The 288,358-nt window shown below is 41.8% G+C and overlaps 8 protein-coding genes across 16 annotated transcripts in view; 5 read left to right on the forward strand and 3 right to left on the reverse strand.

Moving 5' to 3' along the window:
* The first annotated feature begins 9,212 nt into the window (after window positions 1–9,212).
* BMPR1A (bone morphogenetic protein receptor type 1A) lies at window positions 9,213–145,771 on the forward strand. Of its 2 annotated transcripts, none has more exons than XM_053909666.1 (13): window positions 9,213–9,325; window positions 87,784–87,898; window positions 113,465–113,683; window positions 121,503–121,665; window positions 122,485–122,587; window positions 126,891–126,987; window positions 127,150–127,249; window positions 132,718–132,862; window positions 136,737–136,929; window positions 138,437–138,734; window positions 140,650–140,825; window positions 141,824–141,954; window positions 142,039–145,771. In XM_053909666.1, the coding sequence occupies exons 3-13, from the start codon at window positions 113,617–113,619 to the stop codon at window positions 142,162–142,164; spliced, it is 1,599 nt and encodes a 532-aa protein (XP_053765641.1). In that variant the 5' UTR covers window positions 9,213–9,325; window positions 87,784–87,898; window positions 113,465–113,616; the 3' UTR covers window positions 142,165–145,771. The 2 variants fall into 2 exon arrangements, with proteins under 2 accessions (XP_053765641.1, XP_053765642.1); XM_053909667.1 differs by lacking the exon at window positions 9,213–9,325 and adding an exon at window positions 21,220–21,239.
* A 7,729-nt stretch (window positions 145,772–153,500) lies between these two features.
* MMRN2 (multimerin 2) lies at window positions 153,501–159,673 on the reverse strand. The gene is made up of 3 exons (XM_053909668.1): window positions 159,533–159,673; window positions 157,630–159,366; window positions 153,501–154,723 (listed from the first exon to the last, which is right to left on the reverse strand). Exons 1-3 carry the CDS (start codon window positions 159,654–159,656, stop codon window positions 154,338–154,340), a joined length of 2,247 nt encoding a protein of 748 aa, XP_053765643.1. The 5' UTR covers window positions 159,657–159,673; the 3' UTR covers window positions 153,501–154,337.
* Window positions 159,674–160,365: 692 nt separating this feature from the next.
* LOC109264523 (multimerin-2) lies at window positions 160,366–170,021 on the reverse strand. Its single transcript, XM_053909669.1, has 4 exons — window positions 169,746–170,021; window positions 160,782–160,910; window positions 160,583–160,689; window positions 160,366–160,483 (listed from the first exon to the last, which is right to left on the reverse strand). Exons 1-4 carry the CDS (start codon window positions 169,907–169,909, stop codon window positions 160,386–160,388), a joined length of 498 nt encoding a protein of 165 aa, XP_053765644.1. The 5' UTR covers window positions 169,910–170,021; the 3' UTR covers window positions 160,366–160,385.
* An 803-nt stretch (window positions 170,022–170,824) lies between these two features.
* On the forward strand, window positions 170,825–175,527 carry SNCG (synuclein gamma). 2 transcript variants are annotated; one of them, XM_019444824.2, is made up of 5 exons: window positions 170,835–171,202; window positions 172,019–172,060; window positions 172,375–172,502; window positions 174,923–174,994; window positions 175,237–175,527. In XM_019444824.2, exons 1-5 carry the CDS (start codon window positions 171,082–171,084, stop codon window positions 175,255–175,257), a joined length of 384 nt encoding a protein of 127 aa, XP_019300369.1. In that variant the 5' UTR covers window positions 170,835–171,081; the 3' UTR covers window positions 175,258–175,527. The 2 variants fall into 2 exon arrangements, with proteins under 2 accessions (XP_019300370.1, XP_019300369.1); XM_019444825.2 differs by lacking the exon at window positions 172,019–172,060 and having other exon boundaries at window positions 170,825–171,202.
* A 3,654-nt stretch (window positions 175,528–179,181) lies between these two features.
* Window positions 179,182–181,495, forward strand: ADIRF (adipogenesis regulatory factor). The gene is made up of 3 exons (XM_019444826.2): window positions 179,182–179,325; window positions 181,038–181,100; window positions 181,303–181,495. The coding sequence occupies exons 1-3, from the start codon at window positions 179,265–179,267 to the stop codon at window positions 181,404–181,406; spliced, it is 228 nt and encodes a 75-aa protein (XP_019300371.1). The 5' UTR covers window positions 179,182–179,264; the 3' UTR covers window positions 181,407–181,495.
* Window positions 181,496–188,393: 6,898 nt separating this feature from the next.
* FAM25A (family with sequence similarity 25 member A) lies at window positions 188,394–193,191 on the forward strand. Its single transcript, XM_019444827.2, has 3 exons — window positions 188,394–190,329; window positions 191,992–192,054; window positions 193,002–193,191. The coding sequence occupies exons 1-3, from the start codon at window positions 190,257–190,259 to the stop codon at window positions 193,133–193,135; spliced, it is 270 nt and encodes an 89-aa protein (XP_019300372.1). The 5' UTR covers window positions 188,394–190,256; the 3' UTR covers window positions 193,136–193,191.
* Window positions 193,192–202,496: 9,305 nt separating this feature from the next.
* On the reverse strand, window positions 202,497–240,472 carry GLUD1 (glutamate dehydrogenase 1). Its single transcript, XM_019444836.2, has 13 exons — window positions 240,022–240,472; window positions 223,948–224,028; window positions 223,376–223,431; window positions 222,510–222,573; window positions 217,460–217,554; window positions 213,003–213,182; window positions 212,134–212,271; window positions 211,791–211,928; window positions 211,279–211,359; window positions 209,834–209,957; window positions 208,967–209,058; window positions 204,806–204,868; window positions 202,497–203,918 (listed from the first exon to the last, which is right to left on the reverse strand). The coding sequence occupies exons 1-13, from the start codon at window positions 240,470–240,472 to the stop codon at window positions 203,799–203,801; spliced, it is 1,683 nt and encodes a 560-aa protein (XP_019300381.2). The 3' UTR covers window positions 202,497–203,798.
* Window positions 240,471–288,358, forward strand: part of SHLD2 (shieldin complex subunit 2) — an 82,407-nt gene continuing 34,519 nt past the window's right edge. For 3 of the 7 annotated variants that reach the window (XM_019444831.2, XM_053909671.1, XM_053909675.1), the window contains exons 1-2: window positions 240,471–240,882; window positions 287,488–288,358. The exon at window positions 287,488–288,358 is cut by the window's right edge and continues 665 nt beyond it. In XM_019444831.2, coding sequence (XP_019300376.2) covers window positions 240,471–240,882; window positions 287,488–288,358 — 1,283 coding nt within the window. Of the gene's footprint in view, window positions 240,883–254,475; window positions 254,612–262,098; window positions 263,205–266,536; window positions 266,584–268,881; window positions 269,195–287,487 lie in introns of those variants that run through there. The other 4 variants (XM_019444829.2, XM_053909672.1, XM_053909674.1 and 1 more) reach the window with 4 other exon arrangements.

Below are 288,358 nucleotides of genomic sequence, written 5' to 3' on the forward strand. Positions count from 1 at the left end.
TTTAATTAAGAAAGCAATATATACTTAATAAATTCCAAAAAACACAGATAAATAGGAGGAAGAAAAAAGTAATCATGATCCTACTACATGGAGACAACCACTATTATTATTTTGGCCTATTTTCTACTATTTTATTTTTATTTTCTACTATTTAAAAAAAACTAGTTTACTGTGGTATGAACACTTCTTACATAACTAATTTTTATAGCTGTTGAACAGCAACCCTCTATTTCTGGGTCTTTACACGTTCACAAAAATTTCTCTAGTTGCAACCCATAAAAATGATCCCTGAAAGTAGTCTACCTTTTTTTTTTAAGTTTATTTACTTATTTTGAGAGAGACAGACACAGTATGAGTGGGGGCGAAGGTGAGAGAGAGGGAGAGAGAGAATCCCAAGCAGGCTCTGTGCTGTTAGCATGTAGCCCGATGTGGGGCTGGAACCCATGAAGCCATGAGATCATGACCTGAGCTGAAACCTAGAGTTGGACACTTAACCGACTGAGCCACCCACGCACCCCTCTACCACTTGTTCTGAATGGTGAAAAACAGAAACAGAGGAACAGAAGCAGTTCAGCAGATGGGCTCGGATACTGTTCACAAGACCTGAACTGAGCAGGTCACAGTCTATACCAACCCTGCCCTACAGAACTTTCTGTGCAGACGGAAATATCTGCGCTCTTCCAAGACAGTCACCACTAACCTCATGTGACTACTGAGCACTAGTGGGTCTAGACTGAGAAGCTGAATTTAATTCTATTTATTTTAACTAATTTAAAATTTACATAGTCATGGATGGCAAATGACTATTGTGTTGGACAGTGCAGGTCTACACAGAAGATTTATAAATGGGTTACTTGCTGGTCTTCAAAGAGTACGAGGGCCAGGGATTGAGAGTTGGCATTAAAATGCTGCATCTGTCATTTCAAATAATGACGTAGCTCAGAATATTTCTCAGCAATGAGAAAGGCGGCTCCAAGAAAAAATATGGAGACAGGCTCACAATTAGTCTCCGAAAAGGAAGTCAGTCATTAGCTACATTCTGACATCCTAGCAATTAACCAGTCTTGGGAGAAGAGCAGGTATCTCCAGAGAGGTGTCAAATAAATAGGAGATAAGAGACTATAAAAATGAAAAGCCTTTCAGTCTTTCATCACAGGATAATCCAATGCATGTGAATTAATGGCAAAAGGCTCACTAATAGCCTTTGTGAGGAAATAGAAGCAGTGTAGCAGGATATCCTTTTTCCGCACTAAAGCACCCAATTCTTTCAATTTTATATACAGCGGAAGCAATTAATTGTACTAGAAAGAAATCCACAGCTGGCTTTTCCTGATGGCCCCATAAGCAACAAGCTCTATTGTTCAGCTTCCGGGATAGATGTAAAGTCATTCTTACTGCGCTGGTGAGATTTTTCTGATTGTTTAGTTTGAGTTTTCCAAAGACGAAAACCTGTGGAACACTCACGTTTCAATTCTTCTGGTCATCATATGATTTCACTATCAGCAACTGTGAAAAAGCTAATTTTTTATTTGCAATATAATCCATGCACGTGACTCGATGCTAGTGTTTCTTCTAAACTTAGTGACTGCATCCTAAGTCATTCACTTTTGTTTGTTTAACATGTTTATATGCAGTTGAACTGTACTGTTTCTGCTTTCGTGGTTAACATTCATAGGGTGGCTATCCGAGGATTGTGCATAGCAAACAAATAAGATTATATGTCAAAAACCTAGAAACTCAACATTTCAATCCATTGGGCCTGTATGGTGTTGTTTTTCCTTTAGGATGCATTAAAACACATTGTATTTCATCAATTCTTAGATGCACAGTTGTGGACATTTTATCATCTTTGAAATGAGGATGCCTTACAATTGATAATGTGTCACAGTTTAATTGGTAGTGTTTTCCTTCCCTAGTTGTGCATGAAATAATGATGCTTCTTATAATTAATACCATGTTAGTTCTGATGAAATACGGTGTACATATGGTTAGAATTGGACTAGAATGGTGTATTATTGTAAATATAACAGTGGAACAACATTTGTCATGAAAACATCCACCTTGATCAAATAAAATTTTTGATTAATTACACATCTTACATAGGATTAAAAAATTTTTTTTAAATGTTTATTCTTAAAGGGGGGGGAGAGTGGGGAAGGGGCAGACAGAGGCACAGAATCTGAAGCAGCCTCCAGGCTCCAAGCTGTCAGCACGGAGCCCGGTGCGGGGCTCAAATCCACGAACAGGGAGATCGTGACCTGAGCCGAAGTCTGACACTCAACCGACTGGGTCACTCAGGCACCCCCACATCTTACATGGGATTCTAATCGACTTAATTCTGACAAATACGCATCCTGCCACTTTCATTTCCCCCAAATGCCCTGAAAGTATAGATTGTTATACATGAAGTATAATATAATAATGTTATATATATAGATATATAATGCTAAACAATAAAAATGCTGGTTCTTCAAGCAAGCCAGTGACAAGGCTCCCTGCCTGCAATTGGACTGGTACTTATCTGGTGTTCAGGAGGACCAGGGGCAGGTATTACACTTCACACCTCCAGGGAGCACCTTTCACACAGAGCAGGACACAAACGGTGCCCCTATGGTCCTGCGGTGTAACCACCGTGATGCTCAGTGCAGTGACTACAGCCAACTGTGGTAAGAATCCGGGCAGGGGAGGGCAGAAAGGAGGGAGGAATGCCCTCTTTGACTTTGAGAGACAAAGCGGGACAGCAGATGCATTGAGGAGTTTGTGACACCCTCCTCCCCCCCACTCCAGGTGGACCTTGAAAACAAATGGCTAGCAGAGGCAAAGGTTTTGATAATTACAATGGTAGACCCCAGTTTGGGGCTGCTATTTTGTTCCTTGTGTATTTTGATACTCCCTAAACTGTCCTTCCCTAGGCTGGGAAGCTCAGAAGCCCCTATTCACATGTAAGTGAATAAAGGTATGAAATCTTACTCAGGAGAAAGACATAGGAACTGTGAAACTATGCGAAGAAGTCAATGATATAGAGGGAAAAGCCTAAGGAATTTAGGATGGAGCAGAGACTACTTCCTGTAAGAGGTGGTATTTGGGCATTGAGGGAGGGAGAATGGCATCAAAAGAATGAATGTGGCCCATTTTGCAGGACTTAGACCAGTTGAACAGAACGTTGCCAATCATCAGTGGCTCCCAGATTTTGAACACAGTGGCGTTCCATTAAGAGAAATCTGGAAAAACTGAGCAAGATCAGTTAAAGAGGGAATGACCAATTAGAAGGATAGCTAGTCCAATTCAGGTAGACAGTGAGGAAGACATGTGTTAAAATGTGTTACTAAATGTAAAAGAATCTACATTTTTGCCTAGGTGGCTGAGTCGGTTAAGCACACGACTTCGGCTCAGGTCACGATCTCATGGTTTGTGAGTTCAAGTCCTGTGTCAGGTTCTGTGCAGGCAGCTCAGAGACTGGAGCCTACTTCGAAGTCTGTGCTTCCCTCTCTCTCTCCGCCCCTCCCCTGCTCATGCTTTGTCTCTCTCTCTCTCAAAAATAAATAAACATTTAAAAAATAACAAAATTAAAATAATCTACATTTTTAAAAAACACTGACAGGTATTGGTTCCTAGTTGAATATATGTGATTATGCTTCCCCATGAAAGAAGGACGTTGTTTTAAAGAGCATATAGAACTCTACAACTCAAGCATTATTTGTTGAAAACCAGTGGTCAGAATTTAAAGTCAATGATACAACCCTGCCTTTGTTGATAAAAATAAATAAGTGAAATGAAATGTCAACTATCTTAAGGGCAATACATCATGACTTGGAAACAAATATCAAATGAAGGAATTATCGGCATGTCTTATTTTCTTATTAGATTTTAAGCTTTTAGAGGACAGGAGTCCACTATACTGCCTAGTACATTCAGTCATTCATTCAATAAGTATTTACTGACCACCCTCAGGGGTGCCTGGCAGTATGCTAGGTACCAGGGATATAATGGAGTGAAAATAAGACAGTTTCTATCCTCTAGAACTTTGTGTCGAGTACAAGGAAAGGTACCCCCAACATATGTGGTATCGGATAAACTAGTATGCCTGGTCACATTGGTGGCACCACCCCGCACCTAGAAATACATCTGGATTACCATGTAGACCATGGACAGTAGGTACAATATGACTGTTAATGACTCAGCATTCCTGATCCAGGATTGCTTTTTTCCCCAGTTATCTCAACCTGAATTTTTATCACGACACCTTGTCTTCCTTTGACTAGTCATGCACAAGGTAATCATACTTCGCTCTAGATGCGGAATTTCTGGACTACTGGTCCCAAAGGAATTCTTGAGGGGAATCAGTGTTTAGGAGTAGTTAAGTAGAATCAGGTATGGGTTTATATATATTTATATGTACACACACACACACACACACACACACACCTGTTATACTTTGATTAAGCTTTAACCAGATAAAAGAAAATATACACATATATGCATAAAAATATAGTTGTTTTCTGTTTTTATCTGGTTAACAGATAATCAAAGTATAGTAAGTCACAAACCCACTGCTCTCAGGAAAGGGAAAGGCAGGGTGGTGGATTGCTATCAGATGGAGAAGGACAAGATTTACCATGGGCTGGGGTGGGGAGGCCCCAGCTCCAGGTGTTGGGTGGGAGGAACCCCAGCCCTCCAGGCAGCACCTAATAGCCAGAGCCATGAGCAAACAACAGGTGGTAGGTAGTCCAGGACTGCAGCAGGCATCAGGATGTCCAACCCGAGGCAATGGGAAAAGGAGGACTGACAGAGGGACAGAATATGGACAGAGAATCTAGAACAAAGAGCTGGAGGTCAAGTAAGTGTTGCCACTAGGGGTAACGATTAGTGCACCAGGGGTAACCATCTGTTGCAGGGCTGGGGCAGACTCTAGAGAGCAGAGTCCAGAAAATAGGCAGAGAAAATCAAGTTCCACACAGGTTAACAGGCCAGGGCTTCAAGCACAAGAAAAGGACTGTGAGTCAGTCCTTAGACAGGGGCCAAGGTTGGGGCTTCCCAAGTGAGTAGCAAAGGCAGCGGGAGGCTGGGTTCTGGCTTGGGACCGGAGCTCTGAGAATTCTTCCTGCCACAGGGCCAGGGAAGGATTAGGTTCTGTGGTAAGGGGTGTGTTGATAGCAGGGAGAGGAAGACTATAGTGACCATGGGCCATAGCACTAAGTGGTGGCTACTTTGCAGCAAGTGGCTCTGTAAATGATCTTTTAATCACAGTAAACAAGTGATATGATGCAAGAAGAAATGGAAATGGAAAAAGGAGAGACTGAGAAGCAAAAGTAGAAGTAAAAACAAAATCCATTACAAAGAAAAGAACAAATTTGGATTTTTAAACTTTATTTTGTACACTGATTTATAGATAGATCTTTTTTTTAATATTTATTTATTTTTGGGAGACAGAGAGACAGAGTGCAAGCAGGGGAGGGGCAGAGAGAGAGACACACACACACACACAGAATCTGAAGCAGGCTCCAGGCTCCGAGCTGTGAGCACAGAGCCTGACGCGGGACCCAAACCCACGAAATGCGGGACCACAACCTAGGCTGAAGTCAGACGCTTAACCGACTGAGCCACCCAGGCGCCCCTAGATAGCTCTTTTTCTTAAACACAATTTCTGTTTCGGCTTGTTTCTTCTAAACCATGACAGGGTATTATTTTTATTTGCTTTTCTTACAGTTTATTTATTTTGAGACAGCGTGCATGTGCACAAGTGGGGGAGGGGAAAAGAGAGGGAATTTTATATATATGAGAGAATCCCAAGCAGGCTCCACACGGTCAGCGCAGAGCCCGATGTGGGGCTTGGACTCACAAACTGCGAGATCATGACCTAAACCAAAATCAAGAGTCAGATGCTTAACCACCTGAGCCACCCAGGCGCCCCCATGACAGGGTATTATTAACCAAGAGGATAATGTATTAGTGTCCATGCTGAAAAATATGGCTGTTTCCTCTACTCTTTACAATGTTTCTGTCCGTTTAACACTGAGTATTAAACTAAACTAAAGCCTGCCAAGGGAGTTCCTTCACTAGTCCCTCCTTACTGAGCTCTAACTTATCTCCCTATCCACAAGCCTTAATGCTGCCTTTGCCTCACAAAATCTTTACAACAGGAAAATGACTGTGAATGGATTAACTTGGATCTATCTAGAACAACTGCCTTCTCTAAAGATGGCATAACCCAGTTTTCCTGACCCGCTCGTATCCTTTTCAACATAGTCCATGCCACCCTCTAAAACTAGGTCTTGATGCCAAGGTTCAGAAATGCCTAGAGGAAATTCTACCCTTATCTCACTCATTCGTTCAACAGATACGAGCACTTGTGTGGCAGGAGCTAAGCATTGAGGAAAGAGCTGAAAACAAGATGGGACAAAGTCTTTGCTCTCATGGAGTTTACATTCTAGTGACGCAGAGAAACTCAGACTATAAACCAGTAACTGAACAAACAAGGTAATTTAAATTAGTAAAAAGTGGTATAAAGAAAACAAAATTGGCTAGGTTGGGTGCTAATTTAAGTCAGATGATCAGGGAAGGTCTTTGAGGATCTGAGAACCTTCCAAACTAAGGCTATGTGATTTGAGTACACAACTACCACTCTTGGGGGCCTACACCTCAAACTGTACAGAGAAAAAAAAGCTCACTTCCAGCCCATTCTATTAATCTACTTAAAGGAAAACCATCACATTATAGAGAATGTTAAATTTGGACTTTGAGGTATTGTCTGAGTTTGGGGGCCAGACAATACGTGTCCAGATGTTTCCTTGGGCTTCCTGGCTGCTCTGTTCATTTAGTGGGCAAACTGGAGAAACAGGCTGGCATGCATACACATGCCAGGAACCAAAGAGAACACCATGCCCTGCTCTGTTGTAGGTAGGTAGGTTGCCTGCTATGAAAAGGCTAAGGATTTAAGCTAGGGCACTAGGCGGGCTTTACCTAAGGAGAGCAAAAGGATGTCAAGTAAAGTCCCAAAGACTTGAAAAGGAGATCCTTTCGTAGAGATGCAAAGAATCATGACTTAAAATGTCATTGCCTCTATTTTGCTACCATTTCTACAGTGGCATATAACAAAACCCAGGTAATGCCAAGTTGTACATTTCAGGACCTTGATGTACTAAAGTTTTAAACTGAGATTCTTGTCTATTTTATGGTCTGATTCATATGCCTAAAAATTGGACTAGGCTTCAGAGGGTATATTAACACACCTGTCATGATTTTATCTGCCATGACGCATTACTCAGCATACATCATTGATTTCTTTGGTCAATGAATCTTAATCTCCTTAAGCAAAAGGTCGACCCTTGCCCCTAAAATTAAAGCCATGTAGTATGTAGAAAACTTGAAAAAGTGGCAAGTTTTAGTTGATGTAAGGAAACTCATAGTTGATGCCAGGAAATTCATATACCATACATTCCCCCTGTAAAGCAAGATACAACCACCTGTGACTCAAATCTGAGACAGCTCAAGAGTTCATTAAAAAACTTCAGAGAATAACCAGAAAAATAATTTGGAATCACAGAAGATATATAAGGCATCAAAAGTGGTTTGCAAAAGGAGGAGAGAAAAAAACCTCTTTAAACAAGAATGTAAAAGAATTTCGACATTTAAACAAGATTATTAGGGAATACTCTGGAATCCAAACATCTCTTTAGGGAGAATGTGTATAACAACAAATGCCAGTGCCTGGCACATTCTTTTTCTTCCCTCTTTCTTTTTACCTAGTTGAAAAAGTGATTTTATGAAAGGACCTTAAAAAGAGTTATCTTTTAGAGATTCATAAATATGCACAACAAACTGAGGGTTATGGGAGGGGTTGTGGGAGGGGGGATGGGCTAAATGGGTAAGGGGAACTAAGGAATCTACTCCTGAAGTCATTGTTGCACTATATGCTAATTTGGATGTAAATTTAAAAAAATAAAAAATAAAACAAGTTAATAAAAAAAAAAAGTTATCTTTTGTAGAGACTTAACACCATACACACTGTTGCAACACTTACCAAAATGATTAAGGTCACATTTGGTTGTTAAAAGGGAGCCTACGTTCTTTCTTCACATGCAGGACACTGAATACGTTTACCAGCATTTTCCCCAAATGAAGGGAAATGGAAGAAAAGGAGTAGTGACAATTATTTGCATTTTCCAAAAGGAGGGAACGGGACTCCGGAGGGCACGCAAGGTCCTAAGAGTGAGCCAAAGTAGAGGAGGGAGCAATATTTATAGTCCGCGGACTTCAGCTGGCCCGGGGTAACGCCGCCGCTCCTCTTCTGCTTTGGGAGTTCACCGGCTCGTAGGTCACAGGGCCCGGGACAGCCGGGGCTCGGAGCTGCGGGGGTCCACGCGGAGAGGCCTCTTCCCCCAGCCGCTCCCTCGGAGCCCGCCCACCTGCGCCTGCCTACCTAGGCCTCGGCACCCTGGCAGAGAGCCCAGACCAAGAAGCCGGGGAGCGGTGGGTGGATAATGGGAGCGGTGTGGCCACATTTCCCTTTCTTTGTCGCCACGACCACTACCACGACCCGGCAATTCCCCGCCGTGGCGTGTGAGTGCTGGCGCCCACGTGGAGCATTAGAGCGTGTCGCAGAGGGGGTCCACGCGAAGGGACGCGGGAGGGCCCAGACCGCGTCCACGGTGTCCGCGCTCCTCCACCGCGCTCCGTCATCATGTGCGTCCCGCACGCGGCGTCGGTGGGTCGCGGCTCTCGGAGACCAGCCGGCCCTGCCACGGCGGCGGTAGGGCTGCCTGGTGGGGAGGGGCCGGTGGGGCCGCGCGGAGGAGAAGTCCCCCCACCGCAGCCCGGCGCCCCCTTGCCGGCTGCGGGCCCTCTTCCCCGGCAGCGGGGCGCCGGACCTCGCGGACCCTTCGGGCGCTTCCGCTGCGCGCTCGGCTCCTTTCGTGTCCGGGGCGGGGCGGGCGTCTTCCCAGTGCGCGCGCGCGGCGCCGAGTCCCGCGGAGGCCCGCCCCTCCCCCAGGCCCCCGCGCCCGCGCCGCCCCCCCACCCCTGCGAGTGTCGGCGGCGGCGGCGGCGGCAGCGGCGGCGGCGGCGGCGGCTGCCGAGATTGGAATCCGCCTGCTGGCTCTCGGCGAAGGAGGAGGGAGGAGGGCGGGGAGAAAGGGCAGGAAGGCTCGGGCTCCGGCGCGTCCGTCCGCGCGAGACGAGGATCGCACGGCCGCTCGAGGGGCGACCGGGCCGGGGCCGCTGCACGCCGAGGGCGGAGGCCGAGTCGGGCCCCCGCCGCGCCCCGGCGGCTCGCCGCGCCCACCCCGCTCCGCGCCGAGGGCTGGACGATGAGTTCCCCGGGGTCCGGGTGAGTTGGCTCGTCCGAGAGTGCGTGTGTGCGCCGGGAGAGGCCGGCGGCTGCGGGGAGGCCGGCGCGGGCTCCGGGAGAAGTTTCGGGGGGAGCGGGGCGCGCGCGGGAGGCCTGAGCTGGGGGCGGCCCGGTCCGGCCGCCTCACGGGGTCCCCGCCGCCTCGGCTCTGTCAGGCCGCGGCCCGTTGGGCCCCGCCGTCCGGCGCCCCCACCCCGGGCCCGACCCCGCCGGAGACCCCGGCCCCCCGGACTCCCGACGTCGACTCCTTGCAGCTCCCCGCTGCGGCCCCGCCGCCCGGCCCCTCTTTTGTTCCCCACCCCCTGGGTTTCAGGCCGAGTTTGGGGAGGCGATGTGGGCGAAAGCCGCCTCCAAGGACGCTTCTTGAATCCTTAAATGGGAAAGGCGCTCACCTCTCTCTCCCAGGAGCTGCGAGGTTGCTGTTCGCGTTATGTCTCTCTACGCTGCTGCGAAGGAGAAAAAAAATGTCTGTTTCGTGGGGTGGTAGAGTCGGGGGGAGTTGCAAGCCCTCCCTGAAAACTTGCCCGCGGGAAGGTGCCAGGTTTCTCGGAGGTTCACCTGTTGTCCTGCGCGGCCTCCGCTGCCATGTCTGTTGTGATTCTGCGCTTCAGTTTCTGAAAACTTTCTGCCGGAGTGAATGTAACCTTCCCCCCCCCCCCCCCCCTTTCTTTCCAGACTCCTAGTGGAAAGATTTGGCAAGAAAAGAAAATAGCTTGAGTCAGGAAAGAAAAATAATGTGCTATGTGTTAGAGTCTGGCGTTTTGTGACTTGTATACTCTTTCATGCTCTCGGATGTTTTAATTTGGTCAAAGCGCTGCAGTTTTTCTCTTTCAAACGGTTAGCAAACTCTTTTGAGTACACAGTGCGAACTTGGCACATTTACCTGTGTGACGTCATTTAATCCTTGTGATAACCCTGGTTATGGTGTTCATTTTTTAGACGAGGAAACCGAGACGCAAAGAGGTTAAGTAACTTGTCTAAGTGTGCTGGGATTTGAACTCTGAATTTTCTCTGCTAATCAGGAACTGTCAAAGTGAGATGTACTAGGAGTTTGAAAACAGCAAAACCTCTTTCTGCAAACAGGTTTATGGTTAGGAGCATTTTCAATTACTCATACTTGAAATGATCGCTGTTTGTTGCTTGAGTTGAAAACAACTCCTTTATTGTATTTACTTAGGAGTTCACGTCTGAATTAAAACTGTGAATTACGATGTAACTTTAATGCTTATCACTGTTTTCAATTCTTGAAACGAAAAGTGTGTGGGCCAGAATTATTTAAATATTTAAAATTAAAGTTAAAATACTGGCAGTTCTGAGCTAGAAAGGGGTTGAATTTACAAAGGGTGATTGAAATTTAGAAGACACTTTTCAGAGAACCAGTATTCCACCATTCCATTCCACTCACGGTTGTTGGGTTCCCCATCCGATTCATATTATTCGTGGAACTCATTTCAAACTTTTTTCTGCTTGCTTCACTTCTTCACACCCTTTACTGAAAAGCTTGAGGCATTCAGTGGGAGGGAGCTCTTGCCAGAATGTACTGAGTTACTTCTATCATGTGCTTTCTTTCCTTCCATTTCAGTGGAACATTTTTTGTCCTTCCTACCAGTTTAACACCTTGTTTCATTTTTCTCCTCTCTCCTGCTTAATGGAATAGGAGTTACTCCCTTTTGTCTTAGAGATGTTAGAAGTACAGATGTGCTAAAGGTTTTTTTTCAGTTTACAAAAACCTTCCCTTGGGCGTGCTACTCCCTCAAGATGTCATGTTGCTGCTTTTCCTTTTGAAATCATATTAACGCTAAAAAAAAAAAAAAAAAAAAACCAAAAAATAAAAAACGTTGTTTCCTTGTAAAAGTAGTACACGTTCATTAAAAAATGGTAAATTGGAGCAAAATTGAAGTAAAATTAAAATTCATACCTTTGTAATCCCATCTCTGGAGATTGTCAAGAGTAGTTTATTTTTCCTGCATTTACTTCCTGGCCGGGCATTCAGTTCTTAACTCCTTGTTACCTGGATTTCACCCTCACAAGGTTCACCTATAAGCTAAGTGGCACATTTATTAATGTATTCTAAATCAACTCCTTGAGCTTTCTGTGATACTTAACATCAACTTCTCATTCTTGAAATGCCTTTCCTTGGCTTTTGTTCATTTATCCATTGTATTCAACGAATACTTCCACTGCAAGGCTATAGGATGCTACAACAGACAATGCCCTTGCCTTCATGGAGCATCAAGAATATTGGAGGAAACATAGATTGAAGAATTAATTCTATAACCATAATTGTGATTACGATTAAAGTACCCAGTGTTAGAAGACCTGACCTGGTGCTGGGAGAATGGGGGAAGGCCTTAAAAATGTCACTTTGCAAAGGCCTTCGGTGACATACTGACTTTGTTCCTATTTGCCCCTTTCTTTTCTTCTTGCTTAATATGTGTTCTCCAGGTTTTACTGGTCAGTTCATTTTTCTGTATGTCACTAGTCCCCTGGCATTATTATTGTTCAGACACTTCTGTCTGAATACTTCTCAGACCTCTATTCTTTATTTCTCCTCTGCACGTGAATCCTTGTTTTTTCCCAGTTGCTTTATGCATACCTCTACCTGGTTGTTCTAGTTGAAACTAAACTCCTTCCTTACCAAACTTGTTTCCCTGGTGTTCCTTATTTCTGTTGATGTCATACCAAATCCAGACCTTTCTCCATTCTGTCACATCGTATCTGTAGCCAGCGCCTACTGCTTCTGCTTTTCATGCTATTGTCCCTCTTTATTCCTGCTGACTCAGGTACAGCTCTTGATACATGGTGGTATGAAGGTTATAATAGACTCATAAAATGAATTGGGCACCTTTCCTTTTCCTCTTTTCAGGAGTGGTTTAGACTGGAAGGATCTTTCTTGCGAGTTCTGCAGACCTCACCTATAACACCATTCAGGCTTAGATTTTCTTTTCTTTTTTCTTCTTTCTTCTTTCTTTCTTTCTTTCTTTCTTTCTTTCTTTCTTTCTTTCTTTCTTTCTTTCTTTCTTTTCTGTAGAGGACTTTGAATACCATTTCAGTTTATTTAATAACTGTTGGTCTGTTTAGGTTTTCTATTTCTTGTGTGAACTTTAGTGTTTAATATTTTCTCCAGAAATTTATTCGTTGAGTTTTCAAATCTGTTATTTGGTTTTAACACAGTTCTTTTTCTTAAAAGAAAAATTTTGTTTTAATGTTTATTCATTTTAGAGAGACAGAGAACCAGTAGGGGAGGGGGCAGAGAGAGAGGGACACACAGACTCTGAAGCAGGCTCCGGGCTCTGAGCTGTCAGCACAGAGCCTGATGCGGTGCTTGAACTCATGAACCAGGAGATCAAGACCTGAGCCAAGTCGGATGCTTAACTGACTGAGCCACACAGGGGCCCCTAAATTTCTTTGATTGAATATATATTTGTATGCAGTGTTACAGATTGTGTATGTATTAGTATAGTTGATAATTTTCCTTTTTCCTTTTTTTTTTTCCTTGCCTACTGAATCAGGTTCTCATCCCACTTGGGCTAATGCTGCACTCTTCTTCACTTCCACTGTTATATGGGTTATCTTATGCAGTTCTGCTGAAGTTAATCTTGAAGCCCAGTTTGTGTCACTTCTCTACTCAAAAGTTTCCAGTGTCTTCTGTGAAATGAAGTTGTTTCATGAGGATTTACCCAGATTTCCCTCATTCTCATCTCCCATTATTTTTGTTTCCTGCACATGCGCTTTGTCCCCTTTCTGAAATCTTTCCCATTTTCTTCTGAGTGGAATCCCTTCTGAAGGAAGGGATATTTTTTTTCATTAAAAAAAAATTTTTTTTTTAGTGTTTGTTTATTTTTGAGAGAAAGAGAGAGAGACAGAGTGCAAGCAGGGGAAGGGCGGGGAGACACAGAATCCAAAACAGGCTCCAGGCTCTGAGCTGTCAGCACAGAGCCTGACACGGGGCTCGAACCCATGGACTGCAAGATCATGACCTGAGTGCAAGTAGGACACTTAACTGACTGAGCCACCCAGATGCTCCTGAAGGAAGGGATTTTTTAAAGGCAAAATTTTTATCTAATATTTTCTTCCTGCACTTACTGGTTTTTTCTTTTTAAAAATGTATTTATTTATTATGAGGGGGGAGGGGCAGACCGAGAGAGAGAGAGAGAGAGAGAGAGAGAGAGAGAGAGAGAAAGAATGAATATGATTTGCAAGCAGGCCCCGCACTCACCGCGTGGGGCTCCATGCAGGGTTCGAACCCACAGACCATGAGATCATGACCTGAGCCCAAATTGAGAGTCAGATGCTTAACTGACTGAGCCACCCAGGCACCCCTATTGATTTGTCTTTTAAAAAATTCAGCTTTTATTGGGGCGCTCAGTCAGTGGAGCATGTGGCTCTTGATCTAGGGCTCGTGAGGTCAAGCCTCATGTTGGATGTAGAGATTATTCAAAAATAAAATCTCTAAAAAAAAAATCAACTTTATTGAAGTGTCATTTATATACAGTGATATGCACGTGTTAAGTATGCAGTTCCGTGAGTCATTTGGTCTTTTATAGCGATTTGTATACAAATACTGGTTCAGCTACTAAACTGCAGACTGGGTGTGTAACTGACTTTGTTGCATATTAAAATGAATAATTGGAGGAGAAAGACCTTCTCATTTTTGGATTTTGGGAGCAGAGAGCCATGGAGAGAAAGGAAAATGGGTTTCCTCTTAGGCTAAAGTTTAAACCAGAAAGTCTTTCCTTCTTCCCTCTTCCACCTTTTATTAGTGTTTATGCTTTTAAAATGCTTTTTAAATATCTTAGGTCCAAATGACCAGGTCAGTCCAACTCTTTAATGCTTACAAGATTAAATGCTGAGTTGTATGGAGTTAGATCTTACAAGGTGCACCATACTTTTTTGAGCCGTTCATAAAGAAAATATGCTTCTAGTTAATTTTAAGAAGCCATTGATTGTAAGGTCTAATTTCAGAGATACTGAAATATGAAAAATATATGTGCCATAGAATTGAATATGGTTTTTCTCCGTTAACCAAAGCTACCATTCCTTTAGTGTAGATATTGGAAAGAAGAATTTAAGCCAGACTTATTAGTTGTGTTGTTTACTATGAAAAGTTTTCTTTAAAAGGAGGGTGTTTGTTAAACCTTTTTAAAGAGTAAAGCATTTCAGGCGGTATAGAGAAATATTTATTTTTGGATGGGGTCTCCCACAACTCGATATGCCAGTCTGATTGTGAGGCGCTTTGAGAGTTTTTATAGTTAATATTTTAAAGGCTGTCAGTTTTTAAAAAATAGAAACAAAATGATATGTCTGGAGAGCCCCAGTAGTGTTGTGGTTTTTGAAAACAGCACTAGGTTAGAGTAGGGCTTTAGATCAGATGATGGTGGGCCCAGTGGATTCCCAAGCCAAGTTCTTACAGACCTTGACTAGTTAAGGACATTATTTTTGAGTATCTTTTATTAAAAACAGGTGAATATGAGCTACTCCGATGCCATGGATGTTCTTTTTTTATACTTCTGTGTTTCTGATGAACTTTTTTTATGGTGTACATTTGTTATACCACTAATAACGTGCAACAGTGGAGCTTGGCTATTGCTCTAGTCATATGTAATTGGCTACTACTGATTTAAGGAGGATGGGGGTATGTCAGGAGTAGGGATAAAATAATCAGATTTGCAGTTTGGGGAGAGGAGTTAGTGGGGAATCATTTTGAAGGAAGGAAGACACAGGACACTGAAACTTGTAGGGGACACTGAAACCTGTTCCATCTTGGCCCGGACTAGGATGGTGGCAGATAATTAGGGTCTAGAATGGACAGGACTTGGTAGTTAGCTATGGATGAGAGAAGGAATGGGATTGGCAAGAATGACTGGCGGGTTTCTAGTTCGGAAACCTGATAGGGTAAATGTGTGTTGGTCGAGATGAAAAATGAGACCAGGTTTGTGGAGGACAGTAGTTTGGTTTTGATAATACAGAGTTCTGAAATACCAAGTAGAGATTTCCACTTAGCAGTTGCATGTATGGGGCTGGAGTTTGATAGAGGTTTGGACTGCAGGTAGATCTTTGGGAGCGATTGCCATGTAGGTTGTAAATTCTATCAGTGGAAATTGGGTGGCTTTCTCAAGTGACTTTTGCTTAAAAGTGACAAATTCAACTCTTAGCTTAAAGGTGAAAAGGGGTCATTACCCCCTCTCCCCCCTTCATGTTTTTAAAAAGACTGCAAATACTCATGTTTGGATAGAAGTGCTCAGATGATGTAATCAAGGGTCTGTCTGCTCTCTACTCTTTGGGCTTGATTTTCAGACAGATACTTTTCATTTGGCAGAGGATGGACAGTGTCAACTCCAGGCTTATGTGGCCCATATGGATTCAAGATGTAAAAAGGGCACCTCTTTCCCAGATGCATATATTCTGTCCCAAGGAGAGATTCTTACTGGGACCGTCTGGAGTCTGGGGTGCCGACACCTGCCAGGCCTAGCTTACATGCCCCGGAGCAGTCAGCCAGTTAAACACTGGCACTCATAACCTTCCTAGAACCATGAGAGATGCGAAAGTGGTTGTTCCCCCAAAGAAAGGATGGCTTTGGGCAGTGAACAACACAAATCCACTGTCTTTTGGTTGTTAACGTTTTTTAAGATCTTTTTTTTTTTGAGTATCTGAAGAAAAATACACAAACATAGCAATTTTGTGTATAATTTCATGGTTATGTTATGGATTTCATATCAGGAACTCTTGCTGTACACAGTAAAGAGCCTAGAAACCCTGAGAAACACCAGTTTAAGACCTAAATAGAGAAGATAGACGTTAAATAATTTCAGAAATAATTGTCTACTTGTATTTATATTAAGATATACAGAAGGGAAGTACAGGAGCTCATAAGTGTGTAATAAGGGAATGGGTCTATTTAGGTTACAGGTGCTTGGGAAGGCTTTCCTGAAAAAATGGTCTGTAGAGTGACACTGTAGATCAGAAAGAAGAGGGAGGATGTTTCTGGAAGTATTCAGGAGTTTTTGAAGCAAACACTTTTCTGCTTTTTAAAAGTTACGAAAGGAGGGGCACCTAGGTGGCTCAGTTGGTTAGGCATCCGACTTTGGATCAGGTCATGATCTCATGGTTTGTGAGTTTGAGACCCGCATTGGGTTCTCTGCCGTCAGCATAGAGCCTGCTTCAGATCCTCTGTCCCCCCAACCCTCCCCCCCCCGACACCTCTCTCCCTCTTGTGCGCTCTCTCTCTCTCTCTCTCAAAAATAAATATTTTTTAAAAAAGTATTTATAAAAAAAAGTTCTGAAAGGAATGCATCTAATGTGAATAACTTGAGAAATAATGAAAAATTATAAAGCAGCAGTAGAACACTTAAGTTTTGACTTCTGAGTTTTTCTTTTTTTAGATTGTTTTAATGTTTATTTACTTTTGAGATAGAGATAGAGTGTGAGCAGGGGAGGGGCAGAGAGAAGAGAGGGAGACAGAGAATCCAAAGCAGGCTCCCCGGCTCTGCGCTGTCAGCACAGAGCCCGGCGCAGGGCTCGAACTCATGAACTGTGAGATCATGACCTGAGCTGAAGTCAGACGCTCAACTGACCAAGCCACACAGGAACCCCTGAGTTTTTATAAATTAAAATCTAGTACTGGTTTTACCACTAAGTTAGCTGTGCAGTTTTGAATACTACACTAAACCTGTCTGGATCTCTGTTTCCTTATCTTAAAAACTGAAGGGGACTTGGCGAAAAGAAAAAAGAAAATTCCATGGCTTTAATGCAGAGCAGTTAGTTGCTGAAATTGCAGGTCATGTAATGCTTTTTGGTCATGATGACATCACTGGGTTTCTGACTCTTGGCTGCAGAGTCCCTCTTCCTGCCTTGGCAGTCATTGTAAGTAACGAATGGAATGGCCTGTGGCCAGTGGTGTTCTTTCATGCCCTGCTTTCTTATCTCATTTCTTGAGCATTAAATTTTTTTTTTTTCTTTAGCCTTTAGGTAGATTATCTGAAATGTTAGAGGCTCTCAGTTTTGAAGTTGAGAAATCTGGAGGAAACTTGCATGGTTGTGATACTGTTTTCTGTAAGGTAAAATTCGTGGGTAGTTTTCCTACTAGCAGTTACCATTTTTTGTGATGTAGTCCATCAGTTTAACATCTTGAGTGTCTGAATTTTGCATTTAATTAAGAATAATTTAGATTTCTAACTAAAGGGAGCTGTTGATAGGGAGTGTTAAAGTAAAGGCCATTAAACTTTGGTAAAGTTCTTACCAACGTATTTTTCAAAAAATTGTTTAAAGGTACCATGAAATAGGGGCGCCTGGGTGGCTCAGTCGGTTAAGCGTCCGACTTTGTCTCAGGTCATGATCTCACGGTTCGTGAGTTCGAGCCCCACGTCGGGCTCTGGGCTGATGGCTCGGAGCCTGGAGCCTGCTTCCGATTCTGTGTCTCCCTCTCTCTCTGACCCTCCCCCGTTCATGCTCTGTCTCTCTCTGTCTCAAAAATAAATAAACGTTAAAAAAAATTAAAAAATAAAGGTACCATGAAATAAAAATATTTCAACAGTAGCTATTCAGAAGCATCTTAAATCAACAAAATGTAGTCGCTTGATGACAGATACTGTTTTACGTCTCCATTTTAGTACTCTTTCACAGAATAAAAGTGTTGGGGAAGAAAACTGCATGTTGAATTTATGTATGATCTGATTAAAGAAAAAGAAGTTAATCTTCCTGAAATAGTGCCTTAGTCATCATTCCTACTCGATAAATATTTTCCACTGGTTTCTTATTTGCTTACAATATAAAATTCAAATTCTCTCAGACTGGCCTCTTGCTCTGGCCTAGTCTGCCTTTTTGCCTTATTCACTTCATACTACTATTTTATTAGCTTAAGTCACTGAAATATCCAGTTCTGAGTTTCCGTTCAGAGTCCTTAGACTTCTGCTGTCCACTCCAGTAGCCAGTACCGCACGTGGCTGTTGAACATTTGAGATGTGGCTGTTCTGAATTGCGTACCACATTTTGAAGATAGTACAAAAAAAGGAATGCAAAGTATCTCATTATGCTTTTAAAATACTGATTACATATTGAAATGATACTGTTTTGAATATGTTGGGTTAAGTAATAGTAAAATTAACTTTCAAAGAAAAAGGATCAGATTTTCTCTTTTGAAAGATGGCTAGAAAAAACTTAAAATTGTACATTAAATTGTACGGTGTTGCCTTCGACTTTCCTTCCCCCTATGCTTATCAAAATGCTTCAAAATCTTACTTCTGTGAAGCCTTCCTCAGTGGTCCACACTTAAAAGAGCTCTTCTGTGTCATTATTTAAAAAAATTTTTTTTAATGTTTATTTATTTTTGAGAGAGAGACAGAGACAGAGTGTGAGCAGGGGTGGGGCAGAGACAGAGGGAGACACAGAATTGGAAGCAGGCTCCAGGCTCTGAGCTGCCAATACAGAGCCCAGTGCGCGTCTCGAACTCACGAACTGTGAGATCGTGACCTGTGAGATCATGACCTGAGCCGAAGTCAGTTGCCTAACCAACTGAGCCACCCAGGCGCCCCTCTTTCATTGATTTCTACTTTTTTTTTTTATTTTTTTAAAAAAATTTTAAATGTTTATTTTTGAGAGAGAGAGAGAGAGAGGAGGGGCAGAGAGAAAGGGAGACACAGAATGTGAAGCAGGCTCTAGGCTCTGAGCTGTCAGCACAGAGCCCACAGGGGGCTCGAACTCACGAGCTATGCGATCATGACCTGAGCCAAAGTTGGACACTCAACCGACTGAGCCACCCAGGCACCCCTTCTGTGTCATTATTTGAAGGCAGTATTTTGGTGTTTCTTGTACCATCTATTAACATATTAGATTTCTTTACTACAAGCCTTCTCCGCTTTTAGTCTTGTAAAACCCCAGTATAGTCTCCCTAACTGTATTGCCATAGCACCTTCCTTTGTTTCTTCTGTTTACAGAAGTTACACGTATTTGGTTGAAACTTCAGGCATAAAGTGAGTCTTCCTGCCCCCATGTCCCCCCTGGATTACAGTGTTAAGAGTATAGAGATAAATGTAATCTTTCTCTTCCACTGTCTTCATTTCTTTTTCTTTTTCTCTCCCCATTTCCAAAAAATGAGGTGATACTATGCATCCTTTTCTTTAACTCTGTCTTCACTGAATATAGAGTACTCTTTTTATGTCATTAGGTGTTGATTTACTCATTCTTTTTAGTAGCCATGTAATATTCCCTTTTATGAATATACCGTCATTTTATTTACCAGCCCCCTATCGATGATTAGATTGTTTCCAATTTGTTGCAAGGTATTTTTCTTTTTTCTTTTTCTTTTTCCTTTTTTTTGCATTGTAAACAGTGCTGTGGTGCTTGTACATATCCTCTGAGACTATTTTTATTTTATAGGATGAATTCTTAGACATGTGTTTGCTGTACGTAAGAGAAGCCATGTATAATGCCTATAGTGCCAAACTGCTCTGCACAATCCTTGTAACAATTCACATTCCAGCCAACAGTGTTTGAGAGTATTTCCCCTAACCCCTCACCAACACATCATAGTATCAGTCTATTTTAATCTTTGCCAGGCTGCCAGCTGAAAAAACAGTATTGTAGTTTTAATTTGTATTTCTTTGATTGACTAAGGTTGAGGAGAATTTTATAGTTTGTTGGTTCCTTGCATTTATCTCTCCTTTGTTTTTCTAATCTTTTTTTGTTACTCATTTTGCAGAAACTCTTTTTTGGGGTATGGATATTAACTCTTGGTATAATGCATTTTTTTTTGTCATTTGTTTTTTATTTTTGTTCATAATATATAAAAATTCTTTTGCTGTTGTAAGAGTATTTAGAAACAAAAAAATAAAAAGTTTAAGTTGTCTCATACTCTCAATTTATTTTATAAGCTCCTTGGTGACTGAATTTTGTCTTAAAATATTTTGTTTTGCCATCAGTACTAATTCAGTGCCTTGTACACAGTAAGCGTTCAGATATTTGTGTTGGTGGTGAAGGGGTACAGAATACATCACTGTGGCATAAAAATTATTTTGCGCTGAAGGTATTTGAGAATAGGCTTTTCTGGGGAACTTCCTGATCTGCCTAAAAACAGAGACTCACAGAGAAAACTCAGTTATCACAAAGCTGCTCCCCAGAGTTTTGAAACCAGGGAAGATTGACTTTTATCACTAGAGAACAGAGAGAAAAAGTGGCACCACATCTAAACTGACATTGTCACACACCGTATCATATATCCATTTTCCTAGGGGCCCATGTATCTTTCTTAAAAGTCATTTGTTTCCTGTAAGTGTCCTCCTCCCCTCTCCCCATATTAACACAGGAGCCCCAAATTCTAACTGCCTCTTTTAGTCACACTTGTATGTAAATGGTGGTGAATGAATAAAAATCTTTTTTTTTTTTTTTTTTTTTTTTTTTTTTTTGCTAATCTGACTTCTGTCAGTGTAATTTGCAGGCCCCCAAATTCAGAACGTAAGAGGGTAGAAGAAAAGTTTTTCCTCCTTAGCAATGGCAGGTTGTTTCTGACTGCTAGGGCAAGGGATAATAAGCAAGTGAAGTTTCACTATCTAAAAACAAAGTTAAGTATTTTAAATATAAAGAGCATAAGTCAAATTTCTTTAAGCTACAGTTTTCAAAATGTATTCTTCAAAACTAAAAATTTGTTAAATGAGGTTGAATGTACAATTAGAGAGACATCCCCCTCTTCCTGAATATATTCCTACAATTATAATGCTATTTCTTAATCAAGTGGCATAATTACTCTAATTGTGTTGACTAAGCCTGTTCTTTCTAAAGTTATTCACTGTTTCCTGTTCTTTCTTAGCATCTTATCAATTTGCGTAGAAGATGGTTTGTGACAGGTTCCACTGGTCACAATCAGAAGAAACAACAAAAAAGGTCATTCAGTTAAGATTAAGTAAGTAAAATATACAAAGAAGCCTCTAATTTCTTAAACCGGTAAAGGGCTCTTGAGATGATTACAGTGACTTCCCGCTTACCTGTATTCCAGATAACTTGAAATGTTTATTAAACCTTGAATTATTGACATGTTATCTAGCTTCACATGTATTGTGTTCCATAACTTACTACTCTGTTTACTAGGTTCGTGACCTTGCACCAAAGTGGTTAATCTAAGCTTTATTTCCTTGTATGTCAAATGAGGGTAATAATCGTTTTCTCACAGAGTTACTGCGAAGACTGAGTGAGTGAGTGCAGTGAAGCACTAAACACTATTTTTGCCACATAGTAATGCTTAGTAAGTGTAAGCGAAGATGAATTATTTGTGTGGGGGAAGATGAGGTCAGTTCTGTCTTCAAAAGCAATTTGAATGGCTGTATATATAGGGTCCTTGAAGATGAAATCTAATCCTGATACCTTCTGAAAGTGTTATTTTGTTAGCATTATTAACACTTGAATTTGCAAAGTACTTTTGTGTACTGGCAGTACTTACTGGTAAGTTGATACTGGGAAGTTTTGTGGCTTTTCCGGTTGTATATGTTAAGAATCTGAGGCTAATGAGGGTTAATTGCCCCAACAAGGTCAGAGAGGTAAGAGTAAGAAGTAAGTAGAATCAGACTTTCCTAGTTAGCTTGGAACGGGGACTAGGTCCTTAGGGTTAAGGATAAGTCAGTGATTCTACAGTCTAAAGAAAGCCCCCAAGCATTTAGTGGCCTGAATCCTTTCTAGAGCTTATTAGGGTGTGACAGAAACCTGTCAGAGAATGGAGGGGAAGGAAATTGTGCACAGCAGTCACCTCGGTGGCTAGTTTGCCTAGGTGGGGAGCATTGTACACTTTTTGCTCCGTTCCTCTTCCCTTGGGGTGGCCTTTCCTAGAAGCTTAGTGCGGGGAGGTCTAAGAGAGCCACTCGTGAGGTTAGGAGTGCTAGCAAAAAGTAGAGCAGCACATCTCATTTCCTAGCCGGTAGTCATGATGCAGCTGATTGGTTGATCTGTGCCTCCTTGAGCAAAGGGTAAAAAAAAGTGCAGAGAAATCTCCTTGTGGACTGAGGGTAGCAGTAGAACACCCTGTACTTGTTTCAAATTTCTGTTCACGTGGGGAAAGCAGAAGGTAACTAGGCTTTAGGCATCTTGACAGGGCTGGCTCTCCTGGAGAGGGGAGCAAAAGTAGGAGAGGTTGAGCTGAAGCAGGTCTTTGGGAAGGGAAATGTGCAGTTGGGTTTGAGCCCCTCACCTCTCGGTCACCAGAGCGCTCCAGCCTGTCCCCCGAGGAGAAGCCATCATTTGGCTGCCTGTATCATGGTCCGTATTAGCCAGGTGGTGGCAGCCACCCCAGAGGACTGCAGGAGTGCTCAGATGTTGAGACGTTTATTCTGTTCTCCCTCATCCCCCTCTCCTCCCAAAACAGGTCAGACCACACCCCTTCCCCAGTTGAACTTTTCATGGACCATGGACCCAGCCTGGGTTTGGAAGGGAAAGAGATGATTGCAAGATTGAAGATTAAAGTTTTAGGGGCGCGTGGGTGGCTCAGTTGGTTAAGTGTCTGACTTCGGCTCAGGTCATGATCTCACGGTCCGTGAGTTCGAGCCCTGCGTCGGGTTCTGTGCTGACAGCTCAGAGCCTGGAGCCTGCTTTGTATTCTGTGTTTCTTCCTCTCTCTGCCCCTCCCGTGCTTATGCTCTGTCTCTCTCTGTCTCTCAATAATAAATAAATGTTAAAAAAATTTTTTTTGAAGATTAAAGTTTTAAACAGCAGTCAACTGGACTGGACATTTTTATAACTGAAAACTACTGGAAAGCTGTAGGAATTGTTCCAGATGTCATTAAGGGGAGGTGGTGTGTGAAAGGGAAATTGGACCAACCATAGTTGGAGGTGGAAGCTGGAGAAGAATAAAACCTTTTCTCATGTTTGTACCAATTTCAGATCCCTTATTAAAGTCATAGAAGTATCAGCTTAAGTTCCTACTAAAGCCCCTCTGACACCAGCCCCCATTCTTTTTTCTGTACAAAGCTTTTAGAGTTGTACATGATCCTTTGATCATCTTAATGGTTCTGTTTCCAAGTGCATTCCAGTTCTGCGCAATATAATTTTAACATTAAACATATTTTATTTAATTCTAACTAGTGCATTTCAAATTTATAAACTGTATATGTTAACCTTAATTGCAACATTAAGTAAAATATGGTATTCCTTAGTTTTTATGGAGTTGTAAGAGTTTATCAAGCCTCAGAAACGTTAAAGTAAAAAGTACTCAGTAAAAAGCATTAGTGTAATATATTTTACTCAGTATAGGAGATTTTGAATTCATGAAGTTTTAAATTAACTTTCAGCTGTTCATGTTGAAAAGGTGAGTGGGTTTTAGTTTAAATGCTGTAGAACAATAAAATAATGAGGGACTAGGTAATACCTATTTTCCTTACATTTGCCTAGCCCTATTTTAAGTGCTGTTCTATGAAAGGTACGGTTATGAGAGGAGAATGAGGCCACAGAGGTGGAATAACTTGTCAAGGGTTGTGCAGCTAGTAAGTGGCAAAGCTAAGGACTCAAACCCAGGTAGTCTGACTGCAGAGACCGTGTTCTTAACCACAGAATTATGTTCATTTTCAAAGGGAGTAGGACAATTTTAAGATAAGGATGTGTACTCTACACATGCACACGTTTTACTTGATTTTCACCTGCTGCTTCTCGTGCCTGTTCACATACAGTAGATGGATTTGCCTGTTTGCTGGTGTGTTAACTGAGGTACCTGGTAAAACGTTCGCTCCTCTCATGGTCTAAATCTACGTATTTGATGGGTTAAACTTGACTTTTGACAATTAACACCTACTTCTCTTTTTTTTAATTTTATTTTTTTTTTAATGTTTTTATTTTTGAGACAGAGAGAGACAGAGCATGAACAGGGGAGGGGCAGAGAGAGAGGGAGACACAGAATCTGAAGGGGGCTCCAGGCTCCGAGCTGTCAGCACAGAGCCTGGTGCGGGGCTTGAACTCACAGACTGTGAGATCATGAGCTGAAGTCCGACGCTTAGCCAACTGAGCCACCCAGGCGCCCCCCTACTTCTCTTTTTAATACTAAAATTTGTCAGAAACTTTTCATAGGTATTTTTAAATTAATTAATTAATTAGTTAATTAATTTTTTTGCTTCCCTGATGTTTTGCATCGTGGAGAAAACAGTATTCAAAGTCCAATGGAGCAGTTGCTTTTATAGCATTTATCCAGAATGCTTCCCATAAACAGTTTTTAAAAATTAGTGATGTATCATTTATCTCATTTCTGAGATACAGACACGTTTAATTGTTAGCGATCACACAGCTAGGCCTTTTTTCACTGCTTTACCTTGACTGTTACTCGTAAAGTAGCTGAAACTGGACAGAGTTTTGCTTAACATAATCATGTTATTTGTATTGTTTCTTAGAATACGTTGAAAATCTGCCCTGTGAGAGAACAGGAAGGAAAAAAGATAAAAAATAACTGCCACATCAGTTGAAAATAGAAAATGAGTAAGTCCATCTGTGGGGCCGTTTTGGGAGTCAGATAGGCTGAGGAATGAAACCTGATTTTTACCCATTAATGATGCCGATATTGTCCTCTGGAATATTATTAATTTGCTTGTGTTCCACAGAAATTATTAAAACACAATTTGTTAGACATGTAGACATTTAAAAATAATCTCTTTCCTTGCAAGTTTTTGTTCAAAAGTCTTTTTGCATCTTGATTACGAAAGTAATGCTCACTGGACAAATTTAAAACCTAGAGAAGCTCTGAGGAAAAAAAGTAAAAATCCCTCATATTCATATTATGCAAGAACACTAGTAAACCTTTTGGTATATGCAGTATCAGTTAAAACAAAAACTTTATTGCTTAACGATTCTCCCATAACTTAAAGAGTTTGAGGAAATCAGGTGAGTAAAACTGGAATTCTCTGCTTGTGTGAAAGCCAAGTGTCCGAACCTGAAATAGAAGAAACAAGGTGGCATGGAGTGGGGCTATTGAGATAGAAGTTTTGGGGTGCCTGGGTGGCTCAGTTGGTTGAGCGTCTGACTCTTGGTTTTGGCGCAGGTTTGGAAATTTGGCTGTCTTGTTTTAGTTACCTGATTATCTTTTTGTCTGTATATTCTCCCTTTCTTTTTCAGCTTTGCAACTTTTAAGCTTTAAAACAAAGTTAAGATGTTTCAAATTTGATGTGTTTTCTGTAATAATGGACTAAAATAGAATAAGATGTGGGGAGGTAGAACCCAAACTGAGGGAGGTCAGAAACCATATGGAAATAGAACATCCAAAACCTCTAGCAGAATGAAACTAGAAAGAATGGAATCTGAACACTGAAATTATACATCTGCTAGGCAGCTGTGCATTCTTTATTCATAGGTTCCGTGCAGAAATAGCAAAGGAAACTTTGAAAGGAAAACCTATCCTCAATGGATTGAGCATGTATTCTTATCACTAATTGTGATGTGTACATTTTTTGTTATATAATGTATATTTAATTCATCTTTAAATGAATTATTCCTTTTTTTTATGAGTTATAAAAATTCTTTTCTGGAAATAACATCACTTTTTGGGGTTAAATTTAGAGTTCCTATTTGTATCTTCAGCACCGAATCAACATTTTATTAAATTACAGATCAGGGTATTTTCAGTGGTACTGAGAGAGTGTAATGCTTTTGTAAATTTGTCATTGTTTTCCTTTTTGTCAGTGTTCAAGGATATGTGGCACTTTAATGTTCTGCCTTTCAAAAACCAACTCTTCTGAATTTGTTTAAACAAAATATTTGTGTTTTCAAAGTTAGATACTTTAAATTAGCAGCTGAAATTTAAAAGGGGAAAGACATGAAAAAGCTTTTATTTAGTCCTAGGATGCTTTGTAATTATTAACATTTATATATTACATAGTTTACAGAGCACTTTTATATCCATTATCTCCTGTGATTTTCATGGTCTTGCTAACGTTGTCTCTTTTCACTTGAGAATTAACACAACATTGTCAGTTCAGTTAGGGACTGTAGTAGGCTCTTGTGTTCTTCACTCTAAGGGTGATACATAGTATTTAGAAGTCATGGGATAGGAGAACAAAGAGCATAAGACTCGTCAACATCTCATAATAACTGTGGATCTTATTTCATATAATTCTTTTTAGTTTCTTTTCCTGTTCTTATTTTTTACATAGTTTGCCCTGATACTGAGGATGCAATAGTTATTAAGTACTTTCAAATTCACATTGTTAAGTACTTCTGATAAAAAATTGTTCTTAACTATTTTTGGGGGCTCTGTTGCAGTAGAATCTTTCTCTACTTGAGGGAAAACATTTTATCATAGGATCATTATCTTTGTGTGTATCTATAACATATATAAAATATATATACAAAGATATATATCCATGCTCTTAACCACTCTATATGCATATATATATTAAAGCCTATATTATATATGTGTGTTTATATTGTGTGTGTGTGTATGTGTGTATATAATTTAATATTATATAATTAGTGGTTAACAGCATGGACTCCATTTGGGTTTAAATCCCAACTCTTCTTGGGTTTAAATCCCAGATCTGCTTCTTCCTAGCTGTGCAACCAGCACTTTGGGCAGATTGGTTTGACAAACATCTCTGTGTCGGTTTCCTCATCTGTAAATTGGTAATAATGCTCCTTACCTCATGGAGTGGTTTTAAGTTTATATATATATGTGTGTGTGTGTGTGTGTGTGTGTATGTGTGTATATGTATATATGTGTATATATATATATGTGTATATATATATGTGTGTGTATATATATATGACCTATACATATGTTTTATATTTTAGAGCCATACCCGACCCATAGTGAGCAGTGTATAAGTTACCTAAAGTTTTAGATCAGGGCCCATAATCAATCACTGACTACTGATTTAACTAGCAGACAGAAAATTAGTAAGGAGATAGAAAGCCAGAGAACACTAAAAAAATGTAATAGAGAACACAACACCCAGTGAAGATAGAATATGATCCATTTGTTGGTCTTAAAGCAAGCCTCAACAGATATCAAAAGATTGAAATCATTCACAGTGTCCTCTGACCATAGTGGAATTAAGTTAGAAATCAATTACAAAAGATAGTGAGAAAATCTTTGAAATTAAGCAGTGCACTTCTAATTCTAAACCCGTGAGTTAAATAAAAAGTTATAGAGGAATTAGAAATCAATAGGATTCAATCCTAATGAAAATACACTCATAGCAAAATTTGGGATACACTTGATTCTATACTTAGAGGAAATGTTACAGCTTAAAAAATATGTATTAGAAAAGTAGAAAGGCTAAAGATCAGTGATTTAAGTGTCCATCTCAAGAAATGAAAATGATTGGCAATTCCTCTTATTTTTGATTGGATTGAGGGAAAATTTTAGTTTTATATTTTACATCAGATTCCTTTTTTTTTTTTTTAATTTAAAAAGAAAATTTTTTTAGTCTTGAGAGAGAGAGAGAGAGAGAGCATGCACAGGGGAGGGGCAGATCGAGAGAGGGACGCAGAATCTGAAACAGGCTCCAGGCTCTGAGCTATCGGCACAGAGTCCGATGTGGGGGCCCGAACTCACAAGCCGTGAGATCATAACCTGAGCTGAAGTCAGACATTTAACCGACTGAGCTACCCAGGCGCCCCTCCCTTTTTTTTTCTTTTTTTTTGGAAAGAAAGAGGGAAAGATATGGTTGAAATAACTGAGCCACCAGGTGTCCCTACTTTTTTTGGGGGGGGCTCTATTGCAGTAGAAATTTTCTCTGCTTGAGGGAAAACATTTTATCATAGGATCATTATTTTCATGTGTATCTATAACATATACCCCTTATGAAAACCTCCCATTTTCTTGGCCCTTTCATAGAACCCTTAACTTTTCTAAGGAGAACAGGCTTTCTGAAGAAACACATAAGAACTCTGAGATGATCAGTTTTAGTCTTGGTAATTATTTCTAAGTTTTTAAGACTTGGAAAGTATACTTCAATTTGGTAAGTATATAATGAGCACCTGTGATAGACCAGAAACTGTCCAGACTTGGTTATATAATAGTGAATAAAATAGCCCTGAGTTCTGCTTTCATGGAGCTTATGTTCTAGTTGGGGAGACCAGCATCAATAAAACCACAAACGTACTCAGGTATACAATTACAGTGTGATGTTGGTGCTAGGAAAGACAAGTTTAGAGGACTAGAAGAGTGGTAATAGGAGACCTAAACTTATTTATGTTGAGAATGTGGTGAGATAATGTACAAAACTGATTAGGATAAAGTGGGGAAATAGACCCATGGAGATTCATAGGAAGTCTGTTTTTAAAAAATGAGAGAATACATCTTTTTATTTTATTTTTATTTTTTCATTTAAAAAAATTTAAAGAATTTTTAATGTTCATTTATTTTTGAGAGAGAGCAAGAGAGCACGAGGGGAGGGGAAGTGGGGAGGGGGAGTGAGCATGGGAGAGGGGCAGAGGGGGAGGGAGACACACAATCTGAAGCAGGCTCCAAGCTGTCAGCACAGAGCCCAACGTGGGGCTTGAACTCCTGAACTGTGAGATCATGACCTGAGCCGAAGTTGTATGCTTACCTGACTGAGCCACTCAGGTGCCCTGAGAGAATAAATCTTAAAGTGTGTTATGTTGACTGACTTAAATTTGGCAATCCAGAGGCCTGAGTAATTATCCTTCATCCAGTACCGACTAGTTGGATAGTCCTCAGTACATGCTTCATGTCTCTGTTCTGAATGAAAGTGGTCAGGACTAGACTAGCTGATGGCTAAAGTGTGTAGTTCCAAAGTGCTAAGTCCATTGAAACTTTCATGAGCACTTTAAAGAGTATTTTTCTTATGATTATGAAAACCATATATATTATTTTTAGAAAAAATTGTAGAGACTACAGGAGAGAAAGACCCTCTCTCCCAAATTTCATTTGTACTAGAGATGTCAATTTTATTATAAATAGGGAATATATCAGAGAACTTGACTTCCCCGCAGCTCTGGAAGGTATTGGTTAACAGGACTATATTAATCAGGATAGGTTAAATTATGCCTCATTAATGAACAAAGTCCTCAAATTTCATTGGCTGGACAGAGCAAAAAGTTTATTTATCGTCCCATGTTCAGCTCGAGGGAAGTAGGCAGTTGAGATAAAGCCTGTCAGGTTTTACCCTCTTGCAGCTGTACCTTTGGAACACATGGCTTTCTTGGTTGCTGTGGAAGGGAAGAAAACATTGGAGGGTCTTGCAACCAGCAATTATGTAACTTCTCCAGTCAAAACTAGTCATTTGGCTTACCTAACAGCAAGGGGATGGAGGAGTGGACCCCATGCTCCTGGAAGTAGAGGAGGCCTGGCTGTGGGTGAGCTTTATAAGGTCTTTACAACAATGACCTTGCTGTTCCTAGCTGTAGTTGGGTAGAGTGAGGATGGAATCCAGATCCAAGTGGGGCCAGTTGGATTGTTAGGCCTAGGAGTTTGCTTTGGGTACTGGAGACTGATGGGACTTAACACTGGAGTGCTCAGGTCATTAGACACAGATTCAGGGGTGGGATTCAAGTAGCTGAGTGATCAGAAGTTGATCTATAGAGAGAACAGTGAATCAGATGCATTGCAGAAATAAGGTATTGTGGAACTTTGGGGAGAAAGAAATAACTATTGGTATTCAGTGGGTTTACAGTTCTCAGTTCTAGATCATTAATGAAGACTGGCTGTAGTTCCTGCAGAGATTTCTTAAGAATATGTATGCTTTCTTTCCCAACACGGGGAGTCACAAAAAGAGCCTGTTTTGTGCTGCAAAGAAAATCAGATTTTCAGAAAGCAAAACTTAAGTAGGTTATATTTATATTTTCTGACCATAGTGCAATAGAAATTAACAGCAATAGGATGCCCCCCCCCCATATAAAATCACACAGAACAAACAAAAACATAAATCCAAAACAAAAACATCTACCTTCTTTGGGAGCAAGGGAAGAGACATACCTTGTAAACAGCTTAAAGGGATGATCGTAACTGAAGTGACACAATTTAGACATTAATTATAGAGAGAAGCACTACATATCAATGTTGCCAATGTGAAACTTTCTGGAAAATTCATAGCAATTAAATATGAATTAATAAACAGGAAAGATTAAAGCTGAATGGACAAGATATTCAGTTTAAACTGATTAAAAACAAAATAAACCAAATGATGTAAAACAAAGCAATTAATAAATGTAAAAGTATAAGTTAATGAAAAGTAAAACAACTTTTTTTTTTTTAAGATTTGATTTTTAAGTAATCTGTACACCCACTGTGGCACTAGAGCTCATAACCCTGAGATCAAGAGTCACACTCTTCACCAACTGAGCCATCCAGGCGCCCCCAGAATAAACCCTCTCTTGACAGTAAAATCAGAGCTGGCAGACTCTTGGCAAGTCTGGTTAAGAAGAAAACAAGCTGGAGGCAGACACCACAAGCCGTGGACACCTCTATAAGTGCCGAGATGAGAGCCTCAGAAGGGGACACTGTGCAGAACTTCATGCCAGTCAGCCTAGAAATTAATGAAACCGATTATTTCCTAGGAAAGTATAAATTACTGAAATTTTCAGAAGGAATAGAAAAGCTTGATAGTCCAGTAGCTGATGAAGAAGTAGACAGAATTGTTCAAGATACAGCCTTTAAAAGGGCCAGATATTTTTACAGGACTTTAAAGTAATCGATGATCCCTGTGTTACACAGATTTCCAGAGGAAAGAAGAGAAATGTAATAGAGAAGATGCCCTTTGAAGCTAGCATAGCACAGGAAGAGAAAACAATAGGCTATTTTCCTTTATCACATAGTTGTAAGATCCAAAATAAGATACTAGGAAACTGAATCTAACAGTGTGTTAAAACTATATAGGGAAAAACTCTCCCTGGGAATCAAGGATGATTTGACCTTAGGAAATCTTTCAGTGTCGTTTACACTATATTAGTAAATCAAAGAAGGAAAACAGTACGATCATTTCAATTGATGACAAAAGATACCAGATAAAATTCAGTAACCATTTCTGATAGACTAGGTTTAGGAAAAGAAGGCAACTTCCTTAACTTGAGAGGGGGTAAAACTACTTAAAGAATGTAGTAAACCCAACTGGTAAAAATTTTTTTATGAAAAAAAGAATAATACTAAGCTCATTAAAAAAAAAATTTTTTTTTTAACGTTTATTTGTTTTTGAGACAGAGACATAGCATGAACAGGGGAGGGTCAGAGAGAGAGGGAGACACAGAATCTGAAACAGGCTCCAGACTCTGAGCTGTCAGCACAGAGCCCGATGTGGGGCTTGAGCTCACGGAGCGCGAGATCATGACCTGAGCCACCCAGGTGCCCCTTTACTAAGCTCATTTTTAATGCTTCTGTTAAGCATTTAACTAGAGGCCCCAGCCAATGGAGTAAGAGAGGACAAAGGAAAAAAAAAAACATATAAATACTTGAAAGGGAAAGTCAAAATTTCAACTCCTTGCATATGCTTTAGAAAAACCAGGAGAATCCATTGACAAACTTGGGAACCTAATAAATGAGTTCAGTAAGATGGCATATACATGGTGAACTAAAAAATAACTGGGTTCCCTATACATCAGCAGTAGCTGTTCAACTTGAGAGAAGTACTATCATGTTTGCTACATTTGATAAGTGTCTATTAAGCATGGACTGCTTTGCAGTTTTCTGTCCCAGACATGTTTTGATCATGAAGAGAAAGCTCCAGGAGATGAAGCTTCCAATTTCCTACTTGTCTTAATACAGAAGTCAAATGTTCGAGGGCCTAACGCAAGGCAGATTGCTTCATGACAGCCCCACATAGCTAAAACTATTCTCTATGATGCCCATCTCCCCCTGGTATATAAAAAAAATCATTTTTAGACAACATTTCTGTGAAAGAATGCATCACTGAGTTCCCTGGAGAACCCAGAGGCCTAGCCCTTAGTGTCCTGCAAGAATACAAAAGAAAAATATACTAAGGAAAAGAAGATTTCTCTACAAAGTAAGTTTAAATTTTTTTTTTAATGTTTATTTTTGAGAGAGCAAGCGAGCATGCAAGCAGGCAAGGGGCAGAGACAGAGGGAGAGACAGAATCTGAAGCAGCCTCCAGGCTCTGAGCTGTCAGCACAGAGCCCAATGTGGGGCTTGAACTCACGAACTGAGAGGTCATGACCTGGGCTGAAGTTGGATGCTTAACTGACTGAGCCACCCAGATGCCCCTTGTTTTTTTGTTTTTGTTTTTTTAATGTAATACATACTTGCAGCAAACTGTTCAAACCATACAGAAAAGCGAGCTTTCCATTTTCCTCCTCTCTTTAAAAAAATTTTTTTAAGTTTATTCATTCACTTCAAGAGAGACAGAGTGAGCGGGGGAGGGGCAGAGAGAGGAAGAGAAGGCTCCGAGCCTGATGCAGGGCTTGAATTCATGACCCGACCCAAAACCAAGAGTCAGACAAGAGTCAGACACTTAACTGACTGAGCCACCCAGGTGTCCCTCCCCATTCCTCCTCTCTTGCTGCTCTCTCCTGAGTTTTCTTCTCATTCTAAACCACGGCTGCCACTTTATATATCCTCCTCAAATTTTCCTTTACAAAAGTTTATTTCTGTTTTGTGTGTGTGTGTGTGTGTGTGTGTGTGTGTGTTTTATACCAATGGCTTCATGCATTCTGTGTCGCAGCTTGCCTTTTTCACAGAACATTTTCTACATCTCCCTCATTCTGTTTAACTTCACATTGAATTTATGGGGACATAAAGCTGTGTTTAATCTCTTTAGCAGACCCTTTTCTTCCACTGCCCTCCAATCCCTGGAGCCTTTCTGTTTGCCTCATTTCTGACCATTCTATTCACCTTCTTGCTCTCAGGCATTCTGAAGTTTTGGGGGCAGTCTGTCCCCCTTTTCAGACTAATGTTTGTAAATGTATAAAATAAAACACACTGGATTACTAAGGAAACCAATTATATTGAAATGTAGCTATTAAAGTAAACTTTTTTTTAGATATAGTTAATACAGATGTTCTTTTATTAACTTATTGAATAACCCAATGGCAGGTTTTAACAACTACCCTAATTTTTTTTACAACTACCCTAATTTTTAAATAATGGTGAGGCATAAATAATACTTTAAATTATTTGCAACAATGTAATTTGATCAGAATATCCCATTTCTTTTTGGTTACAAAGTTGTAGGTACTGCTAATACTACTGTGGGTTTTGCCTACTCTCCTACTTAAATAATTTAAGTTAGAGGTTAATGAAACTAAAGATGTAATTTTTTCCCATCTAGACATCAAGTTCATGGACGTCCTAAAACTTGAGTCACACTGGAAAACCCTGATTCTTTGCAGCCCACTTAAGTTGTGATTTTTCTTTGGAAAAAGAAAAATCTTTTCTCCTTTGGACCTAAACATGAATCTGTTTGCCCTTCTTCGCTACTCTAACACCACTCTCCCTCTCACTTTACTTAACATCAAACAGAAAACAAGATTTTTCAGTCTCCTCATCAGATAATACTGTCTACTGCAATTGCTCCTCCCAGTTTTCCATGGAACCTGGGCTTACTCTGTCCTCTCCCCAGCCTCCTTTATTCTGTGAAGGTTTTATTTTATATGGCGCACTGTCTCCGATAGCAATTTATTTTAATTCTTGATGATCTATCTCAACATCCACGTGGCTCATTCTTCCACAACCTTCCTGGCCTCTTGTCTCTTGACCTCTGCCAGTGTCTTCCACTCTATCTCAGCCACCTCATCATACCTCAGATCTGTTATACGATAATAATGTGCTCATAATTGTAGTAACTGTAACCTCCTCCATAATTTCAGTTTCAAGAACCCTACTCTCTGATCATCCATCACTTCTGATCTTTCCAGCCCATGCCTTCTAGAACAAACAGTCCTTTTCCCTGAGATCTACAGAACCCATTGACCCTATTACCTTTTTAGTGTTTCTCACTACACTGCCCCTTATGTTCTCATTCTTCTCCTTTCTCAGTTTCAATTCTGTGGCCAGTCATAAATGTTCAGCTGCAAATATTCTCAACACCCTTGTCCTCGCTTGCTACATTGCTTAGTTGAGAAACTCCAGTATTGGATAAATCCAAATCTCCCTATTCTGTACTTTGTAGTTTGTGGTAAGAAACTTATAATTTTACCCTCTTAATGATTTTTAAGTGTTCAGTATGGTATTGTTAATTATGTGCACATTGTCATACAACAGATCTCTAGAACTGTTTTCATCTTCCCATTTCTCTCTCTCTCTAGCCCCTGGCAGTTTGCTGCCCTTCTGCTTTCTGTTTCTGTGGATTTAATTACTTTAGGTACTGCAGGTGTAAGTGAAATCATGCAGTATATGGCTTTTTGTGATTGACTTTTTTTACTTAGCATAATGTCCTCAAGGTTCATCCATGTTTGTAGCATGACAACATTTCCTTGTTTTTTAAGGTTGAATAATACTCCATTGCATGTGTATACCACATTTTCTTTATCTGTGTATCTCTTGATGGACATTTACATTGCTTTCACTTCTCGGTTTGTGAATAATGCTGCGATGAACATAGGTGTGCAAATCTGTCTTTGAGATCCTGTTTTCAATTCTTTTGAATATATACCCAGAAATGGAATTGCTGGATTATATACTTCTATTTTTAATTTTTTAAGAGCTTCCATACTGTTTTTCCATAGTGACTGCACCATTTTATTTATTTATTTTTATTAAAAGTTTTTTTTATGTTTGTTTATTTTTGAGAGAGAGAGAGCGCGTGCACGGGTGTGCACATGAGTGGGGGAGGGGAGAGAGGGAGACACAAGAATCCACAGAATCCGAAGCAGGTTCCAGGCTCTGAGCTGTCAGCACAGAGCCTAACGCAGGGCTTGAACTCATGAACTGTGAGATCGTTACCTGAGGAAAAGTTGGACACTTAACTGACTAAGCCATCCAGGTTCCCCTATTTATTTTTAAATAGATTATACCCTTTTTCTTTTTTAAATATTTGTTTATTTTTCAGAGAGAGTGCACACTCAAGTGGGGGAGGGGCAGAGAAAGAGGGAGACACAGAATCTGAAGCAGGTTCCAGGCTCTGAGCTGTCAGTGCAGAGCCCAATGCAGGGCTCGAACCCACAACCGTGAGATCATGATCTAAGCCAAGGTCAGATGCTCAAGTGACTGAGCCATCCAGGCGCTGCAGCTGCACCATTTTATTTTTTTTCAACCTTTTTTTTTTTTTTTTAATTTATTTTTTATTTATTTTTGGGACAGAGAGAGACAGAGCATGAACGGGGGAGGGGCAGAGAGAGAGGGAGACACAGAATTGGAAACAGGCTCCAGGCTCCGAGCCATCAGCTCAGAGCCTGACGCGGGGCTCGAACTCACGGACCGCGAGATCGTGACCTGGCTGAAGTCGGACGCTTAACCGACTGCGCCACCCAGGTGCCCCTGGCTGCACCATTTTATACAGCCACCAGCAGTGCACAAGGATTCTAATTTCTCCACATCTTGCAACACTTGTTATTTTCTATTGTTTTGATAAGGGCCATTCTAATGGGTATTAGGTGGTATCTCATTGTGGTTTGGATTTGAATTTCACCAGTGACCAGTGATGTAAGTATCTTTCAGATGCTTGTTGGCCATTTGTGTATCTTCTTTGGAGAAGTGTCCATTCAAGTGAGTCCTTTGTCCATTTTTTAATTAGGTTACTATAATTTTTGTTACCAAATTGTAGGAATTCTTTGTATATTCTGAATATTAATAACTTATCCATTATATGGTTTGCAAATATTTCTGCCATGCTGCTGGTTGCCTTTTAATCTGGTTGATTGCTTCCTTTGCTGCAAAAGTTTTTAAGTTTTGACGCAGTCCCATTTGTCTGTTTTTGTTGTTGTTGCCTGTGCTTTTGACGTCATATTCAAGAAATCATTGTTCATTCCAGTGTCATGAAGCTTTTTCCCTATATTTTCTTCTAAGAGTTTTATAGTTTCAGATCTTATGCTTAAGTCTTTAATCCATTTTGAATTAAGTATAATTAATTAAATGAATTATGGTGGAAGGTAAGGAAGGACCTGTCTTCATTCTGTTGTATGAGCATATCCAGTTTCCCCAGCACGACTTGTTGGAGAGACTAGCCTTCCCCCACTGTGTAGTCTTAGCACCTTTATTGAAGATAATTTGACCATATATGTGAGGGTTTATTTCTGGAGCTCTTTTCTCTTGCTCTACACGTCTATATTTATGCCTATACCATACTTTTTGATTACTGTAGCTTTTAATATGTTTTGAAATAAGGAAGTGTGAGACCTCCGGCTTTGTTCTTCTGAATTCTTGAGATTGTTTTGGCTATTTGGGGTCCTTTGAGATTCTGTATGAATTTTAAGATAGTTGTTTCTGTTTATGCAAAATATGCCATTAGGATTTTCACAAGGATTGCATTGAATCTGTAAATAGCTTTGGGCAGTGTGGACATTGTCTTTGTGTTTATTTGTGTCATCTTTAATTTGTGTCACAGTTCATTTACTTCCTTGGTTAACTATTATTCCTAAGTATTTTCTTTCTTTCTTTTCTTAAAGATTTTATTTTTTTAAGTAGTCTCTACGAGTGTGGGGCTAGAACTCACAGCCCCAAGATCAAGAGTTGCATGCTCTACCCACTGAGCAACCCAGGAGTCCCCTTTCCTTTTTTTTTTTTTTTTTTTTTTTTTTTTAATTTATTTATTTTGAGAGAGAGCATGAGCAGGGGAGGGCAGAGAGAGAGACAGAGAGAATGCCAAGCAGGCTCCGTGCTGGGTTCAAACCCATGAACCATGACATCATGACCTGAGCCAAAATCAAGAGTCAGACAGTTAACTGACTGAACCACCCAGGTGCCCCACCTTTCCAGTTTTTAAAAAAATAGGCTATTAGGTTTTAATATAATCTGCTTCATGTCAATTTATTATTACAAAGCATTGAAATGATTGTAAACTGAAAACATTCTTTATATTGGTGAATTTGTAAATATACATCTTTCAAAACAAAAATTATTTCAGCATTTTTCTTTTTCTCTTCCATTTTATTTGTTTTTTAATATTTATTTTTGTATTGAAATATAGGTAACACACAAAGTTACATTAGTTTCAGGGGTATGGTATACTGATTTGGCAAGTTTTAATATATTCTGCTGTGCTCACCACAAGTGAGCATCTGTCTCCATACAGTGTTACTACAATACCACTGACTATTCCCTATGCTGTGTCTTTTATTCTTGTGATCTACTTATTCCATAACTGGAAACCTGTTTCTCCCACTCCTCTTCCCCCATTTTGCCCATCCCTCCCCCCATTGTAAACAAGGTTGTTTTCTAGCCCCCTCCCCCCCTTTTTAAATCGGGTTATTTTCTTAATTTCCTTTCTGGATTATTTATTGTTAGTATACAGAAACACCACTAGTTTTTGAATGTAGATTATATATCATATATCTTATAAGTTTGCTAAATTCATTTATTCTAACAGTTTTTTTTTTTTCTGTATTGAATCTTTATGGATTTCTACATATAATATGTCAGCTGTGAACAGGGATAATTTTATTTCTTCCTTTCTGATCTGAATGCCTTTTTTCCCCCTTTGCTTAATTGCTGTGGCTAGGGCTTTCAATACTATGTTGAATAGAAGTGGTGAGAACAATCACCCTTTTCTTGTTACTGATCTTACAGGAAAAGCTTTCAGTTTCCATCATTGAGTGTGATGTTGGGCTTTTCATATATGACCTTTGTTATGTTAAAGTAATTACTTTCTATTTCTAGTTTGTTGAGTGTTTTTTATATGGAAGGTTGTTGCATTCTGTCAAATGATTTTTCTGCACCAGTTGAGATGATCATGTGATTTTTGTTCTTCATTGTGTTAATGTGGTATATTACATTTATTGATTTTTTTTTTTTTTTTTTTTTTTTTTACACTGAACTATCCTTGCACCTCAAGGGTAAATCCCACTTGGTCATGGTGTGTAGTACTTTAAATGTGCTGTTCATCTTGGTTTGCTGGTATTTTGTTGAGGAATTTTGCATCTATATTCATCAGCGATATTGGTCTGTAGTTTTCTAATACTATCTTTGCCTGGCTCTGGTATCAGAGGTTGTAAAATGAGTTTGGAAGTATTCCTTCCTTTTTAGTTTTTTGGAAGACTTTGAAAAGGATTGACATAAATTCTTCCTTAAGTGTTATATAGAATTCTCCAGTGGAACCGCTTGGTCTTGGGCTTCTTTGTTGGAAGATTTTTGATTAGTGATTCAATTTCCATACTGGTTACAGGTCTGTTTAGGTTTTCATTTCCTTCATGATTCAGTCTTGGTGGGTTGTATGTTTCTAGGAATGTATTCATTTCTTCTAGGCAATCCAAATTGGTGATGTATAATTAATCATCATAGTCTCTTAAATCTTTCTTTATTTCTGTGACATCAGTTGTAGTGTCTCCTCTTTCATTTCTGATTTTAGTTATTTGAGCCTTCTCTCTTCTTAGGCCTCGTTAGGTTTGTCAGTTTCTTTGATCTTTTCAAAAAATAAACTCATTAATTTTTTCTATTCTTCTGTCCTCTGTTTTATTACTAGTGGAATCTTTATTGGTTGCTTCTGTACAACTTTGAGTTTAGTTTGTTTTTCTTTTTCTAGTTCTCAAAGGTATGAAGCTAGATTATTGATTTGAGACCCTCTCTTTTTTAATTGTAGGGATTTACCACCACAAACATTCGTTGTAGACCTACTTCTGCTGCATCCCATGTTTTGGTATGTTGTGTTTTTGTTTTCATTTGTCTCAAGATATTTTCTAATTTCCCTTAGTTCTTTAAGCCATTAGTTGTTTAAGAGTGTGTTGTTTAATTTTCACATCTTTGTGAATTTTCCAGTTTTCCTTCACTTGATTTCTAGCTTCATTCCATTGTGGTTGGAAAAGATACTTGGTATGATTTCAGTATTCTTAACTTTGTCAAGACTTGTTTTGTGGTATAACATGTGATCTATCCTAGAGAATATTCCATGTGTGCTTAACAATGTGTGTTTGGCTGCTGTTGGGTGGAGTGTTCTGTGTATGTTCTGTGTAGGCCCAGTGGTCCAAAGTGTTGTTCAAATTCTGTTTTCTTATTGGTCTTCTGTCTGGTTCTATCCATCATTAAAAGTGGGATATTGAAATCTACTGTTGTTGTTTTACTATTTATTTCTGCCTTCGATTTTGTCATTGTTTGCTTATATTTGGGTGCTTTGATTATACACTTGCACTTTTGCTGCTGCAAGTGGCTGGAGAATTTCTTTGCTGATTGGTTTACTTCCAGTTAATGACTACTGAGGTCAGATGAGCCCTTCGTGTTGGTCAACAATTGCTCTTAGTCCTTTTACTCTCCTGGTCTGACCTAGCTGGTCATTTAAACTTCCTCCTCTTCAGACCTCTGACATTACCTTTTGTATTCTTTACTCTCCATACACAATTTTGCCCTTCATTTGACTGAGAAAATAGATGCCTTAAGAAGATAGATACCCCGTGTATCCTGCCTTCCTTCTGTCGTAATGGAAAGAACTGACCATGCTTCTAGCAAGGGCCACAGCCTGCACTGTGCTTCATCTAATTCCATCTCCTCTCTTACGTGATGCAGGATCATTCTCATAGGCACACCAACATACTCTTCTCTCATCTTAAACAACAGTAAAACCTCTCTCTCTCTCTCTCTCTTTCTCGCTCTCTTTTTTTTAAGATTCTGTTTTTTTTTAAAGTAATCTCCATACCCAATGTGGGGTGCAAACCTACAACCCTGAAATGAAGAGTCACATGCTCTACTGACTGAGCCAGCCAGGTTCTCCGACAAAACCTCTCTTAACTCCACTTTCCCTTTTAACTGTTGCTCCCCCCTCCCACCTCTTTTTTCCAAAAGATGTGTCTGTACTTTGTTTTCAGGGTTTTTTCTCCCAATATCTTATGAGTCTGCCCCTTCTCATTAGGTTTTCCCTCCCAGCACCCTGCCTAAACCGCTCTTACAAACCTTACCCATGACTCTTCCTTTCTCATTCTCCAGTTATTTGTCCCGTTAACAGTATTTGACACAGGTGGTCACTTACTCTCTCCTCGTGAGGACACTTTTTTCACTTGGTCTTCAGGATGAGTACCCCTTCTTTGTTTCCATCTCAGTCTTTTTTTCTCAGGGAGCACCTCAAGGGGCCGGTTCTTACACCTTTCTGTACTCTTTCCCTTGATCTGATCTGACCTCAAGGCTTTGCAGCTCTCTCTGGATGATGTCCAACTTTTAATCTCCAGTTCTGAATGCCTCCTGAGTAATACGGATTTATACTTTGCTTGGATGTCTAATTGGCAACTGAAATGTCACTTTTCCTGAAAGGAACTTACCATTCTTTCCCTCAGTAACTTAATGTGTCATGCTTAGAATGGCCTCCCCTTGTTGGAGAATATTAAATAATGAGAACAAAACTATTTTCTTCTACTTTAAATATCTTTTTAATCTACAATTTATTTTTTGTTTAAGGAATGAGATAGGGCTCTTTGTTTGTTTGTTTAATTTATTTATTTTGAGCCGACAGCCAGTTTCTCAACACACTTTATTGGATATTAAGGTTTTACTTGGTTGACATATCATCTTTATCATTCTGTGAGTGATGTCAGAGTTAAAAGTTACAAATAACAATACCACCTAATGTTTGCATTATGGATTTCACATTCTTTTAAAACATGTTGTCTGAGTTCAGACCACAACCATCTGAAGTAGAATAACTGATAATAGATTTAAAAATTGCATTAATTAAATAAATTGTATAAGAGTACAGAAACAGGTTTTAAATTTAGCACCAGGAACAACACACCTGTGGAGAAAAGGGCCAGTAATTAATGCTTGGATACTTGGATTTTAATTTGAAAAATAAGTAACTTTTGTACAGTAAAACCAATAAAATTATAGTGGAAGGCAACAGTGGGGTATGAGATATATAACCAACAGGTGGAAGCTTTTAATGCAAAATAAAATATTCAGATTTGTTGAATAAGTATTTAGGGTTAGAGGTTGGTGAACAGTTAGTGGACATGGGCAGAAATACTTAGTAAATTATCATGTGTGAAAATGCTGTCTGTGCTTAATTCCAATTAAAGGCATAGGAAATGAAATAACCGCAAAGTCACACTACAAACCTATTAAACTGTCAGAGTTACGTGATAAGAGGAAATAGATAGCCTATCTGTTTTGCCAGTGTCACAAATTGGACTGATCTCAGGGGAAAAGAATTCGACTAAACATACATTTTAGAGGAAAGGGAAGTGGTGTATCATGGGGACAAGGGTTTGACCTAAAAATTTCTATTCACCGATGCCGTACTATGTCCCTAGCCTAGGAGGATTTGTTTCAAGGGAGCCTAGGCATAAAGTGAGTAAACTAGTAGACTCAAAGTAGACTTTCTTAGTGCTTTTTTTGTTGTTATTACTCTCGCATCAATAAAATAAGATTTAAAAGAGAATTCCATTCCCTTAATGCATGCATTGAACCAAATACATTTCATGTAAAACAGGGAATAGAAGTGAACTTTTCTATTTGGCTGAGTGGTATATATAGGGTGAAACCCCTCTAGACTTCCTCTTATCACTAGATTCATCCTAAGCTCCGTCTCATTTTATTACTTACACAATTGAAATATAAAAATACTGTTCACAAATGATCCCCCACCCCCACCCCCAGAGTTGAGGCAGTAGTATAGGGCAGCATTCAAACATTGGTCTTGAACTTTGAGTGGAGACACAAACTCCTGGTGGTACACAAGCACATGGATAGTTTTAAGTGAATCAATTTCCAGACCTTAAACTTCTACATGTGCTCTTTTTTTTTTTTTTTGAAGTTTATTTATTTATTTATTTTGAGAGAGAGAGAGAGAGAATGCAAGCAGTGGAGGGGCAGAGAGAGAGAGAGAGAGAGAGAGAGAGAGAGAGAGAGAGAGAGGTGGGGGAGAGAGAGAGAATCCCAAGCATGCTCCACACTGTCAGGGCAGAGCTGGACCCAGGGCTCGAACTCACGAACTATGAGATCATGACCTGAGTCGAAATCAAGAGTTGGATGTTTAACTGACTGAGCCACCCAGGGGCCCCTACATGTGTTCTTTCTTAAAATTGATCTTTCTGTGAACTGGTCTTTCAGGCAATTCCTTCTTTCCCATAATCCTCTCCACTGTTGTCCTTCATTTTATGACATTTATGACGTAACACTTCCCCTGTTCTTACTCTTATCATGATGCATTTGCCCTCTGGTGGAAGTACTTCTGTGGAAAAAAAGGATATCAAGATAATTCTGAGACAACAATTGCAAAAGAATGAAGTTGGATCCCTACCTCATATCATATGCAGGAGTTAACTCAAAATAAATCAAAGACCTAAATTTAAGAGCTGAACTATGAAACTCTTAGAAGAATACTTCAATGTAAATCTCTGTGGTGTTGGATTAGGCAGTTGTTTCTAAGATAGGACATCAGAAACACAAGCAATCAAAAGGAAAATGTAGATAAGTTGGACTTCTTCAAAATGAAAAACCTGCATACATCACAGGATACTATCAAGAGAGTGAGCAGACAACCCACAGAATAGGTGAAAATATTTGTAAATCATATGTCTGATAAGTGACTTGTGTCCAGAATACATAGGAACACTTAAAACAAACAAACAAATACCCTGAATTTTATTTTATTTATTTATTTAAAAAAAATTAAAAAAAAAAATTTTTTTTTTTTAATCTTTATTTTTGAGAGAGAGACAGCATGTGAGCAGAGGAGCAGAGAGAGAGGGAGACACAGAATGCGAAGCAGGATCCAGGCTCCGAGCTGTCAGCACAGAGCCCGACGCGGGACTTGAACTCACTGACAGAGTCGGATGCTTAACCGACTGAGCCACCTAGGTGCCCCCAAGATACCCTGAATTTTTAAATGGGGAAAGGATTTGAATAGATGTTTTTCCAAAGAGGATGTACAAGTGGCCAGTAAGATAGATGGAAAGATGCTTAATATCATTAGTCATCAGAGTCATCAGAGAAACCACAGTGAGATACCACTTCACATCCATTAGGATGAGGAGAATAAAAAAAGATAGGTAATAACAAGTGTTGGTAAGGATGCGGATACATGGGAACCCTCATACTGTTTGTGGGGCTGTGAAATGCTGCTGCTGCTTTGGGAAATAGATCAGCTGTTTCTCAAAAGGTTAGACATAGAGTTAGTATGTGATCCAGCAGTTCCACTCCTAGGTATATGCCATAGAGAATTAGAAATATATGTTGACACAAACACTTGCATATGAAAGTTCTTGGCAGCATTATTCTTTAATAGCTAAGAAGTGGATTCAAGCCGATGTCCGTCAGCTGATAAATAGATAAAATGTGCTCTATCTATGTAATGGATGCTCACCCATGAAGGAAAATACTGTCTCATGCTACAACATGGGTTAACTTGAAAGTATTATGGTAGGTGAAAGAAGCCAGTCACACAGGACCAAATATTGTGTGTTTCCGTTTATACGAAATGTCCAGAATAGGGAAATTCATAGAGACAAAAAATGGCTTAGTGGACTAGATGGAGTGGGCGGGGGTGGGGGGGGGGTTGTATGTGCTTGTTAATGGTTGTACGGTTCTTTTTTAGGGTAATGAAAGTGTTCTGGAATTAGGTAGTGGTGATGGTTGTACAAGTTTGTGAATATGCTGATAGCCACTGAATTGAACACTTTAAAAGAGTGAATTTTATGGTATGTTAATATATTTCCAAAAACTAAACAAAACCTCAGGGACCCCTAAAAGTGGTAATTCCAAATGTAGGTGTTAGTATTGAGAAAGTAATTAGCTCTAATTTCTGGGGAATAAATCTGTTAATGGCTTCCAATTTTTTTTGCCAATGACATTGAAAGATTTCTCAATTCCAGTATTCAGAAATAATCAGCTGCTAAATCATTAAAAATATTTTTGATGGTAAATCAGTATGGGATTTTTCAACAAATAACTCAGAAGGAATTTTGAAAATTATGTGACTGCTGACAAAATACCTTTCATTCCCATCCCATTCACCTATTTATATGAACAAAATTTCTCAGTGCTTTCTTTGACAAAAATTAATAACAATATGCTGAACTGTCAGCAGATGAATGATCTAATTGAAAACAGAAAGCCCCATCCATTAACAGATACATTTCCAGTAAAATTTTTACCTTTAATGTTGTTAATTTCTTATCAAATCTGTAATATGCTTGTCATTTAAATCCATTGTGTATGCTAATAGTAATGATAATTGAGTCCCAAATAATTTTTAAACAGAGGCTTATTGATGGTCAAAGGAAAATTTCTAAAAATTTCCATTTAAACTGCAGACATGTATGACTGAATGATTTGTAATAGACTTTATAGAAATAACATTGGGCCAGAATATCATTAGCAGCAAAACCATATCCAGTTGTGTAGTGACAGATGCCTGTGTTTTTATTTCATCTATACACAGGGCAGGATTTCTGATTACACATGTGCTCACTGACCGACTGTTTTTAATATCGTAAGATTTTAAAATACAGAATAGTCTATTGTCTTAGTCTGTCCAGGCTACTAGTACAAGATACCATAAACTGAGTGGCTTATAAGAACAGAAACTTATTTCTTACCATCTGGAGGCTGAGAGGCCTACGATCAAGGTGCTGGCATTTGGTGTCTAGTGAGAACCTACTTCCTGGTTCATAGATGCCATCTTTTCTCTGTATCCATCCTCACATGGCAGGAGGAACAGGGGAGCTCTCTGGGTTCCCTTTTATAAGGACTCCAGTCCCTTCTTGAGCTCTCTACCCTTGGGACCTAATTACCTCCCAAACGCTCTGCTCCACCGGCAGATACCATCACCTTGGGCATTAGGATTTAACATGTGTTTTGGAAGATACAAACATTCAGTCTATAGCAGTCAGTTAGATAGTACAATTGGTATATTAGTTTTCTGTTGCTGCTGTAATACTTACCACAAACTTAGTGCTTTAAAGAGGACAGATTCATTATATTACAGTTGTACAGCTTAGAAGTCCAACACCGGTCTCACCAGGCTAAAATCAAGGTGTCCACAGGACTGTGTTCCTTTCCGGAGGCTCCTAGTGGGGAATCTGATTCTTTGCCCATTGCAGCTTTTCCAGCTTCTAGAGGCCGACCACAGCCCTTGGCTCACGGCCTCCTGCCTCCTCATCTTCTAAGCCAAACGATCTCATCTTTCTGACCCTTTGTCATCTCTGTTTCTCCCTAACCACAGCTGGGAAAGGTTCTCTGCTTTTAAGGACTCATGATTAGACTGAGGCCAACAGGATAATCTCTCTCAGAGTCCATGCCCTTAATCACATCTGCAGAATCACCATGATTCTACCACAGTTGGCTTTTTTGTCAGTTACATAGCATTAAACTGTTGGTTTTATATATTTATTTTCATAGGTGTAAGGACTACAGTTCATGTGTCAGCATTGTGATTTTAGGCAAGTTATTTACTTCTGACCCTGTTTCTTCTCTGGTAAAAAGGGGATAATAATACTTACTAGTATGTACTGAAATAGAAATAGTTTAGGCCTGTAGACTGGAGTCTAGAGACTTCGACCAACCTTTTTGTGACTCTCAACTAAGCAAATTTGTGATCACCTAACTCACAAGGTTTTTGTGAGGATCAGATTACATCATGAATGTAGGACTGCTTTGAAATGTATAAAAGTCATATAAAATTTTGGTGGTTTGAGAATACCTTTAAACATTTTTGACAGGGATGAGAATGTTCAGTACATCTTTGATACCTGGCTAGCAAATTTTTTTTTCAGGTTTTTATTGTTCCTTTCTAGATTTTCAGATTGACTTGTCTTCTTTATTAAATTAGGATAAATGAAAAGATAATACAAAAATTTAAAGTATTTATAACTTGCATGATTCATTTAGACATTTCAAATTTATCTAGATTATTTGTATTCTTAATTATTTTTTCTTCTGAAAACTTCTTAGGAGCTAATTACTCCCTTTTTTGTAGAAGCAAAATAAATACTAAGTCCACCTTGTATTAATAAGACCAATTATTCTTAAAACCTGAGCTGTATTTTTTAATCTTGTGTTGTGGACCTTCAAATAGCAAAAATAAAGGCTTCATTTATAATTGGCTTGTCTATATACTCAATGTTTTGACATAAAAAATATCACTATAAAGCAAGAACCATTTTTAAAAATGATTTGATTTCGTATTTTTTCCCTTATGCTGTAATAGTGAATAGATGTTTTTCCCCTAAGCAGCACAAAGATGCCATTTTGAGAGGTTAAATTACTTTCTAAATGTTGCTGTGAAGGAGGAGAGAAGGAAAAGAGATCAAGTTACACATTCTTTGTTCCAGAGCCTACCACTGCACTTCAAGTTTAGAGCCACACTGGTGAGGCTAGACGCTTTTGCCACAATATCTTCAACCCTGCCCCCACTTGGGGAGCAAGAGACTTCGGTATCTTCTCTGAGAGGGCTCTAGAAGAGAGTCATTTTAACTTAAATATTTGTAAAAGTCACTATTTTTTCTATTAAAGCCTATACCTTCATGTAGTTTAGGTTCCAAGTAAGCCTGAAGATTATGTCTTGGTATATTTATTCAGAGGTATTTAAAAAAAGATATTTTCTTTGAAAGGCCTGCAAGTTATATATTTTAATGTTGAAGTTAAACATAAATTCAACTTAAATTGAGTTAAAATTAGCGTATTTTAAATTGTATTTTGAGGGGAAAAATAGCTTTCTTGGCACAGAATGGCATGAATTGGACTGTTTGTGTGTTTTTGAAACGCACTTGCTGCTCTTAGATAAATGAAGACTTTAAAAAGATTTTTCACATAAAACCTCCTAAAAATCCTAGTGCCATATTCTGAATGTCAATTGGACTTATGTTGTAATTTTTCCCACTTTAGTTTTAAGTAAGAATATAAACTTTTTTTTTAGCCTTTAAGGAATCATTAAAAAATGGTTATTAAAATTTAAGTATGTATGTTTCCCCTGCTGTCTGAAAGTGGATTGTTACCTATGAGACCTTTCCTGGTAAAAACCAAAATGGCATGAAGTGAAGAAGCAGTTACAGTAATTTATATGGAAATTTTTTTGAGCGTTCCCAGACCCCCAAAATAACTTCTCTTAGGCTTTTTTTGATACTTTAAGACACATCTTGCTAACATGCACAAAACAAGTCGAGGTACAGCACAAATGCATACGGACCCGGTTCCAAGCACGGCAGCTTGCTGCCGAGATGCTGAGTGTAGTTCCTGGAGAAGGAGCCTGGTGGCGCCACTCTAGTTGCTGGGGTGCGTACTGCTTCTAGAATGGCTCGCTGGGAAACAAACACTGAACGCTAATTTTTGCCTTTTGCCTTTTTCATAAAAGCGAAAATCCTCCTTGGATTTCTTTCGGTTAGCGAAAACAGGTGCTAATACAGGTCTTTCATAAAAGCAAAGTGGCCTAGTTTGAACTTTCAAAGAGCAGGGGGTACTTACATTTCATAAATATGTTTATGTGTAACCCCGTTTCTGAGGGGTTAAGAAGCTTATATACCTCTGTTAAACATTATCAGCCCATTAAAAAGTACTGCGTTTTCCCCCTCATTTTAGGTCATTTTAAGTATTAGTAATGTTCATCAGTTTGCTTAATAGTCTTCTAAAGAAGGTCACTATAATCAGTAGTCAGATCATATTGTAGAAATACGTAGTCACATTTGTATCAGTCTTTTTGGTATTTTGAGAGTAGGTGTTGTATTTGCTAAACAGACTTGTCTTAATCCACTTTTTCTCAAAGAGAAAAGACACCTGTGGTAAAAATTTGTGATTGGGTATTGGGACTTGATGTTCTGTTTTGCCCTGTTCATATAGGTTTTACTCTCTCTAGCTCATGATTTAGTTCTAATTTATTTACTTTTTTTTTTTCTTGCTAATAACGATACTGGATTTGGCTTTCTATGTTGTGGCCCTAATTCTGTACTCTTACGGCTGTAATTCTGTAGTCTTATCTCCGCTTCTCTGTGAATCCTTCTTCCCTTCTTGTCTGCTAAGTCCCAGACTTCTCGACAGGCAGAGCCTGTCTCTTACCTTCTCCGTGAAACTTTAATTTCAGCTGGGCTCCTGGGCAATTCTTCCTTTTCTGTGCTTCTTTGGGGCTTCTTATGCCTGTTTGTACTGTTCATTTTCTTCCTGAGTATTTGTTTCCTGTCTCTAATTTGATTTAAAATAATTATACTGGCTACCACTTGGGTACTTACAGAGTGCCAAATACAGTGCCATTGTGGAGGATCTTTAAAATAGTCTGTAAAGTAGGTATTAGCTTACACACGAAGAAAGTGAAAGGCAGCCACACTATGCTGGAAGTTTGGTTATGTGTCTTTCTGTCTGGCCCCAATCACATCACATGTACTGAGTACCTTAAATGTATTAGATTTTTAATAAATATGGGATGTTAAGATGACTTCTGTTTTTTGGTTCACTTGTCCTTTTTAATTTTTTTTAATGTTTTTATTTATTTTTGAGACAGAGACAGAGCATGAGCTCGGCAGGGGCAGAGAGAAAGGGAAACACAGAATCCGAATCAGGCTCCAGGCTCCAAGCTGTCAGCACAGACCCCGATGTGGGGCTCAAACTCACAGACTGTGAGATCATGACCTGAGCTGAAGTCGGACGTTCAACCGACTGAGCCACCCAGGCGCCCCTCACTTGTCCTTTTAAAGGTGGTTTTTGGAAGGGGCAAGAAAAGCTGTGTTTGTTAGGATTTGTGAATTTTTCATTCTTTAAGTTACATGGGGCTTTGTCAGGACCACTTAGGACTTTTTTCTGAACTTCATGTGTCTAGGTATGGACCTTGTTCCAAACAGATTGACATGTGGTTCCCTATATTGTTAACAAATCTATGACTCCATGAAGCAGGGAAAATGTTTAAAAGCGACTAGTGAGAATAGAGTATGCTGATGTAGGATGTTATTTAAACCAGTAATATATAAATATATATATATATATTTAAAAATTAGATGTAGTAAACCTTGGAGAAAATAGGAAAATGGAGATAAATCTCATGAGAGATCTTTATTGCATTTATGTTTATATGTTCTTATTATATTTGAACAGTTTATACATTTGTTATTTATATAAAATCACTAATTGATTTGAGACACATTTTGGACACATTTTCTGTTTTTCTTAAAAAATTTTTTTTGGTGTTTATTTTTAGGAGAGAGAGAGAGCACACACATGTGGGGGGAGGGGCAAAGAGGGAGAGGGTTAAGAAAGTCACTTAACCTGAACCACCCATGTGCCCCTTGGACACGTTTTCTTAAGCATACTTTAAAAATTTTTGTATTTATTCCTTATGTTAAGTGTCTGTTTTTTACTCGAAGACCATGACCAGTTTTAGTGCTTTGTTGCTTTTGTACCTTCCTGACCCCTTGTTATTTTTATGTTTTTGCAAAAGCCAAGTAATTGACCCATTTATCAGTTTCCATACTTAAAAAATTAACATTAAATTTTTCTACATGGCATCAATAAAAGTTGCATTTTAACATTATTTGATAAATGTTATTGGTTTTGTTTTTTTTTTTGTTTTTATAAATATATAACATGCTTTAATTATTTAAATATTTGTTGACCCTTGGACTTAAATGCTGATAAGTGTTCTGCTTTTTAAAATATTGAGGTTTGGGGAGCCTGGGTGGCTCAGTCGGTTAAGCATCTGACTTCAGCTCAGGTCATGATCTTATGTATTGTGGGTTCAAGCCGCACATTGGGCTCTGTGCTGACAGCTCAGAGCCTGGAGCCTGCTTCGGATTCTGTGTCTCCCTCTCTCTCTGCCCCTCCACCACTTGTGCTCTTTCTCTCAAAAATAAACATTAAAAAATTTAAAAAAATAAAATATTGAGGTTTATTATTTGTGTGTGTGAGTGTGTGTCTTGTAGGGAAGTGAGTAGCTTTGAAGATGTTAAAATGAAGACTTAAACTTATGCTAGGATATATAAAATATAAGTAGAATTGGTTATTTATAGAAGTTTAATGTAATCCTTGAGACTAATATTCTTAAAGGATCCACTTGACTGGAACAGAGCAGTTTGTCTTTTTTACCTCCCTGGTTAGATTGAGATTTTGCCCAGTTTTTACTTACACTTACACAGCTTTATCAAAGCTATCTATTATAGCACCCCATTTTTAATTTCATTGGTGGCACTTATTATGACTGTAATTAAATTGTAATTTGTATGAACATTTCTTTAAGATCTGTTTCCATTCCTACAAACTGTGAGGTCCACGTAAGTAGGGAATCCTCCTTGGTTGTGTGTTACTGGGCCTAACACACGGCCTCACCTCCACACTTGCCTGCTGCTGCCTTAGTGGCAGCAGCCCATGTTCTTTTTGTGGTCCTCTTTAATTAATGAAAAGCTTCGGTTTTTGTAAAATGGCCAGTGTTTTTTGAGGCCCTAGAAAAGAAACATTAACCAAAAAGAAGAGCTGACTTCAATTTTAGTTATCTTGAAAATAACTGTGACTCTTTCAGTGATTGGAAGATCAACAGAACTAAGGAATTCAAGGAGTTGAAATTAAGGTTTAGCTGTTTTTTCAAAGGATATCATCCTTCAATACTTTGCATTTTTGTTACTGTGATTTAAGACGGTTGTAATTATTCTTGATTGATGATACCTGTCAAAAAAGCAAGCCTAACCAACCACTTTGCTGGCTTCTGAGGGCAGAGAAACAAAACTGAGAACTTTGTGAACTATTGCAAGTCATCTGTAAAATGAGTTAATAAAATCTACTTTACAAGGTAATTTAGGCTTTAATGAAATACCAAAGTGTGAAACTGCTTCGTAATGTGCCTGGCACACTGTAGGTGCTCTGTAAATGCTAATTGTCATACTTCTGTAGATATATGAAAACTTCTCAAGAACAAGTGTAAATTTAAAGGTGAATCTCATTCCCATCCCAAACCAGTTATCGACATGCAAGTAATGGTATAATACTTTCAAAGAGAGAAGTGTTTAATGGCACTTGGTAATGTTGGTAGGTCATTTAACCTCACTTTGAATCTCTGAATGAGTACCTTAAAGGCTTGTGAAATCCCTGCTTGGAAGGAAGAATTACCTAAAATCAAGAAAAAAAGTGAAAGAGAAATAGGCAGGCCCACTATGATTCCTTCCCTAGAGGTTGGAAACCAATGGCCTTTTGGCTTGATTTAGCCTGCAGGCATCTTATGTTTGGCCTATACTGTATTTTTGTTTTTAATTGGTTGCAAACAATTAAAAATTGGGAGATTTCATAAAAAGAAAATCCAGATTTTTGGCTCATCTGGAAAAACTGGGTGACAGGGGCGCCTGGGTGGCTCAGTCAGTTAAGCGTCCGATTTCAGCTCAGGTCATAATCTCACGGTCCGTGAGTTCAAGCCCCGCGTCGGGCTTTGTGCTGACAGCTCGGAGCCTGTAGCCTGCTTCGGATTCTGTGTCTCCCTCTCTCTCTGACCCTCCCCCGTTCATGCTCTGTCTCTCCCTGTCTCAAAAATAAATAAACATTAAAAAAAAAAATTAAAAAAAAAAAACGGGTGATAGACAGCACAGGTCCTTTGTTCCCCAGTTACAACAATCACCGGAACTAAGGGTAGGATGCCGTCATCTCTGGCACTCCCCTGGTGTCTCCCTAGTACTGAACTGACAGTGCCAATGTCTCTGTCAAAAGAGAGAAACCTCAGACAGAGCTGTTTGTGTTTCAGGAAAAATAGGAGAGCGTATAATTCTTTATGGAAGATAACATTTTTACATGTTCCAAAGACCACAGGTTAGGATCTAAGAAACAAGTTTTGGTAAGAGCTGTGATTAGCGTGATATGTGGAAAAGATGTGTGATGAAAAGCTTTGCCTACAAGAACTCGAACATCAACGGAGATTCTTTTAAAAAAAGAAAACGAAAGAAAGTTAGTGATGCTGCTGTGAGAATAAAAGTCATATACAGATTATTTAAGTCGCTCCAGTCATTCTAACTGCCCCCCACCATTAATGTCTCAGAACCCATTCTTGTCGGTATCACTGATGGACTCCATGGTGCCACATTTTTTGTCCTCATCTTCCACATCTCAGTGGTGTTGGCCACAGCTGACTCCTCTGCATGAAACTCACCTGCTGTGCTAGGACTCTACAGCCTTGCACATCTTTCAGCTAAGTCCAAGTGGTGACTGAGGGACATACTGAGTTGGGGCTGAGGATGGACTCTTGCTGGTTCAAGCCCTTATACTTAGGCCTTTAAACCCTGTGTGCATTCAGTATCATCACTGAGGTTTTATGCCTTATATGCTGCATTTTGGGCTAATTTATGAAAGGACAGAAGAGGATTTGGAAAGTTAAAAATAATGACGTTAAGCCTGAACTACATTAGGAATACTTCTTGGAATACTAGGAATACTACTGCAGGCACAATGCTTGAGTGACTATGACAGAAGGGAAAGGGAATCTAAAAAAAAAAAAATGGGGTGCTTGGGTGGCTCCAGTCGGTTGAATGTCTGACCTTTGATTTTGGCTCAGGTCATGGTCTCAGGGTTGTGGGCCCCCATGTCAGACTCCACACTGAGCATGGAGCCTGCTTGGGATTCTCTTTCTCTCTTCCTCTGCCCCTCTCCCCTACTCACACTGTCTCAGAAAGGAAAGGAAGAAAAAGGGAGAAGAATCTAGGTATGTGACATGGGATATCACATTTAAATAAGGGCTTTTCTTTTCCTTTTCCTGAAGAGTAAACATTATCTTATTTTTTTTTTTAATGTTTATTCATTTTTGAGAGAGACGGAGCTTGGGTGGGGGAGGAGCAGAGAGAGGGGGAGACAGCAGGCTCCAGGCTCTGAGCTGTTAGCACAGAGCCCGACATGGGGCTCAAACCCATGGGCCATGAGATCATGACCTGAGCCAAAGGCAGACGCTCAACCGACTGAGCCACCCAGGTTCCCTGCAGACATTGGCTTATAATGCAAGTGATTTAACCCAGTCACGGTGCAAGTGACACTCGGATCCAGTGGTACTAGCTTGAGGGAGAAAAAACGTTTTTGTAGGTAATTCTTATTTCTCTACCTAAAATATTAATTTTAAAATTTGATGTTTATTCTAATAACTCAGTACCAACTTACAGGAAGTTACCCGAATTTTAGATAATTTTTCATTCCAACTGAAGATAGCAATTACAGAAATGTGGAAAAAAAGGTGTTAAAGACTTTTTATTATTCAATAACCTCCTAACCATTACAGGAAAAGCCAGTTGTCAAATCAAAGTGGAAAATTGTTCTCTATGAAATGAAGTCAAATAGGTAGAATACAGTACTCTGATCTTACTGCCCTAGTCACTACTCTGAAAACACAACATAACTGTAATAATGTTATAGGCTTATTAAGACTGATCCATAAAACAGAAAAAAATTGTATTCAGTGTTACCTTCAATAACAGTTTACATCAGCCTTTCCTTACCTCTGATGTCAAACTTAGAAATTCCTTCCTCATTGCAGTATTATTTTCAAGTTCTTTTATAGCTTCACATTTTACATTTTTAACCTTTTATTTATCTGGAATTAATTTTGTTGTGTGAGGTAAGGATCCAACTTAAGTTTTTTCCCGAATGGTTAGCAAGTTCTCTCAACACCTTTTATTGATTTGAGATGCTTTTTTATTATATTCTTCTATTTCTGGATCTACTCTTGATCTTGTCTTATTTTTTTTAAATATTTATTTGCTTAGAGAGCTAGGGCAGGGGAAGGACGGGGAGAGAGGTGGAGAGAGAGAATCCCAAGTAGGCTCCGTGCTGTCCGTGCAGAACCTGACATGGGGCTTGATCCCACGACTGAGATTGTGACCTGAACCAAAATCAAGAGTCAGGTGCTTAACCAACTGAGCCACCCAGGTGCCCCTTGATCTTCTCTTGTAATCTATCTGTCTTGTGATAGTAGGGTCACACTCTTTATATTGACGTAGGTTTCACTGTATTTTATTTATTTATTATTTATTTATTTATTTTTGAGAGATGGAGAGACAGAGTGTGAGTAGCAAAGGGGCAGAGAAAGGGGGAGACACAGAATCCAAAGCAGGCTCCAGGCTCTGAGCTGTCAGCACAGAGCCCAATGCGGGGCTTGAACTCGCGAACTGCAAGATCATGACCTGAGCTGAAGTCTGGCGCTTAACCGACTGAGCCACCCAGGCACCCAACTTTCACTGTATTTTAATAATTGGTGAGGCAAATGGTGTTTTTCTAAAAAGGTAGGATATTCCAATGTTTATTTTTTCAAATGTCTTCAGACTCCTTTTGTCTGATTCCATTTAAAAGCCTGTTAACACTTATTGATAGATTTGGAGAGAACTGACATTTTTACAGTGTATGTAGTTTTCTAACTCCTAAAATGGCATAGCTTCTTTTATTAGTCTTCTTTGACATTCAGTAAAGTTTTGTAGTATTATTTTTAAGTGCCATTTTGAGATTGTTTTTCCATTATATTTTATAAACTGTTAATATACAACTTACCAATTGTGTATTTAAGCCATTCAACATATTTAACTTTTTTTTTTTTTTAGTTTTGATACTTTTTCCATTGATCCAAAGTGAGGATTTAAAATGTATATATAATATGATCTTTAAATAATGATAACTTTGCTAAACCAATTTTAATGTATTCTCAGTTTGGGATTTAGTTTGTGTTAAAAGTGCTTATTTTAGGGATAGTGCATTGAATTTGGTTAATCTTTTTACATCACAGTTTTATGTTGCAAGGTTGGTGTTTGATGATTTCTTCCATTTTTGGTGAACAACAGTGAATACAAATATTTGTGTTTTTTAAACATTGTAATTTGGTGAAAGTATATCTCATATATCTGTGAAAAGCATTTTATTTTAGCATAATACCCTAAAGGTAGTTTTTTTGCTAGTCTAATTCTTCTGTTTTTTGTTTTTGCTTAGAATAGCAGAAAATTATTTTCTCCCACTTCTGGAGGCTAACATCCAAAATCAAGTTGTTGCCTGGGCTGTACTGTCTCTGAAGGTGCAGGGGAAGGTTCTGTTCCAGACCTCTTACCTTCACTTCTCATAGCTTCAAGCATTCATGGGATTGTGGATGGCTGTTTGCTCTCTCTCTCTCTTTTGGACACATCTGTGTCAAATTTCCCCTTTTGACACCAATCACATTGGATTAGGACCCACTCTGATGACATCATTTTAATTTGATGACTTCTGCAAAGACATTGTCTCCAAATAAGGTCACATTCTGAGGTACTGGGGCTTAGGGCTACAACATACGAACTTAATTCATTTTTGTGTTTTTTTTAAAATTTATTTTATTATTTATTTTGAGAGAGAGAGAGAGAGTGTGTGTGTATGTTTTGTGTGTGTGTTGGGGAGGGACAGAGAGGGAGAGAGAGAATCCCAAGCGCTGTCAGTGCAGAGCCCAACATGGGGGTCAATCCCACGAATGTGAGATCATGACCTGAGCTGAAATCAAGAGTCTGACGCTAAACTGACTGAGCCACCCAGGTGACCATAATTCATTTTTGGTTTTATTTTGTTTTTATTTTGTTTTATTTATATAGAAAAGATGCAAGAATTGCACAGTGAACTCCGTATATTTTTACCTACATTCAGCAGTTTTTGACAGTTTTCCACTTTTGTGTAATTCTCTGGTTCTCTCCCTCTTTCCTTCACCCACCTACACACATGCAATTTATTTTTGATGAACTGTTTGAAAGAGTAATGTTGTATATATTATGTCCTTTTACCCTTAATGTCTCAGTTTCTGTTTTCCAAGAACAAGGATATTCTCACATGTAATCCCACTTAGGTTATCAAATTCAGGGAACTTAACATTGAGACAGTACTTTAGTCTACAGTCTCTCTTCCTGTGTTGTCTCTTGTCTCAACTAAGCAGTCAAAAAAGGTTTTTGACTTTTTTCCTCCAGAGAGGATTAAGCATGGCATCACATATGATATTTAGTTCTCCTGTTTCTTTAATTTGGAGCAGGTCCTTAGTTGTTTTTTATTTTGCATGACATTAACATTTTTGAAGAATATAAGTCAGTTATTTTATGCCATATTCCACCATTTGGAGTTATCTGACATTTTCTTATTATTGGATTTAGATGATGCATCTCTGGCCAGAATTTTACATAAATGAGGATGTGTCCTTTCTTAGGGTATCGTATTCAGAGGCTTAATATGTTTGTCCTACGTTGGTAATGTGAATTGCTAATATTAATTTTGATTGCCTGGTCAAGATGTCCTCCTTTTTCTCCATCGTAGAGTTACTCCTTTCCCCTTTACAGCTAATAAGCAATTTATGGGGAGATACTTGAAGACCAGGCAGATTTCTTAGTTCTCATAAAATTTCTTCATAAAATTCCATATATTCTCTTATAAAATACCCATAGGATGTCAGAATGTGACCTTTTTGGAGATAATGTCTTTGCAAACACCATCAAATTAAAATGATGCTGTTAAAGTGGGCCCTAATCCAATGTGATCTGTGTCCTTATAGAAAGGGGAAAATTGAAACACAGCCATGTGAAGAGACAGGGAGAAAATGGTCATCTCTAGTTAACTCACTCCTAGAGTTAATGGAAACAATACATAGGAACCAGGATATAGCCATTATAGGTGTTTTTATTGGTACTGGCTGTCATTGCTTTTAGTCCCTTTCAGTGAACATATTTAGGAAATAGATGTTTTTATTATTTTTTCAAAAATAATTTTAGTTTGTACAAATACCTTCAACTGTAATCCAACCACTATATATATATGATATATATATATATATATGATATATATATATATGATATATATATGTGTATATATATATCATATATATACACACACACACACATATAAAGTGAAATGCACAGGGCTTATGTGTACAGTCCAATTAGTTTCGAAAAATGCACAGATCTCTGGAACCCACATCCCTGTCATAATACCAGTCTATAATTTTTTTAATGTTTATTTATTTTGAGAGAGAGAGGATGACCGAGGGAGGGGCAGAGAGTGAGGGAGAGAGAGAATCCCAAGCAGGCTCCATGCTGTTGGTGCAGAGCCCGATGTGGGGCTCGATCCCATGAACTTGTGAGATATGACCTGAGCCGAAATTGAGTCAGATGCTTAACCAACTGAGCCACCCAGGCACCCCATGATCTATAATTTGTTAAAGAGTGTTTTCATTGTGCATAATATTTATTAACTTTTAGATATTCTTGAATGTGCTCATTCAAAATTCATGTGCACTGAAGTTGAACAGGCAGAGGCATAAGTAATTTTACTGGTATTGCTCTAGGAAAACAGACAAACAAAAAAGGGTCATATTCTGTGGCTTCATGCAGAAATAATGATTTCTCACCTGTCATTTGCATTTTATTTTGTTAGAAATGGGCTGCAGAAATGTTGACTTTTCTTTAAGGATTGTTATCACTACATTTTTCTAAATTCCAGATTGCGATGGTGAAGAAAACAAAGTGTGCATTTCCTTATGAGTGGGTGAAGTACATTGTGGTTTCTGGAGTTTTACCATGTGTTTCTTAGAACCCTGCTATCAGTTGGTGGCATTGTCCACAGAAATTTATAACTTTCAATAGCATCCTTTTTTTTTTTTTTTTTTAAACTGGTAGAACAGGAATGGACAGAGTTGACTAATTTTCAGTGAGTTTGATTTTAAAAGGGTATTTTAGAGTGGAGAATCTGTCTGAGTTTTTAAATTAATTTTACAGCTTACTCCGTAAAGCCAGATGGGTAAGATTTTGCAGGGCTGGAGAAATGACCAGAAGTGGGTGGGGAGAAAGAATTGGCAAAAATGTAATAATTATGGTCGAAGGACCAGTAGTGAATAAAAAGCCAGCCTTTTTCCTGTAGGATTCCAAAAACAAACTATCCATTCATTAAATACTAAAAAAAATAACTTTAATAACTTTACAAATCTGATGGAATGTGTTAGAATGGATGAGTTTCCAAAGCATGCTTAGCAGAAGAGATGAGGGCAGCTCTTAATGCATCTAAGGGTTGTGCATGTGATGATTCTTACATCTGAGTGACTGAGCATCTGAATGAAGAAATTCTGTTTAGGTTAGGGAGAAAAATGTAGCACCGTGAGTGATACATAAATAGAGGTGATTAATCATAGTAAGTAATACTAAAGTTGAGGATTTTGAACATATTAATCCACCGATGAATTAATTAGAAATCAGTCTGCTGCTAGTGGAAAACTCATATTTTACATTTTACAAGGTTTGTATATGAAAAAACATTTGGCGGTTAGTACTAGCAAACTCATCTAATTCTTTCTGAAGTTAAGTTATATATTCTGGAATGTGTTTCATCAACCCTATAGCACATATATCTGTATAATCTGCAGGTATTGATAATACTGTTATTCTAACCATTAAGAAAAAAAATGATACCTATTAAATACTGTATTGATTTTAGGATGTTCCTGATTTTACACTTGTTAAAATGTGAAAAGATGTGTGTCTTAGAATTGATGAATTACATTATATTAATAAAATGTAAGAAAAATACACCATAAAGACAGACACACACAAACACACACACACACACTTTAAATAGATTTTATTTTTTAGAGAAGTTTCACGTTCACAGCAAAATTGAGCAGAATGTAAAGAGATTTCCCATATACCTACTGTCTGCACCTCCATAGCCTCCCCCATTATCAACAACCCCCACCAGGGTGGTACATTTGTTATAGTTCATGAACCTACATTGACACATCATCACCCATAGTCCTTAGTTTACATTAGGGTTCACTCTTGGTGTTATACATTCTATGTATTTTGACAAATGTATAATAACATGAATCCACCCCAGTAGTATACAGAATAGCTTTTCTGCCCTAAGATTCTTCTGTGTTCTGCCTGTGCATCCCTCCCTACCAACTAACCCTGGCAACCTCTGATCTTTTTACTGACACCATAGTGTTGCCTTTTCCAGAATGCCATATAATTGGAATTATACGGTATATAGCCTTTTCAGATTTACTTAGTAATATTCGTTTAAGTTTTCTCCATGTCTTTTCATGGCTTGATAGCTCATTTCTTTCTAGTGCTCAGTAATAATCCATTGTTTGGATGTACCACAGCTTATTTATCCATTCACGTACTGAAGGACATCTTGGTTGCTTCCATGTTTCAGCAATTATGGATAAAGCTGCTATAAATATCCTTGTGTAGGTTTTTGTGTGGACGTAAGCTTTTAACTCACTTGCAGTACCAAAGAGCATGATTTCTAGATTTTTGCTACTAGTACTTTTAGTTTTGTAAGAAAGTGTCACACTATTACAATGTGGCTGTATCATTTTGCATTCCCGCCAGTAATAAATGAGAGTCCTTATTCCATATCCTTATCGGTGTTTAGTGTTGTCAGTGTTTTGTTGACTACTCTAAGTGTGTAGTGACTGTCTGTTGCTTTGATTTGCAAATCCTTAATGATATAAGATATTGAACATCTTTTCATATGCTTATATGCCATCTGTACATCTTTATTGGTAAAGTTCTGTTTGAGTCTTTTGCTTATTTTTACATTGGGTTGTTTCTTTTCTTACTGGTAACGGTTGTTTGTATATTTTGGAAAACAGTCCTCAGATATATCTTTTGCAAGTATTTTTTCTTAGTCTGTGGCTTGTCTTCTCATTCCCTTGGCATTGTATTTTATAGAGCAGAAGTGTTTAATTTTAATGAAGCCCAGCTTATCAGTTGTTTCTTTAATGGATTACGCCTTTGGTGTTACATCTCAGAATTCATTGCCAAACCCCAGGTCATCTAAGTTTTCTCTTACACTGTTTCCTAAGAGTCCTGCATTTTACATTTAGGTCTGTGAACCATTTTGAGTTAATTTTTGTGAAGGATGAAAAGTCTATGTTTAGGCACTCCCCCCCCCCCCCCCCCCCCGCCCCAGCTTTAAAAAAATGTGGATATTCAATTGTTTTAGCACCATTTACTGAAAAGACTTTGCTCCATTGTTATGGCCATTGCTCCTTTGTCAAGTGTCAGTTGAGTATATTTATGTGGGTCTATTTCTGGGCTCTGCATTCTTTTTCATTGATCTATTTGTCCGTTCTATTGCCAGTACCACCCTGTCTTGATTACTGTAGCTTTACTGTGAATCTTGAAGTTGGTACCATCAGTCCTCCAACTTTATTCGTCTCCTATGATATTGTGTTGATTAGCCTAGTTTGTGTGTGTGTGTTGTTGTTTTTTTTTTTAATCTCTGTATCAACTTTAGAATCAGTTTGTCAAGATTCACAAAATAATTTGCTGCGCTTTTGACCGGGATTTTACTGACTCTGTAGATCAGGTAGGGAAGAACTGGCATCTTGACGGTATTGAGTCTTCTTATCCGTGAACATGGGTCATCTTTCCATTTATTTAGTTCTTTGATTTTTTTTTTTTATCAGAGTTTTGTAGTTTTCCTCATACAGATCCTGTACATATTTTGTTAGATTTGTATAAACCTAAGTATTTCATTTTGGGGGGATTCTAATATAAGTGATAGCTTTTACATTTCAGATTCCACTTGTTCATTGCTGGTATATAGGAAAGCAGTTGACTTTTATATTGTAACCCTGTATCCTGAAGCCTTGCTGGAGTCACTATTCTAGGAGTTTGTTGTTGTTGCTGTTGATTCTTCTGAATTTTCTACATAGATAGTCATGTCATCTATGAGCAAAGACAGTTGTATTTCTTCTTTTCCAATTTGTAGACCTTTTATTTCTTTTTCTTTTATTCCCTTGGTTAGGACTTACAGTGTGAAAAGGAGTGGTGAGAGAGAGTATTGTTCCCTTTTTCCTGATTTTAGTGGGGAAAGCTTTGAGTGTCTCACCCTTAAGTATGATATTAAGTAGTTGTAGGGTTTTGTAAATTTTTTTTTAAATCAAATTGAGAAAGTTCCTTTCTATTCCTAGTTTTCTGAGAATTTTTATCATGAATGGATGTTGAATATTGTCAAATACTTTTTCTGCATCTAATGATAGGATCATGTGATTTTTCTTTAGTCTGTGGATATAATGGGTTGCATTAATTGATTTTTCAAATGTTGATCCAGCCTTGCATACATAGGATAAATCCCACTTGGCTATGGTATGTAACTCTTTATATATATTTTTTGGATAATATTCTGTTCAGGACTTTTGTATATATGTTTATGAGAGATGTTAATCTGTAGTTTTCTTGTAATGTGTTTGTCTTTTTGGTATTGGAGTATGTAGCATGAAATAGGAGGTATTGTTTTAGCTTCTATCTTCTGGATAAGATTGTAGAGAATTGGTATAATATCTTCGTGTTTGCTAGAATTCACTAGAGAACTCATCAGAACCTGGTGCTTTCTGCCTTGGAAGCTTATTAATTATGATTCAATTTCTCTAGTAGAGACAAGCCTGTTTAGATTGTCTGTTTCTTCATTTCTTCATTTGTGTGTTTTGGCACATTGACTTTCATTTGTTTCAAATTTTTATTTAAATTCTAGGTAATATGCAGTGTAATACTGGTTTGAGAAGTAGAATTTAGTGATTCATTCACTATATATAACACCCAGTAGTCATCATAACAAGTGCCCTCCTTAATATTCATTATCCTTGTAGCTCATCCCCCACCCACCTCCCTCCTTCAACTCTGTTTGTTCTTTATAGTTAAGAGTCTTATGGTTTGCTCTTCTCCCTCTCACTCTATTATTTTTCCTTCCCATATATTCATCTGTTTTGTTTCTTAAATTTTACATATGAGTGTGAAACCATACGGTATTTGTCTTTCTCTGACTGACTTACTTCGCTTAACATAATATATTCTAGCTTCATCCACATTGTTGCAGATGTCAAGATTTCATTCTTTTTGATGGCTGCATAATATTCTGTTGTAAATATATACCACATTTTCTTTACCCACTCATCGGTCAGTGGATATTTGGGCTCTTTCCGTAGTTTGACTATTGTTGCTAATGCTGCTAAAAACATCAGGGTGTACATACCCCTTCGAATCTGTATTTTTGTATCCTTTGGGTAAATACCTGGTAGTGTAATTGCTGGGTCATGGGTCATAGGTTAGTTCTATTTTTAACTTTTCGAGGAACGTCTATACTGTTTTCCAGAGTGACTGCACCAGTTTGCCTTCCTACCAATAGTGTTAAAGTGTTTCCTTTTTCCACATCCTTGTCAACATAACATCTATTGTTTCCTGTGTTTGTGATTTTGATTTGTGTTTCTCTGATGATGAATGATGTTAAGCATCTTGTCAGGCACATTGTACCTTTCAAGGAATTGGTCCATTTCATCTGTGGGCATAATGAGGTTCATGGTATACTGTGATTATTCTTGTAGTGACCGTGTGATCTGTAGTGATAATTCCCTCTTTCGTTTCTTATGCTGTTTTAGTACTTTGTATCATTTCTCTTTTTATCAATTTTATTGATCTTTTCAAAGAACCAGCTTTTGGTTTCATTGATTTTTTTTTTTCCTGCTTCAGTTTCATTGTTTTCTGCTCTAATTTTTATTGTTTATTTTCATTTGCTTACTTTGAATTTAATTTGCTTTTCTTGTTAGTTTTTTAGGTGACAACTTATGTTATTGATTTTAGATCTTTCTTCTTTTCTAATATATGCATTCAGTGCTCTCATTTCCCCTCTAAGCACTGCTTTCATTGCATCCTACAAACTTTGAAAAGTTGTATTTACATTTTCATTTAGTTCAAATTATTTTTAAATTTCCCTTGAGGTTTCTTCTTTGGCCTTTTTTAAAATTTAGAAATAAATTATTTAATCTCCATGTATTGGAGATTTTCCAGCTATCTTTCAGGTTTTGTTTCTACTTTAATTTCATTGTGGTCTGAGAAGAGACATTAGATGAATTTGGATCTTTTAAATTTGTTAAGGAATATATGGCCCAGAATTGTGGTCTGTATTGGTGAATGTTCCATATGAGCTTGAGAATCATATATATTCTGCCATTTTTGGATGAAGTAGTTGATAAATACAAATTATATCCAGCTTATTGATGGTGCTGTTGAGTTCAACTATAATCTTATTTTTATTTTCTGCCTGCTGTATCTGTCCCTTTCTGATAGAGGGGTGTTGAAGTCATCAATGTAATAGTGGATTCGTCTGTTTTTCCTTGCAATTCTATCAGCTTTTGTCTCTTGTATTTCGATGCCTCCTGGTTAGGTGCATATATACACATTAAGGATTGTGTCTTCAAAAAAAAAAAAAGAATAGTGTCTTCAGGTGCCTGGGTGGCTCAGTTGGTTAAGTGTCCAACTCTTGTTTCCAGATCAGGTATATCTCATGGTTCTCTGTGTTGAGAGCACAAAACCTGGTTGGGATTCTTTCCCTCTCTGCCTCTTCCATGTTCATTCCCTCTCTCTCCGTCTCAAATATAAATAAATAAACATCAAAAGAAAAAAGAATTGTCTTCTTGAAGAATTGACCCCTTTATGATTATGTAATTCTTTTGTTTATTTCTGATAACTTTCCTTGCTCTGAAGTCTACTCTGTCTGAAATTAATACAGCTACTCCCACTTTCTTTGATTAGTGTTAGTGTGGTGAATCTTTCTGCATCCATTTACTTTTATTTAATAACATGTCTTTATATTTAAAGTGGGTTTCTTACAGACCACATATATCACAGACCACTTGTTTTTTGATTTATTCGGACAATCCCTGTCTTTTTGTGTGTTTAGACTCTTGACATTACAGTGATTATTGATGTAATTTACCATATTGCCCATGTTCTTTGTTCCCCCTTTTGTCCCACTCTTTTTCTTTATTCTTTTGTGTGTGTGTGTGTGTTTTAATTATTGAAGTATAGTTGGCATACAGTGTTATATTCGTTTCAGTTGTACAACATAAGAATTCTACAATTCTGTACATTCCTCATTGCTTCCCATGGTAAGTATAAACACCACTTGTCACCATACAGCATTATTATAATATTGATTATCTTCCGTATGCTGTACTTCTAATCTCCATGACTTACTTATTTTATAACTGGAAGTTTGTACCTCTTAATCCCCTTCACCTATTTTACCCGTTCCCCCTCCTCCCGACCTTCTGGAAACCATGTTTGTTCTCTGTATTTATGAGTCTCTTTCTGGTTTTTGTTTGTTTGTTTTGTTTTTAAGATTCCACATTTAAGAGAAGTCAGAGTATTTCTCTTTTTGTGACTTGTTACACTTAGCACAATACCCTCTAGATCCATGCATGTTTTCACAAATGGCAAGAACTCATTCTTTTTTATGGCTGAGTAGTATTCCATTGTATATACATATACACCACATCTTCTGTATCCATTCATCCATTGATGGACACTTGGCTTGCTTCCATCCCTTGGATGTTGTAAATAATGCTGCAATAAGCATAGGGGTGCATATATCTTTCAGTGTTATTCCTTTCTTTATTTTGATCTGTGTTTCTGAACTATATCATTTTCCTTCTCTCTAAAGAACTTCTTTTCAGTGTTATCTGCAAGGCAGGTCTACTGGCAATGGATTGCCTCAATTTTGTACACCTGGTAAAATCTCCATTTCTGCTCCACTTTTGAAGAATAATTTACAGGGTATGGAATTCAAGGTTGGTGGTTTTGTTTTGTTTTGTTTTTGAAAAGTTTTGACACTTTATTTTATTTTTTAAGTTTATTTATTTATTTTGAGAGAGAGAGAAAGTACAAGCCAAGGAGGGGCAGAGAGAGAGGTGGAAAGATCCTAAGCAGGCTTTGCATTGTCAGTGCAGAGCCTGATATGGAGCTTGAACCCAGGAACTGTGAGATTGTGATTTGAGCCAAAGTTGGATGCATAACTGACTGAGCCACCCAGGCGCCCCTATTTTGACACTTTCAATGTTTCATTCCATTCTTTTCTTGTCTGCATGGTTTCTGAGAAATTGGATGTAATTCATATCTTTGCTCCTGTATAGGTAAAGTGGTTTTTTTGTGTGTGTTCTTCTTTCAAGTTTATTTCTTTCTAGTTATTTCTTTATCTTTGGTTTTCTGTAGTTTGAAAATGAGCTGTATAGACATAGTTTTTTTGGCCATTTACCCTGCTTGGTGTTCTCTGAACTTTCTGGATCTGTGGCTTGGTGTTTGACATTAATTTGGAAAATTTTTCAGTCATTAGTGTTTCAGATATTTTTTTTTCTGTTCCTTTCTCTTTTTCTTTTCCTTTTCCTGCTGCTTTTTCTTTTGATACTCGTATTATATGTGTTATACTTTTTGTAGTTGTCCCACAGTTCTTTGATGTTCTGTTCTTTTAAAAAATCTTTTTCAGTCTCTTGATTTGCTTTTAAGTTTTGGGGATTTTTTACAGTGATATCCTCAAGCTCAGAGATTCTTTCCTTAGTCATGACTAGTCTACTAATAAACCCATCAAAGACATTCTTCCATTTTTGTTATGCATTCCATCTCTCTGCTTTTGTTATGTATCTGTTCTTGCATACTGGCTACTTTGCCCAGCAGAGTCCACAGCATAGTGATTGTAGTTGTTTTAAATTCCCAGTCTGATCATTCTGTTATCTCTACCATATCAGAGTCTGGTTCTGATGCTTGCTCTGTCTCTTCAAACTGGTGTTTGCCTTTTAGTATGCCTTGTGATTTTTTTCTTGCTGGCTGTACATGATGTACAAGGTAAAAAGAAACTGCTGTAAATAGGCCTTTTGTAATGTGGTATTAAGGTACTGGGGGGAGAGGAAGTGTTCTGTAGTCTTATGATGAGGTCTCATTTTTTTGTTTTTAATTTATTTTGAGAGAGAGTGTGTGGGCGGAGGAGGGGCAGAGAGAGGGGGGGGAGAGAGAGAGAATCTCAAGCAGACTCTGCACTGTCAGCTCAGAACCCAATGTGGGGCTTGAACTCAGGAACTGCAAGATCATGACCTGAACTGAAATCAAGAGTCACTCGCTTAGTGGACAGAGCCACCCAGGTGCGCTGATGAAGTCTCATTTTTTTAGTGAGCTGGTGTCTCTGGACCTTGAACTTCATAAGTGCTTCTAAGTTGTGTTCCTCCTTCCCGCACATGGACGGCTAGCCTGGGCTAGAGTTGGGTGTTTCCCTTGTCCTAGGCTTTTTAGGCTTTGGCAAATAACAAACAAAAAAACATAATTTAGGCTCTGGTAAAATAGTTTTTCTTGAAAAGGCAGGCCTTACGAATGATAGAATGCTGTGATGTATTTCAAAATGGTATTTTCCCCCCTCTTTCTGACAATCTCAAGGGGATTTTTCTTTGATACTCACTGTGATGACCTAGTAGAACTCCCGAAGGTTAAACTCATAAAGCGTGGGGGTCCCCCATCAGTGGGTTGGTCCCTCATAACAGTTTTTAAAATGTTAAAATGGCTCCATATCTTCTCTGAAGGTGATTGGTTTTCTTTCCTCCTTTCCTCCCTTCCTTCCACCCCACCTTCTCCTCCCCCTCCTCTATCAACCTCCCTCCTCTGCGGCTTCATCCATCGTGGATTTAAACACATTTGATGAGATTCAATCTGTTCCAATTCTTATATACTTGCTAAAGCCCAAAGCATCCCATCTTTGGCCCATTAGGAGTCTCTTCAGGTTGGTTCCTGAGTCCTTTGACATCACTCAAATAGTTGTTGGTTAGCTTCTTTACTACCTTATAAAACAAGACATTCCAAGAACATCTTGAAACAATTCTGCCTCAAACATGAAACATTTCTATGAATCCTGGTTTCTTTCATTGGGAAGTAGTATTTCAAAACCATGATCTGGACTCTCAGGATGCTTATTGCTACTGTTTTGTCTTCGTTTGTAGGTCTTTTAGGTGAATAGTACTAGGAAATAGATATTGGGAATCCTGGTTTTCAAGGATATAGGGGCAATAGAATATTCTACCCTCATTTATTTTATCGTATTATATCTCTTATAGTTTCACAATAACAGAACTAATACATCCACCACCAATATTATTGAAGAGAGTTAATACTTTTTTCATATGCTCTTTATTTCTTGGTAGTTATACCCTCTATATTATCAGGTCATATAGCCATTATGTGCTATAACTTTCCTCCTTTTCACTGTATTTAGTGAGTCTGTAAGTTGCTATTTATTTATTTATTTATATTATTTTTTTTAATCTTTATTTTTGAGAGAGAGAGAGACAGAATGTGAGCAGGGGAGGGGCAGAGAGAGAGGGAAACACAGAATCTGAAGCAGGCTCCAGGCTCTGAGCTGTCAGCACAGAGCCCGATGAAGGGCTTGAACTCACAGACCGTGAGATCATGACCTGAGCCGAAGTCGGACGCTCAACCGACTGAGCCACCCATGCGCCCCAGTTGCTATTTAATGCTCACTTCTAGTCCTTATGTCCGTATTCCTTTAATCATATTGGCTCTCTGAAGCTTATTCTCTAGGAGATTTCTCTAGAAACACTCGTGAGAACATTATTCCCTGAATTTTTGCATGATGATAATGTGTATCATTTATACTGGAAAATTAGTTTTGCCAGCTATAAAATTGTTGGCTCTCATTTTGTTTCTTGAGTATTTTAACTTTTTTTCTGTCATAAACTGTTGCTTTTGGAAAAACCTGCCGATAATGTAATTCTCTCTTCCTTATTAGTTATTTGACATTTTGGCCTAGATGCTCACATAGGTTTTGTTTATTCTTATAAAAGTTCTGTGATTTTACTGTAATATGTTTTGGTTTTATTTTGTGTCGGTATTCTCAAGTGTATGCATTGTATGCCATAAACATGTAGTTTTAAATCTTATTTTAGGAAAATTTTCTTGAATTAGCTTTTAGTGTTTAGTTCCCTTTCTTGGGTTTTCTTCAGTGATTACTTTTTTTTTTTTTTAACATTTATTTATTTTTGAGACAGAGATAGAACATGAACGGGGTGGGTCAGAGAGAGAGGGAGACACAGAATCTGAAATAGGCTCCAGGCTCTGAGCTGTCAGCACAGAGCCTGATGTGGGGCTCGAACTCACGGACTGCGAGATCGTGACCTGAGCCGAAGTCAGACGCTTACCCTGCCACCCAGGCACCCCAGTGATTACTATTTTGAACAAAAGTTAGAACAATATTTTTCACTTTAACTAGAATCTAGAATTCTTTTTATTTCTTCATACAAAAAAAAAATTTTTTTTAATTTTTAGGGATAGACTCCTTTTCACATTACCTGTTGTGTTTATCTACTCTTATGCTCTTTTGTTTTTAGTCTTTATATCTAAAATAAAATTTTTAAAATTCTGATTCTATTTTGAGTCATGTTCTCACATTTCTGAGGTTCTCCATCTGATGTTGTTTTTTCCATGCCTTATATAGTTTTCTTAACACTTTTAGCTTCTTAGTAGGTTACAGTTTTTATCAGTTTTGTGTTGCTGCTCTTCCGGTTTGCTTTAATTGCATAAAAGGATGTTATTTAACCTTATAGTAACTTGTATGAGATTTGATTCTGGAAACTTCTTCATGGGACATTTTGAAATTAGTTTTCCTGGGTTTTTAGAAGGAAATATAGTGATTCAGGATAGCATTTTTAACTTCACAGAATTGGGGTTTTTTTCTTTTTTTTTGTTAAAAAAATTTTTTTTAATATTTATTTTTGAGACAGAGAGTGTGAGCGGGGAGGGGCAGAGAGAGAGAGAGAGAGAGACAGACAGACAGAATCTGAAGCAGGCTCCAGGCTCCAGGCTCCGCGCTGTCAGCACAGAGCCCGATGCGGGGCTCGAACTCACAGACTACGAGATCATGACCTCAGCTGAAGTTGGACACTTAACCGAATGAGCCACCTAGGCACCCCCAGAATTGTTTTCAATTACGTTTCAGAAGTTGGCTGATCACCTTCAAGGATCCCCTGATTCTCTCACTGTCCTTTACTTCTCCATGAGCTTTATTTTTCCATTGCCTCAGCTATACCTTTTCTGTTCAATTTTGTTTTTATTCCTAGCAGTTTATTCTCCAGTGAAAGGCTCTGTGCTGGAAGGGAGGCCTGGTTGGGTATTTTCTAAATTCAGAGGTTGGACTACTACGTCAACTTCAGACCATTTGCTATTAGGCTCTTTGACATTATCTGCAGTTAGATTCATCAACTCTTGCACCCTCCCTAGTTTTACTTATATTTTCAAAGTCACCTGCTGTTCTCTCCAGTGTGTTTAGCTTCTAGAGGTATGTGCTCACAAGCAAACTGGATTTTACCCCTGTAAGTGTCCCAGAATTGCAGGCATCAGTTTTATGGAACAGGGTTAAGAATTCAGGCTAAAAACTGGTTTAAAAATCTGTAAGAAACAGTTATACCCTGGAACCTAGGGCTTAGATCTTCGTCTCACACTTGCCACATAGCCAGGTGCATGCCTGTGCTAATGACTTCTTAGTGCTCTTTTACATCCAGTTCTTTCATTTCAAGCAAATGGGAACATTTAATCCCTTTGTTTCCTTCAGCTAAAGAGGTATCATGTGACTGATCTGGCCAGTGGGCTTTGAGGGGAAGTGCATGTTGCTTCTGGGTTGACACGGTGAAAGGTCCATGAAGATTCTTTGGTCTTTACTTAGGAAGTACCTAGCCATGTGCTTCATTTGGTACAGGAACAAGATGGTCAGCCTGGGTCTGTGGATGACTGTGAAGTGGACTCTGCCTGCCCATGTTGGACATTTTACATGAGACATAAGTAAATTTTTCGTTATGTTGAGCCATTGACATTTTGGAGTCCTATGTTACCCTAGCATAACTTAGACTGTACTATTTCATATGGTAGCCACTAGCCAGCCACATGTAATTGTTGAGCATTTAACATGTGGCTAGTCCTAATTGAGGTTGTGCTAAATCTCAAGTATAAATGTAAATGCAAAGTACACATCAGATTTGGAAGTCTAAGTATGTAAAAAGGGTGGAAAATGTCTTAATAATTTTTATATTTTTTGCATTGAAGTACTATTTTGGGTCTCTTGAGTTAAATAAAATACATTCAAATTAATTTCTGTTCTTTTTCTTTTTTCATGAGGGTACTAGAAAATGTAAAGTTATATGTGTGGTTGCACTTGTAGTATTATATTTATCTTGGATGGTGCTGGACCCATCCTGGTCTAATTCAGTATCCCAGCAGAAATTGGGAATTTGGCTGTCTAGAGAAACTACACCAGTGAGGCTCCAGATTTGGAGTATACAGAAAAATACACTGTAAATGGGGATTAAGCAGAGGTCTGTACACTACACATCAGGTGATGTGTCCTTTCTGTTCTTTGTCCCTTTCTTCACCTATTTGTAGAACACTGGCAGTCAGAAGTGTATACCCTCCATCTAGGAGACTCTTTTTTTTTTAATGTTGTATTTATTTTCAAGAGACAGAGACAAAGTGCGAGTGGGGAGGGGCAGAGAGAGAGGGAGACACAGAATTTGAAGCAGGCTCCAGGCTCTGAGCTGTCAGCACAGAGCCCGATGAGGGGCTTGAACCCACAAACCATGAGATCATGACCTGAGCTGAAGTCGGATGCTTAACCGACTGAGCCACCCAGGTGCCCTTGGAGAACTCTTTTTTCTAAGAAACTCAGTGACTCCAGAGAAGAGAGCAACAGAACTGGACATTTGAGGGTCTCCATATCTACACCAGCAGGTGACTGCCCAGTTACCCTGTGGTGAAGCCCACTCGTTAACAAGCCCATCCTGTACCTACAGTGTTGTCCAGTCAGGGTCCCTGTCCTTATGTGAACAGCACCCTGTTACTACTTACTTTTTTTTAGAGCTGCTTTAGAAAGGTATTCGTACTAAAAAAAAAAAAGAAAAGTGTACTAAAAACACCATGTTTCAGAACAATCTACCTGTTTGGGGAAAACTTTTCAATTATACAAAGTTTATACATACATAAAAAATACATGCTAAGATCTTTGCAACTTGATTTTTCCTAGAAAACGATCTTCTTTTTGTCAATTTTGAAATTTATGCTTCAACTCTGGTGCTTCCTTAGATGATTCACGTCATCTCCTAAAAATGATAGCACTTTGTAACATCAGCTTCATAGACTATTATGTGGTTGTTACCCTAGGAATTACTAATAGAGTAATAGTCTTCAGGCACCCATGGATTCTCCTGTGTTTGTGTGGTGCAGCTTCATGTGCATGCTAACTGTGGGGAAGAAGCGATTTTCCCAGCTTCCTCCAGTACTTTCTGTTATGTCATGAGATTGTTAGGTGGCTACTGCTAGTTCTGGCCAATTAGTGAATCCAGTTGCTTTCCGGCATTTTTGCCACTACTCCATACCTCTCTGCCTGTGCCTAATCTCCACCCTTTCGGTTTTGGAAGATGACTTCACTTTATATTTTCTAGAAAAGTTTGAAGGTACCAGATGGAAGTTCTGGTTTTTCTCCATCTCAAAGATCTCTTTTTATGAGTTTTTTTCTTCTCTCTTCTGTTTCACAAGTAGTTTCCCTTTTTCTAAGACGGAGTTCTTATATTCTGAGACCTCCCTTTCCTTGTCTGTCTTTCCATCCTTGACAGACTATTTCCGGTTCAATTATAACCCTGATCAAATTCCCTTCAGATTAAAAACAAACCAGCAAAACCTTTCCTTGACACTGCTATTACTGAAGCTATGTGCCATTCTTATAGCCTCCAAACCTCTCAGAATGTTAGTGTGTACCTGAATAGTGCCTTACAAAATTTTTTTTTTTTAATTTTATTTTAGAGAGAGCACATGAGTGGGGAAGAGGGGCAGAGGGAAAGGGGGAGAGAGAATCCCAAGCAGGCTCCACGCTCAGTGCGGAGTCCCAAAGCAGGGCTTGATCCCATGACCCTGGGGTCATGACCTGAGCCAAAGTCAAGAGTTGGACACTCAACTGACTGAGTCATCCAGGCACCCTCCCCCCCTTTTTTACATCTTCCCTGCCATTGTCATTTATGCCTTCTACCACTTACCTTGAATTTGTCAGTGACCCATTTAGCAAATTTAGCAGCTTCTTCCATGTTTTGTTACTTGTCCTTTCTGCAGTATGTAAATTTGTCACTATCTTTTTACTTTTTTTTTTTTAAAGAACTTCACTTAAAAAAAATTGCCTTGCAATATAAAATGTGGAAAATACAGAAAAGTATAAAGAAGATAATTATCCATTGTAATACTACCTCTCGGAGATACCCAATGTTAAATTTGGGGCCATGTCTGTTCCATCTGTTTTTTTAACGTGTATTAAACAAAAGCAGGCTCATACTTTATCTGTTGTTTCTCTGATCTCTGGTTTTTTTTCTATTTTAATATATTGTGAGTATATTTTCAAGCACTTACTCTTCTGCAGTATGAATTACTATTCACACAAACTAGCAGTGTTGAGACTGCCCAGGTTGGAATCCTGGCTCCAGGTACTCAGTAGCTGTGTGACCGTAAGCAGGATATTCCTCTGTGTTTCTGTTTCCTCCTCTGGAAAATGAAGATAACATTCTTTTCTCACACCTAGGGTTGTTGTAATAAATGAGATAATACATAAAAAAAAATTCTTGGAGCTTAATAAACGTTAGCTATCGTTACTATAGAATATGAACTTTATTTAGATTATTTTTGTTTTGTTTTGCTATCAAGAATGTTGTAAGACCATTGATACAGCTAAATGCACATCATGATTCTTTTGATAGATTTTTATTGGTGAAATAGAAAAATCTCTCTTAGTGAATTTAAATTGCACTTGTCTTGAAGTTCACCCATTTAGAACGTATATTTCAGGGACCCCTGGGTGGCTCAATCGGTTAAGCGTCCAACACTTGATTTCATCTTAGGTCATGATCTCATGGTTCATGAGATCGAGTCTCGTATGGGGCTCTGTGCTGACAGTGCAGAACATGCTTGGGATTCTGTCTCTGCCCACCGCCCCTCCTCTGCTCGTGCTTGCTCGCTCTCTTTCTCTGAAAATAAGTAAACTTAAAAAAAAATAAAGTGTACACTTCAGTGGCTTTTTATATATTCACAAATGTGTGCAACCATCACTGCAGTCTGTTTTAGAACATTTTCATCACCTCAGAATGAAAGCTCATACCCTTTAGCTGTCACCTCCCTTTCCATAACTTGATTATTTTAATATAGTATTTTATATTTATCCTATTGTTATACATGACCAGTTGTCCAGGGTTTGTCACAGTTTTACTTTTTGTGATTTCAGTTACCTATGGTTAACTGGGGTTGGGAAGCAGATGTCCAGTCAGTAGTAGCCTAATGGTGTCACAACGCCTGCATCATCCACATCACTTCATCTCATCACATAGGCGTTTTATCATCTCACATCACCACAGGAAGGGTAAGACAGAACAAGAAGATACTTTGAGAGAGACCATATTCACGTAACTGTTTTACAGTATATTATTATTGTTCTATTTTATTATTAGTTAACTTGTGTATGTTAAACTTCATCATAGGAATACACGTCTAAGAAAAAGCATAGTATATAGTGGGTTTGATACTGCCCGTGGTTTCAGGCGTCTACTGGGGGTCTTGGAACACCTTCCCTGCAGAGAAGAAGAAAGGGACTACTGCAGGGTATAGGATTAGAAGTGCACCCTCTGGAGGATGCCTGCCCTGGGTTCAAATTCCATCTCTATTATCTATTACCCGTGTGACTTTGGATGGGTTACTTAACCACTCAGCATCAGTTTCTTATATGTAATGTGGAATTAGTAGAAGTACTTGCCTCATAAGTTTACTTTGAGGATTAAGCTAGATAATAAATGTGTAGAATTTAGCACAGTAATTGGCACCTAGAAGATGTTCAGTAAACCAGAGTTCAGTGAATTTAGAGAACGATGTATTTGTTCCAGTACTTTTGTTCTTAAGTCAACTAGCAAGTGTTTGATGCTATTAGGCGTTGTTATTGAATATTGAAAGGTGTTTCTGTCAGTGATTCAAATGTTTTGTGTACTTTGCAACGTTTTTATGCATTTTATATTATTACCCCTCATTTAAAATTCTAATTACTTTGAGAGTACAGTTGATTTTTTTATTTGATAGAAAATAATAACAGTCACTTACACTTAGGAAGTACTTCTGTTTCCATGGCACTGTTCTAAGTGCCATACCTACAGTAACTCCTTCGATCGTCGTCTTTCAGATACATGCAGTCATTGTCCCTATTTTACACATTAGGTACAAATGAGGTTAAGCAACTTTGGATCAAAGTATCATAATGGATAGTGGTGGAGCCAGGATTCTAACCTTGCTACTCAGGCTGGCTGCAGAGGCCATGCTGTTAACCCTGTATTCTCTTTATCTTCTCCTTCTAGAAGAATGGTAGGTAATTTCAAACATTTTGACATCTTGGCTGTTCTGTATTTAGGAGGACTGTGAAGTCTTCAGTGCTTGATTGGAAAGAGAACTAAAATGAGCATTGATGTCTGCTACAGACATGAGCTTCAAGGGTGGTTTTGTATGTGTCATCTGGGTCAGACCATACATTGATTATCCTGCTCTACCCCTCTAGAGTCCAGGCCTCAGGTGGGACAGTGGCCAGGCACAGTGTACCCTCCCTGGGCCCCACTCCTGGCATAATGCCCATTTTAACCTACATACACTACTCCCTCCTTGAATATTGTCAAACCCTGTCAGTCTTTGGCAGGCCAGTTTAAATTCAGCCCCCAGTGATCTCTCCCCCTGTGAAACAATGGTCTTTGAAACTTCTCGATAATCATCATGTATGGTGGTATGGCACTATTTGTATTATCATCTTGGTACTATTGTTTGAGTTTTAATACATTTATGGCTGACTCAAGGTGATTAAATGTTGCTTACCAGCAGGAAACTGTGTCTTAAATGTTTTAAAATACACTATCGTGTCCTCAGAAGTCTTATCAAGTGATCTTGTTTTCCTTTCTCTTTGAGTCTCTCTTGCCTGTTAACAATAGATCTATTCTCTGCAATTCAGACCTATCTAACTTCACAAACTTAGTCCCAAAAGTGCAGGACGTGTCTTACAAGAAGGTGGTTGGTTAGTCCATAGTCCTGCTGTTGGCTTATGTGCATTATATTGGGATGGGTGCTTCTAATTGTCTGTCTGAAAGTTTTCAAAACCTGTTGTTGCTTCTGTTTGAAATCTTACTTCATTGCCTTGGTTGTTGCTCATCCTGCTTATAAGCTCCTCCCTTAGGCATGTGACTCACTGATTTAAAAGACAGTACTGTTTAGTAATTAACTACCTGCCTCTCATTACATAGAGGTGAGAACTTCAATGCAGGCTTCCCAGCTAAAACTTTCTTCCCTATGTTTTTACCCACCTACGGACATGTAGCAACACTGTCCCACGCCCAGCCTTTGGAGGAAATAGCTGTAGTCCATTTCCCCTCCTGTTGGATGTGATTCCTTTGCATATTCCTGTACAAAGATAGATTTTATATGGATGCTGTTAATCAAAAATTATTTTCTGTAATTTCTGGAATATCATTTCTTCAGTCTCCCCGATGCACACATTTGGATGAATGACAGCTGGGTATTTAATGAAGGCAGTTTTGTTTTTAATAAATAATAATTAAGTCAAATATTTTATAACAGATTATTAGATTAAAGTCTGACATAACCAGTACATCCTTGAGGTGATAAGTGTTACCTATTTTCATGAGATGTAATTAGTTGTTTTAGGAAACTACCCATGTTTTAGAGGAATTCATTCTATCCTTTTTACCTTGCTTTAGCAGCCTGAAAAATATGGTATCCATCATTAGGAAACAGATCTGTTTGGAGAAAGAAATTTTAAAACATTCTTCTATTTGCTAAATAGAACATTTGAAAATATGTTCTAACATATCAGTGTGGCTATCTCTACTTCAGGATCAAATAAAACCTTTGTAAATTTTACATAGTACAATTGATTTGCAGTTCTTTTAAAGCCATATGCCTTCAGGCTGGTTATAGTGCTCTGTGTCAGAAGCACAGCTGTAATTTTTGACCTTTTGAACAAAATGTAATTTTTCATCCTGTTGAACAACTCATAATTTACAATTTCTAGGAAAAAGTTTTAAAATTTGTCGATGGAGGGAGGATCTTTGGGACTTCCTTATAGATCTGTCAGTATTTGATTTTAGTAACTTTTGTCGTACTGACATTGTTTACTAAAATCATGTGTGGAATTAAAACTCGTACCTAATTAAGGGGCTTCTGGGTAGTTCAGTTGGTCAAGCATCCAACTTTGGCTCAGGTCATGGTCTCTTAGTTCCTGGGGTTCTGGGCTGACAGTGTAGAGCCCACTTCAGATCTTCTGTCCCTCGCTCTCTTCCCCTCCCCTGCCAGCTCTCTCTCTCAAAAATAAACGTTAAAAAAAAAACCCTCATAACTGATAAAGTATATATTTTCCCCAATTTTTTTACTTTAAAAACTTTTAAAATAAAGTTTGAACAAATAGTAAAAACCCATTTTACCAGTTCACTTGCTAATAACCTTTTGCTTCATCTACTTTCTCTGTTTATAAAAACACATATACATTTTTTTTTTTTTTTACCATTTGAAAGTTATCTGCAAATGTCTTGAAACTTTACCCCTAAATATTTTAGCAAGTGTAAAGGAACAGGTTGTTTTCCTTAAGAGCTACATTATCATAGCTAAGAGATTTAATACCAATATAATATTGTGTAATATACTTCCCTTACATAAATTTCTTATACTTTCTTTTCAAAAGAGTTCTTTGTAGCTATTTTTATTTATTTGTTTTTTAAGTAGGCTCCACACCAAACATGGGGCTTGAAGTCACACCCTTAGATCAAAAGTCACATGCTCGGGGCGCCTGGGTGGCTCAGTTGGTTAAGCATCCGACTTCAGCTCAGGTCACGATATTGCGGTCCGTGAGTTCGAGCCCCGCGTCGGTCTCTGGGCTGACGGCTCGGAGCCTGGAGACTGCTTCTGATTCTGTGTCTCCCTCTCTCTCTGTCCCTCCCCTGTTCATGCTCTGTCTGTCTCTGTCTCAAAAATAAACGTTAAAAAAAAAAATTTAAAAAAGAAAAATTTGCGTGCTCTACTGACTGAGCCAGGTGCCCCATTTTGATATTTGATCTAGGAACTAAATAAGGAATATATTTCTCATTTGGTTGTCATATATCTTTAGTTTTCTTTGATTGAGAGTTTCCATTATCACTATTCTACTGCCCCTTATCTCCCGCCCCCCAGTGGTCTTTTCTGAAATCTTACCTAGTTTTTTTTTAAATGATTTTTTAAAAATGTTTATTTTTTTTTGAGATACAGAGCACAATTGGGGACGGAGCAAGAGAGAGAGAGGGAGACAGAGGATCCGAAATGGGCTCCACACTGACAGCAGAGAGCCTAATGTGGGGCTGGAATCCACAAACCACGAGATCATGACATGAGCTGAGTTGGACACTTAGCCAACTAAGCCACCCAGGCGCCCCAAGGTTGTTTTTTTTTTTTTTTTTTAAGTAGGATACCCACAATTTGCTGCTTGTATTTTTGTATTTCATGACTAGATTAAAGTTAAATTTTTTTGGAATGAATGCTATATAGATAGCATTGTGTATTTTCCATTGGATTATATCAGGAGAGGAAGTAAATTACTAATAGTCTGTGGTGATTTCACTATATTGTAGCGTAACGCTGTAATTGGTGTTCATAATGTTAATTCTAAATAATGTTTATGCTTTATTGAAAAGTATAAACAATGCCCATTTTTAGAAGAATTGATGGACTCTTAGCAGTCTAAAATCAATTCCTGATGATTCCTCAGAATAGAAATTTTCCTGTTTATATAATGTAGTGAAACTATCCAGAGGAACTTGCCCCGTGGGTGCTTTTACAACTAATAAAATAAATGTTCTGTTGGTAATTTCTTATTATTTTATGGAAATAAATGGGTGATACATATTTCTTCACTGACTGAGTTAGGTTTACTTGGAAAGGGGAAGAAGATATATCAAGCAATTTAAATGCCCATGTGTACAGTGTGTATTGTGCTAATAAATTATAGAGAAAAATTAAAATGAAAACATAGAGGTGGTTTCCATGCTGCTTTGTGAGGAAGGATAAATTGGAAAAGAATATATGGATAGATCATTATTTGGGGGTTCATCCTGGGGCAGGTGGCTGCATCAAACTTCCTATGTGTGTCACTCTTAGAACAGATGGGTACCCATTGAAATAGCAGTCACTGCTTCCCAGACCCAGAATTTGGTCTAGGAACTGCTGGTTTCTTTAGACTTCTATTATGGGCACTCCTCATTTCTATAGGATACTGGAAACCACTGCAGAATTGAAGTTTTCTAGCTGATTGGAAAGAAGTAATATATCTTGAATAGTCTTTGAACAGTTATTTTGTTCAAAATCTAATTTAAAGCAGAGGTAAAACATTTTTAGGAAATAGGGTTTAAAAATGTTTAATTGCTTAGAAGTAATTCTAGATTCATAGGACATTGCAAAAATAATGAGAAGTCCCTTGTACCCTTCACCTTCCTCCAGTGGTTACTTAATACTACATGATGTACAATACCAAACCAGCAACTGACATTGGTTCATTTTATATGTATTGTGCTATGCCATTTAAGTATACATGTAGATTTATGTAACCACGTCAGCAACAAGGTACAGATTCTGTCACCGCAAAGATCTCCCTTATGCCACCCACACAGCTGCCCCCATTAGTCTTTTTTCCATCTGTATAATTTTATCATTTTGAGAGTGTTTTATAAATGGAATCCTACATTATGTGACCTTTTTGCACTCAGCCTAATCCTTTGAGATTCACCCAAGTTGTTTTGTGTAACAGTAGTTTATTCCTTTTTATTGCTGCGTATAAGATTCTGTTGTATGGATGTACTATAGTTTAACCATTTACCTTTTGAAGGACATTTTATTTTCTCCAGTTTTGGGCTATTAAAAATAAAGCTGCTACTGACATTCATGTTCGTTTCTTTGTAACCAGGAGTGCATTTGGTTACATGTGAGTGTGTATTTCGTTTTTAAAGAAACTTCTAAACCATTTTCCAGAGTGGCTGTTGCATTTTACATTCTCATCAGCAACGTAGGAAGGATTCATTTTCTTCATATTCTTGCCAGAACTTGGTATTGTCCTGTTTTTTATTTTAGTTATTCCAGTGGGTGCTTAGTGATCTCAGTGTAGTCTTAATTTGCGTTTCCCTGATGGCTGTTGTCCATATCTTTTCATGTGCTTATTTGCTATCCAAATATCTTCAGTGAAATCTCTCTTCATGTTCTTTGCCCAGTTTCTAGGTGAATTTTTTTTTAATGTTGAGTTTTGATATTTCTGGATATATTCTAGATATGGATCTTTTGTCACATCTATGGTTTGCAAGTATATTTTCCTATTCTGTGTCTTGTCTTTTCATCTTTTTAACAGGGTCTTTTGCAGAGCAAACAGTTTAATTTTGATGAATTCAAATTTATCCTTTTTTTTCTTATATAGATCATCCCTTTGGTGTCTTTCTCCGTTCCCACCCTCCACTCCCAATCCCACACAACCATTAATCTGTTTTCTGTCTCTGTGGAATTGCATATTTTGGGTATTTTGTATAAATGGAACCATATAACACATGGCCTTTTGTCTGGCTTCTTTCACTTAGCGTAATATTTTCAGTGTTCATATGTTGTATTGGAATTGATTCTTTTTATGGCTTAATTTATTTTTATGGATAAATAATATTTAGTTGGATGGATATACCACTCTTTGTGTATCTGTTCATGAGTTGATAGACATTTAGGTTGTTTCCACTTTTTTGCCTATATTCCGATGAGTTGGTGTGTACCTTTTCATCTCTACCTTCCTCATACATGTTGCATGTGTGTGCATACACGTACACGCACACGCACACACACACACACACACACACACACACTGCTGTTTGTGTGTAGTTTTATTTTTAATAGTGGAGTGACTCTTTTTATAATTTTTATAACTGCAGGATATTTGGGATATCATTCTATATCAGCACAAATAAATGATTCTCATTCTTTTAAAGGACTGTGTAATGTTTATTGTGGCTATTTAACTGATCCCACCCTGATAAATACTTAGGTGAGATTGGATGGTTTTCTGTTTTTCTTTCTTATGTAACCAGCTTTAACCATACTTACACAAGGGTCTTTGTGGTGCAGAGCTCATTTTGCCTACTTTGGGATTTTTCTTTTTCCTGTCATTTTTCATCAATCATTTATTCAAAAATACATGGATTATCTCCTTTGTGCTGGTCACTGGACTGTGCTTAAAACACAGGTAACACAAGTATTAGTAAAATGCAATTGCCGTACACAGGGGTTATCTTAATAAGTAAGACATACCTTTAAATAGATCATCAGAATTCAGTGTGCTAAGCACTACAGTGTTTTATTACCAGACTCAGCAAGTTAGCAACACGTAGGGAGTGTAGAGGATTCAATGAAAGGAGGTATTTGAGATGGATCTTTGTGAGGACAAATGGAAGTTCACTTGGCAAAATATAAAGATAACATTTTGATTTTTGAATTAGAATAGCAAGTTCAAAGAAAGGGAGAAGCATTAAATAACTGGGCATATTTAGGAAATAGCAAATAGTTTAATAATGACCAGCAGGAGGCTTTTTGGCAGAGATTATAGTAGAAGATAAAGCAGGTTAAATAGATGGAAAGCAGATTATAGCAGTCTATAGATAGCCTTCTAAAGATTTTGGCCTTCATTTTATACACAAGTGGAAATTGTTGAAAAATTTTAAAGCACACTTGTATTTTTTTATTTATAGTAAAATTTTAGAGTTGTGCTGTAAATATTTTAGAATATTTCATCACTGCTCCAAATTTCCCACTTCTTCCCCTTGCTTTAGGTAACCACTGCTTTGGTCTGATTGTCTAAATTTGCCTTTTCTAAATATTTCGTATGCATGGAATCATACGATACATGGTATTTTGCAACTGGCTTCATTTACTTAGCATGTGTTTGAGGTACATTCGAGTTGTAACATGTGCCAGTACTTTATTACCTGATAGTATTCCATTGTATGCTTATGCCACACTTTATCCATTCACCAGTTGATGGACCTTTGGGTTGTTTTCACTTTTGGCTATTATGAATAATACTGCTGAGAACATTTGTGTATAAGTCTTTGTATAGACACACATTTTCATATCTCTTGGGTATTTCCATAGAGGGAATTTTGGATCATATAGTGAATTTATGTTTAACTTTTCAAGAAATTGCTGAACGGTTCTTCTAAGCGGTTGCATCATTTTATAGCGGTGTGTGAGAGTTCCAGTTTCTCCATGTCCTTACCAACACTTGGTATTGTCTGTCTTTTTTATTATGACCATTCTGGTGGGTATGTAGTGGTTTCTAATTATAGTTTTAATTTTTATTTTCCTGATAACTTATGGTGTTTACAATCTTTTCAAGAAGCACAGTTGTATTTTAGAAACAAAGGTACAGTGAAGGAGGTAAGAATGAAGGCAGGCTGCAGTGAAAGATGAGAGCCTGTACTAGGTGTGTATAGATATAAAGGAGACAGATTTTAAAGATATATCAGAATGGGCAGCATTTCTTAATTACCTCAATATAATAGATGAAGTAGAGGGAGATGAGATTAGTGCTTCCTAGATTTCCAACTTTGACAGTTGGGTAGGTGGTGGTGCTGCTGTTAGCCATGCAAGTGAATATGAGTGCATAAACAATTTTTGTGCTGGTAGATGATGGCTTTTATATTACTTCTGTTCTCTTAATGTGCCACTGGAATAACTATTTAATATTTAGTACTTTGGAAATTTGTATTAGTTCAAGAGAAGGATCTGGATTGAGATATAATTTATTTTTTTTTAATTTTTTTTAATGTATGTTTATTTTTGAGACAGAGAGAGACAGAGCATGAACAGGGAGAGAGAGACAGAGCATGAACAGGGGAGGGTCAGAGAGAGGGAGACACAGAATCTGAAACAGGCTCCAGGCTCTGAGTTGTCAGCACAGAGCCCGACGCGGGGCTCGAACTCACGGACTGCGAGATCATGACCTGAGCCCAAGTCGGCCGCTTAACCAACTGAGCCACCCAGGCGCCCCAGGATTGAGATATAATTTAGATGAGTTATCATTGAATAAATAAAAGTTGAATTCATGAAAGTAAATGGCGTATTGGCTTCTAAATCACTGTATTTGCTGGGTTACTTTTGGTAATTGAAAACTGGTTAAACAATAAAAAGATTTAATATAATAAAAAGATCCAACCTAGTTAAAACATTCAAGCATTATAGCATCACCAAGGACCCAGATTCTTTCTGTCTTTTGATGCAGCCATTCTTTTTTTTTTAATAATTTATTTTTTAATTTACATCCAAGTTAGTTAGCATGTAATGCACCAATGATTTCAGGAGTAGATTCCTTAATGCTCCCTTACCTATTTAGCCCATCCGCTCTCCCACAACCCCTTCAACAACCCTCTGTTTGTTCTCTATATTTAAGAGTCTCTTATGTTTTGTCCTTCTCCCCATTTTTATATTATTTTTGCTTCCCTTCTCTTATGTTCATCTATTTTGTCTCTTAAAGTCCTCCTACGAGTGAAGTCATATGATATTTGTCTCTCTCTGGCTGTCTAATTTCACTTAGCATGATACCCTCTAGTTCCATCCACGCAGTTGGAAATGGCAAGATTTCATTCTTTTTGATTGCTGAGTAATATTCCATTGTATACATATGTCACATCTTCTTTATCCATTCATCCATTGATGGACATTTGGGCTCTTTCCATACTTTGGCTATTGTTGATAGTGCTGCTGTAAACATTGGGGTGCATGTGCCCCTTCGAAACAGCATACTTGTATCCCTTGGATAAATACCTAGTAGTGTAATTGCTGGGTGTAGGGTAGTTCTATTTTTAATTTTTTGAGGAACCTCCATAGTGTTTTCCAGAGTGGCTGCACCATTTTGCATTCCCACCAACGATGCAAAAGAGATCCCCTTTCTCTGCATCTTTGCCAACATCTGTTGTTGCCTGAGTTGTTAATGTTAGCCATTCTGACAGATATGAGGTGGTATCTCATTATGGTTTTGATTTGTATTTCCCTGATGATTAGCGATATTGAACATTTTTTCATGTGTTGGTTGGGCATCTGGATGTCTTCTTTGGAGAAGTGTCTATTTATGTCTTTTGCCCATTTCTTTACTGGATTATTTGTTTTTTGGGTGTTGAGTTTGATAAGTTCTTTCTAGATTTTGGATACTAACCCTTTATTTGAAATGTTGTTTGCAAATATCTTCTCCCATTCCGTTTGTTGCCTTTTAGTTTTGCTGATTGTTTCCTTAGCTGTGCAGAAGCTTCATTATTTGTTGGGTTGTCTTCTTAGGCCATCTCTTTCCTTATGGTCCTAAGATAGCTGCCTCATTCTGCTTGACAAACTCAAACCCAGAGTTGCCTGGAAAAAAAGGTTGGGGGATGGAAGGGGTTTTCACCCAAGTGTCTTTTTTTCATCATCCAGAAGCTCCCCAGCAATTTAGTCTCTTGTCTTACTGGCAAGGAGAATGGAAATTACCACAATTGGCTTAGACCAGAGCTTTCCAAGCCTGGTGTTGAGAATCTTTTTCACATATCTTTTGGAAGGAGCTTTTCTCCCCTTGCCTTTTGGTTATCTGCTATAATTAAGATAGGTAAGGTTTTCTAGACAGGCTGGTTTCATATCATTGAGTTGTTGCTATTCAGTACTTCAGATCAGCTAGTATTTGTTGAAATCCTACTCTGTGTCATCAACTGTGCTAGATTCTAGAATACAACAGTGAATAAAAGCTTAGAGTTTGGTATGGAAGTATGCTTAAGCAGAAGAGTGCTACATAGAATCGTGCACTGTAGTTCATTTGTATTGTGGGTTTAATACTGCTGTTTAAATCTTTGCTTTTATGGGAAAGGCATGTTAAGTTGTAAAATCATGCTTATATTCAATTTGTAAGTGATGTTTTAGAACACAACCCGTCCATAAGTTGACCCTTCCTTTCTGTGTTATGTGGTACTAACCTGCTTTATTATAGAAGTACTTGATAGGGGCGCCTGGGTGGCTTAGTTAAGCATTCAACTCTTGATTTTGGCTCACGTCATGATCTCATGGTTGTGAAATCAAGCGCCATGGTCAGGCTCCATGCTGGGAGTGGAGACTGCTTGGGATTCTCTCCCTCTCCCTCTTCCTCTTCCTCTCCCCTGCTCTCACGATCTCTCTCTTCTCTCTCTCTCTCAAAAAAAAAAAAAAAAAAAAAAATAATAATAATAATAATGCATGATAAACCTAAATTACACTGCTCATTTGAGTTACTTATAGCTAAAACTGTATTGTATTTTTCTGAAGCATGATGTTGGAATTTTCCAGTTAGTGTACCAAAGGTTGTAATATTAATGCATTTAGTTTAAGAGCCCAGCTGGAATGTTTTGTCAAATATTATTTTGTAGTTTGGTTCTGATTTTTTAAAACGGTTATAAGAATGCAGTGATAGTGTTAACAGCAATATTTGTCCAACATTTGGGGTACTTTTTATGGTGCTTGGAGAGGAGAAATGAAGATGAGAAGGAGAGGATTTGGAGTGGTAGAAAGAAAAAATATGCTGTCAGTATTGCTGATTTTGTGAAGACTAGGAAATGACCACTTTTTGACATTTTGTACAAACTCAAAAGTAATCTTAAATTTTGTCTTATGAGTATATTTATCAAAAGCATATGTACACTATTATTTCTGTAGAGCAATTCTTACATAGGAGTGAATGGTCGATGTCCTAAAACGTCGGAGTCAAAGATGACTATAATATCCTTAGTTCGTGTTTGTCACTGATGGGTTATGTATGGTTAGTGATCTTTTAAGTACCCCAGTGGTTTATTTATTTTTTAAACATTTATCTAATTCTCTTTAGAGAGAGAGCATGCAAGAGACAGCGAGCTCGTGAGCAGGAGAGAGACAGAAGATAAGGGAGAAAGAGAGAATCCCAAACAGGCTCTGTGCTATCAGTGCAGAGTCCGACTTGGAGCTCGATCCTCCCACCGTGGGATCATGACCTGAGCTGAAATCGAGTCAGCCACTCAACCGATTCAGCCACACAGGTGCCCAGTACCCCAGTGGTTTAAAGTTTAACAACTTTTGGGGTGCCTAGGTGGCTCAGTCGGTTAAGCGTCTGACTAGATTTCAGCTCAGGTCATGATCTCCTGGTTTCATGAGTTCAAGTCCCACATCACTTTCAGCCCTGACAGTGTAGAGCCTGCTTGGGAATCTCTTTCTCCTTCTCTTTCTGCTCCTCCCCTAATCATGCTGTCTCTGTCTCTCTCAAAATAATTTTTAAAAAAGTTTAACAACTTTAATAATTTTGAGAACCGTGAGGGATCTGTACATTTTGGTGGCAAATAAGGTATTTTGTAAAGATAACGTGGGATTAAAATGCACTTTTCACATTTGTTTGCCCATATTTACCAACTTTGAAATTCTAACATTAGCTCAATCATAAAACATTAGAATATATCTAGAAAGGTTTGTTTTTCACTTATTCTATCATTAAGAAGCTCTGATGTGTTTTTAAAAGAATTATTTTTTCTTCAATGTGTTTTCCAGCACTAACAGGCTTGAAAATTTCAGACACAAAATTTTTGATGAAAGTATTATCATACTTGTTTAGTATTCAGTTTTGACTGGATCTTTGTGGTTGTTAAACCCAAGTTCATAGTGCTAAAAGCCTGTGGTATATTACCTTGTAAGTTAAGTGATCAAAGCTGCACATGTTTACTGATCTCTGCTTATAGGACTGTAGCACTATATTGCAAAGGTTAGGGAAATCTTTAGTTTATTCACACAGTTTTAGTTTGTAAAAAGTGATTTGCAGACCTGTACTGTGAAGCATATCCTGTCCTTTGATTAATCTTTTATTTACCTCTTAGTAGTAAGGTCACATTTACTTGGTTTTCATTAGTTGGTCTTAGATTCAATCTTTAGACAGTTATATTTTTTTGTCATTTATTTCTGCATTGAGAGGATGGAGGGAGGATAGAAAATTCAGGCAGGATCTTGGACTTTGAAGGTGGCATATTTCCAGATTCTTTAATTATGTATTTTTCTTTTTATTAACTTTAGACTTAGCCTAAAGCTTCACTTATTTTTTTTCACACCAAGGAAATGGTGTTGTAATAAATAGTGCTGTAATAAACAATGGTGGGTAAGTGGTTCACATGTTAATTTTATTTGATCCATTGGAAATAACCTGGTAGAATTAGAGTCAAGCCATGTATTTTTAAACATAGTCATTTTGATGGATTGTTTTAACCTTTAGGAGAATAGGTTAATCTGAGCTTTGCTTAATATAAGTGATTGCCTTCCCTCTTTTCTTCCACACACACCATTTGGGAAGAATGGAGTTGTTGGCAAAGAGGGGCTTTCGAGGAAAATATTTGTCATTTCTAAAATGGAAATACAATGCATTTATTTTTTGATTATATAAGGGAAATTTTTTAAGACTGTGAACATCTCAGAAAAACAAAATCCTAAACAGTGTATCTCCATTCCTGCCCTCTTTTCTCTAAGTGATATTCTAAGAGTTGTATAGTCCTGTCAGTACCCTGAAAAATGTTAGGGACCAGTTAAGTTGTAGGTAACCAGTGCATTGCGAAGACAGTAAAAGCTCTTAAATGCAGACAAAGCATTGCTAATTGCTTTCAGGGTCAGTCTGTCTTTAGTTGGACCATGAAAGATTTAGCATGGTCCTGTGGCAGCCTGTCTGCTGAGTGGAGACTCTTGTCTTTAAGAAAGCCTGCTATCTGATATGCTAGACAGTTTCAGGTTGCCCAGTTTACATGAATTCAGTCATTATTGCCAAGAGTATTAAACCTCAGTGTGACACAAATGATACTTCTAAATGCACTTGAAGACAAAGGCATTTTGACCTTGCAGTGGGACATAGGTAGTGTTCATGCAGCTTAAAATTTTTCCTTTTACAATATGAAACAGAATACCTTGCTATTTGAAGTTTCAGTTAAAAGATACATTCAACAAAATTATTTGCAAGATCTCTAAGTAAACAACACACTTCTTTAAATAGATTTAAATTTTTCATTGTTTCCCTCTTCCAGATTTGTGAATTTTGTCTCTTAAGGCAGCAGGGGAACTGAATGTCAGGGGTCACATAGTTGTAACCCATCCCCTGGGCTTAGACCAAGTGATGCGATTCATTCCTGACCCCTCCAGTTCCTGATATTCTAGGGGAAAGCTTGACTGAAATGAAAACTGCTTACAGAGATTTTGTGATAAAAGTGAAAATAGGGATATTAGCTGGGTGGTCAAATATAGTTTTGCCGAAGTAGGGGTTTGAATGTTGTAGAATTATAGATTTTAGTGTTGCTTCTAGCTGCTCCTGCTTTTCCAGTTTAAGATGTGATTTTTTTTTTTCAAAAATCTAAGCTGATACAGAAATTTTACACGTGAGTAACTTTTTCCACAGAACTGCTATTATCTTTGCAAAGTTGAAAATATGCAAAATGGGAAACTTCTTTGGGCAGAGGTTGGGAAAATGCTAAAGCAATAGGTTAAAGTACTTTAGAATTTTCATTGACTTTACATTGAAAATGTATAGTTTTACACAGGACCTAGTTTTAGTATTGCTTCTCTATGTTTCTTTTAGTCTAAATAAGTTCTTTTTTTTTTAACAGATTTATGAAAATATGCATCAGTTTAATACTGTCTTGGAATTCATGAGATGGAAGCATAGGTCAAAGCTGTTTGGAGAAAATTGGAAGTACAGTTTTATCTAGCCACATCTCTGAGGTAAGAAAAAGACTTTTAAGAAAATAATTAGAATTATATGAAAATTCTCATTTTCTTAACAGTTGAAAATAGTCCTTCTGTATCAACAGTAATTTCTGACTGGATGTTGGAAAGAGATGATGATGCCCATGCATTCTGTCTGGATAGTATGGATAATGTTGGGCAGCATCCATAGCAAATATAAGTAATTTTTCAAATCTGAGTTTCCTGAGTTTATTTATTTTTAAAGTTTATTTTTATTTATTTTGAGCTAGAGATAGAGAGCAAATGGGGGAGGGTCAGAGAGAGAGGGAGACAGAATTCCAAGCAGGCTCCATGCCCTCAGCACAGAACCCCAAGTGGGGCTCAAACTCACAAACTGTGAGCTTATGACCTGAGCTGAAATCAAGAGTCAGACATTTAACTGACTGAGCCACCCAGGCACCCTAAGTTTTCTAAGCTTAAGGAAACATTAAAATTAATGTTTTATTGTCTTATTGATCTCTTCATTTTGTCATTTGTTTACATACAACAAATATTTTTGTACATCATGTTTCAAGTCTTAGCATATTGTAAGGGAGATGCCACAAAAAAAGCAAAGTATTGCCTTTTTTATTCTTTTTGTTTGTTTCTTTAGAGAGACAGAGAGAGAGCACATGTGCATGGGATAGGGGCAGAGAATGAGAGAGAATCCCAAGCAGGCTCTATGCTCAGTGTGGAGCCTGACGAGGGGCTTGATCCCACGAACCTCAAGATCATGACTGAGCTGAAATCAAGAGTTGGATGCTCAACCGACTGAGTGACCCAGGCATCCCTATTCTTATTTTTAAAAATTAATTTTTTTAAGGTATTGCGTTTTTTAAAAGAGCAGTTTTTAAAGAAAAAAATACTGTTCTGTTCATATTACATCTTTTGCTATAGTTTTAAATGCTAAGCAAGATTTAGTAAAAAAATGTTTAAAATATTCCTTCAGGTATAATTCTGACACTGTTACTGAAGGATGTATCTTATTTTAATGGAGTTACTGCTCAGTGAATTGGGATCAATGAAGAAATTTATGAAGCAGAATTTGATGGTTTCATGTTAACAAATAACCATCAGTATGGTAATGTCCTTAGAGAAATACCTTTCAGTGAGGTAATAAGTTACCTCATAATATAAAACTAGCTAGTTTTGGTGCTTTTATTAAAGTTCTTTTCAGCTCTTAGTTGGTGACTGATTTAGGACTTTGCAATATTTAGAAATATTCCAACATTTTATATTGAAAATTAAGTACTCACTGTTTTGTGATTATACATTGTGTAACTGGAAAACATTACATTATTGAGGAAGGAAAGCATTCACATTAAGAAAAGGCTTTGTGATTAAGCTCTTATCAAGTTTTCTCTTTTTAAAAAAATTTTTAGTGTTTTTTTTTTGAGAGAGAGAGATACCTGACCTGAAGTTGGTTGTTTAACTGACTGAGCCATCCAGGCACCCCTCAAGTTTTCTCTTTAACATAAATCTAGTTAAGCTCTCAAATTAATATTTTTACTATTAAAATGTATATTAAAGGTGTTTTTAATGTTTATTTATTTTTGAGCGAGAGCAAGAGCATGAGAGGGAGAGGGGCAGAGAAAGAGGAGTACAGAGGATCCCGAGCCTGCTCTGCGCTGACAGGGAGCCCAGTGCAGGGCTTGAACCCATGAACTGTGAGATCATGACCTGAGCTGAAGTCCAACTCTCAACTGACTGAGCCACCCAGGCACCCCAAAAAATATATATATTTTGAAGATCCCTCTATCATTCTTATCTCACAATAGTGACAACAGTGTTTCTCAAAGTATGGAATGTGTGCTGCCAGTACTGTTCAGAATGATTTTAGGTCTTAACACAGGTGAATTTTTAAAAATATTTTCAGGGGTGCCTGGGTAGCTCAGTCAGTTAAGCGTCCGACTTTGGCTCAGGTCATGGTCTATGCTGACAGCTTAGAGCCTGGAGCCTGCTTTGGATTGTAATGTCTCTTTCTCTGACCCTCCCATGCTCACATGCATGCCTGCACACACACTTTCTTTCTCTCTCTCAAAAATAAACATCAAAAATAAATAAGTAAATAAAAATATTTTCAGAGTTTTATATTTATTTTGATAACTTCCGATTCATAACAAGTACTGTCGACTTTTCCATGTAATATTGTGACAGTATGTTTGGACTGTGACTGAGAAACTCAAGTTAATCATATCTTACATTTACAGGAGTAAAATTATTTTGTTCTTTATAAGGTCCCTCAATTGATTTATTTTATTTACTTTCTTCTTGATCTCCACTCTCCTTTTGTCTCCTCCTGCCATAGGAAAGCAGTCTCATTTGTTTGCTATATGTCTTTGAATATGTCTTTGGTGTGTGTGTATGTATGTATTTAATTGACTTAGGTTTGGCTACATATAGTCTGCCCCTTTTTTTCCAGTTTTCTTCACCACTAGAAAGTTAAAATCTCTTTGTTGCTGTGTATATGCTTGCTCACTGGTATTTACATTTAGGATCCCATAGTGTATTGCACCCTATTCTGCTGCTTTAAAGAGGCAATACACTCTTGTTAAAGTGCAGGCTGTGGAGCCACATTGTTTTAGTTTGAGTCCTGACTGCACCACTTCTTAGTTTGGGCTCCTTTGAAAGTAGAGCCTGAGAAAAGGACTTACGACTAGGTAGTTTATTTGCGAGGTGATCCAAAGAAGCAGAAATGGGAGAAAGGGAAAGGTGAGAGAAGTTACATAAAGTGTGGTAAGGAGCTGGTTATCACTATGGGCAATCCTGGGGACCCTCGGAATGCGCCGTAGTATTGTCCCATCAAAGGACAGGGAGCTTGGACATTTATCCGCTGACTTTCATCATCTTTTTTTTTTTTTTTTTTTGAGGTTTTTGTTATTTGAGGAATCTCTACACCCAACAAGGGGCTGTAACTTATGACCCTGAGATCAAGAATCAGATGCTCTTCTGACCTAGCAAGCCCGGTGCCCCAATGACTTTTCATCTTCTGTTAGTTGAAGATTGCTCCTGGAGCTTTAACTCTAGCGTTTGTATGGCTGTGCCTGCATATTGCTGAGCCGTCTTCTTTAAGTTTGGAGAAAACCCTAAGGAGCAAAACAGCAGTGCCTTGGCTTATACTTGGTATCAGATGCTGTCAGGCAGTGCATAGAGCTGTCCACCATAGCTATAATGAGGCCGGTAGGGTAAGGGGATGTGTTGCCAGCACCACAAGTGTTTGCTATAGTCTGTTTTTATTTCTCAGATTGCCTCATGTTCCATTAAACCCACTTTGTCTGCTTCAAATTGGAGGCTGGTTGTAATCGCTAAAAGAAATCTCCAAAACAAGAAGGTTAGTGGACCAAGCTGTAATCCCCAATCCTGTAGCTGATCCTGAGGCCATAATTGATACTCCTCATGAGGTGATCTGTAAACCTTGAGATAGTGGTGCTGGCGGGACGATATACTGTGGGCAAGGAAGACAAACGCATATCTGGAGTGTCAGTTCTATACCCACATGTGTCAGTGGCAGTGATTAGGCCACCTTCAGTAAGGAAGAACCCATGCTGTTGGGCCTGTGTAAAGCCTTCCTGTCTGTCACTGTGGCTCCTCCATTCATGACCCTGTTGGTCAAGCATTGAGGTGGCCCAGAGCAAAAGCTCACTGCAGTCAAGTGACAAGTTATTCCATCTATAGTTGGGAATGTAGTTAAATGCACCTCATTGTTAAATGCACCAAAGCATTGTTGGTGTTTTGTGGTGGGCATTAACGTAAGATATAAAGGTTGGCACTTTGGGCTCTTCTAGAACCATCAACATGCTTCTTCTCCAGGTTCCTTCTCTTTTATTTTCCACTTTTGCTCCTTCCATCACCCTACCCAATCAGCCATACCATTCACCACTCCTAAGGAGTCCATGTTTTTTCTTGTTTGGTCACTTCTCTCTTTGGCATGCCCACTGAGAGAATTTCTGCCTCCTCATTGTCTTCAGAGTCATCCAAGTAGGGCTGTAGAGCAGTAGTCATTTTTTATCTGTCTTTGTCAGCCAGGACCCAGGTTTTTCTTTTTTGTCATTGGTTACCAGGAACCCACCATAAAGTTGTTGGTGTGAGCATAAGTAAAGACATCTGTTGTGATAAGAGTAGGTGACATGAGGTTCTGGACTTGTATTTACTAGTGCCCTCTACCACTGCCTAGGTACTATTACAAAAATACCATTTCTATCATATAATAGCTTGCTGCTTCACCTGACCTTGTGAATCATGGATGGGTAGCTCTGGTCACTAAATCCTTGATGTTCCATAGTTGGGTTCTCTACTGGGGCCCAATGGCATGCCAGGAGCTACAGTTTTCATACAGTGTTATGAAGTCATATCCTTGCCTCAGAAAATCTAGGGGTCTGTGTTCCAACTCTCCTATTGGAACTTGTCAGAGAATCTACCACAGATTATTTCTTGTACCTTTGAGTCTGAGCATCAGGGCAGCTTGTATTGGAGCTTGATCTGCTGAGAGCTTCTTCTCCTCTGCATCCTAATCAAAACTGGCAGCCTTCTATGTCACCCCAAAATTTTAAAAAAGTTTGTTAATGTACAGTCATCTTCCACTGAGCATTAATTCTCAATTAGGATATAAAAGGATTCACCAAAGATGGAGTTCCTCAAGAGAAGGTGCAGGACAAAGGTCATGATAAGGAATGCAAAGTACCCTTCTCAATGGGTCCTGTTCAGTGGCTCTTCAGTGGTTGTGGAGCTGTTCATGTTTGAGTTACTTAGGAGAAAAGCAGTAACTGATAAGCACATCAACTGCCCGCACTATAGAAACCCAGGGATGCTCCCCTTTCTTCACATTGACAGATTGTCGTCGTAATGGTGGTATCCTCTTTGAGCTGCTGTGACAGTGTCTTTGGGGCTGCAGTCCTGCATCAGTGTCCTTTTTGGCAGCTCCGGTACTTGGACATCCGTGAGTGTTCTTCTTTACTGAGAGGACAGACACCATCCTGGGGTCTCGTGTGTGCACTGTCACGCACTGTCTTCTGTTAGCTCTGCCTAAGTAGAAGCCACCTGTTCTCATTTTGAGCTTAGCCTTTCCTCTGGTTGCAGAGTTCCTTTTAAAACAAACTGCATTTTATTTTGCGCCCACTTATGGGGGTCTTGGGTTCCCTAAGCACTCATTTAGTTCTGGCTGTAGGTATCTGTTCATTGGCAAACCGGTCAGCATGGGAAGGCAGAATTGTTTCTGTCCTGTTGACTGATAACAGAGGAGTCAACAAATTGTTAGTGATTTCTTGGCACTCTGGGAGGAGTCCTCAGTGCTTCCAGGCACCGGCAGCTGGGAGATTCTTTAGCAAGGTAGCAGATCTGTTAGATCTAGCAGCTTTTTGAAACCCTGCATTGCAGAAAAGCAGTTATAGCTCCAGGCTTGGAAAAAAGATGTGCTCTGCCCTTACTGTTGGTATCTCCCTGGACACCACTGAAAATTTAGTCTTATTCCTACTCTCTGCTGTAGAGAAATCTAGAACTCATCCTGTAGATAATCTGTGGACCTTGCCCTCAGGCTCTTTGCATATTATGCTACCCACCCCCTTCAAAGGGAGGCAGAACGTTTATTCCCATTGTCTTAAATTAGGACTGCCCTCTCATAACTAAGATACCATTCTTCTTATTTTTTTTTTTTTAATGTTTATTTTTGAGAGAGAAAGAGAGTGAACAGGGAAGGGGCAGTGAGAGAGGGAGACACAGAATCTTAAGCAGGCTCCGGGCTCCAAGCTATCAGCACCGAGCTTGACACGGGGCTCGAACTCACAACTGTGAGATCGTGACCTGAGCTGAGGTCAGACGCTTAATTGACTGAGCCACCCAGGTGTTCCAAGATACCATTATTCTTAATTTAAGTTGGTGGATACACTCCTGAGTTAACTTATTTGGTCATTCTCCAGTTTGGATACTTTTGGGTTTGGGTTGCTGTCTATGTTATTGCAGCTATATATGATGCTGTGGGGAGAGCATGCCACAAGATTTCCAGTAGCATCTTTTCATATTCTGTAGTGACAATTCCTATCCTTACCCTCCATCTGAAATACTTGCTTCCTGCTCTCCTGTCTTATATTTTCACCTGTTTGTGAGGTATTTCCAATCTTAAGTATCTCAGAAATTCCAGTTTAACTCGAGCTCATCAGTTTCCTCCCTTTTCTCCCTTTCTTCCACCCCTTCCTTGCTCCTTCCCACCCAGTCTTTGTTTGTAAGGGACTAATAAGGAGGTCTGATAAGCTCATACTATATAAAATCTTGAACAATGTACACCAGAGCCTGAGCTCCTCCTCACTGCCTCCCACCCCACTGCCTTCTTTACCACCCTCCCCTCCATCCCATTTCCAGCCCGTTGACCACCACTTTATAGTCAGGTTATGGTGTATTTAGGTATTCTACTTCCTCTTGAGTTAATTCTAGTATTTAATACCTTTCTTTAAAAAAAATCATGCTTCATTTTCAGGTTTATTCTTATAAAATTATGCATAATGAGAATACATAAAAAAAATACATAATGAGTACGACTTTTATTTTTTTATTTTTTTAATGTTTATTTTGTTTTTGAGAGAGAGAGAGAGAGAGAGAGAGAGAGAGAGAGACAGTGCAAGTGGGGGAGGGGCAGAGAGAGGGGGAGACACAGAATCCAAAGCAGGCTCCAGGCTCTGAGCTGTCAGCACAGAGCCCAATGTGGGGCTCGAACTCCCGAACCGCGAGATCATGACCTGAGCCAAAGTTGGACGTTTAACCGACTAAGCCATCCAGACACCCCGAGAATACTTGCCTCGTAAAGTTAGTAAGAAGATTAAATGAATTAATATATGTAAAGTATGTAGAATATATTAAATTTCTTATTTCATAGTACTAAAAAAATGTATGATGGGGCACCTGGGTGGCTCATTCTATTAAGTGTCTGACTATTGATTTCGGCTCAAGTCATGATCTCACAGTTTGTGGGATCAAGCCCTGCATGAACACAGAGCCTGCTTGGGATTCTCGCTCTCCCTCTCTCTCTCTGCTCCTCCTTCACTCACACACACACACTCTGTCTCTCTCAAAATAAATAAAGATAAACTTTTTTTTTTTTTTTTTTAAAGTATGATAAGAGGGTCACCTGGGTGGCTCAGTTGGTTGAGCATCTGACTCTAGGTTTCGGCTCAGGTCGTGATCTCGTAGCTTCATGGGTTTGAGTCCTGCATCAGGACCCAGTACAGAGCCTGCTTGGAATTCTCTCTCTCTCTCTCTCTCTCTCTCTCTCTCTCTCTCTCTCTCTCTCTCTCTCTCATCCCCCCCACCCTCTCTGCCCCTCCCGGACTTGCGCTGTGTCTGTATCTCTCAAAATAAAGGAAAGTGTGATAAGTAAAAACTAATAAACTTAGAGCTAAGATAATTCAAAACATGAAATAAGCCCGAAATATTTTAGGAAGAGGGCTTTTGAATATATGGAGATTCCCCTATTTCATGACTTGGATCTAAATTTCTTTTCTCTGATTATCTAGAAATCACCAGAGGTGATTATGGGAGTGAAGTTCCTTAGCTAGTACTTGGATAGAGGTAAGATAGAGATTACTGGATTGGTAGTTACTGGCTATAACTGTAAGGTTTGGAGATGCATTTTTAGATGCCAGCATACTTATAAAGAATATTAAAGTATGTTATGTGGTTTTTATAGTGAATTTAACTCCTCAATTATGTTTCTCTTAAGAGATTAATATAATTTTTTATTCCTTTTATTCATTTATTGAGCATTTATTGCTTTGTTTAGTTATGTGCCAGAAAATGGAGATTACAGATGCTTCAAGATAAGTCAAAAACTCACCCGACTATATAAGTCTTTTAATGGGAGGAATCATGTCTGTTTCATTTACTGTTGTGTAATCAGCATAGAGCACATACCAAGGGATTAATAAATAGTTTTTAAATGAATGTTAGCCAAGAGCTGTGAAGCAACTATGGTCAATGTTCTGGGTGCGCTGGAAGTAGAGATGGGACCTCACTCAGCCTGCTGAGGAAGGATCGGGGATTGCCTGCCAGGATTTCTTGTGGACCAATTCTTGAAGAATAAATTAGACTCAACCTGGTGAAGCACAGAGGCTGTGCAAAGGAATGGAAGTCTGGAGGGAATGCCTATAGAGAGAGCGCTACTGTGATTTCAGTACAGTTAGAGCGTTGGAAGGGTGTGGAGGAGGAGGAGGAGGATATTCGAAAGGCTGGCAGAGGCCAGGTTATGACACTTCTTCTGGTGTCTTGCTAATTCTACCCTATTAAAATGAGAATATTCATAGATTTTTAAAGCAGAGAGCATGACAAGGTCATTTGGTTCTAGAAGTTAGCATTTTATTAAATGTGACCATTTACTAGGCTGTACAGCAAATTGTAATACATTTTAAAATATAAATAAATAGTTTTAAAACATTTTAAATAATCGTATCAACCATAGTTTTTGCCAACAAGTGCACATAACTAAAAATGAATAGCAAACCGTATATACACACACCCATGTTTGGAAATTTTAAAACAGACTTCTGTAAATCCCACAGCTCAAAAATAAAATGACAATACAAATCAGAAAACATCTAGAACTGAACAATAAAGCAAACTTGGATGTTAATACTTGTCTGACACATTGAAGCCTTAAATACTCAAATTCAAAAAATTAAAAGTATTAATAAGCTAAGTATCTAACCTAAATTAGGAAAAGAACAACAGAATAAATTCAAGAGAAGTAAACAGATGATGAAGATAAAAGCCAGCACTTGCTATTTAGCCCTTGTATTGTTCCATATGCTTTACAGGGATTATTTCATTTAATCTTTATAACCTTGTGGGGTAAGTACGGTTATTATTCCCACTTTATAGATGAGAAGACTGAGTCACAGAGAGAAGCTTATGCAAGCTTCTACGTAATAAGTGATAGAATTGGGGTTTTAAATTATATTTTAACATATATAGGAAAGGATTACAAAAGCCAAAAATTGGTTCTTGAGAAGGCTGATAAAATAAATCATTTAAATGGTCAAGAAAAACCCAGAAAACACCAATAGTATTGGGTATGTAAACAGGGGGGCACGTGACTTCAAATACAGAAGAGATTTTTTTTTAAATCAGAATACTTTATGTCAATAAATTTTATAATTTAAATAAAATGACAGTTTTCTTTTTAAAAGGTAACTTAATAGGGGCGCCTGGGTGGCTTAGTTGGTTAAGTGTCCGAGTCTTAATTTCTGCTCAGGTCATGATCTCATGATTCATGAGATCGAGCCCCACATTGGGCTCTGTACTGACAGAGCAGAGGCTGCTTAGGATTTTCTCTCTCCCTCTCTCTGCCCCTCCCCTGCTCGCTCGCGCGCTCTCTCTCTCTCTCTCTCCCCCAAGATAAATAAAATAAACATTAAAAGAAAAAAGTAACTTAATAGCGGTACCTGCGTGGCTCAGTGGGTTAAACGTCTGACTCTTGATTTCAGTTCAGGTCATGATCTCAAAGTTCATGAGACTGAGCCCCATGTCGGGCTTTGCACTGGTGGCATAGGGCCTGCTTGGGATTCTCTCTCTCTCTCTCTCTCTCTCTCTCTCTCTGTCTCTCTCTCTCTCTCTCTCTCTCTCTCTCTCTACCTCTCTACCTGTCCCCAGCTCCGATGCTCGTTCTCACTCTCTCTCTCTCAAAATAAATAAATAAACTTAAAAGAAATTTAAAAGATTTTATTTGTAAGCAATCCCTACACCCAATGTGGGTCTCAAACTCAACCCCCAAATCAAAAGAGCCACATGCTATACTATCCGAGCCAGCCAGGCACCTCTTGGCCCAGATGATTTTATCTTATTTTTATTTCTTTGTTTTTATTTCTTTTGAGAGAGGAAGAGAGAAGGCAGTGAGCAGAAGAGGGCCAGAGAGAGGGAAAGAGAGAATCCCAAGCAGGCTCCATACTGTCTGCACAGAGCCAGATGCGGGGCTCAAATCCATGGACCCGTGAGATCATGGCCTGAGCCGAAATCAAGAGTTGGGAGTCTCAACTGACAGAGCCACCCAGGCGCCACATTGGCCCAGATGATTTTAAAACTGAGTTCTATCAAACTCAAACTATTCTATCAAACTATTCTAGTGGTAAATATGTCCAAATTTATACGTATTGATCCAGAGAACAGCAAAATAAAGCAAGTTCCTCAACTTATTCTGTGTGGCTAGTATAACTTTTATACCAAAACCAGACATGGATAATGTGATAGGCCAGTCTTGCTTATGAATACAGATGTAAAACATAACAAAATTCTAGCAAAACAAATCCGAGAGTATATTTAAACATAATCATATCAGGGCGCCTGGGTGGCTCAGTCGGTTGAGCGTCCGACTTCAGCTCAGGTCATGATCTCACAGTCTGTGAGTTCAAGCCCCGCGTCAGGCTCTGTGCTGATAGCTCAGAGCCTGGAGCCTGCTTCGGATTCTGTGTCTCCCTCTCTCTCTGCCCCTCCCCTGCTCATGCTCTGTCTCTCTCTGTCTCAAAAATAAAATTAAAAAAAAAAATAAACATAACTATATCTACAATACTGCAGTACCATTCTGATAATACTTACCCAACGTCAGCATCAGGTATAAGGGCACAGTCCCCCAACAAGACTGCCCTCACTTGTGGGACGCCTGGGTTAAGCATCTGACTTTGGCTCAGGTCGTTATCTCGTAGTTTGAGTTCAAGCCTTACATTGGGTGGTGTGCTAACAGCTAAGAGCCTGGAGCCTGTTTCAGATTCTTTGTCTCCTTCTCTTTCTGCCCCTCCCCCACTCGTGCTCACTCTCTCTCAAAAATAAAGAAACATTTAAAAAACAAACAAAAAAAAGACTGCCCTTTCTTGAGATGCCAGTAACAAGTCTGGAACTGCAAATCCCAGAGGATTCCCTGATCCCCTCAGACTTTGTTTAATGATTCACTAAAATGTCTCACAGGATTCAAGAAAGTGGTACATGTACAATGATCATTTTATTATAAAGGATACATATTGGGACCAGCCAAATGAAGAGACACATAGGATGAGGCCTGTGAGAATTCCAAAGGTGAGGCCTCCTGTCCCCCTGGAATCAGGGTATGTCATCTTCCTGGCACATTGGTGTGTTTACAGGAAACTTATCTCAGCTAGGGTGTACAGTGTTTTTATTGGCGTTTCATTGTGTAGGCATGATTGAACAATTGGCTACATGATTGAACCCAATCTTCAGCCCTGTCCCCTCCCCAGAGGTGGGGCTGATTCAGTGCCCCAATCCTGTATAATCACATGGTTGGTCTTTTTGGTGACCAGCCCCCATCCTGAGTCATAAACTCAGGTATGATCTGTGAGGCTCATACATAGCAAAGACACTCCTGTTACCCAGGAAATTCCAAAAATTTACTTTAGAGGTTCCCTTCTAGGAACCAGGGACAAAGACCAATTTACTATTCAATAATGACAAAATTGAATTTATCCCAGGAATCCAAGGATGGTGTGTAAATTATTGCTGCATAACAATTTATCCCAAAACTTAGGGACTTGAAACAACAAAAACTTAAATTAACTTAAATGAATTTAAAAGTAGTGTACTGGATGGTTTGGGCTCAGAGTGTTTCAAGAGGTTGTAGTTAGGATGCCAGCAGGAGCTACCTTCACCTGAAAGCTCTCCTGGAGGAGAATCTACTTCCAAGATGGTGCACTCTTACAGCTGTTGGCAGGAGGCCTCTCAGTTCTTCACCCCAGAGTGAATGACCCAAGAAAGAGAGCAAGGAGAAAGCTGCATTGCCTCTTAAGACCTACTGTCAGCACATACTTGGTCACTTTCACTTTCATCTGTTTGTCAGTCCAGCACACACTCGAAGTAATTAGGTCCCACCTCTTGAAAAAAGGAATATGAAAGAATTTGTGGACATCTTTAAAAACTAGCACATTGGGGCACCTGGGAGGCTCAGTCAGTTGAGTGTCTGACTTCGACTCCGGTCATGATCTCACAGTTCATGGGTTCGAGCCCCGCATCAGGCTCTGTGCTGACAGCCTGGAGCCTGCTTCAGATTCTGTGTCTCCTTCTCTCTCTGCCCCTCCCCCGCTCATGCCTTGTCTCACTCTGTTTCTCAAAAATAAATAAATGTAAAAACAAAATTTTTTTTTAAACTAGCACAGATTATTTACTCTTTAAGAAAGCTTTTAATATGGATCATTCCTAATTAATTTATCCATTAACACATGGAAAGAGGAAAACACTGTGATCATATCAGTAGATGGAGAAAAAACACAATAAAATTTGACCCCATTTATGATGAAAACTCTTAGCAAACTAAGAAGAGAATGGAACTTTAATGTGATAAAGAGTATCAGTAAATTTATAATTAACGTAGGGAAAATGAATAGTCATGATATTGAGGCTTTCTATACATAATATAATGTCTTTCCATGTGTTAACATTTATTCTGTGTCCTTTAGGAGTATTTAAACATTGTCCTTACATCAGTGTTTTGTATTTGGAAGTGCAAAATGTCACAGTCCCAGGGAAGTTACCAAAATATCTACCAGCACTACCATTGGACCCAGGGTCCTACTTCTGGGATTCTGCCTTACAGATTTATTTGCTCAAACAGCAACAGCAGAAGCAGCTATTCAAGTGCTTTGCTTACTATGCTTATGCTTATTATAAGCACTGCTTATACCAGAATATGGAAACAACTTATATCATCAATCAACAGGAGAATGGATCAGTACAGCTGTAAGGTATTCATAGAATGAACACTCTATGTAACAATGACAGTGAATGAAAAATTCAAAAATATTGTGGAAATCACTCACAATGTTGAGTGAAAAATAAGCAAATATAAAAATATACATATAGAATGATACAGTTTTTTATACAGCTATAGAAGATTCAAAAATAGGCAAAGCAATGCTGTGTATTGTTTGGGGTATGTATTATATACGGCAAAAGCCTACGAAGCCATGGATGTTAAATACCACATTCAGAATAGCGGTTACCTCAAAGGGAGGGGATGTGAATTCATGGTTTTTGCCCTGCTTTACTCAGCACCTAGGTAATCTTTTTTTAAAGCCGTGGTGGTAAATCCAGTGCAGTTCACTTACAGTGTTCTATTAGTTGCAGGTATAGACAGTAACATCTAGGTAATTCTTAGGTTAAATCTTTGAAGTACTGTATTGAGTGGGCACAGTTCATAGACTCACAGGATTGAGATGTGGAAGACTTCATGGCATTATTTTACAAATAAGGAAACCAAGGCCCACAGAGGGAAGTGAATCGGTCAGGATCAGCTAGGCACCTAAGGCAGAATTCGAATTAACTCAGAGGCCGCCTGACCTGAAGACAGTGCTTACCTATAGTACTTTCTTTAAAATAAAAATATAAGTTGATAAGTATTTAAACTAGGTATCTCAGCTGAAAGATACTAAAAGGGGGGGGGGGGGAGTCCATCCCACGCCACAGAACTTCTTCAGCAAACTACTCTGAACCAGCATGTTTTAACCTGAAGCAATGTTCTGACACAGAGTAACAAAAATAAAACCTAAATGTTCGTCCGCAGGGTGAAGCGCTTCCTGGATTTCCAGGTGCTTCATGTTAATAAACCGGGATTTATAGTCTCGAGGGTGCTCTTTCTTAGACCCACTGGTTCACAAGGTTTAGTTTTCTGTAGTTTGTGGTTTAATACAGGGAAGAATTACGGATGATCTGATTGCAACACCTTCTGGTTTACTCAGGGCCTTTGGTGACCTGCAGTTTACTTGTAAGTATTGCCTTTGAAACTTACTTTGTCTGCTTACTGAAGTATTGCAGTTGAGCTTGGACGGTTTGCAGTTCCCTTTGTCAGACCACATTGTACGAAAGGGTGTGTTTTCTCTTTCTCTGTGATTATTTCCACAGTTCTTTAACTTGTTATAACTATGTGGTACTGTCAGAAGTATAACCCAAGCCATTGTTTGCCTTAAGCAATATTTTAGATCCTGAGAAGTTACGTTTACTTGTACAAGACTTTCTTAAGACCTTTTAATTTATATCTCAGACTTGAGTATATGCAGTGAAAACAGTGGAAAATTTCCCCCACAGGATCTTGACACACGTCAGGGCTCAAAGTGAGTAGAAGGAAGTGGTGTGGTTTTTGTATCATTTCAGTTGTGTTGAGATAAGGAAATGGAATAGTTTATCCAGAGTACAGCCCTTTTGAGAAGGTTTCATTTGTATATGAAAGAAATTGGCATAATGTTTTCATTCTTTCTGCTATATTTGAGTCATTCCCTCAGCAAATACTGAGTACCAGCTCTTCTTGGTGCTGGCCAGACACTCTTCTTGGTGCTGGCAATACAGAGTGAAAAAATAGACTAACACCCTTGCCCATATGGGGCATGCATTCTGGAGCAGGTAGCAAGCAGTAAGCGAGATAATTCGTAAAATGTATATCAAATTATCGGGTGACAAGTGCTGAAGAGAAAAAAAAGATATAAATCTGAGAAGGAGGATATGAGTGCCAGGGGTGAACACCAACACTGTCAATAAGAACGAGATATTTGAGTAAATCCTTGGAAGAGGTAAGGTATCAACTCATACAGATGTCTGGGGGTGGGGGGAACACTCTGGGTGGAGGGACCCACGGACATCAAGGTGTCCTGCAGCAGGGCCAGGCCTGGCATGTCCTGGGACGGGGGGGGGGGGGTGGGGGGTGGTGTGCAGTGCAGTTGGGAGTGGAGGAGCTGGGGTCCTGTGGGCCATTGGAGACATCAGCCCATACTGTGCGTGAACAGGGGAGTGATGTGACCTAACATGCTTCCTATCACCACTCTGCTGTGTTGACAATATACTGTAGGTGGACAAGGGTTCAAGCAGGGAGACCAGTTAGGAGGCTGTCTCAGTAATCCAGGTAAACAGTGTTGGTGGCCTGGACTAGAGAGAGGTAGTGAGAAGCGCATATGTTTTGGGTATATTTTGAAGGTAGAACGAGCAGGATTTGCTGACAGATAGGATATGGAATATGAGAAAGAAGGAAAGAGTGGCGAAGAATGAGTCCCAAGATTTTAGGCCTGGGAAACTTGGAAAGTAGAGAGGCTATTAGCCGACATGGGAAAGACTGAGGGACTAGCAGATTTGGGGAGTAAGAGTTTCTCTTTATGTAGCTGCTGGTCACGTTTTTAAGTAAATTTGTATACTGCTTGAGCTATCTTTAAAGTAACTCTTTCTCACACCAGTCTCTGTTGTTGTTTAGTTTATTCAGAATTACTGATTTTATGCTAACCCAGAATATTCAAGTGTGCCTTTCCCTTAAGCCTTCCTATCAACTAGAATGTTTTTGGTTGTAACGGAAAAACTGACTCTCTCTGACCTAAAAAAATAAAGGGAATTTATTGACTGTAAACTGACAAGTGCCTGAGTAATTCAGGCTTCAGGCAAGGTTGCTGCTCACTGACCACTCTAAGGACCTGGCTTCTTTTAGCGTCCTGGCTCTGCCTTCTGGTTCCCCTCCGAGTCCCAGCATAGCTGCCAAAAAGCCTCTTGGGCTGCTGTTTTCTTATGCATGTTCAGTCTGAAAGAGTGACTGTGTCTCTGCAGGCACAGCCACAGTCCTGAGTCCTAGTATTAGACGAGCTCTCCTTGTAGCATGGGGGGATAGAATATGCCAAGTGGCCGAGCCTGGGACGCCTGTACTCCTGAGCTTCAGGGGAACCTGTGTGCTCTGAATTTTTTTTAAAAAAATTTGTAAGTAGAGAATAAAGTGGAGAAGAAATTTCGGTTGATTTTTCAATTGTTTTTACATTGTGTAAGCACTGTGGTTAATACAGCAAGACGATGATTTTTTTTTAAAGTGGTCAAGTGAGAAGAAAAAACAGTAAAAGTAAAATTGCATTCAGAGGTTAGTTCGATCAAGATAATTTTTCTTCTTAGAGGTCTAATGCTGTTGCTTCTTGAACATCTAGAACCGCAGAGGAGCCTTCAGATAATAATGAAAAATGATAGGTCATTTAGTCAAGAATCCGTATTTCTCAACAAGGGGAGGACTATGGACATTGGGTTGAACTGATTCTTTAAGGGATCGTCCCTGCACATTGAATTGCATTTTCTATTTTGGTCCCTTGTCACCAACCAAAAAGTCACTCGCATATTTCCAGATCTTCTTAGGAAGGGACACATTTGCAGAAACTCGTGACTGTTTTTGAAAGGGTGTTGTTTCATACTGAGGGCATGATTTGGTTTCCTGAGTGAAATATAGACGGGGGCTTTTGGTTGTTATTTTTGAAGTTCTGCTTGATTTTTTCTTTCCTTGTTCTGGAAGTTGGTTATATTCCACTTAAAGATTGATTTAGGGGCACCTGGTGGTTCAGTTGGTTAAGCATCTGAGTCTTGATTTCAGCTAAAGTCAAGAACTCACGGTTCATGGGTTGGAGCCCCACAATGGGCTCTGCACTGACAGCATGGAGCCTGCTTGGGATTCTCTTCCTCCTTATCTCTCTGCTGCTCCCCCAGCTTTTGCGCTCGCTCTCTCTTTCTCTCTCTCTCTCTCACTCTCAAAATAAATATTTTTTTACAAAAGATTGATTTAGCATTTGAATTAATTTTTTGGCCAGAGGGATTGATTGAGTTAACTCAGGAAAGTCTTTGATTACATGTAGTGTTGCTTAAGGAAAAGAAAAATCTGCTTTGATACCAAAATTTTGGTATTCTTCAAGCATTTTGATTTGGGGTCACATAGGTTAGAATAGAAAGCCTAGCCAATCCTGAACAAATATCTAACTTCGATGGGTTATAATTATTTGTGGGAGAAAAATTGAAATGTAATGAGTCTAGAAGAATTCATTCCTAGGGTCAAAATATCTTCAATCTCTTTGAATATATATTAAAACACACTTTATAGCACTTAGGAAATATTAGCTATGTTGTTGGTTCCTCTTTGATGAAGTGAATACATAGAAAATATGTGTGTAGTGCGTGTATAGTCAGTTACTCTCTGAGATATGTCTTCTGGAAGTATTTGTATCGATCAAGGCCCAGTCAGGAGCCCTGAAACCATACTGGCTGTTTTCACAGGAAGAATTTGGTATAGGGAATTGACTACCCAGGTATTAGAGAATTGAAAAAAGCTAAAGGAACACTGGGATTAAGCAGAAATGGTCATTGTGGGAAGCAGATACCACCCCTAGGAGACTGAGGTTTCAGAACCTAGAGGAGAAAGTGTGTCCCTGTGGAGGCAGCTAAGAGCCCGGCTGCTGCTGGCACCTCAGGAGCTCAGAGCATAGGTCTTGAGGAGCTGGCACTCAGATCTTGGAGTGCAGGCACCAGTGAGTCTGAATGGGGGCCCTGGGGCTGGTTCTGGGAGTGTGGAAGGAAGCTGAAACCTGGAACCTACTCCTGCCGCCTGTGTGGAGGGTGTGAATCAAGTAGATGGTGGGAACAGCGAAGTTGGGAAGAAGGAAGTCCCTTCTCCCTCTTCCAGCTTTCTCTGTTCCCCTGGTTCCCTTGTCGGCTGAGCCTGTCAGGGAGCCAGCTGGTGAAAGACCCAGCTCAGTATCACAGAGCTGAGTACTGAGATTTTTTTTTTTCTTTCTGAAAAGCAGTGGTGTGTAATAAAAGGCATACTGGTTTCTCTTTTTTTCTCATTACCTACCAGCTCCTGACTTTGCAGTAACAAGTGGAATTTGGGCTTTGTCAGCAGCAGACTTGCCTCTTACTGTTTGTGTGCACTTGGGCAAGTTTCTTAACTTTGCTGAGCTTCACCTTTTCCTTGTAGAGTTGTGAAGATGAAATAAAATCTCACGTGGCTCAATAAAAAATAACTTCCTGTTCGTACTTCCTCATGTACCAACTGGATGAAACACAGCCTTTGGGGTTCGAAGACCCAGGTTTTAGTTGTTCCTTCAAGTTGCCAGCTATTTGAAATTCAGCAAGTTGCTTTAGCCCTCTGAGCCTGTCTTTTCTCTGTCAAAGTAGGAATAATTTTACTCACTGTTAGGGTCATACAGATGGTATAATGCAGGTAAAACTAATTTGCAAATTATAAAGATGATGATATGGTAACATAAAGTTACCATTAAATAGTATTTGAGTTTCTCTCATTTAATCTGCACAGAAGACCTAGATCTGTCTCATGCGAGACCCTGAACTCTTCACTGCCACATTATACTGATTTTGTCCGTGTAAAAATACTGTGCGGAAAACGCAGACAGTATTGCTCACCATTACCTCTAATGCACCTGCGGGGTGACCAAATGCTGTCCCTCCCGGGCATCTCTGTAACCACTAATTCACTTCGGGTTTTTTTTGTTTTGTTTTGTTTTGTTTTGTTTTGTTTTGTTTTGTCATTTGTGTTTATTCCAGAGGAGAGACAGAACAACACCCAGACCATTTCAATTAACAGCTGGCAGTAAGAATGTCTTCTGAGTGCGGATGTGCCAAAGATTGGTGTATAGCATGATCTAGTTCTAATTATTTGTGAGCTTTTTCATTTAATAAAATGAAACCAACAGAAAAACTAGAGTCATTAAGTTAGGGGATTTGTAGTATAAAGTTGAATGGTTGAAAACAGAGTATCTCCTGTTTTGGAAAATACTTCATAAACCAAGAAGCATTTATTGTGCATCTACTGTAGAGGCCCTGGTGAGGGTGTAAGGCATATAAATGCATCACCAATGTATAATACCATCCTAGTTTGAATTGCCTTTCTGTTCCTGGAAGAATTCATACTTGTGTTGGGGAGAATGGTCTGTTGGCACAGAAGGAAAGTGAAAGGTTTTGAATAAAGAGGAGATGATTAAGCAGGAATACAAAGGTTAAAAGTGTTAAATTTGCTTTGAATAAGTAATTGAGCTTTGGGGAAAAGTTAAGTCTAGTTAGGAAGTAATTTCAGTGGCGATGATGAAATTAGTGACCTCAAGGTGTTGGAAGACATGGCAGTTAGAAATGTCTTTGTAAAGTGGAACTTCTCTATCCCGACTGTAGCTTGGAATTTAGTAAGACTTTCCAAAAGACCTTATTATGAATGTCTCACTCATCACAAATTCTCACAGCATAGCCTCCAAGGCAGGCTTTTTGGTGAGATTCCTGTGTATTACCACAGATACACTTACATAACTATTTATTTAAGCATGTTATTTTCTTAAGGGTTTATGTTTAGATTTGGGTGAGATTGTTTTTTACACTGATATAAAAATAACCGTGAATGGTGATACTACGGTTGCATGTGTATATATTAGCTTAGGGATTGTTGGGGGTAGAGGTTAGAAATGGGGAAGGAATGGATGGGTTGCTCGTTAAGAGAAAAGACAATATTCTTATGCTAATCCAAGCTCTGGATAAGGAGCACAGCAGCCATGCAAACAATGGCTGTGGAGCCAGAAAGTCTGCAGTGAGTCTAGTCCTTCTCAGAAAGCTTGTCAGACCAGGCGCCTGGAGCTGCCTTAGGGGGAGGGACCCCTGGAAGGGGGAGTTTTCTCCTCACTACTTTATGGAATTGGCAGCTGGCCAGCTTGTTGAAAATTCCCAAACCTCACTACTAGAAAGTAAAAATTAAGGGTGGGGGGCTTAACGGGAAGAGGAAAGAATGACTTTAGTCTGTTTTTTCAGCTGACTTCAGCCTTTTCCTGTTTTGTTTTGTCTTTTTTTTAAAATTCTGATTGAACTGTTGGTTCTTCCTGTTTGCAAAGCTTTATAACTTTTTATTTAAAAAGAAATTATTTCTATTTTATTGAATAATTTGCCTTAGTTTTATTTTCCTGAAGAAGAAACGGCACCAGTCTGTGTGTATAGCAAAGGAGAGTAAATGTATCTAGATGCCTATTTGGACTAAATATTTTAAGATAACTGTTAAACACCAGCATCATTTAAAAATTTTGATCATGTCACATTTCAAATATCTGCATTTCCTTATATCCTTAGCTTGGCAAGATTAGATATTTTAAATTTTAATATAAAAATTCCAGCAAATTGTTCTAGGAATTTAAAAAATATATTATTTTCAGATGTTCGAATTATAAAATACCCTGTTTCAAGAATGGTTGCAAACTATGGTTACTGTTTTGTTATATCGTGATTACAGAAACAGTTAATATGGTGGGACAAATAAAGGGAAGGTCATCAGTATATTATGAATAATAGTAATTACAACAATAAAACAGACATTTGTTATTTATCAAATGGTTAATACTGAGACACGTTGCTAACTTGTTTGGGTTAGTAATATCATTCCCATTTTGTGGCTAAGGAAAAGAGCACGTGTTTAGCAGTATATAGAGTAGAACCAGGGACTGTTTTCTCCCCACGAAAATGAACCTTACTTGTTGAGATAATTTTAAAACAAAGAACATACTTTTGATTACTCCTTTGAAAGAAAGATGGATGTTACTTACATTAACCAGTTCTTTGGGCATTGTAACTATCTTATACTTTCGTTGTTATGCTCTGATTTGACTATGCTTTCCAGATTTTTCTGCTTTTTGTTTGGCTGCACAATAACTTACAGTGATTAGGCTTTTTATTATTTCAGCAAATTTCTCATAATGGTTGTGTTATATAGCAGTGAGTGTTTTCTGTTGCTGCTCAACAAATTACGCCAAAACCTAGCAGCTTCAAACAACCATTTATCATCTCCTACATTTTCTGAGGGTCTGGAATCCACCAGGGGCTTAGCCGGCTGGGTCTAGTGTAGGGTCTCATGAATTGTACCTGTGAAGCTGCCAGGTCCACGTGCAAGGTAGCTCACTCACATGCTGTCAGCAGGAGGCCTTGGCTCCTTGCTGCGGGGCCTTCTCTGTAAGGCTGCTTGAGTTGAGTGTCCTTATGACATGGCAGCTAGCTTCCCTCAAAGTGGGTGTTTTAAGAAAGAACAAGGAGGAATCTGAAATGCCTTTTATGATCCAGCCTCAGAAGTCATACCCTGTTGTTTCCATCTCATTTTATTTGTTAACAGTGACTCATTAAGACCAGTGGGAATTCTAGGCATGGAATTAGGCTCCACCTATTGAAGGTACTGTCAGAGCATTTGTAGACTTATTTTAGATCACCACAATGGTTTTTTGGTAGATTTTTTTTTTTTTGACCTGTGAAAACATACCACTTGTGAATAGTAGTTTATATTCCAGCTGTGCTAATCTACACTATGTTAATATTGCACAGGATAGATCCTGGACCATGAACTTATTTTATCACTGAATGACAAATAAATGTATATGGTTTTAATGCTTTTATTTATTTATTTATTTATTTATTTATTTATTTTAATGTATATTTATTTTTGAGACAGAGAGAGACAGAATATGAGCAGGGGAGGGGCAGAGAGAGAGGGAGACACAGAATCCAAAGCAGGCCCTAGGCTCTGAGCTGTCATTACAGAGCCGACGCAGGGCTCAAACCCATGAATCTTGAGATCATGACCAGAGCCAAAGTTGGACACTGAACTGACTGAGCCACCCAGGCGCCCCTGTGGTTTTAATGCATTTATTAATCCAGTTTTTAAACAAATATTGGTGTTCTGGGACCCTCTTCTCTTTTCATTCTTAGAAGGCCATCTCATACAGAGCCATAGCTTCAAATACCTCTGTGCTATTGACGTAATAGATTTATATCTTCAATACCAAGTGTGTCCTTTAAGCTTCAGGACCAAGTGCCCATTAGACATTTCCCTTTGGGTAATCCCCAGTGTCTAAAATTGAACCCTTGATCTCTTCCCCTCATTCCTTTCAAAATCCACTTGTCCTCATCTCAGTAATTGCTCATGCCGGAAATGTAGAGATCTTCTTTGACCCCTCACTCTCCCTTATCCCCACATCTAATTCATTACTAAGCCCTTCCAAGTCTGTTGGTGAAGTATCTACCCACTGTACCACCACCACCCAAATCTTAACCACCATTGTCTTTCTCCTGACTACTACACTGTCCTCACTGTTCTGTTAGCTTCTGCTTTTGTCCCCTCCAGTTCATTACATAGAAACCAGGTAATTGCCTTCCCATCCCACTTGGATTTAAAGCCCAAATCCTTCATCTGCCCTTGCCTGATCTGGTCCTTGTCTCTCTTGTTTCTTCAGACCCCCATGCTACCAACTATCCCTTATTTTCACCTTTTCAGAAATATCATTGTTCCATTGCTCCTTTCTGCCTCAAGATCTTTGCACAGGCTCTTCCTTATGCCTAGAATTCACCCCCATTTCTTTATCTGGCTTTTATTCTCTAGATCTCACCTTGAATGTCACTTTTGAGCATGGCTTCCCTTAGTCTCTCCAGATGAGAATAAGTCCCTGCCCCATTCCTCTCTAGGACCTGGCACTTTTCTTTCCTCACACTTACCACAAGTTATGATTACATATGCTTTGTACTGTCTTGTTCAGTGCCTGTCTTCATTGTCTTGTTTAATGACTATGAACTCCATGAAGGCTGTGTCCATTTTGCCCTCATCAGTATATTCTCAGTGTCTAATACAGAATCATGTATGTAATAGGTACTTAATAAATATTTAGGAAATAAGTTAATAGTCAGTGACAAGAACACCATTCCTGTGAGACTTCAGAGTTAGAAGGAACCCGATGAATCACTTACTTGGTGCAGTCTCCTTTCCAGCTTGTCTGTCCTTGACAGGGGTGCATTCACACTTTGTTCCTTTGATATTCTGTGAGCAAAGACCACCCCCCCCCACCCCCGCCTTCTTTGAGTTGTATCTCAAGTGTAGTTATTTCCCTATCCTTTGCATTCCTGTCATTCTTCTCTAAAGTGTTGAAGGGGCCTGATCAGGTGGAATAAAGTAAGGTGGTGACCCTCTTTGATTACAGCAGTGTGCTTCTAGCCCTGCTTGATAATATTGCCTTTATGTCTTAGCAGTTGTCATAAGTGCTGATGCATATTGAGCTGGTAGTCAGCTAAAACCCATTATTTTACTTTTAAAGATTAAGGCTTCCGATTGTTGGATTACAGCTGAGGCAATTGAAGCCATTTTACCTTTAGCCTTCCCTTGGCTGTTGGCTGTTCTCCATACAAGTTATTGCAGGGTTTTAGGCTATCAGAATTTCTTGAAGTTGGGAGTGGCATAGATCATACCTGTTACTTCCTGTGCCATGTATAAACCTATATGAGGGGAGGAAACTTATTGAGCACCTCTTCCATACCAGGCTTCATGATGTATAATTTACGTTGTATAATGCACATAAAATATCCAGCAGGGCAGTCTAGGGTAGTAGGTAACACATGGACTCTGGAATCAGATCTCCTTGATTAGAATTGGAGCCCTGCCACTTACCAATTGTATGATCTTTGATAAATTTCTTAAACTCTGCTTGCCTCAGTTTCCTCAGCTGTGAAATTAAAATAATACTTGCACCTACCTGATAAGGTAGTTGTGATGATTTGATAAATTAATATTAGTATATTCAAAGCATTTATAATGGTACTGGTACATAATTAGAGGTGACTGTGTGTTAGCTATTACCTCATTTAGTTCTTAAAATAATTATGAGTTAATAATGTAATTTTAGTTTTACAGATAAAGAAACTCACCCAGAGAGGTTAGGTTACTTATTTTCGGCAGATCAGGATCCGAACTTGTGCCCACAGATAACAGTCACAGGTCTCATATTTATTTTCTATATTTGAAATCACACATAATCCCCTGCCTATGAAAGGGACTGAAAGTGGCAGGTGCTTAGAGCCTCACCGGCTGCTTTGCAAGGTGCCTTGGTTGTCCCTATAGTGAGGCTAGACCACATACTATCTTTAAATAAATTGATGAGGAAAAACAGTAGCACTGAAATATGGAACCAGTCACAGCAGTCAGTGTCCTGTCCAAGACTGTGAGCTCCTTGAAGCAGAGATGGTCGTATTCGTATTTGTATTCTAGTACCTTGCACTTGTCATATGCACTCAGAAAGTGCTGTTGGTGGGTGGGTAGGTGAGGGAGTGAGTGAATAAGTGAGTGAAAATATGGAGGCAGGAGAGCTAGTGCGAGAGGCAGAAGTGATGTCAGGGCTTTTGGCCTGGGTGACTGAAGAGATGGCGCCACCCTCTGTGATAACAAGTGGAGGAGGAGGAGGCAGGCCTAGAGGGTTGGAAGCAAAAGTTAATACATTTGATTTAGACGCGTGGTGTGTAATCCTAGCAGAGACACTTAATAGGCAAATGGAAGTATGGAGAGAGATCACGGTTGGAGTTACACTGCAAACGTCTTTTGACTTTGAAACCTGAAACAAGCATCCCTAGAATCACAATTGTATAATTTCAAGAAGGGAGTTTTCCCAAGAAATGCAATTAAGTCACAGTGTAGATGTTGTTCTGTAATTATTTTACACCTTACACCCTACACTCTCAGCACTTCTGAAGATGGGAAGCAGTTTAATTTCATAGTAGAGAAGTGAGAAATGGCAGAGATTTTGGAAGTAAGCCATATGTAAAATACACAATATAATTGATACTCTGTAAACCTTACTTCCTCAATCCTGTCAGTGTCTTTGGAGAGCCAATTAAAGTGGAAAATTCTTAGGTTGATAAAATAGAAAGTTCAGGTTATTTGTGGTAGACATCACGCCAGGAGTAATTGCATCATAAATAAAATATTTTTCATTCAGGAATAGTTTAGGCTGAAATCAGTAAAATCAAATTGCTGGAACCAATAGAATGGGAGGAAAAACAGAATTATATTCATCTATAAACAAACTAGTGTGGGTTTTTTTATTACCTATTTAACTATTTTATAATAACCAAACCTTAACTGGGGAGGTTATGTTTCACATCATCCATCCTAAAAACTCAGTTTTATACTAGTGAAGTCAGATTTGCAATATTTTAGGAAAATAATTTTAAGATATATTTCTGTTTTAATGATGACACACACTGCATATTTTAATATGTATGATTATCTTGGTAGGCTTTTTTTCTGTAGAATGAATTATTATAAAGATTTGAGGTGTTTTTGTCACATCTACTAGGATTTGAAAGATTATGATGAATAGCTTCGTGTTTTAAAGTTTTTATTTATTTTTATTTGAGAGAGAGAGAGAGAGAGGGAGGGAGGGAGAGGGAAGGAGCATGTGTGCACAAGCACTTGTGCACAAGCCCACAAGCCGGGTAGGGGCAGACGGGGGGGGGGGGGGGGGGGTGGACAGGATCTGAAGCGGGCTCTGCATGCACAGCAGAGAGCCCGATGTGTGGTGCTCAAACTCACGAACTGAACTGTGAGATCATGACTTAAGCCAAAGGCAGATGCTTAACCGACTAAGCCACCCAGGTGCCCCAATAGCTTCGTATTTTAAAGTTAAATTTTCCTGCTTTATTCTTAGTATATTTAGAAATGTTCTTGTTAGTAGTAGAACAATTACTTTAGAGCAGCCAGAAAAGACTATTGGGATTATTTAGTGTATTTATTTTACCTGTGGTTAATCTAAGATCAGGAATGGTGGCAACCTATTACTGAATTATTTTAAGTTTCTGAACTACAGTGCCTTTTTACTGTTGTTGTTGTAAATAAAGATAGCTTTAATCTTTAAAAATGTATTTCATCATTTAAAGGTATGTTTGAGCATTTGTTTTTCTTAGTTTTGAAACTTTCCAGAATTCAGTTATATTCATTACCTTTTTTTAATTTTTATCTTTCAGGAGTCAAGAGAAAGCAGTGGAAGTTGGAGTCATTGTCAAGTGATTGAGACCTTTTACAAGAAAATCTCTTTGAATAAGAGTAATTAAAATTAGCGACATAACAAGACCAGTTATTAGAGGTCACAGTATACAGGAAACATTAAAACTGAACAATGACTCAGCTGTATATTTACATCAGATTATTGGGAGCCTATCTGTTCATCACTTCTTATGTTCAAGGTAAATCAGTGTTTTTTTAAGTAATCTTATATTTTTTAGTAATTTATTTCTATATTTGAAACACTCATTCTTGCAATTGATCTTTCAACTGATGTCCCTTTTTGAACAGTTAGGCTAATATGCCAGCATAGCTTTTAAATAAAGAGGCAAAGAGTGAGGCACAGAACAAATACATGCCAGGTAATTTTGAACTTGACTGTGATAGAAACATTTTCAAGTATTTGTAAAATCTTAGCTTCTCAGAACCTATTCTCTTATCCATAACATAGGTATTATGATGTGCAATATTAAGTCTTGTGAGGATTAAATGAGATAAAGTATAAAATAAAGTATCTGACCTAGTAAGACTAAGACACAGGTAGTAGAAACTGAATACTTAATTTTTCAAATTCCTGTCCTCTTTAAAATACAATAAGGGATAAATGTAAATAATTAAAAAAATCATTTTGTCATTAAAAATCTTCAGAATGGTAAGTTGCACTTGCGTGTGCTAATACTAAAATTTTTTCATAGAATACTCAAAGTTTTACTTACTAACAACATTGTAATTTTGTGTTCACTGCTTGTAACTCCCAAACAGGAAATTATTGTCATGACTCTGCAGGTCATATGGGCTATATTTGCACGTGGGCTTTTTCCTGTATGGTTTAATTAGGACATTATTCCATACTGAAGAGATAGTACTACTTTGCAAAAGGATTTTAGAGTAAAGTTATTAGGCATCTTCATTTAAGTTTATGTCTTCACAGATCGTTTTTTCATAATGTTTCTTCATTCACAGCAACAAAGGTTAATATCTACCAACAAGAGATACTATTAAGAGCACAATTTTTTTTTAACATTTTCGTTTTAAAGAGTGAACATAAAAATAAAATCTAGAGCTTCTCCATATTTTGTCATAGGTGTAATTAATATCTTTATTATTTTCTTGCTCAGAACACAGCCCACTTCCAAAAGCCACTTTTTTGTGTGTGAAATACCAAATTATTTAATAAAACACCTTTATTTTAACAGCTCTTGTTGTATGTCTTGTTGATCAGCATTAACCAAAGTGTCAGTTTTGAAGATGAGTTAAATTAATAATAACATTTCCTACCTTACCCCCAGGTAATCAGTATTTGATGTTAAATTTTCTAAAAATCTATATAGATCACACAGGCAATATGATACAAAATTCTTTACCTACCCTAATTCAAGTTGCTCTATAATAAACTTTCGTTAGATGAAATAAATTGATATTTAGTTATCAGGCATAAATTAAAAAATCTCAATAGGAATTATATTTCTGTGATGAAGAGCAAAATTTGTTACATTTCCTTTCAAAAAGATTAGTTTGATAGTTGGTTCCAATGATAAGATAAAGGGATGCCTGGGTGGCTCGGTCATTTAAGCATGGGGCTCTTGATTTCAGCTCAGGTCTCCATCTCACGGTTTGTGAAATCAAGCCTTGTGTTGGGCTCTGTGCTGACAGTGCGGAGCCTGCTTGGGATTCTCTGTCTCCCTCTCACTATCCTTCTTTCTCTGTCTCAAAATGAATAAATAAACATTAAAAAAAATTGTTCAATAAATTTCAGTATAAAAAAATGATAAGATAAAAATATTTAGTCTTGGGGCGCCTGGTGGTGCAGTTGGTTAAGAGTCAGACTTCAGCTCAGGTAGTGATCTCGTGGTTCATAAGTCCAAGCCCCGCATCGACAGCATGACAGCATCTCTGCTCCTCCCCGACTCACATTTTTTCTCTCTCTCTCAAAAATAAACATAAAAAAACTTTAGTCTTAAAAGAACTAAACCAACATAGAAGAAAATGTTATTTCTTAGAGGATTATTTCTAATGCTATTTCTAAGAAGGATTGCAGAGTGGTTATTAGTGGAAATTACTTTTGACTTGGGCATCAGTTGTGTTTTAGGAAAGTAAATTTCTCCATATGTTGGTTTTCTTGTTATAAAATAGAACCAATAACACATATCCTAGATGTAAACAGGAATTTTTTGAACATTAAATGTTATGATTAAGATTAAAGTGCTTTACATTGCGATTGTTACTCAAGTTGGAACAGAAGAATGAGTCACTTGATATTAACATCTAATAGCTATTTAGTCCTTGTTTTTGGCTTGGTCACACATTTTAGAAATGGATTTTAGCTTTAAGTAACTGATTACTCCACAAACAGTGACTTGAACAAATAATTTTTGATGTAGATGGTAGGTATTTCCTGGTGTTCATTCAGTAGTTCAGTGGTGTCAAGTTTGACATCTATAATTTTCTTGGCTTCTCCTTAATGGTTACAAAATGGCTTCTGTACCTACACTGGAGGAAGGAAAAATGGGGAAAGGTTCAGCGCTGACCTCAACTGGACATTACTTCAGGAAAGCAAACTGTCCCCAGAAACTAACCTTCTGCTGGCAGATTTTATCTTGTTTTGTTGGATAAACTGAGACAGTTGCTAAGGCTACTAGAAAACTGAGAGACAGGACTGACTGTCATAGTCAGCTCAGATTCATCTCAGTCCATTGCCTCCCAAGACCAGAGTTTGGTCAGCTGAGAAGACAGGGAAAATAGATATCCTTTGGACAACTAAAAGAGTCTGGGACAGATTTTATCTCTTCTGTCATTTAAGATGTTTTCAGTCTTAGGTTACAAACAAAACAATTCAAAATAGCTTAAACAATAAGGAAAATGTTGTATCACAAAACGAGAAGTCTGAAGGTAGGGCAACTTCGGTAAGTTAATTCTGTGGCTCATCACATTCTTTCTCTATTTCAACAGTGTTGTACTCCACCTATTAATTTAGTCCTGCGTTAACTTACTTCATGGCCACAGGTGGCTACTGTGGAGCCAGATGTCACATGCAGATGTGGCAAATTTGGGTTGACAACATTAAGTAGAAGAGGAGTGGATGTCTCTCATGGCTCTTTTTTTGTTGTTGTTGAAGTTTATTTATTTATTTTGAGAGAGCAAGCGAGCGTGAGCAGGGAAGGAGCAAAAAGAGAGAAAGAGAGAATCCCAAGCAGACTCCACACTGTCAGTGCACAGTACAATGCGGGGCTTGATCTCATGAACCGTGAGATCATGACCTGAGCCGAAATCAAGAGTTGGACACTTAACCAACTGAGCCACCCAGGCACCCTCCTCATGGCTCTTTTTAATTGGTAAAGAAATCTTTCCTCAGACACCTCTCCCCTTCCCCTCCCTTCCCCTCCCCAGCAGACTTCCTTCTAACCTTATTGGCCAGAATTAATTTATGCTTTTGTATAAACAGTGGCAAGGGGAAGGGAACTGAAATTGTTGGATTAGACAAAATAATTGTCTCTACTGAGGGTAGGTCTGTGCTTCTCTGAATCACAGGAGGAGGAGCCAATACTTAAAAAGGGGTGTGGGGTGTGGGGTGTGTGTGTGTGTGTGTGTGTGTGTGTGTGTGTGTGTGTGTGTGTTGCCAGCAAGGTAGAGGGGAGAAAACAACTAACGGCATCTGTTGCAGGGTACCACATTTGTCTACCTAACATCATACATACCCTTCTTACATGCATATATATACTAAAAGTGCTGGTGTTGGTAGAAATACTCAATTCGTGCTCAGAGGGGTATATACATATAACCCAGAGGTTTATCCACACGTTGCACTCAGCCACTCATATAGTGTGTATGTAGTATATAGCCTTGTCCATCAGATTCATATATGCCTCTTCACGGTCCAGCAGTGTGTGGCTAAGGGAGAAATTGTCGGTGCCCGACACACCCAGTATTTAGTGATGAAGAAGAAATAGGATGAGTGCTGTATAAACTCCCATTCAGAAGGACGACTTGAAAGCAGCCTTCAGTACTCATGCGCCGTAGCACATAGATTAAGGAGAACTGTTACTGATTACTTCATACATGCAATGCATTGATGTCCCATTGGTCTCTGCAGCCCTCCTGCCTTTTGCTTTCTAATTATTCCTATTCTAGACATTCTGCTTTAAGGACAGGGGAGGAGTTTCTGTGCTTTGTACAAAGGAAACCCATAGATTACTGGGAAAGTGAGAAAAATTATTTAGCCGGGAATAAAAATGCAGTAAAATCAGGGGCGCCTGGGTGGCTAACTTGGTTAACTGTCTGAATTCGACTCAGGTCATAATCTTGCCTTTCATGGGTTCAAGCCCTGCATCGGGCTCTGTGCTAACAGCTCAAAGCCTGAAGCCTGCTTCAAATTCTGTGTCTGCCTCTCTCTCTGCCCCTCCCCTACTCATGCTCTGTCTCTTTCTCTCACAAAATGAATAAACATTTTAAAAAATGTAGTAAAATCATTGATGCCAAAAATTACCATTAATGACAAAGGAACATGGTGTAAATGTGCCTATAGGTAGTTACTTGTATCTTTTAGCTATTGGTCTCCATATTCGTATATATTTGTGTGTTTTTTTTTCCTGAGCTGTTACACTAGAGCGTGCAAACTTTAAATATTTTTTGCGTGTGTTTGTTTTGAGATACATCCTAGAGCTTCAGCCCAGCCCAGACCCCATAATTTTATGCCATTGTAAATGCAGGACTTGAAAGAGATTGGCAAATTCTAGGAGTTGACCGAAGACCCGCGTGCCTTGAGCATGGTGGAGGACAGGTGCTATAAGTTGATGTTGGAGCGGTACAGAGGTTCCAAATCCTGCTGGCAGTAGGCATGGTGAAGGAGGTTGGAGTTTATTCCGAAGGCATATGGAGCCATTAATTGGTTTTAAGCAGGGGAGTGAGCAGGATCAGATTTATGTTTATAAGATAACTCTGGCTCCTGTATGGGAAATAGATTGGAGGGGCCAAGAACAGAAGTAGGGAGGTCAGTGTGGAGATTCCTATCTCAGAAGTAACATGCCATGATGGGCCCAGGTAATAGCAGGTGAGCTGGAGAAAAATGGGAAAAACTTGAGATCTATTTTGGAGAGTGAGCCAAAAGACTTGGGGAGACAGGTTTGAGGAGAAAAGTCAAGAGTTCCATTTTGGACAAGCTAATTTTGAGATTACTTACAAGCAGCTCAAAGCTAGAGGGGTAAATCTAGGAACCATAAACAGATTTGCTTAAACTGTGGGAATGGGCGCTGTCACCTAGGGAGGTGGTGCAGAGAAGCTGTTGCTACCTATTTTTCTTTGCATCTAGGCCTCTATTTTGGGAAAGTTTATAACTTTAAGATACAGCTTAGTTTTTCTTGCCTTTGACACCCAGGCTGAGTTTGTGTTACAGGCTCCTTCCTTTGTTTACCTTTGTATTGTATCCCTGTTCACACTGTGTTTATCTGCGTGCTTACCGCCCCTCCCCTTCACTGCCTTCCCAAGTTTCCCAAGGACTCCATCAGTTTCCAGCATTCAGTAACTTGCCTGCACATAGCTGGCCTCTAGTTAGTGTTTTGTTAAATAAATATCTGAGGTAATATAAATCCCAAATGCAAATTATTATAATTAGGATTTTTTATTTCCTAAATTCAGATAGTGTTTGGGAAATTGTGTGTATTAACCATTGTAGAACTTTGCATAGTCTAGGTATCCGTGATCTTTAAGTACAGTACAATCTTTGTAAATAAATATTCCCATTTGTACCTTATTTTATATTTAATTAAGCCCTTTACTGTCTATTCATTTCTTCTGTATATAACCTCTTGGTGTGAATTGGGAAGGAATTATTATTACTGTTTTTTAGAGCTAGAGAATGAGATTCAGAGAGTACCACCTGTGGACATATTTGGGAGTTGAACCCTTAACTTCTCACTGTTATTTCAGTGTCATTTCTACAACACTACCACTTCCTCTGTGTATCATTAGATTTTTGGAAAATTAATTGCATGTGGTATATTATTTGACGATTTTTCTCCATAGTTAAACGGATGCTTCCTTTTGTTATTGTGATGGGTTTGAAAGCTGGTTAAGAGACTTCAGGTGTCCTCTAGTCCTGGAGTCTTATTCGCTAAATGAGGCCTGGAGAAGTGGTGGCTTCTCCGTGATCACCCAGTGAACTAAACTGTGGTACGACCACAGTAGGAGAATAGTAGACCACAATCCAGGTCTCCTTGTTTTTAGCCTAGTGGATTTCTTCCTTTCCTGGCCACTACCCTCCCTTTTTTTATTTTTGCAGTTGACATTGCTAGCATAAATGAGGTCTTTAAGTTTTGTTATCAGTTTAAAGGATTAAATGAAAATTATTAAAATTCAAGGCATGGAGGGGCGCCTGGGTGGCTCATTCGGTAAGTGATTCTTGATTTCGTCTCAGGTCATAATCTCAAGACTTCGTTGGATCGAGCCCCACAATCCTGCTTGAGGTTCTCTTTCCCCTCCTCTCTCTGCCCCTTTCCCTGTCCACTCTCGCTCTCTCTCAAGATAAATAAGTAAACATTAAAAAAAAAATTCCAGGCATGGAATCGCTAAAACTTAATTAGCAGCACATTCTCTTCCTGTTATCAAATGTGTGCGTATGTGTTACTTTTTCTCTTTTCATCTCACCAGTATGGCTACATTTTAAGTCAAGTCTACATTATGCTTGAACGTTATAATGAAATGTTGCTTATACGCAGTTCTCTTAATATTTTATACCTGTTTGGCTTTACATTTTATTCCTTGGAGGTCAATCCTCCAAGGAATAAGCTAGCCAATTTCAGCTGATTCAGAGGGAGGGAAGAATTACTCACACATTTTAAGAAGTCCTGTTCTGCTTTCAGCCTGAAAGATTCAGTACCAAATATGACAGTATCTGTCATTTGAGGCTACTTGACTCTAATGCAAAAACACAGTTCTGTTTTCATAAGCTAACTACTGCCCTACAGTAACCTTCAGTTTCTGGCAGCATAGTCTGGATTCGAACCAGTGACCTTCAGATAAAGGGCACCAGATAATATGATTAGTCCCCATGCTCTCACAATACCCTTACTTAAGCAATTAAAGTCCAAAGCGAGATGCTTAGTAACTCCACTTCCGCATAGAGGCACAAATAGAGGACTTATTGTTTTTAAGCTAGTCCCAAGTTTTGAGACAAAGAGCTTAAGAACCATAATTTGTATATATATATTTTTAAGTTTATTTAGTTATTCTGAGAGAGAAAGCATGCGAGTAGGGGAGGCACAGAAAGGCACAGGGAGAATCCCAAACAGACTCCTCTCTGCTAGTGCAGAGCCCAACACAGGGCTCAGTCTCACAAACCCTGAGATCATGACCTGAGCTGAAATTAAGAGTCAGACGCTTAACCAGCTGAGCCACCCAGGTGCCCCATAATTTGTGTATTTTTTAATAATTGTAAATAATCTCAGCCTTCCCTGAAACCATTTCCCATTTTGTACCTTTCTTGTAGGTTATGACCATATTGTATGTCTGCCACTCTTGTCTTCCACTGGTGCAAAACTTGTGACATAATCTTCTCCATATGTCCATCAATACCTGGGGCAGTACTCTGTGCATCATAGGTTATTAACAAATGTTAAATGTATGAATGAAATGTATTTTTTTTAACGTTTATTTATTTTTGAAAGACAGAGACAGCGGGAGCGGGGGAGGGCAGAGAGCGAGGGAGACAGAGTCTGAAACAGGCTCCAGGCTCCAAGTTGTCAGCACAGAGCCCGATGCAGGGCTCAAACCCACAGACGGCGCGTTCATGACCTGAGCCGAAGCTGGACGCTCAACCGACTGAGCCACCCAGGCATCCCTGAATGAAATGTATTTTTAATTAAACACATTAGCTGCCATTACATAAGAAAGCTGCCATTACATAATAATTACACACTAAGAAAGCTTAAAAATTTCTCATTGAAAATTGAAATGGAAGAATTAGCTTTTCGGAAATGATGTTTTCACAAATTTCATACTTGAATACAGGGCAGAATCTGGACAGTATGCTCCATGGTACTGGGATGAAATCAGACTCTGACCAGAAAAAATCAGAAAATGGAGTAACCTTAGCACCAGAGGATACTTTGCCTTTTTTAAAGTGCTATTGCTCAGGACACTGCCCGGATGATGCTATTAATAACACATGCATGTAAGTACTTTATGTAGTCCTTAAAGTTATGAGAATAGGATTGCATTTAGTGCTATTTTAAAAATTGTTTACATTGTCTTTGTTTTTTTTTTTTTTTCTTTAATTTTATATGATATCTTTTACAAAGAGCCAAAAAACTTCTTGTTCTTTGTATGGGAACATTTAGTACTATTAAATGATTGATGTTTCATTTCTCAGAGTTAACGTTGTAATACAGCTTTTTAAAGGAGATAGAAGGATTTGAATCTGGTATTTGTCTAACGTTTTGAGTTTATTTAATGATCTTTTTATCATAAAGTTTACTGATACTTACTGTAGAAAATTTAGAGATTACCAAAAAAAAAAACAAACAAACTTACTCAAAATCTTGTAATTCTAAACTGGTCGAAATATTTTACAGAAAGATAGGCGTGATATTGTGATATTTAATTAATTTTATATTATTTTGATACAAGTGAGCTCCCAGTCCAATTCTGATTTATATAACCATTTTAATTTTCCTACTTTATTTTATGTTAACTATTCAACACATTTATATATGATCATGTAATTCTGTTCCATATTGTTTGGGGACATTGAAGAATGGGCTTACTAGCCAAAAAAATTCCCTGAACAACTGAGTGTCATCAGTTAATTGTCTCCCTGTTATGAAAGTGATAATGTCCTGTTTTTGTACTTTACTAATAACTGTATGCTCTTTGAATATCACCAAATAGAAAGCAAAAACGTATATATGTAAAATACTGAAATTATATGATAGTTCATCATGTCTTCAATGTGAAGTTATATTTTTTGGTCTATATATTTTTGGTCTTTCAGAACGAATGGGCACTGCTTTGCCATCATAGAAGAAGATGACCAAGGAGAAACCACATTAGCTTCAGGGTGTATGAAATATGAAGGATCTGACTTTCAGTGCAAGGTAAGATCTGATTTGGGGCCTGTGAAATAAAGAAGGGAGGGATCACGTGAAAAGTATTCATTTCCCCAGGAGAAGTGTGCCTGATCTGCACGTCACTCTATGTTCTTATAAACCAAGTATATTGGAGGAAGCTTAGCTCTTACTTCAGGTAATATGATTGTGGTAATTGAAGTTCCAGATTATTTTACTTTATTTTTTTTTAATTTTTTTTAATTTTTTTTATGTTTGTTTATTTTTGACAGAGAGAGAGAGCGCGCGCGCACGCGCGCGCGCATGAGTTGGGGAGGGGCAGAGAGAGAAGGAGAGACAGAATCCGAAGCAGGCTCCAGGCTCTGAGCTGTCAGCACAGAGCCTGATGCGGGGCTTGAACTCACAGACTGAGAGATCATGACCTGAGCTGAAGTCGAACACTCAACCAACTAAGCCACCCAGGCGCCCCTATTTTACTTTAAAAAAACGTTTTAAATCATATCCTATTTCTAAATTGTCATGACTGCAAAAAAAAAATGTTACAGTATCACCTGTGGATTATCAAATTGACTGGAAAGACTTCAAGGTGATTAACCTTTGTATCACTCTGAGACAATGCAGAAACATTAAGTCCTTGTAAGGAAATCTCAGTGGAGTTGTTTTAACAGCAGCAGCAAAGGCATCCAAGGGCTGGTAATGAAGAGTTTATGAATATCCTCATGGCTCTTGGTTATAAACCTAATCTCTTCAAAATCCTGTATAGTAATTTTGCCCCAGGGATTCTTCCAGCTTTAGATAGAACCGTTTGTACACAAATTTAAGCTTCAACTATTTTAGGAAATGATTCACATTATTAAGAAACTCTCAGGATTGATATATGTTCCAATCTCTGCTAAAAGTTTGGGATCCATGTGCCCCGTCTGCACATCTCCCTTCCCCCCCACACACAGAGAGAGAGAGCACACAGAGGAGGGGCAGAAAGAGGGAGACAGAGGATCCCAAGCAGACTCTGCACTGACATCAGAGAGCCTGATGCGGGACTTGAACTCACGAACCGTGAGATCATGACCTGAGCTGCAGTCAGATGCTTAACCGACTGAGCCAATCAGGCACCCGCCCCCCCCCTCCCCCCCCCCCCCCCGCCAATTTCTTTTCTTCTTCCCCTCCCCCTCCTCCTCCTCCCCTCCTCCTCCGAGAGAGAAAGAGATAGAGTGACTATCTTAAGCAGGCTCCATGGCCAGCCCGACTTGATCTTAAGACCACCCCAACCCCAGGGCTCTATTTCATAACCAACCGTGAGATCATGACTTGAGCTGAAATCAAGAGTTGGATGCTTAACCAACTGAACCACCCAGGCACCCCTCATCCCATCTATTTTCTAGGTGTGACACCTCTAGTGACAAGGGCTCATTACCTCCCAAGACCATCTATTTCATCTGTACTAATGACCTGACATGATCTTTACAAAGCTTTTCCTCCTAATGACTACAAATCTCTCCCTGCCCCTTTGGATCAAATCTAAAGCCTCTTTCATATGACAGCCTTTTACTGTGTGAAGGAAGTTTTTTGGTCTGTTTGTGTGGTCCTGTGTTCCTCCCCATTCCTATAGTCTTTGCCTGGTGAAAATGATAGCTCACAGTCCCCTCCATTGCTCCATGTCTGATCAGCTTCAGAGTTACACTGATTTCTCAGCGTAATATGCAGAATTGAGTGTGGTCCGACCTGGGGTGGGAGGGGGGAAAGCAGAGAATAAGTAACTCCTTTCCTTTTCCTAAATACAGCCAGAGCTCATGTTGGATGTTGGATGTTGGATTGTTACACCACACTTTGAAACATACTGAGCTTCCTGTCAGCTAAAATCCCCGTCTTTCACTTGTGCTACTGCTGAACCATATCTCTTAGATTCTATATTGATTCTTTGGTTTCTTGCCACAAATAAGAGGATGGAAATGGAATGAGTTTTTGAAAATAGTTGTTACATACCTGTCTATGTTAAATTTTATCATATTAGAATTAGCCCTTTGGGGGTGCTTGGGTGGCTCAGTCGGTTGAGCATCTGACTTCAGCTCAGGTCATGATTTCAGTTTGTGGGTTTGAGCCCCGCGTCAGGCTCTGCACTGACAGCTCGGAGCCTGGAGCCTGCTTCGGATTCTAGGTCTCCTTCTCTCTCTGCCCATCCCCTGCTTGTGCTCTGTCTCTGTCTCTCAAAAATAAATAAGTAAATAAATGTAAAACAAAAAACAAAAAAAGAATTAGCCCTTTGCTGTGATTTGGCAGGATTTGTGGGAGGGGATAATAATTTAATTATTTTTGCAGTTTTATGCCATTTGCATGTTTATCAACCACATATTCTATACATTTTTTTTAATCACTAAAAATATTGAAGGAAGAACTATGGTTAGAGCAGTGAGCTCAGCAGTAATAACCCATATCTTGCATGCCCCTAAACGAGGCATATCACAAATTGACTTCACTAATATAAATTAGTTGTTAAACTTCACAGTCTGTGTTCTTTTAACATAAGAAAGAGTCTAACATTTAGCTCTTCAGTTTCCAACACTTGTCCTTTCTAAATTCTTCCTGTCACACCTGCCTTCCAGCCCTCTCAAAGTGTTCTCTTACCAGGGCGTGATCATGAGGGCAGCCACTCACCAAGAATACAGAAGCCCTGGAGGGTCTCTTCCGGCATCTGGGAAAGCAGCTGCCATGTAACAGTGCTTTTTCCTTGTCCTCCATCACCTCCTGGTTTTCAGCAACACATCCATTGCTTGGCGGTCTTCTAGCATTGCTAGAGAAACCCCTTCTTGGTTGTTCTTTACATTTTGTCTTCTGCAGGGCTAAGCTCATTTTGAACATTAGCCTTCCTGCAACTGTTTGTAGATGCTTCGTAGTCCTTTTATTCACCTTCAGTTAATATACTCTCCATTCCCTCCTTCATGTAAATGTTCTCGATCTGGGGTTATTTCAGAGTCACTTGTGTAACTCCTAACATCTCTCTCTTTTCTTTCTCTTTATGGTCATTTAAAAGTAAAACTGTTTGGGGGCATGTGGGTGGCCCAGTCAGTTGAGCGTCTGACTTCAGCTCAGGTCATGATCTCGTGTTTGTGGGTTCAAGCCCTGCGTCGGGCTCTGTGCAGACAGCTCAGAGCCTGGAGTCTGCTTCAGATTCTGTGTCTCCTCTGTCTGCCCCTCCCTCCCCTGGTCACCGTCTGTCTCTGTCTCTCAAAAAATAAAACATTAAAAAAATAACTTTTTTTTTTTTAAGTAAAACTTTTTTAACGTTAAAAATTTAGTTAAAATGGAAAACTTGTGCTTTTGGAAGTTTCCCAATACTCTCAACCCATCTTTCCTGGTAGGATCAAGTCGTGGACTCCTATTCATTCACCTTTTTAAAGTAATACTTGATTATACTGAGGTTTTTCTGTTTTAGCCATCTGATACTTAAGAATAACATGGTCAGTTTCTGCTTATGTTCCTGCTACTTTTATAATGACAAGCAATTCCTTTCTGTTGCTATTTTGGTCCAGAATGGCAGTTTTCCCAGGCAGTGCTGAAATGTCAGCATTCAAGTTAATAACTTGTCAAGTACTGTACCAATCACGTAAAACTTCACACATAATTGTTGATGTTTGCTCTCTTGACTGAAGTCTTTTCCTGTGCTCATTTTCTGATCTGTCAGGGACACATCTCCTCTCTGGTCGGTGGTCTCTAAGAAACTCTCAGGAGTATGGTTTCTGCATTTTGCCTTTGTCCTCACCACATCTGCTTTAACTTGCTTCTGCATTGGGTTCCTTAGTCTCAACATAGTTGTTCTGTGCAGACTCTGCAGTATCTTCTACCTCCTCGACTACTTTTCCTCACGTCTCCTTTCTTTAGACTACAATGCCCTCCACTTAAGTCGTCTCGGTGCTGCTGTGAGATCCTGTGCACCCTACTAGTTCATCACTGCAATAAAGTGTATTACCCATGTTTTTTAGGAAAAGATCTCATGATTTAGATTTTTACTACTACAAACAGGTGAATAGTAATACATTAAGATATGCCAAAGTTTTGGTGAAAAATACTTGTGAACTTTTGTTTATAATTTAGTTATAGTCCAGTGTTCCAACACATCATCCACATACATATGTTCTTAAGAAATACCATTTTACAATCCTTACAACACTATTTCAACACAAATAATTTTTTGATAATCTTTTCTTAACACATAAAACTTGCAGGTCCTTTTCACTCAACAGAGCTAGAAATTGTGTTCATGAATATTAAAAAAAAACCCTCATTCTCACCTGAAAATATCAAGCCATTTTTAATTTTGTCCTTACTCTTCCTCTAGGATTCACCAAAAGCACAGCTACGGCGGACGATAGAATGTTGTCGGACCAATTTATGTAACCAGTATTTACAACCTACACTGCCCCCTGTTGTCATAGGTAGGTTCGCCTAGAAGAGGGTGATTGTGATTTTCAGTAAAATATTTTCTGATTTTGACACTAAGCAAGCTTTCTAGAATTTAACACTCCCAAGTTATTTTTCTCCTTTCGTATGTGATGAAGAGATCAAATGTGTGCTTTGTTGTTCACTTCCCTTGTCAGGTCCATTTTTTGATGGCAGCATTCGCTGGCTGGTTGTGCTCATTTCAATGGCTGTCTGCATAGTTGCTATGATCATCTTCTCCAGCTGCTTTTGTTACAAGTAAGATCATTATTTTTATATAAAATATGTTGTTGAATATTAGATGTAAGTAGTTCTTTAAAAGGCAATGGGCATAAGTTATTGACCACTGAATGCAGTTCAAACACCATTAACTTGTATTCTCTGGGTCTGTCTTCTTTAACTAACCAGATTATATTTTTCTTAAGGAAAAAGAGGACCTTACTATTAATCAGTTAATTGAACCCAGCTTTATACTTCTTGTTCATGAGTACTTAGGATTTTTCTTATTTATGGAATATTGAACTTCTTATATCTGAATGTTTAAAATCTGTCCCAAGAAGACAACTGCGTTACCGTTCTTTAGTTACTTGGGGCTTCAGAATTGTTTGTAGTTAGTCATGATTTCAGAAGACAGATGCCAAAAGAGAAGAGGAATAAGAGGAGGGGATAAACTTCAGTAATAAAGCATTATCTTATTGGCATATGAATAGACTGAGAGATCAGTGGAACAGGTTCCTAGACCCATAAATAGACCCCAGTATATAAGTAAATTTAGTATATGGTAAAGGTAACATTCCAGATCACTGGGGAAAACATGGAATTTTTGACAAATGGATTTAGTAGTAGGTGGCTATATAGAAAAGCATGAGGGGTGTATAGTTAGCTCGTTTAGTTGAGAGTTGGTTGACTCTTGATTTTGGCTCAGGTCATGATCTCACAGTTGTGGGATCGAGCCCCCCATCAGGCTCCATGCTGGGTGTGTAGCCTGCTTAATTTTCTTTCTCTGTCTCTGTCTCTGTCTCTCTCTCTCTCTCTTTCTCTCTCTCCCTCTCTCCCTCTCTCCCTCCACCCCCTCTTTAAAAAAAAAGAAAAAGATGAAGTTCAGTCAGTAACCTACATCGTAATAAGTTTTACCCATCTTGGATCTAAATATGTAACATTAACTGATTAAAGCACTGGAACAGACCGTAGAAGAATTTAAAAAAATAATCTCAGTGTGGAAGACCTGTGATTGACGTAAAACCAAGAAGCAAAGAAAAACACCCCATACACAGAAAATAAAACCTTAAAAAAGAAAAACTTGCGTCAAGTACATAAAAATAAGACTTTACTATGTGGCAGAAACCACCATAAACAGAAGACAAAGAGTGAAAAATATTGGTATCTCATATTACAAAGAGCTGATTTCTCAAATATAGAGAGCTTTTATAAATCAAAAACAAAAAACTTAGCAGTTCAATGGGAAAACATTCCCCCTAAACTGAACTCACATTTATCTAAAAGGAAATACTTACAGCTCTGAAAAGAAAAATAAAAAGATGACTCAAGAATATTCACAATATGAAAAATAGAAATTAAAATCATACTGAGATACTGTTTTCCACCTGTAATACTGGCAGAAATTCTTAGATAAAGAGACAGATTGAGCATCTCCCTTTTGCTGCCTCCAGTAAAAAAGCAATAGTTTTTACCTTCTTTGTCCAGCTAGGACAAGGAGAATGGGATACCAGATAACAGCAAAAAAAAAACAACAACAACAACAACAACAAAAAACCTTTGGAACTTGGGAAACTTTTGGATGACTAGTAAGTGACTTTGCGGACCTACAAAATCAGACTCCTAGGCTAGAATTTGAGAAAGTAAAGGTGCAACCAGTTTATACTATAGAATTCCCCAAGAAGCTCGAAAATTGGCAGCACCAGTTACCTCTGGGAGTAAAGCTGAGAGTGGCAGTAAAACCAAGAGGATTGCTTGAAAGTCTATTTTTAGAAAGTCAGATGCTGTGTTACGCAATACTGCATTAGGAAATCACTCCCAAACATAGTGGCTTAAAACAGCAATTATTATCTCTCACTGTGGGTCAGAAATTCAGGAGTGACTGACTGCACGTCAGAATCTTTGATAAGGTCCAGTCAGATGTCAGCAGGAGCTGTGCTCACCTAAAGGCTTGACTAGAGCTGGTAGATCACTTTCCAAGGTAGCTCACTTCTGATGCTCACAGGTTGAGAGGGGAGCTTAGTTTCTCTGATGTGAGCCTCTTAACAGAGCCGTATGAGTATCCTTGCAGCATGAAGACTGGCTTCTTCCTCCTAGGGTGAGTGATTCAAGAGATCAAGGTGGAAGCTGCAATGCTGTTTACGATCTAGACTCCAAAGTTACACCATCACTTCTGCCACATTGTGTTGGTCACACAGGTCAGCCCTACAACATTATGGAAGGGAAACAGGGACTTACATACCGGGAGGTGAGAATGTTGTGGCCCATCTTGGATGACAAGTCCCACAGATGTTGAGACCCCTACTCTTGTTCAGAACAGTCACCCTTACTATCTCCCTGACAGAAAGCTAGAAGTTTCTCTGTAAAGAACAAAGAGGGGCGCCTGGGTGGCTCAGTCGGTTAAGCGTCTGACTTCAGCTCAGGTCATGATCTCGAGGTTCCTGAGTTCGAGCCCTGCATCAGGCCCTGTGCTGACAGCTCAGAGCCTGGAGCCTGCTTCGGATCCTGTGTCTCCCTCTCTCTCTGTCCATCCCCCACTCATGCTCTGTCTATCTCTGTCTCTCAAAAATAAATAAAAATCTTTAAAAAAAAAAAAAAAAAAAGAACAAAGATAAGATTCTTAGTTGTGGCATCCCATTATTGAGGGTGAGATGATATAGTGAAAACATGGAGGTAAAGTGAACATTTATATACTTATTGGTGGGCCCCTCAACCCTCCCAGAACTCTGTTAGGCAGACTTATTCAAACAAGAAATAGGAAGAATCTTCTTGGGGAAATCCATCCAGCCCAAGAAAAAAAAACCTAAATATACTCACCTCCATGGGCCCAGTGAAATGGCCCAGGCAGTTATCTCACAGTGAAGTCTGTAATCAGTAAGCTCCACTCATGTATCAGTGCTTGCCAATGAGGCAGTGAGGGCACTAATCCCTGAAAAACAGGAGACAAATGAAGTAAGCCTTATGATTGCCCACCAATACTGCCTAGAGAGAGTTTCTAGCTGTAGGACATAGGAGGAACCCAGGTGTAGCCCATCAGGCTCTGGCTCAAGGAGATGTAGCTGAGTCTGGGGTATGAATAACAGAGTACTAAAGAGGAGAGAACTTCACAGGGAAAGAACTCTGGACATCTGCAGAAGGTTCTTATCAAATATTCAGCTGAATCTTTATCAGCATGTACAAGTGAGGAAACTGCCCAAGACTGGGTAAGAATGCCTGAAAAGATCGAAGGAAACAGTGTTCAGTGCTCACACAAGTCTGGGAATAGTGTCTGTTTCCATCACCTGGGAGACTTGAAAACCTCATAATCCCCAGGGCTTTGGTTAGAGTACTCAGAAGGGTCTTGCTTCAGTATTGGGGAATAATTAGCTCTAAACTAAACATGACATTGGTCCCACCTCAAAAGGAGTATACTGTTTCCAAATAGCTGCATCCTAGAGCAAAGTTCAAGGATATTTAGAGGGGCGCCTGGGTAGTTCAGTCAGTTGACTGACTGACTCTTCTGACTCTTGATTTTGGTTCAGGTCATGATCCCAGGGTCATTGGATCAAGGCCAGCGTTGGGGTCCTTGTTGAGTGTGGAGACTGCTTGAGATTCTGTCTCAGTCTTCCTCTGTCTCTCTTCCCCATTCATGCTCTCTGTCTCTTTCTTTAAAATAATAAATAATAAATAAGAATATTTAGAAGAATATAAAAACACCCAGCACCAACAAGGTAAAATTCACAGTATCTGCCATCTAGTCAACAATTACCAGGTATACAACTAATACAGCCAATAATGAGGAATCAAAACACCAACCGAAAACTGATCGAAGTTTTAGAATTAGTGGATAGGGGCATTAAAATAGTTATTATAACTGTATTTTATACGTTCAAAAAGTGAAATAGAGACTTGGAAGATCTAAAAGAGACCCATATCAGACTTTAGAAAATGAAATCTATAATACCTGAGATGAAATATACACTGGATGAGATTAATGACAGATTAGGTACTGTAGAAGAAAATATGAGTAGACATGAAGACACTGCAAGAGAAACTAAACAGACTAAACCATCAATACATATTTTAAAAATAAATTGATAGGACACCTGGGCAGCTCAGTCGGTTGGGTGTCTGACTCTTGGTTTTGCTTGAGTCATGATCCCAGGTTCATGGGATTAAGCCCTGCATCAGGCTGAGCTTGGCCTGCTTAAGGTTTTTTCTCTCTCTCTCCCTCTGTCCATCTTCCTCACATGTCCTCTCTCTCTCTCTAAAATTTAAAAAAAAAAAAAAAAAACTAAAATGAAAAAAAAAATGAGCACGAGTGAACTGTGGGACTTCATGCAACCTAATGTATATACAGTTGACAGTTGAATAGTGCAGAGGTTTGGGGAACCAACCCCTGTGCAGTCAAAATCTGTGTATAACTGACTCCCCCAAAACTTAACTACTAATAGCCTACTGTTGACTGGAAGCCTTTTCAATAACATAAACACTTGATTAACACATATTTTTTAGGTTGTGTGTATTATATGTTGTATTCTTAGAGTAAGCTAAAGAAAAGAAAATGTGTCAAGAAAATCATGAGGAAAAGAAAACACATGTATATGTAGTACTGTGCTGTATTGAAAAAAAATCTACACTTAAATGGATCCATGCAATTCAAACCCATGTTTTTTTCAGTGGTCAACTGTATATATAATTGGACTTCCCAAAAGAGGGGAGAGTGCAAATTTTTTTAAAAAATAATGACCAAATTTTTTTCAAATTTAATTAGAACTGTAAACCCATAGAGCCAGAGTACAAGCAACAAAAAGAAATCTACACCTAGGCACATCATTATCAAATAGCTCAAAACCAGCGATAAAGGAAAAAAATCTTAATTGCAGCCAGAGAAAAGGCAGATTAGGTAGAGAGGAAGATGGGTAAGGATGGTAGCCAACTTTTCAGGGGAAACAGTGTGCATAGAGCAGAATCTGTAAAGTACTCAAGGGGTAAAAAGTCATAAACCTAGAATTTCGTATGCAGAGAAAATACTTTCAAAAATGAAGGTAAACTGGGATACCTGGGTGGCTCAGTCAGTTAAGCATCTAACTCTTGGTTTCAGCTCCAGTCATGATGTCGAGGTTCATGAGATCGAGCCCTGTGTGGGACTCTGTGCTGACAGTGCAGAGCCTGCTTGGGATTCTGTCTCTGTCTCTAAATAAATAAGCAACAAAAAAATGAAGGTGAACTAAAGACACACATACAAAAGCTTGAAAGAATTCATATCCAGCAGATTTGGACCACAAAATATGTTAAAGGATGTTCTTTAAGTAGAAAAAAAATTGCATTTTAACATATATATAGAACTCTACTTCACAGGCTCTATTTCTGGATATTATTTTAACAGAGAATATATTATCCTGTAAGACTAATTTGGATGTGATCCTATCTAAAGGAAAGATGGTGTCGACAACCTCAACATTTTTCTTAACCCTAGAATTTTATAGTTTTAGAATTTTAATGTAGCTTATTTTCTGCTTTTTCAAAAGACATTATTGCAAGAGCATCTCAAGCAGACGTCGTTACAATCGTGATTTGGAACAAGATGAAGCATTTATTCCGGTTGGAGAATCATTAAAAGACCTTATTGACCAGTCACAGAGTTCTGGTAGTGGATCTGGACTACCCTTATTGGTAAGATAAAATGTCATACAAACACAAAGCGTTTATCGATACAGAATTTGTCCTCATATGATCATACACAGCATATTTGTTACAGAGTAGGGAACATTACTAAACACACATTTTTTTCCCTTCTTATTTAGAAAGATAGCTACCATAATGCAAGGAGAAATCAGTTAAAAACAAGAAGTATGAAACAAGAAAAATAGAACAGGCAATTAAGATAGAGTCTCAAACAAAATTAGGGGGAAAAACGTGATCATGAGGCGCTATATAAATGCTAGAGTTAACTCTCAGGTTTTGCTTTTAACTTGTAGAGGAATCAGATATAAATTCTTTGCATCTAAGGTTAAACTCATTGGCTGGGAGAAGTATAACTATGTCAAATTAATAAGTACTAGATATCCAGATATATTTTTAATTTAATTGCATTTGTTTAAATACATTGATCTCTGATTTTTAAATTTATTGAATTCTGTAATTGAATTGGAAAGGTAAAAGTAAAACTATCTTCATATGCAGACCACATGATATCTACATAGAAAATCTCAAGGATGGTACCATAAAGTGAGTTTATCAGGGTTGCAGAATATATGGTCACTGTACAGAAATCATTGAATTTAGGTACACTGGCCACGAGTGGTTAGGAATTAATGTTTTATTTTTAAAAATGTATTTTAATGTTTATTTTTGAGAGAGAGAGCGTGCAAGCAGGGGAGGGGCAGAGAGAGAGGAAGACACAGAATCCATAGCCAGCTCCAGGCTCCGAGCGTCAGCCCAGAGCCCAACACTGGGCTCAAATTCACGAATTGTGAGATCATGACCTGAGCTGAAGTCAGGCACTCAACCAACTGAGCTGCCTGGCACCCCAGGAATTAAAAATTTTAAAGCAGTATCATTTAAAATAGCTTTAAAAGACATCATATATTTTAGAATAAGCTTAACAAAATGTATATAAGACCTGTGCACTGAAAATTAGAAAACATTGCCAAAAAATTAACAAAACCCTAAATAAAGGGAGATGTCTGTCCTGTCTGTGAATCAGTAGATGCAGTATTAAAATTTCAATGATCCTAAATTGATTTATAGTTTGCATTCAATATGAAATCAGAGCAAACTTTTTAGAAATTGATAAGCTGATTCTAACATTTATACGGAAATGCAAAGGACCTCGTAGAAGAGTCAAAGCAATTTGGAAAAAGAATAAAGATTCACTACCTGATTTCTGTACTTACTATAAAGCTACAATAATCAGCACAGTGTGATCCTTACATATAAGTATGTATATCAGTGGAAGAGAATGGAGAGTATAGAAATGGATACAAATATCACTTGAATTGGGTGCCAGAGTAATTCAGGGGGGAGAAGACAGTCTGTTCAACAAACAGTGCAGGGAAGATTGGGTATACGTTTGCCAAAAAGTATATCTCAACCCTTATCTCCAAATACAAAATTACTTTGAAATGGTTCATAGACCTAAATGTAAAAGTTGAAGTATAAAACCCTTCAAAGAGAATGTTTTAGAAAATCATTGTGACCTTGGGTTAAGCAAGGGTTTCTTAGCACACAAAAGGCATGAATCATTTTTTTAAATGATACATTGGACTTTTTTTTTTAAGTTTATTTATTTTGAGAGAGACCGAGACAGTGCAAGTGGGGGAGAGGCAGAGAGAGAGGGGAGGAGAGGGAATCCCAAGCAGACTCTGTGCTGCCAGTGCAGAGCCCAGCGTGGGGCTTGAACTCACGAAACTGTGAGATCCTGACCTGAGCCAAAACCAAGAGTTGGATGCTTAACCTACTGAGCCACCCAGGCGCCCCAGTGAATTGGGCTTTCTCAAAATTTAAAACTTTTCCTATTCAGAAGACACTTAAACAAAGGAAAAAATAAGTCACAAACTGACAATGCAGATCTGAAAGAATTTCTATTGCAGAATGTATAAAGAACATTTATAATTCAGTAATAAGGCTACCCAGTTTTTAAAAATGGACAAAATTTTGAACAGATACTTCCCAAAAGAAGATAAAAGAATGGCAAAGAAGCACATGAAAAGGTGCTCAGCAGCATCAGGCAAATGCAAATTAAACATTAAAGCAAGACACTGTACATCCACTAATGTGACTAAGGCTGAGAACATTAAGTGCTGAAAAGAATATAGATCAGCTAGATACCTCATACATTGCTGATGGGAATGAAAATATTTCAGCCACTTTGGGAAACAGGTTGACAGTTGACTGAAAAGTTAAGTTTATACTTTCTATACAGTGAAAGTTCTTCCACTAAGTATTTACCAAAGAGATATGCAGACATGCCCACACAAAGACCTGAATGTGAATGTTCACAGCAGCTTTGTTTGTAAGACATAGGGTTGTAAACAGCCCCCAAATCCATCAGCTGGTAAATGGACAAATCACAGTATATTCATACAGTGGAATACCACTCTTCCATAAAAAGAAACTAGTGATACAGGCAGCGACAATACAGATGGATTTCAAAGTGTTTTATGCTAAGTGAAAAAAGCCAGACAAAAGACTACATATTGTGTGTTTTCATTTATGTGATATTCTAGAAAAGGCAAAACTGTAGGGAAAGAAAACAGATCAGTGATACCAGCGCCGGGGGGGGGGGGGGGGGGGGGTTGACTTTAAAGAGCCAGGAGGGAACTTTCTTGGGTCCTGGGAACGTTCTATATCTTAATTGGGGTGTTGGTGGTTGCATTACTGTATACATTTGTCAAAACACAGTCCTCAAAAAGAGTAGATTTTGTTGTATGTAAATTATGCCTCAATAATCCTGACTTTCTTTAAAAACTATAAAAGGATTCTGTAATAAATGATACATAAAGTTAAGTCAGTTTAGGTATGCACAAAATCTAGTCCATTTTAACTGCATTTCCAACGTGGACCTTAGGGTTCTTATTAATTTAGAATGGCCACTAGTGCTTCTGAAAATGAAGGGTAGCAATCAGTGTGCATCTTTGATTCAATGAAAATTAATGAAGATACTTGTACTTTAGGTATTGCCCTAAACAAATCCCTATATTCTGTGAGTAGAAGGGAATAGAGTTCAAACAAATACATGTATACATAATAATAAAATTATAATTGTGAGAAGTGTAGCAGCTGCGAGGTATACGTGTGCTATGAAGGTGTTCCACAGAGAAATAACACCCTTAAGTGAATTCTGAAAGCTGAAATAAGAGGAATAAGAGGGGTGGTGGGTGGGTGATTATAGCAGATGATGAGGCTGGAGAGTCAGGTGGGAGCCAGATCACGTAGGGTCTTCCAGACTTGAGTGGAAGATTGGTAACTGTCATTTGGATTTTGCTGCATGATAAAGCACCCCGAGCTTAGTGGCTTGAGCAATAAATATTTATTATCCCTCATGATTCTGTGGGTCTGCTGGACAGTTCCTTCTCTAGAGTTGCCCGGCTGGAGCTGGATGCTCCCAGACATGGCCAGGGCTTCCTGTGGTATCGTTCATCAGTCACAGAGTTCCCCAGCTCAGCAAGAAAGGGCGAGCCCCAGAGCACAGACACTTTTCAGGTCTCCACTTGTATCACGTTGTTCTGTTGCTAAGAGCAAGTCACATGGCCATGCCCAGAGTCTGTGGAGGAGACTACCCAAGGGGGTGTGGACTAAGAGTGGAATTATTTTGACCATTTTTGCAGACGGTCTGCCACATTGACCAATCCATTAGTGTGTGATTTCACAAAATATGTTGTGCATTGTTTCATCTACTTTTAAATATGTTATAAATTCTAACAGGGCTATTGACTGGTCGTACATCCCATCCTTTTTGTTGGGATGGGCCATCAGACCACTTTCTCAGTCTTAGCAGGTTCTTTTCATCAGGAACTCCACAAACATTTTACCTTTTTCTATGAAGGTGCAGCGAACTATTGCCAAACAGATTCAGATGGTCCGGCAAGTCGGTAAAGGCCGATATGGAGAAGTATGGATGGGTAAATGGCGTGGTGAAAAAGTGGCAGTCAAAGTATTTTTCACCACTGAAGAAGCTAGCTGGTTTCGAGAAACGGAAATCTATCAGACAGTGCTGATGCGCCATGAAAACATACTTGGTGGGTACACATTCGGTTTCAGTCGATTCTATACTCTGACACGGTTAGTGGGGTGCAGATAGAACCCTGCCACATGGGCTTTGAAAACATACATGAATTCGCTTATGTGTGTTTGGCTGAAGGAGACCCAGGAGAATACAACAGTTTAAATACAAACCAATCCTGAATGCCCACCAACCACTTTATTTACTGTCCAACTAAGAAAACAAGAGTGAGTTTCAAATTGGAAGTAGTGTTAGTTTATTGGACTTACTCATACAGTAACAAAACCCAAGTTTTTGAAAGGTAATTTAAGCAGTTTTCTAGTATAACTTTAACGGTATGTACCTTTTTGCCTTTTGTAAATTAAACTACCCCCCACCTTCATTTACAAAGTAGAAAAATAATTTAGGTATGATCTGATCAGTAGGGTACATAGACTCCTTTAGCTTTCCTGACTTTTCAGCTACTATTTCCCTACCCTTTAATTTCGAGAGTGCATAGCACATTGCCACAAGTATTCCAGACACTTAACTATTAGTTTCCTAGTGCTGTCATAACAAATTACCACAAACTGGGTGGCTTAAAACAACAGAAATTTATTTCCCAGAGTTATGGAAGCCAGAAGTTTAAAGCGAGGGTGTCAGCAGAGCCATGTTCTTTGAAGGCTCCGGGAGAGGCCCCTTCCTTGTCTCTTCCCAGCTTCTGGTGATTGCCAGCAATTTTTGGCATTTCTTGGCTTGGAGACCACACTCTTGCTGTTTGTTGTCATATGGCCTTCTCCCCTGTGTGTCTTTGTCCAAATTTCCCTCTTCTTGTAAGGATGCTGGTCATTAAGTTAGGGTGCATCCTGATGTCATATGACCGCATCTGAATTTGATTACAGCTACAAAGATCGTATTCCAAATAAGGTCACATTTACAGGTACCAAGTGGACATGAGTTGAAGTGGGGGGGAGGGGAATGCTGTTCAACCCAGCACTCACTGACCTTTTTCTGAAGGGAAAGAGGACAAGAAAAAAGAAGGAAAGGATCCTAGTATCATGGACCTGCTTGTCAGTGAGCCAGACGGAAAGGCAGATGCGATGAGGCTTGATGGACAATTGGGAGTTGGTTTAATTAGGAGCGGACTCTTAGTTGAACATTTTAACTTTATTATTGTAATGTGTCCACTTTTCAATTTCAGAGCTTTTCCACATTCCTTCTTCTTGTAGTTCTTCATGCTTAGAGAATCATGTATATGGATAACATCCCCCCAGGTTATTTTCTGATATGTGATCTTTTTCTTAGTGATATAATTGTCGTTTTCATGATTATCATTAAGATTATTTTAAAAGTATTACAGAATTGTAGAGGTGTGTGTATAAATGGCAGGAAAAAATTGGTAACACATTCAAGAGATTTTGTTAGGCAAATTAAATTTTTATCTGTACATGATGCCTAGGTTATTCTCTGTATCCTGAATGAACATTCATTATTCTTCCTACACACCTCCGATAACTAACCTTTTAAACTCATCAATTGAACAGGTTTTATAGCAGCAGACATTAAAGGTACAGGCTCCTGGACTCAGCTCTATTTGATTACTGATTACCATGAAAACGGATCTCTCTATGATTTCCTGAAATGTGCCACACTAGACACCAGAGCCCTGCTCAAGTTGGCTTATTCAGCTGCCTGTGGTCTGTGCCACCTCCACACAGAAATTTATGGCACCCAAGGAAAGCCTGCAATTGCTCATCGAGACCTAAAAAGCAAAAACATCCTCATTAAGAAAAATGGAAGTTGCTGTATTGCTGACCTAGGCCTTGCTGTTAAATTCAATAGGTAAGTGGTTCTTTGCCTGCTGCTTTGAAGTCATTTTAATCTCCAAAAGATATTTGCCTGTTTGGATTCAGGATAGTGGAATTCCAAACACGTATTTGTACTTACTTCTCTAAAGAAATAGTGGGGATTTTTTGGTCTTGGTGTTTTGTTTTTCTGTTGTTTTTTTACAAAAATTTCATCCTACCGTACATAATTCTTGATTTCCTGCTTTTTATTGTTTTAGACATCATTCTATTTCAGTTTATGTAGCTCTGCTTCATTTTTTTTAAGTTTATTTATTTATTTTGAGAGAGGGCATGCACACACTTGTGGAGGAAGGACAGGGGGCTGGAGAGAGAATTCAAAGCAGGCTCCACACGGTCAGCGTAGAACCAGTGTGGGACTCTAACTCATGAACTGTGAGATCATGACCTGAGCTGAAACCAAGAGTTGGATGCTTAACCAACTGAACCGTCCAGGCAGGCACCCCTGCTTCATTCTTTTTCACAGTGCTGATACAAAGTTTTCCGTTATATAGATGTATAGTGTAGTTTATTTCATCTATGACCTAACTGATGGGCATCAAAGTTGTCTGTATTTTATTATTTTTTAAAAAATACTTTAATAAACATTGTATTTTACCCATTTTTAATATCCTCAAACACTTGTACAAGTATTTGTTTGTGGTGGATTCCTGGAGAGGAGGCTAAACAAAGAGTAGGTGCCTATCAAAGGATAGTGTGATTGCAGGCTGCCCCTTCAGGGGCCATGCGTTGCTTTACACTCCCACATCAGTATACCATTCTCCATCACCATTTGAAATTGTCAGTATTTTTTAAATAGAATTACCAAATTTTTAGGAAACCATTGAAACTATTTTCATATTGTTATAACTCTAGGAAACAGGCAATTTACATTTCAGAATTCCTTTCAGGTTATAAAATAAAAGTACTCCATCTGTCCGTCTGTAATAAATTAATATTAAAATTGAAATCTTCTTCCCTAGTGGTTACAGTCTTCTGATCCTGTTGTTGTTCTTTGCCATTGTAGTGTTCATTGGCTCAACTATTCATCAGGTGCTGTTTAAGAAAACCTAAAACAGGGGCTCATGGGTGGCTCAGTCCGGTTAAGCGTCCAACTTTGGCTCAGGTCATGATCTTATGGTTTGTGAGTTTGAGCCCCGCATCGGGCTCTGTGCCAACAGCTCGGAGCCTGGAGCTTGCTTCGGATTCTCTCAAAAATAAGTAAATGTAAAAAAAAATTAAAAAGAAGAAAAAAAGAAAACCTAAAATACATTATATTAATCTCAGCTTCAGAGTAGTTTCCAGAACCTGCCAGAATTGGGTGCCTGAGCAACAAAGCATTCATGTCTTCCAGCTCTAAAATGTAGTCCAAGATTTGAAAAACCAATAAACATCATTTATTACTGATTGTCAATATGATTATGTAAACATTACTCACAACAGAACTAAGTGGATTGGATCCATAAAGAAGAAGAAAATGTAATCCTGCGTCACAAAGACTGAGTTTATCATGTGGGAATGGTAAAAACAAATGATTCCTCTCAGTTTAGTTTCATATTCACTTGTTCTGGGATATAATTATCTACCACTTTTTCTTATATTCAGTACTGTCATTTTTCTTGAAGAGGCACTAAACTTGTTTGGTGACAAAACTTGACTTGATATGTAACATATTTAAGGGGTATGTTACTGTTCTAAAATCTGGAAAATGCTAACTTTTAAAGTCTATCTGGCCCCAAAGAATTCTGTTAAGGGAATGTGGAGATATTAAGTAGGTAGGTAGATAGGTTTTGTTTTAATTTTATTTTTTATATATTTATGTATGGGGCGTGTGTGTGTGTGTGTGTGTGTGTACACATGTAGATAAACTGTTTTGTTCCTGACCCTCAACCTGAACATTGTCTCTGTTTCAGCGACACAAATGAAGTTGACGTGCCCTTGAATACCAGGGTGGGCACCAAACGCTACATGGCTCCGGAAGTGCTGGATGAAAGCTTGAATAAAAACCATTTCCAACCCTACATAATGGCCGACATCTATAGCTTTGGCCTGATCATTTGGGAAATGGCTCGTCGTTGTATCACAGGAGGTAAGACTAGTTAGTGTGTTTCCAGTTATGTTTATATCCTCATTATTGAAAAAGCAACAGCTCCATTTATATAACTTAGATGTCATATATGTTGGGGATCAAGGCCACTGCCACATTTTGTGATTTCACTACAAGGACTCACAGGACTCAGCATATAGTTGTCCTCACAGCTAAGATTTATTACAGTGAAAGAATACAGATAAAGTCAGCCAAGGGAAAAGTGCACGGAGCAAAGTTCAGAGGAAATCGGGCACAAGCCTCCAGAAGCCCTCTCCCAGTGGAGTCACACAGGATGTGCTTAATCCCTCCAGCAGTGAGTTAGGACACTTGTGAAATATTGTCATCTAGGAAACTTCATGAGAGACCTAGTACCCAAAGATATTTTTAGAGCCAGGTTACATGGGCACCCTCCACCTAGCAAGGACCAGAATTCCAAACTCCTAGAACGAGAACAGGTGTTCAGCATAAACCATATTTGCACAAACCGTCTAGGCACAGTGAGCGACCTTATCACTTAGGAGAAGTTTTATATGCGTGTAGGGGACTGTTTACCTGGCAAGTTCCCAGACACTGGCCCAGCGCCAGCCCTCTACACAGGCCTTTTCAGGACAGCAGTCTCAGGCCTGCCATGTTCACTATTCCCCACAAATCATGTTGTCTTTTTGCTGTAGGACAAAAAATAAAAACTGTATTCATTAGTAAGAACAAATATGTATGTAAATAATTAGACTAAAAAGGTAAATGAGCATTTACCTTACTTTTTTTAAGGGATATACATAGCTAAGTCCATAAGTTTCATAGGACCCTACCCTGATGGAGGTAGAGAAAATAATTAGGCATGAAAAAGAGAAGAACATACATTTACTGTTAAAAGTGAATCAGTTACTCTAATTCTTTTCTTCTTTGTGTAGGAATCTGTTTTAACTCCCATAGTTGAGTAAGAGGTGCTGAGTAGGTTGACATTTTTTGTGCCCACTGTGTTTTCTCACTCCCTACAGGGATAGTAGAAGAGTACCAGTTGCCTTATTACAATATGGTACCCAATGATCCATCATACGAAGATATGCGTGAGGTTGTGTGTGTCAAACGTTTGCGGCCAATTGTGTCCAATCGATGGAACAGTGATGAAGTAAGCAGAGCTCCGTCCCCTGAAGTGGTTGGTAAGTGTCGTCAAAGATCTTCATGTGCTCACCACATTCTCTTTACTTTTCAGTGTCTACGAGCAGTTTTGAAGCTCATGTCAGAATGCTGGGCCCATAATCCAGCCTCCAGACTTACAGCTCTGAGAATCAAGAAGACACTTGCCAAGATGGTTGAATCCCAGGATGTAAAGATTTGATAAACAGTCCTGAGGAGAAATTCTAGACTGCAGGAACTGTTTTCACCCAAGGAATGGGTGGAATTAGAGTAGAATAAGGATGTTAACTTGGTTCTCAGACTCTTTCCTCACTACACCTTCACTGGCTGCTAATATTAAACCTTTCAGTACTCTGTAGAATACAAGCTGGGAACTTCTAAACACTTTGTTCTTTATATATGGACGGCTTTATTTTAAATGTGGTTTTTGATGCCTTTTTTTTAATTGGGTTTTTATGAACTACGTCAAGACTTCAATCCTGATTAATAAGTCTCCAGACTCTGGGTACTGAATTCCCTGTTCATAAAATGGTGCTTTCTGTGAAAGCCTTAAGAAGACAAATGAATTCAGCGGAGATGGAGAAATACACACTTTGCCTTCTACCTGAGGAAGTTTAATCTGTTTGTATCCCACCTTTGTAAACAGCCTATGGATTATGATCTGTTGGGGATACTCCTTAGTTTATGATAGTTTGTCATGCTTTGATGGTGGTGTGTACACACGTGCACGCGCGCGCGCACACACACACACACACACACACACCAGGATTCTTCTGCTGCCATTCGAATTAGAAGAAAAGAATTTATGGATGCACAGGAAGATATTGATGGCTGTTGGTTTTGTGCTTTAAAAATGCATTATCTGACCAAGATTCTCCAATCACATAAAAGCCATTTATTTACCTTGCAAGTGAGCAAGCTTCTCTGCCAACTTTATTTTTTAACATGAAAGTTGATACAAAGGCCAAAAGAAGTTTAAAGTGTCTGTAAATTTGGTCTGTTTTCCTTTCATTACCATCTTTTTCTTCCTCCCTCCCTCCCCACCTGCTTCCTCTCCCCTCCCCTCCTCTCCCTCCCTTCTTTCCATCTCTTTCTTTTCTTTTTTTCTTTTTTTCTTTTTGGTAATTCTTACTTTTGTCCTGAGAATCATCTTATCCAAAGTTGGAACTTCCAATGCCATGAACCTTCTGAAGAAAAACACTTCTTATTGAAGTGAACTACTAATTACTGCATTTGATAGCAATGTAAGTGCCTATAACCATGTTCTATATTCTTTATTCTCAGTAACTTTTAAAAGGGAAGTTATTTATATTTTGTGTGTAATATGCTTTATTTGCAAAACACCTCCTTTACAACCATATTTTATATATGTACATACATGTATACTGTAGAAACCAGCTCCTGTGTACCTCATATCCCATTCTTAAGGGAAAAAAATTAAGAGATCATCAGAAAAAAAAGAAGTTATAAAGTAGAACTACATATAAATTTTCAGAATTAATGCATTCAAAAGCATATATCAAATCTAGGACTTTGTTATTTCAGGCATAGACTTTCAATAAGATGCTGTCATCTCATGTTTTCTTTGTGAAGGGATCCTCCAATTAGAAGTTTCTATTTCAGGGCTGATAGAAACTTACCAACAACTATTTTGGGCATTTAAATCATTTGAGACTTTTGGTTTTATGATTTCTGTTCCATAACTTGTGATGACAATGACGAGTCAGGCAAAAAAAGCTCAGTATCTAGTGATATGACTATAGACTATGAAATGTCTGTAGCCATTACCTGTGTCTATTCCATAGAGCTATTATTCCGTGCAATGCGACATATTTTATGCATGCCTTGTTATCCCAAGGAATAATCCTGATTTACTTAAACTTACACTTCTGTAATGCCTTTTTCCTGTTAATATCTTATCCTGAACAAACAGCTCACGGGTGCATAAAGTGAATAGTTTTTTTTTGAATGTAACATAAAATAAATGTGATTATATCACAACATAGTTAAAAACCTTTAAAGGGGAGGAATCAGAGCACGTATCCATCCATTACTAAAAATCTGGCTGGCGTTTAAGGATGAAACTCTTACTTATTTATACATGAAACTTCACAAGTTTGAGATTTTCTTGAATAGTTTTGACTAAGCTTAGTAGTTTTCATCTAACATAATTAAAGCTTGAAGTGTTCATCAAAATCAGTAAGTGTATATATTGATAGTATACAATAACGTGCTCTTTCAGAATGTTCTCCCTGTGTCTGTACTGACAGATTCTAATCCATGTTGCCATGTGATTTAAGAACAATTCTGAGCTCTGATCGTAATCTAAGGTTGCTTTATTTTTTATTGGATAAACTATAGATCTTGGAAATTATTTGTCATCTTAATAACAAAGTATGTAAAGAAAGGCAAACTCTATTCTTAGTAATGTTAAAATAGTGTGTGAGAGCAGACAATTACAGATAGTATATAAGTAGAAGACCACTATAATGATTTTTTTTTAATAAATAGATCTATGAAAAGTGGTATCAAGAATTAACTGCAGCGGCTTGTTCAGTTAAAATATTTTCTAAGATAGCATGTTCTTTAGAAAGCAAATGATGCCATATTTGAAATACTAAAGTCCAAAAAATATGCATGAAACTTATTTTCTTCTCTCCTTCCTACTCTCACTGTTAAATTTCTAAGTTCATCCAGTAAGTGAAATATTTAAAGACTAAGAGGAAGTATTACATAGTACTATATAGTTAATAATTTGTAAAACCCCAGGAGCCATTATTTGGCCCCGCTTACAATTTAGCTTGAATCTAGTTTCTCTGGAAATGTCTTCACAAAAGATATTTCGGTCAACATTAGAAGTGTCCCTAAACTTAGAGAATGGCCTATAGCTTTTGAAAATTATGTTTTACAAAACGTGCCAGATTTTTTATTTATGCAGTCTAAAAATACTCAGTACCTTTTTCTTTCATGCGTTTTACTTCTATTTAGGACAAAAATGTAATACAACTTTTAAAAAATCATGTATCTCTTAAACTGGCCCAAGATCAAATTCAATATTGAATTATTTATTCCAGGCAAGATGTTATAAATTAAATCACTTATGTTTCTTTTCATACACGTTGTTTGGAAATGTTCCAAATACCTAAATTAACCTCAACAGGAGAAATACTAATTGATTTTCTAAAAAAGATTGTTGTAGCTCTTGTACTGTCGAAAGGGGTGGTATTTATTACTTGCTTGGGTCAGGTGTTAAAATAGGGTAGCAGTTCATCGTATTGCCTCAGTGCTGTTATGAGAGTTACAGTGGAAAACCCCACAGAGCTGACTTGTGCATAAATACCAAATTAAATCTCCGGCTGGCAGCACGTGAAGCCACGTGTGATGATCATCCCGTAAGGAAAGTATGTGAATACTGCTTTTGCAAAGGAGTAAATCTATTACTGTAATTTTAGCTTGTGCTCTGTACTATGCTTTCAGTGGAATTATTTAAGCTCTTTTAGTGACCATTGTCCTTGCCCATTTAAAAACTAAAATGTAGTATATATATTGTATAAATGAAAATATCATTATAGCTTAATTAGGGAAGTTGTACATAGACATCAAAAGAAGGGTTAAAAACAAGCAGTTTTATTATGCAATTGTAAAACACCAAAAATATAGATTCATCTTTGATATGTAACACACTAAATGTATTTTGTACAGCATCTGGTTTAAAAGGTGCCTTATTAAGTTTACCATTAATTGCTTTGTTCTATATATAGATTACATCCAATGTATCATTTTTAAGTAAATAACCTTATTTTAGTATACTTTAGTGATGTGTTTTGTGATACTCTGCTCGGACGGTATTGTGTGTCAAAAGTCACATGTCTGGTGAGATTTTATAGCAAGTTAGTGTATGTACACATGTCTCTGAGATGTGCATTTCAGCTACCGGAAATCCAGTGTGGGACACACAGCGGGTAAGTGACCACACACTCTTAACTTCATGTAGATAGAGAAGTTACAAACCTATTACAATGAAGGGTTGTTTCCCTCTAAAAAAACTTTTTTTCTAATTCTAAAACTATGCACTCATTGCAGAAACTTTGGAAAACATAGAAAAGCATAAAGAAGCAAATAAAATCACTCGCAATTCTGCCACATGTATTACCCCTATTCACTTTTGGATGTTGCCTTTCACTCTTTTCTACTGCATACTTTCTACAAAATTAAGACCATAGTATGTCATTAATATCCATCGAAACAACTTAAAAAAAAGTTGAATACATAATATTCCAGCAAGTAGATGGAATAATTTATTTTTGTAATTCCCTGTTGAATATTTGGGTTATTTCCATTGTTTTCTAAAATATAACGAATGTATTGCACATCCATATACCTAAATCTTTTAAATCATGAATTTATTCTCTTAGATTACATTCCTAAAAGTGAGACTAGTGAATATGAACTTTTAAAGGAATATTTAAGATGAAAAAAATCAAAGGTTCTTGGTTAAATGTTGCCATATTTCTGCCCGGAGGGTTTCTCGTGGACACTCCTACTAGTCATGTCAAGAGAGGGTTCATCTTGCTACCTTGCTTCCAATTTCCATCTCTCTCTGCTACCACAGTGCCTGGTTTGTTGCCATTTAACTCATTTCTTTCTTTCTTTCTTTTTTTTTTTTAGCGTTTATTCACTTTTTGAGAGACCAAAACAGAGTGCGAGCAGGGCAGGGGCAGAGAGAGAGGGAGACACAGAATCTGAAGCAGGCTCCAGGCTCTGAGCTATCAGCACAGAGCCCAATGTGGGGCTTGAACTCACAAACCATGAGATCATGACCTGAGCCTAAGTCAGACACTTAACTGACTGAGCCACCTAGGTGGCCCCAGTAACTCATTTCTTTATTGAGAGTAATGGAATCCATTTATCTGGCTTTACAGTGTTCTTGCTTGCAGCAAATAAGCTGGAAATGCAAGGAGGGACAATAGCTCTCCTTCTGTTTTGCAGCAGTTTCATTTACCCTCCTGCGTATATTCCCAACACCAATCAGAGCTGTGGGCAGTTGTGTGTAAATTCAATGTACCTTATGATGCCTTAGGCAGTTGAACATGTTAAATCATCATAAAAGGTTTGGGACTGGTCAATGGTCTCCTTGCCAAAAAAGATGCATGGTTGGAGATAGCCTATTCTAGATTCCTTACAGGAACCCCCATTTCATTTCACTGTAAGATGCTTTCTTGATACAATAGCACACACTCTCCTGCAGCCTGGGAAAGAAGAATCAGGCATTTCTTGGGCCTATCAAATACTTGCTAGCTTTCCTTCCATCTGTTAAAGGCTGACTCAAAACCCGGATCAGTATATTCATTTTTCCTTCCCAGCATAATCTGTTACTCTCACTGATTAGTTGGAATAGTGACTATTTCCAAGGTTTCTTTAATAGTAGTAGTAGGACTATTAGAGTAAACATTAAGGGATGAGGACACTATTCTTTCAGAATAATCTAATCCTTGTAGGTAGTTTCAAGCAGACGCTAATTCAGTCATTAAATCTTCGCTCACTTGGAAAATATTTATCTGCCTGTTGCTAGCACAAGGACCATTTCTGGCACTTTAGACTGTATGAAGTTAGACGCGTGTTCCTGCAAAGCCTTGCTTCAGCCCTTGGAGCAGTCCAGCCGTGACTAAGCAGACACGGTGCACCGAAGGTAGCCAGCCAGCAGTGTAAGGCAGAGGCCACCCAGTGGCAGCGGCACTGCACTGGTCTTGGGAGTTCAGTCCTGTGAGCTCAGGTTAAGAGCAGAAGAGCAGGTTAAGAGCAGAAGAGTAGGTTAAGAGCTCAGTCCCCCAAGAGGAGGCTTAGTTCAAGTGCAAAGGTACACCCAAAAAATATTCCAGATCGAAGCCAAGGCTGGGGCTGAAAGGTTAATCCCTAATTGCCCTTTGAGGTAGAGATTGTTACTCTCCTGTTTAGATGGAATATGTGTGGCCTGCCTGTTACTCCTCTAAACCGGATAGTCCTGGCCTTTGTCCAGTTTTACTGAGTGTCCACCTGTCTGCTCAGAATGAAGTTCAAGGTGATTCCAGCTTCCCCAGTGCTTCCTACCTCCACCTCAGTGCTCTAAATATCCCTTCTACAGGGAACCTGAAATGTTACCGTTATTTGAAAGTCAAAGGTCAGTATGAAATACTCAAAATATTTTCAAGCTAGAGGAAGAAAGAACTAAGGCCTTCGTCGTTGAGAGGGGAGCCGTTTTTAAAGCAAAGTGAAAATTGGCTGATGACTGAGGTTGGTGATGGGCACCTGCTGCTCTGCTCGCTGCTACTTGCTGCATGACTAAAATCCTAGTAAGCGTTGAAAACTATTAAAAAGACAATCGAAAGGCCGTGGCAAAATAAAAGACCAACACTGTTATAGAAGACATTTCAATCAAACACTTAAAAATCAAAGCTTATTGTTTGGTTCTGTCTTCCTTCTTGGCTAGGACTTTGGCTGAAGATAGAATCTAACTGAAGATACTTCCAGCATCCCTATTGCCAGTAAGAAGTCTGATGTGTCTAATTCAGTCCACTGTAATTTAATTTATTTCATTCAAGAAACAGGATTTTTTTGTTTTTTGATGTTTTGAAGTTTAAACTTGCCATGTCTGGATACATTTCTTTGTGTTAGTACTAACTGCATGTTTTTAACCTTTCCTTAAACCTGAGAACTTCCACTATTTCCTCCCTTTCCTTCTTTTACTTTTCTTTCTAGAACTCCCATTAGGCAAATATTAGGTGTCCTGGATGTTTCTTCCATATTTCTTAGTCTGTCTCTTTTTTCCCTCCTACCTTCTTCTTTTCAGCCCATCTACTAAGTTGTTTTATTAAACCAAAGTTTTTTTTAAAATGTCTATTTATTTTGAGAGAGAGAAGGAGAGAGATCCCAAGCAGGCTCCACTCTGTCGGTGCAGAGCCCAACACGAGACTTGATCTAATGAACTGTGAGATCGTGACCTGAGCAGAAATCAGGAGTCAGATGTTTTACCCACTGAGCCACTCAGGTGCCCCTCCACCAAATTTGATTTTAGGTTTTTTTGAAATAACTTCAAAATTCCAGAAAAGTTGTAAAAATAGTATAAAGAATGCCATTTACGCTTCACCCAGATTCATAGACTACTACGTTTTGCCACAATTGCCTTATCAGTCTGTGTGTGTGTGTGTACAGGCATAAAGGCTTGTCTTAGAATGTTTGTGCACACGTGCGTGCATACATACATACATACACCTTTTCTGAACTATTTGGATTAAATTACAGAGCTCATGTTTCTTTCAGTATTTCAGGGATATTCTATTACATAACCATTAGGTACAGTTTTCAAAATAAAGAAAGTTGACATTGACACTATAATCATCAGCAATACTGTAACCTGCAGACCTTTGCCAGTTTATTCTAATAAAGTCCTCGAGAGCACACTTTCAGGGCCCAGAATCTGTCGCATTGCATTTAGTTGTCATGTCTCCTTACTCTTCAGTCTGAAACAGTTCTCCAGTTTCTGTCTTCTGTGATATATTTTCTAGAGTAAAAAGGCCAGAGGGTTTGTGGACATATTTGTGTCCCATTGGGAGGCCATTATCGATAATGTCATTGTTGATCCCTTACTCGAGGCGATGCCTACTGTCTTCACTGCACAGTTGGTTGTTTTCCCTTTGTAATTACTATGCTATGGAGATAATTTGAGACTGTTCCAGCCATTGGTAATGCCAGTGTGAATCAGTGGTTACAAAATAGTGACTTTTGCTTGCATTATTACATTTATGTTTATTAATTGGCATTCTGTAAGGAAGAGGTCTAGCTTCCCTTGTTTATTTTTTATTATCAGTAGGAACTCATGGATTCTTATTTTATACAATGAGTTATAGTCTATGAGGTCATTATTTGTTTTGATGCTCAAGTTGATTCAGACTTGACCCCTGGAAATTCAAGTTGGCTCTTCAGGCTTTTTCCACATGCCCATCTTTTTTTGAGCACTTCTTACCTTTTGGGGGGCTGAAAAGATGTTCCAGGGTCATCTGGTACTGTACCTGCCCCAGCCATGGGGTCAGCCATGCTCCCAGGCACTCTGATTCCTTTTAGAGAGGATGGTATTTAGAAACCAGAATCTGAGTGGCAAATAAGATTTTCAGTTTTGTATTCTCTTGTTCATGATGTTAGTTTTCCACAAATATTTAGCACTTTGGTGTAGTTGCTAATCTTTGTGTTACTGAACCCCTACTCACGTCAGTTCAGTGTTCCTCAGCTTCCTGTTTTTATCAGGAAGTGATGGGGTAATAGTTGTTTGTTAGAGCAAAAATTGAGAAATGATCCTTTCTGAGGCACCTGAGGATCCTTTCTGAGTCGGTTGAGTGTCTGACTCTTGATTTCAGATCAGGTCATGATCTCACGGTTCATGGGTTTCAGCCCCGCATCCGGCTCTACACTGACAGCGAGGAGCCTGCTTGGGATTCTCTCTCTCCACCCCCCGCCCCCCGCCCTTCCCCCACTCATGCTCTTTCTCTCTCTCTGCCCCTCCTCCCCTCAAAATAAAATTTAAAAAAAGTGATACTTTCTTTTCGCCTACTCAGGAGCATTCAGGCTTTTCCCACTCCACATTTAGCTCGCCCCCCACCCCCACTGCCCCTCAGCAAGTTTTGTCACTGTTAGGCCAGGTTTGGGGGAGCTTTCTTGATGGAGGATGGAGAAACGCTGCTCAGACCAGAGCTGATGATGTTTGGTATTTTCAAAAGAAACCTAGGATGCCAGCGTTGCTGCAGAGTGGCAGAGGAAAGGAGAGCTTTAAGAAGCATCTTTTACAGGGGCTCCTGGGTGGCTCAGTCGATTAAACGCCAACTTCAGCTCAGGTCGTGATCTCATGGTTTGTGAATTCGAGCCCCACATCAGGCTCTCTGCTGTTGGCAAAGCACCCGCTTTGAATCTTCTGTCCTGGTCTCTCTGTTTCTCCCCGACTTGTGATCGCACTCTCTCAGAAACAAACATTAAGGAAAAAAAAAAAAAGAACAGTCAGATCAGCCCCCGACTTCGGCTCAGGTCATGATCTCACAGTTGGTGGGTTCGAGCCCCATGTCAGGCTCTGTGCTGACAGCTTGGAGCCTGGAGCCTGCTTCAGATTCTGTCTCCCTGTCTCTCTGCCCCTCCCCCACTCTCTCCCTCTCTCTCTCTCTCTCTCAAAAATAAACATTAAAAAAAAATTTTAAAGGAACATCTTTTACAGACCATATATCCTCTCCACAGTGTTTCTGAAATAAAAAAGTTGTTTCTGAAATAAAAGTAAAGGTCAGGTGTTACTTTGACAGTATGTTGTGGTCTGGGAACATGCGTCTGGACTGCTGCGGGTAAGGTTATCCATGTCTTCTGGGAGCTTCCTGCCTCCACGGGCAGTAGCCAGCCTGCAGTTGGAGGCCCAGGATCGCCCCGCACTGCCTAGGTCGGGGCAGAGGCCACCGCCGCCAGCCGCTTCGCACAGGCAGGGGACGGCTGGGACCCCGGGCCTGCTGCCCCTCGGCTGCGTCGCCTCCGCTCATCCCCCCAAGTGTCTTAGGAGCTGAGTTTCAGTTTGGGGTTCCCTCGAAATCACTCCCATCTCCAACAGTCTCAAAGGTTTTGGGTTATGATTTCCTACTCCTATTTCATTTTATACTTGATCCCTTCTACTTCCCATTTTTCAGGAACTAGGAAAATTTTCTGATCTGCTTATGGTACACTTTCTTGTTTTTCAATATTGTTTTTGAATATATTTATGGTTTTTTCTCCCCATCAAATTTGAGGAGGTAGGATACCACCATTGCCTTGTTCTGGATGCCACAGTGAAGTATGTTTTAACCCCTGGGGAACACTATGGCTGGTGGGCAATGGAAAAAGAGTCTGTACCCAAAGATATTAGATGCCATAGTGGAGATCAGAAATCTGTCCAATGAACTCTAGAATTCTTGCTAATCTGGTGTCTTCATTATAGAAGTACTTAAACATAATATTAAGGTTTTGTGAAATCGGTTTTGTTGACTGGAAAGCATCCTATTTAAAAGAACCACTGTTGGGGTGCCTGGGTGGCTCAGTTGGTTGAGCGTTGGGCTCTGCACTGAGCGTGGAGCCTGCTTAAGGTGCTCTCCCTCTTCCCTGCCCCCACTTTCTCCTCTCTCTCAAAATCAAAATAAAATTTAAAAATAAATAAATAAAAGAACCATTGTTTTCTCCAGTTCTCATCCCAGAAACTTCTGGAGCGATTCATCCATGCTGCTGGCAGGATTTACCAATTAGCACTTGCATTTACAACCTTCCTGTTGAAGAGCACCATGCCACGTGAGGGTTAGAGGACGTATGTCCGTTATGGAGATCAGTTCACTCTGTTTATCTGTAATACATTCCAAATGAACATCTTAAATGGTAAGACCATGCTACCCTAACATTTCCACTTAGTACGGCTTGACCAACAGTAGCCAGATTGAGCAGAAAGAAGACACAGTGAGGTCTTTCTAGCAGCAAGGGGGACCAATCTTTGGTCGGGAATGGCCAAAATGCATCATGCCTTGGGTTGGGATTAGTCTTGGCAACTGAGAGCCACATTGGGCAAGAGGCCCTGGCCAGAGCGAAGGGCAGGAAGGCCAGAGTCAGCCCTGTGGTCGAGATAATAAAACACCAAGATACTTAATGAAAGCTATTAGCCTAGCCACCTCATACTACCAATGGAAAAAGTTCAAGAGAGGTGGTGGTTTACTCCAGGGTCAAGCTGTCAGTGGCAGAACGGCCTGGCACACTTCTTTGAACGTTAATGTTTGAGCACACTGAGCACACAGAGCTTAGTGGTAAATAAATTCTGAGGGACAACTGTTTGAATTAATGACCCTTAGGAAACAAGGAGAAGGGCTGAGAACCTCGTTAACCCTGACAACCAACTCCCGTCCTTGTTCACTACCCAGTCCAATCCAATTTGCTTATGGGGAAGTGTGTTCAACAAGTTTTGAGGGGCTCCTGGGTGGTTCAGTCGGTTAAGTGTCTGACTCCTGATTTTGGCTCAGGTCGTGATCCCAGGGTTGTGGCATCAAACCCCAGCGTCAGGCTGTGCGCTAAGCACGGAGCCTGCTTAGGATTCTCTTTCTCTCTCTCCCCCCTCCCTCTGGCCCTCTCCCCTGCTTGCGTGCACTCTCTCTCTAAAATTAAAAAAAAAAAAAAAAAATTTTTTTTAATTAAAAAACCCCAAATATTGAACACCTACAAACATTTCCTGACAATTCGATGACGGCTTTCCCAAGCCAGTTTGCTCCAGGCTCTGTAATGTTTTGAAAACCATATATCGATATTGCGGGAATAGGGGCAACTCTGGGCTGTGCTGTCTCCTCCCAAGATTCACATCACCGCCTACCGTGGAGGACTCTTGCGTGTTTTATGTGGAACTTAACTGAAGTCGTGAAGTCAAACACGGCCCAGAATGATGAGAGTCCCATTTATCCCAAAGTTTCATTTCCTCCATTTCTACTTACTTTACCAAATCTTTCTGCTCTCCACAAGTAAACCAGGCAGAGATTTGAAGGGCATTGCTTTATTCCAGAGCTGATCATTATTGAGGAAGATTTTGACCATCTTCCTTCACTTCCTCCCTCAGCCTCCTTCCTGGTGAGAGATGTTAATAAGAATGAGGGCGCTCATTAGCTAATGGAGGAAGTGGGGAAAAAAAAAGGTAAAGGCTGTACACATTTTAGTTCACGTTGGCATGCTTGGCCTTTGTCTTCTGGCGGCAAGGAGAAAAAGAAGTGAAATTAAGGCTACAGGTAAGTTCAAAGAAGGGCTAAAACTGAAGAGAAGATAATAATTTTGTTCCTTTGGTCACTCAATGAGGCCTTTGTCCCCATTGCTAGTAAAGGCCAAACAGGTTGGTTTTCTCCTACTGCCCTGTAGTGGGGTAGAGACTGGTTTCCAACATTGTCTAAAATGTCACCTCCGTGTGGAACGTTCCTTCCGGGAAAGAACGCTTTTCTGGCATAAGGTCAGGGAGAAGAAGCGGGAGAAAGGTTTCAAGTTTCCAACCCCAGGAGGAGCAGCACACCAAAGATGCCGTAAAACACAGGGTGTGGCAGAGAGCCGGAGTCCAAGCCATGCCGCCTCAGAAGGCGCGCCAAGCTAACGTTCACCCGTCCCGGGCCGGGTTCTGCCCAGAGAGGAGTATTCCGGTGCTTCTCGTCAGTAAGAAATAGCGAAACCCAGCGCATCTAGAGGGAGGCCACATACACCACATTGTCTTTGCAGAAGTTTTCCAGGAAGAACTGGACCGGCTGGATGGTCTCCAGACCACCCCTGGCCAGGGCTCCAGGCCAAGGAGAGCTGGGCGAGTCCGCAACGTCTGGTCGGGGCCGTGTCCAGTGTTCAGGTCTTGAACATAAGGAATCCCCCGAATGTCGTGCCTGGCGGGTGTCTCTTTACTACGGATCCCTGGGTTAACTCAAACCACACTCTCTCGCCTTTTTGCAGCTCGGCCATGGCAAAGGTTGTTGCCGTGCTTCCGCCCTTCCGCTCCTCAGTGGAACCTACAGGGGTCTGATGGTGACCTCCAAACACCAGCTGCCCCGTACCTGGCCCTGGGCCAAATTCAATGCTCACTGCAAACAGGTAGACCCCACGCTCGGGGGCTCGGAAGTAGCCATGTTCGGGGAAGTAGCTGCTGCCAATGTTGACGTAGGTAGTGTTGAACTTCACCGTCTGCAGGGCAGTCGTCCCTTCTGAAAAGCTGGCGTAGAAGGCCACAGGGGAGCCTGGAATGCAGGACGAAAGCGCTCAGTGACTCAATCCCTCACTCCCTTAGACGGCAAATTAAACCCTGAGACCTGCCTTTCTCACCTTGTTAACAGTAGGAATAACCACTATTTCTAGATACCCTACGTGTTCCCAATAGCAACCTCAGAGAGTGGGAGCCAACGGGCCAGCACTCACCATGTCACTGAGAGAAAGGAAAATACAAGTCTGTTGTCTCTCCTGGTGTACGTTTTTAAAAAGCACTTCCTCCTTTGCTCCCTTTTCCTTCCAGCATCCTGAGAGGTAAGTACCCTTCTTTGAGGAAACTTTGAGTCTTGAGTGCTTACCCGGTTGTCCAAAGCTACGTGGCTTGCCAATGGCAAGCTGGGACAGGACCCGGGTCTCCGACTCCCAGACTACTGCCACCTACTGGGGATCTTGAGATCTCTCCAAAAGAAAATAACCCCTATCCTCAAGGTAATAATGCTAACGCTGGTGAGAGGATGAAAGAACCCTGAAGGGTCCTTCCTCCTTGTTTGGCACAAGACCTTAGAGACAGGACAGCAGGTAGGGCTGGGCAAGAAAACTCTCCGAGCTGGTCATCTTAACGTTTTCCAACCGTTGCACAGAGCTCCAGGATTACAGATGGGGACACGGGCCCAGAGAGGGAGCACTTGCTCCAGGTGACACAGATCATAAATTACCACCCTGGCAGCTGTCTTTGGATCTCCTGATCTCTGGTGCTCTTCCCATTGCAAGAAGCATTTTAGAGGCGCCTGGGCGGCTCAGTAGGTTGAGCATCCGACTTCGGCTCAGGGCATGATCTCACTGTTTGAGCGCGAGCCCCGCGTCGGGCTCTGTGCTGACAGCTCACAGCCTGGAGCCTACTTCGGATGCTGTGTCTCCTTCTCTCTCTGTCCCTCCCCCACCTGTGCTCTGTCTCTATCAAAAATAAATAAATGTAAAAAAAATTTTTTAAGAAAAAAAAAAGAAAGAAGCATTTTAGCCAGCCATAGGAGGACAAGCGAGACGAAGAGAACATAGGCGTGAGGCCTGCCAGGGCCACGTGCAGGCTTGAAGGCAGAAGGAGCCACTCTGCGTAGGGAGGTGAGCGTACAGTGAGGAAGGAGCCAACCTGGCTGCCTGGCCAAGACTCTCAGGCAGGGGAGGACAGGGCCAGGAGACGGGAAGGGTGAGTCCCACTGGGGTTCTGGCCATGACACTGGCCTTGGCACCAATGAGGTGATGTTCCTCGCGTGCTCCCTCAACTCTCTATCTCTCTGTATCTCTCTGTCTCTCAGATGAGACCAAACTTTCCCATTTCTTAGGGGATAAAACCAAAGCCTAAAGGAGGGGCAAGCGGAATAGTGGTTAGTGACTTGATCCCACCTACAGCCCCAGCTCTTTGGCTCCCGGTCCAGCAATAGTTTTGTGAATGTCAAATTTCTGCTCTTCTTTAGTTCTGGAAGATTTTCTGAGAATTAGGAAGTTTGGAGTAGCCTTCCCATTTGTGGAAGATCACAGGCCCGCTGCTGGCTCTGCAGTTCCCCCAGCGTCCAGGAGGTGGGGCGCTTGGCCAGCCGAAGGAATGCCCGCCCGGCGCGCCCTCTGCCGGTACTCGGCACTCTCTCCACATGTTGCAGCCGGCCTGCCGCCCCGAGTTCGGCCTTACCGACCCCCAGGGCCCAGCCTGCCTCGCAGGAGGCTGAAAGGCTGTGCTTCACTGATTTGCTAGCTGGAAAACTGACAGTGGGCTTCCCTGCAGGGCACAAAGTGATTCTCCCATTTTACAGAGGGAGAAACTGAGACGAGGAAGTGGTGCTAGAGGCGGTCCACTGCCCCCAGGCACACAAAGGCCTCCAGGGCCGTGATGGAGAATGACAGGAGCAGGAAGAGCTTGGGATGGGATCCTCAGACTTCCCACATGCCAGGCTACACCAGCATACAGACAGCCCAGATAGCAGCCCTGTACTCAGTCCTGTGTCTGGATGAGGATGTGGCCATAGCCCCAGGGCCAGCCTCTCTGGCAGGGGGGAGTCACTTGAGGCACGGAGTCTAGTGGTCTCCTTCCCCAGGCCACATTCAGGGAGGGGCCAGGATGGCTGGCTGCACATCACATCAGCCTCAGAGCCAGCTTCCCAGGCCCAGGGTCCCGGGGCCCTGCAGGGACCCGTCGTCAAGGGCCTTTCACAGGAGAAGAACCAGCATCCTAGAGACAGCTGGACAGGGTTCAGGGCTCCCTGTGCCACTTACTAGCTGTACGAACTAGCAGGACACTTGCCCTGACCGAGCCTCAGTTTCAGGTAAGATGGCAGTGATGACGGACTGTTGAGCTGTTATGATGACTCCGCGTGGCAAAGCCCACGGAAGGCCTGGCGCAGAGCAGCAACATGGGTCTACTATGTTAGCAGGACAAGCTCCTTTCAGGGCCCAAGGCCTTCCCCTGTATTCTCCTCTTGCCGAGTGCTGCCCATGGCCGGTGACACCAGTCCCTAGTCACATATTTGTATACAGGGGAGCTGATTAAAGACACGGGGTGAAGCAGGGTGGAGGGGAAGAGCTGGGACGGAGAGATTTGAGGCTGTGGCCTGCGGGGAAGGGAGGCATCCCCCTCCTCGCTCGAGTGGCTGAGTGGCAGACAGCTCCGTGGTGTATTTATGGGCCTCAAACGTTTACATGGAGGGCCTCTGCCTGCTCATTGATGGTTGGTTCTGGTGACTTCTACCTGCTTACACTTCCGGTAGCTTAAGAGGCCCCTGGCCGTCAATGAAAGGGGGATCTGGGCAAAGCGGGCCCTGAGTACCCCTGAAGGATGCTCACCCTGTTCTCTTTCATCCCGTCTTCTCCGAGGCAAAAGAGCTGCCAGCAGCCAGCCCTGTCCTCCCTGACTTACCCAGCCGCACCCCTCCCCCTCTCAGGAACTCACCTGCTTCCCAAAGCACGGGCCCTTTGATATGTGCATCCGCCCTGGGCTCTGCTTCCTTCCTGTCCCTCCTCCGGGAAGCTTCCAGACCTTTCTGCCGCTTCTTCCCTTTCTTGCTCAGCATGGCCTGCAGCTTCCCCAGGTCCAGGCTGACGTTGACTGCCAAAAGCCCTTGGAAGTTTCCGAAGAGGCTGTGGAAGAGGCGCTGGTGCTGCTCCAAGTCGCGCTCGGTGGCGGACAGCGCCTCCTGCAGGCCCTCCAGGGAGCTGTTGAGGGAGGAGACCCCGGAGGCCTCGCAGCAACGGCCCACCCTCTGGAGGTCGGCGTCCAGGCGCTCCAGCTCCTGCGCCAGCCCGGCGGGGACCCGCCCGCCGGCCTCCCCCGGCGACGCATCGCGGCCCCCCGCCGCCTCCGCCGCCGCCTCCAGGGCCGCCACGCGGGCGGCCAGGGCGTCCCAGGCGAGCGCCTGCTCCTGCAGCCCGCTGGCGGCGTCCTGCAGGCCGACGCGGATCTGCTCGTAGCGCAGCGGCAGCGGGCCGGGCACCTGCTCGGACATCTCCTCCATCACCTCCTCTCCGAAAAGGGCGGCCAGCACGGCCTCGTGCCGCAGCGCGTCGTCCAGCAGGGCCTTGAAGTAGCCGTGCAGCTGGCCGAGTTCGCGCCGCATCTCCCCGTGCGCCTCCCGCAGCGCGCTCGCCTCGCCGTCCAGCGCCCGCAGCTGGCTCCGCAGCCGCGCCCCGTCGGCCCGCGCCCGCTCGCCCTCCGCCCGCCGCTCGTCCACCGCCCGCGACAGGGCGGCCACGGCGTCGCTCAGGGCCTGCAGGGACGAGCCCTCGAGCCGGCGCCGCTCGTCCGGGCCCACCTGCGCCTCCTCCAGGGCCCGCGTGGCGTTCAGGTCCAAGTAGAGCTTCTGGCAGTCGCAGTCCTTGACGTACTTGATGAGGTCGGCGTTGGTGCCGTGCAGGTGCTGGATGGTGAGGTTGAGCTCCAGGAGCTGCCGCTCTATCTCCTCCTTGTTCTCCTCCATGATCAGCGACTTCTCCATCAGGATCACCCGCAGCTCTCGCAGCGCCGTGTGGTTCACCTGCAGCTCCAACAGCTTGTGCTCCACCTGGCTGATCTGATCGAAGGTCTCATCGGATTCCGAGTACAGCTCCTTGATCTCTTCCACGTGCTGCGCCAGGGTGGCCTGCATGTCCGCCAGGATGCCCCGCAACTCCTCTTCCCTGCGGCCGGCGGCCGCGTGCAGCGCTGAGAGGTTCCTCTGCAGCTGGCCCAGCCTGGCCTGCAGGCTCTCGGGCTCTGGCCTTGCCGCTGCCCCCGCCGCCACGGGGACCAGGCTGCCGTTGGCCCCCACGGGCCCTTGGGCCTTAAGGAACCTCTTCAACTTGGCGTCCACATCCGCGTGGACCTCGGAGAGGGACTGCTGCAGGGAGAGGTGCTGGGCGTGCATGCGCTCCTCCACGTCCTGCCGCAGCTTTCCCACTCTCTGGGCGTTGTCCTGCACCTTGGTCTCAAATTTGGCACCAAGCTCCTGGAAGTCAGCTCTGGCCACCGTGCTCTCCTGGACCCCCCGGATGGCCTGCTGGTTGGCCTCCACGTCAAGAGAGAGGTTTCTTACCGCCTGGGAGAGGCTGTGCAGGCTTTCGTTGAAGCTGCTCCAAATGGGGCTGAAATGCACTCGCAGGAAGGCATCCATGTGGGGCAGTAGCACCTGCTCCAGGGATCTGCCAGCAAGCACTGCAACAGAGACACATTTGTACACAAGCCCTGCAAGGACCAGACACCCCTCCCCAGGCAGGGACCAGAGGGGGCTCCTCTGAGATCTGGGCCTTCCTGCCCCGCCTTCCTCTCTCCCCTCAGATGTGAACAGGCTGTTCCTCCACCCCTGGAGCCTGCCACTCACCAGGCTCTGTCTGATTTGCCTCCATGGTCGCAGCTGTGACGTTGCTTTCCAGCGCCTTCCACAGGCCTGGGAGGCTGTCTGCCACCTGGTGAATGTCGTTCTGGAGATCCTCCTGTGGCACCATGGTGTCGCTGATCTCTGAAGACACACAAGGGATAAGTGTCGAGGTCTCACTCCCCAGACCTGGGCAGATCGTGAGGTACGGAGAAAGAAATTTCCAGGGTCGGATAGAAATATCAGGGAGCTGCATGCTGACGTCCTGTGAACGGGAGCTCAGAAGCCTTTAGCTCCAGAGGGGGATGCTTGGCGCTTGAGCCCTCACCCTCACTGGGCACCCACAGCAGACACGCCTGATCAATCATGGCACACTTTTGTCTTCAGCTGTGTGGACATGGCCTCTCAACAATCATCCTAGGCAGCCCTTGTCTAAAGGTAGGAGTTCACCGCACGATGAAATTTGTTTGCCACGTCGGCCGTGGTCCAGCCTTGAAAGGCCTCACAATTGGTGCCTCTTGGTGGTTCTGTGCTGACTATACACCAAGGCCAGCACGACTTCCTGGCCCTGGTTAGGAGACATGGGGGAAAGCTTCTTCCAGGCCATGGGATCTTGTCCCATTCAAGGGGCAAGGCAGGTGCCGGATGAAGCTATCCTTCCCAGAAAATGCAGTCAAGGGAAAGGGTGTGTGTGCTTAGCCAACAGGCAGTGACCGAGGGCCCTGCGGCTCTGCCCTCGGTGTGGGGGGTAGGGTGATACAGGGCCACAGAGGGACCCCTGCTGATTCTGGGCACAGAGTTTTCCTGAAATGGCCTGGACATGTGGGTTCTTTCTGCCTGCTTGCCCCTCCTGTACCTTCTAGGAAAGCAGCATACCTGGTTCAAAGCCGACTGGCCCATCCCAAGACTCCTGGAGGCCATCCCCTGGATCCTCGGGCTCAAGGATTGCCGTGGGATCTGCAGAGAGGAGGCGACAGATGTTGACACCACAGGTCAGAGGAGCTGCCTGACCTCTGGGTCAGAGGTTGGAGGGGAGGGAGCCACAGGGAGCCCTACCGTAGTGTCGGCAGTCAGAGCCTGAAAAGCCTGGGCAGCACTTCCAGGCCACGGAAGCCAGAACCTTCTGCTTGACCTTGTACACCGGCTTGTGTATCATGCGGTACCTGGGGAAAGATGGCCAGCTCAGTGACTCCAGAGTGAGCCAGTGTAGGACTTGGGTGGGTGGCCCCCCTTGCCCCATCCTGCCCCCACTCACATGACTTTGACTTTCTGGCAGTCCGGAGTCTCCTGTGGACATGGCTGCTGCGAGTGGACAAGGAATTTCTCTGTTTTGCAAGCAGCTACAAAGGTGACCAGCCTAGACTTCTGGTAAGGGCACCAGTTACTGGAAAAACAAGCCAGAGGAGAGGGCTACTGAGCCACACCCGGGTCCCACATGACCCTTCCTAGATGCCAACAGCGGTGCCAGTGCCCCACTCCTGCCTCCCTGCCCCACCCAATGCCTGGGATTCTAGAATCCATTATCCTGAGAAGGGAGCACTCTGCATTATTTATCCCTCGGCCCCCGGACAAAGGCTCCACAAACCCTGCCTGCAAGGGCACCTGCTCCACTGGCTTCCAGGGGCCAGCACAGAGAGGTTGACAAACACCCCCAAAATCACACAGAGCCAGGAAGGCCTCTCGCTGTCTCTGTTGGTGCCAGGGAAGCAGCATCATGCCGCTGGGGCTGGAGAGTCCTGGGTTCAAGTCCTTCGCACTCTGACTTTGAGTGAAGCACTTAGGGAGTTTCCACTCTCCCATTTATCAGATAGAGATCATAATACCCTCCTCCAAGTGGGCGGATGGGTACCAAGTGCCAGGATCCTGACAAGTGCTCGGCGATCACTGCCACCCTGCCCTGTTACGCTCACATCTGTCTTCACCACAGACCAGGCTGCAGGGAGGACACCTGCTCCCTGGCCATTCCCCATTATGGCCATTATGGAAATGGACTTTCAAACAACTGTGGGAGATGGCAGCTGAGTGGAGCAGCCCCTTCTCTGGGAAAGAGCCTACAGGGTAGTTTGGGGGTCACATTCAGCACCCTGAATGCCTGAGAGGTAGCCTCTCCATCTACATCCTTTACGAGTCCATGTTGTTGCAAGTCCCAGGAGCAGGGGGTGCTCATGGCTGACACAGCCCCAGCTCACTGACCCATTGGCAGGTTTGATGGGGTCAGTAGAATAGATCAGAGGGTCCTTCCCCCAGCAATCAGCTCCCAGAACGGAGCTTTCCAGTGCTGCAAGCGGCAATGACCTCCAGGGCTCAGTTCAGCTCAGCACCCCTTGGGTATTGGGTGCCGGGCTCAAGCTGAACAGGATTCAGTGCCAATATGGAGTAACGGACCTTTCCTTCCAGGGTCCCCAGGGAGAGCAGGCCATCTCAGATGGTGTGGAAGGTGCCAGGACCCGGGGAGACTTTCAGAAGGAGATGATAACTTGGCACCAGGAACTGTGCCAGAGATGTGTGGCCCACTGAGATGCAGAGGGTTGGGGCAGGGAAGGGGCTGCTGAGGTAAGGAGAAGCCAGAACGTGGAGGCCTTGAGCTCCTACGGAGGAGCTGGACTGTGTCCTGAAGGGACAGAAAGTTGTGGAGGGGTTTGAGCAGAGACGTCACACATGAAAGGGCCACCTTGGTTCCTGGGTTCAGAAAGGCCAGGGAGAGGCGAGGTATAGGTGGCTGTGTCAGGGATCTAGGTGGGAGATTCTGGCAGGTTCCATGGGTGATGGTGGTGGATGTGGAGAGAAATGCCACACTTGTCAGATATTAGGAGGCAGTGTTCGAGGGCCTTGGAGATGGAGTGGCCGTCAGGTTAGGATTTTATTCTCTGGACCTGGTCTCTGTCCTGGGACCACCAGGCACCACCACACCGGGATTCTGCTGAGGAGGGCAGGGGGTAGGATTGAGGGGAATTGAGTGGCCATATCTGTCTTGAGGGCTGAGACCCCCAGCCTGACTTCCTGCTTGGCTCCCAAAAGCCTGGCAGCCAGCCTTTACCCTCTTGGTAGCAAACTGAAAAAGCCCATCGGGAAAATGACCCCACTCAAGAGGAAAGACCTAAAAACAATGACATCAGGGGCTCCCCCAGTGAAATAGCCCAGCAGAGCACATTATGACAAAAGAGGTTAGAAAGACCCATCCACACATCCAGCTTCCAGTGGGCTTCTTTGCTCTCAAGTGGGCAGATGTCCAAGATGACTCCTGAGAAAAATCTCTAGTACAAAAGAGGGAGATCAAAAACAAACAACTGGGAAAAAAATCAACTTGGAGAAAACCAACACTGTGCAGAGAAGTCCCCCAAATTTGTATTCACAGCTCCAGATCTATAAGAGAAGTTACTGCATCCAAGAAACAAGAACAGGAAACTACTAAAAAATAGGATGAACATATAGGGATGCCATACAGCGTGGCTCAGTTGGCTCAGTGTCTGACTTCAGCTCAGGTCGTGAGCTTGTGGTTCGTGGGTTTAAGCCCCACATCAGGCTCTGTGCTGACAGCTCAGAGCCTGGAGCCTGCTTTAGCTTCTGTGGCTCCCTCTCTCTCTGCCCCTCCCCCACTCACACTCTGTCTCTCTCAAAAACAAACATTAAAAAAATTTTTTTAATGGAAGCACATACAGAGAATGAAAAATACAACAGTTGGAAATTTAAAATATAACAGTACAAATGCAAAAGAAAATTAATGAAAATGTTAGAGGGTAAAGTTCAAAAAATTTCCCCAAAAGAAGAGCAAAGGGAAAAAGAAAACAGGAGAGGAAAGCTCAGGAAAACTGAAGACTAGTGTTGGAAATCTGTGGGGAATAAGATTAGGAATTCCCAGAGCTTGCACCAACGGGTTAACAAGGCATAAACAAAAAGAAAGCCACAGGATGAAAGCATCCAAGATTAGGTAAACAAGATTAGGTAAACATGGCAAAGCGCCCCCAGTATAGAACAAAGGTATAGAAATAGGAAACCTCAGGATGAAAGCATCCAAGAATAGTAAACAAGATTAGGTATTCAGGGAGGAAACGCTCCCCAACTTAGTACAATAGCAGAAAGCTGCTTTCACAGGAAGGAAGGACCAAAATAGGTAAACAGTAAACAGGACTATAGACTGCAGCAGGCAGGGCAGCAGGGCAAAGTTGCCCAGAGTGGAGCTAATTAGCAAAAGAAAGGTGCTTTGTTGACCCTGAGGTAGCAAGCTCTGTCTGTCTTGTCCCCTAAGCTAGCTAAGATAAACAGACATGGTGCATCATGCCTGCTGTAAACAACCATCCGCCTGGCACCAGGACTTTGTTTCGTATTGACCCAAACCCCTAACAACACATATCTTCAAAACCCCCTTTCCCTCATGCCTGTGAATTAATGTTCACGGTTTCATTGTCTCTTTGTGCACATCCATCATGCTTGTAAGCCTTCTGATCCTAATAAAAACAGAGCAAGGACCCTTACTCGGGGCTTTTGTCTCCTCCCAGACATTAGCCTCTCTTGCATTTTAAACCTGTGTCTGCTCTCTTGCTGGACAAGACAGAACTCCAGACCCAGGGTCTACACCAGAAATCCAACATCTGAATAACAGGAGTTCCAGAAAGAGAACAGAGGGAGGAAATCATTTATTAAAAAAATCAAATATTACAGAAGTGAAGGACTTGAATTTTCAGATGCAAAGGGCCCACTAATTACCCACAATGTGATGAAAATAAACTCACATCATCATGAAATTTTAGAACTCTGGGAATGAAGGTAATTTTATACTTTCTAGAGAGAAAAATCAACACACACACACACACACACACACACACACACACACCAGCAATTAGAATGGCCTTGAGCCTCTCAACAGCAATACTGGAAACTAGAACACAGTGGAGAACTGCCTTCAAAATACGGAAGGAAAAATATTTCCAATTTAGAATCCTATACCCAACCTAACTATCAGTCAAAGCAAAGAGAGCAAGAATAAAAACATTTTCAACACACCAGTTTTCAAAACATTGCCTACCCAGGACCCCACATCAGGGAGCTACCAGAGCAGTGGTTTGCAATCTTGCCATCAAATCTTCACATCAAAACGGTTGTGTGGCCCTTTCAAAAGAAGAGCCTCTGGGCTCCACTCCAAGTCAATGAAGCAAGATTCTCTGGGATTGTGGCCTGGGCATCAACATTTTAAAGCTCTCTGTGGCATTCTAAGTCACAGTCCAGGACAGGGTACCACTGTGCCAGAAGTGCCCCACCGACACAAGCCAGGGTACCAAGAAAGAGGAAAGCAGGGCATCAGGAGACAGGAATTCCATCAGAGAATTGAGGGGAAGGGAGTCCCCAGGAAGACGGTGCAGGCGAGCCCAGGTCAACGATGGGCAGTGGGTGCAGGGCCAGCGTACAGAGCTAGAGCTCTGAGACCAGCAATCACCAAGAACACACAGGTAGTCAAACACCTGACGTGATTGAAAGGGGAGAGCAGGTGTGGACAAACTGGCCAAGAGTTTGGGATCGAACAGTGACAGAAACGCAGGAAACTAAGCAAAAGAAGCAAAAAAATGGAAACCGTTGTTTGCTCCAGGGAAGACCAAAAGTATGAAGTGTCTCCACTCTGAATAGCATACATAGTCACATGAATGTAATCACTCAAAATGACAATGTGGGAGGATGATGGATAGGGTGTGTGTGTGTGTGTGTGCACGTGCATATGCACATGGGTGTGCTCTTGCATGCTTGCTATGCGTGCATGTTGGGGTTAGGGTATGGAGTGGGAATGAGAACTTCCCAAAGAAGCAGCAATATAAACATGTTAGTTAGAGACATAGAGACGGATGCCAAAGGAATCACCTAAATAGTTGAAAATTATTGCCTGTGAGGACCAGTGAGGGCAGGGGCTTCTGGTCATGTCAACAAACTTTGTAGAAGGTTTGACTCTAACCCAAAGGGTCATGCAGTTTTTCTGCAAAGGAACAGATAGTAGATATTTCACACAAAGCTAACTGCATAATCTGTAGTGTCCAGTGCAAAATAAAAATACGGTACAACAATAAAGATTAAACCAAGTGTGGGGCCCTTCTGTGGGTGCACCCTGTGTGACTGCTCAAGTCACGTGCCCGTGGACTTGGCCCTGATTTTAAGCAAAGACTGTTCACTCAACACGGGGAGAGAGAGAGAGAGAGAGACTGTGAAATTGCTGGGTCCAGAGTTCAAGGACCACGGGTGAGATGGCCACCTTCATGGACTGTTCCAGGACCAGAAACTCCAGTCCCCACCCCACCCCCACCCTGGGCTCCCTGGAAATTCTGCAACTTGGGCTCAGGCCTGGGGAAAATTGTTTCTCTAAACCAGTGGTTCTCAGCAGGGGGTGAAGTGATTTTGCCGCTAGGTGTATTTGTCAACCTCTGGAGACCTTTACAGTCATCACCACCAGGAGTGGGGAGGAGTGCCTGGCATCTAGTGTGTGGAGACCAAGGATACTGCTAAACACCCCGCAATGTGGGCAGCACAGCCCGGCACCCCCACAACCAAGAATTAGCCAGTCCCAAATGCCAGGCGTGCCAAGGTTGAGAAACGCCCACTCAAAGCACAGTTCCATTCGTTGCTCCAAACTGCTGCTGAGGGTCCAGAAGGCCTGTGCCCCGGCGCACTGGGTTTGGTCCAGCCTGCCAGGGAGTGACTGGGACTTTCCATCTGGAGCTCCTGGAACCGGAAGCAGTGCCGCCCACCCTTCCTGCCCAGGAACTTTCTCTCCTGACCTGCCCAAACCTCAGGCTCCAGCTATTCTCCCTGCCCACACTCCCCCTCCCTTGGCGGCCCAACCCCCTTGGCACAGTGCAGGCCCTGGCCCAGAAGCCCTGGGAACATTCCTGACCTTTGCTTTGGTTTCCTCCAGCTCCTGGCAGCTTCACGCTGGCCCTCTGCGCCCGAGCCCCCAGCCCGGCTCGCTGAGGCACCCATTGTTCTCGCTGCCTCCTGGTCTCAGGCCTGGGCGCTCTTTGCACCCTCGTCTCCTGGGGCCAGCTGGGTTTGAGCTACCCTGAGCCTCTGACACGGCCCCCACCTGACCCCTTGCCCCAGTCAGGAGAGCGTCTGCTGACCCCTTTGGAGCTTTTAATGGGAGATGAGAAGCCTGGGCCCTCCTCCCCTCCCCCTTCCCGGACTCAGGTTGACTTTGAGCAAGGCCCTTCCCCCAGTCCTGGAAATGTGGAGATGATTCCCACTTCCGGCCCCTCCCTGGGGGCAAAGGGAGGGGCTACGTGGGAGGCTGAGGAGCCTCTAGCTGGGAAAGGGCTGTTAGCTGGGGCCTTCTGAATTATGGATGTGCTGCTGCTATTGTCCAGTGGGACACTTAAATGCCAGTAAACCTCACCTCTGACTGCCCCTTAAGTCCTTAAGGCTTTCTGGGGAAGGAGGGTGTGTTCTCGGTATCCTTGCTTTCTGAGACCCTGAAGGCAGCCGTGAATATGACCACTCCAGGGGAGAATTTTGCAGGGCTTTGTCTCTGAAAGGGGCTTTGGCAGAGGAGCCTGAAGCCCACTCAGTGTCCAGAGTGGGAGTTCCCTGAGTGTGCCCAGGGCCCTGTGCTTCTGACAACAGGAACAGGTGCAGGAGATACAGCCATGGCAGTGGCTGGTGGCCTGGGCTCCACCCTGCTCCTGTGTGACCTCCAGCCATATGCTTGACTCCTCTGGGCTACGAGCTCTCAGTTGCAAAAAAATCACAAAGGCTACCTACTTGTACATGGGTCAAGAGAAGCTGATGCTGGTGGCCAGGGCCAGCTGGGCTGCTGGGAGCAGCCTCCCTACATTACCACCATCCCGGGGGAGACAGGACAGAAGACACCTGGAGTTTGCAGCCCGGTGGTTGCAGGCCCCTGCTCTGATCAGTCACTTAGCTGTGGGGTCCAGGGTGGCATCCCCATCCCTCTGAGCCTCACAGCACGGAAAGTGGAGAGAGCAGAGCTCTCATGACAGGTAGAGATGGGGCACCTTGCCCAGGGCTCAGCTTGGTCCTCAACGCAGGCTCAGTCCTGCAGGGGGAGCAAGTGCAGGCTCTGAGAAGCCTACCTCCTAACTGCCGCTCTGTCCCACTCCTACCAAAGCCAGGGGGCATCCAAAGAGCCTTCTCCCCACGGAGTCCAAATACACGGGTGACTAGGGCACCCAGGGACAGGGGGAGCATTCAACCACGTCCTGCCTCCACCCTGGGACCAGGCATCCGGTACCCAACTGTTCTGTTCAAACTTCTCTTTGCAAAGGGTCTAATCTGGGCCCATATCCAAGGCCTGCCATAGCCCTGGAGCTCCAGAAAGAGGTGTGGGGGGCCAAGGCCCAGCAGTCTTGTCGATGATGGTGCAGGGGCCCCGCCTCCCCTTCCCCTGCTGCAGGAGGGAGACTGGAGCAGCATTTCCGCCTGTCCCTTTACAGAGCACGGGAAGCAATCAGCCCGAGGAAGCTGAGCAGGATTTCCTTCCTTTCACACCAGCCCTTCTGGAGGCCTTGACAACCTGGGCTGGGCCTGTGGGGACTGCCGCTTCTGGGTTGTGGGAAGGAGACCTAGCAGGCCTGCTGGGACCCCCCGGGTTCCCCTGGGAACCCGGGTGTTCCTGGGCTGGGGATCCCTTCTACGTACATCTGCACATGCTGTGCACACACTGGGACCACCCAGGGAGTGGATGAGCGCAGCCCACAAGCCTCTCCCCACAGCCAATGGGGTAAGGAGAAAGAGGGGTGTCTCCTACCTCTTTTTGATCCACCTGGGACCTTGAGCCTCCCTTTTATCAAAAGGAAGCAGGTCACTGAAGAAAGGAGCTTTGGGGCAGGGAGGCTTGGTTCTTACACCTGAAATCAGAGTTCGGTGGCTGGAGCCCCCCACCAAGAATCACCTGCTCCACCCAGCCCTGAGCCGACCTGGTGGTGGGGCAGAGATGGGCCCCCTCCTCCCCACTTGGCCAGCCCCTCCCTCCCTGAGAGTCAGTGTGCACTTGCTTATTACTCTTTCCTCTCCATGGCCAAATCCACTTTCAGGAAAGTGTCCAACAAACACATTCACCTTGAAGTGTCAGAGCTTATAGGACAACTGTCCCAGGCAGATTCATTCCATAAGCTAATGTGATAGTGAATCTCAGGGAGCCAGGTGGAAGGCTCTGGGTGGGTGTAAACTGACCCCTTTCACCTTCCAAACCCATATAAACACCCTCACCAAGTCTGGTGTGTGTGTGTCTGTGGTCGGGGGTGTGGTAGGCATATAAAGTGCGTCTAGGGGGTGGGGCTGCCTCTGAGTGCTCGGGAACCAGATCATGAGCTCTGAAGTCAGACCTAGATCCTGGTTCTAGATCCCCTTAGCTGTATGATCGTGGGTCAGGTGTTTAGTCTCTCTGAGCCGTGGGTTCCTCCCCTGTAACCCCGGCTGTTGGCAGGATTAACCAAGCTAACACCCGGCAAAGTGCCTAGCCCCAAGGGGGACCCCATGAGGGCACCTGCTGTTGTGACTGTGGAGCACCCCGAGGAGGAGCCCACAGGTCCAGCACCTTATCAGCAGGGGCACCTGAGTCTGGACAAATAAAAGACTGGGAAATGGTGTCCTGGATCAGTCACAAGACCATTCCACTCATTTCCAGGGGGGCACTGAAGCAGAACTCACTGGATGCCGTGGCTTCCTCTTTGTCTGGAAATAGGGCAGAGTACCCTGTCTGCTCACTGCTTGTCTCCCAGGGCTAGGCTGAAGACCCACACCAGTCCTCCTGGGCACTCAGATAAAAATCCAGTCCCCAGGAGTGTCTCTCTTCCATGACTTATGCCAGGCCAGCCTCACGGAGGCTCAAATGTCAGTTGACTTACTTCAAAGAAGGGGAGACACTGCCAGGCCAGCTGGAAACTTCTGGAACTACTGCCCCTCATCACCCCTTGCTAAGTGGTTGATGGCAAGAAATGCTCTTGCCCGACCTCCAGGTTGCTCCCTGTCATGGGCCAGGTAAGGAACTTCCTGTGGTCCTTAGGCTGGGCCCTGGGGTGCCCAGTCTGGGCTTGGAGGGGTGGTGGCCTCCTGAAGGGAGTCTGACACCAGGCATCTCATTCAGCCTCACAGCCGGCCCCAGCAGGTACATAATATTAGGTCATTTCACAGGTGGGTAACTGAGGTTCCAAGAGACTCTGTTCTGGCTGAGCTGGGACTCAGATCCTGTACCATGACCTCCCCCCAAGGTGGAGGTCCTCCTTACCGTCTGACGGGGTCCCCGCCGATATCCTCAGCCTCTGCCCTCCAGACCGCAGGCGGCCTTGAGCTATGTGGATCAGAGAACCTGCTACCTGAAGCCTTGGCGCAGGCCCCCAGCAGCCCCCAGCCTAGGGGCCCCCCGAGACCGAGCAGCAGCGTCAGGATCATCTTGGCCGTGGGACGGGCTCAGCCGCAGCAAGTGACTCCACACACTGCTGGTGATGTTGACGTCGTCTTCAAGTTAAGCCTCAGAAGGAAAAGAAAGCACAGGGACAACAAAGAGAGGAAGTGGCCTGGGCCGGCCCACCCGGTGAGCCTCGTCCGGCACCCCCCTCACCCCCCCTAGCTACCTCCACCATCCCCTGCAGAGGCAGCCAACAACTCAGACCGGTTCCTGTGCCTCTCTAAGAGGACTCAGGTCAGGGACACTGGAGGTGTGGAACACACAGGGGGGTGGCCCCACCAACACGTCCCCATAGGAGTCAGGAGAAGAGCACAAGCCTCGAGGTGGGTCTGCAGGAAGCGGTCGGCTCAGTCTCAGGGAACCTGCTGCCCATCCATGCTGGTGGCCAGGAAGCGAGGGGCCCTTCGTGCCTACTCAGCGCCTTTCACCACTGGGCTGTGGGTGGGAGCCAGCAGGTGGGCGGAGATTCAGAGAGAGAAAGCTGTCCTAGGGTCACACAGTGTTAGCCAGAGGCCAGGACACTGGGAGGCCCTTTGTGTGCTCCTCTGCCCCATCTCCCCCACTGCCCTTGATGCCCTTGATGGAACCCTGGGACGTGGGGGCATCCACGGTGCTAGTGAGTAGCCAGGCAGGCCGGGCCGGTCTGGGAAGTTGGCCACTGTTGTTTAACCCCTGGCCTACATGGCCCTGCCCCCCTGCCCTACCTGAGAAGCTGGTAGCAAAGGTGCCTCCCCTGCCTGACCACCTCTGTCCCAGATGTATACAGACGCAACAGCCCCAGGCCTGAGAGCACTCAGCCAGGCTGTGGGTGGGCAGGGCAGCGAATGAATGAGGGACAGTGATGGATTAGGATGTGTCCAGCCCCCTGCGCCACTCCCTGGAGGGCAGGGGGCAGGAGGGAAGGGCTGGGCAGCAGGGGCCAGGGGAGCCGGACCCCACTGCCCAACCCCCGGAGAAGGTGAGGGCGGGCCTCCTCCCCCGCCCTCCCTGGCCTGCTGGCTGAGCTCCCACCAGCCAGCCGCCGCCGCATCATCAATATTTCATGGGCGTCAATAAGAGGCAGCGGCAGCAGCGGGGACAGCGGCTGCAGCAGCGTTCTTGCCAGCTCTAGCCATAGCTCACTGGAAGAGTCAGGCTCCTGGTACTGCCCACCACCATGGACGTCTTCAAGAAGGGCTTCTCCATCGCCAAAGAGGGTGTGGTGGGCGCTGTGGAGAAGACCAAGCAAGGGGTGACGGAAGCAGCTGAGAAGACCAAGGAGGGGGTCATGTATGTGGGTGAGTCTGGGTGAAGCAGGGCGTGGCAGGGTGCAGCGGCCGGGAGGCCAGAGGCGGGGGTGCCCGGTTACCCTAGGCCAACCTTCTCCCCCAGCCCCAGGGGGGCATTTTGGGTGGGGATGAGGCCCTGGCCATTGGGTCAGGGTCTCCACGCCCTGGAGCACCCCATCCCCCTGCATACCATCCCCCACACCCCACAGTGTCTGCTCTGACCTCCTCAGGGCTCCAGGGTCTCTGAAGCAGAACAGCAAGAGGGGCACTCGGCCTTCAGACACGCTTGTTTGCACACACACACACACACACACACACACGAGTGCACAGATGCAGACCAGCGTCCCCCACGCCAGCATCCCCTCCAGGCCCTTGTGCTCAGATAAGAAGCCAGCTTGAGCCTAGAGCAGGAAGGTGCTCAGCAGCAGAGCCCCAGGTCCCCACCCTATTCAGAGGGAAGGGTAAGCAGGGGAGAGGAGCCTGAGCCCCAGTGTCCTGTGCAACCCCACCCCCTTCAGCCCCTCGGAAGCTGGTGACTCAGCTCCGTCCTGCTGCTGCTTCCGAGGCCCAGACCACACCCAGGTGGGCCTGGACCCTACCTCAGGCCTGGTCTCTCTCATCCCCCTGTCCTGTCCTATCCACTTCCCATCCATCCCCTTCCTCCAGACACAGCAGGAAGCAGCCTTTGAAGGGACTGCCGGCCCCCAGACACCACCTCACCCCCCTACTAACCCCACAGCTTGTTCAGCTGTTCTGTGTGTTTGCCCTGACCACCCTGCTCCCAACACCAGGAGGAGTAGGCTGACGCCTCCATTTCCTCCCCAGGAGCCAAGACCAAGGAGAATGTTGTGCAGAGTGTGACCTCAGGTAAGGGGCCCAGGACCAGGGGATATGGGGGTTGGGACCTCCAGGGACTGCAACCTGGTATTGAAGGCTCAAGCCCAGGGTCCTCCTACCCTCCAACTAGAAGCCTAAGCTGTACATGTACATGAGGTTAGATAGACCCAGGGTGCCCCTCCTGCATCAGGGCTCCCCCGGAGTCAGAGAAAGGCGCAGTCCAGGGCCTCCAGTAGAGGCAGAGTTTTGAGCGCCCTGAGAAAGGGGTTGCTCAGCCTGACTTGGGCAGGCCAGGCCCGGACAAGGAGGGGTCAGGACCACGGCCAGCCAGAGTCCTCTTGCAGTGGCTGAGAAGACCAAGGAGCAGGCCAATGCTGTGAGTGAGGCCGTGGTCACCAGCGTCAACACAGTGGCCATCAAGACGGTGGAGGAGGCGGAGAACATCGCCATCACCTCCGGAGTGATTCGAAAGGTGAGATCCAGTCCTGACCCTGGCTCTCGGGCCAGTCTCATCCTTTCTCCTGGGCCCCAGAGAGGCTAGCTGAGGAGAAAGCAGTATTGCCTCATGACATATAGGGAAGCAGAGATTGAGGGGGCCCATGGTCTGTGCTTGGTGTTTCTCACACCCATTAACACCTAGAACCCTCATAATTCCTCTTGTGAGGGGGGCAGTTTGGGGCCCACCTGGAAAGTGAGGCTCAAAACCACGTCCTCTTGAGGCTCCGCATTTGGGAGGTACCACATTTCACTAGTGAAAGCAGGGTGCTGTGGGCCTCACGCAGTGACAGGCGGCCTCCGGGGCAGAAGACACCAGGCTGGAGCTGCCAAAGTCACCGCCCACCGGCCTGCTGTCCAGCCTCCCTCCAGGGCCTGGTGGGAGGAGCAGGGAAGCAGCGCCCCCTCGTGACAAAGCAGCGAGGGTCCTGACCCCGCCTTCCACTTTTGTGCACGGGCGAGGGCGTGTGCCCCCGTGGACTGCCAGGTGCAGAGGGCGCAGGCACAGTTGGGCGCCCCCAGGAGGTGGAGGCCCGCTAGGCGAGCTATTCCCGCACCCACCACAGAGCAGGCTCTGCTTGAAGCATTTTACACGTATTAACTCATTCAATCGGCACAGAATCTGCAGAGACCAGGTGTGGAAATGAGGCCCAGAGAGGTTACGTTATGTGCCCAAGGTCCCAGGGGCTAGTCCCGCAAGCCTGGGGTTCCCAGGGCAGCCTGGCTGCAGGGCCTGTGCTCGGAGAGATTCTGCATGAGTGTGAGGCCGTGGTGGGAGCCCGGTTTATATGGGGGCCAGGCATGGGCCGCTCTGAGGCACCCAGCAATGAGGACCCCTGCTTCAGGGAGCAGATGGGAGGAAGGGGAGGGGGCCCCCCTGCCAGGAGGCAGCGCCTAGGCGTCCACTTTGGGGGCCAGCACAGGTTCTCCACGTCTTTGGAGCTGGCAACCGGTCTGCTCATTCCCAGCTCTGCCCCTTGCCAGCTATATGACCTTGGGAAGCTACTTAACCCCTTGGCACCTCCATTACCTCACCTGTAACAAGGGAGGGGGTGACCGTCCCCGTTTCATTATGACATTGTGTGATCGTGCAGGGAAATGGCCCCCACGAAACTGTTACACCTGGGTCATGGTGAGCACCCAACAGAGGCAGGAGACTATACCATCATCATCTGTGCCTCCGGGCAGGACCCATAGGTGCTCGGGAGAGCAAAGGAGGCACTGGGGTGGGGTCAGGCTGCCACTGGGCCTCTGAGAGGGAGCCTGGGCACTCCTCTCTGGCCTTGAAGGAGGGCTGGTAAGCCCATGGAGCCACCCCAGGGCCTGGAGTGGGGGTAGCTGCCCCAAGGGAGACATTTCCTGGTGACACCCAGAAACCAGTCACAACTCTTCCTCCAGTGAACCATAGAAGGATGCAGCACTGCCTGTCTGACAGCCCTTTCATTCCACTGGCCTCATGCATCTGCCTTGGGTGGCAGGGCTTGGCCTGTGGCCACTTACCCTTTGCCTGGAAAGCTGCCCCTACTGTGACAGAGTTCAGTGCCCATTTAAGCCCCAATCCACCAAGGATGTCCCAGAAGTAGCATGGAGATGGCAGAATCCTCCAGAGGTTGGTGCTAAGACCGGGATCCAGGCTGATCACCCAGTCTGGCCCTGCCCACAGCTGTCACTCGACCACCTCCCGGGCAGGTCACCTTAGGCACGTGTCTGAGCGGGGGTAAGGTGGTAGGAGACAGGAAGTGGGGAGGATTGTATAATGCCTGCTGGCCCCAACTGGACCAGCTTGAGCCCGGAGCCCATCCAGGAGGCAGGGAGAGAGAAAGCTGCTACTAGGGATAGGGATGGGCCTGGAGCAAGCCAAACCTGATCTCTACCAGCCCCATTGCTTTGAGCTGTGAGGCTTTTAGCTGGATACGTGGCCTCCCTGGCCTCAGTGTGAACAGTAAAAACACCCCTCTTCCTAGGGCTATTTGGGGGCTCAGTAGGACAAGAGTGTGTGATCATATGATGCAGGGACACTGAGGGTGGGGTCAGGCCTAGGGCTTCAGGGCCATGGCCCACCCCCACTTCACTCCACCCCACCCCACCAGTCCTCCTCCATAAGAAGGCCCAACCACAGACTGCCCAGAGACTCCACATTAGTTCAGGGGTGTGTGAAGCTGGGCTCCAAGATACATGGTGCCCCCATAAGACCTCGGCATCATCAGAGCCCCTGCTGTGGGTCCTCACGTGAGGCTCTGTTGCTCCTCTGGTTAGTCTGGTGATGACACACCACATACAGCAAGGTGATAAGGGCCTCTGCTCCTCTTTGAGGCCAGGTGGATGAGCCGTGGGTGCAGAGAAGCTGGGGCCTCTGCACCCTCCACCCTGTCCCACATCCCCTTTTCTCCCTCACAGGAGGACCTGGAGCAACCAGCTCCCTCGCAGGAGGACAAGGCAGCCAAAGCGGAAGAGGAAGTGGCTGAGGAGGTAGGTGCTGGGCTCCCAGAGACCAGAGGGTACCCGGGCAATCCTGCTTCCCTCCCAGGGTCCCCCGAACCCTCAGGGAAGCCTTGTGACCTTCTGCAGCCCCCTCAGCCTGAATGTGAGGTCCCTTCATGAAAGGCTCCTCAGGGCGGAGGGGCAGAGATGACTCCCAGCCCCACCCCACTCAGGGTGGCCACTGAGGGTGGGAGCCTGGAGCTGTGTGTGAAGGTCACTCTCTCTCCCAGGCCAAGAGTGGAGGAGACTAGAGGGATGCAAGTCAGCCATGGAGGAGGAAGAGCCCTCTGCCTTGGACCCCACCGGGCATGAGGACTGCCCAGCCCTGGAGCGTGACCTGGGTTGCCCATGTTCCCACACCTGACCACCCACAGGGCCTGTCCTCCTACACTGCCTTCACCTCCCTCACCTCCCTTAATCAGTCGCTTTGCCCCCTGGTCCTTCTGACCCCACAGATGCTGCTGTGAATTTTTGTTTTTAATGATTCCAAATAAAACTCAAGTCCTCATTCCTGACCATAACATGCCCATGCTTCCTTACTGTGCTGCCTCATTCATGAAGAAATCTCCTACCCCCCACCCCCGCTCAACTGCCCCCCCAACACCCTCCCCCCGACCCTGCCCCGAGGAACAGGAGCCAGGCCAGCCTGCTGGTGGGTCTGGGAAGCAGGTCTGGAGCCAGGTACCCTCCAGGCATGCCCTGGGCATTTCGGGAACCTTCTGACACAGGCACTGCCTTCAGGGCCCCTGCACCAGTTGCCTTTTATAATAGAGGAAGCTGCCCTGCTTTTGGCTCCCCCAGACAACCTAACACCCCTCCTGGAACAGATGGTAACTTTCAAAGATGTAAAGTGCAAACCCATAGCAAGACCTGTCTGAGTCCTCCTCAGCACAAAAGGTTGTGACCCCACGGCTCCTCCTGCCTGGCCCCACCCAGCCTCAAGCTCCCACCGCTTGGAGCTGGGCTTTCCTGTCCTTTGGCACGAAGTCCTGTCAAGTATCGTTAGAAAAAAGACAGCTGAGATGCAGGAGAGTGAGCCTCCGCCTCGAAAGTAGTAAAAGTGAGCTCCTCCCAGCCTCGAGCTCTTTACCTAATTTAATCCTCAGAACAAACCCGGGGTGTGACCCCAGTGTTCCTGAGAATGAACTGAGGAACAGAGAGGTTAAATACCTTGCTCAAGGGCACAGAGCCTAGGAGGTGCGGAGACCGGGCAGAAGGCAAGGTGGCCTGGCTCCAGAGCCACCCAGTTAAGTCCCATGCTCTGCTCCGGCCACCCTGACCGGGTGGGCTCAGGTGCTTATGGCAGATGTTTCAAAACCACCTGGGGATCCGGCTGGTAGGTGTCCTACACGAAGGACTATTGGCATCATGCCCTGGGGGGCTCGCTCATAGGCAGTGGGGGGATTGCATCCCCTTTGATGCCCAGACGGTTTGGGCTCAGAGCATCTAAGTGACTTGCCCCATGCCTCCAGCCCTGGATGCCAGAGCCAGAGCTTCAGTCCACATCCTGATGCAAACACTCCCGAGACCACAGCACTTTCCCATACTGCCTCAGGGGTGGGGAGCAGGGGTCCCAGGCAGCCCTGGGGGCTGGGAACCCAGCTGAGCCCAGCCGAGCAGGAGTGTATCCCAGTCTGCTGGCCATGGGCACCCACTGCTGTGGAGGCTGAGAGGAGCAGGAGGCTGCGGGTCCCCCAGACCCCCAAACCTACCATGGGAGGAGTGAAGGGTCTGGAGGAGGTTCAGGGCAGTCAGGGGTTTCCCTGCTTCCAGACCCAGATGCAGGCACACAAGCAGTCCTGTGCATGCCCAGGAGGAGTCCGTCTGGGGCCTGGGTGTGCCTGAGAGCTCTTTGGACTGTAAGGGAAAGAGAGGAGCCAGCCCGATAAGGTATCAGGGGGAAGGGGACACCTAGACCCAGCCCCTGGGGACAGTGCATCACCAGGCTCCCAGTGTCCTCTGCCTCAGCTGAAGGAACCTGGGAGGGTCCCTGCTGCTTGACTTCCACCCTAGACACATATTCAGGGCCTGTTCCTGGGGTCATATGCCAAACATCTAGGTTCACCCTGTCCAGGAAGCCTGTTCCCTGCCCCACGGCACCTGCAGTGCTCTTAGCCTTTAAACCCATGTTATGCGCTTTCTGCTCTTGCAGCTGCACGTGACTTCGCTAGAGGAACAACTGATCTCTCCCTACCCCTCTCCTCACCTGAGAAGCCCCAGGTGAACTGTGGGGTGCTGGGCTGAGTGTTGGACATCCTTCAGTCCATTTAAATGATCACAATAGCATTTGAGGAGATTCTGTTATAGTCTTCCCCCTCCCCATCAAGGATGGGGACACTGAGGCTCAGAGAGATGGGCTTGCCCTAAGGGGTATTTGAACCCAAGAGGTATGACTGCAGTGCCTGCTGCTTTAGAACCACCAGCTGTCTCTATTGTCACCTGCTTGGGCCAGACTGTGCCTCCCTGTCTTGTTCTTGCCCACTGGGACCAGCACCAGCATTGAATAACTTTAATAGTCACTGCTATTTTCACTGCTGCAGTGAAAAGACCCTTCTGGCCAAAGAGACTGGTGCTACTGGTGGGAATTCAGGAGGGCAGGGGCTAGGCTGGTCTCCGGGGAGTCCCCCAGGCAGCAATCTGGCTCCTGCAGTGCCTTTGGGCTCTGGGCTTGGCCCTGCCAGAGGCCAGGAAGAGCGGGGGAGTGGCAGGGCTGGATTCTTCAGGGCGTGGTGTCCCCTCCCCCCTTCTGATCTCAGTGCCTGCCCCTTCTACTTGACCAGGGTTGCCCTTATCTCCATTAATCCTTCTCATTGTGTGTGCACGCGTGCCTCCAGACATCCCACACCGCAGCTGCCGCTCCCAGGTTTATCCCGGGCCTCTCCTTGCCGCCTCCCCGCACCCTCTCCCCGCCACCAACTGTTAGAGGCAGGGCATGCCCTAGCGGAGTGGACCTGGATAGGGGAGGCCTCCCCAGAGCTCCAGAATAGGAGAAGCTTCCACAGAGACGCAGAGACAGGCCCGGAGAGGAAGAATCAGAGGGCAGGCATTAAAGGGAGGGTTAAGATGCAGCACCCACAGCAGAAAGGGTATGCGGTGGAGGCCTCCAGGCTGCGCAGGCGGGCTCCAGAGTGGGAGAATGCAGGGTGGAGGCCCTACGTGCACACTTGAGCTCCAGGGGGTCACGGCTCTTGGGTCATTTTGCTGTCCTCGGGATCTCTGGCTCCCCTGCTGACGCCCAGGTCTCTAACCCCTCTCCCAGCGCCCCCGCGTGGCCACCACGTCTGTCCTGCGTGCACTCCATCCAGGGAAAGGCTAACTGAGCGGTCTGAGGCTTGGCCATCCGCTTCTTCGCTGTGTGGACCGGGGTACGTCCCTGCCCTCTCTGAGCCTCGCCTCCTGCCTAACTCGTTGGGCTTTGGTGACCTTAGATTGCGCCCTGGTCTGGGCGCACCTGCAGCTCCTTCCGTTGTTCCCCCTCCACTTTGGGCTATTTCCTCCCCCAGGAGCGCTTGCCAGTGACTGGCTCTCTGTGAGAGGGAGTTACTCGACCCTCTCCGTCCTGAGCCTGCCTGGTCCCAGTGGCGGCAGGACAGACGGCCATTCTACAGTGTCCAGGCTGAGTGTGTGAGGACAGCTGGGTTGCCTGTTGTCAGGGCCCTAGGGTTTACAGCCCACCCACGTGGATTCGAGTCCCTGCCAGGTGAGTTCATGAACTCATTTCACCAAGTTGTTACAAAGATTATACAAGAGGCTGAAAAGCCTAAGGGCAGAGCCTGGCACAAGGTAAATGCTCAATAAAAGGCAGCTGCTATTATTAATGTCAGTTCCAGCCTTGAGATTCTGACCTGGCGCTCACCCAGCGCCCACCGGATCCTCAGGGTTAGGGACAAGGGGTCGGGCCGATGTGGAGGCTGTTGGTGTGTGCGCCCCCTTCCACTCCTGCCCCTCTGTGGACCCCTGATCCAACCCCCACCCCCTGCAGCCCCGTGCCCCTCTTCAGACCCCGCACCGCCTTCCCACCACGGCCGGCCTGAGGCCAGGATGTGTTCTCAGTCCGTGGAAGCTGGAGCAAGGCCCAGTCAGTCCCCGGGGCGGTCTGCTGGGAAACGCCCCGCGCCCCCTCTTCCCCGCCCCGCGCGGGGCGGGACAGCCCTGGGGCGCCTTAAAAACCAGAGCTGGAGCTTCGGTCGCAGCCAAGGTGAACAGGATCCAACTTCACTGCAGCTATCCTTGACGACCTCGCAGACCCCCGGCAGTCATGGCCAGCAAGAGCTTGCAGGACCTGAAGCAGCAAGTGCAGGGGGTGGCCCAGGAAGCAGGTGAGGACAGTGCTGCGACCCGGGGCACTTGCAGGGACTCACGGAGGCAGAAGTCCTGGGTTACGCATCCCGAAAGTCGGTGGGCCGCTCCGGGTCCTGAGGGCCCTCCCTTGAGATGCAGGGATCCGGCAGGACGCCCACCCCGCCCAGCCCAAGGGATGATGCCTTGAGGGAGGTGGGGAAACATTGGTGCACCAGGAGTTCGGGGCGATGTGGGCATTGCCAGAAGCCAATATAAAGAGACTGCGCGGGCGGGGAGCGGCCACACCCCGATCGTGAGGAGCCCCACCTCGGTCCTTAGGGGAGGGTGAAGGTCCACGGAGAGAGCGCAGTTCACACCCCATGCACCGAGAGATCCATCTCTGTTCGCTGGGGTCTCAGAGGCGCACTAGACCGGATGGGATGGCAGAAGGGGCTCCTCCTGCCACCACCCGGCTTTGAGTTCCCCTACCTCCCCCGTCCTACCGAAAAAAATCATTTCCTTCTAAGTCCTCACCCAGAGGGCCTTCTCACCCCTCACCTCAGAAGGTAGGTCCCCAGCCTTGTTTCTCCACCTCCAGCTCTTTCCTCCTGGGACCTGAGATTACACAGCTGGGGTGGCATAGGGTGGACTGGGATTAGGGAATGTGTGGAGACCCCTGCCCTAAGGCCCACCAGCTGTGGCTTTTCCAGCCCAGCTCGGCCTCCCCTGGGACTCCAGCTCCCAATTTGTGCTGCACATATCCCAACGAACAGACAACACCCAAACTAACCCCCTCCTTCATCAGTACCCCAGGGAATGCCCACAGTTGCTCCCCTGAAACTAAAATGCTACCAGGAAGCCTGTCTACAAGACCCTTTCTTCTGGGCCACACTTTCCCCATCTGTAAATTGGGTGCAAAAGCTCCTTCTCTGTGGCCCCTACTGGTTCTGTCATATAAGGACCCACAGGAGCCTCTGTGAGCCACAGACCCCGGGCCTGCCTGACCCCCCTACACCTCCCTGACCCAGGGTCTGAGTAAAAGCAGCTTCTTTCTGGTTCAGCTGCAAGGATGAGTCAGGTCTCTGGAGGCTGGAGCCACTTGTCTGCTCCCCTAGCAGGTGGGACCCACTTGAGCCCCTGGAAGCCCTGTTCACCACAGGCACAAACTCTGGTCCAGGGGAGATGGCCTGACTTTGGAAGTGTCACCTCCTTTCTGGACTTCATTTCCTCATGCCTTAAGTTGCATGCCCACAGAGGCACCAGCATCATTGTTTGTGTGCCTTCTGGGGAGAGGCATGGGAGAGAAGCAGTGGTGAAAGGGCCTTGCAAGGGTGGGGCCCCTGTGCACTTGAGGTGGGAATTCAGGCATCTGGGCCAGGCTTCTGGGGGAGAAATTGTGAAAGAGGGACAGGGTTCTTCCCGGGCGGTGCCCAGGAGCAGCCACAACCCAGATGCCAGCTACAGCCTCTGTTGGGATGTTTTCTCTGCAATCCTGGAGATGAAGAGAGAAGCAGGCCAGAGGGGAGGAGCCTAGAGTTATAAATAAAGAAGAATACCCCAGAGGCATGGAAAGGGCTCCTATGCCTCACTGGCACAGGACTTTTTAGTCAGAGGACTTTACTTTGATGGCATCCATCCCTTGGGCCTGTAGGACACACCACTCTAGAGAACAGATAGAGGTGGCAATGGTGGGGCCCCTGTGGTCGGCAGTGTCTCAATAGGGGCTAAGGGCCACATCTCTCTGTTCCAGTGACTGCGGCAGGATCATCGGCCCAGCAAGTGGTGGACCAAGCCACAGAAGCAGGGCAGAAAGGTCTGGTGGGGCTGGTGGGCAGGAGGGCGGGCAGCCCCAGAACACTCCCCACCCTATTCAGCCCTCAGCCAGACATACCCTCCACTCTGAAGCCCCTCTGCCCACATTGCTTCCTGGGGATGGGGACCCAGGCCAGGCTAACCCTAGAGGACTCTGGTTCCCAGGGCCTGGCCCTCACCTGCTTTCTCCTTTCCTTCCCCAGCCATGGACCAGGTGGCCAAGGCCACCCAGGAAACCATCGACAAGACTGCTAACCAGGCCTCTGAGACTTTCTCAGGTTTTGGGAAAAAATTAGGCCTCATATAACGACAGAAGGGAGACATGGGTGACTGCCCTCCAGCCCCTGGGCTTTGGCAGGCCCTTGGCCTGCTGCCTTATTAAAGCACATGTTCCTACCTCCTGTCCACTTCATTCCTCCCCACAAGCCGGGCCCAGCCCTCTCTCGCCCCTGCCCTGCACAGTGTGCAGAAGCCCAGCCCCGACATCCAGAGTTCTGGCATTCCAAATTCGGAAACCCAGACGAACTGTCCAAGAATTCTTTTCCCATGGTCTCAACCGCAAATCCAGATGCTCCCTTATCCGAAGTTCAATGAAGTATGTGTGCCTCCCGTTCTGTTCAGGAGCCACCCGGTCCCCGTTCCCAAATCGCTCCCTCAGCTCCAGGAACCCCGCGCCTCCTAGGAGGGGATACTTGGTCCCTAGATGCTCGAGGGGCTCAGCTCAGGGCAGGGGAATAGGGGCCCCAAGGGCTGGGGCTTCGGGAACTTCTCCCCGCTAGCTGCGCCTGGAGGCTGCGAGCACCGGGGCTCCCTCGCTGGGATCCTGTGAGGACCTCAGGTGGCGGGATCTCTGGGGACGACGCAGAGTCGCAGGAGCAGCACTTAAAGCCCTCGCCGCACCCCGGTCCCCGCCCGCGGGGTGTTTGTGTGCCGGCCCCACCCGGCGGTGAGTCACCGGGCAGGACCGAGAAGGCTAGGACAAGCCAGGAGCCGCCGCACCCCGCGGCTGGACTGGAGCTGGTTCGGAGCTGCAGCCGAGAGTAGCCCCGCCCACGACACGCCCCCTGGGGGAGGAACAGCGGCGCGGGGGGTGGTGCACGTGGGCTTGCAGTGGGGTACAGGGCGGTGTACGTGCGCGCGCGACCCCCTCCCGTGAGCACCCCTTCCGGCTCGGAAGTACCAGGACTTTCTGTTCCAGGATGGAGGCCGGCCCTTTCGTGCCACAGGGTCCCTAGAGGGACTAGACTTCCCGCAAACTTAGCCACCCCCCCCCCCCAGCACGTGTCCACGCACGCGACACCAGCCCCGGTACGCCCCGCTGCAGGGTGACTCACAGTTGCCACAGGATAAGGCCCAGCCCTGGCGCCTGGCGCTGGCGGCCCCCTCCATCCGGACCCCCTGCCACACCGCGTTCCCCTTACCCACCTCCGAGCCTTTGCTCACGTTATTCCCTCCACCCGTGAGGATCTTATTCTCTCTGGACGAGCACGTACGTAGCCAAGCCGTTTCCATTCAAAGATACTAATGACACGTCCCAATTCTGGGCAGATAAGAGAGAAAAGAGTAGTCTCCCCTCACTCGTGGACACAAGGCCGGCTTCATGGGAGGCCTCGCACGGCCGCCAGCAGGGAGCAGTGTCGTCGTGTGGCGCCCCGCCCAGGCCCAGGTGTACCTGTGGGTGCAGCTCTGCTCCAGCGACCTTTCTCTTCTCCAACCTGAGAACCCTCCCAGGCCGGCCACAGATCTTCTCCCGCTCCCGGTCAGGTCAGCGTCTCCCATCCTCACCCGGGGGCCAAACCAGCTTCCATTCTTGTTTCCTTATTACTGACTGTACCGGAAAGAAGGCCTCGCTTGATCTGCAAAATGGGCCAAGGCTGCTCCCTCTGGTCCAAAGAGAAGGTCCTCAAAGAGACACCTGGGTAGTGTGAGGGCACTTCCAGCATCTCCAGGGGCCCCTGCCTCCAAGGAGTGAATGCCAGGGTCAGGAGAGACCACCTGGGGAGGGGGGTGCACAGCTTGGGGGAGACCCCATGGGCTGGGGTGGCAGAGCCCACACATATTTTCTGGTGTGAGTCCTTCCCCTGGTGACTCAGAGAGAAATCCTCGTGGGTCCAGCAATCCCTTTTCATCCTGCACTCCCCAGGAGATTGCCTTAGGGATGGGTGTGGGGCCCAGCTCTGGCCAAGGAGAAGGGAGGTCACATCTGAGGGCCTGGGAGCTTCTAGGAAATATTCTCCATCCTCAGAAAAAGACAGACAAGGGAAGAAACAGTCCCCCCTCTTCCACCGGACATTTTTGTGGCTGGAAATGATGCTTAGAACTGTGCCAGCCACATGTAACCACAGGAGAAACAAGCCTAAGGAAAACACAACTTTATTCAGTCCCTAAACTAACCAGTCTTTCAGCCTGCCATGCTAGCAAGAGGATGCAGTTTCCCTCATTGTTTGAGCCACTGTGAATCAGGTTTTGTCTTACAAACAAAAGCTTCAATCCCCATGTTACCTGGATGCCAGCCAGCATCCTGCACTGGCCGGCCTCACCCGCCTCCCCAGCCTCCTCTCTCAACACCCTGGCCCTCTCTGCCTCAACCACATTGGCCCTTTTCCATTTCCCTTGACATCATGTTGCTGCTCACCACAGGGTCTTTGCATGTGCTATTTTTACTGCCTGGACCACTCTCTGTCCTCCTCCATTAACCATTCTTGTCTAGAGCTCCTACTTTTTCATTCTTCAGATCTCAGTTCCCTTGTCCATCCTCCAACACGCACACACACTCAGGATGGGTCCAGCAACCGCTGATACAGTCTCATACCTTGTCCTCCTTTTCCACAGTTATTCTAACGAGACCCTTCCAGTATGCTTCTCTGATGGTTGTCCATGGGGCTGCAACCAAGTTCCTTCTACTGATGAGTGCACGCCAGTGCCTAGAATGGTGCTCTGGCAACATCTGCTAAATGAACACAAGCCTGACCTCCTTTGGTTCTCCTACCAGATAACAATGAGTTTGCATATTGTCAGATGAACCCTGGGTGCCGTCTCTTTGGTGCAGCCCCTTCCACATTCCTGATGCCCCATGTACCATGCAAATGCCTGTTTCTATGTGCCTCTGTTCTTCCCAACATTGCAAACCGTGGGAATGGGGGGAAGGCCAGTTTGAACTTGGTTTTGCTACACGTCTGGGACACAGTGGGTGCAACACCAGGGGAGCCCATGGGAGCCTATAGGAGCCCAGGCCTGTCTCCATGAGGGTCATGAGGCTAGTTGAGCCCAGACCGTGGCCACTCTACCTTTGGGTCCTGGTCAAGGATCCAAAGAGCAATTCTTCCATTAGCAGTTCCTCCAAACGATTCTTGATTCTCCAGGTTCTACTTCCTCAACTAGCTAAACGCAAGGTCACTAAAAAGAGAGACAAGGGCAGGTTCCATTTTGGTTCCACTTGACTTCTCAGCTCTGATTCCTGTCGAATTGCAAATTTTATGAGAGACAAGGAGCAGAGTTTTCTATTTTCTGCTTTCAACCCCCTTCTCTCTTTTTCTCTTTCTTTCTCCTTTTTGGTTGTTATTTGTCTCATTCTAGTTTCTACTTTTTGTAAATTTTTTTTTTTTGGTGTTTATTTATTATTGACAGAGAGAGAGAGAGAGACAGAGCATGAGCAGAAGAGACGCAGAGAGAGAGGGAGACACAGAATCTGAAGCAGGCTCCAGGCTCTGAGCTTGTCAGCACAGAGCCTGATGTGGGGCTCGAACTCACGGACAGCAAGATCATGACCTGAGCCGAAGTCGGGCGCTCAACCAACTGAGCCACCCAGGTGCCCCTCTAGTTTCTACTTTTTGAAAGCATTTACATTCCATTCCTCTACCCTGAGCCACACCTTTGTTTTCTCTTAGATCTGCAACTGAAAATATTATAAGCTCTCTGCTATTCCTGTTGCTAAAATATGTTTTGCTATCTGTTACTTGGTTGGAATTAGTCTGCTAGAAGGTTCCTCATGGCGACTGGTGGCTCAGTTGGTTAAGCGCCTGACTTCGATTCAGGTCATGATCTCACGGCTCATGAGTTTGAGTCCTGTGTCGGGCTATGTGCTGACAGCTCAGATCTTGGAGCCTGCTTCAGATTCTGTGTCTCCCTCTCTCTCTGCTTCTCCCCCACTCATTCTCTCTCTCTCTCTCTCAAAAATAAATAAACATTAAAAAAAATAGAAGGTTCCTCAAGAATAAAATATTTACAGATGGACTAGGAAGACTTGGGGTCTGAGCTCATAATTGTTATAGCTAGGCCTCTTGGGTTATTGCAATGTATCCATGAAGATTCATTGTGTTCTATTTTTGTGTGTGGCATTTAATATTTAAAAAAATTTTTTTACTGTTTATTTTATTTTTGAGAGAGAGAGAGAGAGCCTGAGGGGGGAGGGACAGAGAGAAAGGGAGACACAGAATCTGAAGCAGGCTCCAGGGTCCGAGCTGTCAGCACAGAGCCTGATGCGGGACTCAAACACATGAACCACGAGATCATGACCTGAGCTGAAGTCAGACGCTCAACCGACTGAGCCACTCAGGCGCCCTGGCATTTTCTGTTTTAAAAATGTTAAAAAGTTAAAATAAAAACTTTTTTTATTATTATTGAAATAATTTTAATTTATTTAGTTAAAATTGACTAAATTTAGATTTTAATTTAGCTAAATATGCTAATGTTAATTCCCGGCTTCTGATCGTTGTATAAGATCGTTGTGTAAGATGTGAACACCCCCGTCAGGGGAGTCTGGGTGAGGAAGACAGGAAAACTATATTACTTTTGTAACTCAATTAACACTGAGTTGGAAGACAGAAACTACCCTATTAATCGTAAAACCCTTGTATTCCTGATGCTGGAGGCTGTCAGGAATCTGAAGTTCAAATCTGAAGTGGCATTTCCCAGATGGCAGTGGGAGTCTGGGTTGGGGGTAGGGGCAGGGGACTCACCCAGACTCCTCTGCTCAGGAGCCTGCCCCTTTTTCATGTAAGTGCTGGACTCACCTGTGTAGCCGCGACCCCTCCACCCCTCTGTCTCTTAGAACCAAACTGACTTTTAGAAGATTCTACGGGCAGCCTTCTCTTTTCCCAGTTGCAGCCTCCAGGGGTTTGTTTAGCCCTTGTTTCTTCAAAGGCTCTCTTCACTCTTGGAAGGTGGTGGTCTTATGTCTGACACCTCTGGAGATCCTTGGGCATCTTCTGCTTCCTCCTTCACCTGCTCAGGTTCTTAGTTCTGTCTCGAAGAGTTCTCATTCAACACCTGAGACCACCCACCCCCTCCCCGGGTCTCTCCCACTCTTCTGCACTTGCCTGCCTTCCCACATTGGTTCTGCTGGTCTCACCTGCTCCTGGATTTGCATGGTTTCCCAGCTTCTCTGAAGAGAAATTTGATGTGTGTGTGTGTTGATGATGGGCTGCCTTCCTCCTCCTCCTCCTCCTCCTCCTCCTCCTCCTCCTCCTCCTTCCCCCCCCCCCTCCTCCTTCATATGGTTTCAAGAAGGAGAAATGGGACTATTTAGAATTAAGCTGCTGCCCTGTTGCCTCCAGACCTGGCAGTCTGGCAGGCTGAGCTGGTATTCTGTTTACAGAGAATCCATATCCACTCTCTGCCTGCTCCTCCCTGCCCTCGCCCCAGGAACCTGTCCTCCTGAACTGCATCACCAGGGCTCTCTCGCCCTCAGTCCCAGTTGGGTTCAGCCAATGGGCGACACATGGCTAGGTCACAGAGGGAGAGGAGAGGTATTTGTTCCCCATGTACCCTCCTTGCTTGACGTGGTTTGGGAGTGGCTGGGTTCCTCTGCTGCTGCTCCTGTCGAATGACCTTCTTGTAAAGCCACAGCTCTCCTTGACATCTGTATGGCCTTGCTCCTTACCCTTACCCCTCCAGGCCCAGGGTGGTGACAACTGTCACCATGACTGGTCCCCGGGCACCTTGCCATCCTTTATTGGTTCTCTTAAGTCTCCCCACAGCTTTGTGAACAGTCCCTTCCTTAGGAACCCCTTTGATGTGCCCTGATTTCCAACAGAATCCTGACTGACATCCATGGATGTGTGATGTTGACATGCCGAGGGGCCACAAAACATCTCCAGGAGTCAGGATTTGGTTCCCTGTGGCTGGGAGGGGTCGGTGTGTGCAGGGTATGTGGGCTCAGTATACACTGTGAGCTCAAATCCCTGAAGCAGAAGGAGGAGAAAGCGGAAGGAGGATAGGCAACCATAGTTCAGATCACACAAGAAGTTATCACTTTAGACGTAAGACAGCCCTGAGTATTTGAACACTTAAGCATTTTTTATTTTTATTTTTCAGAACTGGTAATTGACAAGTTGGCAAATTGTCATATGAGAAATTGGCTCACCGTGACTTGATGATGCAGCCAGTTGATCCTTTGCCAAACTGGGTTGTTGCACAAATTCCGCTTGGAGGATTAGTTGGCTCCTCTGAAGGCCTGATGGTCCTGCCCCAGGGGCTGGACTTGATCTTCTGTCTCAGGACAGGTGCCTGTGTTCAAGGGCTGCTCTGCTGGGGTGCAGGGTGAGCCAGGCCTCTTCTAAGATGGGATGGTTCCCACCTGAGTCATCTTCAACTCATCCAGGCAGTAATGTTCCCTGCGGGAGTCACTGGAGCCCAGCCCCTCACATCTGGATCCATCCCTGGTTAGGAGGGTCTTGGGCTGTCTTGGGTTTCTTTGCCTGGAAAGAAGACCACCCTCAGTGATCCACAGGCGGGGCTGAGAGAACAGGAAGCTGGTCACAGCAGGAGCTGGAAGGCCAAAGGGAATGGCCCTGGGCCAGAGCACCAAGGTCAGGGGTCCCCCCGTCTGGTCCCAGGCAGCTTGGCGAGGCCCCTCACTTTCCCCTTGCTGGGCATTTGGGATCTTTGTCTGGACCCGGTCTTGCCCGGAGATCTGGGGCCACAATATGTTGTCACTGGAGCCAGGGTGCTCCTCCCAGGGCAGTGCATTACAGAGGAGCAGGGGCTCACGGGCAGGGAGGGTGATGTGGTAAGGGCAACAGTAGCCAACAGTGGAAGAAAAGCATATCCAGAGGCTGTACTGGGCGGGGCTCTGGACTAGCCCTGGGACCGGAGTCCTGCGGAGGGACTGAGTCTTAGCAAGGACCTACTGAGGAGCTAGTGAGCTCCAGAGGAGAGGGAGAACAGTATCCCAGGATGGGAACTGGTGTGGAGGGGTCTGTGGGGTCTGGAATCTGTCCCAGAAACACTGGATGACACCACCATCCTGTCAGGGGAACAAGCACGGCGAGGGACCCTGTGGGCTGGGGGACACACACCACCTCAGAGGAAACAGGGAAGGAGCTTTGCTGGGTCCAGGGAGATCCCTGTGGGTCTCTAAGCCCAACTCCCCCCAGCTGTGTCCCCAAAGTCCCCCACCCTTGGCAGCACTGCCCTGAGCAGAAGACTCTGGAATTCGCCTGTGCTGAGGGGAGAACAGTCTTCTGGACCTGCTTAAGCTCCAGAGCCCCTCACTTCACAGCCTCTTCTGAGTCCACAGGGGCACACACAGCCATCTGTAATAGTTGCAAGAGTAGTATTATTGTGTTCTTTCTCTCAAAGATGGTTTAATACCCGACCACTCCTGCCAGTGGAGAATGGTGTGTGTGGCCCTGTGACCCAGAGTTTCTGCTGCCACAGCACCCACTGCCTGCCCCCCCGCCCCCCGCCATGGGGGCCGGCCACAGCTTGGGGCTTCCTAATACCAATCAGGAATGTGGGAGGGCCTCAGCCCCGTAGGACCCAGGCGGTGAGGGCCCGGAGTCGGGTAAACACTAATTAGGGTTCACCACACCCTCCTGGGCATTTGTACAGGCTGAGAGAACAGGCATGGGGGCAGGCAGCCTCAGACTCCTGCCCCTGGCCTGGATGGCATGAACAAGGACTTGGGAGGACTTCTTTCATGACTCCTTGCCACTGGGGTCATAGTCCCCGGCCCTCTGCCCCCGCTACTGGTCGGTCAGGGCTCACTCCTGAACAGCCCCTCTCTAGCACAATCAGTGACAAGAGGGAGGGAGCGGAAATTTACCAAGAACTTGCACACATGATCCCTCTATCAGTGACATGGCCAGGAAGGTGTGGCTGTCCCCATTTTATAGATGAGGAAACTGAGGCTCAAGTTTGGGCTGGTGAGTAAGGGAAGTGGCATGTGACACGTGGCTTGAGGCATCACTCTTCAACCTGAGTAACTAGGGAGGCAGCCTGGCCCCTTAAGCATGTGATGCATCAGGGGCCTGTAGAGTGGCTTTCTGGGAATTCTGGCCAGGGCCAGATGTACCTCCCTTACTGGTGCCGGGGTCCTCCATCTATTCCTGTAGGACCTCCTGGGGGACACTGCTGGCCTCACAGGACCTCTCCGAGAAGCCAGGCCCTGAGGTGCAGGGGTGCTGGGCTCTCTCCTGTGCTGCCTGCCCCTGAATGGGGCTGCGCAGGGGTTCAGGTGCTCCTGTGAGCGAGAAGCAGCTGACTGCAAGCCAGGATGACTGGGTTTCCAGTTAATGCTATGTCCTCCTCAGCTGTAGGCAAGGTACCACCATGAAGCCCCCTTCCCCCGCCCCTCAAATTTCCAATGAAAGCTGCAGAGACACTGCAGAGCTGAAGTCCTTGGGAATGGGGAGGTCAGTGGTGCCCATTCCACTTGTGCCCCTGGCCTGAGGGACCGTCCAGGTCCCCAGGCCCACAGACCCCCAAGCCCCTGACTAGGGCACCCTGAGGATCCTGGATAGCAGGCTGCAAGTCCTAGGCCTTGTCTGGATACACAGCAGTGCCGAGACTATGGGGAGCTTGAAGCCCAGGGGACTGGAAGGGCTGCTGTCCCCAAGTGCCTGTCATCTCCCAGGGCAGTCAGGCCTCCTTTCCAGTCTCAGCCCTGCTCCTGTCCCTGCCCCTCAGAGGGTCCCCAAGTACCGGGTGTCAGGGTCTCATACTGCCAGAGGGGCAGGGCTGCAGTCATGGCACTGGGGCAGCCCCACCCAGCCTCATCTTCCTGCCGCCGCCTGCGCTGACTCACCACCTGATCTCCTACCTGGCTGGGGCGGGGGCTCCTGCCCCAGAGCCCAGGCAGGCATCAGAGGCATCTATAAAAGCACGCTGATCCAGACCGCAGCATCCTGCTTGGTTTGCCACCTGTCACCGCACAATGCTGGGAGGTCTGGGGAAACTTGCTGCTGAGGGCCTGGCCCACCGCACTGAGAAGGCCACCGAGGAAGCTGGTAAGGACCCAGAGGCTCCTTTCCACCTGGCCCTTCTCCCTAGGCTGGGGGGGGGGGGGGGGGACAGTGGGGACAGACTCGATGGGGCCTGTTGGAAGCTGATCCCAGCAGATTGGGGGCAGGCCTTGGCCCCTTGAGGAACCCATCAATCCCACAAGGACAGAAAGGAAGTGAGGGGTGTGGAAGCTGAAGAGGGCAGCTTGGGTGGAGTCATGAGGGGTCTATTGCCCCCAAACAGGCCTCCCTCGGTCGGACCCATTTCTGGGGTCTGTGAGGCAGGAGAGACACAGCTCAGAGGAGGTCCCTGGGAGCAAAAAGGGAGCCCAGGTGCTGGGTGAGCCTCCAGTGGCTAGAATCCTCCCCTCTGGAAACCCGGGAGTCCTTCCATATCAAAGCAGCCTGTTTTGAATGTCCTATACAGAAACAAGAAAATGGGTTTTTATTTTTAGCATCACTTGAATGCCTCAAAGATTTCTTTACTAAGAAACCACCAAGTCTGATTCTGTTCAAAGTCAGCCCCCTGGGTTTATACAAAGGACATTTCCAATTTCTTCAAAGTCCCCAGAAACCCTTTTCTTAAATAAAGATTTTATTTTATATATTTTAAATGTTTATTTATTTTGAGAGAAAGAGAGAGTGCAGGGGAGGGGCAGAGAGAGAGGGAGACAGAGAATCCCAAGCAGGCTTTGCACTGTCAGCCCAGAACCCAACATGGAGCTCGAACTCATGAACCTGTGACGAAATCAAGAGTCAGATGCTTAAACGACTGAGCATGCCCAGTCACCCCTGAAGACTTTATTTTTAAGTAACCTCTACACCCAGCATGGGGCTCGAACTCATGACTCCAAGATCAAGAGTCACATGCTCTTCTGACTGAGCCAGCCAGGTGCCCCAAAACCCTTTTGGTGTGTATGCAGCAGCAACTCTGTGCGGGAGGCTAGTCCTGCCATTTTGTGACAAACAACTGGTGTCCGCGTTGACTGTTCGGGTTCTGCATGGCCGCAAACATGTCTGTATTTCGTATGTTAGCTCTGCAGCTGGGGTTGACCTCTCTCTTGCATATCTCGCTGGCACCGAGTTCGGCATCATCCCCATTCCACAGATAAGGGAACCAAGTGTGCAGAGTGGAGGTAAAATCAGAAGCAGTTCTTCTGACTCCAAAATCTTCCAGTTCTAGCAACTGCCGCACGAACTTTAGACAGCTCCGAGGTGGTGGGAGAGTTCCTCCTGTTGGAGGAATTGCTCTGGGGGCTCGGGTTTGGCTGGAGGAGACTTCGGGATCTGGCATCCCCAGTGGAGCTGTGGTGGGACAGCAGCTCACCTGAGAGGTGCGGTGACCTGGGAGACAAGCCCCGCCTTGGCCTCAGGGGCCCCGTTGGCACGAGGGCCTGCTCATCTGCATTCCAGGCCTCGCCAGGCCAAGGGGCACGGAGGGCCCTGTGCTCTCGTCTGACTGCCTATGTTTGTCTTCTGGCAGCCAGGCCCGCTGGAGTCTCTGAATTAAGGCAGCTGAGGGTCCTGCTCGTGAGGCTGCCTGGTCTCACTGGGAGGTGGGGCAGAGGTGGGGCAGGGGCGGCGTCCAGGACATCCAGACGTCCTGGGCTCTGCCTTGAGGAGAAGCTGGCTTGCACCGCGCTCACTCTGGGCTTCTCATCTTTTTAGTTCATGCCGTTGAGGAGGTGGTGAAGGAGGTGGTGGAACACGCCAAGGAGGCCGGAGAGAAAGGTATCATTGAGGCTGGGGCCAGGAGAGGAGGGAAGGAGGGAAGCTAGATGCTGGGAGCAACCCGTTCTTTGCCTAACCCGGTCAAACCCTGACCTTGATGTTGCATCCTTTCAGTTGGTATGCAATTATCTACGCTCATCTGCGGCCACAGACTGTACTTTGCTAATAAGCAAGATCCATCCAGACAGTCCTTTCCGTGGGATGTTAAGGAGACGGGGTCACAAAAGACTATGTGGCAGCACGCTCTGACAAAACATTTCAGACAGGAGATTGTCTGTGTATTTACATGTATATTTGCATAAATGTTTATGTGTGTGTGCTGTAGTGTAACTAAAAGTGCCTCATTCCTTACAACATGATAGGTTCCAGATAGATCCAGGGCTCATGTATTAGGTACATGAAATCGTTAAACTGTTAGAAGAGAAGGTGGTGGATTGGGGATAATATGGGAGAGGAGAGGATCTTTTTAACTGTGACGGAAAACCCGACAGCCACATAGGAAATATTAGATAGACCTGGCAATATAAAACTTGCAACTTTTCCATAATAAAAAAAAATGCGATAAGCCAAGCCAGGAGAAAGACCACAAAGGGAGGAAAAACATTTGTAAATAGAAACGATGGACCAATATAAAAACGACAGAAGACACAAGCAGGCAGTTGACAGAGAAAAGAGGTCTGAGTAGGCAGCGCGCCCTTGGGAGGAGCAGGCGCCGCCTCACTCAGAATTGGAGAAACGCGAGTTGTGGAGGGAACCAAAACCACGTTTGAATGCGTTCCTCCGGGAGCCCCGCTGCCCTCTGTCCCATTGGGGCAGAATCCAGCAAGGCCAGGCCACTGTCCAGTAAGACCGCCACATCCCTGCAGGCCACTCCAGCTGACGCGGGCCCTGCTAGCTGGAAATGTTTACTTTGCTCACCGGACGTTATTCCTCTTTCTTCCTGACAGCCATTGGCGAAGCCTTAAAGAAGGCCCATGAGGCAGGGGACAAAGCGGTGAAGGAAGTCACTGAGACGGTGACCAACACAGTCACAAGCGCTGTCACCCATGCAGCGGAAGGCCTGGGCAAGCTGGGACAGTGAGCACACCCGCCTCCAGCGGACTCTTCCTGAATCTCAATAAAAAGCTGTGAAATGTGTACACTGAGCCCTGGGTTTATTCCTGTTTGGACGGCAACGCTGCCTGTGTCCCGAGTGTCTGCAGGGGCAGAGGGCCAGCATGTGCACCTTCTGGGGGGCAGTAGGTCCCCATGATTGATCAGCTGTGCTGCTCTCACACTGAGATTTCTCACATCAGCAAGGAGCTCTTGAAGAATTGTTAGGGTCTGTGCTACATTTCTTCAGGGATCATTTCCCCAGACACTATATATAGCTTTCAGACACCTCAGCGTGTGTCCTCACCTTCAGGACATCCCAAGGGAGGAACAGAATTCAGCTCACACGTGCTTTGGGTTTTCCCAAAGAAATCCTTAGAGGATTCAGGGAAGACAATAGACTAACCTGATTGCGAGTTTAGCCGGGCAGGTTCAGACATTTTGAGATGCTTCACGTTCTGAAAGAGACTATGGAGATGTGTTTCTGCTGGACAGTCACAGAATCAGGTCAAGTAGTAACTGAGTCCTCCGCTTATTGGCTGCTGAAGCCACTGTTTGGATCTTTCCCCAGAGACCGGTCGGGCCTGAATAGTGGCAGCGACCAAGAATGCTGACCTGGCCTTCTTCCCGCCATGAGTGGTCAGCACCCTAAAGGTTAAACGTGTGTGTAAGCAGCATTTAGCTTCACATTTGGGATTTAAGAAAGGAAATGATTTGTAAAGAAAAGGCATTGCTGATTTGTCTTGCCAGAAGTTACTCGTTCTTAGCAGAAATGAGGAGAAAAGGTGTTTTAAGGAGGATATCACTGGCTCGCCACATTTCTGGCTTTCTTTTGAGAATTGGCTTTACAAGTCTCTGAACAGCCCAGGAATATCCAATATCCTGCCACTGTTCAGTTAGATCTGGATTCTATATCTTGGTTTGGTTCCTGAAGACTTTTTAATTCCCCCAGTCTAAACCCAAGCTCAAATCAATGGAAGCACTGTGGGTGGCAGTGTCAGCTGGGACAGTCTTTGGACAGCAGTTCCTCTTACCAGATCTTAGTCTTCAGGTGTGCACAGGTGTATACCGATGCCTAGAGGGTGTACACACAGCTTCTTTGCAGCCTGTATGTAATAGTAAGAGCTGGAAACACCCTAACATGCCAGTCGGAAATCACTTAGATGGCTGGGACATCTGGGTGGCTCCGCTGGTTAAGCATCTGACTTCGGCTCAGGCCATGATCTCTCGGTCTGTGAATTCGAGACTCTGTGCTGTCAGCTCAGAGCCTGGAGCCTGCTTCGGATTCTGTGTCTGCCTCTCTCTCTGCCCCTCCCCCACTCGTACGCTGTCCTCTGTCTCTCTCTCTCTCTCAAAAATAAACATTAAAAAAAATTTTAAAAATCACTTGGATGGCAAGTTTTGCTCTGCTTATTAGGTGCAATGCATAATATAGAGTTGACACCTCTTACTTCTAGTGGACTGTAATGCCTTAGCTTGAAAATGGTACCTGGGCCTGGATGGCCACCAATAGGGCCTGGTTAACAATTATTGCATGTATATATGAAATGGAATACCCTATAACTGTCAAGAATGAGGAAAATGTGCATGTACCATATAGGAACATGTCCAAATAAGTTATAAGTTGTAAAATACATATGTAGAAAGAGTTCGTTTTTGTAAAGCAAACACATACTTGTGTAAGAATGGGGGGAAAAAACTGGTAGTTTATATATAGCAAACATATTAACAGTGCTCATCTCTGTGTCCTTGGGAATATGAGGAATCTGCATTTTCTGCATTACATAGTTCCGTGATGCTTGAATTTAAGAGAAAAACCAACACAGATAGACTTTTAAATGTTGTCGAGGAGGCCTCGTACTAGCTTATTCAAGATCGTTTGCAGGTTAAGTGCTACTCAAAGTTTACTGGTTTGCAAACCTTGTTATTCCCACGTGGTGACAAGATAAGTGAAAAAACAGAGCATTCAGAAACTTTCCTAACAATTTGACATTGCCTGGACCTCCAGGAGTGTGATCAGCAGACAATTCTTGTTGAACAGGGTAGAGACCGGCTCTGGTTGTTGAACTTGCAAGGCAAGTTGTATGTGAACTAGTCACATGAAGTAGGACAACATACAATGATGAATTAGATTAATAAACAAACAAATTTGTCCTTCACTACAGAGTTGGAGAAGCGCTCCCTATGTTCCCTTAACTTCACCTTGCAGTGTGCTGTTCTGGAATAAGTCCTTCCATCCTTCACTTTCTCTTTACTGTGTGTGTTGTGCAATGAGGGTATGACATCAGCCTCAGACAAACTTTAAGTGTGCTATAAAAAGCAACAGTGGGGGCGCCTGGGTGGCTCAGTCGGTTGGGCGTCTGACTTCAGCTCAGGTCACGATCTCACGGTCCGTGAGTTTGAGCCCCACGTCGGGCTCTGGGCTGATGGCTCGGAGCCTGGAGCCTGCTTCTGATTCTGTGTCTCCCTCTCTCTCTGCCCCTCCCCTGTTCATGCTCTGTCTCTGTCTCAAAAATAAACGTTAAAAAAAAAAAAAAATTAAAAAAAAAAAGCAACAGTGACATCTGAGAAACTGGTGGAGCAGGGACCTCCAAAAATTCCCTCCTCCATAAAAATAATGAGAAAACTGGCAAAAATATAGTCAGAATCTTTTTCAGAATTCTTTTATTTTTTAAAAATTTACACCCATATTAGTTTGCATATAGGGCAACAATGATTTCAGAAGTAGATTCCTTAGTGCCTCTTACCCATTTAGCCCATCCCCCCTCCAGTAACCTCTGTTCTCCATATTTATGAGTCTCTTCTGTTTTGTCCCCTCCTGTTTTTATTTTTGTTTCCCTTCCCTTATGTTCATCTGTTTTGTCTATTAAAGTCCTCATATAAGTGAAGTCATATGATTTTTGTCTGTCTCTAATTTCACTTAGCATAATACCCTCCAGTTCCATCCATGTAGTTGCAAATGGCAAGATTTCATTCTTTTTGATTGCCGAGTAATACTCCATTGTACATATACATCACACCTTCTTTATGAATTCATCCATCGATGGACATTTGGGCTCTTTCCATACTTTGGCTATTGTTGATAGTGCCATGCTATAAACATGCTATAAACATGGGGGTGCATGTGCCCGTTCGAAACAGCACACCTGTATCCTGTGGATAAATACCTAGTAGTGCAATTGCTGGATCATAGGGTAGTTCTATTTTTAATTTTTTGAGGAACCTCCATACTATTTTCCAGAGTGGCTGCACCAGCTTGCATTCCCATCGACTTTTTCAGAATTCTTAACCAAAGGCTTACAGCCATCCAGGGATCATTTATGTAGAACAAATTCAATAAACAAAATCTTGTTAAGAATGGCAAGCTTTGTGATGTTTTTAGCTTACCCTATTCTGTGCCACCCATGCCCCGCCCCACCTTTTCCAGCTCCATGGTAGCCTTGAAAACCAACAGGCTGGCAGTTACTGGAAAGCACTGAACAGAGTTGGAGTTCCTTCAAAGCCTCATTCCCAGGGAACTGTGATTATTTCACTTGACTGGTGGTTCCTAGGAAGACCCAACTGCAAGGCTGCCTCTATTTGTCCAGAGTAGGAGCTCACTTAACGTAAGCTGCTTTTTCCCTCGGGCTTTGTCATAAAACAGAGTCAATTTTGTAAGTTGGTGGGTGCTAAAGGTGGTAGATAACAGTTTGGGAAAATAGGCTAAGCAAAAAGCTTAAAAGGAAAACCTGGCGAAAGAGATATCCATAGGGAGTTTGAAAATTCCAGCACGTTCCTGGGAATCTAGAAGTCCATGCACATGTGTAGGGCTGTGCGCGTGCTCAGTAAAGACCGGAGAAGGCTCAAAGCTCTCACCTCTAAACAATCTTGAGGCTCTGTGCAAGCAGGTAGTGAAACCAAGGCAGAGATTTATAAACCGCCGAACTGAGTGTTGGAGGTGAGGCCCAACCTGCGCGAGTTCCCTGGCAAAGGAGGCAGACCTGTTGGTTCTAGGTAAAGAATCTGATCATTAGCTGACCACTAAGCTGAGTAGAAACTTCAAGGGCAAAAAACAAAAACAAAAACAGACTATAGAATTAATTCAGAAAAGTTTACTACACAAACGGTCAACAACAAAAAGCAACAAGCAATCTAGGGGGAAGGGCGTGGAATCCAACTTCAGAGTGGCCACAGTGTATTATTTAATACGTCTGGTTTTCTGGAAAAAAAAAAAAAAGATTCGCAAGGAAGGACATTATGACCCATTTAAAGGGGGGAAAAATGGAAACTGTGCCTGAGTAAGCCCAAATATTGGACTTACCAAAGACTTTATTTTTTAAAGTTTATTTATTTATACAATTTTTAAAACAAGTTGATTTACTTATTTTGAGAGAGTGAGACCTGAGGAGGGGCAGAGAGACAGGGAGAGAGAGAGAATCCCATGTAGGCTCTGTGCAGCCATCACAGAGCCCAGTGTGGGGTTTGAACCCACAAACCGTGCTATCATGACCTGAGCCGAAATCAAGAGTCAGATGCTTAACCAACCGAGCCACCCAGGCGCCCCATTACCAAAGACTTTAAATCAATTATTCTAAACATGTTCAAAGAGCTAAAGGAAACCACATTTACAGAATTAAAGTGTAAGATCAACACCAGATAGAGAATACAAACAAAGGGATAGAAATTATCGAAAATAACAGAATAGAGATTCTAGAGTTGAAAGCACAACTGAAAGAAAACATTCATTCGAGGGCCCAATATCAGATGTGAGCAGACATATGATAGATTCCGCGAACTTGAAGATACCTTAAGTGAGATTATCCAACCTTAAGAACAGAAAGCAAAACAAATGAACCAAAAAAAATGAAGAGACTCAGAGACGTGGGTCACTGTCAAGAATGCTCCCTTATGCACAATGGGAGTACCAGAGGGAGAGGAAAGGCAGGAAGAGTATTTGAAGAGATAATGGTTGAAAACAAATTTGATGAAAATTTAACTAACCTAGACTTCCAAGGAGGAAGACTCAAATAGATATCACCTAGGCATATCCTAATCAAACTGTTCAAATCCAGAGACAAAGAGAGACTCTTGAAACAGAAAAAGAAGTCATCACAGAAAAGGGAGGTTCAGTGAGATTAACAGGTGACTTCTCATCAAAAACCAGGGGTCAGAGGCAATAGGGTAACCTATTTGAAGCGCTGAGAGACGTCAACCAGGAGTTCTAATATCCAGCAACCACAGCCTTTTCACCTCACATTGGCACAGTCCCCTTAACCCATAGGACCACCACTCCATGCTGCTGACCCTGCTGTCATCAGGGGAGACCTGGCAGACCCAGGCCTCGACCTGTCCCCCAGCTTCAAAAGGTCCACACAGCCCCGGGTTCCTGCAACTTCCTGAGCACAGCGGTCTGTGCTCACACTTGGTACTCCAGGCTTCCCAGGGGAGGGTGTGCTTAGAGCAGGACCCACTGCCGCTCCCCCCAACAGGATACTTGCTGTGAACATGTGTCCTCAGAAACTTTGGTCAACTTGCAACTAGACTCCCTGGATGTTTCCTGAGGTTCAATGCTGAGTGGGGTTTTTTTTTTTTTTGGTAGTCCTTCACTAGTTTTTAATTTAAGTGAATTTTATATAATGCACAATTAAATGTTTTAGAGTATAGTCCAGTGGCATTTAGCACATTCACAATGTTATACAACTATCACTCTTAAGGTCTTTTTTTAAAATTTATTTACTTAAAAAAAATTTTTTTTTAATGTTTATTTTTGAGAGACAGAGAGAGAGAGCAGAGGAGGGGCAGAGAGAGAGGGAGATATAGAATCTGAAGTAGGATCCAGGCTCTGAGCTATCAGCACAGAGCCTGACGTGGGGCTCGAGATCACAGACAGTGAGATCATGACCTGAGCCGAAGTCGGATGCTTAACCGACTGAGCCACCCAGGCGCCCCTTAAGTTTATTTGAGAGAGACAGAGAGTGCCAGAGAGAGCAAGCACAAGTGGAGGAGGGGCAGAGAGGGAGAGAGAGAACCCCAAGCAGGCTCTGTGCTGTGCTGAGCCCGACGTGGGGCTCAATCCCACAACCACAAGATGGTGACCTGAGCTGAAATCAAGAGTTGAAGGTTAACCGACTCTGCCACCCAGGTGCCCCGTCACTCCTGGTTTTAAAACTTTGTTATCACCTCAGAAAAACAACCTCTACCCATTAAGTAATCACTCCTGACCATCCCCGTCCATCCCCCCCAGGCCCTGGCAATCACAAATCTGCTTTCCGTATCTACGGATTTCTCTATTCTGGATATGGCACATAACTGGACTTATATAGCATGTGACCTTCTGCATCTGGCTTCATTCATATTCCACTGCATGTAGATACCACTTTGGTTTTTACCAGCATGATGGGAGCTGTGGGTTTTTGCAAATGCCTGTGTCATGTTTAGAAGTTCCTTCTGTTCCTAGCTGGTTGTTTTCTTACGAGGTCTTGAATCCTGTCAAATGCTTTTCCCGCATCTATTGAGATGACTAGGTGTTTTTTCTTTCCCTTTATTCTTTTAATGGAGCGTAATGTGACGGTGATGGATCTTCTTATGTTGCACCACCCTTGCATTCCTGAGAAGTCCTACCTGGTCATGATGTGTAACACACCTGTAATGAACTGTTGGATTCAGTTTGTTAGTATTTTGCTGAGTATTTTTGTGTCCGCATTCATAAGGGATACTGGTGTGGTTTTCTTTTTCCTGTGATGTCTTTGTCCGGCTTTGGTATCAGAATAATGCTGGCCTCCTAGGAGGTGTTGGGAGGTGTTTCTTCATCTTCTATTTCTTTGGAAGAGTTTGAAAAGGATTTGTGTTAATTCTTCAAACATTTGTTATTATTCATCAGACCTGTGTAACCTTGGATTGGGCAATGGTGTCTTAGCTGTAACATCTAAAGCATAGCAACCAAAGAAAAAATAAAATGGGACTCTGTCAAAAAAACACAAAACAGCGACACCTGGGTTGCTTGGTCAGTTGAGCATCTGACTCTGGATTTCAGCTCAGGTTGTGATCCTAGGATCTTGGGATCAAGCCCCGCATCAGGCTCCATGATGAGTGTGGAGCCTGCTTGAGTTTCTCTCTCTCTGCTCCTCTCCCCAGTTTGCTCTCCGCTCTCTAAATTCCCCCCCACCACCAAAAAAACCACAAAAACTTTTGTGTTAAAGGGTACCGTCAAAAAATTGAAAAGACACACCAATAGAATAAAATATTTACAAATCATATATCTGATAAGGGTCAAATATCCAGAAAATATAAAGAACTCTTACAAACCAACAACAAAAATATAATTATATAAAAATGATATAATATATATTATATAATAAATTATATTATAAAAATATAATTAGGGGCGCTTGGGTGGCTCAGTTGTTTAAGTGTCTGACTTGGCTCAGATCATGATGTCACAGTTCGTGGGTTTGAGCCCCGCATTGGGCTCTGTGCTGACATTTCAGAGCCTGGAGCCTGCTTCAGATTCTGTCTCCCTCTCTCTCCCTGCTCCTCCCCCAATCACACTCTGTCTCTCTCTAAGATAAATAAACATTAAAAAAAAATAACCCAATTAAAAAATGAGCAAAGGATTTAAATATAATGAAAACGAAACATTTAAAGTTGCTGAAAGTGGTTGCCTGTGGGGCGTAGAGAATGGTGAGGTGGGGTGTACAGATGGGAGGGATAAGCTGTTGTTCACGGTAAGACTTGTAGAACTGCTTGGCTCTCTATACCGGTAATTCTCACCGGGCACCCCTCAGGGGACATTTGGCAATGTGAATACATTTTTGATTGTCCCATCTGAGAGATGCTATTGGCATCTAATGGGCAGAGGCCAGGGGAGCTGCCAAGCACCCTACAAAGCACAGGGCAGCCCCCAAAACAAAGAACTACCTGGCCCCGAACGTTAATAGTGTTGAGGTTAAGAAACTGTCTAAACCACTGTGGAAGCTCTGATTAAAAAACAAAGAAGCCAATAAAAGTTATTTGTGAAAAAAAAACCAAATCAGAATGCCCATATTACAAAGAAAAAAAATTAAAGAAAATTCTTTTGCAGGGGTCTCTGTGCCAGCTTCACAGATGTAGTTTTCTTCACGTGCCATGTTTTGACTGTTTTAATGTGTAGCATGGCTAAGAAGGTCTACCAGAGATGTTTAGGGATTGATGAATTTACCTAAAGCCTGCGAGTTAAGATGCTAAGGTTTTTTGTTTTTTTTTAAAGTAAATCACCAATTCTAGTAATTGAGCTGCCAGAAGCACTGCTTAAAACAACAGCAACAACAACAACAACAACAACAACAACACCCCCCAAAAGCCAAGCTTTTGTGTCTCATTTCCCTATCAGGGTAATTAAACACATTCTGGGGCAGAGGTTCGTGAGGCAGCATTCTTCAAGTGTAACACGGGCTGTCGATGGCTCTTTCAGAGGCAATTTAACTTTAGAGTGTTATATGTTTTTAAAAGAATTATAAACGTAAATAAACTAGAAAATTTCAGTGAAGCTGAAAGACTAATTGACCAGAATTTCCAAACTCAAATCCCCAGAAACCAAGGCTGACACCAGCACTGTGTTGTCTTTATATAGCCAGCAAGCACAATACCGGTTTTCTCACCCGAATCTCGGTAACACATCGATGTGTATCTAATCTTTAAAAAACCACTTATAAATCAGTCCTAATGTTAGCCACAGGCCACAGCGAAGACTTACTTGTCATCCCTCTTGCACATGACCTCATTTGACTGCCCCGCCCGGTTCCAAATATGCTGGGACTTGTTTGCCTATCGCTCTGCAACCCCACATGTTAGAGCTCCACCCAGAGTGCAAGTAGACAGACCAGCTGGGGAAGGGCTCACTGTGTCCACGGTGCCAGGGGGCTTGTTCATCCACTGCTCGACTCAGAACTGCAGAGATGTTCTGGGCAGAATCAGGACAAAACAGAGTCCAGCTGCAAGTTTCAGATTTGGCAGCTAAGTTACTGGCAGAGTCGGGTCTAGGATCCAGTTCTGCTGACCACGGTTAGTATTCAGTCTTAAGTTGTTACATTCTGTGGCTAAATTATTAAAAACAAAAACCCCAATCGATGAAAATGTCCTTCATTAAAAAGAGACACTAAGAATTACTTCAGTATATCAGTTATGAGCACTAAAACCTCTTCCAAGAATAGCCATTGATACTATTTAACAGAATGAAACACAAAAGAATTCACTAATAAAATCTGGGCAGCTCATAATGTAGTGGAAAGAAGTGGTACATAGGTGGTTGTTGCAAAAGTCCTTAGAAACCCAACTGTAGTTTTATTATTTACTAAAAGAGATACTATCAAATATAAAAACACAGAAGAGAAACATAAGCTTTGGAAAAGGTAGACTTTTAATAACTGCTTTTATCACCAGGTTAAGTCATGCAGTTACAAAGTAGTTAGAAATTTCTGAAAGGATATTGTCGTTTAAAAAAAAAAAAAAGCTCATTCTTACATAAATAATATCTAGTACTTCATTGGGACACTACTGTTCAAAAGGCCTTGGCGAAATAACCCCCAAACAAAACACTCAACCCAAGGTTGTTTTCAGCCCACTGGTAATGAAGCTGTGTGCAGAATACAGGCCTCTAACAGAGGACACAAAGTCAGGGCGAGTCGGGGCCATTGGCACGGCTCAGAGTCGCCAGCAAGACTCCAAAGTGGGAGCCCAAGTGGTATTTTTTCTGGGACGCTCTACTTGAATTATTGTTCAATTAGACAACACAGTAGATCTTCAACAGAGAACGATTAATTAACATGATAAGGAGGTTACTGCACTCTTTGGACTATATGTCATAATTGTGGTTAGTGAATTCTGACAGTCTTAACAAAAATAGCCTCCATCATTTGCAGTTATGAAGATAACTTAATTCTCCATCGGGCCTTTTATTTTTGCTGGACAATACATGACTGATAAGCTATAAATGATACTGTTTTATGTTATAAAAATACTAGCTTTTTCATTTATTATGTTTATAGGCATTCACTGCTTGAGTCAAGGTTAGGCTTATTAAGTGATTAAAGGCAATTTTATTACAGCAGCACATACTTATTTTATTCTAAAAGAATAAAATGCATAAAGAGAAATAGCTTTTATTTTTGTTGCAATCTGTAAAATTGAGTTATTTTGCTGATGTAAAAATACCAGTAACTCACTTGAGGACCATGCCACCTTCTGAAAATGCCACACACCTGCTACTTAGATGTATCAAAGTTACAGCACGTCTCAGACTTGTCCAGAGCTGAAGTAATAAGCAACTGACTGCTCTTGGATGACAGGTGCTTTCCTAGCCACAGCTCTGGCTGTACTGGGAAGCAGCCGCGGAGCAAGGCGGTATAGCCGGATGGAAGGGACTTTTCATTTAAAGGCAAAATACCCAAATCGCTCTCTGGCTTAGGTAATTTCTATGTTCGTATTCATCAGCTTGTACATGATCCCCTAACCTTAATTTCTTTTTTCTCAAAGGGCCTGATTTGGACTGACTTGTTGAGAATGATGTCCATTATCTATTAAGTCAAGAGAGAGAGAGAGAGAGAGAGAGAGACAGATTCCTGTGGTTACATGTAAACTTGTGAAGGGCCTGCAGATGAAGAGGGAAGAGGGCAGTGAAGAGGTCAGCCACACTCCATCTAGGTGAAGGTCACACCGGCTTCATTGTATACTTTGAAGACTTTCTCAATGGCGTTGACATAGGCAGCCGTTCTCAGGTCTAACCCCAGGTTATACTTCATAGCCGTGCGCATGATTTGCTGAAAGGCAGGAGAAAACATGGTGAAGTGTGCATGCGGGGCACACGCGGGCCCGGTGCGAGGAGCCTCGGCCACCATGGCAGCGCAGGACTCAGGCACAGAACCCGTCAGGAAGGACCTGTTCTCTGCAACCAAAGTACGCCACTGACTAGGCAGCAGTAAGGAGCTGCTCTTTAGATGTGAGCTGTCTCCGGCCTTTAGACGCCCTGTTATCTGGAGTAAGCTCCTTGTTAGACTTGGTGATAATTTTATAAAACTCAGAATGGGGTGCTGAAAATGTGCTGGAGCTTTGTGACTATGCTTAAGGCTGTGGACCGTATACTTTAAAAGGGTGAATTTACGGTATATCAGTTGTATTGACAACAAATTGTTATAACAAATTAACAACGAGCACCATCATCAATGGCTGCTTATGCTATTTCAACTTAAGGGTGGGTGGACAGAGTTTGAACTGAAGAAGAAATGAGGGAAATGCATCAAAGTGCGTTTAAGGTCTTGAAATAAGGAGCAAGGGGTCAAAAAACCTTTTGTTTATACCAAATTCTCCAGTGAGGTAGTTTCCTGCAGCGATAAGAGAGTGGTGTACTCAACTGCAATCCAGTTTGGCTGACTGTGTGATGTCTAGCTAAAGCTAACTGCCGAACACCATTCCCGCCTAACCTGGTATTACCATTTCTTTCCCAAAGCCCAGCAGACATACTGAACACCCTGAAAACACTGCCCGTCATTTAAGACTGAACAAGCATGCATTTTGCTACACACGAATGAAGAACGTGTAAACAGACTGCTGTCTTCGACCACGGCACACACAATCTGGCAGCTGAGGTGACACGGTTGAGCTGTGCTGCAGGTCACCAGCAGAAAGGCAAACAGCATTGCACACGTACCCTGGCAGAACGCTCCATAGTGTAAGCTAAGCCAGAGTGCACGATGTCTTTCTCGGATGCCCCCTGTTAGGGAAAAGACCAGAAGTTTAACAAAACCACACAAAGACATGCTTCAATTGTAAGAGCACAAGGGATTCTCAAGTCAATATACCGCCAGACAGAATTGTTTTGTCTTTTGGCAAAGATACATTTAATTTCCATACAGTATCTCGATAGCTACTTAAATAGTTGTGCTTTAACCCCAGTTTAGTTTTCATTGCATTTGATGGTGAACAGATACTCCTGAAATAAGATCATGGTAAAATGAACATACACAGAAAAGTATGCACAAGAAACAGGAGGGCAAGTAGTGAGGCCAGCACTGGTCACCCATCCGATTCGCAGATGCCCACAGCAACAAGTGTTCATCTCTTCTTCCCAGCTAACAGGGACACCTGCCCCAGCTAACAGGGACACCGCACAGGGCACAGAAAGGAGTGTGGCCCCCTCCAACAGTAGCTCTGTGGCAGAACCCCAGCTGTGTACTCAGGAGTGCTCATCTCGTTCCAATGCCAATTATTTCTGTAAGTCAATTTGTATCAATGGATTCCTCTAAGTATCTAATTTGGTTTTTGGAATGCTTTCTAAAATTTTAGGACAGGGAGCCTGGGTAGCTCAGTTGGTCAAGCGTCTGACTTTTGATTTTGGCTCAGGTCACACATCTCATAGTTCCTGAGATTGAGCCCCGCATTGGGCTCTGTGCTGACAGAGTGGGGCCTGCTTGGGATTCTCTTTCTCTGTTCCTCCTCTGCTTGTGCACAGGTGCACATGTGCACTCACTCTTTCTCTCTAAATAAATAAACAAACAAATAAATTACAATACAATTTTAGGACAGTTAACTACTGCCCCATTCCAGTATGTCCTACCTAGCTATCAAACATATATCCTGCTATGTGAGATGAAAACTTAAAAGTGGATCACCACCCAAATGTGATCAGAGATCTACTCTGATCTTCACGTAGTTGGCACTCTATGTATGCCAGAAGGTGTATTTCTATATACATTTGTATCTGTTAACAAACAGCTGGGTCAAACCTTGATCTGTCCTACTAAGGAAGAAAAAACTTGTTCTATAGGTGCAGTACTGCCTTTCTCTCCCACATTCATTTACTCATCAAACATTTATGGAGTGGCTACTACGTGCCAGGCACTCTTCTAGGCACAGGGCACAAAGCAGAAAACAAATAATGAAAATTCTCTGCTCTCGTGGAGTTTATATTCTAGTCGGGGGAGGCAGCCTACACATGGACCGAAAACCGAAGTCTGGGTGAGATCACAAAGATTCTGAATTCAGACAGAGCAGTGATTCAGGGCCGGGGGCCTTGCCATGTTAAGAGTGTGGCGAGGTGGTGAGGATCACAGAAGGCAATGTGAGGGAAAGGCAGGAAGAAAATCAGTGAGGATGTGGGGTTCTAGAAGCTAGGAGACTAGCTTCAGGGGGGATGATCACTCGTGACAGCAGGTGCTGACAGAAGTACGATGAGGGCAGAAAAGCGGTCACTGGATCTAGTGATGCTGGTGCTTGCACAAGACGAGTTGTGGTGGAGTGGTAGGCACCAGGGCAGGTTTGAGCCTAGGAGAACTGGAGACGCAGTGGACGCAACTCTTAGGGTGTCTGCTGTGAGGGAAAGGGAAATGAACACAGCGAGAACAAAGTTTGGAAGAGAGCTGGGATTGAGACGCATTTTAAGACCGCATTCGGCACACTGATAGGAGTGACTGATGATGGAGGAGGGGGAGGATGCACACTCGAGCAGTTGCACCCGGGGAGCTGAGAATGGGCTTAGATGCAGGCACACGGAGTCGCTCTGTGACAGGAGACAGGGTGCAGGCGCCCGGAGTTGGGTGCTGGGAAGTTCTCTGACTGCTGTTTTCTCTGTGGGCAGATCCCAGGTCAGGTGCTGGAGTGCAGGGGACAGAGAAGAGGAGAACGTGTGATACAGCCAATCAGAAGAATGAGAAAGTGAAAGACCAGGAAAAAGTAGGATGACTGCCGGACAGCACCGGTTGCGCACTTAAGTTTCGTGGTCAGGATTATGGTGACAGGGCTGCAGGTGTGGAGGGAGCATGGTTGGGTTTCATGAGGGTCCAGGTGTCAGCAAGGGGTATGCTGAGCAAAACAAGCCGGAGTGACTGTAATGACGGAGTGTGGAATTCAGAGAACGGAGGACATCCCGGGGTGACGGGGGACAGTGAAAAGACGGTCAATAATGTGGGGCCTGGAAGGGCCAGAGCACGGCTGTGGAGGGGGAACTGGAGGGAAGGAGCTGGGGAAAAAACCCTGTTTTTTAAACTTACTACAAAACTCCTGCGACAAGTCATTCAGTAAGAGGTGAGACACAGGATTAAGGTCCGGAATTTGAAGCACTGAAAGGCCAGTGTCCTGGCAAAGGTTATTTTCAGAGAGCACAAACAGCAAGCCATCGGGCTGCCTCCCTAACTAACTGGCTGTCCTCCTCTGCACTCCTCCTCAGGTTTCGGCCTGAGCGACAGCTGCATGCCAGGCCTGGGCTGGGACACAGGCGACCACAGGGAGGAGCAAGAAGCCCATCTAGGGGTGGTGGCCATAGCAAGGGCTGCCTGGATACGTGTGGTGGAAGGATGTGTGCGATTCCGGCCCACAGCGGGATCCTCAGGGGCAGGCTACCTAAGCAGGGAGCGGGTCAGGGCACCGCAGACAAAGGGACCGCAGCTAACAGAGACATGGTCTGGGAAAGATGAAGGTTCATTTAGGGGAATGGTTAATACCCTGAGTGGCAAAAGCATCTTTTCTTCTGCAAAACAAAACCTTAACTTCCCCCGCTCCCCATGTTGTAATATAATCTTACATTACTTTCCATGACTGAATATTTCAGAAGATACATTACAACTTAGCCATTTCCCTGCCATGTATATGTAGACTATTAAACCTGATTAAAAAACCTGACTGCAAACACCGTTCCAATGACATCATCTTGCATGGAACCATTTCTCTCCTTTAGAATTATTTCCTTAGGATAAATTTGCAGGGGGGATGTTAGGATAGTGTCAACGGGCAGGAAAACTGTAATAGCTCTTTAAATTTCTAAAGAGCTGCACCAATCTGCCTTGTCATCAAAATAAAGGTACAACTGTTTCGCTACAGACATGGTGAGTATAAGATCCATTGTTTTTGCTAGTTTAATACATTAAAGAAACCTTATTTTAATTTGTATTTCTTTAACAATGAGATTGAACACTTTCCTTTCTAGGCCTATTTCCTATGACTTTTCTCTTTTTTTAATGTTTTACTTTTATTTTTGAGAGAGAGAGAGAGAGAGAGAGAGAAGAAGGAGGAGGAGGAGGAGGAGGAGGAGGAGGAGGAGGAGGAGGAGGAGGAGGAGGAGGAAGACACAGAATCCAAAGCAGGTTCCAGGCTGTCAGCACAGAGCCTGACATGGGCCTCGAACTCACAAACCGTGAGATCATGACCTGATCCGAAGTCAGACGCTTCTCCGACTGAGCCACCCAGGCGCCCCTGACTCTGCTTTTCAAGTCTATGGCATTTACTGGGGAAGTTCCCTTCATGGCGTGTGAGCACTACCACTCAGTCCCGTCAACAGCTAATTCACACACACCTGCTTTCTTTCACTCTTATTCATGCCCACATAGCAATTTCAATTCTTCATATAGATCATTTTAATGTTTACTTTGTTTTTATTTTAAAGATTTTTTTTTTTTTTTAGAAGTTCATTTAATTATTTATTTTTAAGTAATCTCTACACCTAACGTGGGGCTCAGAGATCAAGAGTCCCATGTTCTTCTGACTGAGCCAGACAGGCGCCCCTAATGTTTACTTCTCTATTCTATTTCTCTGGAGCTGAAGAGATACATAGTAATTCTGCACAATTAGGTTAGAACCACCTGTTGAGTCATCTGTATTGCACAGGGATCAAGATTGGAAGAACCATTAAATATATTTATTTTAAACTAAATTTCTTACTCCACATTTGGAATGTAGTGAGAGAGGAGCGTACAAAGCACACACAGAGCCTATCATCACTGTCATGTTGCTGACCACCCATAACCCCAATCAACTGGCCTGGGTCTAAAGTAAGAGCTGGCTGGGTGTGGAAAGTGTAATCCTGTCACAGCACACTCACCGATATCCTGTCTTGGAACTCTGCTGTGGGCACAACAGGAATAGTTCCACCATGCTTTCCAAATTTTCTTTCCAAACTTTCTTGAACAGACACTATAAAAAACCAAGAGATGAAGTTAAGACATTGCTAGTAGGAAAAAAAACAAAACTGAAATACAACCAAAAGTAGTCTCAAACTATATCCACAACCCAAAAACGAATACAGAGTTTAGAAACCTTCAACACTAATGACATAAAAGGGTTAATCATTTAAAACTCTGTTAAAAGGGAATAAAGCACTTTGCCAAATTCCTACATAAATGTGAATTTAGGTCACTCCTCTGTTTCCATAACACCCATTACCACGGTTTTTCCTTGGCTCTGTTAAAAAGAAAATGCTGAGGGAAAAAGAAACGGAAATCGATGGAACACTTCACCCAGATTCTCAGAGAGGGCTGAGTAAAGCTCGGTTGGAGGTCTTGGTCTTATTCCAGCTTGATGAGACTGGACCATTAACTCTGGAGCTACTCTCGTCAAGGAAAAACCACACTCGCATCAGAAGACTCCAAAAATTCTTGACGCTAGAAAGGCCTTTACTAGGAGCAACCAGAGACTGGAATGGATGAGTCTCACTAGGAGTTCCTGGCTTAAAAGGATACTCTATATTTATTAACTTATAGATGATGTTATAGAAACATTATATCACAGGGTAAACACCTGAATATAATTTTTGGTCCTAAGACTCATGAGAGAGAAGAATATGATTTTCTGTTCTGAGATTAAATTCTCTAGGATTACAAAAAGCGAACAGTCCTTTTCAAGTGTAAGCTAGTTCTAGCCTTTTAGCTGGCCCCAAAGATTGTTTTTGAACAAGGTCATCAGAACTCACTGAGCAAGTGGTAGTTAGAATCCCTTTCATATTTGAAGGTCAAACGACCATAGCTGACGTGATTTAGATTCTTCAGCCACTCAAAGTAGGATACCGTCACTCCTCCAGCGTTCAAGTAGAGATCCTACACACAAAAATGTGACAGGGAAGACACCAAAGAAATGAGAAGATCATGGCTTTACTGAAAGCTTTCAATGAACATCAGAGATCCATTTTAACATCAAAGCAGATTAAGCTTCAAACTTCCCAAATATATCTTAGATTGTATCAGGAATTTCACACTCAGGGGCACCTGGGTGACTCAATCGATTCAGTGTCCGACTTCGGCTCAGGTCATGATCTCACGGTTTGTGAGTTCAAGCCCTGCATCGGCTCGCTACTGTCAGCCTGTCAGTGCAGAGCCCACTTCGGATCCTCTGTCCCCCACTCTCTGCCTCTCCCCCGCTTGCACTCTCCCCCAAATAAATAAATATATTAAAAAAAAAAGGAATTTCACATTTAAATTTAACTAATGTCCTTCCTAATCCACTGAAGTTTTTTTTCCATTTTGAAAAAAATTAACTTTTTTGTTTATTAACTAACAAGCATTTGATCAACTATGGTTAGAGCTTCTTTCCCAAAGAAGTTTTTAGACAAAACTGTTTGCCCACTCAACGATGCACTGGATTGTCCACAGGGTGCCTCACCAGATCAGCGTTCCTTCTCCTACTACCTAAGGGCAGTCTGTTTCAGCTAAACTGAATTTCTTAAGTGTTTTCAGCAAAAGTCCTAAATGCATCGTAAGTCCACACTAACTTCCACTTGAAAATAACCCCATGCTTACCCAGTGAAAACCGAAACACATATTCCTCATACTAGCTTTCTGAGTAAAGCAGCAAGGGACATTTGAAATGCATAAGGTTAGAAATTACACGAAACCTCATTGTTCACGTTAGAATTTGTATTTCTAGCACAATGTACATTTATATAATTGGATTCTTTTTTTAAAGTTTATGTGTTTATTTTGAGAGTGAGAGTGTGCACATGAGCGAGGCGGGGAGGGGCAGAGAGAGAGAATCCCAAGCAGGCTCAGTACTGTCAGCACAAGCCTGACACAAGGCTTGATCCCACTACTATGGGCTCATGACCCGAGCTGAAATCAAGTGGCGGATGCTTAACTAACTGAGCCACCAAGGCACCCCTATGATTAGATTCTTAAGAAGGCTAAATACATACTCAAGAAAGAGCCTGAAGTTGGAAGAAAAAGTTCAGGTCAAAGTGAAAATTGATAGGCTTTTTATACTAAGCATGCTTCTACTTTATTTACTTAAAAGCAAAATACAGATGAAGAATTCACTATAGCTTGGGAAATGAATGACGATCTTCTTCTCCCCACAATTCCTCACAGAACACAGTTAGGGTTTCAAGTACATTTAAAACCTGGCAAACACAGATAGATGACTTACTGGAATCACCATAATGTTCCTCTCCAGGAAGATCTTATCAGCCTCTGGAGTTGTCGGCCCATTGGCACCCTCAGCAATGATCTGCAAGAGAGTCAGGACATACAGAAATACCAACATCACCACAAATCCCTCCAGCAGGTGCAAGAGGTGTGTGTGTGTATGGGCAGGGGGATGGGCAGGGGAGTGGGGGCGGGAAGAGGCAGAACTGCAGTTTGAATACAATTATTAAGAGTTATTTTGTTCTATAAAGCGTATACAATTATTTTTCACCTTTCTATTTTCCTAACCGCTTTTTGGAAGCTTGGTTTAAGAGGAAACTCATGGTGATGGATGCCTGCATAACTGCGAATATACGAAAAGCTATGAAATTTTACACTTGGGTGAACTGTATGGTATGTGAATTATATCCCAATAAAGGTGTAAAAAAAAGGAAAGCCAACTAAGAGCTTTTCTATGACCCTCAGGGCATTCTACATTGGTAAGGCTGAGCTCAGGTTCTATCATGCTCTCACCTTGGCTTTGACTCTGGGTGCATTGGACTTGGTCAGCTGCTTCTCGCTGGCAGCAGGGATCAGTATGTCACAGTCAGCCTCCAAGATGCTCCCTTCATAGGGTTTTGCCTTGGGGAAGCCCAGGATTGATCCATGTTGCTGAAATTGATTGAAAAATCAGAATTAATGGCTACATCACTGTTTAAATGTTTATGTTTAGAGCCTATGACATGAAGACTCATCTCTTAAGAGCTCTTTGGATTACATTTTAAAAAGTAAACAATGGAAATAGATTTTAATAAGACTTATTTCAACTTTACAATATTCAGGGTAGTCAGACTATTGAGATATTAGATTGACATACCAATTTGAAGTCTTCCAGTTCCTTTGGGTCAATACCATCTGGATTCCATATGCTCCCATCAGATTCACCAACACCAATACATTTAGCACCGAAACGATGTAAATATCTCATAGAGTGCAGGCCCACATTCCCAAATCCCTGTAAAGAACAATTACACGTGATATAGAAACTGAAGTCTTAGTGCACATGGTAAAGTCGATTCTGACCAGTACCCCTTCTGTAAGTTTAGGAAGAATTCTCAGAATCCTTTGCCATAAGAAACAATGTACTAAATGGCTTCTCTTTAGCAATTTGTTTCAGAACGTGGAACCCATTAATTTGTGATAATGGGTCCCAAAGAACTTTAGTTTGGTGCAGCCTTGTGGCTTATAAAGAACTGGCAGTGGTCAGTCATGCCACCCCAATCCTCAGGCCCTGATGACCAGGTGTCCTATGGTTGTAACAACATAAAGTCACTCACTGGGAGGCATATGAATTCTATTCTATTTCAAAATAGGATTCAAAAACAAAAATAAAAAAGTAGCATTCAACTTAATTTAGATTCCACTCCGTAAAATATCCAAATAGCAAGCCCATTCTTCCTCAAAGTTGAAATATTCAACTTTTAATTCAAAGTTTAAAATTCAATTTAAACTTTGACCCAAAGAAGTTGGTGATAGTTTCATATGTATCTGCAAGATACTTAAATTGGTACTAGTCACACGAATTATACCAAGGTTCAAAAAATAAGGCATGTATTACTCTGAAAACATTCACTCTAGAATTTAAAAGATTCAAAAGAATGACATTTTAAAAACTGTAAATCTAAAAACACTGAAAAACTTCCTTTATGTAGATCAGTTATTCTTTAAAAAAGCAAACATTCTTACCTGAACAACAAACGTTTTGTCTCCAAACCCTGGTGTCATTCCTAAAATACTCATGTAAGAAGCTTCATTGATGAAGTTTTCAATTCCATGGAAAACTCCCCGGCCAGTAGCAGAGATCCGTCCATGGATTCCACCCTGACTGATGGGCTTACCAGTAACACAGGCATGGGCATTAATATCCTGCAAGAAAAAGTCAAGATGTCACATTTCTAACTAATATGCTCATTAAGACTATGTGTGTGCTCATGGTACACATTCACCAATAGGGAGAAAACTTACTTTTTCAGATTTCTATTCTTAGAAAATATATAATAAAATAGACTATATTGTCCAATGGGATAAACAAGGTTTTTAGGAATTTAACATCATCAAGTACAAATAATTATATCACGAAACTAGAGATAGTTCTGCTTAAAATATTATTCCCTCAAAAATATTTAAGCCCTATTAAGTTGGAGTACACATCTCACATGTGTCTTAAAATCTACTATAAAACTTGAGCTCGTCACCAAAATGGAGCCTAAGTAGGAAGAGATATTATGGTGTTCTCGGTTAGATGGGAACACTCGATACGGTTAAGATACTCTTCTGCTCAACTAATTTAGAAATTCAATAAAATGCCACTTAAAAAAAAAGAACTTTATTTTTTAAAAATGTTTATTTCTGAGAGAGAGAGAGAGAGAGAGAGAGAATGAGCACAAGCAGGGGAGGGGCAGAGAGACAGGGAGACACAGAATCTGAAGCAGGCTCCAGGCTCTGAGCTGTGAGTGCAGAGCCCGATGCGGGGCTTGAACTCACCAACTGTGAGATCATGACCTGAGTCGAAGTCGGATGCTTAACCGACTGAGCCACCCAGGCGCCCCTAAAAAAAAAGAACTTTAAAAGATAATATTCAAGTTCAAATAAAAGAGTGGATTAACAAAAGTATTCAAGAAATTAAAAAAAAAGACAAAATAACTAAGGGGTTTGCAGGAATACCTACCAAATAAAAATACCCATTAATCCAAAGATTCTATTTGTAGGAAGTCACATTTTTTTGTGCACTTAGTATGGTATCGTTGGGGTTAGGGAAGCAGAAAGGTATATGTGGGTGAGACGGAGCCGCTCCTGCCTACACCGTGAGGGGAGGGCCTCTGGTGGCAGCAGTGTGCTCTGGAAAGCAGGGTGGGAGAGGATCTGTCTTCACCACCCGACTTTCTGTAGTCTGTGAACTGACCATGTATTCTTGTTCAGAAACAACCATATTAGGAAAATGAAAGGGCTTGGGAGAGCGTCCTTTCCGAGGTATATCAAATATACCGTCAACTGTATCAGCCAGAACAGTGCAGGAGAGACAGACTGATCAGTGGAGCAGGAGAAACTAGACAGTCCTACCACATACAGGAAACCAACACAAAATGAAGGAGGCGTTTCAAATTCGTGGATAAAGTATGGATGGTATGGCTACTTAATAAACTCGTGGGGCACTCTGTTACCCATGTAAAGTAAGATGAAATGCCTTACTTCACACCATAGTCCTACTCTCCAATAGATGTTCTAGCTGGGTGAGTTAAAAAGTGACCTGGATTTTATCTGTATTGTTTAACTATTTTTACCAGGACAACTTAGAATTATATTAGCTGCATAACTGCCAGCAAAAAGAATAAAAGCTAAAAAAAGAGAAAGTAGTTAGTAAAGTGATTTACAGAAATTAGTAGTTTTCCCACAGTTTGCCTTCATGAATAATTAACACTTGTGAACGCAGAATTGCAAACCTAGTGCCAAATGCTTTTAAACAGTGCAAATGCAAATGCTGGAGCCACAGTCCTGTCGAGGTCAGGCCCGGCGCCAGCTGCCCAGCTGTCCAGCCCCCCAGCACACCTGACTGTCCCGGGAGCCCACCGACAACACCCCTCCCTCCCAGGCCTGTGCCTCTGGGCAGGATTAGACACAAGTTGCAGCATGTTCAGGTCTACATCTGGAAATCAGAAAAACTGTAGCTTCCTTACTTTTAGGCCCTGATTTTGGTGTCACTTTAAGAAGGAAGTCTTTCACCGGGGTTTGCTGGCAGAGCCTCACAAAATTTCCTTTTGTTGTTAACCACTGGGAATGAGCCACAAATAATGATTGATACATGGCCCACTACTCTGCACTCTTCAGTCTAGTGTCTCGCTTAAAACGAATGAGAGACCATATCCAGAACTCATTTAACATCAAAAGGTGACATGGAAAAGCATCATTTTAGGGAGTGGCAGTTGAAATAAAAATTCTTTCAAGAGTCTCATACTGCTCCTGTTTCATTTCAGGGATTTATGCAATTCACCTGATGTAATACTGTGTGTTTTACTAAGGAGTGGGTGCTGTTTCAAGTGCATTATATTACTAGCCACTTAACCCCCACTGGGTGCTATTACATTGTCGTCTTACACACGAGGAGACGGAGGCACAGAGAGCTCTACGCACCTGTCATGGGTCACAGAGCTGGTGTGTGAGGGAGCCTGAGAATCCAGGCTGCCCACCCGTGCTCCCACCCACAGACTGCACTCCCTCAGAAATTCAGACATCAGCCCGGGGTCTGAATTCCTCCCCTGAATGCTGCAGCCCCCTTCCTTCTTCTCAGGAGGGAATATTTCTCTTCTCCAAGGCTCATCTTTCCACTAAGGCCCTTAAAAGGAAAATTCATGAGGACTTTGTTCCCTTGGAAGATTCTGCTACCTCTACTGTTCACACCTTTCTCCCATCGTCTCTCACATGGAGGAATCTGGGGCCATAGCCAGATGGCAACAAAACAACAAAAACCTTTCTCTTTGGGCAACAGCCACCTTTCAAGTCTTCTCTCTGCTGTCCAGTGCCATTTTTCTCAGGGAAGGCTACTCTTCATGCCCTACTTCCCTCTCTCAACACCCCCTTGCAGCCTGGCTCCAATCTCCGTCCCATGAATGATCTAGTTGCTGAACTGGTCTCTTCCCAGAAACCCCTCCCTTAACATCACCACATGGAACTCTCAGCACTTCTCCTTCTTCTGTGACTGACTGCTTTCCCTCTAAATCCCTCTTTAGTCCATCCATTTCTCCCCAGCTCCAGGGCAGACCAGTACCCCCTCTCTTCTGGGCTCCTGTATGGTGTCCTGCCCCCATCAGTCCCAATTCTCTGCTGCACACAGAGTGGCACTCAAAATGCCTCACACCTGCTTATAGTTAGCAGTCCCCAGCTTCCTTCTGGTTTCAGGACAAAGAACCAGAGTCTCTGCTGTCATTCGTGGGGTGATGATCTAGTCCGACCTTCCTCTAACTGGCCTCTCCTGCGCCCTACTCTCTCACTTTCCCCTCTGGCTACCACAGTCTCCTCTCAGTCTCAGGTTCCCCTCTTCTGCATTCCAGAACTTTGCTCAGTGGTTCCTTCTGCCTCCCACACTCGCACCCCCACCCATTCCCCAGCTGATCCTATTCAATGTTCAGAGTGCAGAATAGAAGCTTACTCCTTCACGGAGGCCTTTTCTGATGTCACCTGCAAAGGCTTGGCCAGGCCCCCTTACACCTTTTTGCAGCATGAGAACTTCGCCTGCTCTCATTTATCCCAACTGTACTGGAAACCCTGCTTGCGTGGCAGAGGTACTCCTTGTATGCATTTTTAATGTACGTCTTTTCAACTCCCTTTCGATTCCTACCCCTTAAATGTTTTTCAAGGTTCCAACCCTTTTCCAAGAACGGAAAGTTGGCTTTTCTTTTTGTGTTCCGCATTAGTGGCACTACTTCTGCTCAGTCCCCTAGATTCAAGTCTTCCCAGGTCTCCTGCTCCTTGATGACACACATCCACTGGAGTCCTGCGGAGCCTATCTCTGCCATGCACCACTGCTTCTCCCTAGCCCCCAGGGCCCCTGGGCAGCCCAACACCACCAGCTCCCTCAGCCCCCAAGACAGGGTCAGCACCAGAGGCTCCCCTCTCACTGGCCTTGAGTATTTTTGTCCTAGTTCATGTATTTCCTCGCTCTTCTATCACCCTTCTAATATGCCTCATCTCCTAACGGTCTGAGCTCTACTGTTTCTCCTCCTATCCCCGCAACCTCCGTGTTCAAATTCTACCCATTTTCAAGGTCTAGCCCAGACACCTCATCCAGGAAGCCTTCTTTCAGAGATGTAACTCCATCTCTGTATTACACTATCTCCATACCTCATCTGCTTCTTTACTTCCCTTCTAGTGTCTTGCAGCATGTCCTGCTCTGCCTAGCAGGTGATCCGTTTTCGAGGTTCCATCCCAGCTTTCAGGATGGGGAGGCATGTAAATGAAAGCTCAGGCCATATTCACTACATTTATGGTTTATGACTGGAGAGAGGGAAGTAAAATAATATGCCAATCAAGACATGATTAAAGGAGAGGAGAAAAACCCAGAGGATTCTCACCTTCCACATACAATGAGCTTAACTGCTATTTCTCGTAGATGGCGAATGAGGCCCTCAGGACCTTCGGTGGGTACTTACATAGTGCCCGATGGTGCTGGCATAGGTATCAGCAATCCAGGACATCTCCCGCTCGCCCGTGCTCATGTCTGGGGCAGGCACATCGATGCCAGGACCTGGGGCACAAGGAAAGGGCAGCTTTTAAGATAAACTCCTCTCAAACACATAGATCCTTGGGATTTTCTATAATAACAAAGCTACCACTGTTAGAAAACTTTAGATTTCATCTGTGTAACTAATTGAAGCCATTAGTTGAAATTAGCCACTAATTGAAATATTTGCTAAATGTTTCGCTACACAATTATACACACACACTGTTACATAGTAATTTCTTACGGTGGCGTTTCCTTGCTCTATGTTTGGAGGTTAGCTCTGCTGTGACAGATGTGAGCCACTCAACTGAACTTCTGAACATGTGAGCATAAGCAAATCAGTGTACCCCTCTTGACGTCAGTTCCTTGAACTGCAGTTAGAGTAAACAGTACCATCTTGCCCTACAGAAGGATGACTCTTACGGTTAGGGAGTGTATGAGTCTGAGACAGCACAGAAACACATCACTTCTGGGGGCGGGGTAGGGATGGGTAAGCCCTCCCCACCAAGTAGGAAAAGAAGAAAAAGACACATTGTTGAAGCAACTGAATTAAGTCCCATTAATACCTTCACACCTGTGCTTTGGCCTGTTGTTCAAAGCTTACTCAGTGTATGCAATTTTAAACCTTAGCTTTCAATTCCTCAGATCACAGAAAATTAAAAAGTTTGAGGATAATAAGAAGTTAGTCCACAGGCAGCAGCAACAACAACAAAAAGTCTAGTGACAGCACTAATACTGATGGCCACACTGAGATCTCAGATAAAAATGCGTTAAATGATGCCTACTCAAATCGGCCAAAGTAGGGATACACAGAGATACATCTCTCGAAATAGTAAGAATCAAAACAACCTAAGTATCTAGTGAGTCAACTAAATAAAATATGGTGGGGGCGCCTGAGTGGCTCAGTCGGTTCAGTGTCCGACTTCGGCTCAGGTCATGATCTCACGGTCCGTGAGTTCGAGCCCCGCATTGGGCTCTGTGCTGACAGCTCAGAGCCTGGAGCCTGTTTTGGATTCTGTGTCTCCCTCTCTCTCTGACCCTCCCCCATTCATGCTGTCTCTCTCTGTCTCAAAAATAAATAAACGTTAAAAAAATTAAAAATAAATAAATAAATAAATAAAATACGGTGTATCTATGTAAAAAATATTCACCGAAACACACGTGGAAAAAAAGCAGATTTCATACAGCACGTATATAGTATGTTCCTATTTAAATAAAATTCTTTTTCCCTCTCTAGTTAGATCTGTGTAATATCTAAGCATCTATCCTTCCACGTGTATACACTGTCTGCGTGCAGAAGTTTGGAAGGACACGCTCACACTTGTTCACTAGGTTTCCATTTCGGCCTTGTTTATAACTTTCTATATTGTGTCAATTGTATCATACAAACTCATTACCTTCATAAAAAGGAAAACAACAACTTTAAAAATGATTAAACTATTTAAAAAAATTTTTTTAACGTTTATTTATTTTTGAGACAGGGAGAGACAGAGCATGAACAGGGGAGGATCAGAGAGAAGGAGACACAGAATATGAAGCAGGCTCCAGGCCCTGAGCTGTCAGCACAGAGCCCGACGCGGGGCTAGAACTCACGGACCGCGAGATCATGACCTGAGCCGAAGTCGGCCGCCTAACCGACTGAGCCACCCAGGCGCCCCAAATGATTAAACAATTAAGTCTCTCAAATAAAGTTCTTTCTAAGGGCTGTCCCTGAGTTCTACATTTTTTACTTTTTAACCAATAGAACAAGGTACGTTTTAGTATTTTCCTACATCTCAGACGCCCAGATCCTAGGTGATGTGTTTCTCTGCACAAGTTGTGATGCGATGGACACAAGATGGCATAAGACAACTGCGAAGTGGTCAAGCCTTGCTTTTACAGTCCTGCCCCTCCTCCCGGCAATCTGTCACACTCCTGAGTTGAGTACCCTTTCCTTTAGGCAGCTTCTAAACCTCATGAAGTCTGACTTCCCCAAAGTTACTCTCCTTCCATATAACTCTCCTACTTGGAAGGATTCATTCCACATTCTAGCCTCATCCTCTGACAAAAGGGCTCTACCATCCCCATTTGCTCATGATGTCCATTCCTTTAGAGTGACATACTTCGAGGATGTCAGTAAAGATTTGTTTAATCATACTGCTTTTCTCCCAAGGTATCAATGACAAATTGCTCCTGAATCCTTCTGGTGGTTATCTACAAAAGTATTTTAGCAATATCAAGGGTCAAGTAACCTTGTTGGCTCAAATAACAATTCCAGTTGGAGAAGGGCTATTGGCAAGGAGCAAGTATGAGGAATATAGTTTGTAAATCAGAAATGTACCATGATACATTGCTTCTCAAAAACCTCAATTCATCTAGACAGCCTAAGGTGAGACAGCTCTCTCTACCCAACGCCAAAGTCACAAAATATTATTAGGCTTGTGAGTTTTCTATTCCACACAAAAATCGACATTCAGATCACAAATAGTTCCTGAGTTGCAGAAAAATTCTCAAATATCTTACAGAGAACAGGTCTGAAAGTCCATACCTTGTAGAACATGTAAATACCCTCAGGAAAGCTAAAATGCCATCACTCAATCCCATAATAGTATAAAGAAGGTGAAAAACTGGCTGGAGAGTGCAGTTGCTTTAACAGAGCATGAGCAAGAGCTGAAAGGGCAATTCTGGTGCCTGATACACTAGGGGAATAAAAGGAGGGAGACATCAGGTTATTGCAAGGGAACTTCACCATTTGCAAAGGTGGTACCTAAACTCACACAGCAGAATTAGCATCAACCTTCACAAGCTTTAAAAAAAAAAAAAAGACACAAGGAGAGAACACCTCTTAACTCATTCTATGAGGCCAGTATTATCCTGATATCATAGACATTGCAAGAAAAGAATCCTACAGACCAATATCCCTTAGAACACACACATGCATACACACACACACACACACACACACACACACACACACACACACACAATTTATGAAAGAACTTGTCAGAAGTGGTATAAATCTGTGCATTGAAGACTACAAACTACTACTGAAAGACCTTAAAGGACGCCCGAGTCCGTGGACAGTCAGTATTCCTGGACTGGAGCACTCACCATGGTGAGGACGGCAACATCCCTATGAAAACCCCAGCTGACCGTTTTTGCAGAAACTCAAAAGCTAATCCTAAATGCACACAATGTGACAGGGCCAGGACTCCAAGCCAGCTTTAACTCATACTCTCAAACTGTGTGGAAAGAGAAGTTGGAGAAGAATGGAGAAATGACACCAGTTCCAGAAGTTTGCTCAGGACCAGTTCTGTCCTGGGGGAAGAGAAAGAACTCCTTCACCTCCCTCTACGTGCCACAATCGGGTTAGCTGCAGTGTGAGGCAATGAGGCCTCAGTACTTAAACCAAGGAGTCAAACTGCTTCTAACTTTTGGAATTATAAGGTACTTGACAATATAAATGTAGAGAAAATTAGCTGGTTATACTCTAGATAAGGGCAATAAATACAACTGAATAAGTCTGAAACCACTCAAGACCATTAAATATGTTTGTGACTTAAGCTAAGAGGAAATACGATATAAAAATCATGAAGGCTATCAACAAGCTGAACATGACAGCAGTTCCCCAAATCTCAGAAGTAGTGGGCATTTCCGTAAAGGAGGCAGTCAACTCCAGCTACCCAGTGCCTTGCTTTGCTGCTATGGTGGTAGTATGAGCTCACAGCAGTGCTAAGGGGGAGGCATGCCAGGAATCCACATGCCTTTTGTTTGTTTACTTACAAATTTTTTTTTTAATGTTTATTCATTTTTGAGAGACAGAGAGAGAGAGAGCAGGGGAGGGGCAGAGAGAGAAGGAGACACAGAATCCAAAGCAGGTTTGAGGCTCTGAGCTCTCAGCACAGGGGCTCGAACCCACCAACTGCGAGATCAAGACCTGAGCCCAGGTTGGATGTCCAACCAACTGAGCCACCCAGGCGCCCCCCACCCCTGCATGCCTTTTAAACGATGAAAGACATATTGAATCTGGTAAAGTTCTAGTGTTAACTTTTATTTATTTCTATGCTAGTTTATTTATTTCACGTCCTTTTTTTTTTTCCCTAAAAAGAGGGCATTTCAAAATAAACATATCTTAAGTTCATAGGAACCTGTCAACCAACAGTTGGGAGAATATTGGGGAGTAAAAACACAGGGGCTGGAAAACAGAGAAAGAGTAGATTTTCTTTCTTATTTTAGTCAGTCTTCTTTATGTTACAAGGGCAAACATTCTATTAAATATTTTTTTTTTATTTAAACAAATTAGAATCCCTCTAGATCAACAAAAGAAATATAAAGATTTAATTTGCTTGAAAATTAAAGATTAAATGAATATTTACACATCACAGCAAAGAATTCACATCTCATATGAAAGAGCACATGAGATAGATGACAGTATGATACGGAAATATCAAGCCAGTGAAGATCAGCACCTCAGAGATCTAGTGTTTGAGGAAAGGGCCTAGTAACAAACATTAGAAGCCCCAGGAACCCTCCAAACCAGCCGGTGATGGCAGCGTGAGCTATTAGTGTGAGGCCCCTCACCTCCCAGCCTGTGCCCACTGTGCTGAACCTCCGATTCCAAAGGCATCAGATTTCCCACTGCTTTCAGAACAGGATCACTACTGTGAAAGTGATTTCTACATATTAAAAAAAATGTTTATAATACAGGTATTATTCAGTTCCTAGAATCTTTCTGGACATCACAACAGAGATTGTACAAGGAGACGAGGTGGAAGCGATCCGTCTGGTGTCCATACTGCATAGTGAGAACCTGAACTTTGCTATTAGAGATGTATCAAAAACAGGCCCATGTACGTCCACCATATTTGTCACAGAACCCAGCTTTTCAGAGTAAAAGGGCAGTTCTACCCATGTACACACAGGTAAAAGCAGGAGTTTACCTTAAGAACATTACTTTTTAGATGTTCCTACTCTGTGGAAACCTGCATGGTAATACGTACCAATAAAGCCCTTCTTTGCCAGCTCCATCGTAAACCTCCTTGTGATCTTTTCTAATTCATTATCCTATAAAGGAAAAACATGAAAACAAAACAACAATGAAACAAATGTTTTTGACAGAAAACCACCGGTGGAGATAGGTAATAGTTGGATTTTCTATTTATAGGACATTTTCACCTATCTTCTTGTGTAATCCTCAAAGCTCATAAAGCAGGCATTTACATTTTAAAGATGACAAAATGACAGATCACAAATTAGGTCATATAAACAACAGACAGTAGAATTAGGGCTCAGATCCCAGTTCCTGTTCTCTTTGTATTAATATAGGACCCTATGAGCAATCCCTATGGTATATTTTCATTTAAATGGTTAATCTCAAAAAGAATGAAATCATACATGTTATGTTTGTAACAGATGTTACTTTGGTGCTGTAAAGTATAGTAATGGCTTAAATTAACTTGGAACTGATAGTTTAAACAATAAGATTTTTACTGAATTAAGACATTTGTCATTGGACCTTGATAACCCAACACAAAAATCTCATAGTAATATATACTATATTTATATAGAACATATTTATATTTATGTTATAGAATACATAACATGGATATAAATGCCTAAGAATATGAAGGTATTAACTACCTTCTAACCAAGTGAGAAAATGAAAAAGGACATTGATCATTGATGTTAAGCCAGGTGACCTTTATATGGCACAACACTCAATGTGTTAATTCTTTACTTGTTTTTCCATTCCTTTAAAAAGCAATAGGGGCCATTAATCTCACTGATATGGGGGACACACAGAAGCCCAGTAATTACAAGTCCCCCATCAGTGTATCATGTGCACAAATGTCATTTTGTTACTTACAGTATAGTTCTTGGGATTAATCTTAACACCAGCCTTGGCACCCCCAAATGGCACATCTGGAAGAGAAGGCTGCAAGTTGTTATTCCAGACAAAGGATAAAAAAGTTAAAGATGCAGAAAGTACTATGCAATGTATAAATATGACACTTTAAGCTTTAGTTTAAAAAAATTCAAGAAATAAACCCACATCAATCTCTTCTAAAATGTTGTACTTTAACTAAAACTCTAGAGGAACAGAAATGATAAGGCTAGGCAAGTTACGATGTGTAATCAGTGTGCTTTCCTAATTCTAAAAGAAAAAAACATTTATTCCCCTTCTACTATGATTTGGTCTTATTTACAGTGTACAGAAAGGGATTTAAAAAAAAGATCTACACTTCAAGAAAATCCAATTGATTCCTATAACATGTCCTCCATTAAAAAAAAAAAAAAAAAGACTAACTCTTAATTAAGGCTAATTGAAAAATGGTGTGGGCATTAAACTGTGCACCTTGAATAACATCCTAACAGTAACCCTGTATGTAAACATATTTCCCCAAGCGCCATTAGGTGGCAACAAAGGAGATCACTTACCAACCACAGCACACTTGTAGGTCATCAGAGAAGCCAGGGCTTTCACTTCATCTACACTCACATCAGTGCTGTAACGGATACCTGAGGGGGTGAGAAAGAAGGGGATGCATTTAGAACACCCTTCTGGCAGGTTAAAAAAAAAAAAGTGCTAGAAATTGAACTGTCCACACTTTTTGCATTTCAATACCTTGGTTATTTCCAAGAACACTTAAAGAAACTTATGATACAAAGTCAAGGGAAATCTAAGGAGTCACCTAGCAAGAGCCAAAGAATGAGCACTGAATTTAAGTATTTGGACAGTTATGAGCGAAAGACTGGTGTTGGAGTGCAGTTTCTGTGTTCTGGTACAAGCTCAGGATGAGACCATGGAGCAGGGCTCCTGGGGATTAAGAGGTGAATGGAGCACAGTCCTGTCCTCTGGGGACTGACAGCCCAGTGGGAAAAACCAGTAACTATGATTCCACAAGACAAAAACCACCTTCAAATGAATGTTACACTTTTAGGAAGGCAATTAACTCCGGGAAGGCTTTAAAATTTTTCTTTTATGTTTTGACTTAGGTGATTTGGTAGCAAGGAGCTCAAAAATTTTGCTTTCTGATAGCATACAAATATGAGCAAATGGATAGTCAACAGATTGATTCAATCTAATATTAGATGTCTAAATAGAAGTTCTGGCTTCAAACGAGTACACCCAGATGTCCCAGTCTCTTCCTCCCTTCATTCACTGTCAGCCTGTCAACCAAGAGACGAGAAGGTGACAAGTCATTTCTTTTTCTTGGAGATGAGCAATTCCCTCTATCCTTTCTGCAAGGATGGCAGAAGGCCAAGCGACAGACAACTAACTGTCTCAATGCGCCTGTACTTGGTAGTGTTAGGTGTTTGGTAGAGTGGACGTGGAAAGTGAGTATGTCCACTACTTTGGTTTTGTGGGTCCTGGGCACTCACCCTCCCAAGTTTTTCAGGGTTAGGCCACCCTTTGTCCTCTGCAGTTCACTGTTTCTCAACCCAAAGGAAGAAGGCCAGGGTGAGGTTAATGTCTGCATGCTACCTGGCGCTCCCTGGCACAATGTGTGTTTGTGAGTGATGAAGGATTCTTGAATGACGCTGGGTACAACTTCCACTGAGTTACAGTAATGGGGGGCCTCGGGGACATCTCTTAAAGAATTTTGGGAACAAATGTTTTTCAGATAGCAATATACAATATCTCAAACTGGTGGTTGGAGAAAACTTCCCTAGTCATTTTAATTTTTTTAAATGTTTATTTTTGAGAGAGAGCAGCATGAGTGAGCAGGGGAGGGACAGAGAGAGAGAGAGAGAGAGAGAGAGAGAGAGAGAGGAGAGGACAGACGATTTCAAATAGGCTCTGTGCTGACAGCAGAGAACCCAATGTGGGGCTGGAACTCATAAACCACGAGATCACGACCTGAGCCAAAGTCAGATGCTTAACTGACTGAGCCACCCAAGCAAGCCCCCCCGTCCCCATCATTTTTAAAAGATGGCTTCTTGTATATTTCTGCAAACATCTATCTAAACAAAATGATATCTTTTCCAATTAGCAATAAATAACTGCACCTTGGATAAACCTCACTGGCTATGATACTGCCACTGCACAAAGCTAAACGCCAATGATACGACTTAAGAGAATTTTATCTGTGGTACATAGATCATAAAGAGCAAATTCTAAAGCTGAACATATTTCTTTAGCGTATTAGAAAAATAAAATGATTATATTTAGAAAAGGGAGCTCTTGGAACAAATTTACTTGTTAATGAAATTTTAGAATAAGGAAGGACAATTTTTTTAATGCTTATTTAGTTTTGAGAGAGAGAGAGAGCAGGGGAGGGGCAGAGAGGGAGGCAGAGAATCTGAAGCAGGCTGTGCACTGTCAGCGCAAAGCCCAACATGGGGCTTGAACTCATGAACCGTGAAATTGTGACCCGAGCTGAAGATGCTCAACCGAATGAGCCACCCAGGTGCCCCAAGAAGGGACAGTCTTTTTAAAGATAGACCAGCTACCTGTTGCTTTAGAGCTTGCTTCCCTATTTTGTTCAGGCCTCTATTAAAACTTTCTTCATTCCAAGAGGCCTTCCCTGACCACCTTCTTTAAAACAGCACCTTTCTGGGGCGCCTGGGTGGCGCAGTCGGTTAAGCGTCCGACTTCAGCCAGGTCACGATCTCACGGTCCGTGAGTTCGAGCCCCGCGTCAGGCTCTGGGCTGATGGCTCAGAGCCTGGAGCCTGTTTCCGATTCTGTGTCTCCCTCTCTCTCTGTCCCTCCCCCGTTCATGCTCTGTCTCTCTCTGTCCCAAAAATAAATAAACGTTGAAAAAAAAAAAATTTTAAAACAGCACCTTTCTCATTCCTACTCTCTAGCCCCCTCTACGTTAATGTTTTACCACTGACTTTATATTATAGATTTGTTTACTGTCTTGGCTTCCCCACGTGGGAAGTTATCACCATGAGGACAGACTGTGTTTTGTTCAATGCTTCAATTCCTGGTCCCTAAAATAGAAAATGGCATGCGTGTATCAGGCACGCAAATACAGGATGATTAAATATATGAATATTTCTTGACTCTTAAAACTTAAGGTATTAAGACAGAAAAACCGTAGTCTCTAAAAATTCTGACAGGCCTATAAGTTCTGAACAATTCACAATACACTGCATGTATTACAAAAGGACTATAAAGCAGTAAGAGGCAAAAGCACCAGGTCCTAAAAAGTACTCCAGAAAAAAAAAAAAATTTGTAAGTAATATTACGACTAAACATTTGTTTCTTTAAATTTTTTTTTAACGTTTTTATTTTATTTTTGAGACAGGGAGAGACAGAGCATGAGCAGGGGAGGGTCAGAGAGAGGGAGACACAGAATCTGAAACAGGCTCCAGGCTGTGAGCTGTCAGCACAGAGCCCAACGCGGGGCCCGAACCCACGGACTGCAAGATGACCTGAGCCGAAGTCGGCCGCTTAACCGACTGAGCCACCCAGGCACCCCAACATTTGTTTCTTTAAGGCAAAATTGGGGGGTGGCTCAGTCAGTTAAGGGTCCGATTCTTGATTTCAGTGCAGGTCACGATCTCATGGTTGTGAGGCTGAGCCCTGAGTTGGGCTCTATGCTGAGTGTGAAGCCTGCTAAAGATCCTCTCTCTCTCTCTCAAAAATAAGAAAAAAATTTGGCTTAAACACTAAAATATGTTTTGCGGCGCCTGGGTGGCTCAGTTGGTTAAGTGTCCGACTTCGGCTCAGGTCATGATTTTGCGGGCCGTGAGTTATAGCCCCGCGTCGGGCGCTGTGCTGACTGCTTCGGATTCTGTGTCTCCCTCTCTCTCTGACCCTCCCCCGTTCATGCTCTGTCTTTCTCTGCCTCAAAAATACATAAACGTTAAAAAAAAAATTAAACACTAAAATATGTTTTTAAAAATCAGTGAAAATGCTACTATGCAATGTGGCAAATGCCTCAGTGAAGGCCGTGCTAGGCCAGTGATCTGGGCTGGGTACTTCCTGACCAAGTGGACCCAGCTCAGTGGCAACTACTGTGGTGACTGCACTTGCTTACCTGGGGAGGCACAGCCTCTGTTCTCAGGTTTCATCAAGACCGCACAGGACAATGCACGTGAAGCAGCTGACATGGTCAATAGTTCAATCTCGGCTATATTATCACTGCTATTGTAAGTATTAGAAAGCAGTGGCAGATAACAAAGAAATCTATGTCTTAAAAAGGCTAAACTTATAGGAGTTTAAACAGACAGCTTAATAAACCTTGATTTCATTACTTTAAGATAAATTCATGAGGGCAGAATAGTCTGCTATTGAGAATTAGTATTTCTATCATACACAAAGCACTTTCTTCTTGCTCGTTTAGAGTCTGTGGAAGTAGTCATTAAGTTATTTTAATTTCCCTTTCTTTTTAAAAAAATTTTAAATGTTTATTTTTGAGAGAGAGAGAAAGGGGGGAGGGGGAGAGAGAGAGAGAGAGAGAGAGAGAGACAGAGAGAGAGAGAACGTGAGCAAGGGAGGGGCAGAGAAAAAGGAAGACACGGAATCTGAAGCAGGCTCCAGGCTCTGTGCTGTCAGCGCAGAGCCTGATGCGGGCTGGAACCCACCACCAAGAGATCATGACCTGAGTCGGACACTTAACCGACTGAGCCACCCAGGCGCCCCCAATTTCCCTTGCTTTCTTTAAAAGTATTCCATTAGTTTCAGGTGTTCCACATAGTGACTGGGCAATTCTATATACTACAGCATGCTCACAAGTGTAGCTACCATTTTTCTTGCTTTCTTAAGGGAAGGGAAAAGTTACTTTCCCTTATCCAGTGTTTCAAACTAATACATTCGGTGGGAAACTAAACACAGCCTGAAACAGTAACATTTACAAATCTGATTATAATCCTGTTATTCTAGACATTGATGCTAATTAGAAACTGGACCCCTCCTAGTACAAGACAGTGTAAACAAAATGCCTATGTTACTGCAACAGTTCTAGAACCATGAGTCAGAAACTGTGTATGTATAACAAAAAAACATGTTTCCACTGGATGGAACCCAGGCATTCTTGTGTGTAAAGTGAAATTTTCTTTCCGAGCCACACCCAATCAGAAAACTCAACTGCAAGATACAGAAGAGAAGTAGTTACATAAATTACCTTTCACATCAGCATTTTCTGCAGGCTATGAGCCAAGAAAGGCTTCTAGTGAACTGAGGCAAGGGAGGGGTAATAAGGAAAGGAGCAGAAGAGTTAGTGGGGCGGGGAAGCTCTGGAGCAGAGGAAGGAGGAGGCAGGGAGGTACCCAGAAAGGAATGCAGGTGGTCGGTTACTGCCTGGGCTAAAGAAAAAATAGGTTTTCATTTCAACTTTCTGATTAATCAGTGATACATAAATGTTGTTACTTCTGGAAGCTGGCAGACATACCAGCACAAGGTTACTTAACTGTTAGTCTGGAAAACAAAACAAAACAAAACAAAACAAAACAAAAAAAAAACCCCAAAACCCTTCAAGGATAGCCGTAAGTAAAATACTCTGTGTTGTAACAATGCTTGAGATGAAACAAACTCCCTCCAGTACAGGAGCTTACACCTAAGGGAAGGCTAGTTGCTTTGCTTCTCATGGGACTGGAAACCAAAGATAATTACTAAAAATATGTGGTCACCTAAAAATTCCTAAACACATTCTGATGGACACTAAGAGTATGACCACAAAAAAGAAGCCACTCTCTACTATATCTGTAAATCCAATGGATTATGAGATATTAGCACAACCGGGGTATGTGAGGGACAAATGATGCCACATACTTGACGTGACACTGACTACCTGGAGTTAGGGCAGACCTCAGACTACTGCAAAGTTGTAAAGGAGGGGGGAAACGTAGCATTTCTGAATACCTACCACATTTGAAGAACACAGAATTTGAAAACAAAGTCGTTCAATAAAGCCAAATGACAGGTAAGAACACACATGCACAGAAGAAAACCAAACCTTAAAATATTTTAAAACAAAGTGAAGCAAGAAGGATCTTATTTGCAGTCTGAATGTTTTCACTTTTCGTAACAGCAAGCCTTTACTTCTCTTCTGTGGGGTGGCAGGGAAGGCTAAAAGTGAGCAGGGCCGATAGGGATAGGATGGGGGCACAAGGGCAGAAACTAAAAGGGCCAAGAATTTTATTCCAGAAATGGAAAGGAGTAAATTAGGTTTTTTTCTATTCTAAAGTCCTGTAGCACTACCCATTAACCCATGTTGCAGCTGGCATTGCTAGTGTCTGGGAAGAGACGGATGGGGTCTGTGAGCGACAGCGCTGGTAGGTATCACGACAGAGGCGGATGCTTTCAATGAAAAGCAGAGTCCACAGCTGGCAGAACTAGAAAGGAAATGGGGTGATTACGCAGGTATGGACCACACGGCAGATGTCCTTAGAGACAAGGACCCCCAAATCAAGACCCCTTTCTCACTGGCCCACAGAGTAACCTGTACTTCCAGTTCGCCAGCGGAAACTGAACACCACCCATGACTGTTTATTATTTATCAAACCTGGTAGAGCTGGAGGAAGGGTTGGTGGTAGAAGTCTGAAATCAGACCTCTTATTCTGAGGAGTAATTAACTCTACCACATAGTTATTTTGAGCTAACTGGTATCCAGATGTTTCAAAAGAACATTAATAAAATGCAGACATCTGCACACTACACAGCACAAAGCATTTCTCTGCCTTTTGACTTAATGACCAAAGATATTCCTTACTACACCAGGTTTTTCTAGGAGAAATCAAAATCAAAAGCAAAAATTAGCTAAAGCTGCTATAGTGATGAAGAAACCACACCAGTTCCTTACTTTGAAAAATTTCAGTGAAAACCACAACTGAGTAGCTTGAATTTTTTTCCTTTTGCGAGCTGACTCAAAACCAAAAACATACAAAAAAGCTCCTAGCAACTAAGTCACCATTGTTTTTTTCTGTGATGAATCATTAACGAAACACATTCATGACAATTTAAATGGTTTTAAAAATTACTTGAGCCTGGATCTTTTAATAGGTCTTTGATTTATTTATCACAAATTCAATTTCCAACTGCATTCTCTCACTTTTCAGAAAACCAAGAGTTCTACCACAAGCACAGAACTCACAGAAAAGCATAAAGACCTCAGAACTCTTGAAATGCATGCCCTAGCACTCTTGCCATTTACTCACGAGAACATCTTTTCTCACTTAATACTAATATAATTTCCTAACGTGTAACAGAGTAACATAATTACAAATGAGAGGAGGGCAAGGGGCAGTGGGGAACTGGGACCCTCCAGCATGTAATGACCTCGGAAAACATGGGAAGTCTCAGACAAAAATTCAGTTGGCACTGCAAGAAGCAGGCCACATAGGAACGAAGGAATATCATACCCTTTAACTGCTTTTGACAGTGTCCATGTCTATGTAGGAAGGCAAGGAACCAAACACTTAAAGAGACAAACTTCATAATAAGTTCTGGGAAGCATATGTTTAGCTGATGTTGGAGAAATGAAAAGGACATTTCACTTCTTCTTTTCATTAACATTAAAAAATTATACAACACATATGTGTATGCGTTCATCAAAACTTAAAAACAAAAAATTGGAAGTCTCCCCTGACCTCCCATTACATACCACTATGTAATCCCAGTCTTCTCTTATGGGGGACTGTTCTTGGTGATTGAAGTGGGTATATATAGATCCTTCCAAATAATTTGCATGCATTTAAGTACATATTATTTATAGGACACAGAGTTCTGTTATGTGCCTAAGTATTGAACTTCCTGCCCAATGGATGGAGGAAGGATTACACATTAAGAGGGGGATCTTGTTCATTTTTTTCATTGACTTATTGGGATAATAGCAGTAAACTTAGCCACACCTTCCTACCAAACAGGTCTTGGAAATGATGCCTAGTAAAAGTGGTGAATATAAAACCGGACAACACTTAGTAAAACATAACGATAACCTGTTATAAAAAGGTTCAAAGGGTAAAGTATTGAAATTACAGATATCCAGTTTCATATAAATTATTTACAAGTCTAGGTGATATTTGAGATGGTTCTGAAGAGGAAGAAGAGAATTAAAGGGAGAAAGGAGATAAGGGATAGATGGGCACTACAGGTAGAGCGACTATATGTTGCAAGAGTAAGATCGGGAAAATATCTATGCCTGTATTTCCAAGTTTTGCTAAGGATCATTTTACACCAAATCTCCTTTATTTTCAAAATCCAGTCTTCTTTCCTAATAATAATATCACCTTTTCTTCCTAACAGTGCCTCAGGCTAGAAACTTGAGTTATCTTTGACTTTTCTCTCCTTCATTGATACATCCTACCTGTTGGGGAATACTGTCCTTCCTTCAAAATGTTTTTAGCTGCCCTTTGCTTTTCATTTCTTCTGCTATTACTTATCACCTCATCCTCAGCTCCTCTGCAGCCTAGCTCTCCTGGATTTACCATTATGCACCCAACAAGCATAAAGGGAAAAAGCTGTTTCTGCTCGCATACTTCTGACACCATATGTGCGGGTTTTCCATACCAACAACCAGCTCTCTAATTCTCTGTGGACACCAACTGGTTGTCATACACAATTTAATTCAATTTTGACACTGACTACCTGGAGTTAGCACAGACCCCACAGATTAAGGGCTTAGTTCCACAAGACTGGCCTTCATTTTAATCTCAACTATTGGGTGCCCACAGTACCCATACTTTTGTCCAAATTGGCTGGACGCTCCCACACCCTTTCCTCAGGTTTAATAATTTGCTATCATGGCTCACAGAACTCAAGTAAACACTTTACATATGTTTAATGGTTTATTATCAGGGTCCTGAGCACAGGAGCCTATCTCTAGGTAACAGGTGCACCGTCCTCCTGACACATGGAGGTATCCGGAAAGCTCTCAGAACCTAGTGGTTTACGGATTTTTATGAAGGCTTCCTCACAGAGGCATGATGGGTGTTAACTCAATGTCTAACTCTTTTCCTTTCCATGGAGGGCGGGGGATGGGGCTGAAAGTTCTAGGCTACTAATCATGGTTTAGTCTTTCTAGTCACCAGCTGCCATCCTGAAGCTATCCAGGAACCCAGCAAGAAGTGCCTCATTAGAACAAAAGATGCTCCTATCACCCAGGAAATTCCAAGGGATTTAGGAGCTCTATATCAGGAACTGGAGTCCAAGACCAAATATTAGGACAAAGGAGGCTCCAAGCACCCCCATCACTCAGGAAATTACAAAGATTTTAAGAGCTCTATGTCAGGAATTGGGAGCAGAGACCAAATAAATATTATGTCATAAAACCTCATTTTCCACTATTTATAAACACACAGTCTGTCCCTATGACTCCATCACACACAGTCCTGCATCTTGTCTGGGCTGAATCAGTCACCGCCTTTATTTCTCTTTATCTAAAATGACCTTTCAGGGCGCCTGGGTGGCTCAGTCAGTTAAGTGACTGACTTCGGCTCAGGTCATGATCTCAAGGTTTGTGGGTCTGAGCCCCGCGTTGGGCTCTGGGCTGAACACCTGGTCAGAGCTTGGAGCCTGCTTCAGATTCTGTGTCTCCTTCTCTCTCCGCCCCTCCCCGCTTGTGCTCTGTCTCACTTTCTGTCTCTGTAAATAAATGTAAAAAAAAAAAAAATTTTTTTTTTAAATGACCTTTTCCCCCATCCAACTCCTATCCAGCCTTCCCTACCTGCAGATCAAGACTGTCTCTCCCTGGTATCTCCTTTGAACTCCTATTGTAGCAATGCACTGTTTAGTGTTTTCAACTGTGTCATTTATTGACTGTTCCTGGGAAAGGAAAATGTAGAAATAGAATACTGAACTAAAAGCAAAAGAAGAATGATATAGATACCAGAAGGGATTTGGGATTCTGCTCTATTTTGAGGAAATCAATTAAAAACATTTTAAGAAAAAAAAAATCAGCTTTGTTTTCTTCTTCTTTTTTAAAGCTTTCTTGTGAATAGTTCCCTTAGCAAAGAGCAGGGTACCTGACACAGAGTAGGCAATTAAAAGACCTGTAATGAACAGGTTAACTATCAGAAATCCCCATGAGCTAAGGAATGTTCCTTAATCAAGCATAAAGTTTAAAGCTCTTGCCTGCAGAGAAAATGAACACATAATGGAAAAACTGATTTATTTGGAATATAGTCTATAGCTCATATAGCTTATTCAGTAAACCCCCAATGGGGGTACTATCACCCTTGACTATTCCCTTGCTGTTTCTCTCTTGCTAAAAGGGATTAAAAAAAAAAAAAAAAAAAAAAAAAAGAGTCCTAAATCCTACTAAGGCTCAAATGTACAAAATGTTTTGAAGGCCTGTGTTCACATATTTATGATAACGATACGTGGGCAAAAGGAGTCATATTACTGACAACCTTTATAATTTCCATTTGTGTCATCTTTCACATTTTCCTCTAGCCAAGAAGCAATTCAGAAAAGTTAAAAGGTCTGACAGACTTTCTCCAAGAATAAATAACCAGGAGAAATAGCAATTCATTACAAACTATAACTTCTTCGTTTTTAAGGAATAGACACTCAGAAGCAAGCCGTGTTAAAATGAGTCCACTGAAAACCCTTAAAGATACATGTCATACACTTTGGCAGAGAAATGAGCCACCGTTCAACACCAGAGCTCTTCAAACCTCTTTCAGTAGAAAACTCTAAAATGTTCTTCCATTGCCTAAGTAACTGGAATAAGTAGGCCCATAAGGATATCATATACGAGTGAGTTCTACATGCACACTTGTTAGCATATACTTGTTTTTTCTAGGAAGAAGGCAGGCCTTCTAATAACCTTTAACACATTTCGAATGAGCCCCAGTGTTGGGAATTATCGTGTGGATGGCATGGTTCTCAATCACTGCTTATGATACAATGTATAATTTTTTACATGAAAGCCCCCAGAAAATAATTATTAAGAAAGTGGGTGCTGGAGTCAGAGGATGGGACTCTTAACAGGGCCCAACTCCACTAGGTAACTAGGTGTGTAACCTTACCAGGAGTCCTCCACTTTTCAGCCTTGGTATTTGCATTTGAAAATCAGGGCCAACAGTGTATCTCATGAGGTTGTTATGAGGGATAAAAGCGATGATGCATGAAAAGCTCTTAGCAAAATGCCTGGTATACACGGAGAACGCAATAAATGTTAGATGTTAGGTTATCCCTTGCTTTCCAGTTGACCTTTGTGGAGGCAGGATCTCCCAAGTGTTGTTACCTTGTGAAAGGAAACTTAGAAGGTCTCGAAGCAGCCCTTTTCCAGGCTGTCTTTTTGCCCTTTGCAAAACCTTTCCTGCCTTTATCCGTAGTATTTCCTACATTGATGCTTCAGTCTTGATAGTGAGTACTGCAATCTGTATCAATTTCTGCAAAGGGGAAAAAACACTGGTTCCTCAGAATAGCTAGGTCAGTTTTAGATAATGGCTTTGGATTTAAAGTTGTTGACGGTTATTTCCTGGGGAAGAACTGGGGGTAGAGCTGTTTTACTTGTCATTTTACAACTGCTATCACTATATGAATATTTGAAAGACATACATGTATTTTAACAGGAGTTTGTTGGGTGGAGTCATCATGGGCCATTTATAAGTTGATGCTCTTCACTAAGTGATATTAGAGGTTAAAAAGTTTTTTTTGTATTATGAAAATCTAATTATTATGCAAAGTAAACAGGAAAGAACCCCACAACATCCCAGAATTTTTTAGCATCCACAAGCTGATAGTTTAGTCTTTATTGGTTCCTGGCAGAATCCTCAGCACCTTTAACATCACTGGACAAAAACAATTTTCCTAAGCAATCTAAATTATCATCAATAGTTGTAAGGCCAATTTCTTTCCCCTATAAGCCAGAAAGTTCATGTTTAATTCTTATTTCTTATGCTTAAAATTTCAACACTGCAAGTTTTATTGGGGCTTAATATACTGGTGCTTGTCCTCCAATTTTTGATGCCCCAATTCCTGCAATGTGTACTCTGCATAATGAGTGGGCAGTGGGCAGCGTCTGTGTTCCTGCGTATGGGGTTCTGAATGCCAAAGTAAACCAGCTACGTGGATTCACACCAAATGACAGCAAGACTGAATGGCGATCTCTTCATTCTCTAGTATATTTGTGAGAGGGGAGCGGTTTAGAGGCTTTGAGCTATTTGGATTCCATGACATTAAAAGGCCTTTATCATGGCAAAACAGTTCTGGATTTAATTAAAAAGTATTAAAAACAACAGCAGTGGCACCACCAACAAAAACCTTAGGGATGAGGGCTAGGGAGAAGAACACATTACAATTACCTTAAAAAAAATTTTTTTTTTAAATGTTTATTCATTTTTGAGAGTGAGAGAGAGAACGCGTGCATGCGAGAGGGGTAGGGGCAGAGAGAGAGAGGGAGACACAGAATCTGAAGCAGGCTCCAGGCTCTGAACTGTCAGCACACAGCCTGACACGGGGCTTGAACCCGTGAGCCGTGAAAGCACGACCTGAGCCGAAGTCACTTGAGCCGAAGTTGGACACCTTGCCAACTGAGCCACCTAGGCACCCCATACAATTACTTGTCTTTTAACTGAATTTTCAGAATGCATTAAATCCTAAATTTAATCTATCTACAAAGGTTACATTTTATCTTGTGGAAGTAGATGCAGACACACAGTCACACTCTGAGAATGTTAGAAAGTGTGAGAGTCTATTCAAAGTTAACCAAGCTTTGGGGTGCCTGGGTGGCTCAGTAGGTTAAGCATCCAACCTCGGCTCAGGTCATGATCTCATTCATGGTTTGAAGGTCTGAGCCCCACACTGGGCTCTGTGCTGACAGCTCAGAGCCTGGAGCCTGCTTCGGATTCTGAGTCTCCCTCTCTCTCTGCCCCTCCCCTGTTCGCACTGTCTCTTGCTCTCAAAAATAAATGTACATTAAAAAAATTGTAAAAAAATAAAAACAAAAAAACAAAGTTACCCAAGTTTTGATGGTTGTCGATTCGACCCAGCAGAAATAAGTCAGAAACGTTTTTCTTTTCAGTGAAGACAGAGGATGTGTCCTTTTAAAACAGTAAAAGTACTTTCTGTAGTGTTGCCCCAAAGTACCATCATCATCAGACAATTATATTCCAGAGGACGAGTGGACTAATACTACACAGACTCCAATCCTGTTGCCTCCCTTGCCCTCCACCCCTGCATCCTGTCCCCCAGAGACAAGAACAAAGCCTGTCTACCTCCCACTGTTTTCTTTTTTTTTTTTTGCATTTTGGCTCTTAAAAAACAAGTCAATGGGTTAACACAGTTTATACTTTTTTTTTTTTTTTGATACTGATATTTACAGTTAAACAAAAGATTTAGGGTCAGTATATCAGAGCATTCCATTTACAGTCAATCAACTTCATTTCAATAATGATAACTTTAGAAAGTTCTATGATAGAAGGAAGAATCAGTAACAGAATTTTGGCTTAATAGTTTTAATATGAGGAAAAGAGGTGGGGGAGGACAAGTTGGGAGAGAAAGTTAAATTGCTCCTATATCAATGAATTGCTATTACCAATCTGTACTTCTCCCTCAAAACTGACTTTTAAATGATAAACTTCCTTTCTAAAAAGGTACATGGGTCTCAGGCAGAAGCATGGCCAAAAATATACAGAATTTATTCTGAGAAAGGTAACAGGAACAATCACTGATAATGTTTTCAAACATGTAAGAAACTTTGAAGAAGTCTTCTCAAAGCAGAAATTCCCACACTATTCATCTTTGCTGAAAATATTAAGACTGCTCTTAAAACTTCCCTTCAAAGCCTATAGCGTACTCTTTTGCAAATCCTTAATAGGTACCAATCTGATGGTTTCAGTTAAATATGCTTTGCGGGAAAAGAAGCAAAAAAACTAAAATGTATTATTAAATATTTACTTGGAAGAAAGTACACATCAGCCACCCCAGGTCTGAAAACCACCTGTTTCCCTTACACAGATTATAATTAGATTGTTACTTTCAACCTTGAAAATTTTATTTCTGAAAACTCAGGTAGAAGGTCCAGGAAAGATTAGATGCAGAAAACTGAGGGTTATGAAAAGTATGAAGAGGAGCAGACAAGGCTTTTTTGGGTTTTTGTTTGTTTGTTTTTGAGAAGAACTATGGTAGAGAAGGCAGTTGAGGAGGTGAGAGCGAGTGTGTTAAAGTATGCTTAAAAAGGAAAGATTTACTGAAGTCACAGGGATTATTCGAAGCATCCTTAAAAATTTCAATCACCTAATGTATTCTGTATTTCTAAGACCACAATACAACCAAGGAGGTCAACAACTTTCTTACAAGCAAAGCAAAACAAAATAAAGCTTTCATGTTTAATTGGAGACAAAAACTACCAAAAATAAAGTGCTCTTAGAATATGTATTCTCTGCAATGAGATGAAGGTGGCAATGGGGAGAAAGATCCTGGAGTGTTATGAAAGGAAAGCATGTTCAAATTTTGATGATCACCTATTTAGCACACTGTTCATTATGTTAAGCACACTAAAATATTTTTAAGGGCTTTCAGGGCTATATAATCCTCCCAATCTCATCTCCATGATGTCTTTCAAATTCCTTAAGATAATACATTTATCACTTTATAGTGGCCAATTTTCTTACACGTTCTGTTATCTTTCAATGCCTGTTATTAATCATTAGTTGCAAATAGGTTTCTCCATGTTTATATGCTGGGAGTTAAGAGTGCTTTTAGTATATGCCTTCTGGTAAATGGGATAAACTGAAGAGAGAACTGTATCTTACACTTCCAGTGCAAGCAAGAGCTACAATAACAGTGTCTCAAGAGGGCTGATGTGATTTGTTGCTAGGTTCAATAATTTGGTACGAAACTGCCGTGGAAACAAGAGGATAAGGACTGACAAACTATGGTAAATTTTAGTTGCTTTAGTGGGTTTGTGGAGTTGTGATTTATAAAGATAGGAGAGGGCTTGGCATATAAAGAACAGGAATGTAAAGAACTTCAGGGAAACTAAATTAGATCCTGCCGGAAATTTACATAGTGGTTTATTTGTGTATCTTTTAAGGGACTGGAAAATACTGCCAGCAGGATAGTAATATAAACTAGACGTCCATTTTAAAGACACATTGCAGTTTAGTATTTGCTAACCTCTCTTCCTCCGTCATCCTTGTTTGCTTTTCTTGGGAGTCTAAACTTGTATTCTTGGTTTAGAGAATAAGGTAGTGGTAGGAAGAAGGAAGGTGATGTAGGAGACTGACTGTGTACCTTTTATGTAATTTTGGAGCTGCAAAGGGAAATTAGAGGTCAAAGTGGTTCAAACATTAGTTTGAGAAGAGGAAACAGAGCTAGAGGATAATTAAGCACTAAAGGTATGTCCTAGAAGAGGGTGGGGCCAATGCAAATTTAACAAGTAAATCATTAAACAGTTTCAGGCAACCTTTGTTCCCAGGCTGGGAATGCCAGCAGAGTTCAAATTCTTCTAGTAGAGAGATTTCTAAAAATTATCATTACAAGTCAGCTAGTGTAATAGAACACTGTGACAGGCTTATGGAGACAAAGGGTCCAGCCCAACATCCTCTCTGTGGTTATTAGCCAAGCAACCTCAAGCAAGACTTCACCTCCTTGGGGCCTTTATTAAACATCATTTATTTTTTAATAGAAAAGAAGTGGTTTTACCTTTTTTTTTTTTTTTTAAGGTTACATTTATACATCTTTAAAGATGTATTGAGGAGAAATGTTTGAAAGTTTTTATTGGCCCAAAGGAAGCAATCTGACTGCAGAGGCCAAATCTACACATATTCGAAAATTTAAACTACGGGATAACTTGGTGACTATCAAATTGTAACCGATTCAACTCCTTTCCTTCAGTACTTTATCTTTTACCCAAGCTCAAATCTGGTGCTAGCCAGGACCAGTCCACACCCCCAGGGCTATTTCATTCCATTGGCTGGCGGGCTGTCCTGCATTCTACACCCTTTAAGATTTACTGTCAGGGCGCCCGGTGTTTATTTGTCGGAGATGTTACGTGGCTCATGTATTACTTTTTGTGTGTGTGTGTGTGTGTGTGTGTGTGTGCGCGCGCGCGCGCAAAACTGAGGCTGTCAGGGTAGAAAAACAACTTAAAAAGCCAATGGTGTAATTAGTAAAATCGTTTGGCTAGTAAAACTGTCTAGATTTCAAATCCACAAGACAATTCACTTTGTAAGTTCCTGTATCATTTGCCACTGATGTAAAAATGAGTGGGGAAAAAAAGAGCTGGAAATAACTATCTCATAGTTTTCGTTCGGTGAGTCATAGATGCTCACAAAAACTTGCAGAGCACAATCAGATGGGCCGGTCATTCCCATTTCTAGAAGTGCATTTCGTCAGGATCCACCCTGGGTGTCACCTATACTAAGATCAAAAGGAGAGCGGTGCAGCATCTATTCAGCATACAGTGTTCACACTTGCAGGAACCCGGAATGATGGCTCACGGGGGAGGAAGACAGGACCACTAACGTGGCGGATTTCGGGAGGAAAACCCACCACCCGCGCCGAGACTGACACGCCTGCTGCGGGGGGCGGGGGGAGCGTGGGAGGGGGCCAGATCCCCGGCCAGGCAGGGCGGCGGGGAAGGGCGCGAGGGGCTCGGCCGGCGCTCACCTCCCTTGCAGGGCGTGCGGTGCTGGCTGTGCTGGGCTCGGTAGCCTTCGATGACCTCCCAGGAGCCGTCGTCGCGTCGGATGGGGAAGGACAAGCTCAGCACATGGTTGCAGGGCTTGATGATCCGCAGGATGCCGCGCACCCGGTTCCGCTTCTGCTCCTCGCTCTCCCGGGTCTTGAGGTCCTCCACCAGCTTGTCCTCCACTATGCTGGCGCCGCGGTCGAAGAAGCCCTCCACCATCTTGAAGAAGTTGGGGTCGTCCTCGCGGTCGGCCGCCGCCTCGCTGTAGTGTCGCCGGGCGGTCGGCGCGAGCCCCGGCTGCGGGGCTGCGGCGGCGGTGGGCTGCCCGCGGGCCCGGCCCAGCAGCGCGGCCGAGTCGGCCGCCGCGGAGCCCAGGGCGGCGGGCCCGGCGCGGGACAGCAGCAGCGCTTCGCCCAGGCAGCGGTACATGGCGGCAGGGCGGAGGCCGCGGAGCAGAGGCGCTCTCGGAGGCCCGGGGACGAAGGGAGGGAGGAAGGGCCCGGCGCGGGCTGCCCTTTTAAGCTGCAGCTTCCTGCCCCCTGGGCTGTCCCCTCCCCTCCGGCGCCCGCCGCCTAACAGGGAGGACGGACTTTGGGGGCCGAGGGCCCAAGTCGCCAGTGAATGGCAGGGCGGGGGGCGGGAGGTGCGCGCCGCCCAGGGAGCCGGGCCTCCGCCTCTGCTGCGGCCTCGCCCGGCCTCCCAGGCGGCGGCGCGTGCCTTGCAGGGGCGCTCGGGGGCGCGCAGGCGCGCACGCGGGCCCAGTGCGCATGCTCGCGCCGGCCCGGGGGCGGGGCGAGGGACCCACCGGCTGCCGGATCTTCAGGGAGGCGGTGTCTCAGGTCAGTGCGCGCCCCCACCGCGTCCAGGGGAGCGGGCCTTTGTAGGGAGTGGGCCCATTCCGGGAGGGGGCCTGCCCCGGAAGGGGCCTGTGTGCCTCTGGGGGGCGCTGACAGGCCGGGCCGCGGGGGGGGGGGGGGGGGGTGTGTGTGTGTGAAGGCGTGCGGTCTGGCGGCGGGCTGGGCCTGGTGAGTCACGGGTGTCCCTCCTTTCCGCCCGCACGCCCTCGGGCTGGGTGGCCGCCCTGCACTCTCTGGCCTGCCCTCTGGTGTTCCTGCGGGGCTGGGCTCCGCGACCCGGGAGCGGCGGTTGAAAGCCGGGCTGTGGGCTTGGCTCTGACTGCGGGGACTGCGAAGGACTTAATGTCATCCGGAGTAGGATTTTTGAGGTGGCTTTCAGGAAAGGAACAAGCCTGGGAGCTGGGGAATCCCTTACCCACTGGCCTTAGTCAAAAAACTAAGTTTTTAATTTTGCTCCATGGCAGCCATTCATTAATGTCAAGATAAAAATTATGTGAGTCATTGTATCTTTGTAACATTTACTGACCATGTTTCCCCTTTTCAGAAGTATGTTCTTGAAATAGTTTAAAAACAAAAAGGCACTATAGAAATGCAATAATAATACTGCAGGAAGTTCTCAGTAATATATGTGTTAAGTGGTCCAGAATAGGATTTGTAAACTTTAAGCTACATGAGGGTTAATTTTGTACTTACACGTATGTGATGAGCAATGCTAAAGTTATAGGCTCCTGTAGGTAAGACGCATGTAAGTCCTATGACTCAGTCTTCTGAAAAGCTACCAAACAAAGGCCACAGTACCAACTTCAGTGGCTCCAGTGTACTTTGGTGGTTTAAAATGGCACCTTTTTGATCTGCAAAACAACTTCCTGACATTCACTTTATGCATCTATTAGAATATGGAAAAGAATGTCCTTAATTCTTACAATATACCACAAAGTATAAAGTGACAACCTAGATTGTTAGATTATATTCATCTATCTCAGTGTGCTCTCAAAGAAGATGCAGCTGATACTTTATCTTATTTGCTAGATAAATGTATCATTATTTATATTTGTATGTTGTTTTTCAGTGAAAAATACTCTCTGAACTGAATCCTGAATTTGTCTTGTTGGTAAAAAAAAAAAAAAAAAAAAAAAATCAAGGTAACAGATTTCCTTTTCACTTGATGGTATTATTTTACATTGCAAAAAACCGCCATGAAAACCAAACCCCAAATCCTAAAATTTTAGAATAAAGTGATTAACATCAGTAAATATGTGGACATTTTTTTCTCTTCAGATTAAATTCTTTGGTATGTTTTGAGGAAAGTGGTTTGAAAGCTTAGTTTTATTACCCTGTTTATCTCTTTCTTGATAGCCATAGCCTTCTGAAAAATAAATGTTTAACTTCTTCCAAGTTGTATTCACCTGAATTCAAAAGTTGGAAAGGCTATGGAAGTAGTGAGGAAATTATGTTTGAGAGCCTCCTATGTATAAATATCTTACAAAATGGTTCCATAAGTACCCTATAAAGTGGATGCTTTTATTTTTAAATTTTCCATTGTGTTTTAAAATTATAAGTTGTAAAAAAAATTCAAATCATACGGAAAATTCAAATGGTATAGGTAAAAGAGTGATATTTTCCAAACACTACTTTACTTTCCCCCATTTAGTAAGTAGTTGGGAGTATTTCTCTTTAAACTAAAGTAGGTATTGTAATTCCCGATTTAACAGAAGGGGGAACTGAGGCTCAGAGAGGCCAAATACATTGTTGATGGTCACCTTGCAGGTAAATAGCAGTCTGGGAATCAAACCTGTGTATTCGACTCCAAAGTTATTCTATTGCTACTGTCCAAGAAATAGTTTAAGTATTTGTTGCATTTAAACTACTGTGATATAAAGCCTAGTAAGTTTCAGCTTTACATTGATGATTTTTTCTTATTTTATTTTATTTAAAATTCCAGTATAGTTAACATACAGTATTTTATTTGTTTTAGGTGTACGATATAGTGATTGAACAATTCCATATATTACATTGATGATTGCCTTTATAAAATATACAGTTATTTTGTAAATTAAATTTTTATTATTAGTAATTTCCATTTCAAAAGGAGGCCAGAATTTAACTTGAAGGGAATTTGGTCACTTGATAACCTTCAACAAAGACAAATCCATGTTCTGCCTTTGACATTTATGAGTTTTCCTTAGCTGTTTTAAAATTGCAGGTTATTTCTCTTTGATCATTGCATGCTTTTGTGTTTGAAAGTGCTTTTAAAAATATTTCAGAAGAAGAGTTTTAGGATTTAGAAAGATATAGCATATAAATAAATGAACAACATAATCTTTAAAAAAATGATTTGAAAAAATGCATACTTTCTACCATGTCTCTCTTTGTCTCTTCTGGACATTTCATTTAAACAGAATGATACAATATGTGGCCCTCTGTGATTGGCTTCTTTCACTTAGGACAGTGTTTTAAAGATTCATCTATGTTGTAGCATGTATCAGTATTTCATATTTATGGCTAAATAGTATGTATTGTGTTACTGTATCACATTTTTAAATCCATTCATCATGGACATTTTAGCTATTGTGAATCATGCTCTTATGAACATTCTTGTACAAGTTTTTGTTTGGACATAGGTTTTCTCAACTCTTGGGTATATACCTAGAAGTGGAATTGCTGTTAACCTTTGGGGGAAAAAAAGCTTTCTTAACCTTGAGAAACTGCCAAGCTGTTTTCCACAGCAGCTGCACCATTTTCTTTCTTACTAGCTGTTTATTAGGGTTTCGATTTCTCTGCATCCTCCGCAACACTTGTTACTATCTGGTGTTAAGTGGTAGCTCATTTTGGTTTTGATTTGCAATTCCTTGATGGGTAATGATGTTGAACATCTTTTCACCTGCTCATTGGTCATTTGCATATCTTTTCTTGGAGAAATGTCTGTTCATTTCCTTTTCCTATTTTTTTTTTTTTTAAAGTTTATTTGTTTTGAGGGAGACAGAGAGGGAGAATGAGGCCGAGCACTTATGCCTGAGAGAGCCAGGGAGAGGCAGAGAGGGAGAGAGAATCCCCAACAGGCTCACAGCTGTCAGTGCAGAGCCCGAGGCGGGGCTTGAACTCATGTCATGACCTGAGTAGACCTGAGTAGACCTGGTTACTTAACCGACAGCCACCAGGCCTTCCTCCTTTTCATATTTTTTAACTGGATTATTTGTCTTTTTTATTGTTGAGTTGTAACACTTCTTTATATATTCTAGATACAAATCCTTTATAAGATGCCTGATTCGTAGGCGTTTGCTACTGTTCTGTTGTTGCCTTTCTACATCTTTGGTGGTGTCCTTTGAAGCACAAACATTTTTAACTTTGATGATGTTCAATTTATAAATGTTATCTTTTATTGCTTGTGCTTTTGGTGTCATGTCTAAGAAGTCATTGTCTAATTGGAGGTCATGAAGATTTACACCTATGTTTTCTTGTAAGAGTTTTATAGTGTTAGCTTTTACATTAGGTCTTTTTACATTTAGTTCTTTTACATTTTGGTCTCAAAATGGACTTTGAGTTGATTTTTGTACATGGAATGAGGAAGGAATCCAGTTTCATTCTTCTGTCGGTGGATATCCATTTGTTCGAAAGGTTGTTTCTTCCCCCCATTTAATTATCTACACACTCTATCAAAAATTAATTGACCTAAATGTGAGGATTTATTTCTGGACTCTTCAGTTCATTTTTACTTGCCCATATGTCTTTTTTTACACTGGTACCACACTATCTTGATTACTGTAGCTTTGTAGTAAATTTTGAAATTGGGAAGTGTGAGTCCTCTCACTTTGTTCTTTTTCAAGATTGATTCTTCTGAGTGCCTTGAATTTTCATATGAATTTTAGGATCAAGTGATCAGTTTCTGCACAGACTCCAGCTGGAATTTTGATTGAGATTGTGTTGAATCTGTAGATCTGTTTGGGGAGTTGTACCATTTTTAAAAAAAAATTTTTTTTAATGTTTATTTATTTTTGAGACAGAGAGAGACAGAGCATGAATGGGGGAGGGTCAGAGAGAGAGGGAGACACAGAATCTGAAGCAGGCTCCAGGCTCTGAGCTGTCAGCACAGAGCCTGACATGGGGCTCAAACTCACGGACCGTGAGATCATGACCTGAGCTGAAGTCGGACGCTTAACCAACTGAGCCACCCAGGCGCCTTGGGAGTTGTACCATTTTAACAATATCCCATCTGGGCTTCATGAACATGAGATGTTTTTTCATTTGCTTAGGTCTTTGAAAATTGCTCTCAGCAGTGTTTTGTCTTTTCAGAGTAGAAGTTCTGTACTTCCTTCGTTAAGTTTATCACTAAGCCTTTTATTCTTTTTCATGCTATTGTAACTCAGATTGTTTTCTTCATTTTCAGGTTGTTCACTTCACGTTATAGAAATATAATTGATTATTATATATTTTTATTTTTAAAGCTTATTTATTTTGAGAGAGAGAGAGAGAGAGAGAGAATCTCCAGCACTGTCAGTGCAGAGCCCAACACCGGGATCAATCTCAACAACTGTGAGATTGTGACCTAAGCTGAAACCAAGAGTTGGACACATAACTGACTGAACCACCCAGGTGCCCCGATTATTGTATATTGATCTTTTATGCTTTCACCTTACTGAGCTCATTTATTACTTATGATTAGTTACTTTAGTGGATTTCTTAGGATTTTCTACTTACAAGCTCATCTGCGAAGGGCGATAGTTTTACTTCTTTTCCAATAGATGTATTTTATTTCACTGCCTAATTGCTCCTTATTTTTCTTTTACTGCCCAGTATTTCGTTGTATGTACATGCCATAGTTATTTTTGCTAGTCTCTCACTGATGGGCATGTAAGTTGCTTCTAATACCTTGAAGTCACAGCAGTGCAACCATGAATAACCTATTACATAGAACATCTGTTTTCAGACTTTTTTCTCTCAGGATGACTTTATCTTCCTAAGTATGAGCAGTGATTTTGAACTTAGGAAGAATTTAATAGCCATCAGAATTTTGTTTTCCTATGAAGTTGTTCACTTCTCATTTGACATAAGTAGAAAAGTCAAATATTTGATTTTTTAAACAAGAGTTTCTAGGGGTGCCTGGGTAGCTCAGTTAAGCGTCTGACTCTTGATTCGGCTCAGGTCATGATCTCACAGTTCGTGAGTTCAAGCCGTGCATTGGGCTCTGTGCTGGTGGTGAGTAGCCTGCTTGGGATTCTCTCTCTCTCCCTCTCTCTCTGCCTCTCCCCTACTTGCTCTCTCTCTCTCTCTCTCTCTCTCTCAAAATAAATAAATACAACTTAAAAAAAAAGTTTAAATAAGAGCTTCTAAACAAGGAACTAAAGAATTTGATGTTTCTTTTATTAGGTCACTATCTTTCTAATTTTAATAGTTTTTTTTTAAGATTATTTTGTGACAACATTTTATTTTATTTTTTAAATGTTTATTTATTTTGAGGGGTAGAGAGTGCACTGCATGTGTAGGAGGGGCAAGGAGAGAGGGAGAGAGAGAATCCCAAGCAGTTTCCACACTGGCAGTGCAGAGCCCAATGTGGGCTCATGAACTGAGATCATGACCTGAGCTGAAATCTGGAGTCAGACACTTAACCAACTGAGCCACCCAGGCACTCCTATTTTATTTTATTTTACTTTACTGTACTTTATTTTATTGTTATTGTTATTGTTATTTTATTTTAAAGTAAGCTCTATGCCCAGCATGGGGCTTGAACTCATGACCGTGAAATCAAGAGTTGCATACTCTAGTGACTGATCCAGCCAGGCGCCCTATATTTCAAGAGGTTTTACACAAGTGCTTATTAGTACTTCATTAATCAGCCAGTTGAGTGTGAGGAGAGAAGAGAACCTTGTGCTATGGGAACACCAAATGCAAAGGCCTGAAGGTAAATGAGACAATGATTTGAGAATATAGGGTAGCATACACTCTGGGTGAAAGCAGTTTGATCATGATAACAGTTTGGCTTAAGCATCAATTTGGTTGAAAATTAGTATTCTCTAATTCTGTTTTTTTTTTTTCCAATATTGGTAATTTGGGTGCATCATGGATTGTTTTTCAAGCCTGTGTGCTATAATTTTCAGGAAAATTTTTTCTGATACTTGCTTTTGTGTTTCTAATTGATTTTCAGAAAAGTTTGTCATTTTCATTTTTCCCCTTTAGTGAGCATGTTTTTTTAGTAAGCAGAAAACAGTAAACAAAATCCAAGAAAAGGATCTGAGTTTGTAGTCTTTTTTCCTCTTAAAAAAACTTTTTTCCTAATAAATTAAATGTCACTTATATCTACTTGTCTAGTTTGGTTAAGGTGAATAATATTCAACAAAGGTGAATAATATTCAACAAAGGTTTTTATCAACTCTTGCTTAAGGGCTCTTTCCATGTTGTGGATAAACATAAAAACTCATTGTAGGAACTTTATCTCTTTAAGCATAGTATGCAAGAAACAAATAGGTCTCTTAAAAATTAACTGTACTAAGAAGGGATTCTGAACTCACCTGTACGTAATTCATTATGTCTGTGTCTTTGTTTTTAAATTGAGATCTTTTGTTTCCCTTGTATGTTAAAAGGGTGCCTCACCCCTCAGCTCTATTTATTGATCTATGTAGATGACCCATTATAAAAGCAAATCTTTATTCTAGGTTTTGCATTTCCATTTTGGAAATTTTAGATCACTTGTGATCTTACTATGGGATTGGAGTTAGAATAGTAAGGAAAAAAGTGTAAAAATTTTTACTAAAAATTGAGACATGTCTGTGATGCTGTTAAAAAGCAGACATAACTGAAAAGCAGGTCAGAGAAGCAAAAAGTACCTTCTCATTGACTATCATGGAAGAGTTATGGAAGAAACAGACTTTATTGTGAAGCATAGCTATGAGTGTAATGGCACTGAGTCTGCTCTTATTGAAAGGTAGAAAAGAAAAACATGAATGAGGCAGTATGGATCCAGGAAGAGACACTGGTAATGGTTGGGGTCAGCTAAGTAGCAGTGGCCTAACTTCCTGGCCTTGAAGTGAACAAGATATTTGCTAGCTGTATTAGTTGGGACATTATCCAAATAAAAGTGCCTTAGACTGAAGCTGCAAACTAAATGAGATAACTATAATCTAACAAGAAGCCTGGGGGCAAGGCTATTCCCGTAGGTTATTGGTATAGGGCTCAGTGATTCTATCAGGGAACCAAGAGCTTTTCTGTGTTATATTCAGCAAGTTGGTGGTCTCTTTCTTCATGGTTGTAAGTTTGCTATATCAGTTCCAAGGGTCACATCAAGTTAACAACCAAGTGCTATGTAGAGCATAGGACTATGCTATGTAGGAACAGCAGTTTCCTCCCATACATATTTCTTTGTTGGTAACAGAAAATCTTGGGGCACCTGGGTGGCTCAGTCAGTTGAGCATCTGACTTCAGCTCAGGTCATGATCCCACGGTTGGTGGGTTTGAGTCCCGCATCAGGCTCTGTGCTGACATCTCAGATACTGGAGCCTGCTTACAATTCTGTGTCTCCCTTTCTCTCTGCTCCTTCCTCCACACACACACACGTGCTCTCTCTCTCTCTCTCTCTCTCTCTCTCTCTCTCTCTCTCTCTCTCAAAACAAACATTAAAAAAAAACATCTTTTCCAGGGGTGCCTGGGTGGCTCTGTCAGTTGAGCGTCTGGCTCAGGTCATAATCTCATGATTCATGATTTCAAGTCCTGCATCCGGCTCTGTGCTGCCAGCACAGAACCCTCTTTGGATCCTCTGTCCTCCTCTCTCTTTCTGCCCCTCTCCTGCTCATGCACTCTCTCTCAAAAATAAATAAACATTAAAAAGAAAATCTTTTCCAAAAGCCTGCCAGCCAGCTTCAGCTCTTTCAGGCGGGCCTCAGTAGCTAGGAATGGGTTATATGCCATGCCCTTGCTGTGAAGGAAGTCAGAAGTAGGGCTTTCTGACACTTTGAACTTCTAAGGTACAGATAGGCACTGCCAGCAAGGAAGAAAGAGCAGAAGGAATAATTGTGAAGTTGGCAACCAGCAGTGTTTGCTGTATTTGCTTCAGAAAATAGCTCGCCTGCTCTGTGTTCTTACTGTGATAATATTATTTCCTTAGAATTTAAACACAGTTTCAGAGGGGTTAAACATTCTTAAATATAATACTGGGAATTATGCTTGTGGTTTCATGTCTCTACATTGAGAAATCTACAGATTCTAGGTCCCTTTGAAAACTATCATTATGTTTTATGTTCTCTACATTGAGACATTTGCTGAGTCTAGTTCCCTTTGAGATTTTATATAATGATTATAGTTTTAAGATTATGCCTCAATTTTTTTTTTTTTTTTTTTTTGCCATTGACATCTTATAAGGCAATATTTACTGTGTTGCCAGATAAGAGAACAGAACAGAAACCCATCCTCAGCTTCTGGGGGACAATATGGGAAATATAATGAAATATAAAATGCTCAGATGATTTCATGAGCTCTTCAAATTAAGCTGCCACCAGCAATTTTTGTCAATGGTGTAACACACAGGCAAGTGGCTTAAGTCAACAGGAGGGCTAATCTGGCCTTTATGTTGAAACTGGAAGTTCTTTTGTTGTGCTAAGGGCAGAAGTGACCATTTCATTGGAGCCTCTATGTTATAGGACATACTATCAGAAACACAGTTTGGGATAAGACTATTTTGAAGATACTTGGGGTAGATATGTAATGATGCCCTTTACATATATTTGTCCTCCACAATTTTCTTGTCAGAGACAGAATCTTTATCATTGTATTCCTGGAGGGCCACATAAAACCAATGAAACACAAAGGTTTCTAGATTCTAGAAATTGATATCACCAGCCACCCACAGTGGAAGTTCTGGCCAGCTGTTTAAAAAAAAATTAAGTGTTGGTGTGACTGAGTAGCTCAGTCTGTTAAGCGTTCGACTCAATTTTGGCTCAAGTCATGATTTCACCGTTTGTGGGATCAAGACCCAAGTTGGGCTCTCCGCTGACAGTACGGAGCCTGCTTGGGATTCTGTCTCTCCTTCTCTCAGTATCCCTCCTGTGCTCTCTTTCTCTTTCAAAAAAAATAAATAGGCTTAAAAAAAAATTAAGTATTGGTGCTCCTGAGTGGCTCAGTTGGTAAAGCGTCCGACTTCAGCTCGGGTCATGATCTCACGGTTTGTGAATTCAAAGCCTGTCATCGGGCTCTGTGCTGACAGCATGAAGCCTGCTTGGGATTCTGTCTCCTTCTCTCTCTGCTCCTCCCTCTCTCTCTCAAAGCAAATAAATAAACTTAAAAAAAATGAAGTATCAGCGTGTAACAGTGTATCAGTGCGAAAGTGCTGATACAGAGATAGGAGAGGTGTCAGGACTTCAAGAGCAAGAAGGGAAGTTGTGTTGAAAGGCTCTTTTGAAAGCAGGTATTTATCCATACTTTCATGTGTTTTTTTCTAGGTCAGATATAAAATGGAATTATTTTTGAATAACAATTGTTTGGTGTATTTTAATAAGTATTCTAAAGAATGACAGACTTTGACTATCTTGTGTAATTTCATATTGCCACGCCTCTTTTCTTATGAAATACAAACACCAAAAAAAGTGAAGGAAATATGAGAGAAATAATCACACTTGGCTTGAAAGTAACTAGAAAAAAATTAAATTGAAAAAAAAAAAAGCAAAAAACTAAAAGACCTGAACCTTGAGAAATTCCAGTTCCTTACCTCTTATGGTTGTCATTTATTTTAACATTTTCTTAGAGAAAAATTTAAAAGTGTGCCTATGAAAATAATAGGAAGACTGCCCCATCAGTCTGCAATGACTGTGCGTTTTCAACTACAGGCATTCCTCGCTGATCCAAGATCTGCTGTCTGAACTCAGAAACATAACAGATGGGACAACAAGGGATAGTTACATTTATTCCTAACCTATTTCTGCAGACTCATGTCATTTCTAATCCAAGTCACTTTTTCTCATATTGGTTCTCATGATGAAAAACTTAAATCTTCCTAATTTTTCTCTATAGTTATTAGTTAAAATAGTAATAACTGGCAAAAACTGAATTTGATTTTTTATTTTTTTTCTTCTGTTTTTACCCCTGGCCCCCCCACCAATCCCCCAGCCTGACTCTGAATTTGAATTTTATTTTATTTTATTTATTATTATTATTTTTAGATATATATATTTAACAAATTTTTAATGTTTATTTTTGAGAAAGAGACAAGGTGAATGGGGGGAAGGGCTGAGAGAGAGGGAAACACAGAATCTGAAACAGGCTCCAGGCTCTGAGCTGTCAGCACAGAGCCTGATGCGGGGCTCAAACTCACGAATCGTGAGAGATCGTGACCTGAGCCGAAGTCAGACGCTTAACCAACTGAGCCATCCAGGCACCCCTGAATTTGAATTTTAAAGAGTAGATTAAGACCTGAAAATTCTGAAATAGGAAAGAAGAATGCTTAAAAATCGGTATCTAGGCACATAAAAGCACTCCAGGATATATTTTAAGATACTAACAGTTGAAAAAACAATGACTAGATATATTCATTTTTTCCACTTCTTAAATTTTATTTTTATTTTGAAGTAATTATGCTAATGATAATTTGTTCTGAAATAAGTTTTCTTTAGAAATAATTTTAGATATATAGAAGAGGTGCAAAGATACTGCAGAGTTCCCTTCACCCATTTTCCCCTAATGATAACATCTTATATAGCCAGAATACATTTATCAAAATTAAGAAATTAGCATTGGTACAGATTGATTTTTTTTTAATTGTCATGTTAGCCAAATTGTCATATTGACCAACATGCTTTTTGCTGAATTACCTGGAGCTGTAGTATTGATCTTATCCGTGATCTGTGTTCTTAGCTCAGCTCTTTCTGATGGTCACGTTTGGTACCCTGTGACCTTCATCCTGTTCCTCAGGTTACAGATGACTGACCGCCTTTTGGGCAGATACCCAACCATGTCCAGTCTAAATGCTGGCCAGAAACCTGTGATGTGACTTGGTCAGAAGGATGGCTTTCCAATTTTAGTTTTATTTCTAATCCATGTGTCTCTTAATAATATCCTCCCCACTTACAGAGCTGGTCGAAATGTCTTTTTAAACCAAAAAAGCCTGATCAAAATGATATGCGTTAGGTAACTGCACCTTGGTTCATTGTGGCTAGAGTGTGTGTATGTGTAGGTCTGTTGGGGAGGGAGGGAGAGGCAGAAGAAGAAATGGCAAGAGATTAAGGAGGCAGCTCACCAGACAGTGTGTCTCTTCATTTGACTAGTTTATTGGCTTTACTGATATCTTCTGTTGCATATTTGTCTTTGCGATTTTTGAATCTGGAGATGCAAATCTTTTCAGGTTCTAGAACATTTTCTTTTCTTTTTTCTTTTTCTTTTTTAATGTTTATTTTTGAGAGAGAGAGCCAGAGCACAAGTGGGGGAAGGGCAGAGAGAGAGGGAGACACAGAATCAGAAGCAGGCTCCAGGTTCTGAGTTGTCAGCACAGAGTCCAACGCAGGGCTCAAACTCAAGAACCGAACTGTGAGATCATGACCTGAGCCGAAGTCAGACACTTAACTGACTGAGCCACCCAGGGGCCCCTTTAGGTTCTAGAACATTTTCAACTGTTACTTCTTCAAATACTGTCTCTACCCCATTCTGTCCTCCTTCACTTTATCTTCTGTGTTTCTTACCTACTCTTTTTGTGTTTTCAGCTTTTTATTTTTTTGTGCTTCATTCTACAAGGATTCAGTTTTTCCACATAGCTCTCTCCTTTTTTTCTTCTGGGTTGGGGCTATTGGTAGAGAAGCTTTATAATTTTTCCTGGCATTGAGGAGGGGGCATCTCATCTTTGTGCCATTTTCTGACTTTGGCCATTGCTGAGCTGTACCTTGGCTGGCTTAGTCTTGATTGGCACTGCCTGCTGTGCTGTGTCTGAAGCTGATGTCCCTGCTACTACTGACCTCTGGTCAGCAGGTCTGTGTGTGCTGGATCCACCCTAATTCTGGGCTCTTTTGGGCCCAGTGGCCCCAAACAAACTTCTTAATGGTTTCTGCAGCATGCTGGTGTGCTTGGGTCTTTGAGGCAGCTTTTCAGGAATATAGTATGAGCATGTCCTTGGCTGTTACTGAGCTACCACATTGATATAGTGGCAGGTGCGAGGTTTTTGCTAAAAGACATACAGTTCTCTGGACCATAACTTGCAAAAGGGAAAGACAGTTATCTTCTAGTCTGAGTCCTTACCCACAAACATTTTCTCACCCTTTCTCGCCCCAAGGCATAGTCGCAGATGGGATAGGAAGTAAGAATTCCAAACTTTTAACTATTTTCTAGCTCCCCATTCTCTCTGTACTCCTCCTTCAGGTTTTTATGTCCTCTCAATTGTTGTGGGAGAATTGCATTTACGCCAGCACCTCCTACTTCCTCTATGCTGTAGTTTACAGTATAAACTCTACCAGGAAAGTTTTCTTGCTTTGGTCTGTGGTGCTGAAAGCCAGGGTTTTAGAATTTAAAAAAAACCCTGGGGCATCTGGGTGGCTCAGTTGGTTAAGCATCCGACTTCAGCTCAGGTCATGATCTCACTGCTTGTGAGTTTGAGCCCCGCGTCGGGCTCGGTGCTGCCAGCTTGGAGCCTGGAGCCTACTTCAGAACCTGTCTCCATCTCTCTGCTCCTCCCTTGCTTGTGCTCTGTCTCTGTCTCTCTCAAATATAAAATAAAACTTAAAAAAAATTTTTTTTTTTAAATTTAGAATTAAAAAAAACCCTTAGATCTTGCACGTGAAATTCTTAACTTTCAAGAATTGTGGTTTCATTGGACTAAGGACCTAAATGTAAGAGCCAAAACCATAAAACTCTTAGAAAAAATGTAGGTGTAAATATTCATCATCTTATATTAGGCAACATTTTCTTAAATATGACACCAGGGATGCCTGGGTGGCTCAGTGGGTTAAGCATCCAACTCCTGATTTCGGCTCAGGTCATGATCTCATGGTTCATGGAACTGAGCCCTGCATTGGGCTCTGTGCTGATAGTGTGGAGCCTGCTTGAGAATCTCTGTCTCCCTCTCTCTCCACCCCTCCCTGGCTTAGGCATGTGCACTCTTTCTCAAAATAAATAAACTTTAAAAAACGCTTAAATATGACACCAGAAGCACAAAAGGTAGATAAATTTGTCTTTATCAAAATTAAAAACTTTTGTACATCAGAAGTACTCTCAAGATAGATATTGAAGTACCAATATCTTTTCATAGAATAAGTGAGTCCACAATTCAGGATAGAATTCTAAACTAGAGATATATATTTGGTCATCATCAGTGAGTAGGCAGTGTGAACATGGTAATCCCAGGATGGAAGTGAGAAGAGCAAAGGAAGGAGTCCTGGGGGAACGTCAGTCTCTGAGCACCGAGTAGAGAAAGGAAGGAGTGATCTGCAAGGTTGAAAGAAGAGTATGAGTTATCATAGAAGTTTCCCCACTTGACTCTAAGCTCCTTGAGGGCTCGACTCTGTCATGTTCCTCATTTTATCCCCAGTTCTGGTCATAAAGTAGGTTTCTGGTTGTCAAATGAAAACTGAGAAGTCTTAAGGAACAGTGGTCAGCAGTGTCAAATGTCTCAAATAGGTCAACGGACATAAGGACTGAGCAAACAAGGAGCTGATTGACGGTCTTTAGAAGAGCATCGATGGAGCGTCTGTGGTGGAGATAAATGCCAGATTGCTGATGATGAAGGGTGAAAGGTTGCGAGAAGGTGGAGACAGTAAGTGCAGACATTCTTTTAAAAAAAACTTGAAGGATAGTAGGTAGAGGGCATGCTGTATCAAGATGAGAGTGACTCCAACATGGTTATGCACTACACAGAAGTTGGCAGAAAGGGAGAAGTTGATACAGGCAAAAGGAAGTATGTGAGACTGAATGTTATCCTCAGGATTAGCGGGAATGGAGGGAAGATATAGGGCTGGAGTAGGAGTAGGAGTGTAGTTTCTACTGACATAGGAGTAGCGGAAGGAGAGATGGTGTTGAGGAAGAAAAGTGTTTGGGTGGTAGGTGAGGGATTTGGGGCCTCCTTACACTTGATTAATTTTCTCAGTAAAGTGTGGGGAGGTTAAAGTCATTAGCTGAGTTTATCGAGTAAGAAAATAGTGATTGTAGGGGAGAGTTTGAGGAGAGGGGAGCATTTTCAGAAGGCCATTGGTGGAAATGAGACGGCTAATGGAATGGATTACTTAGACGAATTGTAATGACACATATTTCATGGCTCTGGTGTATATAGTTGTATGAGTGATCTTCTCCCCCCATTATTTCTGAAGCAGAAATAATACTCTCAACCTGAGTGAGCAGACAAGTTGAACAAGTCCCCGTCTAATGGGCCAGTGTGGCAGAAAGGGAGGCAAGAGATTTCAGCAGTGACAGGGTTTAAAGCGATGGGCCATTGAGGCTAAGCTGAATAGGGGGTAACTTTTGAAACCGGAAAGTAGCAGCTGGGATATGAAGTGTCGAGACTGGATATTGGAATTTAAGATTAAGTTAAATTTCAGATTAAATAGGAGGAGCAGTTGCTGGTTATGACTGACTGCAAGAGCTGGTTATGGAGCAGATTTCTGAAGTAGAGAGAAAGTGAAGGTTACGGGGGTTGAACAGATAAGGGAACTGTAAAGCTAGGGTGTTAACAGGAGCCAGCTACAGAGGAAGTAAGTTGCTCAGAATGGTTCTAGGACAAGGGTTGGGAAGATTATGAACTTTGTTCCAAAGTCTTTAGTGAACGTGGGAGAGTGACCAAGAGGTCAGTCGATGACAGAAACAAGGAGAGAAAGGCAGGAACAGGACATAAACCTCTACAGAGGTACTTTTATATGAGGGTAAAGAACTGCATTGGTGAACAAAGAATGACCTCCATGCCTCACCTTGGCTGAGCAGGAGAAAGAATAGCTTGCATTCAGATTTTAGTTTAGACAGAAAGACTGCTGGAATGTTATTCAAATTGGTTCAAGGTTTAGGGTATTTGTTTACAGTGGAACATGTAAAGGGTTATCAGGAAATATAGCTATTGGACATGTGCGCTAGTCGAGGAGGGGGAGTACACACCAGAAATGAGATCAGAGTGCAGCGACAAAGAGGAATTAAATTGGAGGGGCTTAGGTTTGGATGATTGTGGTAGTGATGAAAAACATGGTAGTCTTAGCTGGTCTCAAAATTTTTATTGATTTTGTGGGAAAATGTATTTATGCTGACAGACTGAGATACTGGTTGTGCACAAAACTGGATGACTTCATTATTTTCAGGTCTACTTAGCAATGTTTAGCAATCTGTGGCCTTTGCTCAGCATGTCATGAAGAACCCTAGCACGGAGGTGTTTTCTTCTTTGGCAAGGCCTAGCCCTGGTAAGGAGGATGGCAGGGTAGAAGCAATTGGTGGTCACGTGATCTTTTGACTAGGACAAACTTGTCTCTAAGGGGTGGGTAGGTAGGTAGAGATAATCCTGAGTCCAAATTGGGGTGAGAAATCATAGGTCATCAGTCCTTTGGAAAACCTGATGCCAGCTTGAAGGGGTATGTAAAAAATTCTGAGTCCCAAAAGGAGGGACTAGCAGTAAGGATGATTAATGATCTTCTTCATGACTTAAAAATTTAATACTATTGCAGCAGTATTTAAGTCATATTTAAGTTAAAAAGTATAACCTGAAATGCTACATATTAAATGTCTATTTTTAAAATTAGAAAATGTGTCAAATTATAAAGTTGCAAAATAATACTCTCAAAATTTTACCTCTCCCAAAATGCCTTTCTTGAAGCCAAAGGTTTTACGTTGATCTTTGGCATATTAAAAAAAATTTTTTTTAATGTTTATTCCTGTTTGAGAGAGAGAGACACACACACACACAGAGTACAAGCAGGGGATGGGTCAGAGAGGGAGACACAGAATCTGAAGCAGGCTCCAGGCTCTGAGCTGCCAGCACAGAGCTCGACGCGGGGCTGGAACTCACAAACCACGAGATCATGACCCGAGCCGAAGTCGGGTGCTTAACCGACTGAGCTACCCAGGTGCCCAATCTTTGGCATATTTAAAATATGCTTTCAGACTTCCTCGGGGCAAGGAATACTTAGAAGCATGATGCATGGTGTTTTTGCGCAGCCCTAAGAATATTGGTGTGCTCTTGAGCACTGACCTTGATAAGCACTGAGTAATGTACAGATAGAATTGTTGAATCATTGTATTGTACATCTGAAGCTAGTATAATACTGTGTGTTAATTATACTTCAATTAAAAAAAAGAAAGAAAATAAATTAAAAAAAGAAATAATTGGTATGTATGATTTCACTATACAAACCAAGAACAGTTCTCCCAGCAGAAAACATGATTTCTTTAGATATATAACTATCTCTGGCTCTCACAAAATAATAGATAATATTCAAAAGAAATCACATGCCACAATTTTTTAAAATCTTTTTAACCACGAGGCTGATCTGCCTCACATTGTTTCTTTTGTCATATTAGAACTTTAGCTCAAAGGCAAGTGGTGGCAAGTAAGAGTTAATGACAATTTTGGAGAGAAAAATTCAACCTTTAAAAAAAATTGAACCTTTTATTTTTTTGAGTTTTCAAGAAATGTTTTAACAGTAAGATACACTCAGTAAAGAAAACTTGGACAATGTAGGATGTTAGGAAGGAAGGGTTACCTATGGCTCAAATCAACCACACTTGGTATTTTGGTGTCTTTCTTTTTAGATTGAGTTTTTCTCTTAAATTTTGATTATTTGGTGTTTTGTTGGTTTGTTTGTTTTAGGTAAATAATTATGCTTATACTGTAAACCTAAACTAGTAATCTGCTTTTTCACATAGCATTGTTCATAACCTTCATAACATCATTTGTAATGACTGCACAATACAATGAATATACCACTCTGTATTTAACCCTTCCCCTAAAATTAGACTTTCTGAGTATAGTTGACCTTGAACAATACAAGTTTGAGCTACGCAGGTCCACTTATATGCAGGTTAAAAAATTGTCTATTTATTTTGAGAGTGAGAGAAAGCCCATACACATGTTAGCAGGGGTAGGCTGGGGGGTGGGACAGGGGGTGGTAGGTAGAGAGAGAGGGAGAGAGAGAATCCCAAGCAGACTCCATGCTGTCAGCACAGAGCCCAATGTGGGGTTCAACTCATGAACCGTGAGATCCTGACCTGGGCCGAAACCAGGAGTCAACACTTACCCAACTGAGCCACCCAGGCATGCCCATGCAGATTTTTTTCAACAAATGCAATGTAGTACTGTAAATGTATTTTATCTTTTTTAGGATTTTCTTAATAACATTTTCTTTTCTCTAGCCTACTGATTCTAAGAATACAGTATATAGTACATACTACATACCAGTAGGTATTTTATCACCTGTTTTTATACCTACCAGTAGGTTTTAATCACCTGTTTATGTTATTGGTAAGGCTTCAGCTCAACAATAGCTATCAGTTAAGTCTTTGGGGCGTTAAAAGTTATGGTCAGAATTTTGACTGTGTAGGAGTTGATGCCCCTAACCTCTGCTTTGTTCGAGGGTCAACTGTATTTCTTTTCTTTTCTTTTCTTTTCTTTTTTTAGAGAGAACGAGCATGCAAGTGAGGGAGAGGGGCAGAGGGAGAGAGAATCTTAAGCTCCACACTCAGCACGGAGCCTACATGGGGCTCGATCCCATGACCCTGGGATCGTGACCTGAGCCAAAATCAAGAGTTGGACACTCAACCAGCTGAGCCACCCCAGGCACCCCAAGAGTCAACTATATTTCTAATTTTTTAGAATATTAAACCATGTTACAATATGTGTATTTGCATACAATTTTATTGTGTATTCTTTATTTATTTGCATAGTATAGATTCTTGGAAATGGATTTGTTTGATCAAAGGCTGTACACATTTCTGAAGATCCTGACACATATTGCTTAGAAAAATTCTTAGTGATAGGGTGGCATGGTTGGCACTTCCAGCAATGACTGTAAATTTCACAAATGGGCACAGTAAACATCAAATGCAAAAACACCATCTGAATATTGACTTTAAATCTATACAGGGGATATGAGACTTACATAGATGGCCATATCTTGATAATGGGAAACATTTTGTGTTCTTATTCAGATGATTGCAGGCTGGATCATGACTGAATAGGTAACACACAGTATTTTGGATAATTGAATGAATGATCTGATGATCAGTCCATCCAGCATTATGTTTACAATCATACATGTAGAACAGAATTGCTTATATTTTTACATTTGCTACTGAAGGTTTATTCAGTTTTCCTGGCAGTTAACTTTGGAGTTTAGGGGGCAGTATTTAACGGATTGAAGCCAATGCAGGCTATGGAATGGAAAATAAAATGGTATTTCATTCCACTACATGTATGGGTTCTGGGCACTGAATCCATGTGCTGGAATCTGTAAGGAGGTATTACTAGTTTATTTTTAAGGACAGCCAAATAGAAGAGACAGGTAGGGCAGGGCATAGGGGAAACAGCACTTCCACGCCCATTCTGGACACGTCACCCTTCCAGCACCTTGATGTGTTCACCAACTGGGAAGCACCAATCTTGTTTTTGTTCTTGTTTTTTTTTTTTTTAACATTTTATTTTAGTGATGGAATTCTCTATTATTTCTCAGAGTATGGTTTTTTGTTTTTTGTTTTAAAGACATTAACCAGAGTGTCTGGGTGGCTCAGTCAGTTAAGCGTCCCACTTTGGCTCAGGTCATGATCTCATGGTTTGTGGATGTGACCCCGAATCAGACTCTGTGCTAACAGTTTGGAGCCTGGAACCTGCTTCAGATTCTGTGTCTTGCCCCTCCCCCACTCATGCTCACTTTCTCTCTCTCTCTCAAAAATAAATAACCATTAAAAAAAATTAAAAAAAAAACCACATTAACCAGTCTTTTTGATGGGCTGCGAAAAAGTGGGTTCCGTGATGTAATTTTGAGAGGAAACTGCATACTATATCCCTTCCCCATTTGGTGATTAATAATGAGCATCAATTTTCAGCAGCTTAGTAAAGACTCAGGGCAATGATATATTACCACTGACAATTTAACATTTATTGAGTACTTAGTATTTTGAGGCTCTGTTCTAACAATCCCATATATATTAATCTTTACAACAAGTCTGTCTTCTGCAGTTACCTCCTTTTGTTTACAGAGGAGAGAACTGAGGTCCAGATTGGTGAAATAACATGCCCAAAGTCACTGTCATGGCTTAGTATGTAGAAGAGCCAGGACTCAAACCCAGATAGACTGACTCCAGAAGACTTTTAAGCACTATGTTGTACTATTTGTAACTGGAAAGAAGACTGGCTTAGTGTTAAGTCTGGCATTTCTTTCCATATCTTTATATTATCTCATTATCTTTCCATATTTTTATAGGGATTGGTTTTTCATGGAGTTAACCGGGAAGTGCTACCTTAAGCCAGCCTACACTGGTCCAGTCTCTTAAACACCATTGTTTTAGAATAGAACTTTTCCTTTTCCTTTTTTTCTTTTTTAACTTAATTCTCTGTTGATAATATTCAGTATTATGTTTATTTTTTAATTTTAAATGTTATTAAAAGACTATTATTTTAACTTTAAGACACTTTATATTCTCTTTCACAGTGACCTTCCCAGGAATTTTTAATAGGTCAACATCACCCTATACTACTTTTGAGGTACTAAATCAGTTTATAATCCAAATCACTATGTTACTCTGCTTTCTCTGCTATTATTATTATTATTATTATTATTATTTTTTTTTTTTTTTTTTATAAAATTTTCTTTACAAGGTAAGAAACTGATAGCTTTTTAGTGCTCTGGAACATGATGATAACTAACATCTGAATTTGAGCTTTGGCTCTGCCTCTCTGAAAGCTGTGTGACCTTAGAAAACTTATTTCACTTCTCAAAACTTCTGTTTCTTCCTCTAAAAGACAAAGTTAATATCTTGCACGGTGGTTATGAGACTTAAATAAGATTCATGTCATGTCTGGTACATAGAAAGCTCTCAGTAAATGTTGCTTGCCTTCAATTCTATACTATGATTGAATTGCAAAAACAATTAGAAAAGAAAGGTCAGTTTTAAATTTGAACTGTCTCAATGTTATGCTGACATCAGCTCCATTTCTGATAAAGTGATGTTGTCCTGATACAGGTTGTATGGGAGTTAAAACCAGTTTCCTTCTGGCTTTCCAACTGACATAATAAGCAAAGCCTGACTGGGCAAACATAGGCCTATTTATTAGATCACTTATTATTAATGTTAAACCAGCTCTGGTGCTGACTTATCCTGTTCTTTTTGAAATTTCACTGTTGTCACTTAACATCTGATAGACCTTTAGAAGCTTCATAGAATGCTAAAGGGTTTAATTCATCTTTCAGAACATGTGAAGTGTATTTTCCAAAGTGGTCTTCTCCATCCAGCAGTACATTCAAAATCATGCATGTAGGACAGAATTGCTTCTATTTTTACATTTGCTACTAGAGTTTGTTCAGTTTTCCTGGCAGTCAGCTTTGGAGTTGAGGGGGCAGTACTTAACACATCTAACCAAAGCATGAATAATTATTTAAAAAAATTTTTTTACATTCATTTATTTTTGAGAAACAGAGTGAGACAAAGTGTGAATGGGGGAGGGGAAGAGAGAGGAGACACAGAATCCGGAGCAGGCTCCTCCAGGCTCCAAGAAAGCTGTCAGCACAGAGCCTGATGTGGGGCTCGAACCCACAAACTGTGAGATCATGACCTGAGTCAAAGTTGGACGCTCAACTGACTGAGCCACCCAGGTGCCCCAGCATGAATAATTATTTAAAACAAAGCTATTGGGGCGCCTGAGTGGCTCAGTCGGTTAAGCGTCCGACTTCGCTCAGGTCATGATCTCACGGTCCGTGAGTTCGAGCCCCGCGTCGGGCTCTGTGCTGACAGCTCAGAGCCTGGAGCCTGCTCCAGATTCTGTGTCTCCCTCTCTGTCTGACCCTCCCCCGTTCATGCTCTGTCTCTCTCTGTCTCAAAAATAAATAAACATTAAAAAAAAAATATTTAAAACAAAGCTATTAAAGGAAAAAATCTACAGGGATTTTTCAGTTTCACAATGACTCACTCCTTAAGTGAAAAGAAAATGGGTTTGGTTTGAGCTGTATGTGGGGGGATCTCTAATATTCTATTCTAAGTGCCTCTTCTAGCCCTGAAATCTAGTAAGCACCGAGTAAATATGTATTGATGAACTGAATTTGATTTCTAATCCCAGTTCTGTGCCTTGTGATGTCTTTAAACTTGGACCTTCTTGAACTTTCTAAGCTTCAGCTTCCTCTTATGTAAAAAATGAAATACCGGTATTTATGTCCCAGGATTGTTGTAACAGTTCAATGGTCATGCCAGCACACATGTGGCATATAGTGGGCACAGAATGCATTGCATGTTTTTCCAGACACCTCACTTTACTCTTTAATAATGTTCTTCTCAATCGCTTTTTTCTTTCTCATTTCCTAACCACTTGGAAACCGTGTTCAGGAGGGAATATGAACGTTTGCCAATTGAACTGAAAATATATTCTTTTGTAGTCAACACTCAGAATGTTTTGGCAAAAACAGTTGTATGCCCAACAGACCTTGGTTTCAATTCTGGCTTTACAACTTACTGTTGTGAACTTAGATAAGTTAGTTAACCTGTCTTGTAAAGTATCATGAGGTTGAAATAAGTAATAATGTATATAAAGCAAATGGCTCTATTTGGAGCAAATGGTGAGACCATGACCTGAGGCAAAGTCGGATGCTTAACTGACTGAGCCACTCAGGCACCCCTGCAGCCATAAGGTTTTTAAAGGGCTGCCAAAATAATCCATGTTTCTCTGATAGGATGTCAATGTCTATTTTTTGTGACATAGAGTTTCTTGTATTAATTGAGATGTAATTCACATAACGAAAAGTTTCAGTGGTGTTAAGATGTTCACAGTCTTGTGCAGCCACCCCACATCTAGTTCCAGACCTTGTTCATCACCCCCAAAGGAAACTCTGTACCCATGAAGCAGTCGCTCCCCATTTCCCCTTTCTCCCAGCCTGTGGCAGCCAATAATCCGTTTACATATCTATGGATTTGCCTATTCTGAATATTTCATGTAAATGGAGTTGTACCATATACTGCCTGGTGTGTCTGGTTTCTTTCACTTTGCAGGTTTTCTAGTTTTGTCTTTGTTGTGGTACATATCAAATTCTTCATTCATTTTTAGGGTGGAATAATACTCCATTGTATGGATATACCACATTTTATTTATCCATCCAGTTGGATGTTTGAGTTGCTTCCACTTTTTGGCTATTGTGCATGATGCTACTATGAACATTTGTGAAAGTTTTTGTGTGGACGTAAGTTTTCACTTTTTCTTGGTATATAGCTAGAATGGAATTACTGGGTCATATGGCAACTCTATGTTTAACTTTTTGAGGAATGACCAGACTTTTTCCAAAGCAGTGACATCATGTTATGAAGTTTTTAATGCTAAGATACTTGGAAAAATGAGAAAAACTTTTATTAAAATGTTAACCTGAGAATATTATGACAGCCCTTCTGACAAGCCAGATGGATGTGTCAATTTGCCTATAAAATATATTGAAATCATAGAAAGAGTGTCAAATTCTTTATGCCCTCTTAATCTTTATTTCTTAATCCTCCTAATTCTCCTAAAAGTTTGGAATACGCTTGCAATTAATGATGTTTACTTTTTTCACATAAGGATAGATCTCTAAAAGTGATACATTAATGGTTCCTGCTCTGCTTTTCCTTAGTGAGTTTCATGTTTTATTACATAGGTTACCAATGCAGAGACATTGCACGTTGCTCTTTTTACAGAAAACATTCTTGAAATGAAAGTCAACATAGATTTAATTAATTATGATTAAATTTTCTTGGATGTACAAATATTTTTCAAAAATATCACATATAGACCTCACTTAAAAATCTTTAGTTGTGTTCATGTAGTCGGTGGTCTAGGGATGCTTTTGTCTCCTCAGCTGATGACATGACCTGTGTCTCTGCTTCTGTTGTCAGTAGTCATCATCAAGTAGTCTTCAGCCTCCTACCTTTGTTCTAACAAATATTTAGATAGCCTTCATACATTTACATATGATGAAAGCATTATAAAGAAATAAAGTAAGTTGGTTTTATTGGGGGTTTAGAATTTTAGAGCAGGAAGAGTGCTCAAGAGAAATAACATTGATGGAGTAATTTATGATACTAGATTGGAGCTTAAGCAGTTTCCATGCTTTATCTCATTTAAGGTGACAATCTATATGAATTTTGTGTTTGGAAGAAGAAACGTGATGATCAGTCATTCAAAAAAGCTTGAAGTGAGCTCTCTCTCTCTCTAGCATAAATTAATCTTTATTCCTGTTTGGGTATATTATACAGATTGAATTGTTTTTTTTAGAGTAATGAAAAATTAAAGGAGTTCTTTTTAAGGTAAATTTCTCTCAGGTTTTAAACTATGAAAATCAGTATCATTGTGCATATTGGATATGTTTACTAAATTCTATAATTTTAACCTATAATTTTCAGTTATTTTTGCAGTTATTTTGGTGCCTAAAATAATTTGTTATTGTGTTGGGTAACTTTATCTATTTTGCTTCTGAAATATCAAAGAGTAGGTAGTTCCATTTGAGCTACAGAAATACTGGGTTTTAATCAGATCTTTTTGTTTGAATATTGTTTCTTTTAATACGGGGTGGGGTTTTTTTTTGGTATTTTTGGGGAACATGGTATTAAGTTTGCAGTTGATAAGCTTCTGTACCAACTTGAAGTAGTACAGAAACTGCAAATCAAAAATCTACCTCAAAAAATTAAAAATAGGATGACCATTTGATCCAGTGATTCCGCTTCTGGGGATATATCTGAAAGAAATGAAATCACTATCTTAAAAGAGTCATCTGTACCCCCTTATTCACTGCAGCATTATCTATAATACTGAGGACATGGAAACAACCTAAGTGTCCATCAGTGGCTGAGTGGATAAAGAAAATGTGACACACACACACACACACACAGACACACACACACACACACACACACATTGGAATATTCAGTCATAAAAAAGAAGGAAATCTTGCTGTTTGCAAAAAAAAAAAAAAAAAAAATGGAACGTGAAGGCATTATGCTAAGTGAAAGACAAATACTGTATGATCTCATTTACATGTGGAATCTAAAAAACCAAAGGCCCAGACACAGAACCAATCTGTGATTGCCAGAGGTGGGGCATGGGGGAAATGTGTAAAGGTGGTCAAAAGGTACAAATTTCCAGTTATAACATAACTTAGTTCTAGGGATGTAATGTACAACATGGTGACTATAGTTAAAAATACTGTATTGAGGGGCACCTTGGGTAGCTTAGTCGCTTAGGCATCCAAGTCTTGATTTCAGCTCAGGTCATGATCTCAGGGTTGTGAGATCTAGCGAGCCTGTGTTTGGCTCTGTGCTCATCGTGGAGCCTGCTTAAGATTCTCTCTCCCTCTGTTCCTTCCTAGCTCACGTGTGCTCTCTCTCTTAAAAAAAAAAATACTATATTGCTTGTTTGGAAGTTGCTAAGAGAAGAATAGATCTTAAATGTTCTCATCACATTTGTGATGAAAAAAATTGTAACTATGTGGTGATGGGTGTTAACTAGAATTATCATGATCATTTTGTACTATATGTACATAAATTGTTATGCTATATACCTTAAACTAATACAATATTATATGTCAATTAAATCCCAATAAAACTAGGGAAAAAACCTTTCCAGATAAAATGTTGATGGCTGCTATTAAAAGGGAAAGAAATCAGGGAAGTTTTGAAGGTCAAGTTTTATATTCGGAAAACCCAATTTAGTGATTTTTATATACTTAGCAATAATATGAGTGATCTCTGACCAAAATATGATTTCTAAGGAGGAATGACTATTATGTCGATGGAGTATCTGCTGACACTGTATTATTCTTGGTGTTCAAACTGGGCTTGTTGCCAGGATAAAGGAAGATGTTCCTTCAGTTGGAAATTATAATGCATTTCTCCATAGGAAAGAGTATGGTTAAAGCTGGACTCTTAATTCTAGGTATTCATTCATTAAGTAAATATTTTAAGCTCCTGAGAGAAGGCGGCTACTTTGTTTTATATGGTTTATGTTTAAAAGGATACAAAGATGAATGAAACCAGATGTGGCATATAATGTCTAATCTCAAATAAGAGCTATTTTTTTTTTTTTTTTTTTTTTTTTTACTAGCTGTGGGAGCACAAAAGAAGTGGTTTTATTTCTTTTTCTATGGTTTTTAGGTACTTATGGACTTACTATGGTGATTGCTCAGGGTCTCAACTTTATTTCATAATTTTGTTTCTTTGGAAAAATGATTCTCAAGCTTTTTAACAATGTATAATTGAACTTGGAGAAGACAATCTGTGCATAAGTTGGAGACTTTGCTTATTTTGAAATGGAAAAATTCTTGCCTCAGGATTACTGAGTTAATGTACAGTTGGTACAAAGTTTTCAATTCTAATTGCTGATTTGCTTAGTGAGTGAATGATTGATCATAATCAACGAAAACCTGTAAGATAAAGCATGGTGACCTGGGTAGTTTTTCTGGTACAGTCAATACTTTAGTGTGATAAATATTTTTTAAAACAATTTCTCTTTCTCTTGGATAGTCAGTTTATCTCCCTCCCTCTTTTTTAGGAGACATCTGTGAAAGGGTTGGAAGCCTTGATGTTTGAGTAGACAAGGTAACTCTTCAAGTAAACTCTTCAGTATTGTGATAGTTGAATTGGCTGATTTGATATCAAAAAAGAATTTAGGTTATTTAAAGAAGAGTGAATTATTAACTGTGTTAATAATATTTATATCTAACATCGCTATAAGCACTTCATGTGCATTATCTTGATTTAAGCCTACCAGTGGTCCTGTGAGAGATACTGTTACGCTCACTTTACTGGCTAGGGACATGGAGCCCAGAAACTTACGGATTTCTGTTGTTGATGCTGAGCATTGGACCAGAGTTTTGGTAGCATGGAAGTAATGTTACTTCCTTCTTACTCTTCCCCCACCCCACCCAAACTCATTCATTCTTGTCATTTTTTACTTTATGGGACAATTTTGTCAGACTTCTTTGTTTCCAGAGGTCAGATTTAGTTGTCAAGGTGGATTTTCTATACTCTTTCCCCATCTTCCATATTCTTCTATGTATATATTTTTTTCAAGTTTATACAGTTCAGCAAGTTAGATAGTTTGTCAGGGATTGTTCAAACAGGAATTCTCAGTCCCTGCCTTCATTCCCCTTTCTCTGAGGTAGCTATCCTCAACTCTTAGCTGTTTGGGATTTACCTGTGGGTTTTTAAGTAATATCTTTGACATACTGACATTACCTGACTTTTCAGTTGAGGGGATAACTTGTGTATAGGAATTTCTGGGTCATTATCATCACTAACTCAACTCAGAAATTTCTACCAGTTGCCCAAAGTTCTGTTTTCTCTCACATCATTTATTCTGTTAGCATCGTCATCTTGAAGAAATGCCTCCCAGGGCAAGGTGCTCTGGTGTGGGGTAGCTTCTGTTTTCTGAGAGCCCAGCTATCATTCCAAGGGTTCTCTTTTCTTTTGTGTTGGATCTTCTATTTCTTCTCTCCTGAGTTGTCTTCTTTCCCAGTTCACTCCCACATTTCACTGAAGAAAGGGAATAGGAACATATTACTTGATACGTTGCATGTCTGAAAGGGCCTTAATTTTTCTCTCAACCTTGATTAATAGTTTGGCTGTGTATTATTGTCAGACTGGAATCATTTTCTTTCAGAATTTTGATGATTTTATTCCACTGTCTTCTAACTTATACTGTGGCTGTTGAAAGTTTGAAATCATTAACTCCTCATCCATTGTAACCTATTTTTCCATCTTGGGAAGCTTGTAGGGTTTTCTCTTTGTTTCTACTGCTTTGACATTTCAAAAAGATATGCTTTAGTATAAGTGTACTTTTGTAATCCATTATGCTGTGCATTCTGTGTTTTCAGACAGGATCGGGTGCATTCAGGGTGGTATGGTCATAGACGGCATTCTGTATTTTCAGTTAGCAAACTTACGTTAGTTAACTTGGGGACATTTTCTTGAATTATTTAATTGACTTTTTTTTCCTCTAGAGCCTCTACTATACAGATATTAAATTATCTTGAGTGGACTTCCAATTTCCTTATTTATTTATTTATTTATTTTTATTATCATCTATTTTATTCTCTATTCTTTCTGATAAATTTCCCTAAGTTTAATTCCCAAGGTCTCTTTTATTTTATTAAAAAAAAATTTTTTTTAATGTTTATTTATTTTTGAGACAGAGAGAGACAGAGCATGAACAGGGGAGGGGCAGAGAGAGAGGGAGACACAGAATCTGAAACAGGCTCCAGGTTCTGAGCTGTCAGCACAGAGCCCAATGTGGGGCTCGAACTCACGGACCGTGAGATCATGACCTGAGCCGAAGTCGGACGCTTAACCGACCGAGCCACCCAGGAGCCCCTCCCAAGGTCTCTTTTAAAAAGCATTGTATTTTGGAGGTGCCTGGCTGGCTCAGTTGGAAGAGATTGAAGATACAAGGAAACCTAAATGAACCAAACTCCAGAAAGTAATGAAAGCTTCACACTAGAGAAGAAACCCATCGCTGCTCTGGGATAGAACAGCCCACAGAGGAGGAACCTTCCAGCAGCAGATGAGGGGAGAGGAGAAACCAGCCACACTTTGGCAGGGTGGGCTGGTGCGGGCTGGTGTGGATGGGCTAGTGTGGACGGGCTAGGATCCTGAGGAGCCCCGGCTGCTCTTATACCAAAGGGCAAGTCTGCACCTGGCCCCAGCTCTCACCTACAGGTCTTCCCTGAATGCTCAGGGGTAATGAGCCACACCCCTGGGGCAAGTAAATGGAGCTGACAGAGACCCTACCCGAGGCCCACAGAACTCCCCCCTAGTGCACAGCAACCACCCTCAGCAAGCAGGGGGTTGACCTGGAGAGATGAGAGAAACTCCCCAGAAGCACCCCAGGTTTTCAGTTATGGAGGAGGGCTGAAAGCAGGGAAACAGCTGGAGATGACCTTCCCCCAAGAGTCTGGAACTACTCTAATGGAAAACTCGATGCTTCCAGTCCCCAAGGAATGGGGACGGGGCAGGAGAGGTGAGAGAAACTCCTCTAATTCATTCCAGGCTTTCACACAACGTTGGAAGCTGCCCTCCAAAAGGAAGGCTGGGGAGGAAGAACAGGATTGAGAGAGATCTCGTGTGCTGCGGAAAGCAAGGTGTGGGACTGGAAAGTAAAGAAAATTCCCTAACAGATGGGAAAATCTGGCAGTCATGCTTAAAGCAGAGAGTGAGTTCCCAGTCTTTTTCTTTTTTTAAAATGAACTTCAGAGGTGCCTGGGTGGCTCAGTGGGTTAAGCATCTGACTCTTGATCTCGGCTCAGGTCCTGATCTCATGGTTTGTGGGTTTGAGCCCTGCATCAGACTCTGTGCTGATGGTGTGGAACCTGCTTGGGATTCTGCCTCTCCTTCTCTCTGCACCTTCCCCACTTGTGCTCTCTGACTCTCTCTCTCTCTCTCTCAAAATAAATAAATAAACTTAAAAAAAATTAAAATGAACTTTATTTTTTGGAATAGTTTTAGTTTTATGGAAAAATCACAAAGGTAGTACAGAAAGTTCCCTTATGCCCCACACCGAATTTCCTCTATTATTAACACCTATAGTAGTATGGTATATGTACTGTAAGTAATGAACTAATATTGATATGTTATTTTTAACTAATATCCATACTTTGTTCATATGTTCTTTGACTTTACCTAATGTCCTCTTTCTGTTCTAAGATCCCATCCAGGGTTCCACGTTACATTTAGTTTTCATGTTTCTTTAGACTCCTCTGGGCTGTGGCAATTTCTCAACTTACCTTGATTTTGATGACCTTGACAGTTTTGAGGAGTATTGTTGAGGCATTTTGTAGAATGTCCCCCTATTAGTATTTGGCTCATATTTTTCTCATAATTAGGATGGGGTTTTAGGTTTTGGGGAGGAAGACCACAGAGATTAATTGTCATTTACTACACATCGTAGTAAGGGTACATGACCTAGTGGTGTTGATGTTGAGCTTCAGCATGTGATGGAGGTAGTGTTTTTTAAGTTTCTCCTTTTCCCCCTCTTTCCATGCTGTACTCTGTGGAAGGAAGTCACTTGTGCAAAGCCCACACTTAAGAAGTGGGTAGTTACTCTTCCTGTCCTTAAGGGTGGAGTATCTGTGTAAATTATTTGGAGTTCTCCTGTGCGGGAAATTTGTCTCTTTTCCCCTCATTTATTTATTTGTTCAATCATTCTTTTAACAGTATGGACTCATGGATATTTATTTTGTACTTGAGGTTATAATCCAATACTACTGTATTTTGTTGGTGAAATTGTTCCACTTCTGGCCATTGGGAGCTAGTTCAATTGGCTCCTATGCCTCTTTGACATACCCCCATCAGTGTGTGTGTGTGTGTGTGTATGGCCACTTTTTTTACTTTTTGGCACTGCTGATGCTCCAGGTTTATCTTCTATATTTCCTGCCACGGTCCTAGAGTCAGCCTTTTCTCCAAGGAGCCCTGGTTGCTTTAATTGGTGAATGGAGAAACCAAGATCTAGGTGTTAGATGTGCTTGTTGCTACTGAGATGTTGTGCCTGTAGGCCCTCTCAGCTGACAGAGCCAGGAAGTATACTAATCTGTATATATACAAATGAGTTCATATTGACATATCCAACTCAAATCCATTGCCACATAGATCATTCTAAATTCCTCCCCTTGTTTATCTGTAAATTCTTACTCCAGTAGTGAGAAACCTGTTTCACACCATCTGCCATCTGTTTACTTAAATTGTTCAATCACAGTGTACACATAAAAGCACTCCCACAGTTTTGAAAGCCCATGGCTTAGCTGTGAAGCACAGGCAGATCTCTGAAATCCTACCTGGGCTTGGATCCCAGGCCCTGCTCTAGTGAAAGTACTGATTCCCACCCTCTAAATATTTGAAGCCAGTGATAGACTGTATCAAACTAATGCTGCATCCAAGCCCAGGCCCAGATTACTTACATATGAGGACATTCTAGTGGCCTGACAGAAGGGTAATGTCTCTTTCTAGAAGTAGAATATTACTTACCTCAATCATTAATGTATTTTTATACAGAATGTCTGTCTTATCATAAAAAATTACAAGACACAAGAAAAGGCAAGAAAATGTGGCCAAATATCAGGAGAGGAAATAACCAGTAGAAAGAGACCCAAAGATAATCCAGCTGGTGGAATTATCAGATAGGGATTTAAAGATAACTATGAAAAAAAGAATGCTAGAGGATCTAATGGTAAAGGTAGACATTATGCATGAAAAGATGGGGATTTTTAGCAGAGTCTTGGAAACTCTACCAAGGAACCAAACAGAAATTCTAGAAACGAAGGGGCACCTGAGTGGCTCAGTTGGTTAAGCATCCGACTCTTGGTTTTGGTCCAGCTCATGATCTCACGGTTCATGGGTTCAATCCCCACATAAGGCTCTGTGTTGACAGTGAGGAGTCTGCTTGGGATTCTGTGTCTCCTTCTCTCTCTCTCTGCTCCTCCTCTGCTTGCTCTCCATTTCTCTCTCAAAATAAATAAAAAATAAATAATAAATAAACTTAACAAAATTCCAGATATGAAAAATACAATATTACAAGTGAAGAATGTGTCACATGGGCTTAATATCTTCTTAACATATCAGAAGAAAGGATCAGTGAATGTGAAGACTTGTTGATGGAATATATCCAAATTGATAAACAAGAGAACAGAGAGTTGGGGAGAGGGAGGAAAGAACTCTTCTACCTATGGGATAATGTCAGTCTAATGTGTTTATAACTGGAATTTTAGAAAGAAGAGAGAAGTGGCAGAAGACATATTTGAAGAGACCATGGTCAAGAACTTCTAAAATTGATGAAAGACTTTAGTTGACAGAATCAAGAAGTTCAGCAAGCCCTAAGTAGTCTAAATGCAAAACAAAACAAAAGCAAACCCAACAACAACAAAATTCCAGACCTACGCACATCATAATCAAACTACTGAAAACTAAAGAGCAGATTGCACAAGCAGCCAAATAGAAGATACAGTATATACATGGGAATAACAGTATGGGTTATGGCTAACTACTCATCAGAAAAAACTGGAGGCGGGGTGCCCAACTGGGTGGCTCAGTTGGTTGAGCATCTGCCTTTGGCTCAGGTCATGATCTCGTAGTCTGTAGGTTCATGCCCCGTGTGAGACTCTGTGCTGACAGCTCAGAGCCTGGAACCTGCTTTGGATTCTGTGTCTCCCTCTTTCACTGCCCCTCCCCTGCTCGCTCTCTCTCTCTCTCTCTCTCTCTCTCTCTCTCAAAAATAAGTAAAAACATAAAAAAAATTAAAAAAAAAAAGAAAAAACTGGAGGCTTAAAGACAATGGGATGATAGCCATAAATGTGCTGAAGGTGAAAAAAAAAAAAAACACAAAAAACCCTGTCAACCTAGAATTCTATGTTGAGCAGAAATAGTCTATAGAAATCAAGGTAACACAAAGATATTTTCACACAGATTAAAAAGTGACAGAATTTGGGTCATCTGGGTGACTCAGTCGGTTAAGCATCTGCCTCTTGATTTCAGCTGAGGTCATGATCTCATAGTTTGTGGAGTTGAGCCCCATGTTGGGTTTTGCACTGACAGTGTGGAGCCTGCTTGGGAACCCCTCTCTTTCTCTCTCTCTGTACCTCCCTGGCGTGCATGGCGCCTCCATGGCGTACTCTCTCTCTCTCTCTCTCTCTCTCTCTCTCAAAATAAATAAACTTAAAACAAAGATGAAAGAATTTGTCTCTAGTAGATCTGAACTGCCAAAAAGTGCTAAAAAATGTTCTACGAGGTAAAGATGAAAGAGACCAGATGGAACCTTGGGTATATAGAAAAGAACAAAGAACAGCAGAAATGGTAAATAGTGGCACAAATACATAGAAAAACTTTTTGGTACCTTTTTGGATAATGTATACACATAGGCTATTGGCTATGTATAATATATGCACACACACTATTGGCTATTTAAAGCAAAAATATTAACATATGTGGGGTTCACAACTTATATAGAAATAGAGTATAATACCATGAGGATGCCACAAGAGGGAAATGGAATTATGCTGTCATAAATTTCATAGACTGAATTAGTACACTTTTATTTGTAGGTAGACCATAATAACTTACAGCAGGTGCATATTTTAATCTGGAGAGCAACCACTAAAAAATAACACAGAGAGAGTTATTATAAAAATGGTACATCTTCGTGTGCAGGATCAACTGCTTTGAAAATTGCCCTCCTATTGTAAACTAGAAAACAGGATTAAAATATACGAAACAAGTATTTTTAGACATGGGAAAACAGTCAATGCAGGATGGCAAGCCTTGAAATAAATGACATGAGCACTATAGGTGCCCCAGCATACTGCCTGTAGGCACTTTCTAGATTGCAGCACAGAGTAAGGAAACCCCAGTGGAACCCAGGAGAGATTAGAGAAGTTAAGACAACTAGAATTTGTGGGGTAAAAAAACTGGAGCAGAGGGTACTACACAGAAATTCATAGAACTAGGAGATCTCTGGAGATCTATAGAAGGGTCCTTTAGAATCTTTTGTTGAATACTCATCTGCATATGCAAAGTATGAAACCACATAATGCTGGAGAAAGCCACACTGGAACTCAGTACACCGAACACTTCCAGGAGCTCACACAGAGATTGGAATAGTGTGTGTTTCTACTAGGCATGAAGGGAGGGACTGTTTCATACATGGACACTGGCTGGAAATCTTGGAGTGGGATTAAATTAGCCATAGACTGCAGCCCTATCTAAACTCACCCTAACAAAGCTCAGAAGCAAGTTAGGAAAGTGTCAAATGAATTGCAAGTAACTCAACCGTGTACCCAAACTAAATCCATCGCTCTTTAAAGGAATACAGCCAATACATAAAAGCCAACACCCAACAATTAGAATGTCCAGTGATGGAAGAATAATTTCTACCACTTTTATGTGTCAAAGGACTTGTATTTGGGGCATATAAAAAACTGCAAAAGCCCAACAGCAAAATGAGCAAAAGAGGAATAGTCCAGTAACAAAATGAGGAAAAGACATGAACAGACTTCCCAAAGGAGGATATACTAATGGCCAATAAACATTTGCAAAGGCTGTCAACATCACTTAGTCAACAGGGAAATAATGCAATGTAAACTCACACTGAGATACCATTTCACACCATCTAGAATGACTAACAAAAGAAAGACTAAGTATACTAAGCACTGGGGATGATGTGATACAACTGGAACCATACATTGCTGGTGGTTGTGCAAAAGGGTACAGTTACTTTGGAGAACTGTTTGGCAGTTTCTGATGAAATTAAATACATATCTATCTGATGATTTGTCAGTTCTAGATATTTGATGAAGGGAAATGAAAAATATGTCCTTGAAATTATGAATTCAAAACTGTTCATAGCAGCCTTATTCACCATAGCTAAAAAAATTGAAAGCAACTGAAATGTCTGTCTATAGCAAAATGGAGAAAAAAAATTGCGATGTGTTCACAGTAGCCAACAACAGATTGGCCCAGCAACACAGATGAATCTCAAAACCATTGGGTGAAGTGAAAGGAATTAGACATTAATGAACAGAATATATGGTTTATACGAAATCCAAGAAAAAACAAAACTATTCTACACTGATAGAGATCAGGAAATAATTACAGACTGGAGAGGGAGGGAAATTGTTCAGAAAAGGACAGGGAAGGGGCATCTGACTGGCTTAGTCAGTAGAGCATCTGACTGTTGATCTTCAGGTCATGAGTTTGAGCCCCATGTTGGGTACAGAGATTACTTGGGAAAAAAAAAAAAAGGACAGGAGAGAATTTCCTGAGGTCCATGCAAATGTGCCATATCTTATTTCGGGTGATGGTTACATGGGTGTAGACACTTGTCAATAGTCACTGAACAGAACCCGTAAGTTCTGTGCCTATTATTGAATGTTTAACTATACTTCAGGTTTAAAAAAATAATAAACAAGAGTCTGGGGGAAGAATATTAATGCAAGTGTGCTTGGGTGCTGGGGTATACTTTAAGGATATTAAAGGTAAAAGGGAGAAAGTGTAAGGTTAGGTCAGGTAGGTAGCTCTGTCATCCGAAACTTTTTTTCAACCAGCTAAGCAACAGGTTTTAAAATTTTGAATATTTAATTTCTTGGAAGCTTATCATCTCCTTGCCAGGTGGTTAAAGTAAAAAGTGAGAGAGAAGATAGAAGAGGTGAGGGGTAGGGGGAGGAAGGGATGGGAGGCAGGGAGAGAGGATTGGGGCAGATAGGAAGGAAGGAAGGGATAAAAAAAAAGATGCTTTCTTAAAAGCCATTTATTATTTACTTCATTATTAAGTTACAGTGAACTTTCCCAGTGGAATCCTTTGATAGTGAAGCGTCTTTATACTGAAGTTTTGTTTTTTTCACACCTCTTTAGATAAGTCAGTGTTTTGTGAGGATATTTCATGATTCAATGGCAGGGTCCTAGCTTGGATTCTAGGTGCACAGATGTGTGAAGACAGAAAAGGGACATTGAGAACAGTGGTTAGGAACATAGGCTCCTACTTCCTGCATTCCAGTCCCTGCTCCACTACCTTCAGATTGTGTGACCCGGGGCATGTGTTCAGAGTGAGCCGGAGGGGAAAAAGGGAAACCAATTAGACTATTATTGCCAATTATCCAGACCATGGTGGTTTGAACCAGGGCAGTGGCAGGCGAAGGTGGAGCAAAGTGGCAAAATTCTGAATGAATTTTAAAGGGAGGGCTAAAAGCATTTGATGACCAATTGGAAGTTATGAGAAAAAGAAAGCAATCAGTGAGGATGCCAGGCTCTTTGGCTTGAGGAACTGGAAGGATGAAGTTGCCGTTTGCTGAGTGTGACGTTTTATAAAGCAAGGTCATGGCTTAAGTTGCAAAGTTGTTTTTGTTTTGTTTTGTTTTTTCCCTTGATTTTGTTTTGTTTTTCATATTTTTAGGGAGTGGGTGGAGATGATAGCAAGCACAGGGGTTGGCAGGCAGACCCCTGGGACCCACCTTATGTGTATGAGATTGTGATTTCCTTTCTCAGAGTTTAGTCCTTTTGCTGTGGGGGAGGGGGATGTGAAGTGTGATATTTTAGGGTATATTTAGGATTTCTCATTCGACTGGAATTCCTGAGAAAGCATGAGCCTTGGACAAGTTAACATCTTGCTGTCTGAGATGTTTTGTGGGAAGACTGGATCCAGAAGTTTTAGTACCATTGTCTGTTGCTTCATTACCTAGAACTTGACAGCCATAGTCCCCTTTTTCCCCTTAGTTACCAAACATATTAATTCTTTTCTCTACCTCATTTAATTCTTTGTTGTGAGATTCTCAAATGCATATTATAAGTTTTAGATACTATTCAACCTAATTTCCATTAGTATTTCATTACTTAAGAAGTCATAAAGGAAAACTGAACAGAATGTTTCCTTTCTCCCTTAAATTGTTCCTATTATTAAAATGTTTCTGATAAAATGTATCAGGAAGCACACTCTTCACTGCTAGAGCATTTATTCATGTAGTTGTGTGGTTCTTAACTTGGTGACTGTAGAATTTATCTCTAAACCAGTGAAAAGGGAAACTGAACAGGACACCAGGATAGCACGCTTAACCTAGGACTCTTCTGGGCAAAGCCAAATGTCTGGCCACCGCATTCTTATGGTAAAAAAGCAGCTAGATTCAGGTTTGCTTCCTGTTTAAATTCTTGGACTTGACCGGGAGAAGGGTGAATGCCTGGAATAGGGAGCGGGAAGGACAAAGTCCTGCAGTGTTGCCGTAGGACTAAGGATGCTCCCTGCACTGTGTGGACCTTTCGTGGCTATGGGCCCATGACAGATGCCTCACTTGAAGACCAGAGTGTTGCAAATTAAGTCAAGGTTATGCAAGGAGATTTAGGGAATCAGTTGTCTGCTCACAGGTTTGTTTTAGTAGCTGTTAGTTTAGCTACAAGAATGAGTAATAGCTTTAAAAAAAAAAAAAAGAAAGAAAGAATGAGTAATAGCTTTAAACTTCAACTGCTTTTGTTTTTAGGACAAATACTGTATCTTTTAACCTTTCATAAGTCACCTAAAGTGTGGTGCTGTTCTGTCATCTTAAATGGGAAATTCTGGCACTAGCATTTAGTAGCTATTGATGATTGTTTGGAGTAGAGTTCAACATGAATGTACGTAATACATGGGTTATTAGTACTCCATGTCACTTCTTAGCACAATGACATAAGGTAACAAATTGGATTAATTAAATGAGGTTAAAGTGTAGAAAAGCTATTTTCTTTTTTTTTTTACTACCACTTGTATCAGTTACTATGGAGAACACACATTTTTCTGACATAGGAGGGGAAATGGTTTTTAACTTCAAGGTAAATGGTGGTACATTGAATACTGTATTTTAAAATATAGGAGTGTCTAGTGGGTCAGTTGGTTAAGTGTCCGTCTTTGACTAAGGTCATAATCTCATAGTTCGTGAGTTCAAGCCCTGTGTTGGGCTCTGTGCTGACAGCTCAGAGCCTGAAGCCTGCTTCTGATTCTGTGTCTCCCTCTCTGTCCCTCCCCTGCTCATGTTGTCTCTCTCAAAAACAAATAAACATTAACAAAAAAAATTTTTTTAAATATAAAATTCTTCCATATACAATTTTCTATAGTCTCCTTGTTTTATATATCAGTATACTAAGGAAAAATATGATATTACATGTGTTCATGATTTTTAAAAATTTTATTTATTAAAAAATTTTTTTAATGTTTATTTTTGAGAGGGAGAGAGAGAGGGAGAGGGTCAGAGAGAGAGGGAGACACAGAATCTGAAGCAAGCTCCAAGCTCTGAGCTGTCAGCACAGAGCCTGATACAGGGCTTAAACTCATCATGAACCATGAGATCATGACCTGGGCCGAAGTTGGCCACTTAACCGACTGAGCCACCCAGGTTCCTCAATTTATTTAAAGTAATCTATATCTGTGCTGAGCAGAGTGGCGCAGCAGAAGCGTACTGGGCCCGTGAAGTAATATATACCCAATGTGGGGCTTGAACTCACAACCCTGAGATCAAGAGTTGCATGCTTTTCCACTGAAGAGCTGGGCACCCCCTCTTCATGATTTTTTTTTTTAATGTTTATTTATTTTTGAGAGAGAGAGAGACAGAGCATGAGCAAGGGAGGGGCAGAGAGAGAGGAAGACACAGAATCTGAAGCAGGCTCTAGGCTCTGAGCTGTCAGCACAGAGCCCAATGTAGGTCTTGAATCCACAAACCATGAGATCATGACCTGAGCTGAAGTCAGATGCTTAACCGGCTGAGCCACCCAGGCGCACCCCCCTTTGTGATTTTAAAAAAAAAAATTTTTTTTTTTTAATGTTTATTTATTTTTTGAGACAGAGAGAGACAGAGCATGAATGGGGGAGGGTCAGAGAGAGGGAGACACAGAATCTGAAACAGGCTCCGGGCTCTGAGCTGTCAGCACAGAGCCCGATGCGGGGCTCGAACTCACGGACCGCGAGATCGTGACCTGAGCCGAAGTCGGCACTCAACCGACTGAGCCACCCAGGCGCCCCCCCCACCCTTTGTGATTTTTAATGGCTGTGTATGGCTGTGGAGTTTGCCTTTGTATGGCTGTGACATAATTTATTTAACAGACCTCAATGGATGCACATTTTCATCACTTTTTATTTTATTTTTTTTAATATTTTACTATTTTTTTACTATTTTTTTCTATTTAGATATATCTAGGGAAATGCAAATGAAACAGCAGTAAACTACCTCACAATACCCTTACTAGTACAATTATTTTTTCAGATGCTAACAAAGTTGTATAAAGCTGGAACCCTCAGCTGTCCTGTGTGGCTTTATAAACTGTTCAGTTCTTTTGCAAATGACACAATAATACATTTTAAGAGCGGTAACAATGGACGTGTCTTTGACCCAAAAATCCCACACCTGGGAGATTACCACAAGATAATAATTGAAACGTAGTGGTCAATGCCCCAAATCATTTATTGCAGCAATGACTATAATAGTGACAAGTTAGAAACAAATTAATGAATTGGAGATTAATGGTTAACTAAATTAGATTCATCACTGAATTATTAAGCTAGCATTAAAAATGATTAGGAACATTATAGATTGACATACAACGGTGGCCATATAAAACCGTGGAAACAGAATACGAACTTATTTCAATTTTATAGTTACAACTATATAAAAATATACATAAAAAAACAAAACCTTGGAGGAAATACAATGGCTTGGTTTTTGTTTGTGTTACCAAGTGTGTGTGTATAGAGTGTCCAGGTTTTAAGACTAACATTTACTGAGTGAGTACTGTGTCCATCCCACAACAACACTGTAAGACAGGGATTGATGTTATTCTCATTTGACAGGTAAAGAAACTTGATTCCCATGTGACCTATAAAGAAATTTAACTTTTTGTTATGGATGTTTTCAAATATATATAAAAGTAGCAAGATGAACCCTGTATAATGATCACCTAGCTTCTACAATTTCAAGTTTACATTTTTAGTAAAGTCATAGAATAGGGTTGTAACCCATATACCCTACTCTAAAACCCATGTTTCTCATTACAGTCCTGTCTTGACTCTTCATTTTGTCATTTGATGCTATTGAATATCTATGATGCTTAGTGGTTTTGGTAAAATAGACGTAGAAAGGCATTATAACTGAAATTTATAGGTTGGTAATAAGATGGAGAAAGCACTCTCTTTAAACCACATATATTTTGTAATAAGCATTTTTAGTTGCAGTGTTCTGCAAAGACAAAACTTGCTGATACAGTTCATCCTGCTTTATAAATCTTTGACCCATTCATCAGACTCTGACCACTCTAAAGATAAAGGATTATGGTTGTATTGGTCTTTCTGACTGAAGTGGCCTTCTGCAGATTGAGAAATTGTGTAATTATTAACTACGGTAATGGATATGTACTTGCAAGTTTCATCTGGTATCTTAATGAGCTTTAACCCTCTGAGTACACCCAAAACATATCCTAGAATCATTGAAATTTATCGGTTGTCTATAACAACTCTCCAGTCTGTGTATTTTTGCTTTGATAAATATTTTGTTTCCCCTGCCCTCACCTAGGATGCCCACATCCCATTCCCCTGTTCACATACTCACAACTCCTATAAATTACTGGATTTCATAGCAGCAGCCTAGGTATAAAGACTTTGTAAAAAATTACTGTTTTTTAAATTAACAGGACCATACTTTCTAGTCCATTTTTTTTTTGGTGTGTGTGTGGGAAGTTCCACATTTGTGTTTTATAGAACTGATTCATTTCAGACATCTCTTTTCCCAGGACATCTTTTCTGAACTCTCAAGATGCCCTGTGTCACCTCTGTGCACTTCCCCATCCTCCCCTGTCTAGAGGGCACACAGAGCTCTAAATCTTGGGGACTTATGGTCTCATGGCCCTGTAACCATAAACCATACTAGAGTTGAGTCCAAGGACTGTGTAATCCAGGCTAGATGTAAGGTCATTTAGTCAGATTTTCCCTTCAAGAAAGCTAAATAGAATGTTGCTTTTTTTTTTTTTTTTTATCTACTGTGATTGTGTCAAATATAGTGAAACTAGAAATGTGTCTGATATAGGGAGAGTGGTTGGTTAAATATAGATTGGTAAAGCATAATTGGATATTTAGTAGTTAAATGAAGGAGATTGGATGAAATTCTGCAGAGTTGTGTGGAGGGAAAAGAAGATGGTCCAAGGAAAAAGAAAGAAGAACCAGAGAGGTAGAAGAAACAGGAAAGCATAGCATTCTAGAAACAAAGGAAAGAGAGTTTTATGATTGGAGTAGTCCTGTACTGTGAGTGCTTATTTGACAATTTGGACTTCACTGTTGTCTTAACAGAGATAAGAAATAGAAGTCCGTTTGCAGGACATTTAGGAGAAAAGGTTAAGTAAGGACACAGAAGCAGTGAGTGTCTTAAACTATCTGTAAAAACGTTCTGGAGATTAAAAACGTTCTGTAGCTGGTGTCTCTTGGGTAAGGCAACTAAAGCTGCTTTCCTGGGTCCTGTGCTGGAGTGGGGGCAAGGGGACTTGGGGGCTGTATTGTACTCCTTTTTTTTCCTGTATTTATTTAAATTTAGTTTCAAAATTTTGTTGTTAACTGTAGTCCAAAGAGCCTATGAAAAATGCAGATAATAGGCAGTCCTATTTTGGTTGGTAGCCCCCACCTTCTGCTTTCTAGGCACACCCCTGCATTTAATCCCATGGCAGTTCAATGTCACTATTGTGAATTGTCATTTTATCTCTCTCATCAGGCTATTAAAACTCCCTGTTGTTATCGCTGAGTTCCCACTACTTAGCATAATGTCTGGCACATAGTATTGAGTAGGTATTTGTTATGTGAATGACTGAATGAAGAAACCAACAATTATCTGTCTCTTAAGCACAAAGTAATTCCAATTTGATGCTCTCACAGAATAAAAAAAAAAAAAAAGAATGTTTCAGGAAAGAGGGACTTACAGTTTCAAGTAGTAGTAAGATAAGGATCAAATACTGACCTTTGGTTTAGCTATTAGAGGGCATTGGTTTTCATGGTAAAAAGTGTTCTAGCAAGATGCGTGGAGTAAGAGCTGTATTTAAGTGAGCTGAAGAATAAATGGGAAATAAGAACATAGAAACAAAATAGAAGTTTGCTTTTTTGTTTTGTTTTTTAAAGATTTGAGATTAAAGGGAAGAAACCATTGGAGAGAAACCCAAAGATTTAAGAGAAGGGAGGTCATTATCATAGTAATTTTATACATTTTATTTGAAAATAAGTATTCTCACCTGCTTGTCAGTCTGTTTTATTTCTCCTGCTTGGTTTGAACACATCTTCACAACTTGAAGGTTTTTGCTCTGCTATTTGGGGGCCCCCTAGTGGCCAATCTGGATAATGATATATAAGTAGTAAATTGTTGATTGGTCCAACATATAAGTTATTCCTTACGCAGGTTATTCTTTCTGTGGATTAGACAAGGGTGGGATATGTAGTTATGGTAATTAGTGATGCTTACTTCTCTTTTATTTGTCAAAACTTGACACCTAAACACTATAATTTTGTTTCTATGGTAATAATTCATTATTGTGAACCTTGAAAATTGCAGTGTATCTTTGTTTAGCTGCTAACGCATTAATAACTGCCATCATTGTGCTCAATTCTTACTCTGCAATGTTAGATTTGGGTCCTTTGTTCTACAACTATTGGAACATCATATTCAGTTTGAAGATTGTAAAAGAAAAACCTGAATTACCAAGCAAAAAAGATTTAATTATTAAGAAAATAATGCATATTCATTATTCATCACAATAAAACTTTTAAAATATAGAAAAAATTTAAAAATCATCCTTAATATCGCTTCTTAATGTTTTTCTTTCTAGGATTTTTTAATATTAAAATATTTTTGAACAATATAAGGAACACCTCTTTAACCACACTGCACTAAAAAACAAAAAACAAAAAAAAAACATGTTCAGAACAGTTCAAGCCCTTTACTCTTTACCTATTATATCCCCATTCCTCTCTCCCAAAGTTAACCACAATCCTGAATTTGGTGTTTTATACTCAGGCATATTTAAAAATGAATATATTGTAATTCAATACAGAGAGTAGCTATACTTGTGGTGAACATAGCATAATGTATAAACTTGTCAAATCACTAAGTTGCACATCTGAAACTAATGTAACATTGTGTGTCAACTATACTCAAATTTAAAAAAATACAAAAAATATTCAATATATTGATACCAAAAGTTACATATTTTTCAAATTGTTTCTTTCATTTAAAATTATATTTGTAAGATGTATCCGTGCTGACCTGTAACTGCTTTTTACTGCCATATAGTACAGTAATCTTTCTCTGGATATTCCACGATGTATCCATTCTCCTCTCCAAGGACTTTTAGGTTCCAAATTTTTTTTGCTTATAAAGTATCCCATGATCATTCTCATACATGTTTTCTTGTATACGTATATATGTACCGGAGTTCTCCAGGGCAGAAACTTGGAAGTGGAATTATTTGGTAGAATGCTAATTTCCTGTTCTACCAGCAGTGTGAGAGTTCCCCAATCTTAGGTATCTCTGCATAAACCTTTTTGCAGTCCTGTGGGTATGAAACAGTGTTTCTTAAGAGCAACAACAAAGAGGGCCACCTGGGTTGAGTGGCCTACTCTTGATTTTGGCTCAGGTCATGATCCCAGGGTCGTTGGATCGAGCCCTGTGCATTGGGCTCTGTGCTGAGCATGGAGCCTGCTTGGGATCCTCTCTCTCTCTACCTCTGCCCCTTTCCCTGCCTTGTGTTTGCTTGTGCACACGCCATGTGCGTGCTCTCTCTCTCTCTCTAAAATAAGATAGTAAAAAAAGCCAACACAGAAGTGAAGACTTGTATTACAGGATATTTGAAACATACAAAAGGAGAGTGATTAGTGCAGTGACCCTCTGTGTGTTTCGTCATCCTGATCACACACGGCCCATCTTGCTTCATCTACACCCACCCTCCCTCTCCCTCCCAGTGTTCTAAAGGAATCTGAGATGTCACGCTGTCTTGCCTGCAGACACTCCTGCATCTCTAGCACGTAACTCTTTCATACATAGCCTTGGTATCGTTATCCCACTAAAAACTAACAATAATCCCTTAATGTTATTAAACATTAGAGTTTCAGTTCCTCCAGCTGTCTTGTAGTACAGGTATTTTTACATTTGTGTCTTCAAGTCAGAATCTGAATAAGGTCTGTACATTATAATTGATCTCAGTCTACAGATTCCCTCCATTCTCCCTTATGACATCTACCTTGCGATGTTAACAGTCACTTATGCTTATTGCCTAGAAAATCTGCTACTTCATCAGGAGTGGCAAAGTGGTGTGTTTCTGTCATTTCTTTTTTATTTGTTGGTTTATTAGCAGGCTACCTCTGTAAAGAGAGATTTCTTGTCTTTAAATAGTTGGTCATCTTACAATACTGTTAGTAAAGAAAGGATAAAGTTTCTTTTCACTCACCAGCTTTTAAAACAATTGCTTAGTCACTAATATCCTCTCAAGGTGATCACTGAGTGAGCTTGTTTTAGTTATCTTTGTGAACTCATGGGCTTAAACATATTTGGTGAGTTGGTGTGTTTCAACCTATTATGGTAATTATTCTTATTGGTTGCTCAACTTTGGCCAGTGGGAACCTCTTTAAGTTGGCTCCTGAGTTATTTTGACACCATCCTAGTAGTCTTTGCTAGTTTTACTGCTGCCTGGTGTGATGAGATATTTCAGGTTTCTTTTGTATTTTGTACTCTTCCTGCTCCAGACCTGGAATCAGCCATTTCTCTAAGGAGTGCTGGTTACGTAGCTACTGTCTGCATAGCGCACACATTGATGTTTCCAGCTCATGGTAACATTGTTTACATAGATAGTATAGGCAGGCTGAACTATTCTTATCAAGGAATGGTGGGAACCCTCCTGGAATTTAAATTCCTAGATGCCAACCTGGGCCCACCTTGCAAGCAAGCCGTCTTTAATGACGGTAGTCTCAGGCCTTACTGTGTTACCTCTTTTCTGCACAGCTGACTATTAGACATTTTGTGGTGGTGGGGAGTACGTAGAAAGTGGGTTGAAGAGTCAGGAGTTCAGAGGAAAGGTTGTGATGGAGGTAAACTTGTGATAGTCATTCGTGTATAGAAGGTATTCAGAGCCTGAGGCTGAGTGAAGTCACTTCAAGAGTGAGCACAGAGAGAGATCCAAGGACGGGCCCCTGAGCAAGAAGTTTGGCAATGAGGAGGAGCTAGCAGAGGAGACCAAGAAGGAGCAACTGCTGAAATAGAATGAAGTGGAGTGGGAACGAAGAGAATGTAGTATCCCTAAAGCCAAATTAGTAGAGTGTTCAAGAAGGAAGGCATGGTCAGCAGTGTCAAATGCTGCTGATGGGCTGAGTGAGCTGAAGATGGAGAGTTGACTCATCATGGCAATGTGGAGGTTATTGGGGGCCTCGAAATGTGCTGTTTTAGTGGAGTGGTTTGGACCAAAGCTTGAGAGGAGTGGGTTTAAGAGAGAACAAGAGAAGAGGGAGTATAGACAATTCTCTCAAGGAATTTTGCTAAAGAAGGGAGCAGAATGGTGCAACAGTTGGAGCGGCAAAGAAGGTGAGGAATAACAACATGAGAAGGAATGGTAGCATGTTTCTATGTGGATGGAGATGCTCCAGTATGGAGCAAAAAAATAACGTAGGAGCGAAGGGGAGAATTATTGGAACCTGAGGAAGCACAAGGGAATAAGATCTAATGTCTAAGTGAGGAAGAGATGGCCTTGCATCGAAGCATGGACTGTCCATCCATAGTAACAGGAAGGTGGGCACAGTATATAATATGACAGGGGTGGGTTGGTAGGAATGTTGTTGAGAGCTTGTAATTGGAGATGGTGGTAGCATGGTCACCAACTGTACGTGAGGACTGGGGAAGAGACTCTGGAGACTTAGAGAATGAAGAGGTATGAAAGAGCTCCTTAGTGAGTGAGCAGATAGGGAAAGATAGATTCCTAGGTACCACCTGGAGGTTAGTGCTAATGAACTTAAAATGAGACTAGTTTTCAGATGAAGGTGTAATTTTTTTTTCCTAGTTACTTCTAGCCCATGGGCTATAGGTGCAGAGTAGGTGGTGATTCAACCAGTGTTTGAGTTCAGCTGGGCAAATATCTTAGTGAGGAGAGCAGCAGAATTAGCGATGTGTGCTAGGGAGTGATTATAATAATGGACCATAGTGGCTGAGCTGGTTAAGGAGGGAAGTGAAGAATGAAGCTGTAAAAATGTGGTATGTATGATCAGTTGTAGATCCCGCACGTTCAGAAAGTTGTTGGAGTTGTGCATTTAGAGAGTGAGTAGGAAGATGGGAGAAGCTAGTCAGAGAGTTGAAGGTTTAAAATTGAGTTTAGGGAAGGGTGTGCAGTTATTGATAATGGGAGGGTACATGACTATACGAATGGATAACTGGGGTAAGGTGGAGAATACAGTCAATGGAGGAGAAGAGGTCAAGGAGCCGAGAGGCCAGGGATCGTCCACACTGATATTGAAATCATAAGAGTTATAATTGGATAAATTATTAGATTTGGAAAAGGTGACAATGAGTGAATCTTCAAGGATAAGAGTGATGGGAGATTATAGTTGTCATTTCTTGGTGGTTCCTCCTTCCTATATACTTCCATACTTCTATATGGACTTTTCACGATTTGAAAACATCTTTTTACAAAGGATCCTATACTCTAATCAAAAGTCCTTAGTCATACCATGGTTTTTCATAACTCTGCCTGTTACTGAGGCTGTTTCCTTTGTTTAAATGCTCTTAGCCACAATGCTTGCTTTCCGTAGCTGCGTTCTTCCCTGGCTGATGGTTGTTTCCTGTTTATAGTCTATAGTATCCATTACATTATTTTGAGAATGTCAGTTTACACTCACTATTTTTCCCTCCTTTTTGTTTTTGTTTTTTAATTTTATTTTAACTTTTTTATTTTAGAGAAAGAGAGTGTGTGAGTGGGGGAGAGGGGCTAGGGGGAGAGAGAATCTCAAGAATCTCTACACTGAGTGTGGAGCCTGACACGGGCCAGTCCCACGACCCTGGGATCATGACCTGAGCTGAAATCAAGAGTTGAACCCTCAGTCACTCAACCTACTAGGCCACCCAGGCACCCCCTCCATTTTGTTTTTTTTAAAACCAGGCTGACAGTTCCCTTAGGCCAAGAGCCTTATCTGTCTTTTTGTCCCTGGAGCACTGTGAAAGAGTTCTCAACAAACTCCAGGACTGGATCTCTTTAATAAGTTCCTTTTGAAAGTCAGTTATGATCAAGTAAATCATGGTACAATTCTTCATTTTTACCTTAATGAATAAGATGCTTTCTTAGATGTACTTATATCAGGTGCCACAGTTAATGAAAAAAGTTTAAATTATAACGAGTTTCTTTTATCCATGTATTACAAAATGACTACTCTTAATTCTTTGTATTTCAGAGAAGATTTAAAAATACAGAAGTAATTATTATGCTAACAGATTGGAGTGAGCATAAATGACAGTCACTTCTACATCTTGAAGAGAGCCTCAAGCCTCAGTTTTTTAATTTTTTCTCCCTTCCTGTTTGAACTTCTATTTTGGTCTCGGGAACTGAGTTCACAGTTGAAGGAAGGAGGCCCCAAAGTTACTGAGATAGTCTATGGAGTGAAGAAAACAGGAAATTTAAAGGTGACTGTAGTACAATTAAACCAATGCTTTATTTTTCCTTCTCTACTAACTTGTTATTTAAATGTAATTAAACACCATTTGATGTCAGTGTACTTAGCTTTATTTTTTTTGTAGTCTTTTTTTAAGTATCCCTTTTAATGTATTAAAGAGTCTTCATGTGAGGATATTTTCTGGCTATTTTGATTTCCCTTTATGATTTCTTGTATATTTATGCCTTTCATAATTTAATGGAATACCAAAATAAACAACCTTTATTAATTATGTTTTTGATGGCATATAATAAGTTAATATATAAAAAATCTGACAAAATACTCATTTAAATTTTTTTCAGAAACTATGAGTGGAGGATCTCAAGTCCACATTTTTTGGGGTGCCCCAGGTGGTCCACTGAACATGACAATGTCACAGGAGCGAACTTCTTTAATATCCGATGATGACCCCTGGAAAAAAATTCAACTTTTATACAATCACCGTTCTTTACATCCGAGGGATGAAAAAGGCATGCACGAAACTCTTGAAGACTATCAAGTCCTAGAAGCTGTCGGCCCTCCAGATCTCCCTCGTGGTCATTTTTTAACAAAGGCAATGAATGAACCTGTTCATGTGAAAGAAGACTTTACACATTGTATTTCTGAAACGGAGACTGGAAAATCCCAGAAGAGTCACCTCTTAGGGGTGAGTGATATAACTAGTTCTGATGTGCAAATACGTGAACTTAAGGACAGAGTTCAGCATTTAACTGAAGGAGAAAAGTATCCAAAGCTTTTCGGTGACAATAAGAAAATCACAGATGAACAGCACAAAGATCAGTCAAATACATGTGGTCAGAACTTTCACAAAAATGTCTTTCAGTTAGATCATAAGCATGCCGCTGCACTGGATTTGGTCTGTGGTACAGAACACATTCATACAGGGCCGGGAGCTGTTGAAACAGAATGTGTGCCAACCGGACATTATGAGGGACAAAACCAGTGTCTGGGGTTCTTTTCCTTGAAGACGGAAGATAAGCCAAGGTCTGAACCTGTTAGAAGGGTCTCAGACCTTAAAATATCTACTGATACTGAATTTCTTAGTATAATGACTGCCAGCCAGGTTGTTCTTTTATCTCAGAGGAAGTATAAAGGACAAAATTCTAGAAATAAAGGGCCCATAAGTGTGGAGAGTGAACCAAAGGCAAGTCATGGGGAAATAAGGATAACTGA

This window comes from Panthera pardus, unplaced genomic scaffold (assembly GCF_024362965.1).
Source record: "Panthera pardus isolate Hobbes unplaced genomic scaffold, ASM2436296v1 HiC_scaffold_22, whole genome shotgun sequence".
Lineage (NCBI taxonomy): Eukaryota > Metazoa > Chordata > Mammalia > Carnivora > Felidae > Panthera > Panthera pardus.

Bases quoted from the DNA above. Each gene is read 5' to 3' on its own strand.
- BMPR1A (XM_053909666.1), top strand. From the start codon at position 113,617: ATGACTCAGCTGTATATTTACATCAGATTATTGGGAGCCTATCTGTTC. The intron at 113,684-121,502 runs GTAAATCAGTGT...ACTTGAATACAG, and splicing joins CATCACTTCTTATGTTCAAG to GGCAGAATCTGGACAGTATG. The intron at 140,826-141,823 runs GTAAGACTAGTT...CACTCCCTACAG, and splicing joins TCGTCGTTGTATCACAGGAG to GGATAGTAGAAGAGTACCAG.
- MMRN2 (XM_053909668.1), bottom strand. From the start codon at position 159,656: ATGGTGCCACAGGAGGATCTCCAGAACGACATTCACCAGGTGGCAGAC. The intron at 159,367-159,532 runs GTGAGTGGCAGG...TCTCTGTTGCAG, and splicing joins GGCAAATCAGACAGAGCCTG to TGCTTGCTGGCAGATCCCTG. The intron at 154,724-157,629 runs GTGAGTTCCTGA...CCTGCATTCCAG, and splicing joins GCCCGTGCTTTGGGAAGCAG to GCTCCCCTGTGGCCTTCTAC.
- LOC109264523 (XM_053909669.1), bottom strand. From the start codon at position 169,909: ATGATCCTGACGCTGCTGCTCGGTCTCGGGGGGCCCCTAGGCTGGGGG. The intron at 160,911-169,745 runs GTAAGGAGGACC...TTGTTTTTCCAG, and splicing joins GGCGGGGACCCCGTCAGACG to TAACTGGTGCCCTTACCAGA. The intron at 160,690-160,781 runs GTGAGTGGGGGC...ATCTTTCCCCAG, and splicing joins TGCCAGAAAGTCAAAGTCAT to GTACCGCATGATACACAAGC.
- SNCG (XM_019444824.2), top strand. From the start codon at position 171,082: ATGGACGTCTTCAAGAAGGGCTTCTCCATCGCCAAAGAGGGTGTGGTG. The intron at 172,061-172,374 runs GTAAGGGGCCCA...GTCCTCTTGCAG, and splicing joins TGTGCAGAGTGTGACCTCAG to TGGCTGAGAAGACCAAGGAG. The intron at 172,503-174,922 runs GTGAGATCCAGT...TCTCCCTCACAG, and splicing joins CCTCCGGAGTGATTCGAAAG to GAGGACCTGGAGCAACCAGC.
- ADIRF (XM_019444826.2), top strand. From the start codon at position 179,265: ATGGCCAGCAAGAGCTTGCAGGACCTGAAGCAGCAAGTGCAGGGGGTG. The intron at 179,326-181,037 runs GTGAGGACAGTG...TCTCTGTTCCAG, and splicing joins GGGGGTGGCCCAGGAAGCAG to TGACTGCGGCAGGATCATCG. The intron at 181,101-181,302 runs GTCTGGTGGGGC...TTCCTTCCCCAG, and splicing joins CACAGAAGCAGGGCAGAAAG to CCATGGACCAGGTGGCCAAG.
- FAM25A (XM_019444827.2), top strand. From the start codon at position 190,257: ATGCTGGGAGGTCTGGGGAAACTTGCTGCTGAGGGCCTGGCCCACCGC. The intron at 190,330-191,991 runs GTAAGGACCCAG...TCATCTTTTTAG, and splicing joins GAAGGCCACCGAGGAAGCTG to TTCATGCCGTTGAGGAGGTG. The intron at 192,055-193,001 runs GTATCATTGAGG...TCTTCCTGACAG, and splicing joins CAAGGAGGCCGGAGAGAAAG to CCATTGGCGAAGCCTTAAAG.
- GLUD1 (XM_019444836.2), bottom strand. From the start codon at position 240,472: ATGTACCGCTGCCTGGGCGAAGCGCTGCTGCTGTCCCGCGCCGGGCCC. The intron at 222,574-223,375 runs GTAAGTAACAAA...TTTCCTTTATAG, and splicing joins TTAATCCCAAGAACTATACT to GATAATGAATTAGAAAAGAT. The intron at 217,555-222,509 runs GTACGTATTACC...CTTGTGCCCCAG, and splicing joins GGCAAAGAAGGGCTTTATTG to GTCCTGGCATCGATGTGCCT.